Source organism: Perognathus longimembris, chromosome 3 (assembly GCF_023159225.1).
Source record: "Perognathus longimembris pacificus isolate PPM17 chromosome 3, ASM2315922v1, whole genome shotgun sequence".
In the NCBI taxonomy this organism is placed as follows: domain Eukaryota; kingdom Metazoa; phylum Chordata; class Mammalia; order Rodentia; family Heteromyidae; genus Perognathus; species Perognathus longimembris.
The window spans coordinates 59,631,920-59,855,033 of record NC_063163.1 but is presented as its reverse complement, the minus strand read 5'-3'; the positions used below and the strand labels follow the sequence as shown (position 1 = coordinate 59,855,033).

Here is a 223,114-nt window from a genome sequence, read left to right as displayed (position 1 = left end):
CCCTGAGTTCAAGCTACAGTCAGCATGGAGGCCCTGAGTTCAAGCTACAGTTATTCCACTTCCTAGCCACTATGAGAACTACTTTGTTTTCTCTCTCTCACACACACCCTCCCTGCCAGGACAGTATTGAAGCCTGTGAAACTGAGAGCCAAAATGAGTTCTTCCTCTCCTTAAGTTATTTACGTCAGATATTCTGTCACAGCCATGGAGTTAACTGTCACTGTCACACATAAAAAAGAATCTCCCCTACTCTTGCTCAATTCTTTTCTCGTGTTTTATGTATGTCTGGGTTTTTCTTCTATCATAATCATTAACTCCATGAAATCTTTTCAACTTTATTTTTGCTTGTATCCCCAGTGCTTAAGAGTATGGTAGATGCATACAAAATATTTCCCTCTAAGCTCAGTACCAGTGTCTCATGCCTGTAATGTTGATACTAGAAAACTGCAACATCTGAATCGGGTCCTTTGTCTCTATGGTATCAAGAATGAGTCCATGGACACAGCAAGAGAAGTGAAAATGGCAAGATTTATTGAAGAAAGAGATAAGCAGAAGGGTTCCAAGAGAGGCCACTGCCTGGGCTACATTATGCAGGGATTAGTAAGGTGTCTCCAGAAGCTGAAAGCATCAAATGGGTAATATTTTCAGAAAAGAGGCTAAGCCAGGCACCAGTGGCTTACACCTGTATTCCTAGCTACTCACAAGGCTGAAATTTGAGGATCAAGGTTCAAAGCCAGCCCCAGCAGGTAAGTCCTAGAGACTCTCAATCTCTAATTAAGCAACAGAAAAATGGAAGTGGTGCTGTGACTCAAAACAGTACAGTGCAAAAAACAAACAAAACAAAAACAAAAACAAAAACAAAAAACCAGAAGTGGTGCTGTAGCTCCAGTGGTAGAGTGTTAGCCTTGAGTAAAAAGAAGCCAGAGACAGTGCTCAGGCCCTGAGTGCTCAAGCCCCAGGACTGGCAAAAAACAAGACAAAACAAAGCTAGCCTTGAAAACTGACAGAGGGGGGAAAAAAGAGTATCACTAAAGGCATGTGAGCACAAAAAGAAATATTCAGCTAATTATTGATCAGTATATTCGCATGGGAAAGAACCACTGTAAAAAGAGAATTAGAGGGAATTGTGCCTACTAATGAATTCATGAAGGACTTAAACAAGTTATTCATTTTATATTCATTTTATTGGTAAGGTTCTTAAAGCAGAACCATTAAATCTTACATCATGAAAGCTGAGATTTGAGCACTGAGGTTTTTAGGCAGCCTGGGCAGGAAAGTCCATTAAGACTCTTATCTTCATTGTTCACCTTTTTAAAGGATTTTACCATATATTTATGCCCATTTACTTGGAATTGTATTTTCAATTGATGTAGACTTTCATTAGGGGTAGTTGTATGTTTTGGTTTCAGAACAGTTTGAAGGTGGATGAGTCATTTGTTAAATAACGAGCCGTACTCTGGAAGTATGACTCAGTGTGTTGATAAAGCTTCCATATGGGAAAAAAATACTTGGTTTTGTGGGGTTGTGTGTTTTTGGTTTTTTTTTTTTGAGAATTGTTAGCAATGCAAAAACTTCAGGATGATTTTCCAAAACTTTCAATTTTGTATATATTTAAAATAAATTCATTGAAAGTGGGGGTCAAATAAAACCAGTTCTTAGTTTGTTAAGAAAATCTTCTAGTTATTTGTTATTAAGAAACAATATACCATCTGGTTACTACTAGCTCACACCTGTAATCCTAGCTACTCAGGAGGCTAGGATCTGAGGATAGCAGTTTAAAATCAGCCTTTCTCAGGAAAGTCTGTGAGATTTTTATATCCAATTATACATCAAAAAGCTGGTTGTAGAACTGTGGCTCAAGTAGTAAAGCATTAGCTTTGAGCCTAAAAGTACAGGGACAGGACCCAGGCGCTGAGTTGAAGCTGTAGTACTGGCACAAAAGAAAAAACAACATCAAAACACTTGTATAGTTTGTCTCAAAATAAGGTGCACTGGATAAACTATAATTGTGCCTCTTTAGCCAACTTAATGCCCAAAGAAATCAGTGGAGGTGGTTACTTGAGTGATCATGGAAGTGCAGTCCTGTTCTTTGCCAGTTGCTCATTTGATCCTGCTAAACCACTACTGGGACAGGCACCATATTTCCTTCACTGAGAACCAATCCCTATATGCAACCTTAGAATCCATTTTTATCTTCTTCATATATGTGTAACAAGTTCCTAGAAAATGCGTTCATAGAAAGGGCTAGTGACATCTTCCTGTCATCTTCCTGATCAACGTGTTAAATGCTTACTTCCTAGTCAAACATTGGATCTTTGGATTGTCATCTACCTATTAAATACTCAAATGGCAATAGGTCTTAAGAAGATGGATCTTGCATTTTGCTCTGCATCAGAAAATAAATACAGAGCTGGGCATTGGTGGATCATTCCTGTAATTGTAACTACTCAGGAGGCTGAGATCTGAGGATCAGAGTTCACAGTCAGCCCCAGCAGGAAACTCTGTGAGACTCTTATCTCCAATAAACTATTCAGAAAAAGCCAGAAGTGACAATGTGGCACAAGTGGTAAAGTGCTAAACTTAAGTACAAAGAGGTTCAGGGACAGCACCTAGTCCCAGAATTCAAGCCCCATGATCATCAAGAAATAAAATAAATACAATGGTGTAGGAATAGTCACTTTAACTAAGGCAATATAAAAAGCCAGTTCATGCCAGGCACTGGTGGCTCATGACTGTAATCTCAGCTATTCAGGAAGCTGAGATCAGAGGATTGTGGTTCAAAATCAGCCTGGGAAGGAGAGTCTGTGAGACTCTTATCTCCAAATAACTACCAGAAAGCCAGAAATGGAGCCGTGGCTCAAAGTGGTAGAATACTGGCCTTGAGGACAAAAGCTCAGGACCTGAACCCAGGTCCTGAGTTCAAGCCCCCAAAACAGCATTTAAAAAAGAAAGAAAAGCTAGCACAACCTAGTGATACTGTGAATGATGGTACTTGATGTTTTAAGATCAAAGCCATATGTGGCCGGGATTGTCCCTTAATCCTCATTTATCAATTCCCTACTCTATAATGTAGAAATATTAATAGAACATTCTTATGGTGCTATGAGATTAAAATAAATATGGGAGGGAAGCTGGTACTACATGTCTCACCTACAAAGGTATTCAATTACTATATATCTGGAAGAATCAAGAAGACTTAAATGATGGCCTTTGAAAAGACAGTAAAGCACATTGGTGACAAGTCAAGGGAGGGACTTAAGAGGCCCTGTGCTTTACAGCTCATGGAAAAATCTGGTTATCTTGTGTTGATAAGGACTCTTAGTTTATGGTCAGGGCCACTGAAATTAAGATTAAGTGATTTCTCCAAAGTTACAACAGTAGACAGTAATGAAATGCAAAGTAGGGAACATACTGGTTTCTGAACACCTGAGACCACTAGCTCATAGCTTGGAAAGTGAACTCACAGGACTCTCTTCAAAGAGATTTACCCCCAAATCCTCCTGCCCCAAGTTGGCAAGAAGATGGTTGATATCTTAGAGGTAATAACCACTTTCAGAGACCAGCCCAGATCCTGACTCAACTCTGGGCTCTACATTTCAATTGGTGGCCCCAAAGACATCATCTTTCCCCCCAGATGAAGTCTTGGGCCCAGGGCTCAAATTCCCTCCTCTAGTGGTGACCCCGCCCTTGAAATGACCAGTGGTCTGCTCAACTGTCAACTGACTTGGAACTCAGGACATTCCAAAGCAGGTGACTTAACTGCCAAGACTGGAGGAAGAAGAGTTAAGCTTACGAAACTGGAGGGGTAGCTACTAGGCTGGGACTTAGATGGTTCAGAGAAAGTCTATGGGTTCCTGGGATATCATCGAGTCATTAACTGAGCCACTCTGCAATAACTGGATAGATGTCGACATGGTGGTAGTAGAAAGCAATGTCCCACTTAGCCTGGAAGAGAGACTTTCTTTCCTTAGTTCCTTGCTCTATTAGAAGAATGGTCATAGTGTTTCCTTAATAGCCTTACACTGTGCAGCTGAATATAGCTAAGGAGGAAAATTGGCTGGTACTTGCTAAATGTACCTAAGTGTTTCGGTATTGAGGTCTTGTAGGAGTGAGTCATGGGTGGGGATGGGGAAAACTGGGTAACTACAAGTCATGGACAAGGGATGAGATTAAATAATAAAAAATAGAGCTGCATTGATTCTCCAGTGACCTTTCATATCAGCCCTGTGGGATAGGTAGAGTAAGAGTTCTTCCCTGTATTTTTACCATCAATGTCTTTCTCAGAGTCACATATTGAGGGGGAAATGTAATTTTTTGGTTCCCTGAAGAGAGAGACATATCTCTGAACTTGAGTTCCCCTAAGATCTGTTTCTGGACTCCAGAGACAAGGGCTCCCTTTATGCCATTTCCCAATTTTTCTCTCTTCAAGAATGCTCTGGGGAAAAGAGTAGATGCCATTATAAGAGAAGGAATCACGGCTGACCCAACCTCCTGCCTTTAGGTTTCAACCCTGACTGACAAAGCTATCACTTTCTCAAACAGGGAAGTCCCTTGAAAAACTAGAGGAAGTCTGCTGTGGGTCCTTCCTCCCACAGCATCTTTATATATGAGCTGCCCCAGTGAGCCTCCTGGAGGTCCAATGACCCCCCTGGGGGAACAGTGTAGTCTGCTTGGCTCCCAAATGGCCTTAGAGTCCTGTCCTTTCCAAGACAACCTACTCAACATGGCACCACCATATTGAAGTGGCTTAGTCTTTGACTGACTGTCCCCTAGGTGAACACTTAATGCCAGTAGTGGCGGGTAGGGGGCATGGTGATGTGGGAAAAGTGGGTCTGTTCAATTTGTGCTGCGATGATTTAGCGGGGAGGAAGGAGATATACCCAATGTCTTATCACTGCTGATCTGAGTAACTGCCTGAGCAGGCTGAGAAGACATGGCTGAGAAGGAATGAGCAGGGCCAAACCTGTTTTGAGCATGTGCCTTCCTGCTCCTGTCCTTCCTCACCAAATCAGTGCCATAATGCTTCATTCTGCCTAGACCTACAGTCTCCTCTTAAGAGTCATCCATTCACTCCTTAGCCACTTGCCTGTGATCTCCTCCACATGACCCTTTCTGAGGATCACCTAGGCTCTGCTGTTTCAAAAGTACTCTGACATCAAATGGCCACTCTACTGACCCGAGACATAGTCCATCCTTCCTACTCGCGCAGCATTGCCCAAACAGCGGGGATCATGTCCTTGTCAATGCTAAGGTCAACCCCACTGAAATTTCTAAACATTGCTGAATCTAGATTACTAAGTGTCAGTTCTTGACAGATACCTTCAGGAACATTTGGTCTCTAAATTTGTCTTTCCTATAATGTCTTTGGCTGGGTTGGCATCAAGATTTGTCCTAATCCAAGGAGAGACAGGGTAGTGGGAGGCTGGCAGTGTTCCATCATGCTCTGGAAGAGTATGTAGGAGATGGGCCTCATTTCCACTTGAAATATTTGGTGCGATTTATTTGATATAGATGAGAAGCCCCAAGGCTTGGCATTTATTTTGCAGCCAAGTTTTGTCTTCCTGCTTTTAAATTCATGTATGAAAGTTTCTGACTCCCAGTCAGCCAGTGAACTGTCTTTAAATCTCTAAAATAACCTTGTATGGATAGAGAGGATCATAGCTGACTTGCAAGGTTAGAATAATGAAATCACGTATGTTTTGAGCAATGATGACATATAATTAGCATACCCAGGCATTGGCAATGCCTTTCCTGATAGAGGACCCAAGTGAGAGACTCCACTAAGATTCCTGCTTCAGAAGAAAGATTGAGGCAGGGCAAGATTCCCCAGAGAAATTTCATGGCAAGCATTGTCCCCACAAAGGTTCTTTACGGTCTTTCTAGGTTTCTTTTGCCTATGTATGTTTCAGTGCCTATCCAAATATAAAGCCATAGACAACCCTTGATTTCAGGTTTTACGAAAAACCATCATTGAACATATTTCTGAAATTCGTGAATCAGTTCAATGTAAAATTAACTATTGCTAGTTTAAAAGGGGGGGGGGGTGGGAACAAGCACCAAGATGGCTCCTGTTCTATCACCTCAAGGGTTTAGTTTGAGCTTTCTATTTGGGGTGGGTTGGGGATGGAGTAGAGGGGAGAGATACTTACCCTCAGTCTGAGGCTAAGGATTTCATATGTCATGCTAGGAATCAGCATCAACATATGAATGCTAGCTCATAGGAAAACAAAGAGAAGAACTCAACTGGGTGAATTTTAATTCAATTGGAAAAAAGAGTCATTTAGACAATTGAACTTACCAGAACATTCAATTGATCCACTTCACCCACACATGTCATTAGCAACTGACTCCCAACAAGTCTCCACAGGGAAGCAGGTGGACACAGAGGGATTGCATTGCTCATGAATTATTCAGGAGCCTTCATTGTTGTGACACAAAATGTGATAGTATAAGGCAAAGGAGAGGACACAGCAGGACCAGAAGTCTCTCAGCTTTGGAAGGTGACCTTAATCTGACCTCTGGGCTCAGGTTCACAAGGCACCAAAGCCTGACTTGCTGTCTTAACTGCTGAAGACATTTTCTGTTTGCAGAGTGTCTTTGAATGTCCTGTCCTCTCAGGAGCAAATGCCCAGGGGCATTCTCACCCAGGCAGCCTTATAAGCTGCACCCCCTTGACAATGAACTTGAAGCAGAAGTGGGAGCGGGAATTGTAGGACCTAGAGATGGAAAGTTCACATCCCATCCCACATACCTGAAGCCCCCCTGAGGACTAGGAGGACTAAGGTAGAAGCCATGATCTGCCCACCCCTTTGTACCCTCTTGTGGGATCCATGATCAGCCCCCCATGTTAAATGAGGACAGCTTCTTGGAGCTCTTTATTCTCTACAATAATGATTATTTTCTCTGCATCCCTCCCCCAAACCTCTTTGCCATATGCCTTTAAACTTTAAGACAAAACCATTATGATAATGGTCATTAAAAAAAAAAGTATGTCTTATGGCTTAACGTATCTTATTCTGTCCCAGGAGCATACAGAAAGCATTGTTGGCTAAAAATATAACGTAATTATATATTCAATTATATTTTGTTTATTTTTATGGGAGGCAGAAAAAAAGTACACGCTTAACTCACAATCCTTAGCATATCCCAAGTTAATATTGGCATTGGATTTTCTTTCACATGTGTCTTGGTTAAGACATTTGCCTACATATAAAATGTCTGTACAAGCTCAGCTTGAGATACAGTGGCATGAAGTTAACCTCAAGCTTCCATGGGATTCACAGAGGCTGAGAATTTCCAGGCTTTTGGCAAATCACAGCTGGTCTTGGATCCTGTAGTATCTTCTTATTGGATGCCATGGCATTGCTAAGTCTTCACAGGGCTGCTGAGCCCAGGCAAGTGGGCTCTCCCTCTTCTTCAAATCCATTGAAATTTTCACAGCTGTCCCAAAGAGGAGAATTTCTTGACATCCACAAGGAAAAAGAGTAATCCCAAATATCCACAGCCTTCCCGTTACAGGAGAAACGCTTGTGTGAACAAGAGTATCAGAATTAGACTTATTTGGAGTTCCTTGCAGCAAGCAGGGAGGACTCAGCTATTTTGAGCCCCCACTCCCATCCCCAGTCAGCTCACTGCCTGGCCATTCAGCATTGCTCTTCTTATTGTGATCTTATTGTAAAGCCTGAGGTCAGAAAGTATTGCAAAGCTAAAAAATGAAGAGAGCTCACCAGTCACTGGCAGCTCACACATGAGCTCAAGGACAGTGCCCAGGCCCTGAGTTCAAGCTCCAGGACCAGCACAAAATGAAATAAAATAAAAGGAGAGCTGGAAGGAGATTGACAATGGGGTCTAAAGATCTCAACTGCCTGCCTAGGATGAGCACCTTCAGGATGAGATTTATAAAGTTGGAAAGAGGGACTAGAGAAGAGTTCACACTAGGAACTGTATATAAGAATGAGATTTAAAAGGATATGAAGGATCCAGACATTGGTGGCTCATGCCTGTAATCTTTGGTACTCAGTAGACTGAAATCTAAGGATCTCAGATCAATGCCAACCTCAGGAAAAAAGTTCAAAAGACTTACCTCCAATTAACCATCAAATAGCAGCATGACTTGAGTGGGAGAGTAGCTTTTGGTAGCCCAAAAGCTCAGGGACAATGTCCAGGCCCTGAGTTCAAGCCCCAGGATTGGCACACACACAAAAAAAAGGATATGAAGGAGACATATAAGTTACATGTAGGTTGTAGCTGCCTTGGTCATCTTCTTAATGGCCTTGAGCAGCAGTAGTAATGGAAGGTATATGTAGGAAAGGAAAGGACAAAAAGTTAAGGTAAACTCAAGCTCTTAGTGCCCAAAGAACTGTGTCGCCCCATCTCAGCACCCTCTCCATCTTCATATGCCGATCTCAAGGCCTAGAGGGCTCCCCGTCTATAATGGAGGTAGAATCTGATCACCAACATATTTTCCCTGCCCTGAAGTTCTTCTACGGTGACCAGCAAAGAATGCTTGTGACATTCTCTTCCTCCAAGAGGACATCACTGTCTCCATGACACTGAATCTCTTCTACTCCCCTCCCTTCCCTGCTTGCTTTATTCTTCCTCCTCCAAGTCAAACTCCTCCTCCCATATAATCCTGCATTATAAGTAGCCAGGAGAAAACATTGAAGATAATCTCTCTCCACTCCAAGAAATCAATGAGTGTCTTTTCCTAAATCAGGAGCAGTTTGTCATGGGCCTGGGGCAGGGGTAGGTGTGATAGTAATGACAACTAACTCTACATGGGCATGAGTCACTAGGAAAATACTAAAGCTGAATCCTCAAATCAACCCCAACTATCTGAATCGTTAGAGATGGTGGATACAAGTTTAGATAGAGCTAGTATGACTCATTTAAATTCCCTTCTGAAAGTGAGGCAAAGAATTGGAACCATGTAAATAAAGGAGATCGTCCAGAATTTTCATGGAACCCTGAGTAGATTGGGGGGTTAGGGCACTGGGCAGACCTGAGACAGGAAATAGGCCAAGCAGGGACATGGCTGGTGTGTGGGAACACAGCTGTACTGTCTGCCTAATAGAGTGGTCTGAAAGTAGCCAGTGATCTCCTAGTTTTGTTTCCCAGAGTCCCCTCCTGGGTCAAGTCAATGCTAAGCCCAGAAACCCCTTCCCACAAGTGGCTCTCTGGTCCCAGAGGGCCACTGCACACAAGCTTCATAAGCAGGAAATTTGAGAGCTCAGCTATGGGAGCTGACATGGGCCCAATTCTCCCTCACTTCTCCAGGGTGCTGGGATTACAGTAATAGCAGATGAAATGTTCCTAAACCCACTTAAAAAAGGAAACTTAAACCACTTAAACCCTAGTAAATGCCTTGTAATCCAGGAGTGGTGTCAAAGACAAAAAAGAAAGGAGCTACTCTTAAGTATTAAAAGTGCCAGAGGAAGAGAGTTGACTCCTTACCATGTTCTGCCAGCTTCTTCTCAAGGGTCAAGCTTGTTTGTAATAGGATCCTGTTCTAGTCTCACTAAAACCTCATCCCAGGAAGTGTCACTACCATCCCCCCCAAAAAAAATCCCCTGGTTTTGACTATGTTTAAAATACCTGCCCTCCTGGGAAAGATCATCTTCTGCTACCAGAAAAAGAAAGCGCAATAGTCCAGACCAGACCACTGAGAACACACAGGAACTAGCATCAGTAACCATTAGGGCATTGAGGTATGATAAGAGCCCTTCAGGCTTCTTATATTTCTTTTTTCTTTGTGACTTTATACTCCACTTCGTCAGTCTCCAAAACCACAGTGGGTGTGACCTGACTGCTCACTGCCCCTCCCGCCATCAGCTGCACTCTCTCCTACTGAGCCCCTAGGGTATTGGAACCATCTTTACTTGCTGTTGGAGTCATATATGCTCTGTCATATATGCCTCTTCAAGATCCCATAAATAGCCAGTTACTAGAGAGAATAGTCACCTCATTCTTCCTTACATAGTTGAGGTCATGTTGGCACTCCTACTACTCATTCCTCTGGGCTCTCATACCCTCTGTAAGTCTATGGAGTCAGAGACCTTTAAGAAGACATTAACAAGCAGTTGCAGACCTTCATGCAAGGGCGAGAAGGAGCCAAGGATTGCCTTTGATCGTCTCACTCACCCATATCTATGGATAGGCTCTGATCTCCGACCTCATCAAACTGAAATTCTCACTGTGATGGGCACATTTCACACCACAGGAATCCAGCAAACATATCCCATTCCAGGCCCAAGAGAGTGTTCTGAAAAACTGAGGGAAAAAATTGCCAGAAGTACTACTATGAAATACGCTGAGCAGTGGCTTATAACTACAGAACATTGGAAATCTGGCTAATGTTGACCAAGGGATTTGGTGTCTAAATTTCACTAGAACTAATTATCAATGAAATAAATGAGTTAAACGGAATATTCAGGTAGCTGGATTCACCAATATTGGATAGGTCAATCCTAGAGTCTCAAAGTTGAGGAAAAGTGTGGCTCTGCCCTGGTTCTGCCTTGTCAAGGAGTTGGGCTCACTGGAACAGATCGTTCATTTTTCAGATCCTCCCTGGGGCAACATCTACAAAACTCTGGGACACTAGAACTATGAGGTCAACATCCAGTCTCAGAGGGATTCACAGCGATGGCCCTAGTGTAAACACAGATGATGAGCAAGGCCCTACAACCCCTGTCTAGACACAATCAGAGCAGTGGTTGGTGGGTTAGGGTGGGGCCACATTGTTTTCAGGAGCACACACTCCTACTCTGGTGCTCTGTTGGAATCTGGGCAGGTATCTGGCTCGAAGATAGAATGCACCAGATGAGGAGGGAACCTTTCTAGACCTTTGTGAAATCCCAGCATACAGGAGTGGAATATTTATTAGATTCTCACAGGGACGAAGGCAGTGGTCAAAGGTTGAACACAGGAATAAAGAAGGTCATGAGGGGCTGGGGATTTAGCTCAGTGGAAGAGCGCCTGCCATGCGAGCGCAAGGCCTGGGGTTCGGTCCTCAGCTCTGGAAAAAAAACAAAAACATAAAAAAGACCAAGAAGGTCATGAAGAAAATAGAGGCTTTGCCCTTACAGTTACTAGCCAAGGCCAAGATTCCTCTCCTCATGAATAGGAGAACACAAAGTTTGGAAATGTCAACTGTAAGACAAGTCAGAAACAAAGTCATGTCTTCCAGGGACATTGAAGAGAATAGCAAAACCACTTGAGCTGTGGGATCACAGATCACTGAGTACCCCTTATACTGATACTGGAGTACCTCTACTTTTTACTTTTCCTGGCACCTGGAATGTTCTACAGCTTCCCCAGTAGCAGGGGTTTCCCACTTCCTTTAGTTTAAATGTTATCTGGGACAGAGTTTGGTTTAAGGATGTCTGCATGTCTAGGTCCTAGGGAGAACAGGTCTGGCAATCTATCCTAGCCTGACACTTCATCTGTCTCTGCTGAACTATGTTCTTTAAGGTTGGGTAGCTCTGTCTGGATTCCTAGAGCCTTTGGTCTTAGAAGCTCTCATTTTTAACAGTCACAGAAGATATCCCATCAAGCACCACTGGAAAAAATGTTTATAGACAGAAATGAATTCTGGGAAAATCCTATCATGAAAATCTCATCTAGAAAGGTAACATGACATCTTTTAGTCATAAAGTCACATATTTTTTGTTTGAGGGGGGAACTATTAATAACTCCTATTAAAATATAATGTATCACACAGCATTCATGATCCAAAAGGATCTTCAAGCCATAGCTTGCCTCATTCTCTGTTAGTCCTATAAATACCTTGAGAGGAGTCCATACAAAGGCCTTCGGATACAACCTAGAGTCTAAAGTGGTAGCTTTGAACATGAGTGGGGATTCTCTCTTCCCTACTTTGAAATAGACAACCTTCCCACCTCCTAGAAAGGGAGTCATTAGCACCCCTCTCCAGATTCTCAGTACCCCAGGAAGACCTCTTGCTTCCCTTTGCATTTCTTATACTGTTGTTGTCCAGTGTGCAGGAAATAGTAGTTTTAAGTGCTAATGATGGATTTTTCCATCAGAGGAAGTGAATTTTCTGTTCTTGACAACTTATCTGAAGAAAAATATTAGGCTTCTATGGAGAAAGCTGGAATAAAGGTGCCCCAATACCGCAGAGGCTCCTCCTGTCAAATGCCTACCTAGATGCAGACAGGTGGAAGTAGTAAGGACTCAATACAAATGGAAGAAACTCTTCCCCGCTCTCTCTGCTTTTAAGATGGGCTAAGGTTTCCTCCTAAGGTTCTTTGTAACAGAAATGTTTGTGCAGATATGTAGAGAGCCATAAAGTAAGGTCCAAATGGGGAAAACACCCCTTGAAGAGATGAAAGTATTTGAGGGAGCATTACTGCAGACTGTGTCCTGACAAAAACCCAGTACGAGAAGGATCACTAAGCTGGGCACCCAGTGGCTCACACCTGTAATCCTAGTACTCAGGAGGCTGAGATCTAAGGATCTCAGCAAAAAGGCAGGGGTAGAGGTGTGGCCAAATGTTAGAGTATACCGGCCTTGAGCCAAAAAATTAAGGAACAGTGCTCAGGCTCTGAGTTCAAAATTGAGTACTGGCACTTGTGTGGACGCGTGTGGACACACACACACACACACACAGAATTCATTATTGTCTCTTTAATAGAAATCCTGAGATAGCATTTGTCCACTGTGAACATTTTCTTAAATATAGTCATCTCCTTTTGTTAATGGAGGTATAGTGGGTATATAAGAAATAGCATACTTTTTTTTTTTTTTTTTTTTTTTTTGCCAGTCCTGGGCCTTGGACTCAGCACCTCAGTGCCTGAGCACTGTCCCTGGCTTCTTCCCGCTCAAGGCTAGCACTCTGCCACTTGAGCCACAGCGCCGCTTCTGGCCGTTTTCTGTATATGTGGTGCTGGGGAATCGAACCTAGGGCCTCGTGTATCCGAGGCAGGCACTCTTGCCACTAGGCTATATCCCCAGCCCCTAGCATACGTTTTTAAGAGTAAAATAAATGATACATCTGGTCTCTGTCCCCAGTTTCCAGTAAAGCACTTCAAAAGGCCTTGAGATTGCATGCCTGAAGCATTGGTGGCATGGCTCAGTTTGTAGAGTGCTAGCCAATGAGCAAAAGCATCCGGTACTGAGTTCAAGTCCTGGTCTCAGAGCTAAAGATGGAAGTGTGAAATCATAGAAGATGATGGGCAGTAGTGGCTTATTTCTGTAATCTTAGCTACTCAGGAGGCTGAGATCTGAGGGTCATGGTTTAAAGCCAGCCCAGGTGAGAAAATCTGTGATGAAACATCTCCAATTAACTACCAAAAAGCCATACATGGAGCTGTGGTTCAAGTGGGAGAATAATTGTCCTGAGCCAAAAAGCTCAAGGACAGTGCCCAAGCCCTGAGTTTAAGCTCTAGTATCCAGTAGTGGCACACACCCACAAAATAAAAAGGCAGAAAGCCAAATAACAAGTTCATGACTAGGTGACAATGACTTTTGGCCAGACTGACCTCCAAGGAAGGAAGAAGGCTAGCCATTGGCTTCAATCCTATGGCCAATGCTTTAATCAATCGCATTTAGGAGAAGCCACACCAACAACAATTCTGGGTGTGAAACTTCAGTGGAGCTTTCTGGCTAGGGAACACTGATGAGCAGAAAACTGGATATCTTTTGACTCCACCAAGAAAAGCCAGGCAGCTCTGATTTGGGACTTCTTCAGATGTCACCTAAATATACCCTTCATGTTAATGCTATAGTTGTAGGTATGGTACTTTGCAAGTTATACGAGTCATTTCTAATGAACTATTAAATCTCAAAAGTATATCAAGACTCCATAATACATTGCTAGTCTGTCTGGAAAGTTAGTATGAGATATGCCACCATGAATTTCAACTGGTTTCTGACATAGACAGTCTTGGGTAGGACTTTTCCTTCAACTTGTGACATCTAATTCTCTTAGCTAGGGACTGGTGCCCCATGCCTATAATCTCAGCTACTCAGAAGGCTGGGATCTGAGTATCACAGTGCAAGGCCAGCCTGGGAAAGAAAGTACATGAGACTCTTTATCAAATGGTATTTTATTTGGTGTCAAATATGGAACTTTCTAGAACAGCCCTGACTCAGTACAGTGTGTGATTGGAAAGAAAGAAGTTGAGAGAGTATGGGCCAACTGTCCTTAGGTTCCTGTGTGGCCACAAGGTCACTGATGCTGCTATGCAAAAACAGCAACGATCTGGCCTCTGCCAAGTTAAAACTTAACCAATGTACTTGAGAGATGATGGATCTAGTTGGTTCCCAAGCTGCATAAGGAAATGTAAAGTAATAAGAAAAAAGAGAACTATACAATCCCTTGGCTATTGTTATTTATAGTAGCTGAAACAAAATCATACAAGAAAAAGCTGGTGGCTCATGCCTGTAATTATAGCTGTTCAGAAGGCTGAAATCTAAGGGTCACAGTGAGGAAAGGCCACGAGACTCTGAAATTAACCACCCAAAAGCCAGAAGTGGAGCTGTGGCAAAAATGGTAGAGCACTAGCCTTGAACAAAACTAGGGACAGTGCACAGGCCCTGAGTTGAAGCTCCAGGACCACACACACACACACACACACACACACACACACACACACACACACACACACACACACACACACAGAGCACAGAAAAGGAAAAAAAAGGAAGGGAGGGAGGGAGGAAGGGAGGGAGGAAGAAAGGGAGGGAGGGACAGAGGGAAGGAAGGGAAGGAAGGGAAGGAAGGGAAGAAAGGGAAGAAAGGGAAGGAAGGGAAGAAAGGGAAGAAAAAGGGAAGAAAGGGAAGAAAGGGAAGGAAAGGAAGGAAGGAAGGAAGGAAGGAAGGAAGGAAGGAAGGAAGGAAGGAAGGAAGGAAGGAAGGAAGGAAGGAAAGGAAAGGAAGGAAAGACTTGGGTTAGATGATAAGCCAAGCTCAGAATTCAGTCCAACTAATCAATGTCATCTTGCCTCAAAGCTGTCCCCAAAAGGAAGGAAGTCCAAGTGCAGAACAAGCAAAACAAATGATTGACACCAGGAAGAACAGTATGATGACATTTTTCATTTGGGTGACTTTCTGGCTTCAGCTTCCAAAAGAACAATCATTAAGCCAGGTGCTCATGGCTCAGGCCTGTAATCTTACTTATCCAGGAGGCTGAGATCTGAGGGTTGTATTTCAAAGCCAGCCCAGACAAGAAACTGTTAGACTCTTATCTCTAATTAAGTACCAAGAAAGCCAGAAGTGGATGTGGTTCAAGTGGTAGAGTGCTATTCTTGAGCAACATAGCTCATGGGTGGTGCCTAGGCCCCTGAGTTCAGTAAGGAGGAAGAGGAGGAGAAGGATAAGGAGGAAGCAGGAAGAGACGGCAGCATCATTAAAGTGGTTGTAATAAAGTGGTTGTGAAGCTGGCTCATTTGGGGCAGTCGTTTTAGGTTTGATGCTTGGGTTGATACAGGACACATTCCTCCCAACAGAATAATGGGTCTTCACAGATGACTACACATAGCCCAGGAGAGAAGCAGGAGATTCTAAAAAGGACAAAGTATCCTTTGTGGGCTTTTCACTGAGAAAGAGGAATGTCCAGTACCCACTCGGCAATTTCAAATGGATCCCTCAGATTAGACAGTCAAGCTGTGTGCTACCTCTCTGATGACCCAGGTATCAAGCCAGGGAGGAGTAAGTGCTGTGGTTGAGTTCTCTTTCTCAAAGGCACCCATACCATCTGCTAAAGGCACCCATGCCATCTGCTACATTGAGTGTGACCATCTGAATAAGCCTACAGGATTTTCTGTTTTCATTACAGGTCTTACGGGGAGTAATAAAAAACACATTAACAACAAAAAAAAATGGTATGCTAGGTGTTGATGGCTCATATCTGTAATCCTAGCTACCCAGGATGCTGAGATTTGAGGATGGTGATTCAAAACCAGCCAGGCAGGAAAGTCCATGAGAGGCTTCTCTCTAATTAGCCACCAAAAAGCCAGAAGTGACATTGTGGCTCAAGTGGTAAAGCACTAGCCTTGAGCACAAAAGCAGGGACAGAAGCCCAGGTCCCTGAGTTCAAGTTCCAGGACCAACACAAAAGAAGAGAAAAGACAGGGAAAGTCAGAGGGGAAAGATAATCATCCCAGCAACATAGAAATCATCACTGTGTGGTTGGTTGTTTTATGCCTCTATTGGGCTTCAGTGCAGAGCCTCATATACTTTATTGGCATTTTCACTCAAAGCTGGTGCTCTTAAAATTTGAGCCATGCCTTTACTCCCTGCCCATGGTTTCTAAGGAATGAGATGAATAATACTGGCATTGATGAGATGAGACGAAGATCTTTATGGTGCAGATCTTTATGGTGCATCATCAAAGTCTGAGTGATCATTGTGTCTCCTGGTAGCGACCCAAACTTAAAGGACCCCAAACACGTTTGTCTGGCTCTATTTACCATATATAGTTTCACTGTTCTTATTAAGGTGTTGTATAGAGGGGTTACCATTTCATCAACCAGGTAATGAGTACATTTCTTCAGCCCAAGGATGCCAGTCCTTCACTTTCCCCCAGTTTCCCATTCCCATTCCTGCCCACAACTTGCATAGTTCATTTTCCACATAGTGTATACTGAATACCATAATTGAATTAGTTCAGCTTTCCTCCATTTCTGCTTCCAGTCTTTGCTTGTCTAAAAAGACCCCCCCCAAAAAAGCAAAAACAAAAGTTTCCACTTCCTGAAGTTCATTTTGTTAAATAGTATTTTAAATATTCAGAATTCTGTTTCCATAACTTGGCTATTGTGAATAGTGCAGAAATGAACATGGATGTGCAAAGAGTCTTTACTGTATCTTGTAATGATCTGGGTAGATACCCAAGCATGGTATGGCTGGATCATAGGGAAATTCTATGTTTAGCTTTTATTGTTACTATTATTTTACTTATCCAACAATATCCAATATGAATCATTTCAACATGTTTCAATGAATGTTTATTGAGACATTTTATACATTATAGGTATGTTATCAATAAGTCTATACTATAATTGTTTTTTTCTATTACATAAAATTGTGTAGTTCATGCATTTTTCTTTTTTTTTCTTTTCCCTTTATTGTCAAAGTGAAGTACAGAGGAGTTATAGTTTCATATATAAGGTGGTTGAGTACATTTCTTGTTCAACTTACCTCCTCCCTCATTTTCCCCTGCCTCCCCCTTCACCATTTACCCCTCTCCCCCATGGGTTGTACAGCTGGTTTACACCAAATGGTTTTGTAAGTATTGCTTTTGGAATCATTTGTCTTTTTATCCTTTGTCTCTCAATCTGATATTCTCTTTCCCTTTCCCTTCCCTAGTTCTAACATTCAGATGAGATACAGTGATAGTGGGGATGCAACCACAGAAAGGGAAAAGAGAAACAAACAAAAACGGTACAGTTTCACATGGCATGTTGAAAATAATTACAAGAATAATATAACACTTGTTTCCATAATGTGGAGTTCATTTCACTTAGCATCATCTTATGTGTTCATAGGGGCATCACTATTAGGCTATTGTGATCTTCTGCTATGACTAGCCTAAACATGTACTAACTACTCCTTATGAGGGAAACCATAGAGTCCATGTTTTTTTGGGTCTGGCTCACTTCACAGTATAATTTTTTCCAAGTCCTTCCATTTCCTTACAAATGGGGCAATGGTATTCTTTCTGGTAGAGGCATAGAATTCCATTGTGTATATGTACCACATTTTCCTGATCCATTCGTCTACTGAGGGGCATTTGGGTTGGTTCCATATTTTAGAAATGACCAATTGTAACGTATGAAACTGTAACCTCTCTGTAAATCAGTTTTATAATAAAAACTTAAAAAAAAAAAGAAATGACAAATTGTGCTGTGATGAACATTGTTGTACTGGTGGCTTTAGTGTGGTCTTGCTTTTGGGTAGATGCCCAAAAGTGGGGCTGCTGGGTAGTAGGGAAACTCTATGTTTAGCCTTCTGAGGAACCTCCATACTGCTTTCCAGAGTGGTCGAACAAGTTTACATTCCCACAGTTGGTATATATTTTTCAATTGTAGCACACCCCCATTTGGAATTTTTATGATTTTTCTTCATATTTTCTTTTTGGTGCCAATAGTAGGTCTTGAACTCAAGGATGGGCTCTGTCCCTGGGCTTGTTTTCTCTAGGCTGGTGCTCTACCACTTAAGCCACAACTCCACTTCTGACTTTGGTAGTTAATTGGAGATAAGAGTCTCACAGACTTTCCTGATCTAGTGGCTTCAAAATACAATCCTCAAATCTCAGCCTTCCTGATTAACTTGGATTACAGGCGTGAGCCACCGATGTACAGTAATGCTTTCCTTTTTGTTAAAGTTTTATTCTGATTTCTCTTTAATATGCCTAATATGGTTTTTTAACATAGACACTAGAAAATTCACTATTACGTGAATAAAGTTCAATGCATTTTGAAAATTGCAGATGTATGAATGTACATCATATAGCATAAAACAATGTATTTCAAATAATGTAAAACTGGTCCTTTAGTTACTATATGCAACAACATGAAATATTCCATCCCTCCCAGATTCCATGTGAAGAATTTTGTCTTTTGTCATAGCTCTTACCAGTGTCCCTTCCCTTCAGACTTCCAGCTTTAATCTTTTTTTTTCTGGTTTTATTCTGCTGCTCACTTCCATATCCCCACTGAGGTCTTTGTACATAGAAGCCAGGTGTCAGTGGCTCATGCCATCTCAGGAGGCTGAGATCTGAGGATTGTGGTTCAAAGCCAGCCTGGGCAGGAATGTTTGTGAGACTCTTACCTCCAATTATTCACCCAAAATTCCAAAGTGCTAGCGTGCTGGCCTTGAGGGGAAAAAAAAGCTTATGGACAGATAGAGTTCAAGCTCAGGGACTAGGATTAACAAAAACAAAGCAAAACAAAAAAAAAGCCATCAAACTCACTATTGTTACTAGAGTCCAACGCATTTTGACAGACTCACAAATACACTACCATGGAGCATGAAATACTATGACTAATATGATCATATAAATTTTTTCTTAAGTTAATTAACATATTAATTTAGCTCATGATATAAAGAAAACACAAAACAATTACTGCGAATATAACAGACTAACCTACAGCATTCTCCCCCAAATTCCTTTGTATAGAATTTGCTCTTTTGCACTAACTCTCCCTGGGTCTCTTCCTCGTCTGGCAAACAATGGTCTGCTGGTGTCCTTCGAATTTGGGTCACTTCTTAGCAGCTTGTGCTGGATCTCAGTCCCTCCTTCAATAATGAAACCTGAGAGAATGCCACCTAGCTGCTATGCCCTAATGTACCATTAAGAGGATTGGAGCCCCATGTGGACATCCTGTGCTCACTCTTCCCTCTACTAGTAGGGGCTGAAATAGCAGGGACTGGGTAGCAGGCACAGAAAGGCAGACACAAGGTAGCAAGGACTAGGATGGCAGGGATGGGGAGGCAGAGACAGGTAGCAGATACAGAGTAGAGAGGACAAGGGTGGGAGGGCATAAGGTATTGGCAAGGGTTGGGGAGGTAAAAACAGGGTGGCAGAAATGGGGGCAAAGACAGGGCGGCAAAGATTATGGTAACAGGGCCAAATGTGGGCATGAGTCCTGGCCCTGCCTTTCTAGATTTGGCTGTATGGTCCTCAGTCAACCACTACTACTTCCAAATCTTCCTCCTCCTGGTAGGGGATGCAGGGGTGGCACTCTGCCATCTGGAGCAGAAGCTGCAGGATCTCCCCTGTACTGAGGGTCTCAAGGAGCAAATCCCCTGCCCCCATGGCTGTAGGACAGGCTCCAACGTTGTAAGGGTGGCTCCACTCTTCCAAACCTCAATGCTCCTCCCATTACCATGGGGCCCCAGGATGTGGGATGGGATCAGAAGGAGGGTTCTGGGTGGCTGACAGCTTCTGGCCCTGGTGTTCTGAGCACACTCACACTCACACTCCTGAAGTTCCTCCTCATCCCCTCTCTGTCTCACTGAGTCTGGGCAGGCTAGCTGGCCTGCCTCAGATGAACCACGTCAGTCTCCAGCTCCAATCCATGCTCTGTCTCCTCTGTCAGGGTGCCCATCTGCTCCAGTTGCCACATCTTCTCCCACTGTGCCACGCCCTCCATCTTCACATTATTCGACTTCTGCTTCTTATCATTCTGGTTTGGGCACCAAGTTCTTCGGGTTCTCCATCCGTCTTGCCAGTGGTTGTCGGAACTTCTGGTTTTGACCTGGAAGTTCACATCCACTTAAGACTTGGTGGAGTAGTTCTGGCATCTGTGTGCTGCTTTCTGCAGCTCCTGGATTTTCAACTTCATCCCAGCGTTTTTACTCAAGAGAAATCTCAGCCTCTCCTGCAGCTCTGAGTTCTGTTCCTCTATGTCATCATAGTTCCTGGTCTTCATGTGTAGCTGCAGCTTCGCATCATCCAGGTCTTTAATGAGCTCCAGGGTATTCTTTTCCATCTGCTTATGCCTGGTGGAGACAGTAGACAATGTCATCTCTAGTTCTGTGACTCATGGATGCAAAGCCTGAAGGCAATTGGCAAGTCTCTCTTGCTCTATAGCTCTTTGATTGGCCACCTGCTGTATTTGGGCCAGGGCAGAGCACAAATCACATTTCTCTGAGAGCAACACATGTCTTGTTAGCTTGTGGAGGACCAGATCTTTCTTCAGAGCCCCTGCTCATAGGCCATATTCTCGTGTTTTTCTAGTTGATCCTGCATATCTTACTTTTGCTGCTTCAAGGAGATTTTCCATTTCCTTTCTGAGCTGCTGGTTTTACAGATAGCTTGAAGTTAGCGCAGCTGCCAGCCTCCCGGGAGTGTCTGTTCAAACACTCCAGATTCTCCATTGATATGAGGCCTTGACATGGATTGGAGATTCAGGCACAATACCATGGACTGTGGAGACTGTTGATCCAGGTTCCTGGTATGTGGCAGTCTCAGGGTTACACTGGTGAGATTTGGACCAATGTCATCCCCTATGTTTTATTTTTTGAGGAAACTCCAAACTGCCTTGCAAAGCAGTTAGTTTACATTCCCACCAATGGTATAGTCGGTTCCTTTCACTTCACATCCCTGCTTACGTTCATTGTTGTTCCATTTCTTGATGTTGGCCAATCTAGCTGGGGTGAAATGTTTTGGTATTTCCTTTATGACCAGGGATGGTGAGTATTTTCTTATGTGTCTTATTTGCCACTTTTTTTTCTTCTGATATGTCTCTCTTTAACTCCTTTGGCCATTTATTGATTGGTTTATTAGGGGTTATTTAGTGGGCAAATGAATTTCTTGAGCTCCTTGTATACTTTGCACAATAGGCCTTTGTTGCATATATTGGCATAAAGATGTTCTCCCAGGCTGTTGGTTGTCTTTCTAGATTAATAACTACGTGTTTTGTTATGCAGAACCTTTTTATTTGGATGTAATCTCATTTGTCAAGTCTCTCACATATTTGCTGAGCCCTAGGACTCTTTAAAAAGTGTCTACATATGCCTATAAATTCTAATGCTCCTGGTATGGAGAAAAATTTAAAGCTACACAAGAAATACTGCAATGAGAAACTCAGCATGGAATCACTTAGGGGCAATTGTCCAAAAAATTGATCAAGATAAGGTTTGGGAAAGGGTTAGGTGTTTGTGGCTCACATCTATAATCCTTAGCTTTGTCAGGAGACTGAGATCTGAGAATTACAGTTCTTTGACGCTAGCCCAGGCAGGAAAGTCCATGAGACTCTTTATCTCCAGTTAACCTCCAAAAAAGCCAGAACTGTAGCTGTGGTTCAAGTGATAGAGTATTAGCCTCCAGCAAAAAAGCTCAAGGATATGGTATATATGCACAATGGAATTCTACTCATCTATCAGAAAGAATGACATTGCACTACTCATAAGGAAATGGAAAGATTTGGAATAGCGAAGTAGGCCAGAGCCAAAGAAACAGGCTGCATGGTTTCCCTCATTTGTGATCATTAGAGTGTGCCTACCTTTACAATAAACACACTGAATGATTAAATACACACACACACACACACACACACACACACACAGACATAAATTATATAAGACTCTAGACATTCCCACACTGAGGCCATAGGAAAATATGCATAGGAGTAGTTGGCAAAGGCTCAATAGCTATGTGCATGTAATATAAAATAATATTTTATGAAATGAGCTCCAAGAAAAGGAAATGAGACAATTTTAGTTGCTACTGTTGCTGTTTTTCTTTCTGTTTTTGTTAGGTTTTTTTTTTTGGAGGGCAATAGGGGGCACAGAAAAGGCACAACATAGGTGAACAAATACAACAGTGAGACTCACTAGACACTATGGAAAATGAATGAACTATGGAAAATGAACGTGGGTGAGGATGGGAGGGAAAAATTAGGAGAGAGAGAGGGAAAGGGAGACATGCTTCAAAAAGGACTGTATTCATTACCTATTACCTGATTCATGTAGCTGTTACTCCTCTCTATATCAACTCTACAATAACAATGAATTTTTTAAAAGCTCAAGGAGCCCCAGGTACTGATGACTCACACTTGTAATCCTAGCTACTCAGGATGCTGAGATCTGAGAATTATACCAGCTTTGAGCACAAAAGCTCCGGGCTAGTGCCTAGGCTCAAGCCTCATTACCAACCAAAAAGAAAAAAAATAAAGCTCAGGGGAAGCACCAGCCCCTGAGTTCAAGCCCCAGTAGTGACACAAAGAAAAAAAACTGATAATCAGAGACTATAATTCAGTGTTAATGCCCATCATAGAGTATAGAACTTATGCCAGGCAAAAAACTGGACTTGGATCTGTGACTCAAGTGGTAAAGCACAACCCTTGAGCAGAAAAGCCAAGAGAGAATGAGTCCTTGAGTTCAAGCACAAGTACCCGCAAAAATAAATTGTGCTAATTCACCTAGAACCAAACCAAGAAGGAATCACCAAGGAATACAATTGGTCATATTTTAAAAATAAAAATTATGTGAAATAGCCATGTGCCAGTGGCACATATCTATAATCCTAGCTACTCAGAAGGCTAAGGATCATGGTTCCAAGCCAGCCTGGGTAGCCAAGTCCATGAGATTCCTGTCTCCTACTAATCACTAAAAAGCCAGAAATGGAGTAGAGGCTCAAGTGGTAGAACCACTAGCCTTAAGCACAAAAACTCAAGAGACAGTGTCCATATATGTACACACACACATACATACATACAGATACATATGCACACATACATACATACATGCAAAATTATTAAACTCAAATATTCTCAGATAAGCTTTCTAAGAGAGCATCACAAAATGTGTCAATGTATTATTGAATAATTAGAATCCAACACTTTTAATAAAGTACCTTAATTTAAGAATGAAGGAAAAAAAGTTAAAGCAAACAAATACTTTGAATATATTTTGACAAAAGTACAGAGGAGGTTAGAAATATATTTTCCTTTTTAAAAATGGTGGGGCTGGGTATGTGGCTTAGCAGTAGAGTGTCTAGTAAGCACAAAGCTCTGGGTTCGATTCCTCAGCACTACATAAACAAAAGAAGCCAGAAGTGATGCTGTGGCTCAAGTGGTAGAGTAGTAGCCTTGAGTAAAATGAAACCAGGGACAGTACTCAGGCCCTGAGTTCAAGCCCCAGGACTGGCAAAAAAAAAAATGGCCAAAAGTAGCATACCCAAAATAGATATTGGGCTCTCCTCCTTCTCCACCTCCTCCTCTTTCTCCACCTTCTGCTGTTCTTTCTCCTCCTGCTACTTCTCCTCCTCCTCCCCATTCCTTCTCCTCCTCCATTTTCTCCTCCTCCTCCTTCTCCTCCTTTCTCCACCTTCTGCTCCTTCTCTTCCTTCTCCTCCTCCTCCTCCTCCCCTTACCACTTCCTCCTCCTCTTTCTCCACCTTCTGCTACTTTCCTCCCCCTCCTCTTCCTTCCCTACCTTCTCATACTCTACCTTCTCCTGCTTCCCTTCCTCTTCCTTCTCCACCTTCTCCTCCTCCTTTTCTTCCTCCTCTTCTCCTCCTCCTCCCCCCTTCTCTTCCTTTTGCATCTCTCCTTTAAAATACTCTGGCAAAATCTGCTTGCCATCTGTAGTGCAGAGGGGCTTCTTCACAAACAGCAGTAATGGTTTTGTGTGCTTTGGATTCCTTATCAGGAAGAGCATGCTCACTGCTTGAATGCCATACCTGCTAGGATGCCTCAATTTTTCAACATGCCTAGTCCATTCGACCCAGCTCTGGAAAACAAGATCTGCTTGGAGGTCCTAACTCTGGATTTGTAGTGCTGGTACTTAACCATAACATTTAACAAATATCCCTTGGAAGTGACTGGAGCTTGAGACGTGTGGGCCAGAGTCACTGCAGGATTGTGAGCTAGAACAATTTTAAAATGGCCTCCAAAAATACTGCAATACCAAAAAGAAACAGAATGAAAGTCTGAACTAGTTGAAGCAGTGCCTGGAGAATTTGGAGTGGAGAAAGTAGTAGGTTGACATGTAGAATATGGCCAGGGAGAACATCTCCTGAAATGGAAGGGATTTTCCAATGCTGATAATACATGGGAACTGGAAGAAAATTTACATTGTGCTGACATGGTTACAGTTTTCATAAATTCTCAAGAAGCTAGTTTATGGGCTGGGAATATGGCCTAGTGGCAAAAGTGCTTGCCTCGTATACATGAGGCCCTGGGTTCGATTCCTCAGCACCACATATACAGAAAATGGCCAGAAGTGGCGCTGTGGCTCAAGTGGCAGAGTGCTAGCCTTGAGCAAAAAAGAAGCCAGGGACAGTGCTTAGGCCCTGAGTTCACGGCCCAGGACTGGCCAAAAAAAAAAAAAAGAAGCTAGTTTATCTGACAATGAATGTGATAATAGAAAATCAACTGATAAAAGAGATAATGGTGACAACTCAAGGGGCTTTGCCAGGGGTCTTGAGCCTTAATAATTGGTGTCAAAGAACGCAATGGAGAATTGATGTTACGCATGAAGTGAAAAAATACATATGGAGGGTCGGTAATGTGGGTTAGTGGTAGAGTTGGCCTAGCATGCACAAAGCCCTGGGTTTGATTTCTCAGTACCAAATAAACAGATAAAGTCAGAAGTGGTGCTGTGGCTCAAGTAGTAGAGTGCTAGCTTTTGATTCAAGCCCCAGGACTGACATAAAAAGAATGCTTATGAAGCTGAATTGGTGCTGGCAAAAGAGGCTATTTAATGTCTTCAAACTGTAATTGCTTTTTATAAACAGATACTACATTGGCTCAGAAGATGAAATACAGTATTTTCCCATTGATTTATATATATTAAATATATAAAAATTATATATGAAATGTATATAATTGGTTTTCATATTAGTGGTGTGAAACTACATTCTAATAAAATCAAATTTGATTTTAAAAAAAGCACATTTTGGCTAATCCATTATGTTTTCCCATGTAAATACAAGTAATAGATCTTATAGGCAGATACATAATAAAACATAATTAACTCAATAAACAAAGCAATAGAAGCAAGAGAAGATAACTACTATTGTAAAATCATGTCTTAACATGATTCTGTTAACACAATATAGAACAAATTTGTTGGACATAGAAGTAATCATTTTCTCATAAAATAGAAGTAAATTATTTGAAAATGTGACAGATAAACAGCTTCAGGTTAACATCAAACCCTAAAATATCCAGAAGTATACATGGTAAGGAATATATATATGATATTATAAATTACATAATTTATATTGGATAGAAATATTCAACTGAAAAAGGCATGTCATAATCAGCATGTTAAGGCACAAAAATTGTTATGAGGGAAAACATGAAACATGTTAGAGGATTTGGGCAATATAGTAATACGAAGGCAGGAACTCAGTATATTTAAAAATTATATAGTAAATGAGAAAGCAAAAGATAGAACAGGGCATAATCTCACTTGTGAATGAGAAATAGAAAGGGTGATATTTATCAAGATGCATTGTACTCATAAACTGACATGTTATATTGACATCTTTTTGTACAACTACTTAGAGATAATTTAAAAATTATATTTAAAAATAGTGACTGAGGCTGGGGATATGGCCTAGTGGCAAGAGTGCTTGCCTTGTATACCTGAAGCCCTGGGTTAGATTCCCTAGTACCACATATACAGAAAAAGGCCAGAGGTGGCGCTGTGGCTCAAGTGGCAAAGTGCTAGCCTTGAGCAAAAAGAAGCCAGGGACAGTGCTCCGGCCCTGACTCCAAGCCCTAGGACTGGCAAAAAAAAAAAAAAAAGAAAAAAAGAAAAAAAGAAAAAAAGAAAAAAAAAGACTGATAGGACTGAGTACAGATTCAAATGGAAGCACTAAAAATACAAAACTCAAATTTAGATGGCGACTACAAGTTGCAATGACTTTAACACTACAAAAGAAAGGATTTTTAAAAAATCATTTATTCTCCAGGTGCTAGAGGTTCATGCTACTCAGGAGGTTGAGAGTTGAGGATTGTGGTTCAAAGCCAGCCCAGTCAGGAAACTGTGAGACTCATCTCTCCATTTAATCACCAAAAGATGGAAGTGAAGGCATGGCTCAAGTGAAAGAGCACTAGCATTGAGCAAAAAACCTAAAGGGGCTCCCAGGCCTTCAGTTCAAGCCCCAGGACCAGCACACACAAAAAAAGAAAATACTTATCCATTGAAGTAATTCCCATAGCATATACTGTGTCACAAGACATAAAGTACAGAATTGCCCCTCTAAAAGCTCTTTGCATTTTAGGAAACACCCATGTTTAGTATGCAAAAGGTTTATCTTAAAATGTGTTTTGTCTCTAACTCCATACAGAGAATTTTGATCTGCCCATAGTAAGGTGATGGAGCACTTTGGGGCAAAAATGCAGCTTCATATGCACACAGTATATTTAAAAAATAATAGTAAATGAGAAAGCAATGGAGAAGATCTCAACAGCCACCATGACCTTCCCCTTAGTGCTATGGTAGACAGATAGGAAGAAGACCCAGATGCTACAGAACACCAGCATGCTGAACATCAGGAACTTGGCTTCATTGAATGTGTTAGGCAAGTTCTCAGCCAAGAAAGCCACAGTCTCAAGTGGCAGAGTGCTAGCCTTGAGCGGGAAGAAGCCAGGGACAGTGCTCAGGCCCTGAGTCCAAGCCCCAGGACTGGCCAAAAAAAAAAAAAAAAAGAAAGCCACAGTGAAACTGGCCAGGGACAGGGAGCCCAGGGAGCCCAGGACACTTTAGAAGGCAGTGATGAAGGACTTGCTGCCCAGGATGATGATATGGCCATGTTCTGCGTGTGCCTCTGTGTCAATTAATGGGGGAGATATTCCCACCCAAGTTCCACGGACAGTCATTTGGATTAGGGTACAGATGGGGACATTGAAGTTAGATGTTCCTGATATAAGCAAATGCCACATTCTTCTCCCTGGAGAAATGATCTTGAAGGCCAGAATCACAGTCACAGTTTTGGCCAACATAGTAGAAAGAGACTCAGTGAAATATAACACAAAATGTGGTCTGTTGGAGGATGCAAGTGGCTGTGTTGAAATGCCCAAGGAATAGTAAAGAAGAGAGAAAAACAACAGGTGAGGGAGATGAGCAAGAGGTAGCTGAGAGTCCAGTTATTGGCCTTGACAGTGGGCATGTCCTGATGCTTCACAAAAATCCCAATAATAGCTGTGAGTGCAGAGAGGCAGAGAGCCCAGCAAGCCAGAGCCATCCCTGGGGAGTCTTCGTAAGCCAGAAAGCTTACTGCTTTTAGCAAGCAGTGATTTTGTTCGATGTTGCCATATTGGTGATCTGGACACCCCACACACTGGTGCATATCTGGTGAGTCAGAATTATCATTACCACTTGGTCAGTACTTTTATTTCCCAACAGCCTCCTCCCCTAAAGCAATTGTTTACTACATTAGACAAATGATCTACTTACTGCTTTAGATTCTAAATAAAATAAGGTTGAATAGGAAATAACTCTAAATGAATACTGTCTGTGTTCTTTTGGGGGTAATTGTGTGTGTGTGTGTGTGTGTGTGTGTGTGTGTGTGTGTGTGTATCAGTTATTGGACTAGAACTCAGGAACTCAGGGCCTTGTACTTTTTAGTGTTTAGAGTTAAGAATCAGAATACACCACCAATTTGGAGTCCTTACACTGTGAAATCAAACACTCATTTTTTTTTGTGCCAGTTCTGGGCCCTGAAATCAGGACCTGAGCATTGTTACTGAAGTTCTTTTTCCCAAAGTTAGTACTATCATTTGAACCACAGCTTCACTTCTGGCTTTTTGTTTTTGTTTATTGGAAATAACAACCTCACAGACTTTTTCCTGGCTGGAGTGGCTTTAAACCTTGATCATCAGATTTCAGCCTCTTAAGTAGCTAGGATTCGTGTTGTAAGTCACTAGTGTCCATCTGAGACCAAACATTTTGAGAAGTTGTTAGTATCAGTCCTCTTTGATACCAAAGCGTACATGTTTTCACATCTTTCCATTCACACCTCCTCACCTGTGAAAACGTATAGAGTTCCAGGAGTGCCCCAATCTGAGAAGATGTTCCACCTGATGTTCGTGTAAGTGCAGCTACAAACTTATCTCTTCTACAGATGTAATTAGGGATTGTGTACTGCCCAAAGGGCCAAGTGATCTGCCAATAAGAATTGTTTACTGTATCCAATACTATAGATTTGAAATGCCAGAGTCATGTTTCTTTTTTTTTTAAGTTTTTATTATAAAACTGATGTACAGAGAGGTTACAGTTTCATACATTAGGCATTGGATACATTTCTTGTACTGTTTGTTACCTTGTCCCTCATACCCCCTTCCCCCTCCCCCTTTCCCCCCCTGCGGAGTTCAGTTCACTTACACCAAACAGTTTTTCAAGTATTGCTTTTGTTGTTGTTTCTCTTATTTTACCCTTTGTCTCTCAATTTTGGTATTCCCTTTGAATTTCCTAATTCTAACACCAGTACACACTGTTTCCCATACACTCAGATAAGATTACAGAGATAGTGTAGATACAATCACAAGAAGGTGATACACGAACATCATCAATAGTAGAAACTACAGATACACATGGGATGTTGAAAGTAGTTACAACTGTGATATAACAATCATTTCCATAAAATGGAGTTCAATTCACTTAGCATAATCTTATGTGATCATAAGGGTATAGCTATTGGGCTCTTGTGATCCTCTGCTGTGACTTGCCTAAACCTGTGCTAATTATTCCCAATAAGGGAGAGAGTCATGTTTCTTAATAGATGAGGATTCTTATGTTGATTTATTCAATGGCAAAAACCAAGGCCAGAACAAATGAGTAGTTCTTGAAGTTAGTTCTATATAAAGGACATAGGAATTTAGAGGAGGATGAAATTAAAAGTAACTATTCTCAGCCAGGTACAAGTGGCTCACACCTGTAACCCTAGCTATTCAGGAGGCTGAGATCTGAGGATTGTGATTCAAAGCCAGACTGGGTAGGAAAGTCTGTGAGGTTCTTATCTCCGATTAACCTTCAGAAAACTGGAAGTGGCTCTGTGGTTCACAGTGGTAGAGCACTAGCTTTGAACTGAAGAAGGACAGTATCTAGGCCAAGTGACATTTGACATCTGAAGAATTGTTCATCTTCCACTGTCTCTGAAGTAATTCTCTGAACAAGAACACATTAATAATTTTATTTAGATTCTTGTGAAATCCTCTTCACAAGTTTCCATCCTTTGACCTTTACCTAGATAATAATTATAAATTCATCTCACACCAACTATATTTAGAGCTGATTCAAATCTTTCTAGCCCACTGGTAAACTGCATTGCAATGATCAGTAAGTACATCTATAACAAAGCCTTCATGGCATAAAATATCACTGGTCATCTTCAAAAAGTACTATAAATAAATTTTAACACAGTGTATACAAAGAGCTTTATACCAAACATCCATAACAATCACCCACAAATCATGCAAGTCTGAAAGTACCTAAGAATTAACCATCTTCCCTAACTACAAGAAGCAGTGTGGTTGTACAAAAACATTTTATAAATATTCAAATATGTTTTGGGAAATAAGAAAGAAAGCTTAGGAAAAGATTGGAGAATAAGAGAAGGAAAGAAATAACTAAGCAAAACTTATGAGCTGGGTGCTGGTAGTTCATGCCTATTATCTTAGCTACTAAGGAGACTGAGCTCTGAAGATCAAGGTCCAAAGCCAATCGTAGCAGGAAAGTCCTACATTTACCTCCAACTCTCAAAAGACTGGAAATGAAGGTAAGGCTCCTGTAGTAGAGGATCAACTTTGAGCAGCAAAAGCTAAGGGATAGCTTACAGGATACACACACACAAAACCTAAAGAACAAAACTCAGGCCCTGAGTTCAATCCCTAATACCAGCACAAACAATAAACTCTCCTTCCTTATTTTTGGTCCTGAGTTTGTGTCAAGAATGGCATTTGGGATGATGCAACTGGATTACCTCAGATTTCATGTCTAAGTGTAAGGTCAAGTGGTTATAAAGAACCCATATCAGTAAGGGCTCAACCATGGGGTAGCATGAGGGTAGCACATCCCTCAAAGCCAAAGATAGGTAGGGACAGCCTTACACACCCAGGACCCAGAGCAGGCACAGGTCAGTCCTGGTAAGATGTATGCAGTTTTGCATACCAAGTCCATATGAAGAAGCCAACACAAATTCACTAACTACGATAACCAATATCCATGCTGAACTCAGCAATTAAAAATCAGTAACTTGGCCAGACACTGGTGGTGTACACCTGTAATCCTAGCTACTAAGATGGCTAAGATCTGAGGACCATGTTTTTTAAATTTTATTTTATTTTTCTTACTGTCAACGTGATGTACAGAGAGGTTACAATTTCATACATTAGGCCTTGTACTGTTTGTTACCTCCTCCCTCATTCACCCCTCCCCCCTCCCCCCTCATTCACCCTTCCCTCCTCCCCCCTGAGGACCATGTTTTGAAGCCATCCTAGGCATGAAAGTCTATGAGACTCTTATCTCCAATTAACTACCAAAAAGCCAGAAGTGGAGGTATAGCTCAAGTGGTAGAGCACTAGAATTGATCAAAGAAAGCTCAGAGACAGTGCCCAGTCCTTGAGTTCAAGCCCCATGACCAACACACACACACACACACACACACACACACACACACACACACACACACACCAGTAACTAATGGGAGAGATGGGGAAGAATGATGAAAGGGGTGACATTGATCAAGATGCATCCTACTTTGATATGTTGAATTGAAACCTCTTTGTACAACTACTTAAGAATATTTGTTTAAAAATCAGTAACTTGAGACTAAAAGCTGGTGACTCATGTATGTAATCCTAGCTCTTATAGATGAGGAAAATGGGAGATTGTGTTTCAAGGTCAGGAAAGTCAAAAAGTCCATGAGATTACATCTCAACCAAAGGAAGCTGATATGGTTGTGCATATCTATCATGCTCACACAGCTAGTTTCAGGAATCCTAAAATGGGTGAATCAAGGTCCAGGAGCACATCTGAAAGTATGGGCTGGAAGTATAAATCTTCTTCAAAATATAACCAGGATAATAAAGAACTAGAAACTTTAGTTCCAGATCATCCTAGACAACAAAAGGCTATAATTGAGTTTTCCTTTTATCACACTCTAATTATCTGAAACTCTATTTGCACTATCACAATGATAACTTCTTATTGCTGGGTTTTGGAATATATATACTAAGTTGAACGTCCATTGGAGTTTAGAGAGAATTGTAGTTATAAAGCAATGCACTTAGTGTGAGACGGTCTAGATAATAAATGTTGAGAAGAGGGCTGAGTTCTTGAGAAAGTCTGGATGTGGCTGAGAATTTTTCAACTCTTTTGAGCACTCTAGCAATTCTAATTGTGTGATACAGCTTCCTTTAAGTTGATAGAGACAAAAATAGAAATGTTATATAAGAAGAATGGAAGAAGCTGCGCACCAGTGGCTCACTCCTGTAATCCTCACTACTCAGGACCCTGAGATCTGAGGATCACCGTTCAAAGCCAGCACAGGCAGTAAAATCCATGAGACTTTTAATCTCCAATTAACCAGAAGAAAAACCCAGAAGTTGGAGGTGTAGCTCAAGTGGTAGAGTGCCAGATTTGAGTGAAAAAGCGAAGGGGCAGAACCCAAGTCCTGAGTTCCTGGCACAAAAAAAAGAAGGGGAGGAAGAAAAGGGAGGAAAGACTCAATTGTGTTATAAATTAGAAGGAGGCAAGGGGGAAGGACTTCTACTGAAGACACCAACTTAAAATGCCAATGGTGAGGAATTTTTCAATTTTTTTTTTTTTTTTGCCAGTCCTGGGCCTTGGACTCAGGGCCTGAGCACTGTCCCTGGCTTCTTTTTGCTCAAGGCTAGCACTCTGCCACTTGAGCCACAGCGCCACTTCTGGCCATTTTCTGTATATGTGGTGCTGGGGAATCGAACCCAGGGCCTCATGTATACAAGGCAAGCACTCGTGCCACTAGGCCATATCCCCAGCCCGAATTTTTCAATTTTTGTTAGTACATACTATTTGTCCTTAGCTATGTGTTTTTGTGTGCTGGTCCTGGAGTTTAAAATCATGGTCTGGGGGCTGTCTCTTAACTTTTTCACTCTAGGCTAATGCTCTTATCACTTTAGCTACAGCTCAACATATGGCTTTTAAAAAATAGTTTGTTGTAGATGAGTCTCACAGACTTTTTTCCCAGGTTAACTTCAAACCACAGTCCTCAGATCTCAGCCTCCTGAGTAGCTAGGATTATAGGCATAAGTTGCCAGCACCCAGTGTGGTTATGTATTTCTTGATATTTATTTTAGTGCATACAATATACTTTTCACATATTCCTCCTCCTATAGCTGTTCTTCATCCATTTTTCCTTCTCAATTTTTTGCTTTCATATACTTAACAGTGGCTTTTCAGTTTATTATCAGTCTCCACTGAACCCAAAAAATATGGAACCCAGAGAATATGGAATATTCTCTTTGGGAGAGTGGCTTATTTTGCTTATAAGATGACCTCCATTTCTATCTACTTTCTTGCATATAGCAGAACCACATTTTCTTAAAGAATACAACTCTTCTATATATACAGGACATTCATTTTTCTATTCATCTTTTATTAGGCAAACAGGCTGATTCTGTAATTTGACTGTTGCAAGTAGTGTCATAATAAGTATTGGTCAGCATGTATCTCAAAAGTAAGCTCACTTTGTCAGCCAGCAGACTAGAAGATCTTTACCAGCAATATATCTGACAAAGGTCTAATACCCAACATACACAAGAAGCTCAAGAAATTAACTCCACCCCTCAAAAAACCCTAATAAGCCAATCACTAAATTGACAAAGGAGCTAAAGAGAGACTTCTCAGAAGAAGAGGTAAGAGTGGCATAGAAAAATATGAGGAAATGCTCATCTGGCTCTAAAGGAAATGTAAATAAAAACTACTTTGAGATTCTATCTCATGTAGTTAGCTTGGCCAACATCAAAGAATCAAACAATAATATATACTGGCAGGCATGTGGGAGAAAAGGAAACGTATTGCACTGTTGGTGGGAATATAAACTAATGCAACTACCCTGGTCTAGAGGTTCCTCAAAAAACTAAACATAGATCTTCCCTAGGACCAATGATTTCCCTATGACCCAGCCATACTAATTTGGGATATCTACTTAGAACATCACAAGCTAGGATACATGTTTATTGCTGCACTATTACAAAAGCCAAGTTATGAAAACAGCTCAGGTGCCCTACAATAGATGAGTGGGTCAAAAAATAGGGTACCTATACACAATACAATTTTACTCATCCATTAGAATATATCATTTGCAGGGAAATGGATGGACCTAGCACAAATCATGTTAAGTGAGGTAAGCCAAGCTCAGAGAGACAAATGGCATATATTTCCTCTCACACATGGAAGCTAAATCTGAAATACAGCTAGACATGACAACTTATACAGGGCTCTATGCATTTACACACAAACAGACTAAAGAAAGATATCCTTAGGGGAGGAACCTAAAAGTGTAATTCCTCTCCACATCTAAAGTACTATTTATCAAAACAAAATTCCAGAAAATGGAAATATGATTTTTGTTGTCATGGTTAGTGAGATTTTTTTTGTCTTTTTTAAGGGGGGGGAAGCACATGAATGGAGGGATGGAGGGGAACAAATGCAGTCATGGTATTCAATGATATACTACGTATGGTATACCATGGTATTCATGGTATACTACGTAAACATTGAAATATGCAACTTGTGAACAAGGATGAGGGGAGAAATGGGGAAAAGCAGAGGAAGGGGTGACATTGTCCAAGAAGCAGTGTACTCATTACCTGATGTATGAAACTGTAACCTCTTAGTTCAATTCTTGATACTTAAAAAAAAAAAGAATATACTACCAGGCTAGGTTCCAATATACTACCAGGCTAGGTTCATATCCCAACTTCTTAGGAGGCTGAGATGGGAGGGTTGCAGTTCAAAGCCAGAGCAGGCAGGAAAGGCTATGAAACTCCTACCTCCAGTTAACCAGCAAAAAGCTGGAAGTTGAGCTGTGGCTCAAGTAATAAATCTCCTAACTATTGATAGGCCCAAGTAGTAGAGTACAACAATTGAGTGAAAAATCTCAGGCCCTGAGTTCAAACTCTAGTGACATCATATACAGCAAAAGTATTTTCTGAAGAGGGAAAGAAGAGAAGATAGGAAAAACTTCAATAAAGTCTGTTGGGGCCCAGGGAATTGTAGAATAGCAACCAGGGCAGAAGAAATAGCAGAAAAGCATTTGGAACTGGCATCCAGCTCCCCATACTTGGGGCAGATAAATGGGAAGGCTGAAAACAGATAAATCTAGATGCTCCTGCTGATAGACTTTCCCAACCTGTGAACCTTGCCACAAGTCTAAGGACTTAGGAGCTAAGGACAGGTGTACTGTGAGAGTCTGGGCTGTGGGAATTGGGATGCTCAGTGTCTCCAGTGTCCCAAGGAGTTACAGAGTCACCATCTTGACAGGATTTCTCTAGGAGCCCAGGGACAAGAAGTAGTGGCAGTTTGGTGGCACACAGAACATGTGTGAATATGGATATCAAGTAGTTATTAGAGGTGTGATGGCCAGTAGGGAGTAACAAAAGTTTAAACTGCAGGTAGCTAGTCTGCATCCAAGAAGCCAGGGGTTACTAGAGGACTGCAGTACTCAAAGCGGGTGGTTTGGGAATGCCCACTGAGCCAGAGAACAGGACTGAAGTGGTGGCTCTGGGTGGGGACATGACATCAAGATAAGGCAATTCAAAAAAACTTCTTCATAGCCCACCATTAGAGGCAGCTGGAAGCTAAGCAGCCTTGGGACTTTCTGCCATGCCAAATAATAGAGGTATCTGCCATCAGCATCAGCTTAAACTCTGAGACCCTTCTCCCATGTAAGATCTTCAGAGGGAAGCATAGCCCTCATACTTAGTCCTAAAAGCGACATTTATAAATGCAGAGATGTTTATAAACAAACACATTCAGACAAGAATGACAAGAAATTCATAATTGCTTTATATATGTCTGTTCGGCTTTATTCCTGTATTAGTACAAGCATTCAGACACATGTTTTGAGTGTTACATATGTTTAATTGTGTGGTTTTTCTCTCCTGTCAATCATATCAAAGTCACTTGGCTTTTAACTTTTACATTCTAATATACACCTGTTACATTTGACAATAATCTGGATATTAGACTAAGTGATTTTTAGAGCTCTGAGAGAAAATTAGTTTGTATTTATATAATAAATCTACATGTAATATATAGTATATAAATGTTAAATTGAAATAAACATATTTCTAATATCCTAAAATTCTCATTAATTAAAAATATACTGGGAATATAAGACTCATGGCAAAGGGAATATTTGTAGATAGAACCGATTGCAAGTTAGCTATTTAAAATAAATTGGTGGGGCTGGGGATATAGCCTAGTGGCAAGAGTGCCTGCCTCGGATACACGAGGCCCTAGGTTCAATTCCCCAGCACCACATATACAGAAAACGGCCAGAAGTGGCGCTGTGGCTAAAGTGGCAGAGTGCTAGCCTTGAGCGGGAAGAAGCCAGGGACAGTGCTCAAGCCCTGAGTCCAAGGCCCAGGACTGGCAAAAAAAAAACAAAAACAAAAACAAACAAAAAAAAAAAACAAAAAATAAAAATAAAAATAAAATAAATTGGTATGGGGCTGGGAATGTAGTTTAGTGGTAGAGTGCTTGCCTAGCATGCATGAAGCCCTGAGATTTGATTCCTCAGTACCACAGCTAGAAATAGAACTGTGACTTGAGTGGTAGAGTGCTGGCCTTAAGCACTCAGTGCCCAGGCCTTGAGTTCAAGCCCACAACCAACAACAACAAAAAGTACAGTCCATACTCTCCTCTGTACATGGCTTCTCATTTTATCTTCTACTAGTAACCAGATCTTCTTTGCTGGTGCTGATACCAGTGTGGCTCAGATCACTCCACAGAAGGTCAATAAATCCTACTTGCTTTTTCCCATGAACCACTTCACAAGTGGATTGATTTTTCCCCCCAGTCCTGGGCCTTGAATTCAGCACCCAAGCACTGTCCCTGGCTTCCTTTTGCTCAAGGCTAGCACTCTACCTCTTGAGCTACAACACCATTTCTGGCCTTTTCTGTTTATGTGGTGCTGAGGAATCAAACCCAGGGCTTCATGAATAGGCAAGCACTCTACTGCTAAGCCACATTCCCAGCCCCAGGGGATTGATTTTAAAAAGTGATAATAGTCAGAGAAGTCTTCCTAATAGGAAATGTGCTGCTCTCCAGTGCATACATGGTGATTTTCTTGTTCTATCTTCATAGCCCCAGTCCATCCCAAGGAGCCTCTCCAGAGAAAAAGGACACTTGGACCATCCTACTGTCATTGAGCTTCTTTGTGATCATGGACTGAGTGGATTTCATCACCTCATCTATCTCAATGATGTTTATGGTCAACTCTTCCTGACTGCTCATGTACTCAATGTCTATTCCACTCTTAGCCCTTTGGTCCAAATAGTTGTGATGAGAAAAGCATCAAAATTCTGAAAACATGACTTAAAATGTCATTTATTTACTTATTTACTTTTAGCTGGCTGTAGGATTGGAACTCTGGACCTAGTTGCTGTCCTTGAGCTCCTTTTGCTCAAGCCCTAGAACTCTAACACTTGAGTTGGAGAGCCACTTCCAGGTTTTTCTTTGATTAATTGAAGATGAGTCTCACAGACTTTCCTTCCTGGGCTGGCTTTGAACCATGATTCTCAGATCTCAGCCTCTGAGTAGCTAAGAATCCAGGCATGAGCCACCAGCACCCTGCCCATCAATTTTTTTTAAGTAATAATGGAATCCAGGCACCAGTAGCTCACGCCTCTAATCCAAGCTGCTCAGGAGGCTGCGATCTGAGGATCACAGTTAGAACCTAGCCCTGGCAGGAAAGGCTATGAGACTCATATCTCCAATTAGCCACAAAAAGACATGCACACGCATGAGCATGCACACACACACACACACACACACACACACACACACACACGAGACCATGTCTCATACCTCACAGAAGGCCCTGCTTCATGGAGGTGCTGATTCATAAAGAACTCTGCGTCATAGAAAATTCTGCCTTATAGATGATTCCACAACGTTTAGTCTCATACCTCAAGAGGGAAGCCTGCCTCTCTGAGGACCCTATGTCATACAAGGCCCTGCTTAAGAGCACATGACTTCATGAAGAGTGCTTTGCTCTAAAGAGGGCCTTGCCTCAAGGAAAGCCATACCTATGAGGACCATGGCTCACACAAGACTCTAATAAAGGGCCTTGCCTCTAGAGAGCCATACCTTACCAAGGCCATTCCAACATCATATGACCCTGCTTCCAAAACTGACCTTGTCTCATATAGCACCCTGCTTCCAAGAAGATGCTTCATACAGTACACTCGTTCATAGAGGACTTCTTTCCCATGCAAGTGCTCTGATGAATTGGAGTCCATCCTTCTTCTAGAGCACACTGGCTCAGTAGGTAGAGCTTGATAGAGGGCCCTTCCTCATAGAATCTCCTGACTCACTAGAAGCCCTGTGTCATGGAAGACTGTACTTCCTCAAAGGACCTGGCCTCATAGAGGAAATCTCCATATCAGAAGAACCCACCTTAGAGAGTACACATCCTTACAGTAGACAGACCCACTTAGAGACCTGCATTGAAGAGGACAAATCTGCCTCAGAGGCTCGGCACCGCTGCCTCACACCTGGAACCCTAACTACTCAGGAAGCTGAGATCTGAGGACTGAAGCTCAAAGTTAGCCCACCCAGAATAGTTGATCAGACTATTACCTATAAATAAAGGCCCAAAGTGAAACTGTATCTCAACTGGCAGAAAACCAAACGAGTGAAAAAGCTAAGGGATAGGACTCAGGCCCTTGGTTCAAGCCTCAGTACTGGCACACACACACACACACACACACACACACACACACACACACACACAAGCTCAGAGGACTGTGACTTCAAGTTCTTACCTATAATGGACCCTACTTCCTAGGTGACCCATACATTTAAGTAAGAAAGAAAAACGTGAAAGAGACAGAGACAGAGACAAATGGAGATGCAAGAAGGAAGAAGAAAGGAAGGAAGGAAGGAAAAAATCTATGTAATGTTAGATTCATCCTTAACATATAGAATATTATACTAAACTATTATTACTTTGTAAGTTGGGATACATATTTCTACTTCATAAGTTTCTTGTGCATTAATATTTCATAAGAGATGCTCTGTCTTGCTATGGATAAGATGAGTGTGGCCCACATACCTATATGTTGAAGCTTTGGTCACCCATCCTTGGCACTCTTTGGAGGTGGCAGAAACATTACAAAGAAACACACTGGTAGAAACTTGGGTCCTAAGGAGGAATGCCCTCAAAGGAAATATTGGACTGGGCACTGGTGGCTCAAGCTTGTAATACTAACTACTCAGGAGGCTGAAGTGTGAGTATCACAGTTTGAAGCAAGCCCAGGCAGGAAAGTCACTGACACGCTTATCTCCAATGAGCTACCAAAAAAACCTGGAAATGGAGCTGTGGCTCAAGTGGCAGAGTTCTAGCTTTGAACAAACAAACAAAAAAAAAAGCTTCGTATAGTGCCTATACCCTGATGTCAAGTACCAAGGTCAAAACACACACAGAAGAGATATTGAGTCATTGACACTGCCTCCTCTCTCCATCTCTCTCTTTCCCTATCCTAGAAAGATGTCTTCCTGGAATGGGGATGTGCTTTAGTGGTAGAGTGTTGGTGGTAGCATGCTTGTCTAGTATGCTTGAAGCCCTGGATTTGATTCCTCAGTACCACATAGACATAATAAGCCAGAAGTGGCACTATAGCTCAAGTGGTTCATAGAGAAAGCCAGTCCAAAAAGAACTTAATATAAGAACAAGAATTGCTCATAAGGTTGTAACAGTAAATAAGTAACTACTGAATACAGGGCTCAGGATTAGTTGTTATATTGAAATTGTATTCTTTAGGAAGACCAAATATAATTTTACACACAGGTATAAAAGGTATCCATATATAATTGTGAACTTCCAAGATTTACACAACAGTGCTTGGTAAGGCCTGCTTTGGGTCTTTTAAACAATGCTCACAGGTGCTTGTAGATTGGCATTCCCAATCCAAATGGGCAGAAGAAACACAAGAAAGATGGCAAACAATGGAGTATTATCTCCCACTCAAAACAAGCAGGAAGCAGAGCAGTCAATCAAAGACATAGAAGAGAACCCTCAAAATGCCTAACAAAGTTTACTGATAAACATGATAAATGAAAAGTTTGAATCTCTTCAGTCAATTATTCTAGAGCATGTGGAGGCAAAGCAAAAATTAATGGAGAATTTCATGGCCTCCACAAATAGAAAGATAAATGAACTTTACGAGTCAAATGAAAAGATAACTACCCAGCTAAAAGATGTGAGAGACAGCACTCAAAACCAAATTAATGAAGTTAATAAAGTAAAGAAGTCCATGCAGGACCTAAGAGATAAGTATAGCAAGGACATGGAAATCATCAGGAAAGACCTGTCAGAAGGAAAAGAGATTCAAAATCAAGTAGTTAGCCTACAGTCCCGACTAACTGAAGCAGAGGATCGAATCTCAGGAGCTGAAGATTCCCTAGAATCTAGGGAGAAAAATAAAAAAGCAATACAAACCCAATCCAATAGACAAAACAGATTGCTCCAGGAGATTCAAGATACAATCAGAAAGCCCAATTTAAGGATAATAGGTGTTTAGGAAAACCTGGAGAAGGAAGTTAATGGAATAGGCAACCTATTTAACAGAATATTAACTGAGAACTTCCCAAATATCCAGAAGGATAGGCCTATACAGATACAAGAAGCATTTAGAACCCCAAACCGACCAGACCAGAATAGGACATCCCACTGACACATTGGGATCAAAACAGGATCAATACAGTCCAAGGAAAGAATCCTTAAAGCTGTTAGGGAGAAAAAACCAATCACATATAAAGGAAAATCCATCAGAATTACCACAGACTTCTCAGCAGAAACTATGAAAGTAAAGAGAGCCTGGAATGAGGTATGCCAAACCCTAAATAAAAATAACTACCATCCAAGAATAGTGTACCCAGTTAAACTCTCATTCATAGCCAAGGTCAAATAAAAGTCTTCCACAGTAAGGAAAAACTGAAACAATATATCTCCACCAAACCAGCTTTACAAAATATCCTCAAAGATGTACTATACAGGGAAAATAATCAAGATTCCAATGCAGACAGAGAAATGAACCCTAAATAGTAAACCAGAATATCAGATCAACCAATGGGAAGACTCAGCCTCTAACAAGATAGGGATAATGAAAGGAACAAATGATCAGCTCTCAATACTAACTCTAACATTAATGGACTTAATTCGCCAATCAAATGACATAGGCTCATAAGTTGGATCAAAAATCAAGACCCGGGCTGGGAATATGGCCTAGTGACAAGAGTGCTTGCCTCCTATACATGAAGCTCTCGGTTCGATTCCCCACATATATGGAAAACGGCCAGAAGGGGCGCTGTGGCTCAGGTGGCAGAGTGCTAGCCTTGAGCAGGAAGAAGCCAGGGAAGGTGCTCAGGCCCTGAGTCCAAGGCCCAGGACTGGCAAAAAAAAAAAAAAAAAAAAAAAGTCAAGACCCATCTTTCTTCTGCCTCCAAGAGACTCATCTATCCAGCAAAAGTTTTCTAAAAAATTTTCTAAAAGTGAAAGGCTGGAATCAAATCTATCAACCAAATGGCCCCCATAAGCAGGCCGGAGTTGCAATCCTAGTATCAGACAAAATTGACTTCAAATTAAAAAAGGTAAGAAGAGACAAAGAAGGTTACTATATACCAGTAAAAGGATTCTCCTACAGGAAGATATAACCATCCTAAATATCTACACACCAAATACAGGAGCACCCAACGTCATCAAACAAACACTACTGACTCTAAAAACACTCATAGACCCAAACACATTGATAGTTGGGGACTTTAACACTCCATTATCACCTCTGGATAGATCAACACGCCAAAAACTGAACAAAGAAACCACAGAACTAAACAATTGCATAGACCAACTAGACTTAATCGACATCTACAAAATATTCCACCCTGCAACAACAGAATACACATTCTTTTCAGTGGCATATGGAACATTCTCCAAAATAGATCACATCTTAGGGCACAAAGAAAATCTGTACAAATTCAGAAGTATCAAATCCATTCCCTGCATTCTCTCAGACCACATGGAATAAAATTAGAGCTTAACTTAAACAGCCACCACAGAAAATCCTACAGTTCATGGAGATTAAACAACACATTGCTGAACCATCAGTGGGTTATTGAAGAAATTAAAACGGAAATTCAAATGTTTATGGAACTCAACCAAGTTGAGGACACAAAGTACCAGCCTCTTTGGGACACAGCAAAGGCAGTACTCAGAGGAAAATTTATATTTCTGAATGCATACACCAACAAACTGGAGAAACAGCAACTCAGTCATTTAAGGAAGCACCTTAATTTACTTGAAAGAGAACAACAAGCCAAACCTCAAGTCAATAGACGGAAGCAAATAATTAAAATCAAATCAGAATTAATTAGAGATGAAAAAACCATCAAAAGAATCAACAAAACAAAGAGTTGGTTCTTTGAAAAAATCAACAAGATAGACCCCTAGCAAACCTGACCAAAAAATGAAGGCAGCACACTCAAATAAACAAGATAAAAGCTGAATCAGGTAACATCACCACAGAAACAACCAAAATTCAGAAAATAATAAGGGGCTATTTTGTAAACCTTTACGCCAACAAATTCGAGAACTTGGAAGAAATGGATGATTTCCTAGAAAGAAAACATATCCCCAAACTCAACCATGAAGATTTAAACCTTCTAAACAGACCCATAACCAGTATTGAAATAGAAACGGCAATAAGTGATCTGCCATCCAAGAAAAGCCCAGGTCCAGACAGATTCACAGCAGAATTCTACAAGGCCTTCAAAATAGAACTCACACCAATATTTCTCAAACTCTTCAATGAAATTGAAAGAAAACGTTCACAACCAGACACATTCTATGAAGCCAGTATAACCCTTATCCCAAAACCAGGCAGGGACTCATCACGGAAAGAGGACTATAGACCGATTTCCCTGATGAACATAGATGCAAAAATCCTCACCAGAATTCTGGCCAATCGACCTCAAAAGGTCATCAAAAAAATCATACACCACAATCAAACTGGATTCACCCCAGGGATGCAAAGTTGGTTCAATATACGCAAGTCAATTAGAGCAATTCACCACATCAACTGGAGCAAGATAAAGAACCACATGGTTATATCACTCTATGTGGAGAAAGCGTTTGATAAAATCCAGCACCCATTTATGTTAAAAGCCCTGGAAAAATTGGGATTCCAGGGAACATTCCTGAATATAATCAAGGCAGTTTATGGCAAACCAACAGCAAGCATAACTCTAAATGGTGAAAAACTAAAGCCATTCCCTTTAAAATCAGGAACAATGCAGGGATGTCCACTCTCTCCCCTTCTCTTCAACATAATACTAGAATTCCTAGCCAGAGCAATTAGGCAAGAAGAAAATACAAAGGGGATCCAAATAGGAAAAGATGTAGTTAAACTTTCTCTCTTTGCAGATGACATGACCCTATACCTAAAGAACCCCATAAAATTAACCCCCAAGCTACTAGAGCCGATCCAAAACTTTGGCAAAGTTGCAGGATATAAAATAAACCCTCAGAAATCAACAGCCTTTCTCTGTGCTAACGACCCAAAGACCGAGGCTGAAATCAGGAAAACAACTCCTTTTGCAATAGCCTCAAAAAACATAATGTACCTATGAATAACCTTAACCAAAGAAGTGAAAGACCTCTACGATGAGAACTTTAAAAACATGAAAAATGAAATTAAGTCAGAACTAAGGAAATGGAAAAACCTCCCATGCTCCTGGATTGGGAGGATTAATACAATCAAAATGGCAATATTGCCAAAAGCTATCTACTAATTCAATGCAATACCCATTAATATCCCAACACCATTTTTTAATGAAATAGAGGAAGCAATCCAAAAATTCATATGGAAAAATAAAAGACCTAGAATAGCAAAAACAATCCTAAGCAGAAAGAATGGTGCGGGAGGAATTATAATACCCAACTCCAAGCTGTATTATAAAGCTATAGTAATAAAAACAGCTTGGTATTGACACCGGAATAGGCCTGAAGACCAATGGAACAGAATTGAAGACCCAGAAATGAACCCACAGAACTACGCCTACTTAATCTTTGATAAAGGAGCTAAAACAATAGTCTGGAAGAAAGATAGCCTCTTTAACAAATGGTGCTGGCAAAGCTGGTTCAACACATGCAACAAACTAAAACTAGATCCTTATATATCACCCTGCACCAAAATCAATTCCAAATGGATCAAAGACCTAGAAATCAAAACAGACACCATGAAAACACTAATTGAAGGAGTAGGAGAAACACTTGGGCTCCTTGGCACAGGATGGAACTTTCTTAACAAAGACCCAGAAAGGCTACAAATCAAAGAAAGGATGGACAAATGGGACTGCATCAAACTGCAGAGCTTCTGCAGGGCAAAGGACATAGCTCGGAAGATAAACAGAAAGCCCACAGATTGCGAGAATATCTTTACTGGCCATTCAACGGACAAAGGCCTCATCTCTAAAATATATGCAGAACCAAAGAAATTACCTTCCTCCAAAACAAAACCGCAAAAAACCAATAGCCCCCTCATCAAGTGGGCTAGAGACTTAAAAAGAGATTTCTCTGATGAGGAAATGAGAATAGCCAAGAGACATATGAAAAAGTGCTCTACATCACTTGCCATAAAAGAAAAGCAAATCAAAGCAACATTGAGATTCCATCTCACCCCAGTAAGAATGTCCTATATCAAGAAAACTAACAATAACAACTGTTGGAGGGATGTGGCCAAAAGGAAACCCTACTCCATTGTTGGTGGGAATGTAAACTGGTTCAGCCACTGTGGCAAGAGGTATGGAGATTCCTCAGAAGGCTAAACATAGAACTCCCCTATGACCCAGCAACTCCACTTTTGGATATTTATCCAAAAGACCACAAACAATCACACTAAAGCCACCAGCACAACAATGTTCATCGCAGCACAATTTGTCATAGCTAGAATCTGGAACCAACCCAGATGCCCCTCAGTAGAATAATGGATCGGGAAATTTTGGTACATATACACAATGGAATTTTATGCCTCTATCAGAAAGAATGACATTGCCCCATTTGTAAGGAAATGGAAGGACTTGGAAAAAGTTATACTAAGTGAAGTGAGCCAGACCCAAAGAAACATGAACTCTATGGTCTCCCTTATAGGGAATAATTAGCACAGGTTTAGGCAAGTCACAGCAGAGGATCACAGGAGCCCAATAACTATACCCTTACAAACACATAAGATAATGCTAAGTGAAATGAACTCCATGTTATGGAAACGATTGTTATATCATAGTTGTAACTACTTTCAACGTGCCATATGTAACTGTAGCCTCTATTATTGATGATCTTCTTGTATCACCTTCCTGTGGATGTACCTACACTTTCTCTGTATCTTATCTTAGTATATTGGAAACCGGGTATACTGGTATTAGAACTAGGAAATTGGAAGCGAATACCAAAATAAAGAGACACCCAGGGTAAAAAAACACAAAAAACTACAAAAGCAATACTTGCAAAACTGTTTGGTGTAAATGAACTGAACAACTCATGGGGGGGGGGAAGGGAAAGGGGGAGGGAGGAGGTGGGAATGAGGGATGAGGTAACAAACAGTACAAGAATTGTATCCAATGCCTAATGTATGAAACTGTAAACTCTCTGTAATTCAGTTTGATAATAAAAAATATTAAAAAAATAAAAAGAAGAAGAAAAGAGAAGAGAGGAGAGATGAGAGGAGAGAGAAGATAGAAGATAGGAGACAGAGAGAGAGAGAGAGAGAGAGAGAGAGAGAGAGAGAGAGAGAGAGAGAGAGAGAGAGAGAGAGAGAGAGAGGTCTTTCCTCTCTGAGGGTCCGCTTCAATACAGGCCCTAAAACCATAGGGTAATAAATGATCAACCAAAACCTCTAAGATAATGAGTCAAATAAACCTTCCCTCTTTTAAGGTGATTTATCCCAGGTGTTTTTAGCAGAATGGAAAGATGACAAACATAGAAATTAAAGGTTCCATCTATCAATGTACCCCCACTCATTCACACACATAACAAACATTTTTTTTCCTGAAAAAAATGTGGCTTAATCATGGAATAAATACGAGATATATCATCTTTGAGAAAAAAACCTCAATGAATGTACAGAGGTTTTTGTGTGTGCCAATTTAAGCTTGGACTCCAGACCTGAACACTGTCCCTGAGCTTTCCTGTCCAAGGTTTGCTCTCTACAACATTTGAACCATACCTGTACTTGCAGTTTTTGGTAGTGTGACCAAAAGCAGTCTATTCTGTCAAACCAAAGTGCCTCTGGCATTATACTGATATTTCTTGGTATTGATATTTCCTGGAATTATTTGCTTTTTTACTTCAGCTGTACCTATTATCTATACTGTTTGTAACCAGCAGCCATATGAAGAATACGAATCTTCCACTGAAGGACTTAAAAGGATAAACTAATTACTAGGTATGCTGCTTGTGACCAAGTAGCCAAGTTAGGGAGATAAATCTTTATCAAAGGAACTGATAGAAGGAAATGTCAAGTGTGATGCTTATAAGAGAAATCTTTATGAATGGAGTTGAAATGAACAAGATCTCCTTTTGGATAGAACTGGACAATTATTTTAAATATAATGAAAATTACAATACAAAAGGTAGAGTTGAAGAGTAAATACTACTTGAAGGATTAGAATTAGCCATGCACCAGTGGCTCACATCTCTAACCCTAGCTATTCTGGTGGCTGAGATCTGAGGATCACAGTTCCAAGCCAGTTTGGGCAGTAAAGTCCATGAAATTCCTATTTCCAATTAAGCACCAAAACTGCAGCTGTGTCTCAAGTGGTAGAGGGCTTGTCTTGAGCCAAAAAGCCAGGGATAGAGCCTAAGCCTTAGTTTAAGCTCCAGGACTAGCATCACACACCAAAAAAGAAAAAATGACAACAAAAAATAAGAAGCTACAATGAACTCTCAAAGTAACACACTGAGTTTAAACCCAACTGTACAATGTACAGCGATGAGTGTGTGTGCCTGAGACTCTGCCCCACTTGGAGATCAATTAAATCCCAAAACTTAAAAAAATTGTTTCATGAATGGTTAAGTTTAGGCTGAAGGAGAAAATGTTTTCTAATGATAGGAGTGGAATGAAGGCTGTGTGGAGGAGCCAGAATAATTCTATTTCCTGGCCACTAAAGTTTTCCTCACTCTCTGCATGGAGTGAACTATGCTGTCCTATACCAGTGCAATGCTAGTGGTCTCTATGGCCTTTAACCCTTGTAGTGATGGTTTTCTTCGAACCATGAGCCAAGGAGGCTGCTTTCTGGAGCAGCTTTTCTTTTTCCATTTAGTGTTTCTCTTTCTCCCTCCCTTCCTCCTTCTCCCCCTCCCCCCCCACTCTCTCTCTGTATCTGTGTGTACCAGTCCTGGGGCTTGAACTGAATATTTGGACACTGTCATTGACCTTTTTTTTGCCCTAGGCTAGTGCTCTACCACTCAAACCATAGCTCCATTTCACCTTTTTTTGAGTGATCAATTGGAGATAATATTCTTATAGACTTTCATGTCCTGCCTGGACTGGCTCAGATCCTCAGATCTCAGCCTCCTGAGTAGGTATGTCATTATATGAGTGGAAGGTGGAGACTTTTCTATTCAGGACATGATGTATAGAATGAAACAGTTTCTTGAAATCAATTATTTCACACTAAATTTACATAAGGATATAAACATATACATAATCATTGTGTAGGTAAGTATTAGGCCATGGTCACCCTGATGTGTCTTTCTAATGTAAATTTTCTCTATCCAGATGTGTCCAAAGGAGGAATTACTTAGACATTCTGTTCTTTTTTTCTTCTGATTGGTTATGAGGCTTTAACTCAGTGCGCGGGGACCATCCCTGAGCACTTTTGCTCAAGGCTAGCCCTCTACCACTTTCAGCCATAGACCCACTTTTGGTTTGGAATGGGTAGTTGGAGATAAGGATTCATCATGGGATTTTCCTGTCTTGGTTGGATTCTATCCGCGATGCTCAGATTTCAGCCTCCTGAGTAGCTAGGATTGTAGGTATGAAGCACTGATACCTGGCTAGACATTCTTCATATACATATTTTTTTTAATTTTTAATTTTTTTGCCAGTCTTGGGCCTTGGACTCAGGGCGTGAGCACTGTCCCTGTCTTCTTTTTTCTCAAGGCTAGCACTCTTATAACTTCAGCCACAGCACCACTTCTGACTTTTTCTCTAAATGTGGTGCTGAGGAATCGAACCCAGGGCTTCATGTATATGAGGCAAGCACTCTACCACTAGGCCATATTCCCAGCCCTCTTCATATATTTTAAAAATAAATATTCTGTTTTTATTGTGTCTTTGTCCAGTTTGTCTATCAGAATCATACTGGCTTCCTTTCCTAGAATGAGTGGCAAAGTTCCTTCCTTTTCCATTTTATTCTTAATACTTTTTAAAATTTCTAGGAGAGTTCAGTAGTGAAGACATTCTGTCTTGGGCTATTCACTACTGTAGGACTATTACTGCTAGAACGATTATGACTAGAACTGTGGGGCTCAGGTGCTCTCTCTGCAGGTTTCATTCTTTCAGATGTCACTCATATAGACAGGAATAGGGCGGAGGGGGGGCGGGAAGTGTTACCTGATAGCCATATGTGCTGCTGGAGTGACTTCAGCCCCATCTCCCAGTAGGCCCCCACAGTCCGCAGATAGATCATGAATGCTGAGCACTCTTTCAGCCACAGGCTTGGTTGGTTTTTTCTCCAGGAATTCTCAGGCCCCTGACCAGCCGGCCTATCACTGTTCAGCATCTTGGTACTGCTTTCATTTCTCAGCTTGTCATCTGGAGAGCTGAGCACTCCACTTTCCGATTGGCTCTTTGTTTCCTAAGATGTTTAAAGATGACTTTTTCAAACAGTGAAACATAGAGTTATGCAGATCCATAGTACATTCTCTGGAACATGGCCTGGGGCCAGATGCCAATGGCTCACATCTTTAATCTCAAGTTAGTAAGTGAGATTAATAGGGTGTTGTTTTATCAATCCATAACTCGAACGAAGTATGTTATGACTTTTTTTTGTTGCCAGTCCTGGGGCTTAAACACTGGACCTGGGCACTGTCCTTGAGGTTCTCTTTGCTCACGGATGGAGTTCTACTGCTGGACACAGAGCAGCACTTCTGAATTTTGGGTAGTTTGTTAGAGATAAGAGTCTCATGAACTTTTCTGCCCAGGCTAGCTTTAAACCACAATCCTCAGATCTCAGCCTCCTGAGTAGCTAGGATTACAGGCGTGAGCCACTGGCACCCCACTTGTTATGATTTTAACACATTTTCCTTTGTATTTTGTGAATTAGGGCCATGATAATTAGTTTGTATGTGCAAAATTATCTTGACTAGATAGATAATAGCTGGACATTTTTCAGATAATGGCATACTCTTTATTGTAGCATACACTAATCCTTTTGTTTTGCTTGTTTTGCAGATATTTCTTTTTGGGGACAATGGGGTGGGATCACCTCTGTGGTGGTTGTCATGGGCACTGCAGTGTATGCAGCACCATCTGGTATCTCCACCTTCTTTATGCCAGGAGCACCTACCCCCAAGTGTGGCAACCAAAATGCCCCCAGTTATGGCTCAGAAGCCCTGTTACCTTGGGAACAAACCAAAGGAACAAACCAAAGGAATGTTCCCCATCATCCGTTTGTCAGTCAGGCACAGCGTAAGAAAGAAACACACAAAAATAATTACAGGCACAAAGACCAGACAACACTTACAGACAGACTTAGGGAGCCGCGGCTTACAGGTTCGACTGTGTCTCTCCTGCCCCTGTGAGGGGGCAGACCACACAGTCTCACTGTGTCTCTCCTGCCCCTGTGAAGGGGCAGACCACACAGTCTTGAGGCTCTCTCTCTCCCGTTCCTGTGTAAGAGCAGACCAGACAACCCTGAATATAGAGTGGACTGGATGGGTGCCCGTTAGAAGGGCCTCCCGGTCCAGACCTTCAGGTTCAGGGTGGTAGTGGGAAGCCTGAGCCCCCTGTGGAGGGCTTGAGGTGTTCCCCAAGTCCTCCAGGACTGCCCATACGAGCATGTCCACTCCAGCTGGTCCTTCACTACCTACAGGTTCAGATTCAGGTGGCTGGCCAAAAACAGAAAACAAAACTACAAATCACACAGGCACAGACACACAGAATGAACAGCGCTATTTTCTAGCCTTTGGAGTCTGGGGTCTCGGGGGTCTCTGGGGCCATCTTGGACGAGCCCCCAAATGTTGTGCCAAGTCGCAAAACCACTACCAAGAAGACCACCAAGACTCAGACATTCCGAAATGCAATAGCAAGGAAAGACTTTATTCAAGCGGGGCCGCGGCCCGTGCCTTGTCCTACCCACCGACACAGCAGAGGTTAGGAGGCAGCCTCAAGCTGTGATTATACAGAGCTTATAAAGGCAAAAGACAAAGTTACAGCAATCAGGTGTTTAAGCAAGCAAGATTACGGGTACAAATCTGATTGGCTCAGGGCTTGAGGTATTCTAGGGGCCTTGAGAGTTAAGCATTCCCAGTTGTTAGAGTTCTCAACTGGCTGGGCCCTAATAAGCTTGTCCTGGGTTTGCTCACAGGGCCTGCTTATTTTCAGGTTCATGTCGTAAAGTGGGGTTCGCGTGGGCCTGACTTCAAAGTCTGGCACTTCATCACTTCTCGCCCTTTCTATCTATGTGGTGCTCAAAATCGAACCCAGGGCTTCATCTATACTAGGCAAGCACTCTACCACTAGGCCATATTTCCAGGCCTTTCACTAGTTTTTATTGGCCTCAAATATCTTTCCTTTTAAGTAAAGAGTCAAGCCTTAAATTCTGAAAATTCAATGGTGTTATAGTTATTAGGTTGGTTATAGTTAACAGGGTTAATTGGGTGGGGTCAATCCTTCCTATTCCACCTTTAGATACATAAAAAAATTGGGCCCAGAGGGTAGAGGTAAGTCCATCATGTAGGGTGTTTGGATAGATAAAAAGACTGGGGTGGAAGAAAAAACCTGGAAAGAGGCAGACTCTTCTTTAGAAATTCTTTGTCCTATTGATGAAAGGGAACTAAGCAACTCATGGGTGGGAATGGGAAGGAAGGAATGAGTGAAAGAAAGAGCGAGGGTACAGATGTTACCAAGCAAAAGTAAAGTAATGTACATATCATCTGAAATGGAGAAAATGCTTCTATTGTTAAAGGTCGTAGACTTCATAAACTATGTAGAGTGGGATGATAATTTTCCTCGTGAAAGTTAAAATGTATACTGTGAAATATATGTAATAACCCCAATAAAATTTGTATAAAAATAAATAAAACAAAAAAGATATTCTTGCCCTGTCCTGCTGGGGCTTTATTGTCTGAACTGTCCTGTTTGGAAAATACAGTGTTAATTATCCTGTATGGTGGGTTCCTGATGCCAGCCTTCTTGCTCTTTCAGGATGCATTCATTATGCATTTCACATAAGGCCAGGTATGAGGTTTTCCTGAGAACCAGGAGGGACCCTGGGGGAGAGTGGTCATTGGGCTCTGGGAGCCACAAGCAGTTATGAGAACAAAGCACAAAACCACATTCTGTCTCCCTCTCCCCCCCCACCCCCCTTCTCTTTCTCCCTCTCTCAGTTCATCCCTCTCCTCTCTCCCTCCCCCTGCTCCCCCCTCTTCAAAATGGATAGCGGGAGCAAATTCTGCTGTATAAATTATCCCAAGGCTGAGCTAGAACTTCCCCAGGGGAAAAGCTTGAACTGAGCAGACAAATTTCGCTGGCTACATTCCCTCTAACTCCACATAGGCAAATCCAGGAATCCAATCTGGTGACTCAGGTCGGGGGGGGGGGGGGGGGCGGGAGGGGGACGACTCTGCTACAGTGAGCCAATTACAACCGCTGTTTCTGATTGGCTAACTGAGCCTTCAGGAGTCTCCCAATGAGAAGCGTCAGTGGTGTGAGGCGCACGCTCATGACATAGACGCGTACAGTTTTTTCCTGTGGGCGCGCAGTTTCTTCCGGTAGGAGTTATTTCTTTGTTGCTGCCGGGTCACCCCTCCCACAGTGGAGCTCCCGAGATGTGAGCTCAGCCTGCGCGCGGTCCGTCTCAGCTTTTTCGTTTACAGCTAGCGCGCTCTGTCACTGGAGCCACCGCCCGGATTCCGACGTCTTGGGGTTTAGATTTTCAGAGGCTTACCTGTTCGATTTTCAACCTGCTTCTGCCGGTATCTTGGTGTCCAGCGACTGTGGATCCTAAGCGAGGGCAGCGGAAGGCAAGGGAGCGGGAAATGGTGAGTGCGGACGCTCGCGTGCAGTCAGGATCGAATGCGCGGTGTGTGGGGCCGGGGAGGGAAGCTGTTGGAAGCGGTTGCGGATGCGGACACGTACCTGGAGTTGTGTGCGGAGTGGGTTCACCGAACCGGAAGTGGCCGGGCGCTTACCTAGGCCTGTTTCAGACTCGACCAGGTCCCTGTAGTCAAGCGGGGCCAGCGGTTCCTCAGCCGTCAGTGGCCTGCCAGAAGGGCTGGAGCCGGGCTTTGTGGCCGTCTTAGGAGCCCTGCCCACCCTGTCGTGTCCGGAATCCTGCCTAATTCAGGAGACTTGGATTCAGCACAGGCTGTGGGGCAATGGCTGATGCATCCTGGGAAAGACTCCCCATTTACTGATGGAGGGAATTGATCTGCTTATTATTTATTTGTGGGGAAGGAACAGTGAGGATGTGGTGTTACAGTCTTCTGTCTTTTCTCCTGGTTTTCCTATGAGACTTTCAGATTGAAGGGAAGCAGGATTTAAATCCCACATCCTTTCCCATTCTGAGTGCTTCCCCGATAAATATGTAAATGTCCACCTGTCTCCCCCATTGCGAAACATATTAGAAATGGGGATCCATATGCACATGTGATTGGTGTTGGAAAGTATACCTGTTGTCCTCACTCACGTGTTATTGTCCTTAGTCATGTTTGTCCATATTCGTTGTGTGTGTGTGTGTGTGTGTGAGTGTGAGAGCGAGAGAGCGAGAGAGAGCAGTGACTGTGAGTTTGGGATCCTGCATGCAGTTCTGGAGAGAGAGAGGAGTGGGGGAGAGAGAGACAGAGAGAGAGGGAGAGGGAGCAAATAAGTGTGAGTGTGGGATCCTGCATGCAGTTCTGTGCACTAAATTCAGTATCTGGCTATTGTCCCTGAGCTTTTTCAGTCAAGGCTGGTGCTCTATCACTGGTGCCATAGCCGCCCTTCCTCCTTTTTGGTGGCTAACAGAAGAAGGTAAGAGACCTACTGATGTTTCTGCCCAGTCTAGTTTCTGCTTTGAACTGGGATCTTCAAACCTCATCCTCCTGAGTAGTTAAGATTACAAACTATTTGTGCCCCTAGCACCAGGCTAGATCTCGACTTTGGTTTTCATTTTTTAAAAAGTATTATTATAAAGGTGGTGTACAGGAGTTACCATTGTGTAAGGCAGTAATGAGTGCATTTCTTTTGGACACTGTCACATTCCTTTGTCCTCTCCCAGTTTTCCCCTCTGGTTCCTTCCATGCATAATTCATTTTCAACATACTGTCTACTGAGTATCACTGTTGAATTTGTTCACCTTTTGTCCCTCCATGCCTGTGCCTTCCCACTATCCATCAAAAGACTAAAAAAGAAAAAAGCAAGCCAGTGAATATGGCCTAGTGGCAAGAGTGCTTGCCTTGTATACATGAAGCCCTGGGTTTGATTCCCCAGCACCACATACATAGAAAACAGCCAGAAGTGGTGCTGTGGCTCAAGTGGCAGAGTATTAGCCTTGAGCAAAAAGAAGCCAGGGACAGTGCTCAGGTCCTGAGTCCGAGGCCCAGGACTGGCAAAAACAAAACAAAACAATAAAAAAGCAAGCCAAAAAGTATGGTGTTTTCTTTTCCTGGAATTAATTTTGATAAATGTTATTATATTTGACTCGTGTAGTGATTGATTCCTTTTTTCCTTTGAACCTTGATTCCTATTTAATTGGTCTTACAATAAGATATGGACACTTTAAAATTAACCAGTCACAATGCTGTGTAAAAATATATTTTAAATAAAATAAATTTTATAGTTGATGAATTGGAGTTGACTGTAAGTAGTAGTCAAAGGATTAAAAATTTCAGTGTTAACCAGATACCAATGGCTTACATCTGTAATCCTTGCTATCAGGCAGCTGAGATCTGAAGACCACAGGTTCAAGCATGTTTGGGCAGAAAAGTTCATGAGATTCTTATTTCCAATAAACTTCCAATTCAATTAGTAGGTGGAGCTGTGGCTCTGTTGGTACAATGCTAGTCTTGCAGCAAAAACAAGAGCTATCACGCAGGCCTAAGTTTAAACTCCAGGAACTGTGCAAAAAGTAAGAGGGGGCCCAGATGGTATTAGAAGTGAATCCTGGGTGATAGATAATAAGGTGATGTTCAAAACATACAACAATTAGTTGTCACAAGTGATAGCAGACAAATGGGCAACAAGTCACTAGCATTCCAAGGTTCCAGGGAGTGTTTTCATGTGTGGTTGGTTTCAGGCCTATGGAGAAATGTTTCCTAATTGTTGGAGTGGAATAGAAGGCTGTGTGTTGAAGTGAGAATTCCCTTTCCCCATGCAGTAAGCTATGCTGTGCTGGATGAGCCCTTCCTTGTGATCTCTAAGGCCTTTATCCCTTGCATAAAGGGTTGGTTTCCTTCAAACCATGGCCCAATGAGAGTGCTTTTCTGAGTTCCTTTTTTTTTTTTTTTTTTTTTACAATTTTGTTTATATCAATGTGTGTGTGTGTGTGTGTGTGTGTGTGTGTGTGTGTGTGTGTGTGTGTTCCATTCCTGGGGCTGAAACTCAAGACCAGGGCCTAGTCTCTCACCTTTTTTACACTAGGCTAGTGCTCCACCACTGAAACAGTAGGTCCATTTTGTCATTTGTTACGTGATTACTTGAACATAGGGCCTCAAGGAATTTGTTTCCTGCCCAGAATGACTTTAGGTCTTCAGCCTTCTGAGAAAATAGGATTATAAATATGAGCTGCTGCTACCCAAATGATATGTCCTTTTGCATATGTATTTCAGAAGTTTTTATTATGATGTGAGTGGGACATGGAGATTTTCTTATTCAATGCTTGACTGTATATGATGAAACAGATTTCTTGAAATCAATTAGTTATTTATATCAAATTTATGCAAGAGTATAAACATCTGTGGAATCACTGTATAAGTAAGTGCTAGGTCATGCTCACTCGGGTGTGTCTTACTAATGTAATCTTTCTCTGAATTCAGATTAGTCAAAGGATTACTTAGGGATTCTTTTTTTTTCCCTCCAGTCCTGGGGTGTGAACTCAGGGCCTGAGTATTGTCACTGGCTTCCTTTTGCTCAAGGCTAGAACTCTACCTCTTGAGCCACAGCACCACTTCCGACTTTTTCTATATATGTGGTGCTGAGGAATGGAACCCAGGGCTTTGGGCATGCTACCCAAGCACTCTACTGCTAGGCCACATTCCCAGCCCCACTTTGGATTCTTTATATTTTTTTCAAATAAATGTTCTGTTTTTCTGTGTCTTGTCCAGTTTGGCTGTCAGAGTAATACTGGCTTCATAGAATGAATGGCAGAGCCCCTTCCTTTTCCAGTTTATGAAACTTTCTTGATATTTCTTTAGATTTCTGGAAGAATTCTGTAGTGAATATATTCAGTCCTGGGCTTTTCATTATCATGAGACTGTTACTTATATAACTATTGTGAATAGAACCTAGGGGCTCAGGTGCTCTCCCTGCAGGCTTCAGTTCTTTCAGATCTTACCCATGTAAACTGGAAAGGGGGTGTCACCTGGTGCCCATGTGTGATGCTGGAGTGCCTTCAGCCCCATCTCCCAGCACTCCCCCACGGTCCCCAGATAGATCCTGAATGCTGAGCACTCTTGCAGCCACAGGCTAGGTTGTTTTGTTCTCCAGAGATTCTCAGCGTACTGACCAGGAGGCCCATCATTGTCCAGCATCTTGGTGCTGCTTTCATTTCTCAGCTGGAGTTACTGGAACTGGGCACTAATTGCACTATGAAAATACTTCTTGGTGGTTTCTTAGGAGACCCTACAAAACTTTTTATTTCTTTATGTATGTATGTCTTAATTCTCTTAATTTATTGCACCACTGAGGATCAAACTCAGGGCCTTACACTTGCTAGGAAAGTGCTCTTCCACTAAGCTAGGTTGCAAACTCCTTAAGAGGCCTTGAAATAATGTATGAGGTTAGAGACAACCTGTTTGCTTATTTTTTAAACTGCTCCTGATGTTTGGGACTTTTTCTTTTCTTTTCTTTTTTCTTTGTCAGTCCTGGGGCTTGGATTCAGAGCCTGAGCACTTTCCCTGCCTCCTTTTTGCTCAAGGCTAGCACTCTACCTCTTGAGCCACAGCTCCACTTCTGGCTTTTTCTGTGTATGTGGCGCTGAGGAATGGAACTCAGGGCTTCATGCATGCTAGGCAAGCACTCTACCACTAAGCCACATTCCCAGCCCTGTTGGGGACTTTTTTTTTTTTTTTTTTTTTGCCAGTCCTGGGCCTTGGACTCAGGGCCTGAGCACTGTCCCTGGCTTCTTCCCGCTCAAGGCTAGCACTCTGCCACTTGAGCCACAGCGCCGCTTCTGGCCGTTTTTCTGTATATGTGGTGCTGGGGAATCGAACCTAGGGCCTCGTGTATCCGAGGCAGGCACTCTTGCCACTAGGCTATATCCCCAGCCCCCTGTTGGGGACTTTTAATGATGACTTTTCCAAACATTGATATATACTAGAGAAGCAAACACACAGTACCTTCTCTGCATTAAAAATATGTGATGGGTTATATAAGACTCTAGTTATTCACAGACAGTGAGACCAAGGGAGAATACCTTTAGGAGAAGAAAACAAAGGTACAATGCCTTTGTATTCTGATGGTATCAAATATCAAAATGGGCTTCAGGAAATGGAAATGAGGTTTCTTCTTCGAGTGTGTTTTATTTTGTCTTCTTTCTTTGCACATTTATTTGTATCTAGCAGGTTAAGGAGAAAATAAAAATGGACAAAGTGAATAAATGCAGCATTGGTACTCATTGGACAGTATGCTGTGTTGTAAACAAACTAAACAACTTGTGTGTAGGGATGGGAAGGTAAGCGAGGCAGTGAGGCAAGGTATGACATTGTCAAAACAGAAATACACTCAGTGCCTTGCCTTTTGTAACTGTAAGCGCTCTGTAGGTCACCTTTAGAATGATAATCATTTTTATAAATATGGCCTATGGCCAGATGCCAGTGGTTTACACTCACAATTTTAGCTACTCAAGTTAATGGAGTATGTTTCATTTGCTGTTTTATTCATGCATAACTGAAAGTGTGTTGCAGTTTTTTACCCATTTCCATTTGGGTTTTGAGAATCAGACCATGGAAATTATCTGGATTAGATAGGTGATCCTTGTGTATTTTTTTTTTTTTTTTTTGGCCAGTCCTGGGCCTTGGACTCAGGGCCTGAGCACTGTCCCTGGCTTCTTTTTGCTCAAGGCTAGCACTCTGCCACTTGAGCCACAGCGCCACTTCTGGCCGTTTTCTATATATGTGGTGCTGGGGAATTGAACCCAGGGCTTCACGTATACGAGGCAAGCACTCTTGCCACTAGGCCATATCCCCAGCCCTCCTTGTGTATTTTTTACATATAAGTGTACTGACCACAGTAATCCTTTGGCTTCTCTTGCATTGCAGATATTATTCTATTTAGCTTTCTTTTGTCTCCCTTCATTTACATATATTAAACTTCTCCATCTGTTGGGCCATTTAGTATTACAGTCAAAGTTATATTGCCTGATACTTTCTTTTGTTCTATTTTGGGGACAATATTTTGAGACAAGAGTGTTGGGAGATGAATCTGGAACTGGGCCATCTGCCCATGATCATTCCTGTGATTCTACATACTCAGGAGGCTGGGATCTAAGGATCACACTTCCAAGCCAGCCTGGGCAGGAAAGTCTGTGAGTCTCTTATGACCAATTAACAGCAATCGCCTAGAGGTTGAGCTGTGGCTCATGTGGTAGAGTGCTAGCCTTAAGCTAAAAAGTGAAGTGATGGTGTGCAGAACCTGTGTTGAAGCCCTGACACAAATCCACAATTCTGGAAAAAGGTTATATAACCCAGACTGACCTGGAACTTTAGATGGTCCCCCTTCATCCTCTCAATGGCTGGGATTATAAGTGTTTACCACTACACAGGGGAAAGTGTTCTGTTTTTATCTTCCATATTCAGGAAAATTTGATTATTGTGTCTCACACAGGGGAATACAGTGTATGTTTTCAAATAGATACCAGTTTCCTAAAGTATCATATTCTAGTCTGTGCTCTTATTGTGTGACATCTATTGTGTCCATAATGAATGTTGTAGTTCATATTGTCCCAATAAGGACCGATTTCCTTTCCTTCTTTGATCTGTTTTGCTCATTAATTTGTGCACAATCCTCTATGTCGATTAAACAAGTCACATTGTTTTGTCTCTATTGCATGCTATTCTTGTTACTCAGCTCTTTCTTCCTTTCTCAGCTTTAAGCAGTGCTAGCGTTACAGGTTTGTGTGGTAAAAACAATGAATAGAACTACCATGTGATAAGGACTATGGGGACAATTGTCTTGGGAATATAAAACTATGTGGACAACACTATAGACGGGACACACATGTGTACAGATACATTATATATATATATGAGTTTTTTCTCTGCTGTGGCTTTAAGTCTTTTGCAATTGTGTGTGGAATAATTTAGGAGAAGATAACCTTTGAGGATGTGGCCATAAATTTTACGTGGGAAGAATGGACTTTGTTAAAACTTTCTCAAAAGAAGCTCTACAGAGATGTGATGTTGGAAACCTTGAGCAACCTGGCCTCTATAGGTAAATATTCCCAAATTTAACTGCTTGAATATTCATGCCCCTTAGTGATGTTGCATGAAAAATGGAGCATTTGGGTGAATATACCAATGTGAATATACCATGATCACATTATTCAAAATGTTGGAGTCTTCATATATTTTCTATTGTGTTAAAGGAATCAATGACTTCTGTTTTTGTATTTTAGAAAAGAAGCAGGAAAACCAAAATACTGAAGATAACTACAAAAGGCCAAGGGAAGACGTAAGGTAATTATTGCACTAACCTAGTATACAAGTCAAGTTCCTAAATTTGAAAATTCAGAACTCTAAAATATGCCAATATTGGGACCATTTGGAGAAGGCTCAGGAGAAAAACTTTCTAGTTGTTTAATGTTTTTTAAAAGTTCTCAGTTTGTCTTTGTGTTGTATTTCGTTTGTGTTTTTACAGACCTCAGTGTTTAGAGAGATTCTCTGAACATGAAGTAAGTAGTCAATGTGATGAAGCCTGCCAGCAGAATGTAAAACATAGCACGAATGAGAAAACTCTAAGTCTGGTAGCACCTTTTGAAAACTCTGAGTTTGGAGAAACCATCCTTGCTCAATCACGCATGGGTATGCCTTTCAGAGCTCACACAAAACAGATAACTTCACAGTACCAGGAATGTGTGGAGAGCCCCAGCACTCATAACGAAAGTGGGAGAGCCTGCAGGAAATTTCTTCAGGGGAACATTGGCTATAGAATGCATAATATGGAAAATAATCCATTTGCAGCTAAACAATATGAAAACTACTATAGTTGCAGTTTATTCCATATACAAGAACAAATGGACACTCAAGTTAAACAGTGCTGTGAATGTCTGCACTGTAAAAGATCTTACCTTCCCTCCAGTACCCTTCAAGAGTCCAAAAGAATTTACCCTGGCGAGAGACCCTATCGGTGTGAGCAGTGTGGGAAAATGTTCCCTTTCTACTCTAATCTTCGAAGACATGAAATCATTCACACTGGAGAGAAACCATATATGTGCGAGCAATGTGGGAAGTGCTTCCGTTCCTCTGTTAACCTTTCATCACATAGAAGAACTCACAGTGGAGAGAAACCTTTCAGATGTCAGCTATGTGAGAAAGCTTTTATTAACTCTAGGGACCTTAAAGTGCATGAAAGAACTCACACTGGAGAGAAGCCCTACACATGTAAGCACTGTGGGAAAACCTTCACTTACTCTCGTCACTGTAAAGTACATGAAAGAAGTCACACTGGAGAAAAGCCCTACACATGTAAGCAATGTGGGAAAAGCTTCACTTCCTCTGATTACCTAAAAGCACATGAAAGAGGTCACAATAAAGAGAATCTCTACAGATGTAAGCAATGTGGGAAGACCTTCACTTCCTCTAGTTACCTTAAAGCCCATGAAAGAACTCACACTGGAGAGAGACCCTATGGATGTAAGCAATGTGGCAAAACATTCACTTTTTCCAGTGCCCTTCGAGTACATGAAAGAATTCACACTGGAGAGAGACCCTATGGATGTAAGCAATGTGGGAAAACATTCAGCGTTTCCTCTGTCCTTCGAAGACATGAAAATACTCACATTGGAGAGAAACTATGAATATCAACAGTGTGGGAAAACTTTTACTGTTCTTTGTAAAGACATGAAAGAACACAAGTGAACAAAACCTTACAGGTGTAAGCAATTTAGGAAGACCTTACATTTTCTACTCAGATAATATTCTGAGTAGCTAAAGCCTCTGGCTCCTGGCTTGTTTTGTTCTTTTGACACAGGATCTCACCCTTAGAGCAGCACTGGCTCCCTTAGAACTTGTGATTTTTCCTTCTTGAAGATAAGAAGCTGTTTGTTGTGTGTCCTTACAATGATCCTGACTATTTTGGGTCCTGAGTGGAGGAGGGCTGTGGTCATAGACACTTCTTTTTCTGCAATAATAAACCAATCTTAAGATAAAATCTCAGTGATCTTCTGTACTGTGAGCTTGGGAGGGTATAGGTAGCTGTGTATTTAGGTACAGGCATCTGTAAAGGTTTCCCAAGAAGAAGACAACATCTTCAGCTTCTGGGAACAGAAAGACTCCTTTCCTTTGTCATCTTCTGTTCTCTGCTTCCCGTGCCTCACTTTGTCTGAACACACTGTCCTTGCTACATTTGGTCTGTGAGGAGGAGCATGGTGCACTTGACCTCTGAGACAAAGGGCCCCAAAGGCAAGGAAAGTTGCATGCTGGATATCCCAGCATGGGCAGTGAGCCCCTGGCTGGACCTTGGTGAAATGAGCACACGACATTGGTCTTCACCATCCAGGATCATGTGCCAACCAGCTTGCTGCTGTGCTGCCTTCCTCTCACACCTGGTATGTGGACACTGTTGCAGAAGCTCATAACAGGGACAGCCTGCAGCAAATGCTTGGTGGAGGACAGGGCCAGAGGTCAAGCTGGCCAAGAGGCCAGCAGCTGGAGGATCCTTCCATGAGCCTTCTCAACCTTGTGCTCCTCAGCCTTTACTTTTCTGGTCATACATGCCAGCTGTCAGAACATGTTGAGAGAGAGAGCCTTGCTGGAGATGGGCCATGCCTTAATTGGCCAGTTGAAAATTTGGCTTAATGGGGACAAAGTGGAACCTCCATGGAGTTTCTCCTGAAAAAGGGTTTAATTCCTTTATTTTTATTCCCATGACAGGGGCTTGAATTCAGGGAGAGTTTTCTCTCCTAGCTTTTTCAATGAGGGCTGTCATCTCACTCACAATTGTTTTTTGCTTTGGTAGTGGTTGATTGTAAGTAACATGTCCTGTGGATTTTTCTGCCAGACTGCCTTCAAACTGTGTTCTACAAATTGCCCTGTGTAGCTAGGATTACAGGCTTGAACCACCAGCTCCTGACTTGGGCTGTATTCTTTCATGTCATGTACAGTGAGGGTACAGTTACATAAGTCAGATAAAGAGTACATTGTTTTTGCATGATGTAAGCCTTTGCTCCCTCCCAAGTTTTCTATCGTAACCCCATCATAGATTGTGTAGTACATTTTCAGAATAGTGTTCAGTGAGAACCACTGCTTTCGGTTGGAATGTTTTTGGATTTTCATTGTAAATGTTGGGCTTGAACTCAGGACTTGAGCACTCTCCCCCATCTCTTTTGCTCATGGCTAGTGCTCTATTAGTTGGAGCCATAGCTCCATGTCTGATTTTCTGATAGTTAATTGGTGATAAGAGTCTTGTGGACTCTCCTGCCCTGGCTGGAAAAGGGGATCCTCACACCTGATGTTCACAGTACATGCATTAGAGGCATGAGCCAATGGTACCCAACTGGGTGGGACTTTCCTTTACCTTTTTTATTGTTATTATAAAAATGACGTGCAGAAGGATTACAAGAATTGTTTACGATAAAGACTGCATTTCTCTTGTTTCAGTGTTACCCCTTCCCTTGCTCTTTCCTAGTTATTCCCTCCCATTCCCAACCACAGTTTGTATAGCTCATGTTCAGCACCATGTCCAGTGAATACTACTGCTTTGGGCTGGATTCCTGACCCCAACCAAAGAAGAGACCCTCTGGGCTGGCTGTCAGGAGAGGCTCTCACTGAGGCCCAGGAGGACAAGACAGTAGAACATCATATCTTCTGGCCTTCAAGGCAGTTTGTGGACAGGATATCGTAGCCCTGGCTCCTGCTCTAGAGGTCCTGGGATAGTCTGGCTACCAGGTTGAGTTGGACTTCCAGAACAGGGTCTGGGAGATCAAGCATCCTTAGTTGCAGGGACTGGCCCTGCTGCCTAGGTCATTCTGTTGAAAGTCCTTTTTTTCAGTGACCCCTAGTGGCAAGTCAGTTTTGTGGGTAACTGCACAATGGCAAGCCACCCTGTCTGCACCATGTGCACACCTTGCTATCTAGGACACAATGCAGATCAGCACACCAACATCACACAGCCATTAGAAAGTATACCATGACCTTACAGGGAAATAGATGGACTTTATGTTAAGTGAGAAAAGCCAAGTTCCAAGAGACAAATGACTCATGTTTTCTGATATGCAGAAGTTAGGTCTAAAATACTTGGAAATGTTAAATTATATAGCATTCTTGACTCACACAGTGAGAACAAAAGAGGGTACTCTTCGAGGAGAAACAAATTTACAATGGCAATGTGTCTTTATATGAAGTTGTGTGCATGTACACACACATATATATGGTAACAAGCCATGTCTTGTTTTCGTTCTTGTGATTCTTCTGTTTTCATATCTTCATGTTTGGTTTATCATTGTGTCTATCTTTTGATGTGTGAGGGAAGACACAGAACTTAAGTGTAAAAAAGTCCACCAGAAGAGCTCAGTGGGCAGTGATGAAAGTGAACTATATAACTTCTTGGTGGAAATGGGAGGGAGGAACTGGGAGAGATTGCCACAAGCCTACTTAAGAAAATGTACTCATTATCCAACTCATGTAGTTTGACTTCCTCTGCACATCACCAGTATAATATCAATTTTAAAGAAAAGTCCTGTGCTGGAAGGGGAGCCAGGCCCTAGTCTTTGTCTCCATATTCAGTGTCTCAACAGGACTGTGTTTTAGACCCTATGTCGTCCATCCTGCCACCACCAACTCCCATCCAACCCAGCATGGGCTAGCCAACATTCAAGCCAAGTAAGTGTTTGGAAATGCAGGCCTCCAAACATACAAAGGCCAAGGGGAGGCCAAAAGAAGGGGATAGTTGTCCCTGCAGGAAAGCTACCTAGATGGTTGTAGGGATCTGGCCTCTGAAGCTGAGGATCCCTTACATGTCAGATTGTAGCTTTACTGCTTCTGGCTCCTCAGTCCCCAAGTGCCCTTCCCAGCCATCTGGCCTGATGGTGCTGCCATATCCTTCATTATCTGAGGTCTTATCCCTGAAGCAGGCAAGCATGGATCTGGTTGTGGCTGTTGGTATGTGCCTACCAGCCTGCCAGGCTATAACACACATGATTTTCTGGGGTAAGGAGACATGCTGACATTTCAGTCTACTCTGTCTTGCTATTCCCGTGTAACAATTATAGGACTTAGCAGGGTTGTCATAGTGGAGGAACTAAGAAACCAGGCATAAAGTTCCAAACTATACCTGCCTTTGTGAGAGCAAGCAGCAATCCTTGGCCTGAGGTCAACCAGCTGGTGTTAGAAGTGAGGGGGAATAGTGGGGGAAGATTGGGAGGCAGAGAAAGAGCAGGGAGATTCAACGTGTGTGTGTGTGTGTGTGTGTGTGTGTGTGTGTGTGTGTGTGTGTGTGAAGAACTAGGGTTATATTGGGTTTGAGTTTATACAAAGTATTTGGCTATCATGGAACTAATTCAACTTCTTTCAGCTTGTGAATATCAGCTTCTTAACTCCTACATAGGTGTTAGACAAATGAAATCTCACTTAGTTTGAAGAGTTGAACATTCTCAGAGCACCAGCTTATCACTGGGTTTTACTTTTCATTTTCAAGTTTGTATTGTTATGAAGATTATGTCAGATGTGTTATACTTATGTAAGTCAGATAAAGGGTACATTTCTCTGTGCTCAATGTCACCCCTTCTGTCACTCTCCCAGTTTTTCCCTTCCACCCCCCACCCACAACATGTAAGTTTCATTTTCAACCTAGTATATAGTGAGTACCATTGCTGCATTTGTTCACCCTTTGTCTCTCCATTCCTGTGCATTCCCTTACACTCTCAAAGGCATATAAATGAATAAATAGAAACAGAAGAAAAGGAAGGAAAATGGCAGAAAAGAAAATCTTATTTTCATTTCCTGTTGTTCATATCAACGGATATTATTTTTTATGAGCAGATGCTCATAGGCATTATGCCCTTTTTTTTTTCCAGTCAGAGCTTGAACTTGGCCTGAGCACTGTCCTTGGCTTCTTTCTTTTTTGCTCAAGGCTAGCACTCGACCATTTGAGCCATTGCGCCACTTTGGCCTTTTTCTGTTTCTGTGGCACTGAGGAATCAAACCCATGGCTTCATGCATGCTAGGCAAGCACTCTACCACCAAGCCACATTCCCAGCCCCAATTGTACCTTTCTGCTCCTCAGCTAAGCATATCCTCCTTTGGTTTCCCTGTGTGTGAATGCTTAGAAACTTGTATGATTTATTATGTAATGGTGTATTTTAGATCTAGTATTGGCACATGAGAGAAAACATGGTCTGTCTCGGAGCTTGGTTTACTTCACTCAACATGATTTGTTCTCAGTCCATCCATTTCCTTGCGAATGACACAATATACTTTGTAATGTCTGCATAAAATTCCATTGTGTAGATATACCGTTTTTGGATCAACTTGTTTAGGGCATCTGGGCAGTTTACATAGCTTGGCTATTGTTAGTAGTGCAGCAATATACATGGATGTGCAAATGTTTTAGTGGCTTCTTTGCTTCTGATGTTCAGGGTAGATGCCTGGTGTCACTGAATCCTAGGGAAAATCTATGTTTAGTTTTTTGTGGAAGCCCCAGACTGCTGTCCAGAGTCCTTGTATTAGTTTACATTCCCAACAGTGCAATGGAGTTCCTTTTACCTCACATCCCTACTAATGGTTGTCGTTGTTTGATTCACAATATTGGCCCATCTATCTTTGGTGTGAGGAAATCTCAGAGTTGTTTTGTATTGCATTGCCTTTGAGGCCAGTGGAAGAACACAAAGCTCTATGTTCAAGTCCAAAGGCAAGAATAAATGTCAAGAGGTTCTAAAGAAGACACAGAACTGGTCACCTACTGGTGGTTCCTGCTTGTAATCCTAGCTTCTCATGAGGCTGAGATCGGAGGATTACAGTTTACAGCCAGCCCACACAAGAAAGTCTCTGATACTCCTATGTCCAAAGAACTACCAAAAGGCTGGAAGTGGAGCTGTGGACCAAGTGGAAGAGTACTAGCCTTGAGCAAAAAAAGCTTAGGGAGAGTGACCAGGCCTTTAGTTCAAGCCTCCAAGCCAGCACAAAGCAAAGATATTGGGTCATTGTCACTGCTTCTTTCCTTCTCTCTACCTTTCCCCTTCATCCTCCCTCTCCCTCCTTCCCCTCCCCCCTTATCCCTTCCTCTTCCACCCCACCCCCCCAAAATCAGGAAAGGTGTCTTCCCACTCTGAAGGTCTGCCTCAGTACAAGCCCTATAACTATATGCTAACAAATCATACACTGAAACCTCTAACATGATGAGTCAAACCTTCCCTATTGTTAAGCTGATTTATCTCAGGTGTTGGTTAGCAGAATGGAAAGGTGACTAACATAGCAATCGACATTTCTATCAATCACAGTCATTCACACACACAAAAAAACATTCTTTTCCTGGGAAAGGAACGATATTCAACTACATCTGAGGTATATCACTGTCTAGAAACCTTAATGAATGTACTGAAGTGCTTGTATGTGCCAGTCTTGAGCTTGAACATGGGCCCGGGCAATGCTATTGGGCTTTTGTGCTCAAGGCTTGCACTCTACCACTTGAAATCCCCTCTGCAGTGGTCATGAGGCTCACAATCTTCTCATCTAGTTGGGTTTCTACTTCTTTCTAAACATAATTCCCTAGTGGGGTTGAACTTAGGACTGGGAACTGTCCTTAGGCTGTTTCTGCTCAAGGCTGGTGCTCTACCAGTTCAATCCACAGGGCAACTTCCATAGTTATCTCTTTTATTGGCAGCGTCTTCTCAGTCATAATTCTTCCTGACAGCTGTTTACAGCTGTTTGAGTCTGAAACTCCACAAACACTGCAGCTTTTGTCTGTGATATATGTTAGTGATAGCTGTAGAAGGGTGAATACCAGTTTAGGAAAAATTGAAATCAAGAATCATCTTGACAACAGAGGCCATGTGGGGCTCTAGATAGAAGTTTCATTATATTATTTTCCTCAATTTTCCAACAATTTCCTGTGTTCCCAATAAAAAATATTTCTCTTTATACCTGCATCTTAACAGATGTGATAACAGGAATAGGAAATAAAGCTGTGCCAGTTTTCCCAAATATTCAAGAACAGCAAAATTATATTTACTTATGGTTTGTACTACTGAAGGATGGTAGTCAGGTATGAAGTTAACTGGGAGGGATGGTAGGAAGTAAATGCCTAAATTAACCATAGATCTTTTTGTATGCTGTGGTTCCAGTCATGCCAGAATAGTCAGTACTTCCTCCAAAAGTAAAAGACCAGAGCAACAGAAGAAACAGAGAAAAGGAGGTGGAGAAGATGGGAGACGAGAGGGCATTCTAGTAATTAATGCTGCTGGCCATAGATATTTTTAATTATATTATCTTTAAAATATAAAAAGGTTCACTATTAAATGTCACATTTCATTATTCTCCCTTTCTCTTGTTTGCACATGAATATTCTATATATTTGAAAAATCTCAAAAAAGTTTCTACCAAGAAGGACTTTGATATTTAAATGGTCATAGTAATGAATCTGGAACATGGCAACTTAGGACAAATCTTTACAATTTACTGCTCATAAGCAGCATTTATATAGTAGTAATATTTCTCACTTACGACTTACTTTGGAACCAACCAAAGTTCAAAAAGTCCCACTGATTTTCGTTTTTGTTATAACACCCTAATCCTGGGGCTTGTACTCAGGGCCCGAGCATTGTCCGTGGCTTCATTTTGCTAAATCCTAGCACTCTACCTCTTGAGCTTAGTGCCACTTTTGGCTTTTTCTTTTTATGTGGTGCCCTGGAATCCAACCCAGGGTTTCATGCATGTTACCAAGCATTATACTGCTAAGCCACATTCCCAGCCCTCTCACTTTTTTTTTTTTTTTTTTTTTTTTTTTTTGCTTTTCCTGAGTCTTGACCTCAGGGCTTGAGCTCTCCCTGGCTTATTTTGCTCAAGGCTAGCACTCTACCACTTGAACCACAGTGCCACTTTTCTTGTATAAGTGGTGCTAAGGAATCAAACCTAGGGCTTCATGTACACAAGGCAAACACTCTACCACTATATTCCCAATCCCCTCTCACTGGTTTTTATTAGCCTAAGATATCTTTTAAGTAGAAAAGAGTCAAGCCTTAAATTCTGAAAATTCAATGGTGTTACAGCTAATAGGGTGGTTATACTTAAATAGGGTGGTGTCAATCCTTACTATTCCATCCTTAGCTACATAAGGAGACTGGGCCCAGAGGGGATATGTAAGTCCTTCATTTATTTATTTTTATTGTTTTGCCAATCCTGGGGCTTGAACTCAGGGCCTGAGCATTGTCTTTGGCTTCTTTTTGCTCACAGCTAGCACTCTGCCACTGGAGCCAAAGTGTCACTTCTTGCCCTTTCTATCTATGTGGTGCTCAAAATCGAACCCAGGGCTTCATCTATACTAGGCAAGCACTCTGCCACTAGGCCATATTCCCAGGCCTCTCACTAGTTTTTATTGGCCTCAAATATCTTTCCTTTTAAGTAAAGAGTCAAGCCTTAAATTCTGAAAATTCAATGGTGTTATAGTTATTAGGTTGGTTATAGTTAACAGGGTTAATTGGGTGGGGTCAATCCTTCCTATTCCACCTTTAGATACATAAAAAGATTGGGCCCAGAGGGTAGAGGTAAGTCTATCATGTAGGGTGTTTGGATAGATAAAAAGACTGGGGTGGAAGACCTGGAAAGAGGTCAGATTCTTCTTTAGAAATTCTTTGTCCTATTGATGAAAGGGAACTAAGCAACTCATGGGTGGGAATGGGAAGGAAGGAATGAGTGAAAGAAAGAGCGAGGGTACAGATGTTACCAAGCAAAAGTAAAGTAATGTACATATCATCTGAAATGGAGAAAATGCTTTTATTGTTAAAGGTCGTAGACTTCATAAACTATGTAGAGTGGAATGATAATTTTCCTCGTGAAAGTTAAAATGTATACTGTGAAGTATATGTAATAACCCCAATAAAATTTGTATAAAAATAAATAAAACAAAAAAGATATTCTTGCCCTGTCCTGCTGGGACTTTATTGTTTGAACTGTCCTGTTTGGAAAATACAGTGTGAACTATCCTGTATGGTGGGTTCAATGGTGGGGGTATCATCCTGATGCCAGCCTTCTTGCTCTTTCAGGATGCATTCATCATGCATTTCACATAAGGCCAGGTGTGAGCTTTTCCTGAGAACCAGGAGGGACCCTGGGGGAGAGTGGTCATTGGGCTCTGGGAGCCACATGCAGTTATGAGAACAAAGCACAAAACCACATTCTGTCTCCCCCCGCCCCCTTCTCTTTCTACCTCTCTCCGTTCATCCCTCTCTTCTCCCCCTCCCCCTGACCCCCTCTTCAAAATGGATAGCGGGAGCAAATTCTGCTGTATAAATTATCCCAAGGCTGAGCTAGAACTTCCCCAGGGGAAAAGCTTGAACTGAGCAGACAAATTTCGCTGGTTACATTCCCTCTAACTCCACATAGGCAGATCCAGGAATCCAATCTGGTGACTCAGGTCTGGGGGGTGGGATTCTGCTACAGTGAGCCAATCACAACCGCTGTTTCTGATTGGCTAACTGTAAGAGAGCCTTCAGGAGTCGCCCAATGAGAAGCGTCAGTGGTGGGAGGCGCACGCTTATGACATAGGAGCGCCAATTTTCTTCAGTCTGAGGCCGGGTCGCCGCTGGCTCACACCTCCCACAGTGGAGCTTCCGAGATGTGAGCTCAGCCTGCGTGCTGTCCGTCCCAGCTTTTTCGTTTACAGGTAGCTTGCTCCGTCACTGGAGCCACCGCCCGGATTCCGACGTCTTGGGGTTTAGATTTTCAGAGGCTTACCTGTTCGATTTTCAACCTGCTTCTGCCGGTATCTTGGTGTCCAGCGACTGTGAATCCTAAGCGAGGGCAGCGGAAGGCAAGGGAGCGGGAAATGGTGAGTGCGGACGCTCGCGTGCAGTCAGGATCGAATGCGTGGTGTGTGGGGCCGGGGAGGGAAGCTGTTGGAAGCGGTTGCGGATGCGGACACGTACCTGGAGTTGTGTGCGGAGTGGGTTCACCGAACCGGAAGTGGCCGGGCGCTTACCTAGGCCTGTTTCAGACTCGACCAGGTCCCTGTAGTCAAGCGGGGCCAGCGGTTCCTCAGCCGTCAGTGGCCTGCCAGAAGGGCTGGAGCCGGGCTTTGTGGCCGTCTTAGGAGTCCTGCCCACCCTGTCGTGTCCGGAATCCTGCCTAATCCAGGAGACTTGGATTCAGCACAGGCTGTGGGGCAATGGCTGATGCATCTTGGGAAAGACTCCCCATTTACTGATGGAGGGAATTGATCTGCTTATTATTTATTTGTGGGGAAGGAACAGTGAGGATGTGGTGTTACAGTCTTCTGTCTTTTCTCCTGGTTTTCCTATGAGACTTTCAGATTGAAGGGAAGCAGGATTTAAATCCCACATCCTTTCCCATTCTGAGTGCTTCCCCGATAAATATGTAAATGTCCACCTGTCTCCCCCATTGCGAAACACATTAGAAATGGGGATCCATATGCACATGTGATTGGTGTTGGAAAGTATACCTGTTGTCCTCACTCACGTGTTATTGTCCTCAGTCATGTTTGTCCATATTCGTTGTGTGTGTGTGTGTGAGTGTGTGTGTGTGAGAGTGTGTGAGAGAGAGAGAGCGAGAGAGAGAGCAGTGACTGTGAGTTTGGGATCCTGCATGCAGTTCTGGAGAGAGAGAGGAGTGGGGGAGAGAGAGACAGAGAGAGAGGGAGAGGGAGAAAATAAGTGTGAGTGTGGGATCCTGCATGCAGTTCTGTGCACTAAATTCAGTATCTGGCTATTGTCCCTGAGCTTTTTCAGTCAAGGCTGGTGCTCTATCACTGGTGCCATAGCCGCCCTTCCTCCTTTTTGGTGGCTAACAGAAGAAGGTAAGAGACCTACTGATGTTTCTGCCCAGTCTAGTTTCTGCTTTGAACTGGGATCTTCAAATCTCATCCTCCTGAGTAGTTAAGATTACAAACTATCTGTGCCCCCTAGCACCAGGCTAAATTTTGACTTTTGGTTTTCATTTTTAAAAAGTGTTATTATAAAGGTGGTGTACAGGAGTTACCATTGTATCAGGCAGTAATGAGTGCATTTCTTTTGGACACTGTCACATTCCTTTGTCCTCTCCCAGTTTTCCCCTCTGGTTCCTTCCCTGCATGATTCATTTTCAACATACTGTCTACTGAGTATCACTGTTGAATTTGTTCACCTTTTGTTCCTCCATGCCTGTGCCTTCCCACTATCCCTCAAAAGACTGATAAAGAAAAAAGCAAGCCAATAAGTATGATGTTTCTCTTTCCTAGAATTAATTTTCATAAATGTTATTATATATGACCCGTGTAGAAGTTAATTCCTTTTTTCCTTTGAACCTTGATTCCCATGTCATTGGTCTTTCAGTAAATATATGAACACTTTAAAATTAATTAGTCACAATCCTGTCATCCTTTTAATACCGCCTGAAAATGCCGATTAAGGAACACATGTATTAAAAAACATTGCCAAACTATTTTGTAAGAGCATAGTTCAAATTAAACAAATTTTATAGTTGAAGAATTGGAGTTGACTGTAAATAGTAGCCAAAGGATTAAAGTTTTCACTGTTAGCCAGATAATCCTTGCTATTCAGGAAGCTGAGATCTGAGGATCATAAGTTCAAGCCAATTTGGGCAAAAAAGTCTATGAGATTTTTATTTTCAATAAACTTCCAACTAAATTAGGAGGTAGAGCTGTGGCTCAATTGGTACAATGCTAGTTCTGCAGCAAAAACAAGAGATATCACCCACGCCTGAGTTTAATCTCCAGGAACTGTGCAAAAAGTGGGGGGAATAAGAGATGCACTATACTCACAAAACGACATGTTTAATTGAAACCTCAATAAATTAAAGGTGGGGGAGTGTGTGTGTGTGTGTGTGTGTGTGTGTGTGTGTGTGTGTCTGTGTGTCTGTGTATCTGTGTGTCTGAGCAACTAGCATTTATAGGCCAGGCCAGTGGCGCTCTGTTTGGAGAAGTTTTTATTTGTGCCATGCATTATGTTTGCACTCAGGCCCAAAACACTGTCCTTGAGACTCTTTTTCTTAAGGTTAGCACTCTATCAGTTGAGCTACATCTCTGCTTTGGCTTTTTGGTGGTTAATTGGAGATATGAGTCTTTGGGTCTTTTCCAGGTTGACTTTGTGCTACGATCTTCTGTTCACAGCCCGGTGGTTAGCTAGGATTATAGGCATAAGCCACCAGACCCTAGCTGTAGCTTGGAGATTTAAAATAATTAAATACATACATATGTACACTCATACATACAGTTTTTAAAAGCTGAGCACTGCCTGTAATGCTGACTACTTAAGAGGCTGAGATCTGAGGCTCACCATTCAAACCCAGTCTGGGGAAGGAAAGTCTTATTGTCAATTAACCGTCAACAAACCTGGAAATAGAGTTGTGGCTCAAGTGGTAGAGCGTTTGTCTTGAGTTAAAGAGCTCAGGACCCACGTTTAAGCCCAGTACCTGTTAATGTGTGGATGAGCATGGGCACACACATGGGTGCACACACACACAGGAACACACACAAAAAGATGGATTGTCAGTGACAAATTCCTCTGTATGAATTATTCCAAGGCTGACTCAGGCCTATCCCAGGGTCTAAAACCTTCACTGACAAGACATGTTTTACTGGATTCTATCCCTGTAAGTCCATTCAGCCAGGTAAATGAACCCAGTCTGTTCACTCAGGTCTCAGAGGTGGGCCTCTGCTACACAGAACCAATTACAAAGGCTAATTCTGATTGTCTAATTTTAAGAGTCTTCATGAACTACCCATTGAAGTGTGTCAGTGGTAGGAGGTACATTCTGCTGAGGAAGATGGGGCTGTTTCATCCTGAAGGTGTCAGTTTTGTTCAGTCTCCACTACCCAGTCGTTGCCAGGTTACAGCTGGGATTTGAACTCAGAACCTGGGTGCTGCATGGCTTAGTGTGTTCACTTAAAGGTAGTGCTGTCTACTGCTTGAGCTACTGATCTGCTTTTAACATTTTGTTTGTTTTGTTTTGTTTTTTGCCAGTCCTGGGGCTTGAACTCAGGGTCTGAGCACTGTCCCTGGCTTCTTTTTGCTCAAGGCTATCACTCTACCACTTGAGCTACAGCACCACTTCCAGCATTTTCTATATATGTGGTGCTGAGGAATCGAACCCAGGGCTTCATGTATACGAGGTGAGAACTTTACCACTAGGCCATATTCCCAGCCCCAGCTTTTGACATTTTAGTGGTTTAGACTCTCATAGACTTAACTGTGCATGCTGGTTTGTTTCAAGCCTAGTTCCACAGCTTTTTGGTGTCCATTGAGTGTCAGGATCATGATCTATCACATTAGAAAGCTTAGAGAGTGGGAAATGGTGAGTGCTGACGATCCTGTGGAGTTCGGGATTGGGAGTAGGAAAGGGGAGAGGCTGTTGGAACTGAAAGCTGCTTCACATCTGGTTTAGTGTGGGGAAGGGGCTGTTGGAACCAGAAGTGCCCTGGCTCTTACCTTGACCTGTGTAAGCCTGACCTTGCATCCATCCATTGTCACGTGGGCACCAGTGATTCCTTCAGCTCAGCAGCCTGCCAGAAGGGGTGGGGCAGAGCTGTGCAGGAAGCAGGGAACCTGGAGTCTTGGGAGAGCTGCCTATCCTGTCCTATCCATCCTGTTTGCTCCTGCAGAGGCCATGTGCCAGTGGCAGATCCAATCTGAAAAAAAATCTCCCTATTTATTGATGGAGTTTTGTGGGGAGAAGAAGCAGTGGGGAGGTGGTATCCCTGTCTTCTGCCTTTTCTCCTATGAGACTCTCAGGTTCCATGGAAACAGGATTTAAATCCTGTGTCCTGTTCTATTCTTAGTACTACCAAGACAAATACCTGAATTTCCACCTGTCTCCCACATTGCCAAACACACTGGAAATGAGGATCCATATGCACATGTGATTGTTGTTGGAGAGACCTGCTGTCCTCTCTGGCTTGTTACTGGGCTCATACGGTTTCTTTTTTTTTTTTTTTTATTGTCAAGGTGATGTACAGAGGGGTTACAGTTACATAATAAGGTAGTACATTTCTGTCATACTTGTATACTTGTTACACCCTGCCTCATTTTTCTCTCACCTCCCCTCCCTCCCAGCCTGCTAGTTGTACAGTTCCTTTCCAACATATTGCATTATGAGTAACGCTGTTGCATTGGTTTGCCCTTTATTCTTTGCCTCACCATCCTGATGTTCCCATTCCCTTCCCTAATTCAGATAAACATATACAATACCCAGTGTACCAAAATCATATACAGTAACAACAGAGAATAAGCCATAGGAAGTTCACATAGTACATTAAAAATAACAACAATAAAATCCTATTGTTTCCATATTTGGAGTTCATTTTGCTTAGCATCATCTTATGTGATCATGTGTATATAGCTGTTGAGCTATTGTGATCCTCTGCTAGGACCATCCTGGACATTTTTATGTTTATCTAGTAATTGTTTGGTTTGAGAGACATGATGTAAAGTCACTGACCAAATCATATGGAAATACTATTTATAAAGAAGTTTGTTATTTTATAGACACGATCTCTACTGTTTTCTTCCCCTCTCCCCCAACATCCACATTTCAGGGAGACCATGCACCTTTGTTCTCTGTGTTTTAGGTTTGTCTCGCTCAACATTATTTTTTTTCAAGATCTGACCATTTCCCTGCGAATGCTATTATTTTATCATTTCTAATCACTGTGTAGAATTCCATTGTGTATAGGTACCACATTTTTTGGATCCATTCATCTGTAGTGGGGCATCTGGGTTGTTTCCACATCTTTGCTATTGTGAATTGTACAGTGATAAACATGGATGTGCAGGTGTCATTGTGGTATCCTGGATCCTGTTGTTCTGGATAGATGCCTAGGAGTAGTATGGCTGGGTCATAGGGTATGTCTATGCTGAATTTTTTGAGGAACCTCCACTTTGTTCTCCAGAGTGGTTGTACTAGTTTACACTCCCACAAGCAGTGCAGAAGGATTCCTCTTTCTTTACATCTCCTTCAGCATTTGTTGTTGCCTGAGTTCAGAGTATAGGCCATTCTAACTGGGGTGAGGTGGTATCTCAGGATTGTTTTTATTTGCATTTCCTTTACTGCCAGGGATGTTGAACATTTCCTTATATGTTTCTTTGCCATCTTTATTTCTTCTTCTATGAAGTCTCTCTTTAGCTCCCTTGCCCATTTAATAATTGGTTTACTGGGTTTAGACGGAGTTAGTTTCTTGAGTTCTCTATAGATGACAGATTTTAGGCCTTTGTCTGTTTGCTGGTGAAAATCTTTTTCCATATGGTTGTCTTGTCTTTCTCGTTTAGTGGCTATGTCTTTAGCTGTGCAGAAACTTTTTATTTTGTAGTAGTCCCATTTGTCGAGTCTCTCCCCTATCTGTTGTGCTCTTGGGACTCTGTTCAGGAAGTTCCTGTCTGTGCCTGTAAGTTCTAGCGTCTTTCCTACTCTGTCCTTCAGTAGTTTCAGGGTTTCAGGTCTGATGTTGAGGTCTTTAATCCATTTTGAGTTGATCTTGGTGCATGGTGATAGGCTAGGGTACACTTTGAGTTTTCTGTATGTAGCTGCCCAGTTTTCCCAGCACCAATAGTTGAAGAGGCTATGTTTTTTCCATTGTATGTCTTTGGCTCCTTTGTCAAATATCAGCTGAATGTAAATATGCAGACTTATTTCTGGGTCTTCTACCCTATTCCATTGATCTTTGGGTCTTTTTTTGTGCCAGTACCAGGCTGTTTTGTTATAATGGTTCTGTAATAAAGCTTGAAATCTGGCATTGTGACACCTCCTCCGCTGCTGCTTTTGCCTAGAATTGCTTTGGCTATTGTAGGTCTTTTGTTCCATATGAATTTTTTGGGTTGTTTCCTCTATTTCAGTGAAGAATGTAGTTGGGACTTTGATGGGGATTGCATTGAATTTGTATAACATTTTTGGCAATATGGTCATTTTCACTATATTGATTCTGCCTACCCATGAGCGTGGGAGGTCTTTCCATTCCCTGGTGTCTTCTTTGATTTCTCTTTTTAGGTTTTTATAGTTTTCATTAAACAGATCTTTTACATCTTTGGTTAGGTTAATCCCTAGTTATTTTCTTTTTTTCCCCCGGATACAGGTTATATTTAATATACACATTGTCAATGGTTGTGTACAAAATCAGGTCAAAAAGGGTGGTACTTTTAAAGTCTCTTCCTAAAACATTGAGGATTTCTTTTTTTCCCTGTTTTTATTTTATTTATCATCTTTATATAATTGTACAAAAGAGTCGCCATGTAACCAAACAGTTTGTGAATACAGTGCAGCTTGATCATTGTGACCCAATGTCACATATTCTTATATCTCCCTCCACTACCCATTTCTTCCTTTACTTTCCTTAATTTTGTAGGAAGTACATTGGGTTTTTGATTGAGGATTACTCCTTTTTTTTAAAATTAAATTTTATTGACAAGGTGTTGTGGGGCTGGGGATGTAGCCTAGTGGCAAGAGTGCCTGCCTCGGATACACGAGGCCCTAGGTTCGATTCCCCAGCACCACATATACAGAAAACGGCCAGAAGCGGCGCTGTGGCTCAAGTGGCGGAGTGCTAGCCTTGAGCGGGAAGAAGCCAGGGACAGTGCTCAGGCCCGGAGTCCAAGGCCCAGGACTGGCCAAAAAAAAAAAAAAAAAAGGTGTTGTGCAAAGTGGGTACAGTTACAAAATAAGGCAGTGAATACATTTCTTGTGATATCTTACACCCTCATTTTTTTTCCCCTTCCCTAGATCAGGTAGGCATGTATACAATATCCAGTGTACCAAAATCATATACAAGTAGCCATGTAGGGTATGCCACAGGAAACTCACCTAGAACTTTAAAGATAACGTTCACAGTAGAATCCTTCTGTGTCCTTCACTTGGAGCTGTTTTTGTTTATCCTCGTCTTATATGATCATGTGTACATAGCTGTTGAGCTATTGTGATCCACTGATAGGTTTATTCTAGACATTTTTATGTTTGTTTAGTAGTTGTTTGATTTTAAATACATAATGTAAAGTCGCTGACCCAAACCTGTGGAAATACCATTTGAAAAGACGTTTCTTGTTTTGCAGACCTGGTCTCTACTGTCCCTCCCCACCCCCACCCCCAACAATAATTTATCCAGGAGGCCATGCTCCTTTGTTCTCTGTGTTCTAGGCTTATCTCGCTCAACATTATTTGTTCAAGTTCTGACCATTTCCCTGTGCATACCAATATTTTATCATTTCTTATTGCTATGTAGTATTCCATCGTGTATAGGTACCACATTTTTTGGAGCCATTCATCTGTAGTGGGGCATCTGGGTTGTTTCCATATTTTGGCTATTGTGAATTGTGCAGCGATAAACATGGATGTGCAGATGTCTTTATGATATCCTGAGACCTCTTGTTCAGGATAGATGCCTAGGAGTAGTATGGCTGGGTCATAGGGCATGTCTATGCTGAGCTTTTTGAGGAGCCTCCATATTGTTCTCCAAAGTGGTTGTACTAATTTGCACTCCCACCAACAGTGGAAAAGGGTTCCTCTTTCCCTGCATCCCCTCCAGCATTTGTTGTTGCCTGAGTTCCGAATATAGGCCGTTCTAACTGGAGTGAGGTAGTATCTCAGGGTTGTTTTTATTTGCATTTCTTTTACTGCCAGGGATGTTGAACATTTCCTCATATGTTTCTTTGCCATTTAGCTTTTTGAAGTGTAATAATCTTCTGATCCGTATCAGCTGAATTGTCTTCCAGGGCTGAAATTCTATCTTCTATCTGGCCAGTCCTTTGACATGTAGCTTCCAGTGTAGTTTGCATTGTGGAAATTGAATTGTTTATGGTTGCTAGATCAGCTCTCAATGTGGTAATTTCTTCTTCTAATGAGTTGAATTTTGATTCTATTTTTTCATGCATTTTGGTTCTCAAGATGTTAATTTCTTCTTTTATTTTGCCAGTCCTGGGCCTTGGACTCAGGGCCTGAGCACTGTCCCTGGCTTTTTGCTCAAGGCTAGCACTCTGCCACTTGAGCCATAGCGCCACCTTTGGCCTTTTCTATATATGTGGTGCTGAGGAATCGAACCCAGGGCTTCATGTATACGAGGTGAGCACTCTTGCCACTAGACCACATTCCCAGCCCTAATTTCTTCTTTAAATTAGGAGTTGGCTGTGTCTATTTTCACTTCCATTTCTTTCATTACATCCTGAAATTCCCTTGAGAGTTTCTTTCTGTCTTCCTGAAATTGTTTTTGGAATTAAATCTTGATGCTTTCTGTCATTTCTGCCATCATAGCCTGAAGTGTTTTTTTAATCTCCATCTCTTCTTCATTCTCACTGATGTTTTTTTCCTGAGCTGCTGTTGGATTTTGGAGTTGTGAGTTGACTTGACCTTTCATGAATTTTGTAATGTTTCTTTGTGATTTATGCATCTGGGATGCAGGAGTTTTGGGGGGCTTGTTTCCCCCTGCACTTCCTTTTGGTGGCCTGTAGATGGTGGCCTTAGCTTGACCTTGTGCTGGTTCCTGCTGATCCATTGGCTCAATGTGTCTCCACCCCAGCTGGTGCCTGTGTGGGCACTTGATTCCCCTTTGGCTAGATGGACTGACATGATTGTATCCTGGCTCCGGGTTTGAGTTTCACTGCTTGTACCATTCTGCACTATGTGTGAGTATGCCTGCCTCGACTTCTGCCAACGTGGGTAAGTTCTGCAGCTTTCTCCACGGGTCAGTGCTTTGCCACTGCGGTGTGTTGTCCCTTGTAAGCCCCTGGTGGAGGTTCATGAGTTGCTGATTAGGCATGGCGCGGAGACTTTTCTCTTTTTTGTGTCTTCCCCCCATGGTTTCTGTCCCGCCAGAGTGCACCTATCAGAGTGAGTGTTGCCGCTGAGGAGCGGGAACACCCACCTGGATGCTCCTGTAGGAGAGTGAATGTATGTACTAGAGCCATCCTTGTGGGGGACAAGTGCATGCTAGTCCAAGCGCCCTGCTTTGGGGGGGGGGGGGGCATGTGTGCACGAACCCAGCCTGCTGGGGTGTGGTTGCAGGTGGATTCAAGTGTCTCTGCTGGGGTGGGGGTGGTGCCCGCAAACCCCAGTGTTTCTGGTGAGGGGCACCTGCTCGTGGGTTCAGGTGACCCTGCCAAGTGGCTAGTGCACACAAACATAAGGGTCTGCAAACCCACGCCTCGAATGCTCAAGAGCCCAGGCCTCCCTGTTGGGAGGTGGGAGCACACGAACCCAGGTGACCATGCTAGGGGGGGCTGGTGCATGCAGATCCAAGCGACAGTACTGAGGGGGCAAATGTGTGCCTCCAGGTCTCTCTGTTGTGGGGGGAGTATTCTGTCTGCTGCTGGTTCCTGTGCTGGTTCGTGGATGCTTTGGGAGATATAGGGACCTAATGCCCACCATTTTGGGGCTCCTTTGTTCCCTCCCTTGGGGCCGGTAGTGGGGTGGGGGAGGGTGGGTAACTCTGGTTTCTTGATCCCCTTACAATGAGGGCCAAGTCAGGTTCAGAGGGTCTCTGCCAGAGCTGGTCTCCTGTTTGGGTGGCGGTGGGGGGGGGGGGTCCCCTGTGTGGTACTAACTGGTCCTGGGGGTCTGGATTTGCCCTGTGGTGCTGTAGGATCTCTCCAGGTAAGAGTGTGGTGGTGCCTGTTCTCTGCTCTCAGCCTCTGTGGTGTCCAGCTCCTGCCCTGCTGTCTGGTTCGGGTCCTGTTCCTGCGCCATGGTCTGGTTCCCATCCAGCTCCTGCTGTCTGGTATCCCCACCCCCGGTGGGAATTTTATGCTCTAGCATCTCCGATTGCTGGAGTCCTTTGGTCCCCAGCGCTGGGGCTGCTTTCCTGGCTTGGCCCTGTTTGGGCCAGGGTAGGGAACGGCGCCCCGCAGATTTTCCGACTTCATGAAGTTTATGGGCTTTTTTCATTGTTCCTTTTCATTTCCTGTGGCTCTCTGCTTGTTTTGATTGTTGATGTTGCCGGTCTCTTGAAGGAGTGGTTCAAGTGGTGGGTTTGGGGGGCTCCCAGCTCGCTATTTGGCCGGAGCAAGTTAGGGTGCTTCCCTATTGTTTCAGGGCCATCTTCCTCTCCTCAGACTGTTTCTTGATGTTTCTTTGGTGGGGGAGGGTAAGGAAGGAGGCTTGTGCTAATTATGGGGCCTGGGATGTGTCCCTGAGTTTTTTCAATCCAGTCTGGCTCTCATCCTTGTGCTACGCTACCACATTCACTTTTTTAGTGGTTAATTTCAAATAAGTCTCACTGACTTTCCTGCCTGGTAAAGCTTTGAGGTATGATCAAATCTCATCCTCCTCGGAGTATCAAGGGTCATAGGTCACCTGAACCCCTGGCACCAGGCCAGATGTTCGTTTTCTTTTAGGTTTGTATAACTGTTAATATAAAGGTGATGTTCAGAGGGAGTCACAGTTCATAAGTCACTAATGGTATCTGCTCATTATGGGGATCAGCATTAGATGTGGCATTGGTCTCAGGCTCGCTTCCAAACACTGGTACATTTGTTAAAGGGGAAGTGGAGGGAAGATGCGGCAGTGGTGACTGCAGCAAGGACAGTTCTAAGATATGACTGTCTTAGGGAAGGTCAAACTCTGGAAAAGCATAAGAAAAAAGGAAAGGGGACAGTTGTCATATGTGACTACTTCCTGCTGATGTGGGGTGACCATGGGAGAGGGGATCTTAGGCTCTCAGAGTTCTATTTTACTGTTTTGAGCAGAAAAGATGCATTAGACATGTTTCTTGTTGTTGCTTTAGAACTAGATGTTACATAATTGGTCAGGAACTTCTCTGTGGGTCTGGCCTGAATGCTACAGAAGAGTAAATCTGCAATGATGAAAGGTTTGAGAGTAGTTATGTTGGAAATTTGAAACAACTGATTAAGAAATTTGTTTACTTATTTCTTTTGCACAGTAAACAAGATTGACAGGTTTGTAGATGTCACTAGGTCTTTTGGTTACCATGAGGAGCTTAGTGATGCAGGCTTGCCTGGGCTTTTGTCCAGTTTTGTATCCAAGGTGGGTAATACATTTGGGGAACAGAGATATTAGTAGCAGTAATCTTATATCAGTGTATTATTTTGGCCCTTAGGAAAAATATTTTGCTCAGTTTTAAAGTATAGACAATTACATGCTAATTTGTCCATTTTATAAGCTCTCTCATAAAATTGAACACTCACCCCATCTACTACTTACTCACACCAACTGCTGCTTACTTGAACATTGTATGGTTTGTCTTTATTTTTCCTTTGTCCATTTTGTGACAAGCATGTAAGACAGATTGTACCTCCCAAATCCTTCGTTATCTAAAGGAAACCAATTTTCTGTTTTCTCAATTCTCTTTCCAGTGCCTTTCTTTCCTTCCTTCCTTCCTTTCCTTCCTTTCTTTCCTTTCCTTCCCTGTCAGTCATTTATTAAGTCCTTTATTAAGGTGCTCCTGATATTGGGGCCTTTGAAATATGACTTTCCCAAACACTGAAATAGACTAGTACAATAAATCCACAGTACATTCTCTGCACATTAAAAAGATATCATGAGTTGTGCTGGACTCCAGACATTCACAAACACTGAGAACAAGAAGGATATTATTAGGAGAAGAACACAAAGGCGCAGTGTTTTTGTGCATCTGATCATATAAAATATTATTCATCAAAATGAGCTCCAGGAAATGGAAATTTTTTTCTTTGTTGTTGTTTTCTTGTTCTCTGCTTTCTTTGCTCATTTATCTGTATTAGGCAAGTTAAGGCAGTCACGGAAATGGGCAAAGGGTGAACAAATGCAACAGTGGTACTCACTAGACACTATGTTGTAAATAAACTGAAGAACTTGTGTGTAGGGATGGGAAGATAGAGGAGACAGCAAGGAAAGCTATTACATTGTTCAAAAAAATGCACTCAGTACCTGACTTATCTAACTGTAACCCCTCTATACATCAACTTTGTAATTTTTTTTTAAAAGATGGCATGTGGCCACATGCCAATGGCTTACATCTTTAATGTTAGCTACTTATGTTAGAAGAATATTTATCACTTGCCATTTTATTCATGTATAACTGAAAGTGTGTTATAGTATTTTACATATTTTCCTTTGTGAATTGTGAATCAGGGCTATGGAACTTAGTTTGTATGTGCAAAATTAGTGGATTAGATAGGTATTCTTTGGGCATTTTTCAGATATGTTTTTTCATTTCTGTACTGTCTACAATAATCCATTGGTTTTTCTTGCATTGCACATATTTTTCTTTTCAGCTCTCTTTTGTCCCCTCATTTACATATGTTAAAACTCCATTTGTTGGACCATTTATTATTACAAAGTTGAATTGATGTTTTCTATTGTTCAATTTTTATGGACAATATTTTGAGACAAGAGTGTTGGGAGATAAGTCTGGAACTGTGCCAGACTTATCTCAGGAGGCTGAGATATAAGGATCCCAGCTCAAAACAAGACTGGGTAGGAAAGACAGTCTTATCACCAGTTTACCAACAAATGTGGTGAAGTGAAACTGTGACTCAGGTGGTAGAGCACTGGCCTAGTGGAAAAGATAAGTGACATTGCACAGACTCTGAGTTGAAGCCCTGACACAAATACACAAGTCTGGAAGAGGTTGTGTAAGACAGGCTAGCCTGGAACAAGGTTGTTCTTCATCCTCTCAATGGCCGGGAGTTCAGACATTCACCACATCAGGGAAAGTGTCCTAATTTCATCTTTCCTGATTTAAGACAATTTATTGCCTCTGATATAGGGGAATACAGTACGTGTTCCAAGTATATACCAGTTTCCTAAAATATCAGAATGCAGTCTGTGCTCCTTACCCTGTGATGTCTATTGAGTCCTTAATGAATGTTTTGGTTTCATTTTTTATTTTTCTTTCCTTTGATCTCTTTTGCTAACTTCTTTGTGCAAAATCCTCTATGTAGATTTAAAAAAAATCCCATTCTTTAGTCTGTGTTGCATTGTATTGTTGCTATTTAGCCCTTTCTTCCTCTAAGATGTAAGGAGTGCTACAATTACAGGTTTGTGTGTCAAAAACAGTGAATAGAACTACTATGTGAGAAGTAATATGGAGAAAATCAGTCTTCTGAACATAAAATGGTGAACTATATAAGCACTATATGTGTGTATATTAAATATATATTATATATGTAATATATATTTATATATGATTTTATTCTCCACTGCTGTGTCCTTAACTCTTCCTTTTGGAATTCTATGTGCAATATTTTAGGAGAAGATAACCTTTGAGGATGTGGCCATAAATTTCACCAGGGAAGAATGGACTTTGTTAAAACTTTCTCAAAAGAAGCTCTACAGAGATGTGATGTTGGAAACCTTGAGCAACCTGGCCTCTATTGGTAAATATTCCCTCATTTAACTACTGGAACGTTAATGCCCCTTAGTGATGTTGCATGAAAAATGGAACATTTGGGTGAATATACCAATGTGAATAAACCATCATCACATTATGCATAATTATAGTTGGAGTCTTCATGTTTTTTCTACTATGTTGAAGAAATCAATGACTTCTATGTTTGTATTTTAGAACAGAAGCAGGAAAAAGAACACAATGAAGTTAACTGCAAAAATCCCAGGGAAGACTTAAGGTAAATGCACTAACTAGAGATAATACTGTTCTTTCTAACATTGTAGACTGGTGGGAAATTTTGAATCTGAGCAGATGATACAAATGCATACAGATAGAAATTATTTTAAGCTTAGAACAAGTGGAGCTCCAAAACTTGAAAATTTAGAAGTTAAAAATACAGAAATATTGGGAGCATTTGGAGAAGACCATGAAGGCACAGGAGTCACTTCATAATGGGTTAATGCTTTTCAAAAAAGTTCTTATTTCATGTTCTTATTTTTACAGAGCTCAATTGTTAGAGAGACTCTGAATTTGAACAGAGTAGTCAGTGTGCCAAAGCCTCCCAACATATCATGAATAAGAAAACTCTACACAGGGTAGCACCTTTCAGAAACTCTGTGTTTGGAGAAACCATTCTTGCTCATTCACCCGTGGGTATGCCTTTAAGAGTTCACACAGGACAGATATCTTTCCAGTACCAGGAATATGTAGAGAGCCCCAACTCTCATAAAGAATGTGGGAGAGCCTGCAGGAAATTCCATCGGGAAAACTAGCTATAGGATGCATGAGGAAAATCTATTTACGGCTAGCCAATGTGGAAACTCCTTTACCCATGCCAATTTTTTTCACAGACAAGAAGAAATTGACACTGAACTTAAGCACTGCTATAAATGTATGCATTGTGGAAGATCCTTCCCTAACTCCAGTACCCTTCAAGAGCATAAAAGAATTCACCCTGGGGAGAAACTCTATGGACATGAGCAATGTGGGAAAACATTTGCTGTTTGCGAATCCCTTCGAGGACATGGAAGAATTCGTACTGGAGAGAAACCCTACTTATGTAAGCAATGTGGAAAATCATTCCTTCTTCCTCCTTGCCTTCAAAGACATAAAGGAACTCACACAGGAGAGAAACCCTATGGATGTCAGCAGTGTGGGAAAACATTCACTTTTCCGAGTGCCTGTCAAAGACATGAAAGATCTCACACTGGAGAGAAACCCTATGAATGTAAGCAATGTGGAAAAACCTTGAAGTCCTCTAGTTCCCTTAAAACACACGAAAGTATTCACAGTGGAGAGAAATCCTATGAATGTAAGCAATGTGGGAAAGCATTCACTTTTTCCAGTGCCCTTCGAAGGCACGAAAGAACTCACACTGGTGAGAAACACTTTGTATGTGAGAAGTGTGGCAAAGCCTTCACTGACTCTAGTCACCTTCAGTCACATCAAAGAACTCACACAGGAGAGAAACCCTATGAATGTAAGCAATGTGGGAAAACATTCAGTGTTTCCTGTGCCCTTCGAAGGCACAAAAGAACTCACACTGGAGAGAAGCCCTTTGCATGTGAGAAGTGTGGCAAAGCCTTCACTGACTCTAGTCACCTTCAATCACATCAAAGAACTCACACAGGAGAGAGACCCTATGGATGTAAGCAGTGTGGGAAAACATTCACTTTTCCTAGTGCCCTTCGACGACACCAAACAATTCACACTGGAGAGAAACCCTTTGGATGTAAGCAGTGTGGGAAAACATTCAGTGTTTCCTGTGCCCTTCAAAGGCACAAAGTGACTCACACTGGAGAGAAACCCTTTGCATGTGAAAAGTGTGGGAAAACATTCAGTATTTCCTATGCCCTTCGAAGGCACAAAAGAACTCACACTGGAGAGAAACGCTTTACATGTGAGAAGTGTGGCAAAGCCTTCACTGACTCTTGTCATCTTCAGTCACATCAAAGAACTCACACAGGAGAGAAACCCTATGAATGTAAGCAATGTGGGAAAACATTCACTTTTCCCAATGCCCTTCGAAGACACCAAAGAATTCACAGTGGAGAGAAATCCTATGGATGTAAGCAGTGTGGGAAAACATTCAGTGTTTCCTGTGCCCTTCGAAGGCACAAAATGACTCACACTGGAGAGAAACCCTTTGCATGTGAGAAGTGTGGCAAAGCCTTCACTGACTTCAGTTACCTTCAGTCACATCAAAGAACTCACACTGCAGAAAAACCCTATGAATGTAAGCAATGTGGAGAAACATTCAGTGGTTCCTGTGCCCTTCGAAGGCACAAAAGAACTCACTGGAGAGAAACACTTTGCATGTGAGAAGTGTGGCAAAGCCTTCACTGACTCTAGTCACCTTCATTCACATCAAGGAACTCACACAGGAGAGAAACCCTATGAATGGTAGCAATGTGGGAAAAACATCCACTTTTCCCAGTGCCCTTCGAAGACACCAAACAATTCACACTGGAGAGAAACCCTATGGATGTAAGCAGTGTGGGAAAACATTCAGTGTTTCCTGTGCCCTTCGAAGGCACAAAATGACTCACACTGGAGAGAAACACTTTGCATGTGAGAAGTGTGGCAAAGTCTTTACTGACTCTAGTCACCTTCAATCACATCAAAGAACTCACACAGGAGAGAAACCCTATGAATGTAAGCAATGTGGGAAAACATTCACTTTTCCTAGTGCCCTTCGAAGACACCAAACAATTCACACTGGAGAGAAACCCTATGGATGTAAGCAAAGTGGGAAAACCTTAAAGTCCTCTAGCGCCTTTACAACACATGAAAGAACTCACACTGGAGAGAAACCCTATGGATGTAAGAAATGTGGGAAAACCTTCCCTTCTTCTAGTTACCTTAAAGCACATGAAAGAACTCACATTGGAGAGAAACCCAATAGATGTAAGCAATGTGGGAAAACATTTACTTTTTCCTCTCACCTTCAAAGACATGAAAACACTCACATTGCAGAGAAGCAAAGAATGTAAGCAATGTGAGAAATCCTTTACTCTTTCCTGTACTCTGTAAAGACATGAAAACACTGGAGCATAACCCTACAGTTGTAAGCAGTGTGAGAAAACATTCGTTGATTTGATGTCCTACTCAGATAATAATCTGAATAGCTAGACTTTCATAGTTATAGTGAGTATGGTTCCTGGCTTATTTTGTTTTTTTTGACACAGGATGTTAGTTTTAGTGTAGTCCTGGCTGCCTTAGAACTTGTGATTTTCTTTCTTCAAGAGGAGAAACTGTTTCTTGTGTATCTTCACAGTGATCATGACTATTTAGGGTCCTGAGATGAGGGTTCTAGGCATAGACTCCTCTTTTTCTGTAATAATAAACCAGTCCAGGTGCGATCTCAGTAATCCTCTGTACACTGAACTTTCGGAGAGTGTAGGTAGCTTTCTATTTAGGTACAGGCATCTGCCAAGGTCCCCAGCGAGGGGTTGGGGTTCCTGAGATGTCCAGAAGGAAGTGGGCAAATTCTAGCAGCCTACCTAGAGATCAAGCCTGGCAGCTGGATGAGGGGTGTCTAGGGAGCTTCTGGAAGCAATGTGCTTCCACCCTTCACATACCATGTGTCTAAGTGACCCCAGTTAATAGGAGTTTGTACAGGAGGCAAAACTTCCAACACAGTCTCTCCTTTGCATAATGTATCACTACTCTGGTGCCAGGGACAATGCCTTAAGTCTGCAATTAGCTGCCTTAATTCTGCAATTTCAGATTTGTCCCCAGAGAAGTCATCACTCAGTATGAATCTGGGGTCTGATGAGGTGGCCTCAGGCTTGTATTCCAGAAGGAAGTCCATCCACAGATGCCCCAAGAAGGACATAGGAGCATGGCCTCTGGTACTCATTCTGAACTAAACTCTAAGGCAGCACTGTATCATGGCTTTTGGTTGGATTCTTTTTGTTTTCCTTTTTTGTGGAGTGGAGTTCAGAGCTTAGATACTGTCCCTAAGCTCTTTCACTCAAGGTTAGCACTGGAACACTGAGCCACAGTTCCACTTCTGGTTTCTGTTTTTTTGTTTGTTTGTTTTTTCTTTTTCCCTACTTTATTATTTTTTTTAATTGTCAAACTGATATACAGAGCAGTTACAGTTTCATACGTTAGGCATTGGATACATTTCTTATACTGTTTGTTACCTCCTCTCTCATTCGCCCTCCCCTTCCCCCTTTCCCTTTCCCCCCATGAGTTGTTCAGTAGATTTACAATAAACAGTTTTGCAAGTATTGCTTTTGTAATCGTTTGTCTTTTTTACCCTGTGTCCCTTGATTTTGGTATTCCCTGGTTTCTGGTTTTAATTTAGATAATAGTGGGAATGTGATTGGGGTGATTCTAGGTCGCAACTACTTTTTAACCAGGACATAATTGCTTCCTTGCCAGCCAAAGTTGCTGGTGCTGAAACATGGTGACCACAGTCGCTTACTTATCAGGATGCTGGCTGCTTCTACTAAACGATGCAGGCCCAGGCTTGGGGGAGGGGAGGTGTCCAACAGCATTAGTCCTCCTGGGTATGTTCACACAAGGCCCCTGGAACTTGTCTGCATTAGGCCATGTGCTCCATCCCCTGAAAGTTAAGGTTAAGCCACTCAATGGCCTAGCTATACTAGTGGCTCTAGGGCTTGTTCTTAGGGCCTTGTGTTGTCCCTTAGTTTTTGTGCTGAAGGCTGGTGCTCTACCATTTGAACCACACCACATCACACTTTTTGCTAGTTTACTAAAGATAAAAATCTCAAAAAAAAACTGTCCAGGCTGGTTTTTGTTGGGGATTATTATGGCCTGGGAAATGCTGCCCTCCCACCAGCCTTGGGACAATGGAAGTCCCTCCCACCTTCTGGCCTCCACCCCTTGGGAGGTGAACACGTGCGTGCCACCATGATGGGGTTGTCCCGCCCACAAAGGGAAGTTTCGTGATGTCACTTGATGAACGTGACCCCTAGCCTATGACTGGCCCTTTGGCCAGCCCCCTTTCTTTCCCGCCATTACTTCTATATAAGTGCCCTTCCATATTAAAGTCTTTGAGACGCTTCCCACCACCGCAGCGTGTCCCTGATGCCTTCCTTTTCGCCTCCGCCCTTGGTAACATGTGAGGGGACTGGGGGGAGGGGAGGCTTCAGCAACCCTTCCTCAACTTAGCGCAGGTCCATGTGAGCACGCCTTTGGCCTTCCGCTGGCGGAGGGCCAGGCTGAGTGCTCTTTCATAGAGTTTTTGGTTACCATTCTCCCCGTGGGGGGAGAAAGGGGGTTCTCCAAACCCCAACAGTTTTGAACTGTGATCCTTAGATCTCAGCCCTCTGAGTAGCTGGGATTACAGACTTGAGGCACCAATGCCCAGCCAACTCCGCTTTTTGAGGCAAAATAGAAGTGTCTAACACAGCTGTGTTCATAGCCCTGATTTCCCTACAAGGCTTAACCTTCCAACTCCTGGCTCCTTTCTCAACCAGACGATATTTAGTTCATGTAAGGGCTAACCTGAGAACCTAAGTTGCCGGGCTCGGGTCGCCTCCCCTGGCGCGGGGGGTCAGGCTCTGCTTCACTCTAATTGCTCCCTTTCTCACCCTCTCCCCTGGTCACCTGGACCCGCAGGTAAGGCCAGGGTGGAGTGGGGGGCTCAGGAAAGACCTCAGGTGCACGTGGCCATACAAGATCGCTTTACCTCCCTCCTTACCCGTGAAGAAAGCCAGGCATACGTGGACCTCAGAGACGCTTCAAGAGCAAATCTGATTTAATAAGGGCGGGGCTAGCAGCTGATATAGTAGGGGGCAACAAGAGAAGGGGTCATCGACCAGAGAGCTGGAGATAGGCTGGCGAGCTTGTCATAGGACCCCCTCAAGAGCTAACATCACTTGGATAGCACCACCCCAGGGGTGAAAAGCCCGCAAGACTGGGGAGCACATGGGCTGGCGAGAAAGTTGGGGGGCTGTTCGCAAAGCCATTTCTTCTGGCTCCGGACCCAGAGAATTGTGGCCTGCTTCCGCATTCCCCCAGGGCTGGGGGATGGGCGGCGTCTCGGGAGCGCTCTCCATTGCCCTTCCCCCTCAAGGCCAAAGCTGAACCCCAACACTAAGTGACTAAATATAGTAAGTTTTAGTGTTAAAATTGTAACAGCTTCTAAACCCTGGTGACTCCATGCTAAAGGGCTACACTCCCACCCGTGAGACTAGTTTCTTGTAGCTTGACATTTAAAAATATAGGGAGCCCTTGTTCCCCTCTGTACCTAGGTAACAACCATGGTAAGAGATAGTAAAAAAGTGATCATAGTCATAGACTATAGAAATAACCATAATAGTAGTAGAAATGCCATGGTAACTGTTGGGTTGGTGTACTTATGATTGAGTACCGGATTATTCTAGCCTGCTCTTGCTTGCTTTTCTGCTTTTGTAAACAGATTGCTTAACCCATTTGTGACTTGCTCTACCCCCTGCATTAACCCCCTGCATCAGTGCTACATGACCACCTGCTGTCAGTTCCTGATACCAAGGCCAGTTCCCGATATCAAAGCCAAAATAGGTTAACTTAAAGGGTAGGGTAGATAGCCAATCAGGAAAACCCACGCTGGAATTTCCCTAGTGTGAGCCAATGGTGTTAAAGGGCAGCTGTTGGCATTGCAGTTTGCAGTTACTTTGCTTTAAAAGTAGCCTGTGAGATCAGGGAAACATCACTCTCCAAGGGGGCAGCCCTGGCCAGTCAGCTAGTGGTCTGGATGCTTGACACGAAATAAACCTTGTTATACTTTCACATTGGGTCAGTCTCATTCCTTTGATCACGGACCCTATCAGTTCACATCCTTGTTTATCTGTTCTGTGAAGGACAAGACATCTTCAGCCTCTTTGAACAGAAAGCCTTCCTTTGTCATTCTCGGTTCCTCTGATCCCTGCAGTTCATGGTCTTTGAACACTCTCATCATAGCTACTGTTGTTCTGTGAGGAGGAGCATGGTGCTCCTTTCCTCTGAAAGCAAAGGGAATGATAGTTAAGGAGTCATGCTTGCTGGACATCCATCCTAGCATGGGGCAACCAGTGCCAGACCTTCGAGAAGTGAGCACACTCCATTGGCCTTCACATCCAGGCTCATGTACTAACCAGCTTGCAATTGTGTCTCCACCCCTCACACCTGGTGTATGGGGGCTGTCATGAGGATCATACAGGGTAGTAAAGGGTGCAGGTAGGACAAAGGGGCAGGAGGTGTTCTTGACCAAGAGGCTAGCAGCTGGCAAATCCATGAGCCTTCTCAAACTTGTACTCCTCAGCCTTCAGTTATATTGTCATAGATGACAGCTGTCAGAGCATGTTGAGAGAAAGTCTTGCTGGAACTTAGGCTATACATTACTTGGTCCGTGAGCCATAGTTTCTGCTAGATGTTAGGCCATGTGCAATATACTGGAGAAAAATGGTATGACCAGGACAAAGTGGAACCTCCATGGAGTTCCGCCTGAGATAGGGCTGAATTCCTTTATTTTTATTCCCATTACAGGGGCTTGAACTCAGGGCCATTTGCTGTCTTAGCTATTTCACTCAGGTTTATCACTTCAGCCATAGCTGCTCTTTTTATTCACCTTTTTAGTGATTAGTTGAAAATAAAAGAGTCTTATGGATTTTTCTGCCCAGACTGCATTCAAACTGAGTTCCTCAAATTGTCCTGAGTAGCTAGGGTTACAGGCATGAATTACCAGCATCCAGCTTGATTGTCTTCTTTTATGTTATGTACAGATTATGTACAGTTACATAAGTCAGGTAAAGTGTGCATTTTTTTTGCACTATGTAAAGCCTTCCCTTTTTCCCACCTAGTTTTTCCATCCCATCCCAAACCAGTTTTTATAGTTCATTTTCTACATAGTGTTCAAGATAACCATGCTTTGGGTTGGAATCTTATTTTGTCAATGTGGGGCTTGATCTCAGGGCTTAGGTACTGCCCCTAAGCTCTTTTGCTCACAGCAAGTGCTCTAAAGTTTGAGCCACAGCTCTAGCTCAGATTTCCTGGTGGTTAATTGGCAATGAGTCTCGTGGGCTTTTCTTTCCTGGCTGGAAAAGGTGATCCTCAGAACTCAACTTCCACAGTAGGAAGTATTAGACGTATAAGCCACCAGTGCCCAAACGGGCAGGATTTAAAAAAAAAAAACAACACTTTTTTTTTACCGTTATTATAAAGGTGATGTACAGAAAGATTACAGGAATATATTTCAGATAAAGACTGCATCTCTCTTGTGCCAATGTCACCCCTTCTCTTGCTCTCTCCCAATTTTCCCCTCCCATCCCAACCACAACTTGTATAATTGATGTTCAACCTAGTGTCCAGTGAGTACGACTCCTTGGGGCTAGATTGACACTGTGAAGAGAAAAGACCATTTGGCTGGCTGTTAGGAGAGGTTCTCACTGAGCCCCAGGAGGACAAGACAGTAGAGCATCATATCTCTTGGCCTTCAAGGCAGTTTGTGGACAGGATGTTATAGTCCTGGCTCCTGCTTTAGAGGTCCTGGGATAGTCTGGCCACCTGGTTGAGTTGGACTTCCAAAACAGGGTCTGGGAGATCAAGCATTCTTAGTGGCAGGGACTGGCCCTGCTGCCTAGGTCCTCTTAAAGGTCCCCCTACTGGCCAATTCATTTTATGCATCATTGCACTGGCAAGCCACCATATCAGTGCACCATGGAAATACTCGGCTATCCAGGACACTAGATCATTATACCAGCATTACACAGCCATTAGAAAGTATAGTGTTGTAGTGTTCCATTTTCAGGGAAATGGATGGGTCTAGAATAAGTCATGTTAAGTGAGGAAAGCCAAGTTCCAAGAGACAAAGTACCCATGTTTCCTCTGATATGCAGAAGTTAGATCCAAAATACACTGGGCAATGTTAATTATACAGGAGTCTAAACCCATGCAGAGACCACACAAATGTGCAATGCCTACGTGCCTTTTGTATAGAATGTTATCTTAAGAAGTAATGTCTTGTTTTCCTTTTTGTGATGCTTTTGTTTTCTTATATTTACATATATTTTATCCTTGTGTCTATGTTTAGGAGTGTAGGGGGAGGACATAGAACATGAGGGAAATAGTATGAAAAAGTCCACCAGTGGAGCTCACTGGACACGGATTAAAGTGAATGATACAATTCATGGGTTGAAATGGGAAGGAGGGATTGGAAGAGAGTGAGGGAAGGGGTGACACTGTACTTAAGAAAATGTATTCCTTACCCAACTCATGGAATTGTAATACTTCTGTACACCACCATAATAATAACAATAACAAAATAATAAAAATAATAATGAATTTAGAAGAAAAGTAATGTGTTGGCAGGGCAGCCAGACCCTAGTCCTTGTCTCCATTTTAGTGTCCCCAGAGGACTCTCTTTGAGACATTCCATCACACATCCAATCACCACCAATCCCCATCCAGCCCACCCTGTGTGAGTCAACACTGAAATCAATTGAGAGCTGAGAAACAAGGGCCTCTCTAAACACTCAAAATCCAAGAGGAAGCCAAAAGGAGGGTGATAGCTGTCCATGCAGGAAAGAGAGACAGGCCAGCGCCAGTAATGAGTTGCTCAGTTTCTATTAGGAATCTGGCCCCTGAGGCTGAGACTCCCTTACATGTCAGACTGTATTTCAACTGGCTCCTCAATTCTCAAGTGCACTTCCCATCCTTCCAGCCTGATGCTGCCTCTACCTCCTTCATTATCTGAGGTCTCATCCCAGAAGTACCCAAGCATGGGTCTGGGTTGAGCAGGTGGTATGTACCTGCCAGCTTGCCAGGCTATAACCCTCATGTACAGCAGCCTGAGTTTCTGGGGGTACAGAGATGGCTCCACTTCTGGCTTTTGAGTGGTTAATTGGAGAGAAGAGTCTTATGGGGACTTTCTGCCTCCTGTTTCCTTTTCCTTTAGATCAGTTTGATATTTATATAAACAGTCTGTGTGTGTGTGTGTGTGTGTGTGTGTGTGTGTGTGTGTGCCCGTGCGTGCGTGAACTAGGCCTGAACTTAGGGCCTTATGGTCTTGTTTGGCTACTTCTATTCAAGGATGGTCATGGGCAATATGATTTCAGCTCCACTTGTGTCTTTTTGCCCTACTCTTAAGTGGGCCCTCTGCTCTGCTTTGGGCAGAGACAAAACTGGCACCTGAGTACTGTAGAGTGACCCTGCAGGTCAGCACAGAGCTGTCCTCTGTCTCCTGTCAGTGGCCTCCTCTGTGATGTATTGGTACAGGATTCTTTCAGAGAGCAGTTTTTATTGTTAATTTTTATTGTTAGTATACAGGTGATGTACAGAAAGGTTACAGTTACAAAAATCATGTAGTAAAAACATTTCTTGTTTGAAAATATCACCATGGCCTCACTCCTTGTTTATTTCTTTTGCTAGTTCTGAGGCTTGAACTCAGGCTTTGGTGTTGTCCCTTTGCATTTTCTTTCAAGGGTGGTGCTCTACTACTTGTGACACAATTGTGCCCCCACTTCTGTTGTTTTGATGATGGATTAGAAGAAGTCCCATGGGCTTTTCGGCCTGGATTGAATTCTAACTGTGATCTCAGCCTCCTGAATAGTTAGGACTATTGACCTCTGGCATACTAAAGAGAAAATCTTGTCTATGTAACATGGATGAGCAGAAAGGATAAAACCTTTTCCTCCCATGGGTCTTGATGTGGCCATTCTAGGAAGGTAGGCTGATATGTGGTGTTCACCTGATGCCAGGGCAGCAGGCTGTACTCACTCCCAAAGCAGGGAGTCTGGGTGACATCTGGGTACTTTTTTTTATTTTTTATTTTTTGGCCAGTCCTGGGCCTTGGACTCAGGGTCTGAGCACTGTCCCTGGCTTCTTTTTGCTCAAGGCTAGCACTCTGCCAATTGAGCCACAGCGCCACTTCTGGCCATTTTCTGTATATGTGGTGCTGGGGAATCGAACCCAGGGCCTCATGTATATGAGGCAGGTACTCTTGCCACTAGGCCATATCCCCAGCCCTGGGTACGTTTTAACTGCCACACTTGGGTTAGGTGTTCCTGGCATGAAGAAGGTGGAGGCCCCAGATGTCTTGCACACTGCAGTGGCCGTGATGAACATCCCAGAGGATGATCCCACCCCAGTGTCTACAGTGTTGAGGGGACATCCCACAACAGGAGGTACAGCAGCAGAGGCCCATAGATCAATCAGGAGCTCCGTCAGACACTACACAAAATCTTGGGGACCAAACTTCACAGGGAGCCAAGTTGTGAGTCCTCAAGTGGCTGTGCCTCCTGGGTTACTCCCTTCATTGTGCCTCAGTTTCCAAATGTCCCATATGTACTTCCCAGTTCCCACTTTGTACTCTTCATTAGGAAGACTGCATGAAGTAGTGCTTGTTAAAAACTTCAAACAGCTAGTTGCCTGTGGCTCCCACCTGTAACCCAAGCTTTTCAGGAGGCTGAGATCTGAGGATTGTGATTTAAAGCTAGCCCTCACAGGAATGTTCTGGAGACTCTTAAGCTCCAATTAAGCATGTAAAAGCTGGAAGTGGAGCTGTGGATCAAGTGGTAGAGTGATTGTGGGAAAACAGTACCCCTTGTGGTCTAGCACATCTGTCATTCCCTGAATTCAAACTCCAGCTTTGCCACAAAAATAAAACCCTTCAAAATAATGGGCCAGCTCACCCCATTTCCTACTTTATCCAGACCCTTCCATAGGCTCTTTTAAGAAAAATAATTCTCATGAGATTGTCAGAAAGAAAGCAACCTTGGTAGAAATGATGGCTTGTCTCAGACTCCCCTAAGAGAAGGCTCTATTGGGCATGTAGAACATGACAGGTTAAGTCTTTACTGGGCACAAAAATCACCCCAGGATTTGGACAGCCCTTCCCTTGATTCTTCTTGGTTCCTTACTGGAGGTCTACTCAGGTGGATCATTACACATGGCATTCTGGATGTATTGAAGGACACTCATGTCACAATTTGTATTGAACGCGTGACCAAGTCCCTTTGACCAGGGCGGAGTTGGATGGACTAGACATGGCTAGAGCTTGAGAGATAGTGAAACATAGTAAGTGGAGGCAGAGAAGAGGAGCTCAGGGCCTGCTTGTATCCTGATGTACACTGTATCCTAGATAGCTGGGTTTGTCCATGGTTAGCTTATTCATCAAACCTCTTGACCACTAGGGATCACTGCAGACCAGGCCAGTTGCAGGATGACATAGGTAGGATGGCATGTCCCTGCCACTAATGATCTTCCAGACCCTATCTGAGGAGCACCCCTTAAGCAGGTAGCCAGATTATTCCAGGATTTCGTGAGTAGTTGGCAGAGCTACAGTATCCTGTTCCAAACTGCCTTGAAGGATGAGGGAGATATTGTCTGTCCTATAACTGTCTTGTCCTCTCTGCTCAGTGAGAACTTCACCTCTTGACAGCCTGCCCAGATCGTCTCCCTTCCTAGTAACAAGAATCCTGCCCAAAGCATTGGTACTTACCAATGTTGAAAATGAACTTGTGGTTGGGGATGGTAAGGAAAACATGGAGAAAGTGGTGAAAGGGATGTCTCTGCCCCCAAATACATGCATTCTTTGTAGGCTATTATGGCTTGGGAAAGTGGGGACTTTGTTAGGCCCACAATGGAATGTTGATGGTCAGGCTTGGGATGGTTTGCCCTGCCTGCACATCAAGATCTTCCTTCTACACCTGGGGTTTTGCCAGGTGTCCATATGCATCTAGATTAGTAGGGTGGGGCCAGTCCTTCATATTCCATCTTTATTTTATTTTTTGGTCTGTCGTGTGGTTTGAACCCTAGGCTTGGGCATTTGGGCTTTGTCCCTGAGCTCTTCACAAGGCTAGCACTCTACCACTTGAGCGACAGCTCCATTTCTGGTTTTCTGTGGTTAATTGGAGGTAAGTCTCACAGACTTTCCTGCAGGGGTTGGCTTTGAACTGGGATCCTCATCTCTCAGCCTCCTGAATAGCTAGGATTACAGGTGTGAGCCACGACTGCCCAGCTCATATTCTATCTTTAGGTACATAAAATGATGGGGCCAAGTAGGGAGGGTAAGTCCTTCATATAGGGTTTGGATAGACAAAAAAAGATTGGGCTGGGAGAAGAGACCAGGAAAGATGTCAGACTCTTCTTTGGAAATTGTTTGTCATTTTTTTTGTTTTGTTTTTTAAGTTTTTATTATAAAACTGATGTACAGAGAGGTTACAGTTTCATATGTTAGGCATTGGATACATTTCTTGTACTGTTTGTTACCTTGTCCCTCATACCCCCCTCCCCCCTCCCCCTTACCCTTTCCCCCCCTGAGGTGTTCAGTTCACTTACACCAAACAGTTTTGCAAGTATTGCTTTTGTAGTTGTTTCTCTTTTTTTACCCTGTGTCTCTCAATTTTGGTATTCCCTTTCACTTTCCTAGTTCTAATACCAGTATACACGGTTTCCAATATACTCAGATAAGATTACAGAGATAGTGTAGATACAATCACAAGAAGGTGATACAAGATCATCATCAATAGTAGAAGCTACAGATACACATGGGATGGTGAATGTAGTTTCAACTGTGATATAACAATAATTTCCGTAAAATGGAGTTCATTTCACTTAGCATAATCTTATGTGATCATAAGGGTATAGCTATTGGGCTCTTGTGATCCTCTGCTGTGACTTGCCTAAACCTGTGCTAATTATTCCCAATAAGGGAGGCCATAGAGTCCATGTTTCTTTGGGTCTGGCTCACTTCACTTAGTATAATTTTTTCCAAGTCCTTCCATTTCCTTACAAATGGGGCAATGTCATTCTTTCTGATAGAGGCATAAAATTCCATTGTGTATATGTACCACATTTTCCTGATCCATTCGTCTACGGAAGGGCATCTGGGTTGGTTCCAGATTCTCGCTATGACAAATTGTGCTGCAATGAATATTGTTGTGCTGGTGGCTTTACTGTGATTTTGTTTGTGGTTTTTCGGATAGATAACCAAAAGTGGGGTTGCTGGGTCATAGGGGAGTTCTATATTTAGCCTTCTGAGGAATCTCCATACTACTTGCCAGAGTGGTTGAACCAGTTTACATTCCCACCAACAATGAAGTAGGGTTCCCTTTTGGCCACATCCCCTCCAACAACTGTTATTGTTAGTTTTCTTGATATATGACATCCTTACTGGGGTGAGATGGAATCTCAATGTTGTTTTGATTTGCATTTCTTTTATGGCCAGTGATGTAGAGCACTTTTTCATATGTCTCTTGGCCATTCTCATTTCCTCATCAGAGAAGTCTCTTTGTAAGTCTTTAGCCCACTTGATGAGCGGGCTATTGTTGCCTGTGGTTTCATTTTGGAAGAAGGTAATTTTTTTAGTTCTGCATATATTTTAGATATGAGGCCTTTGTCCATTGAATGGCCGGTAAAGATCTTCTCCCAATCTGTGGGCTTTCTGTTTATCTTGTGAGCTATGTCCTTTGCCGTGCAGAAGCTCTGCAGTTTGATGCAGTCCCATTTGTCCAACCTTTCTTTGATTTGTAGCCTTTCTGGGTCTTTGTTAAGGAAGTTCCGTCCTGCGCCAAGGAGCCCAAGTGTTTCTCCTACTCCTTCCTTTAGTGTTTTCAGGGTGTCTGTTTTGATTTCGAGGTCTTTAATCCATTTGGAATTGATTTTGGTGCAGGGTGATATATAAGGATCTAGTTTTAGTTTGTTGCATGTGTTGAGCCAGTTTTTCCAGCACAATTTGTTAAAGAGGCTATCTTTCTTCCAAACTATTGTTTTAGCCCCTTTATCAAAGATTAAGTAGGAGTAGGTCTGTGCGTTCATTCCTGGGTCTTCAATTCTGTTCCATTGGTCTTCAGGCCTGTTCCAGTGCCAATACCAAGCTGTTTTTATTACTATAGCTTTATAATACAACTTGAAGTTAGGTATTGTAATTCCTCCAGCACTGTTCTTTCTGCTTAGGATTGTTTTTGCTATTCTAGGTCTTTTATTATTCCATATGAATTTCTGGATTGCTTACTCTATTTCATCAAAAAATGGTGTTGGGATATTAATGGGTATTGCATTGAATTTGTAGATAGCCTTTGGCAATATTGCCATTTTGATTATATTAATCCTCCCAATCCAGGAGCATGGGAGGTTTTTCCATTTCCTTAGTTCTGACTTAATTTTGTTTTTCAAGGTTTTAAAGTTCTCCTCAAAGAGGTCTTTCACTTCTTTGGTTAAGGTTATTCCTAGGTATTTTATGTTTTGGGGGGCTATTGCCAAGGGGGTTGCTTTCCTGATATCAGCCTCGGTCATCGGGTCGTTAGCATACAGAAAGGCCGTTGATTTTTGAAGGTTTATTTTATATCCTGCAACTTTGCCAAAGTTTTGGATCAGCTCTAGTAGCTTGGGGGTAGAGTCTATGGGATTCTTTAGGTATAGGATCATGTCATCTGTGAAGAGAGAGACTTTAACTTCATCTTTACCTACTTGGATCCCCTTTATATTTTCTTCTTGCCTGATTGCTCTGGCTAGGAATTCTAGTACTATGTTGAAGAGCAGGGGAGAGAGTGGACATCCCTGCCTTGTTCCTGATTTTAAAGGGAATGGCTTTAGTTTTTCACCATTTAGAGTTATGCTTGCTGTTGGTTTGTCATAAACTGCCTTGATTATATTCAGGAATGTTCCCTGGAATCCCAGTTTTTCCAGGGCTTTTAGCATAAATGGGTGCTGGATTTTATCAAACGCTTTTTCCGCATCCAGAGATAAAACCATGTGGTTCTTTAGCTTGCTCCGGTTGATGTGGTGGATTACATTAATTGACTTGCATATATTAAACCAACTTTGCATCCCTGGGATGAATCCAGTTTGATCGTGGTATATGATCTTTTTGATGACCTGTTGAAGTCGATTGGCCAGAATTTTGTTGAGAATTTTTGCATCTATGTTCATCAGGGAGATCGGTCTATAGTCATCTTTCCTTCTTTGTCATTTTCTGATGAGGGTTTATTGGCTGAACTGTCCCATTTGGTGGGTTCTATGGCGGGGTATGGGACTTTATGGTGGGGGGTATCCTCCTGATGCCAGTGGTCCTGTTCTTTCAGGAAAGGTTAATCATACATTACATTTAAGATAAGGCCAGGTGTGAGGTTTTCCTGAGTACCAGGAGGGGCTCTCCAGGGAGGATGGTCAGTGGGCCATGGGAGTAAAATGGAGTTAGGAGGATAAAGCAGATTCCCATCAGGTCTCGGGGGTCTCTCTCTCTCTCTCTCTCTCTCTCTCTCTCTCTCTCTCTCTCTCTTCTCTCTTCCCTTTTCTCTCTCTCCTCTCTCTTCTCTCTCTCTCTTTTCTCTCTCGTTCCCCTCTCTCTTCTCTCTTTTCTCTCTCTCTCCCCTCTCTCTCTCTCTCTCTCTCTCTCACACACACACACACACACACACACTGGCTAGCTGGAACAAATTCTGCTGTTTAAACTATCCCAAGGCTGAGTTGGAATTGCCCCAGGGGCTAAAGCTTGTACTGACCAGAGATTTTTCACTGCATTCTTTCCCTCTAACTCCATTAAGCCAGGTAAATGAACCCGATCTGGTGACTCAGGCCTGCGGAATGGGAGGTCCACTACAGTGAGCCAATCACAATCACAACGGCTGTTTCTGATTGGCTAACTATATGAGTGCCTTCTGAGGTGCACACTGATGACATAGGAGAGCACAGTTTCATTCTGTAGGTGCCATTTTTCTTCAGTCTGATGCCTGGTGGCCACCAGCTCACAGCTTGTGCAGTGGAGCTCCCGGCTTGTGAGCTCAGCCTGCAGTGCTGTCCATCTCAGCTTTTTTGTTTACACCTAGCGTGCTCCCCCACTGGAGCTGTAATGGCGTCCGAGGGTGGGTGGGTCCCCCATCCCTCCAAGAGTCCACCACTCAGAGACTGTCAAGTAAAACGATGAATTTATTGGGGAAGTTCCGGATGGACCAGTCCCAGGTTTCAGAAAAACATATAACACAGAACAGGACAGTGGCACAGAGACTTACTTCCGGAGGAGTTCCAAGTACCAACAAACCAATTCAGCTCTGATGGAGAGCTGAATTGGGACGCCATGGGGACAACAGACACAAAACTCGAACATGTGGCATGGTGTAATGGCGCCTGAGCTGGCCTGCCCCTAAATAGGGTCAGGTCAGGGGGCTGGGTCACAGGAAGCTCCCAGTTCCAGGCACTTGACAGACATGTTCAGTAACCTATAGGCCATGTGCTGCCCCTGTCTCTTGGGGCTCAGGAACTGAACTCCCATTACCTGGGGATGGGGCTTCCCTTCCTGTAGGAATCCAGGCACGCACATCAAGAATTGGCATGTGGATTTGGGAAGGGGGGCACTATTGTTTACAGGGAGAGGGAATCTTCCAGGGCCTCTGGGCAGGGGGGGGGGGGCAAGGGAGATAGTGGAGATGGAGTCATCTTCTGCCCTTTTGCACTGGCCAGATCTGACCTCCATATTACAGAGCCACTGCCCAGATTCCAACGTTTAGGGGTTTAGATTTTCACAGATTTACTCCAAGACACGCAGAATTAAGATTGCTCCTTATTTTCAAGGCCCCAAGTACTTAAGTTTCGAACAGCAGGCCCTCTGCCAAGATGGTCCTTTCTTCAGATTTCTGAGATATGGGAAGGTAAATGAAATGCTCGAGTTCGGGACCACCGAGAGACCACCAGATACCAAGACCAATGCAAGTAGCAAAAAGGGCGTTTATTGCAAGCTAGCTCGGTCCTCTGTGCACTCAGCACATGGTGACCCTAAGAGGCCCTGAGCCTAGGGCTTCCAGCTGTTTTATACATTTTTTGAGGAAGGCAGGGACTTACCATACATCATAGCATCTTTTAACAAATCAACCCACACCGCGGGAAAATTATAAAATAATTCTAAAGCATGTTTGGTACATTAGGTGGCGGGAAGGAATCTGGAAAGGATCATTGGTAAAATCGATTGGTTTAAGCCATAGAGGTATAGCAAGGGGGATATGTGCACAGCTGCAGGGTTTTAATTAGGTACTAGAAACCACACCTGGGTGGGGGGAGTTCTGGAGAAACTCCAGAACTTGTTTTTCTTCTCTGATCAACCCTTAATCAGTTTCAGCCATCCTGTCACTCTGCCCCAGGGCATATCATGTTCCTTTCCTGGAAAGCGAGGGGTGGGGGTAGGGTTGGTTTTCTACAAGATGGAGTTGTTCTGGCTTTTCAGTAAAGATCATCTTTTCCCGTGTAGATGTGTCATGCCCCATGCTTGGTGAGATAGTCACTACCCTGCCTAATTAAAGCAGTGGAGTAAGACTCACAGTTGAAGAGGGGTTCCTTAATGAAGTCTATCACCTTAATTACTTTGTGATGGTATCTTCAGACTCTCCCTCCAGGAGAGTCAGGGCTAGGGCTGCATATTTCTAGTTTCTGCTGCCATGTTGGTATGTACATGCTTTTCAGTTGTCCTATCTGCCTTTCACAGGTTTGAGATGCTCCTCTTTTGCTCTTAGAATTCTTTTTTTTATTATTCTTTTTTCTCATCATTGGGTCTTGAACTCAGGGCCTAAATGCTGTTCCTGAGCTTTTTCACTCAAGTCTGGTGCTCCACCCTTCAGGCCTTCAGGCATTTTTGGTGATTAATTGGAGATAAAGAGTCTCACAGAGTTTCCTGTCCAGGCTGACTTTGAATTGTGTTCCTCAGATCTCACCCTTCTCAGTAGCTAGAATTACAGGCATGAGTCACCAGCACCCAGCCGTTTTCCTACTTTTAGTTTTCTCCCTGTATGATGATTCACAGAGCAGAATTCTTTTAGTATTGACTCTTGGAAATTTCCAAAGCAATTACTAAGGTTTTTCCCAGATGAAATCGCATAGCATCTTTCTTTGCCTGAGTATGTTTGCCACCTGTATGAGGTTAGAGACAAACTGTTTCCTCATTAACAAAGGTGGTCCTGATGTTGGGGACTTTAATTATGACCTTCCTCTCCCATTTTTTTTTGTTTTGCCAGTCTTGGACTGTCCCTGGCTTCTTTGTGCTCAAAGCTCGCACTCTACCCCTTGAGTCACAGCTTCTTTTTTTTTTTTTTTTTTTTTTTTTGGCCAGTCCTGGGGCTTGAACTCAAGGCCTGAGCACTGTCCCTGGCTTCCTTTTGCTCAAGGCTAGCACTCTGCTACTTGAGCCACAATGCCACTTCTGGCCATTTTCTACATATGTAGTGCTGGGGAATCGAACCCAGGGCTTCATGTATACAAGGCAAGCACTCTTGCCACTAGGCCATATTCCCAGCCCTAATTATGACTTTTCAAAACACTGAAGTATACAGAAACAAACCCACAGTACATTCTCTGTATTAAAAAGATGGCATGTGTTATACAGGACTCCAGACATTCACAAACAGTGAGATTAAAGGAGGGTATTCTTAGGAGAACACAAAGGTGCAATGTCTTTGTGCATCTGATCATACAAAATATTTATTAAAATGAGCTCCAGGTAATGGAAATGAGGTTTATTCTTTGTTGTTGTTTCCTTTTTATCTTCTTTCTTTGCACATTTATCTGTCTTTGACAGGTTAAGAAGGAAACAAAAATGGACAAAAGGTAAACACATGCAGCAGTACTCACTAGACACTATGCTACATTGTAAATAAACAGCTTGGGTGTAGGGATGAGAAAGTAAATGAGAAGACAAGGAAAGCTATGACATTGTCAAAAAACAAATCCACTTAGTACCTGATTATGTAACTAACCCCTCTGTACATCACCTTTAGAATAATATTTCTTAAATGATGTCATATAGCCAGATTCCAGTGGCTCACATCTTCAATTTTATCTACTCAAGTTAGGAGTATGTATCATTTCCCATTTTATTCATGCATAACCGAAAGTGTGTTATAGTTTTACACATTTCCCTTTGTGTATTATGAATAGGGGCCATGGAACTCAATTTTTAAGCAAATTTTAGCAAAATTATCTGGATTACATAGGTATTCCAGTATATTATTCAAATATAAATTTGTTCATTAGTGTACTGACCACAGTAATCCTTTGGTTTGTCTTGCATTGCAGATATTTTTCTTCTTAGCTTTCTTTTGTCTCCCTTAGTTTACATATACTAAGCTTCTTCATTTTGGGGGCCATTTAGTATTACAGTCAAAGTAGTATTGCCTGATACTTTCTATTGTCCTATGTTGGAGACAGTGTTCTGAGACAAGAGTGTTGAGAGATGAGACTGGAACTGGGCCATTTGTCCATCATCATTCCTGTATTCCTAACTACCTAGGCGGCTGAGATATTATGGATTGCAGCTCAAAGCCAGCCTGGGTAGGAAAGTCTGTGAGTCTCTTATCACAAATTCACCAACAGATGCCTAGAGGTTAGCCAAAAAGCTAAATGACAGTGTGCAGACCCTGAGTTGAAGCACTACACAAATCCACGAGTCTGGAATAGGTTATGTAACCCAGGTTGACCTTGAACTTAAGATGGTCCTACTTCATCCTCTGAGTGGCAGGGATTTCGAGGATTCACCACTACATAGGATAAACTGTTCTAATTTTATCTTTCCTGATTCAAGACAATTTGATTATTGTGTCTCATACAGGGGAATACAGTGAATGTTTCCAAATAGATACCAGTTTTCTAAAGCATCAGATTCTAGTCTGTGCTCTTACTGTGTGATGACTATTGTGTCCTAAAGAATGATTTCATTTTATCCCAATAAGGAGTGATTTCCTTTCCTTGTATCTATTTCGCTAATTAATTTGTGCAAAATCCTTTATGTAGATTAAACAAATCCCATTTTTTTGTCTCTGTTGCATCGTATTCTTGCTATTTATCCCTTTCTTCCTATCTCAGCTTTAAGGTGTGCTAGAATTACAGGTTTCTTTGGAGAAAACAGAAGTATTATGTGGAAATTAGTTTTGTGAATGTAAAAGGGTTAACTATATGGACAATTATATATGTCTATATACATATATATCTTTAATAAAATTATTTTCATCTCCACTGCTGTGGCTTTAACTCTTCCTTTTATAATTGCATGTGGGATATTTTAGGAGAAGATAACCTTTGAGGATGTGGTCATAAATTTTGCCCTGGAAGAATGGACTTTGTTAAAACTTTCTCAAAAGAAGCTCTGCATGTTAGCATTTCCCTAGCCTCAGGTCCTCAGCTTTTCTCACTAGCCCCCAGATCCACCCATACATGATGAGCCACTCCTACTGACTACTTACCTACTTTCCCTTTACCCCCTGAGAGAGAAGCTGCCACCTGGATAAGGTGCAGACGCCATGTAGCTCCCTCTCCCGTGTGAACTATGGTCCCACTATTAAACCTCCTTATGAACCTTCTTCTCCCATCTGTGATTATTCCGCATGGTCCCCTGGGAAGGCCAGGACACATCCTTTCACTGCAGAGATGTGATATTGGAAACCTTGAGTAACCTGACCTCTATAGGTAAGTATTCCCTCACTTAACTGGTGAATTGTTCATGCCTTTTAGTGATGTTACATGATTTGGAATGAAAAATGGAACATTTGAGTGAATATATCATGATCACGTTATACATGATTATAGTTCAAGTCTTCATATTTTTTCTTTAGTGTTAAAGGAGTCAATGACTTCTATGCTTGTATTTTAGAAGAGAAGCAGGAAAAAGAAAATACTGAAATTAACTGCAAATTTCCTAGTGACAAAGTAAGGTAATTTCACTAACCTGAAATAATACTGTTCTTTCAGATATTGTACTCTGGCAGGATATTGAAAGAAAGCAGACAATACAAATGCATACAGAAATAAATTGATTTAATCTTAGAATTTTTTTCTTTTAAATTGTTTACAAGTGGAGTTCCAAAATTTGAAATTTCAGGAATCTAAAATGCCAATATTGGGACTATTTGGAGAAGACCATGAAGGCACAGGAGACAACTTTCTAATTGTTTAATACTTTTTAGAAAGTTCTCGGTTTGTCTCTGTGTGTTCTTTATTTTTTTTAACAGAACTCAATTTTTAGATAGATTCCATAAACATGAAATAGGTAGTCAATATGACGAAGCCTTCCAACAGAATGTAGAACATATCATGAATAAGAAAACTCTACCCAGTTTAGCTCCTTTCAAAAATTCTGTGTTTGGAGAAACCATCCTTGCTCATTCACCCACGCATATGCCTTTCAGAGCTCACACAAGACAGATATATGTAGAGAGCCCCAACACTCATAAAGAATGTGGGAAAACCTGCAGAGCTATAGAATGCACAATAAGGAAAATCCATTTGCAGCTGAATGTGAAAACTCCTTTACCCAATCCAATTTTTGTCACAAACAAGAAGAAATTGACACTGAAGTGAATTGACACTGTTGTGAATGTACACATTGTAGAAGATCTTGTCCTGACTGTAGTACCCCTCAAGTGTACAAAAGAATTTACCCTGATGAGAAACCCTATGGATGTAAGCAATGTGGGAAAATATTCACTTCCTCTAGGTACCTTAAAGCACACAAAAGAACTCACACTGTAGAGAAACCTTATGGCTGTAAGCAATGTGGAAAAACGTGGACATTTTTTATAGCTTCAAGGACATGAAAGAACTCACCCTGCAGAGAAATTTTTAGGATGCATTTTTTTTTCGGTTACCTTCAAAGATATGTAAGAATACACCACAATCAAACTCTTCAGATGAAAGCAATGGGGGAAAACATTGGTTTTTCTACTCAGATAATAATCTGAATAGCTGGAGTTCTACAGTTATAGGTAGGAGCCTCTAGCTCCCAGCTTGTTTTATTCTTCTGACATAGGAGATATTGGTGTAGCTCTGGCTACCTTAGGACTTGAGATATTCCTGGGAAAGAATGAGGAAAGGGGTGATGCTATACTTAAGGGAATGTACTCCTTACCCAGCTCATGTAATTGTAATTCCTCTGCACATCACCAGAATAATAATGATAATAAAGTTTTAAGAAAAGTCATGGGCTGGGAATGTGGCCTAGAGGTAGAGTGCTTGCTTAGCATACATGAAGCCCTCGGTTTGATTCTTCATTTCCATGTATACAGAAAAAGCAGGAAGTGGTGCTATGGCTCAAATGGTAGAGTGATAGCCTTGAGGGGGAAAAAAGCCAGGAACAGTGCTCAAACCCTGAGTTCAAGTCCCAGGACTGGCAATAAAAGGTCATGTGCTGGCAGAACAGCCAGGCCTTAGCCCTTGTCTCCATACTCAGTGTCCCCAGAGGACTCTTTGAGACACACTGTCACCCATCCTGCCACAACCAATCCCTATCCAACCTAGCATGTGCTAGCCAACACTTAAGCTAATGGAGCATTGACAAATCAAGGCCTCTAAATATACAAAGGCTAAGGGAAGGCCAAAGGGAAGGCGATAGATGTCTCTGCAGGAAAGGAAGACAGGCTAGGGCCAGTAAGGAGCTGCTCAGTTTATTGTAGGGACCTGGTCCCACGAGGCCTGGCCTGAGGCTGAGAATCCCTTACATGTCAGATTGCAGCTCTGCTGCTCCTGGCTCCTCAGTCCCTAAGTGCCCTTCCCAGCCACCTGGCCTGATGCTGCTGCCATATCCATTATCTGAGGTCTTATCCCTGAAGCAGGCAAGCATGGATCTGGTTGTGGCTGTTGGTATGTGCCTACCAGCCTGCCAGGCTATAACACACATGATTTTTTGGGGTAAGGAGACATGCTGACATTTCAGTCTACTCTGTCTTGCTATTCCCATGTAACAATTATAGGACTTAGCAGGGTTGTCATAGTGGAGGAACTAAGAAACCAGGCATAAAGTTCCAAACTGCCTGCCTTTGTGAGAGCAAGCAGCAATAGTTGGCTTGAGGTCAACCAGCTGGTATTAGAAGTGAGGGGGAAGATTGGGAGGCAGGGAAAGAGCAGGGAGATAAAGTTGGATAAGAACAACAAGTGTGTGTGTGTGTGTGTGTGTGTGTGTGTGTGTGTGTTTAAAGAACTGGGGTTTATTGGATTTGACTTTATACAAAGTATTTGGCTATCATGGAACTAATTCAACTTCTTTCAGCTAGTGAATATCAGCTTCTTAACTCCTAAATAGGTGTTAGACAAATGAAATCTCACATACTTAGTTTGAAGAGTTGAACATTCTCAGAGCACCAGCTTATCACTGGGTTTTACGTATTATTTTAAAATTATTATAAAGATGAAGGCCAGAGGGGTTACATAAGTTAGGAAAAGGATACCTATCTTTGAGAACAATGTCACCCCTTCTGTCACTCTCCCAGTTTTACCCACCCACAAGATGCATAGTTCATGTTCACCCCAGTGTCCAGTATCATTGGTGCATTTGTTCACCCTTTGTCTTTCCATTTTGGTGCCTTCCCTTACACTCCCAATGACATACAAATGAATAAACAGAAGAGAAGTGAGGAAACACAGTAGAAAAAAATCTATTTTCATTTCTTGGAGTTCGTATCCATGAATATTCTTCTTCCTTTTTTTTTTTTTTTTTGCCAGTCCTGGGGCTTGAACTAAGGGCCTGAGCACTGTCCCTGGTTTCCTTTTGCTCAAGGATAGCGCTCTACCATTTGAGCCACAGCACCACTTCTGGCTTCTGTTTATGTGGTGCTGAGGATGAATCCAGGGCTTCATGTATGCTAGGCAACCACTCTACCACTAGCCACATTCCCAGCCATGAATATTATTCTTTATAGTCAGATGCACATAGACATTGTGCCTTTCTAAGAGTATCCTCCTTAGGTTTCACTATGTGTGAATGCTTTGAAACCTGTGTGCTTTATTATGTAATGGTCATATGAGAGAAAACATGGTCTGTTTGTCTCATCGTGTGTTTCTAATAGTAGTTAATTGGAGATAAGAGTCTCAGACCTCCTTTTCCTGGCTGGCTTCAAATAACAATCCTCAGATACCAGTCTTCTGAGAAATAGAATTACAGGTGTGAGTCACCAATGTCCAGTTGAACATACTGAATTTTAAAGTATCAGGCACAACTATGTTCAGAGGTGCTGGCATAACTATGGTGAGTATTGAGGGAAGCAGAAGCGAATATACAAAACTTGACCAAAAGTTTACCCAATTGATCATCAAAAAATTATGGGGTTTCAAGGTATGAATAAGTCTTCATATAGACATTTACTAGATTTAAAAAACAGAAGAATTAACTAAAACAGTGGAAATGATTCTGAAGATGAGTATAATAATTAGAGAATGAGGCATACAAACGTATATGTTCCAATTTTGTAAAAAATATAAAAATAAATTCTTCAGGGAAGAAATGGGTGGAATTGGGTGGATGCAGGAAGTGGCAGGTCCCTTACCTGGGCCTGTTCGAGGCATGGTCAGGCCCCAGTAGTAAAGAGGCATTGGTTCCACAGCCCTCAGAGGCCTGCAAGAGCAGCTGGGGGAGGTCTGGGCTGGCTGGTATTAGCAGTCCTGCCAGTCCCATCCTATCTATCTTGTTTGCTTGAGGAGAGATGAATTCAGCCCAGGCTGTGCAGCCAGTCCTGCCACCTTTTACCTGATCTCACCTTTTCAGAGGGTTTCTCTTTAGCAGGATAACGGTCCTCACTCAGGACACCACCTGGGAACAAGTCCAGGCCATCCTGTTACTACAGGCAACTGCAGGCTTCACTTACACTGTCCTGTCCTGCCCAGTGCAGACTTGGCCTCTAAATGCCAGTTGGCTCTGGTACCTTTAAATATTTCTGCTACCTCCTCCTCAGGCTCCTGTGATGCTAAGATAAAGCTGGAAAAGTCTTACTACTCACTCAGGGTATGGGGATTCAGGTACCACGCTATGTCTCCAATCCAAGACAGAGAAGGCAATCTCAGGTCTTTGATAGCCCCTTCTTGGAATCAATCCCTACCTGGCTTGTTCATTTCTTGAGCCCATTAGCAGCAATTTTTTGCCTTCTACTAATTGTGCCTTGCATTTTACATAACTATTTTTATGAAAAAGATGAGGACCTTTACCAATCAAAGGGTCAAGCAAATACTTGGATGGTATCTGGTCAAATGACAAACCAGGGGCCCCTGACTACTTCACCCTTTTACAGGAGGAAGTAGCTCAAGAAGAAACAACCTCCAGCTATACTCCTGAACTGGTACTCCTAGTTATTATTAAACAACAAAAGGGGTGAATGCTAGCATTTCCTCCATATCAGGTCCTCAGCCCCTCCCATTCCTTCACAAAGAACTCTCCTGGGGGTTGGGGGTGGGCATCCCACTCTCTGCACAGACTTAGCTGCACATCCAGAGTACCATCCACCTATAACCCCAGAGTTACAGGATTCACCTGGATAGTGGCAGGTGCCATAGTGCTCCTTCTCCTATGGGGGAGATGGCTTCTTTAATACGAGGCAAACACTCTTGCCACTAGGCCATATTCCCAGCCCTGGCTTCTCTAATAAACCTGCCTCCCCACGGTCTCTTGGGATCTGGGATGGATTCTTACAATGACAAAATTTGTAAATGTTTGAAAATCACTAAAGAGTAGTTCCCTTTCTAACCTTGGTAGTCAATTATGCTTAGAATGTGAACTTAACTTCTTGAATGGGAACAGGGACAGTTTGGACTGGAATAAAAATCTAGCAAACTGTTCTGCAAGGTGTGCCTGCCTAGCTCTGGGTAGAGTAATGATATTGTCCCTTTTCACAAAAGTAAATTGCCATAGCACCATCTCATAGATGTGTGTTACTCATTTCTGACATTGGAGAGTCATTATGTGTAAGAGTGAGGAGTTAGAGATAAGTGTCCCATAGACATTCCTCCCATGGCTGGCTTCAAACTGCAATCCTAAGATCTCAGCCTCCTCAGTAATAGATTTACGGATGTGAGCCACCACTGCTCAGTTGAACACTGAACTTTAAAGCATCTACTAAATGGATCATCAAAACTTAGAGTTGCAAAGTACAAATAAACAACTCCTAATATTAAACATTTAATAGATGATTTGAACAAAGAGGAATCGGCTTTTTAAGACAATGGAAATTATTCTGGAGAGTAGAATATTTAGAGAATTGGTCATATATGTATACCAACATTGTAAAAATGATTAGACTTTCCTCAGGGAGAAGGAAAGTGACATTAGAACCAAGATCTTGCAAAGAAGTGGGAAAAAAGATAAACACATACAATATGCTTTTCTTATCCTCATCTGTTCTCACACAATCAATTATCAAACATATACTGAGTTCTTACAACTTCTGAAGAGAAAGTCATGAATGACATCAGTTGTCTATGGGATGTGAGGAATCTAGAGCATTCTAAGATACCCACACTAACCCTGAAATGTCACAAAGTTATATGAAAGAGATTTAGAAGTCAATTGTACATATGAGATACTAGGATGGTGAATTAGGAATAAATTAGAAGCTACCTTGAGCCACATTGCAACATCCTGTGTCAAAAGAAAGCAAAAGAGGCCAGTCTTGGGTGGCTCTTGCTCATAATCCTAACTAATCTGGAGGCTGAGATCTGAAGATCATTGTTTAATGCCAGCCCGGAAATTCCATGAGACTAATTTTCAATTGGCCAGTAAAAAGCTTGGGGTAGAGATGGGGTCCAAGTGATAGCGCACTAGGCTTGAATAAAAAGAGCTGAGGGACAGCACCCAGACTCTGAGTTCAAGCCTCAGGACCAACCCCCAAAATGAATGACTGGATGAATGAACAAATGAATATACAAAAGAACTACAAATTGTTGCGCAGAACTAGAAGGTATATGTATCAAGCACAAACCCTTGGCATCTATCCTCAGTAATACCCCTCCAAACTGAGTAGTGGATTTATACTCACTGTAAACATATCCTTTTTAATATAGGAAAGTAAAAGTATGTGAAAAGTATGTTTGATATCCAAACAAATATGTCCAAATTGATTATAAAGCACAATTACATGGGAAGGCAGAAATTGAGGGAAGCTTTAAAACCAAAAAATTTGTATGAATAGAAAAGTTTGCCAATGACACTAAAAATCCATCTAGACTCACAATAAATTTGAACTATGTAAATATACCAATTTAAGAGATACATTTCATTAAAAACCAATACCAAACTGTATGTTTTCTCCAGGAAAACTATTTTCAATATAACAAATATTAGAATAGAAGAGTTGCATTTGAAGAGTAAATGCTAGTCAAAGGATTAAAATTTTCAGTGGTAGCCGATGTATTCCTAATTCCTGTAAATACAACCTCCGACTCAGATAAACAAGGCAAGGAGTCTTTATTACCACGTGGAACTATATTCCACTAGTGGGGTAGCAGAGTGCAGTGGAGAGCTTTCCTACAGCAGGTTTTTGTTTGCTTGCTTTTTGCCAGTCCTGGGGCTTGGACTGAGGGCCTGAACACTGTCTCTGGCTTCTTTTGCTCAAGGCTAGTACACTACCAGCAGAGCCACAGCGCCACTTCCGGCTTTTTCTGCTTATGTGTGCTGAGGCTTCATGCATGCTAAGCAAGCACTCTACCACTAAGCCACATTCCCAGGCCTACAGCAGAGTTTTTAAAGGGGAAAACCACACACGGCTGGTGTACGTGACTACATGTGAAAGTGAGCAAATTTACAGAAGCTGAGCTAACAATTAATAATTCCAGAAAGTGATTATGATTCTGGAGAATAAGTTCATAAATCACCAAGGAAAATTTCACATTCCAAACTCTCCCTTTGTTCGATTTCTGAGAATGATCAGATCACATTCCGAGCATTTCCCCCACATTACAGGTTTCTTGATTTTCACTGCTATTTACTGAATTCCAATAACCTGGTGTTTAACTCCTAATTTACTCTACCTGATAAATTTCCCTTTAATGACTGACCTGGAGTTTCTCCCTATAAGGAAGTTCTTCCTTTAATACTTGGTCCTATTCCTAATATCAAGACTTCTGTCTTTTGTCTGATTTTACAGTAGCCAGGCACTGGTAGCTCATCTGTAATCCATGCTAACTCAGGAAGCTAAGATCTGAGGATCATAGTTCCAATCCAGTTTGGGCAGAAAATCCATGAAATTCTTATTTCCAATTAACTATCAAAAAGTAGGAATTAGAGCTTTGGCTCAAGTGGTAGAGTGCCAGCCCTGAGGGAAAAAAAAACCCCAGGGGTATCACCAAGGCCTGAGTTCAAAACCCAAAACCCACACCACAAAACCAAAACAAAAAAGAAGCAGTGTAGTCACAAAAACAACATGTTTAACATGTTGAATCAAAACCCTACTGTACAACTTTCAGTGTGTGTGTGTGTGTGTGTGTGTGTGTGTGTGTGTGTGTGTGTGTGTGTGTGTGTGTGTAGCTATGATTTTAGGCCAGTACTCTGCCACTTGCAGACTTGGAGTTGAAAATAGAGGAAAAAAAATTGAAAAACCTAGGTGCTGTTGGCTCATGCTTATAATCCTAGTTGACAGGAGGTTGAGATCTGAGGATAACAGTTGGAGCCCAGATCAAGAAAGTAAATAAAGTCCATGAGACTCTGATGTCCAATGGAAGAAATACAGCTGTGGCCTAAGTGGTATAGAGCTAGCAGCCTTTGTAGTACATGAATTGAGTGGTGAGAAACAGAGAAGCCACATCTTGAGAGGTTGAATTGAGAGTCATTATTGGATAGCTTATGACTGCAGGTGGACTTTAGTCTCAAAGATCTGTGATGTAACCTAGATTCCCAAAGAGCCACACCAATACTCTGAGTCAGGCTAGGAGTTTAATGGCCATACAGCGACTGCACTCCAACTTAGGAGAGTTTAGGAATGCAGCCCCAAACTCAAATTGAGCTGGGCTTTTAAAGGCATAAATCAATGCAGGTGGTAGTGCACATGATAGCAAGCAAACATACAGAAGCAGTTTGCGGTTTTAGTGATTACAAATAGTAACTGTAATTCCAGTAAACTCTGGTAAACAAAGCAATAAGTCAATAAATCACGTAGGCCAGCAAAATTAGGTGCATATTTCAGACTACCTTATCTTTGTTCAGTTCTTGGTTCTGGGTGTAACTGGTATTTACTGCATGCACATTTGACTCCTTAATTTATCTTCAATCTTCTGTTATTCCTGTTACTTGGAATGCCTCAGCCTCAGGCCTTAGCCTATGTTGTAATTTCCTCTGGTGGAACGTCCCTGCCCAATGGTTTGGGTGACTACCTTGGTTTCCTCCTCACCCAGGTTATCACAGGCATCTCTGGGCTTGTCACCAAATGTAGATGCTCAGACTGCAGGGTCCTTGGCTAGATAGGAACAAGATTCTGGAGACATTCCTGCACCTGGAGGGGGAGGGAAGGGAAGCCCCTTCTTGCAGTACTAGAGCTTGAGGTCCTCTCTTGGGGATATTTTGTTCCAAGGTTCAGAAGTATGAGACATGGGTCAGTCAGGCTCACAGTTGAGGGTTGTGAAACTCTGACCCAGTCACTCCTATACTGGGTCCTCTCTGGAAAGAATGCTAGTTTCAGACTATGTTGAACATTAGTTGGGCTGGTGGAGGATTAAGATCCATGATAGGATGCCCTGGGATCAAGTCTGGACCCATCTACTGCAGTAAGGGAGCACTTTCCAGGATGAGCCTACTTGTTTGAGATAGGATCTCACTATACAGCCCGAAACTCATGCTCCTCCCTCAGTTTCCCAGGTGCCGGCATTCCCAGGATCATCCTACAGGAACAAAGACACAACCCTGAGGGCCCCATGACCCACACCCAAGTCTGTGCTGAGTGACAACTCATTTCTGAGGTGCCCATCCCAAGGGAGGAAAGATGGGCCTATATTTTGGCTGTGGTGTGGGATATGATGGGATTTCTAGGATACCCAGGGACAGTCGTGTCCACTCCTGAGGCCACTGGGTGGCAGTCCAAACACACAAGGGTCCTGTGTGAAAGGCCAAGGGCAGGAGGGAGACAGCCACCTCAGAGTCCTTCTTTCTACTTGCAGTGGGGGCAACTGCCCTGTCTTGCCTAAGGACTTTCTGATACTAAAGGGACAGGGCCATGGATTTTTGTAGAGGACAGTGATGGCATTTATGAAAAGGTCCCAAGAGCCAGGAAAGCAGAAAGCAGCTGGTGACCAGCCTTGCTCTCTCTTCCCATCCTTTGAGGAGGACCCATCAACTGTGGCCCCAGGTGTAGCACATCCCTCCTTCATGGCCTAGTATTCCATGTTAGTTGCTTTGCATCAGTGTGACAAAATGCCTAACACAAACTATTTTAGAAGGGGAAAGATATATCTTAGCTCATAGCCAGAGTCCATGGTCATTTGGCTCGTGGGCCTTTGTTGATTCAGTATATGCAATGTATCATGGTGGAGGAGCATGGAAGAACACAGCTGCTCACCCAACAGCACCTGGAAAGAGAGATATTCAGAGAGAGAGAGGTGGGGGGTTGAAAGAAAGATAGTTTGAGAGAGTGTAACAGACTGAAAGAGAGATGAGGAGAGAGAAAAAGCAACAAAAAGGGTCCAGAGACAACTACAGCCTTCAAAAGCACGCTTCCCATGTCACCCCAGTTACCTACTTCCTCCATATAGGTCCATGTCCTTATAACTCATTTATCTATAAATGCACCTGTGAATTCATCATTAATGAAGTTAGTGCCCTCATGATTCATGTTTCAATAACATCCCAATCTAGGGACTAAGATTCCCAACACGCATGCCATTCAGGCCATGTTATATCTACATCATAATCACACTGTTACATAAATGAGTTGGTCTTGGGCTCTGAGTGCCTGAGACCAGGTTGTTTCAGGAAGAACCATAGTACAGAGACAATTGTCTGAGGATGTCACAACAGGGGGAGGCTTTAGAACACATGTCCACATCTTCCAGGGGCCTACTCTGCCTAGCAGGGGGCATGTAATTTTTCCAGTTCATACCCCTGTATTCAGCTTTGCCTCTTTCTTTCCAGCTACCAAACTACAGTGAAAAGCTCTCCCAGACTGCCAGTTCCTTTGATATTATCCCCAAGGGCAATGGCTGAGGTTCTCAGTGCCTCCTTCATTCTAGTTATCCACAAGGTTGGCCCTTAGTTCTGTGCAGTACCCAGTGTGCCAATGTGGTGGCGATGTGACTGTGTGACCCCTGGGAACAGACCATCTCCCTACGTCAGCAGCATTCACAAAGCATATGTGGCAACCAGATAGCTCCTGCTTGCAAAGCAATGGACTCAACGGCATGCATATGACTGTGAGTTTTTTTCTGAGAATGGAAACATGCATAAGCCAAGCCTTCCATGTATTTATTTGCCTAGGGGAGATGGAGTGAGGGTGTGTGTGAGAGTGTGACTCTGTGTGTCTATGTGAGTTTCTCTTATGGTTTCTGTGTGCTTGTATGAGTGTTGGTCTCTGAGCAACTTCCACATGAATGAAATATACTTTCCTTTGTGGAGCTTCTTTCAGAAAGATGGACCACATGCAGGTGGGAATTTCCAAGGTGGAGATGGAGGAGATTAGCGTGAGAAAGGAGTCAGGAAGAATGTGGTAAGACAGTGGCTTCTCATGTAGCACTAGAGGCTGCAGAGCTCCATCTGAGACAAGCCAGAAGAAGAAGGCCATTTCAGGGAGTGAACATCCTCATAAGGCACCGAGAACATAAACCATGGGTGTTGTAGGGATAGAGCGCTGTAGCGGGCCAAGTGAGGCTTTTCCTAACTGTTACAAGGAGCCTATCTTGTGCTGGGGCCCTCAGCCTTTGAGTACATCTGCTTCTCTTTTATGCAGGAGGCTGGTTAGCATGAAGATGGAAAATTGACTCCCAAGAGCTTTTAGGGGCTTCAGCAGAGAGGAGCGAAGGAAGATGGAATGCTGTGCTTCATTTGTGTTGGAGGCCAAGCCTACAATGCTGGTGTATCCTCAGTCCACACTGGGGTGAGGGGCTCCAAGTGAGCTTTTGTAGAGCATCAGCTTTGATCATAGGACTCAGTCATCAGGACCTAGGCAAGATGACAATGAGTGCACACATCGATTTCTTCAACCCAGGTAACTTTATTGTCCCTTGCACCAAGGACCAAAGGCCATGCTCTGATCCATATATGAGTGTTTCTGGTTGACCACACTATAAACCAGCACAAGGCTTGGTCTCAGATGCCCACTCAGTCCTACCATGGGGACCTGTTTGCATCTTTGATGGAGACAGTATTTCCTACAGGGGGCCACCTCAGCATTTCAGGTGACTCATGGATATACTGGCTGGCCACATGACTGGGCTGGTTTGTTTCTATTCCTGAGCCACCATTGGCTGCCTGGAGGAGCAGGGACAGCTCCCACTCGAGGTCCTCAATCTGCTGAGCCAGATGGATCCTCAGAATCTCCAACGTCAGGGCCTGTGTATTCTTCAGGTCCTGGGGCCCAAACATCTGTCTGCCTGGGTTGTCTGCCTGGGAGATGGTAGCTCTGTCTTGAAGCCACACATCGGAGAAGGTACTGGGAGCATCCTGGTAAAACAAGTGTGGGTTGAGGAGAAATGACTCAGTGTGTCCTTGAGTCCCTGAGACAGAACCTTTGTCTACTGATGTTTCATAGGAGCCAACTGGGAAGGTGCCCAGAGATTTCTCCAGGGACCTCCATGGAGACACAGCACTGCCCTTGGGTTGCCATGGGAGAGCAGAAGAATAGTCGATTCGATATTACACTCCATGTGTTTAATGATTTGTACCAATTATTGGATTGCTAACTCACTACCATGTACCATTCTTCATCTCAACTGATTCTTTATCTCCTGAAATGTCAAGGATATTGATGATGAGCGTTTCTCTAAGAGTGAGGCTTTCCTGTCCCATGGCCTCACTGGGTCACTATCTGCAGACCCTCAGTATAGTGGAGAATGAGGACAGGACCTCACATCTCCTCCCTCCACAGGCTGGAGCTGGCTTCACAGCTGCCCACTGAGGTGGAGGGAGTGGTGCGTGGAAAGTCACCAAACCCCTGGCTCAGCAGGAAGCCCACAGCCTGGCTGCTGGCTTCAGCAGGTAAAGCTGTGCTCAGTGAAGATTCACTGCATGAGGACATACATCACACATCTCATTTCCTAGCATCCTTTCCTGCAGCTGTAACTCCAGAGACCTGAGCCAGGATGAGGGCAACCAGGTGAAAAAGCATCCAGTGGAGAGCCTCTGGTTCCAGAATGAGGTAGGATCCGATAGCGAGGTAACACCTACAGAGCTTATTTTTAAAACAAGGTCCTGCTGTATAGCACAAGCTGGCCTTGACCTCATAAATCTCCAGCCTCAGCTTCCTGAGTTCTGGGATTACAGGAGTGCACCACTATGCTTAACAAAAGCAATTAAAAAAATTAAGGGCAATCCTTCTAGTTGTAAATTTTCTCAGAGAGTGGTGCTCTAACATGAGGCTGTGGGCATTCCTATCTGTGTCCTGGCTTAATTTTCCATTTACAAGAAAAAATATGAAGCACTTAGCTATGACTGTTGTGTATTCAGTCAGGATTGGCTCTTATTGTTATAATCCTTTTCTGCCAAGGCCCCATAGACCCTTCCCCTCCAATGCCCTATGGACATTTCATGATCTGTTCACTGAGATGAGGTGTTCACTGCTGGGCCTACCAAAAAGGTACTGGCTTCCACTGGGGAGAGTTGCTCTGCCTTGTCTTCCTCTTCCTGGAGTTCCAGGGCTTGCGCTGTGAGCCAAAAGAACTCCTCATTCAGCTTGTCCAAAGTGTCTTCTACCTGCTGTGTCTTTCTCTAGGAACAAAGGATACAGGAATTCTTATTTTTCTTTCTTTTCTTTTGGTCATGGGGCTTGAACTCGGGGCCTGCATGTTGTCCCTGAGCTCTTTTTGCTCAAGGCTAGCACTCTACCATTTTGGGCCACTGCTCCACTTATGGTTTTCTAGTGGTTAATTGGAAATAAGAGTCTCATGGACTTTCTTTTTTTTAAATTGGGCTTAAGTTACAACAGCTATTTCACAGTACACATTTTAACCTTCACAGTGATGAGAATTATCATTCTACTCTACATAGCTTACAAAATCTATGAACTTTCACATTAAAACCATTGTTTCATGGTCTTTCTTGCCAGGGATGGCTTTGAACTGTGATCCTCAGATCTCAGCCTCCTGATCAGCTAGGATTGCAGGTGTGAGCCACTGGCACCTGCCTCCACCCCCTGTCTCTCTCTTAGTGCTGGGGAATGGAACTCAGGATCTCTACGTTAGTGTGCTATCACTGAGCTTTTTTGTTAATTAAATCAACATCACTTTTACTTCTACTCTAATTTCATTAAAAATTTATTGTTCTCCTTCTTCAGGACAGGCCTCAGAACCAATGCTAGACACAGCATCAATGTGAGTTGCTTCTTTTAGAGACTCTGAACCAATAACTGACAGTTGAGAACAGTAAGTGGAACAGGCGATTGTGGAGAGAGTCATGTGGGCTGCAGGAATGAAAGCAGGAACTCTAGCCAGGTGGATGAGCTCAGAGGCAGCTTTTCAGAAGAAAATTTTAGCAGGATGGACTGGAGTAAGGTAGATGAAGCATATGTAAAGGGCATTCCAGACAAAAGAAATAGCATGTGGGAAAACCAGAGCGATGAAAAAATATAGGAAAATACAGTAATGATTCATCCAGCTCGCTGTCTTTCTGTCTATCATCTATATATCCACTCACCTTTCATGAATTCTCTGCATTCATTTTCCTTCGTTCCATCTATTTTTCTATCTAACCATATACCCAACTTTCCATTCATCCATCCATCCATCCGTCTGTACACCTTGTTACTTATCTATCTACCCAACCATGTGTTTAATCAACTCACCTGTCATGAATTCTCTGCATTCATTTTCCTCCCATCTATTTTTCTATCTAACCATATACCCAACTTCCCATCCATCCATCCATCCATCCATCCACCCATCCATCCATCCATCCGTCCACCCACCTTGTTAACTTATCTATCTACATAACCATGTGTTAATCAACTCACCTGTCATGAATTCTCTTCATTCATTATCCTCCCATCTATTTTTCTATCTAACCATATACCCAACTTCCCATCCATCCATTCATCCATCCATCCATCCATCCATACACCTTGTTACTTATCTACCCAACCATGTGTTTAATCATTCATTCATTCATTCATCCATCTACCAATCTTTCTACCTATTCATCCATTTACTATCCTTTAGTCAATCCATTCACAAAGTAACAATTACTGAGCACTCAGTATCTGTCAAGGTAATAATTAAGTTTGGGACTTCACCCATAACATCCCACATATTTGTAGTCTATTAAGAAAGACAGACAGAAGTAAAGAATTTTTTTGAGTATATGTTCAGGTTGCTTGGGAAGTAGTCAAAGTTGAGTTTGGCAGTAGTTTTCTTTTTCTTTTGAAAATGGAACGAGAAGTTGCTAGAAAATGGTGTGGTTGAGGTTGAGGAAAGTGACCAGGCAGGGATTTGTGGTCCTTCTTAGCATTATGGGATGATTTGAAGGTAGTATGGCAGAACCTTCCTGGTTAATAAAGCCAATGTTTTGTCAGGTATTTCAGACTCTCTGCAGAGAAACGTGATAATGTGGCTGAGTTTCATCTACAGTTATATAGCTTTCATCCCTCTCTTTCTCCCTTAGTGTTAATATTGGGGACTGGTGTGTATTTTACTATACTGTTGGATTCTGTAATTTTCAGGGTTTTTTTTTTCATGGTGGTAATTATCCTTCCTCATGTAATGTAGAACCTCTTAAGCATTTCTTAGGATGAAATGTGGTAGTGATTAATTCCTTTTGTTCTTGCTTGTCTTTGAAGACCTCATTTACTTTTCATTGTGATAAAGGCCATATTTAGTAAATTCACAGCCCACATCACACTGAATGAAAAATCTGAAATTGTATTTTTCTAGATTGCATGAGAATTTACACTTTTATAATTTTGTTCAGTGTCATGTTGGAAATGTTAACCAGACCAATAAATCATAATAAAGAAATAAATGGCATCTGAACACCAAAGGAAGATTTTAGCTAGGCATAGTAGTACACACTTGTAGTCCCAGCATTGGGGAGGCAGATGCAGGAGGATCATAAATTTGAGGCTGGCCTGGGCTACATAGTTTGAGGTAGCCTGGGCTATTTAGTGAAACTTTGTCTCAAAGACCAGAACCCCAATCAAATAAATAACAGCAGCAATCAAAATGTTAAAAGGAAAAGAACATGCCAAATTATCTTCATTGTAGATATTAGTTGTAGCAGAATACAAAGATACTAAAAATTATTAGAACTGAAAATAATAAAATTTTAGTATGTAAAATCAGGATACAAAATCACTCACTACTATATATTGTGTGTGTGTGTGTGTGTGTGTGTGTGTGTGTGTGTGTATCACAAAAAATTGCTGAGAAAGAAACTGAAGGTAAAGCTGGCTAAGTGGTACATGCCTGTATCCTAGCACTAGTGACTTCAAGGCCAGTCTTGAATACATAGTAAAAACCTGTCTTCAAAACAACCAAACCAAATAGAGAGAGAGAGAGAGAGAGAGAGAGAGAGAGAGAGAGAGAGAGTGAGAGAAAGAGAGAGTCATGAAAGCAACTCCATTTATAGTACCTGCGAAACAAATATCAATGAATTAATTTAAACAATTATGGAAATATTCTCTGCAATGAAAATTACAAAACATTAATGAAAGAAATTGAAAAGACACACACAAATGGAAAGATATCACATGTTTCATAGGTTGAAGAAGTAATACTGATAAGATGTCCATATTATCCAAAGTAATAAATTAATGTAATGCTAATTTTGTCAAAATACCAAAGACATTCTTCATAGACATGAAGAAACACTGCTAAAGTTTGTATAGAATGAAAACAATTAAATAAAATAGCCAAAGCAATCCTGAGTTAAAACAACATAAGTGGGAATATTACAATACCACAAGGTAATAACCAAAATAGATTTTTTAAAATAGCCCATATAGACCAAAGAAATAGAATAGAACCTATAAATAAATCCATGTATTTACAGTCACCTGATTTTTGACAAAAGTAGAAATAATATACATTAGAGAAAGGGAAGTCTTCATAAATTGTGCTTGGAAAACTATTTATATTCAGATAATAGAAACTAGATCCTCTATGCTTCACAATTCACACGTATCATCTCAAAATGGATATAAAATGTAAATGTAAGGCATGAACTATGAAAGCACTGACAGAAAACATTGGGAAATACTTCAGGACAGTGTGGGCAAAGATCTTTTAGCAACGACATTCACAACATAAGGAACAAACCCCAAAATAGAAAAATTAGATGACACTAAGCTAAAGAGCTTCTCTATAGTAAAAACAAAAAAAAATCAGTCAACAGAGTGAGGACAAAAGCTACAATGGGAGAAAATATTAGAAAATTATACATCTGGCAAAGTCATAGTTCCAGAATGCATGAGGAACTGAATACCCAAAACAAACAAAACACACCTCTACCAACATCACCACCACTACCAAAACACAACAGAACCAAAACTTAGTAATTTGATTAAGTTACAGAAAAGTTCTCTGAATAGACATGTCTTAAAAGATTATATAAATGTTTAAATATATGGAAAAATTGTCACTATTATTGTTCATTAGAGAAACACAACAATGAAATAGCTTGCCCATTAGAACAGCTGTTAGCAAATGACAAAAAAGTACAAATGGTTGGGTTGGGAATGTGGCTTAGTGGTAGAGTGCTTGCCTAGCATGCATGAAGCCCTGGATTCCATTCCTCAGCACCACATAAACAGAAAAGGCTGAAAGTGGCACTGTGGCTCAAGTGGTAGAGTGCTAGCCTTGAGCAAAAGAAGCTCAGGGACAGTGTCCAGGCCTTGAGTTCAAGCCCCAGGACTGGCAAAAAAAAAATACAAATGGTGGCAAGGATACAGAGGTAATTTAGTTAATTGACACAAATTAATTGCAGATTTCAAAATGACGTGTCAGTGCTACTTGATGGATATATCAGTTGCCCCAATCTGATCATTATACAACCTAAGTACATCATTGAAATATCATACTGTTTCTCATAAATTCATGCAATTACTGTGTGTTAACCCCAAACAAGAAACATTTAAGTAAAGAAGAAAAATCAAAAGGAAAACAATACCAAGGCAGAGCCATATTTCAAAGAGAATTTTCCAGATACTAGAGATGAAGATATAATCCAGTAACAAGAGGAAATCTCAGATATTTTTTCCAATTTGACAATACTTTTAAGCCTTTATAGGCTCCTACTTTATGTCCTCCAAAATACTGTCCACAGTGAAAATTGGTTGAATGGACAGCTGATTCTCTTAATCAGTATTCTCTAGTCATAAAAATCCATCCTTGCCATGCCTTTCCCAAACTTGTGTTTGATTTTATCTCCCAGGTTGCACAGAGTGTGTAGGTAATGAGCTGGGTTGTGAACTGGGACAGCTAAACACACAGAAGCCTGGATAAAAGGTGACAGGATTGGAGAACATGGCCTGAGACCCAGGACTGCACCTACCTGTAGCTCAACATCAACTCCGTGTTTGAGTCCAGTCCTGATGATGGGATCTGGGCTCGGGGCATCTATTCCTCTAGTATCACCCTGGGAAAGCCAAAAATCTCCTGAATCCTGTGTGCATCTGTGGCTGAGAGGAAAGAAAGACTCCATTCAGGTCTGCACTCAGGAGTGCAGTGCACCTGAGCACAAACCAGAGAAAGGCACCTGCCACTGTTCACTCCTGCCTAAGGTGTCTGACACTAGAGGTGGATTCAGTGTTTGTGCTGCAGTGGACCTGAAGAACACTTAGACCCCGTGAGCTGCTGGGATGCTGTCCTCCTCTGGCTGAGCAGCCTCGTCAGGAAGGGGAGCAGATTGTGTCCCCTAAAGCGGCCAGTGACACATGGTTTATTTTGAGCTGAGGCCACTGAGAAGACCATCTTCATTTTCTGCTAGTCTTCCTCATATATAGTTTCCTCCCACAATTTGCTGCCCTGGAAACTCCAAGCCATTTCCTTGTGAAGATGCTGCACATCTCACATCCTAACCCCTTCCTTGTTCAGCTGATGTGTCCAGTGCATTGGTTCAAGAATGTCTCTATGTTTTCTCTTGCCCTTTGTCCTAACAGACTCCAGCAGGAGAACCATCAGTGGGCAGGAAAGGACTGCTCTTAGGCTCTTTCTGTACCCTGCTGGGTTTGGCAGGGGAGCTGTGGTTGTCTGGTCATATAGACTGCCACACCTTTCTGTTGTTTCCCTTTCTGACCCTCAGTCTTCCATTTAGGATGTGTGAGCTGAGCTCTGCTGGACCCAGCTCTGTGCAGTTTTATGCCTGCCTTTAGAGTCACAGCTCAGTTCCAGATATGTTTTTAGGCCTTGAAATGAAAGGGCTGAGCTTTCCAAGGAGTCTTGGGACCTCTGTCCATGTGACACTTGAGCTTTCTCACCGGATAGCTTTATCACCAAGTAGTCTTCCTTGACATAAGGCCTCCTTTCTTTGAAACCCATTTCATATGATCTCACCTGTACCAACCCTTCCCTAATCCTAACAAACATTCTTAAACATCTAGACCATCCCTTTTATATAGACATCATCTACCTTTTCTTTATTAGTTATTATTATTCTTTTGGTAGTACTATGGTTTAAACTCAAGGGTTTGTCCTCACTCAGCTTGCTTGCTAGTCTAGTACTTTACTACTTGAGCCCTATTTTTTGCTGGTTATTTTGTAGGTGAACTTGCATAGATTTTTCTGCCCAAGCTGAACTTGAACTTTAGGCTTCCATATCTCAACAACCTGAGTAGGTAGAAATACATGTGGGAGACACTGGCACCCAGCTTGTCTGTTTTTTTTTTTAATCATCCCTCCCTCCCTCCGTCCCTCCCTCCCTCCCTCCCTCCCTCCCTCCCTCCCTCCCTCCCTCCCTCCCTCCCTCCTTTCCTCTCCTCTCTTTCTCTCTTCTTACAACTCATCTTCATGAGTGTTGAAATTACAGATGTGCCCCACCACATCTGGCTGTAATTCCCTCATTTTAACCCCACTGCACATTATCCTATATACAAGATAGCAACGAAGTTGTACATGAAATCATACTGTTTGTCACTAAGGGAACAAGCTAGGAAAAGTGTTTGCTCAGGGTCCACGTGTCCAGTCAGTGTCCAGTCTGGAATCTGGATCTCTGGATTTCTAACCTTCCTTTCTTTTCTGGGATCTTTTTCTCCCAAGTTCCTGGTTCTTTGGGCCCTGCCCCCAGGACATAAATGGAGTCCAGATTTCTCTCCTCAAGCTTCAGGAGGTGATAAGTATTTGTTCCTCTTCTAGGCCTTTTAAATGGGGAGAACAACAGTGGATGCTCCTGAGCAGGAATGCTGATCGCGGCTTCCATGGTGGGTTGAGGGGAGACTGGTGCTGCTCAGGAGTGCAGGGTGGGTTAGGAGACTCTCACTGTGGGCTGGGATCCAGTTCAGTCATATAACTTAGTCCCTCTCAGCCTCAGTGACTTCATTCTTTGTTTAATATATAATTTTATTGATAGTACTAAGGTTTTGTATAGAGAGGCTAACATTTCAAAAATCAGATAGTGACTATATTGCTTTTTGTGGACAATATCATCCCTTCCTTCACTGCCTCAGTTTCCCCAGCCCATCCCTGTCCACACAGTCGTTTTCCACATAGTGAATACTGAATAGCATGGTTGCATTTGTTCATCCTTCCTCTCTTCATTTCTGTGGCACCCTGACTCTGTCTTCCAAAAGAAAAACAAAACCAAGCAAAACTAAATACCACCACTTCCAACAACAGTAACAATGAAACCCCCATGTTCCCAATTCCTGGAGTTTAAATGTTCAGAGCAGTTATACCTTTCATTCTTTCCTGAAGGGTTTCTTCATTCTTAAAATGGAGCCCGTATGAGTATTTCTTATGGTTTTTGTGAGTATTAAATTAGATAGCCTATAAATGACTCGTTTAGCCACATGCAAATACAAGCAGTGCCATGTACTCTCACTAAAACTAGATGGCAAGACACACAGACCACACATCTAAACAGGTGACCAGAAATCCAACTCACACAAGCAAACCAGTGCACTTGAGGGAAGAACTAAGAGATCCCATGGAGAAACCCAGAAGAGATTCTGATCAGAGGAGGGAGAATTAATTAGAAGAAGGTCGGTTATGGGGATGAAGGTTGGGATCCTCCAGAGCAAAATGGGGAATGATTTCAGCAAATAACCTATCAGTGAACCCTATGGCAAACTATCAAGGTTTCACACTAGGATATCCAAATCTTGTAACTGGATTTGAATAGGCTAAGACTTTCGATCAGCTTCAGGTTATGAAAATAAGAATGGCAGAACTATGGAGGTTTTTAGTCATCCCAAGGAATACAGAAGTTACATGGACACTGGGACTACTTCTGCCCTACCTCTTGCTCTGTGAATCCTGGTCATGGAGAAGAGCATGATCCATCAAGGATGAATCCCACAGGCCAGTGGAGGAAGGCTGCTCATCGCATTGACTGGAAGCCTGCAAAGAACAGTTAATCCTGTAACAAACACAAGCAGAGCATCTGGACTTCTGACAAGAGTTGTAGGGCCATCCCAGTAGAGCTTATGATTGTGAATGCACACATATATGTAGGTGCTTGTGGGTAGACTACATATGTGGAACAGTGGTGGGTCTGTGGTCACCTATCCAATTCTATGGAATCACGGGATCAAGGTGACAGGCAGGTTGTTTTGTACACACAAATGTGTTTAGTTGTCTCCAGTGGCCTCTTACCTTCCTGCTGTCTCTGGCCAGTGGCCTGTGAGCCTGAGAAAGTGCAGATGCTAGTGCAGCAATGGCTCTGTCAAGCTCCATTTGAGAGCTTGGGGGAGAGACACTAGGGATGAAGCCTGGGAAAAGAGACAGAACAGGACTTTGTATGGTCACCTCAGCCCAGCATACATGCTCCATTCAATGCCTGTTTTATCCCAACATTCCTGGTCTTGTGTAAGCCTAAGCATGTGCCTCCCACACTCATCTCTCCCTTGCTGAGCCAGTCACTGCTGTGCTAGATGATGTGATAATGCTTTATGTATGAATACTGTAATAGTATACATGGTCCCATCCTCTACATTTTGCATTAACTATCTTTTTCTGTCTCTCCTTCGTTTCTTTCTCTTTCTCTCTCTTTCCTGCATTTCCTTCCTCCTTCCCTTCCTTTATCTCTCCCTCCCTCCCTTCTTCCCTCCCTTTCATCCTTCCTTCTTCGTGTTTGAAAATGAAACACAGATCTGCCTGTATTTCATGTACATATCTTCCCTGTTCTTTTGCTCTATTATTTCTCCTTCCCCTCTCCTACTGAATTCACTGCACAGAGACATGCCTGTGTCTCCTTCTGCCCCTGTGCCTGACAATACTATACCTGTCGCAAGGGACCGTATGATTAGCTGAAAAATTGAATTTTTTTCTGTTTAATACATTTTTTTTTGCCAGTCCTGGGGCTTGAACTCAGGGCCTGAGCACTGCCTCTGGCTTCTTTTTGCTCAAGGTAGCACTCTACCACTTGAGCCACAGTGCCACTTCTGGCTTTTTTCTATATATGTGGTGCTGAGGAATTGAACCCAGGGCTTCATGTATACAAGGCGAGCACTTTACCACTAGGCCATATTTCCAGCCCTGTTTAACAGATTTTTATCACAGCCTGTTTACTTGGCGGGGTGGGGGGGCACTCATTAATGAAAATCATGAACTCCTCACTTTTTTTTCTCTCATATTCCCTTCATGTGGTCTCCCCCCCATGCTATCACTGTATGTCATCTTAGTACTCTGGATACTGTATATGTGTGTATTAGAACAAGGGAAGGGAAAGGGAATACCAAAATCGAGAGACAAAGGATAAAAAGACAAATGATTCCAAAAGTAATACTTACAAAACCAATTGGTGTAAACCAACTGTACAACTCATGGGGGTGGGGAGCAGGAGGGGGAGGTGAGGGAAAAATGAGGGAGGAGGTAACAAGTTGAACAAGAAATGTACTCACTGCCTTACATATGAAACTGTAACCCCTCTGTACTTCACTTTGACAATGAAGGGGAAAAAAATGAAGAAAGCAAGGGGGTGGGTTGAGGGGCTGGGGGGAGGGAAGGAGGGAGAAAAATGAGGAAGGAGGTAACAAGTATAACAAGAAATGTATATATATTCACTAACTTAAGTATGTAACTAACCCATCTGTACATAATCTTGACTATAAAAATGTAAAAAAAACAAAAACAAAAACAGAAAAAGAAAATCGTGAACTCTGTGTCTTATGGTTGTACATAGCTGGGACCCAGGAAGCTGCATTCAACCTCCACACCCAGTCCCATCAGTTAGTGTAGAAAGATCTGTGCAATGAGCTGGGCGGGCTTAAGAGTTTCCCCCAGGCAGTTTTCAGAGAAAGGTGACTTTCTTGGTCCTTTTTCTCCCGACCTTTGGCCAGATATCCAAAGACCAAAAGTTCAAGTAGAGGGACAAGCGTGGAGGGGGTAGGGGAGTTGGACAGAGCTGAAAAGGTGTCTGAAATCTGTCTGACCTAATCCTCAAGTACCTTCCTTCAGTCCATGAACTAAAGACAGCAAGGAGAAATGATGAGCAGTGTAGTTCAAGTATAAGGACCTTAGGCCCAAACACATTTTCAAGAAACTTGCCCCTTTCTGGAGGGTTTCCCCCACTGACAGAACGGGGAAGGGGATGAGGTCCCAAATCTCCAGATGGGCCTGAAGTTCCTGGGCAAGCCTGAGGTGAGCCCGATGAGCCTGGAGCCAGGGTTGAATAGGTGTCTCAGAATCTGGGAAGGTAACATCTTCTACCTTCAGGTGGAGGCTGGAGAGGTGTTTGTAGGGTGGGGTATGGGCAGAGCCAGGGCTGCAGGCAATTAAATGTTTCCAACAGAGTGATGCTTGTCCTGAGTTGACAACAGTACTTAGAGGGTATAGAAGACACCAGCCCTGGAGAAACTGAGGTCACAGAGTCCTGTCCTGCACATGAATGGTGGACAACTCTCCTGTCAGATGTGATCTGGGCTGAAAGATCACCCCCTTGGCTCTGGGCTTGGTGCTGTCTTCTGGGACTAGGTGCTGAACATCACTTGGGTGAGCTGCACTCTCAGGCACTGAGTATTAAAGCTGTGGTGATGTCTGGCTCCACCTGAACCCCGTTCTCACCTGGAGTAGGCTGCCAACACTCCCTCAGAGAAGCTTGGGTAGAGCCACCCATTGGCTCCTCACATTGCCCAGTATCTGGGCCCACAGTGACTGTGGTCCCTGTCACAGGGTGTTTGCCATGAGCTGGGAGTTCTGTCATGCTGAGGCTCTGTAGGAAATCCTAGAAGAACCAGAAACATATCAATTTTTTGTTGGATACTTGTGGACTCAGGAAGTACCCAGAAGGGTGGCTGTTTCCAGGGTCTGTGTGGGAGAGGTGCTGACCTGCAGCACTCGGAGCTGCTGGCTTGTGGTCCTATAGAAGGCCAGTGCATCTGTCCTGTGCCTGCTCAGCTGGGCTGCCACGTGCAAGCTCTGGTCCTCCAGCTTGTCATAGAGCGTGCGCACACTAAAATCCTCCAACGTCAGAGTCTGGGGCAGCTTTCCTGTAGGATGAGGTGAAAGACTTGGGGACAAATATACCAGGGATCAGGGCCCAGAGGAACAGACATAGTAGCTTCCTTCCTGGGGAGTTTACAAATAGAGAAGAGGGTGTCCTACCTCTGGCATAGCAGTAGGGAGTGTGCTTTACTTCTGCCCATTCAGTGGAAAGAAGAAGCAGAGGCAGCAGTGGCAATAGAGAGAATTGTCCCCAGGGCATGGGTGATACCAGAGCTCTTGGTGGGCATTGTTTGCTTGCTTTGCTGAGGGTGGGTCTCCTTGTGCTCAAAAACCTTGAGAGGACTGTGAGATGAGTTCTCCCAGTCACCATGTGATGCTTTACCTCTGCTCTTCCCTCCATCTGAAATTACCTCACCTCCTGCATTCACACAGTGTTGTGCACCCACTCCATGTCTCCCCAGTGCTGGGTGGACTCATATCCAGATAGGCGGCTTTACTGTCCTCACCACAATGCCCCACAAGGTTCAGGTGTACTGTGTTCGATTGTTATTTGCTTGACTGAGGTGTCTCTGGCTGGAGGCCCTGGTTTGGGCTTGTTTAAGGAGGGGAGGAACCTGGGAGGTTTCATCAAGGCTGCTACTGGCCAAGCATCTGGCTCTTACATGTCTTGCAGGGGTTTCCCATGGCCACTTGACCTCCTTCCTTCTACCCAGTGCGCAGCAAGGAAAAAACAAAAGAGGGAGCACAAACTTCTAAGAGAAGACACTGTCCCCCTAGAATCCTCCTTCCAGCAGCACTTCCCTTCAGAAGTGAGGGAGCCATAGCACAGCCCCAGAGAAACCACAAGGAAGGGAGTTTGTCACCATGAAGGGAGAGATACTAAGGCACCAGAGCCCTACAGGGTGAAGGAAAGGAGGCTGCACAAGAACTTGAAGCCAGAGGAAGAAACAAAGACCTTAACAGTGGTAAACACACAGATAATTGTAAGAGCTGGAATTACTCTAACAGTTGTTTAAAATTCTACATAACTTGAGAAGTGAATACACTAAAATTATTAAGCTAAAAGCTTGTATTATTGTAAGTTTGGTTTGTACTTCTGTACATTGTTCTCTATGTTATTTGAGAGGCATGCAGAAGAGCTAAGTTTCTAGCACACAATGTATAAAGATGTAGTTTATAATAGTAAGAGTGGGAAAGGCTGGAGACAGAGTCAGAAAGAAGCAGAGTTCTGTATACTCAAAGTTGAGCTTAAAGTCAGATTGAAGTTTTAGAACTCTAGACTGGCTAAAACTGATGACAACCATAAAGAAAATAGCTATAATATACACATTGAGAAAACAATTTCAGCATTTTAGTAAACAAAAATCAAAACACAAAAGACAATGATTCCTGGAATAAGAGACAAGAAGGATATAATGCATGTAGAGAAGGAACAGGAAAATGGCACAAGTATGTCCTCCCTAAAGAAGGAACAATTACTTTAATTTTTTGTTGTTGTTGGTTATGGGGCTTGAACTCTGGGCCTGGGCGCTGTCCCTGAGCTCTTCAGCTCAAGGCTAGCACTCTACCACTTGAGCCACAGCACCACTTCTAGTTTTTCTGGTAGTTAATTGGAGATAAGAGACTCATGGACTTTCCTGACTTTTCTGCTTGGGCTGGCTTTGAATGACAATCCTCAGCCTCCTGAGTAGCTAGGATGACAGGCCAGCCACTGGCACCCGGCAATTACCTTAACTTTTAGTGCATCAAAGTCTCCTATTAAAAGACAGACTGGCAGAATAGGTAGACTCGTGATCCATTTTTATGCTACTTACAAGGAGTCACTTTAGAATATAAACCTAAATGTATTGAAAGTGAATGGATGAAAGAACACTAACCCAAAGTAAGCAGAGTGTTTGTCTTTATTCATGTCACATTAAAAAACGGTTACAAGAAAAGACACATTATGCATTAATAAAAAGTTTCAATACACCGATATATGTAACCATTACACATATATACCTAATAACATAATATGAAGGAAAAACTGATATTATTGATAGGAGAAACAGTTCTACACTTCAGTACTTAGCTACCAATAATGGACAGAAATAGACAAGTATAAGTAATAAACAGAGAGGATTCAAACAGCATGCTCAGCCTGCTGAGTCTAACAGATGTACACATAGCATTACCCAAGTAATGCCTATGGAATACTTTCCAAAATCTATTGGTAGGCCACAGTTAAGCTCAACCAATTTTAAAGTTCAGATATCAGCAAAAGAGTCATCTCTGACCCCAAAGAGATGGGGTGAGAAGTCAGAAACAAAAGGAAAGCTGGTGGGGGGTGTGGATGTGGAAATTAAATAGCACACTCCTAACCAATGGATCAGAGAAATAAATCACAAGCCAACTTAGAAAATATTTAGAGAGAGCAAGAAAGGGAGAAAAGGGAGAACAGGGAGGGATAGGGAGAATACTTAGATGAATGCAAATAAAAAACAAAGCACAACAGGAAGGGGCTTGCCAAAACGATTGGACTTAGGGGATCAGTATTTAGGGGGACAACTTAGGGAGAAAGCTGTAAATGCTCATCTTAAAACCCATGAAATACTTCTAGGAACAATCTAATTTTATGCCTTAAGAAACTAAGAAACTTAAGAAGAACTGACTTAACCCAAAGCAGAAAGAAGGAAATCACAAAGATTGGAGCAGAGATAAATGAAATAAAGAATATCAAAATAATAGAGAAAAAATCAGTGAGATCAAAAGTTGGTTCCTTGAAAAGGTGAACACAATTTATAACCCTTTACCTAGATGGACTGAGAAAAAAAAGAAAAAAGTTTCAAATTTGAAAATCAGGAAAGAAAGCAGGGCATTACTGCCAGTTCTTTAAAAATATGTACCATGTGTACTGGTATTAGAACTAGGAAATTGAAAGGGAATACCAAAATTGAGGGACTCAAGGTAAAAAAAAAAAGAAAAACAACTACAAAAGCAATACTTGCAAAACTGTTTGGTCTAAGTGAATGGAACACCTCATGGGGGGAAAGGGAAAGGGGGTGGGGGGAGGGAAGTATAAGGGATGAGGTAACAAACAGTACAAGTAATGTATCCAATGCCTAATGTATGAAACTGTAACCTCTCTGTACATCAGTTTGATAATAAAAATTTGAAAAAAAAAATAAAAACAACTTTAAGAGTCCTGTGAAAAATTAGATGCCAACAAATTGGACAATATAGGTCATATGAACAAATTCTTAGAAACACAAATGTACCATGAATTGTCAGGGAGAAATAGAAAATTTGAATCAAGAAATACATCCTTGAATATCTAATGATTTCAACAAGAGTTCTAATATCATCCGGAAAAGGAATGGTAGTTTTGTTTGTTTGTTCATTTGTTTGTTTTATGTACGAGGACCAAACACAGGGACTCAAGCACACCATTTGAGCCATGTTCCCAACCTCAGAACAATCTTTGCAACAGATGATGCTAGGAAAGGTGGATATTTATACAAACCAGAGTGAACAAATTTGTGCACTTCTCTAATGGCACTTGTAAAATTAAAGCAAAACAGATCACAGACCTAAATATAGGACCCCAAGTAATAGAATTCTCAGAATAAATCATAGGGGAAAATCTTCACAGTATTGTATTTGACTCTGATTTCTTGGGTTCAACATCAAAGATAGACAGTAAAAGAAAAAATAGGTCATCTGGATTTCATGTAACCCAATAAACTTTGTACCTCAAAGACCCTAAGGGCCTGAAGACAGTAAAGCCCTGGGTTCAAACCACAACACCAGTAACAAAACAATCAACTGCAGTGCATGTTTGGTGTGTGTGTGTCTGTGTGTCTGTGTGTGTGTTCTACCTTTGCTGTGAGCACCTGTGTGCAGGATTTGTCTAATCTGTGACTGATTATCTTCATATGTCCACATTATTTGCCAATAATACCTCTTGAATTAAAAAAAACAGTTAAAAAGCAACTCACAGAATAGGGGCAACATTTGAAAATCATCTTATGTGATATTGGATTAATATTCAGAATATATAGAAAACTCTTCAACAACAACAACAACCAATACAATATCATTAAACACTTGGCAAGAAGGACATAAGGCATGTAGAAAAGGAGCTGACCAGACATTAGTCCAAGGAACAGACACAAATAGCCACTAGGTCCATGAAGAAACACTGTTTAGTTATTAGAGAACTGTACATGAAAACCACCAAGCTATGACCCCAGACCTCATAGGATAAAATCTATCAATTCAAAAATAACAAGTCTTGGGAAAGATGTGGAGCAGCTGGAACCTCAATCAAGGGAAAGGCCCTTCCTCCTCAAAGTCTCCTTTCTGTGCTCCTCTTCTCGATTTATGCTCACCATTGGTGCCAGGGTTGAGGACAGGTGAGTCTAGGATAGTTAAGAGTCTGGCATAGTGTCCTGGGCTCAGAAGAAGTACTGACAGGCATACAAGGGAACCCACAGAACAGTCTTCATTCCTGCTCTGAGGTGAGCAAAGGCATGTTGGACAGTTGTCTGTTGCTATGGAAGAACTGATAAGCACAGTAGAGATTGGAGTTTGCCTGAAACCCTGTGCCACCATCTTGCCACACCATACCAGATGAGAATCTTTGGCAAGTCACTCACATTTCCCAGGCCCCAGGCTCTCTGTAAATAGGACAATACCTGGAAACCTCCACTTATCAGTACTGATGTGAGCTTCAAGTGTGTCTTGTGATTTCCTCATACTACAAGAATAAGGCCTAATGTACCTTAGCACAGATGTGGGATAGGGCAGACAGAGAGGAGGAGAAGCTTGTTGCAGCCCAGCATGGTACCTGCACCACAAGGCACGCCCTTCTCCCTGGAGTCAGCTCCTTCTCCAGAGCCCCAAGGACCAAGGTCTTCACAGAATCGGAGGCTGAAAGGAAGAGTCAGCCTCAGCATGCAGATACATGCATGCCTGCTGGATCCTGGGTGGGGTTACCTGACAGGTCATCTCCAGAGGCATTGTGTCTGGAGTTCACAAGGCCATGATGGAGCTGGGTGGGAGGGCAGGGTTGGGGCAGGTGGGTGGTGGAAAGACCCACCTGTCTCTGAGGAGCATATACTCAGTGGGCATGGAAGGCCAGCTCAGGTCTTTCCACTGAGGTCTCCAAACCCTTGTGGGGCAGACCTTGGGGGTGGAGGGTTTCAGGAGGAGGCCCAGGCCTGTCAACAGTGCTGTCATGAGGCCAGCAGCCAGCAGCACCCCTAAAAGGCAGGAGAATGGTCAGGCCATCATGGCCCCTCAAAACCTCCATAGGCTGTCTGGGACTCTGGCAAATGTCATTCTGTATTTGATTCTGTGGCCCTGGACTCCCCCTGCTGCCCTTGGATTTGAACTCCTTCCGGCTTCTATTCTGCCTCTGGATAAACCTCCCATTGGGAAGCTTTTGCTCATAAAAAGACCTGCTTGTGACCCAAGTGTGTGAGTGAGTGTCTGTGGATCCTGCCATGCCCAAACCTCAGAACCCTAGCTGTTGCATGGCAGAGTCCTTTCTGCTCCCCTGCCAAGGCTGAGTTTCTTCTTGTGTCAACTCCCAGTCTACAAAGCATGGATAGGACTGTGATTAATGTGGACAAGCAGAAAAACACAGTCCTGAGAAACCCACAGCAGAGGCTCTTGTGAGGTCTCTTCAACTCTGAGACTTAAACAAGGTTCTTGCTTCCTGAATCCACTTCCAGGACATAGGGGCCAGGGACTGGGAAAAGGAAGGATGAGTAGGCCACTTTGGATGGAGGAAATCCTTTGACTACAAATTGTATCATGTTCCTGTTCAAAACCAAACTTCACCAAATTCCTGCCAGTACACCCACCTGCCATACCCAGAGACACAGAAGGTCTGAGACCCTGTTACAGAGCACTACTCTAGACTTTCAGTCTCCTCACTTAGTCTGGGTCAGTACCTGTGATCAGCGCCCAGTCTGGGCCCAGGGCTAGCAGCCTGTGCCTGAGGATGCCAAGCCTGCGGAGCTGATATGGGGAAGAGGGCTGCACCCGGGCCAGGCCAGGGCCACAGGCCGCCCCCTCCTTTTTCACCAACACCACAACCATGCTCTTTGGCTGTCCATTGTCTTGAAACACATAAGTGCCTGGTTCAAGGAACTGGTGGGTGAACCTAGGGGGAGTAAAGATGCAAGAGTGTGGGGTTAACCTTGATGTGTAGTTTAAACCAGCAGAACATGGATGTCCTCCTATTGTGCCAAGGCCTGTGGCTTGATCCAGCTAAACTGCACAGCAGGCCCTGCCCAAAGAGCCTCACTCACCACCTGCCCAGGATCTTGTTGGCCTGGCCTCCCACATAGGCTACAGTGTCTTGTTACTTCCATTTGCCTATTCCAAAGGAGGATGTGGCCTGTGTTGGAGAAGCAGGAACACTCCCCCAGCTCCCAGGAAGCCCAGTTGTGTTACCTTGAGAAGTTGAGATGAGTCTGTGACACCAAATGGCCTAGTCTCCTGAAGGCCCCAAAGTCCCAATTGGGGTTGCTGTTGAACAAATGCTGCCTCTGGTACACAGGGTAGTGACTGGCTGAGCGGTCTGGGGGATGCAAGTGGGGCTAGGCTAGCATCCAGAGGGGCCCTAGGAATAGCCCTGGGCAGTTCAGATGTACCAAGGCCTTAGGTAAACAAGAGAAACTGAGGCATAGTCATTGACATGGCAGATTTCATTGTGTCTCTCAGAGAATGGTGCATTTAACAATCCTGGCACCAAGGAAAACCAGCCCTCTTTCCCCTGCCTATAAAGAATCCTATAGGGCTGAATGCTTAGAGTCAGGCAACCAGGCCTTGACAGCCTGTGTGGTGAGCAGAATCAGTGCCCTGACAACATAGGTGTGCAGTATTCATTATGGCATAGCAGGCAGTGGGCATGCATCAGGCATTTCAAGGTATGCCTGGAGGTGGCTGAGGGATGGGGCAGCTATGTGGTGAATGAAATCTTTGGCAGAAACATAGGTGGCTGTGCCCAAAACAAGGTCCTGAGAGTGAAGGGGGTGAAATGACTTTATAGACACCAAGACCAAAGCCCTGAGGGGATAGGGTCCCCAGAGGACCAGGACATAAAAGTACAACATGGAACTTACTTTCCAGATTCATTTTCCTCTTTGGACAGCGCCCCCCGCCCCCTTTCCGTGCACCCTGGAGACCCTTGCCTCTTGCTCTTCCTCTCTTATGCCTTTAGGGCTGGAGCCCCCAAGGATCTGTTCCTTCAGCCATCCCAGTGACATAAGTAGGAGCAGGCTACGTTATTGTGTGGAGCAGATGGAGAGGGATTGGAGGATGTCTGCTCTCTTTCAGCAGTGCTCTGGGGAGGAGACTTCCTTAGCTGAGATTTGCTAAGAGCCCTGGACCACAGCCCAGTGAACAGGATGTGGATGAAAGAGTGAAGGGTGCCAGGCCTGTAGACCGCAGGTTACCCAAGTGCCCTTCTCCATTGACAACAGGCTGCCTGTTGAGACAGAATCAGATCTGCTGTGTGGCGGTTCTATGTGGAGGCTCAAGGAAGAAAGTAGGCTTTAGGCTATCTTGAGAAGGGCATCTCTTATCAACCATATCCCAGAGAGAAAGAGAGCTACAGGAGTTTTAGGGGTAATTCCATAAGAGTTTAGGCCTGGCAGGATGACTCGATGGCATAGTTTTGCAGATGACCAGTTGCGTCTGGGGCCCCAGTACAAAGCACAGCACAGCCTCCCTTGGTGAGGCCCCTCCAATCCAAACCAATGTTGCTGGCTGTCGATTACATTGGGGATCACAAATGTTTGGACAGGGAAATCTCTACTTCTTGATTTTATAGGTAAGAAAATTGAGGCCTGGAGTAAAGTGGGCAAAAAAGAACCATGAGCTGGGGACAAAGGAGGCCTGTGACTTCCCCACTGTACATAAGGTCACCAGGATGGGCAGAGAGGAACAGAGACCCAGGATGGAGAGGGAGGCAGGTCCCAGCTCTGGAGGCAACACTCACTGTGATGAAGAAGATGGAGCTGGAAGAGGATCACATCCCCAGCTTCCAGGCACACTACTGGGTTGGGAATGCAAGGATCAGCGCTGGAATGCTCTGGGTCCGTGGTGCAATTATAACTCTGCAGATGTGGGCTGGATGTAGGAATTCCTGGGAGTGTTGGAGAGGCCTGCTCAAGATCTGGGCCTGCCTAGAAGGCATGTTCTCACCTATTAGTCTTCCTTGGAGTTCAGGCCCAGCCCTAGAGACTTCTCCATGCTAACAATGTAGGGCCCTGTCTGGAAGAATGAGCCCACACTCTTCTTTTCTACCATTTTCCTAAGAACCCTTCCTCAACTTACCATGGAGGACTTTGCTGAGCATGTTCACTGTGGAGATGATGAGGCCAAATATGCCGTAGGGGCCAAACTGGACGAGGTGTACCCTGGTACTCCCTGTGAAGAGCTGATCAAGGCCCAGAGTGTCCAACACCTCCTAAGAAGATGCAGCATCTGATGCTGAGGCAGGACATGGTGGCAGAGAAGGACTACAGGATTTCACACCTAGCCCTGGGGATGCTTGGTGCTTAGTGATGGAGGCCTCTACCTCTACCTCCACGTTCTCTCCTTCCTCACTGACAACTTCCTCGGTGGCCTTCTGAATCCTGGCCCCTCATTCTCTTCAGAAAGCTCCTGGACTCTACTCGGTCCCTGTGCTGCATCACTTGCCCAAACTTCCCTCTCCCTGCAAACATCCTATGTGTAGACCAATGGAAAACTTCTCCCTCTTATCCCCGGTGTGTTGTTCCATCCCAAGTAAGGGGATCTCTGGAGCTGAGACATCAGTGGATGCAGGCAGAACTAATAGGCAATCTACCTAGGGTCAGTCCCTCCAGAACCAGTCATGAGCACCAACACCTGCTACATGGAGCATCAAGGCCTCAAGTTATGGTCAACATCACAGTGGACACAGTATGGCCCTGCCCTGTCATAGAACTCTAGGCCTGACAGACCTGACACCTTTGTATGTCACCATGATGAATGGTGTCTAGTCCCAGAGCCTCACTACACATGATATTGACATTTTCTAAGGTTCCTATGACATTCAGATGGAATGGTAGACATTGGCATAATACAGCACAGTCCCTTCTTCCAGCTTGAATGTAACTCACAGAATAGAAGGGTCCATAGGCAGCAAGTTTGGGAAGGGACATCATCACTAGACTTACATCACCAATGCTGGGTTTCTTTGTGTTCAATGCCTGTTTTCTATGTGGCCACAGGTGCAGGGTGGCCCCATTTTCATCTGTCTTCCACAGGCAGATGAAATCCTCTCTTGTCAACCTTCCCCAAGTGTACTCACTGTTTGGATGGTGTCCCCAGATGCACTCTTCACACTGAGGGTGAGGCTCCTGTCAGGGCCCCGGGCCAGGGAGAGCTCTGGGGTTCTAGCCAGACACCGGGCATCACAAAGCTCTTCTGCTGAGACATACCCTAGGCATCGGCAGCTATAGGAGAGAAGAGGGTGGGAAGCTGCCCTGGAGACTGATATGTCTGTTCCATTAGGGTCCCTTGGGAAGGAAATTGAGTTTTTGCTTCCTACTGGGCCAACTGCACTAGTGTTAGAGATCAGTGATACCTTAAAATGCCGACTCCAGCCCCTGCTTTTGTTTGACTGAACCACAGAAACAGCACATTGCTCAGGATGGGCATAATGCTAGTCAACAAATGGGTGGATGTACTCAGAATTGTTGCTCTGAACATCCTGCCGAGGCAAGTCTCAGGAGGGGTTGTGTGGTCTGGAAGGGTCCTGTTACAATGGAGAACAATCCCTCCCAAAATAGGGCTCATATGAGCTCAAGACGGAAGTGTGACTCAGCTTGGCATGTGATCAGAGTGTGAACTTGCATTTGGTTCAGGACCTAGGGCATGTACCCCACTTTATCATGGAATTAGTCCTGGAATCCTGGCTCAGGACTGTGTTGGCTAACCCCTCTTTAGGGTGGCCCTTGGAAGAAACTTGCACTAGACTCAGTGTCCCATTAGGGTTGGGCCCGCCCACACCTTTCAGGACAGATCCTTTGGGGCAGGAGAACCCATGTAGTGACACCATTCATGTGGCTTTTGGCAGCTGTGCTCACTCACATGCCTAGAGAAGCGCTGAGTTCACCCCCCTCAGGTTGACAAAAGGAGTCACAGTTGTACTGCTGGGGAGATACACATTCGTGGGTAGCAGCCAGGCGAACCTCTCCAGGTAGGCAGTGCTGGGCAACCTGTGGAAATGGTAGGAGTGCCTTGGGCCTGTCCCTCTTTCATGTTCAGTGATGGCACACAGCTTCAGAAAAGATTCCACAGATGTGAGCATATGGTTCTAAGAGCAGTGTGAATCTTGAGACCTGAGGAAACCCTCACAACCCACAGAAAAGGCAGTTGCCTTGGGAGGTGACTTGGGGTATAGCAGGGGGGTAGTCAGGAGGTGTTTCCTGAAAAGGGTTGTGGTGGGACTAGTTGTGCAGTTCATTTGTGAGGGGGCACACATTAGAGAACTGAAATACCAGACTCCATTGGCTGGCTGGCTGGAGAGTCTGAAGAAGGAAGCAGGATCCCATAAGGCCCTCCCAGCACAGTATCTTGTGTGGACCTAGGAGGAATAGGCTGAGGGAGCTATGGCTTCATCCTGGGAGTTATATCAGGACACATATGAGAATTTGCATGGCCCAGGTATTGGGGCCTGGGGTAGCTAAACATAATCATGTTAACCCCCCTCCCCCCCCCCGTGAAAGAACTGTAACAACATTCTTGTAAGATTTGGTCCAAAGATGAAAAAATCCATACAAGTAGGAACTACCTTCAGTAGAGCTCACTGTGAGTGGGGTACAAAGTTAGGGCCCAGTGATCCTGGGGCAGTATAGAGGGATCTACCAAATGGCTGGTGGCTGGTGGTGGCAGACCTAAGTCCCCAGCACAAAGAAGACTAGGGAAGTAGGATTATTAGTTTAAAGCTATCCTAGGCTATATACTTAGATCCTGTTCCAAAAGAATCAAACCAAACAGGCTGGGAATATGGCCTAGTGGCAAGAGCACTTGCCTCGTATACATGAAGCCCTGGGTTTGATTCCCCAGCACCACATATAGAAAATGGCCAGAAGTGGCACTGTGGCTCAAGTGGCAGAGTGCTAGCCTTGAGCAAAACGAAGCCAGGGACAGTGCTCAGGCCCTGAGTCCAAGGCCCAGGACTGGAAAAAAAAAAAAAAAGAATCAAACCAAATATACAACTCTCCTCCAAACAAATGGCTGGCTGGATAAAAGAGCCCCTCTAAAGGCAGAGCTGCTTTTAAAAGGGAATACTTTTCACAGCTGGAATTACGTTCGGAGGAGCCTCTTGTACTTCCACCACCACCAGTGCTGCCTAAGGAGACATCTGCTGCTGCCCACAAACCCAAGTGGTTTATGGACCTTCTTGCCAGCATCATTGTTTACAATGTCCCAGGGACAGACACAAGGCAGGGATACCCCTGCAGAGCCACCTACCTCTACCTGCCATCCACAGCAAGTTGCCCCCACCTCAGGTAGTCCCTAGAACCACCTATCTCATGGCTACCCCAAATTCTGATCCAATTCAAACTGGAGATCTCTACCCTCCCAAGGGGAGAGCGGCATTGTTACTTCATGCCTTTAAGGTCCTTATCGAAGTAACAGGCCTGCTATTCTGTTGTAGAAGTTCTTAACATTGAGCCAATTTCCTATGTAAAGCCTGGCACATGGCCTTCAAGACACTCACCATCCCTGCCCTGGTACTTGCCTATCCAGAGCTTCAGGGGCTCACCTGGGGATGACAGTCTTCATCGCCATGGGCGTTGCTCTCCTGGTCAATTTCCAGGCCTCTAGGGTTGTAGGAGACATGTCCTGACTGGCAGATACAGGAACTGTCTGACTTCTGGAACACCCTGTTCAGGCCCAGACAGGTACAGGAGAAAGCACCTGGAGATAGACAAGTCCCTTTGCATCACGCATGCCCAGTAGTGGCTCTGTTCTTGTCCTCTGGAAGTTTAGAGTAGGGTAAGGCCAGATACCAGCTATAACCTCTGAAGTCTCCTCAGTAGGTCAGGTTCAATCCTGACTTAGTATTGATTTATCTGAGGTTTGCAACAACACTGGTATCCAGGTACCTTTTAGGCCAAATAAATGAAACTGAGGCAAGACCATGACATCTGCTTTTCAAAAGTGCCGTGTGATCTTTACTATGTGATCTTTACTGTGTAGCTTGGGCTGAGATCTGCTGATACAGATATCATGCTAAGTAAGGGCTTGCTTGCTCCCTCAGTTGATTACACACAGCTACAGGAGGCAATCCCAGATGACTGGCTGAGGTCCCTGGCTCCAGGAGTAAAGCAGGAGAGATCTGCAGAGATTGTCACCTGAGGGGTGAACTGGGTTTCTGGGCAGAGACAGGAAAGGGATGATCAGTGCTAGGAAGTGCAAGGTATATTTGAGGACCGTGGAGTCAGGTGCCCTTTCTATTCTGGGGGAGAAGTGGCAAATAAGACCTGGGGGAGCAACTGAGACTGATTTGGCCCATTTGGAGTTGCTATGTTCAAGGAGAACAAAAATCTCTCCTTATGGTATAGCTCAGTAACAAAGAAGAGCACTTAGGCCATATGCACATGCTAGCTACTCAGGAGGTAGGGTCTAATGACTGCAGTTCAAAGCTAGCATGGGCAGGAAAATCCACAACACTTTGCCAGTTCTGGGGCTTGAACTCAGGGCCTGACCACTGCCCCTGGCTTTTTTTGCTCAAGTCTAGCACTCTACCACTTGAGCCACAGTGCCACTTCTGGCTTTTTCTATATATGTGGTGTTGAGGAATCAAACCCAGGGCTTCATGTATATGGGGCAAACACTCTACCACTAGGCTATATTCCCAGCCTTCTACAACACTTTTATCTCCAACTGACCACTGGAAACTTGCAAGTATAGCTGTTAATGAAGTGATAGGCTGACGGAGTATCAGCATTGAGTGGAAGAGCTAAGGAACAATGCCCAGGACCCGAGTTCAAGCCCCAGCATGGGTACAAAAGATAAAGGAAGAAAAAGAAGGAAAGAAAGAAAGGAAGAGAGAGAGGAGAGAGAGAGAGAGGAAGGAAGGAAGGAAGGAAAGAAGGAAGGAAGGAAGGAAGGAAGGAAGGAAGGAAGGAAGGAAGGAAGGAAGGAAGGAAGGAAGGAAGGAAGGAAGGAAGGAGGCTGGGAATATGGCTTAGTGGTAGAGTGCTTGCCTAGCATGCATGAAGCCCTGGGTTCCATTCCTCAGTACCACATAAACAGAAAAGGCCAGAGGTGGTGCTGTGGCTCAAGTGGTAGAGTGCTAGCCTTGAACAAACAAAAGAAGCTCAGGGACAGTGCTCAGGCCCTGAGTTCAACCCCCAGGACTGACAAAAATAAAGGAAGGGAAGGAGGGAGAAAGGAAGGGAGGGAGGGAGGGAAGGGAAAGGAAGGAGGAAGGAAGGAAGGAAGGAAGGAAGGAAGGAAGGAAGGAAGGAAGGAAGGAAGGAAGGAAGGAAGGAAGGAAGGAAGGAAGGAAGGAAGGAAAAATTACTAGGTGCAATATTGTGAAGTGTATACACTGGACTTGCTGTGCTGAGGTGATTAGATGCTTTCCCCAGAGAAATGTGCAGATGTGAAGAGTGATCATTATTTCCTGCAGAAGGAAGAGAGCTGCAGAACACAGGGAATAGTCTTTCCTGGTCAAGATCTGCATGGTCATGCCAGCACTGATATTCTAAATTTTGAAATGTCCTGTGGCTTTTCTGGCCCAGAATCCTGCTAGGTCCTTGGACATCATTGTGGTCTGGGAACTTTTGTGCAGTGCATCAGGCTGGGCCAGGTAGTTCCACAGAGGTGTTAAAGAGGCCCTGGTTGAAGGATGACCAAGGGTAAACAACCAGGAGAGCTGGCCTTTTGCTCTGTATGAGCTACTGTCTTTTACATGTTTATATTTTGTATGAATTCTGTAAATAAGAACTGTTTGGAAAAAGTGATCTGCTGAAGACACTAACCACTGTTTGGAATCTTTGTCTGAAACTCTCCTAACTATAAATTCAATCACAGACCCATATGAAAAGTGTCATTTAAGAATTGTCTTCCCACTATCTACACCCCAATGAAACATTCCTCTTCAAGATCCTATTGGAATATGACTTTTTCTGTAAAGTTTGTTTCATCTGCCAAGTTGAAACCATTTCTTCTTATGTTGAACCTCAGACTCTTTGGGTTTCCCTTTGTTCCATGGGACGTTTTTTGTCAACTTTGGTTATTTTTTGGAGGGGAGGTATTTTGGGGGTCATCTGTGAGGCTTGAACTCAGGGCCTGGGTGCTGTCCCTGAGCTCTTTTGCTCAAAACTAGCACTCCACCACTTTGTGCAACAGTGCCACTTCTGGCTTTCTTGGTAATAAGAATCTCATGGGCTTCTTTGCCCAGACTGGCTTTGAACTGTGATCCTCAGATCTCAACCTCCTGTGAGTCACAGAGTTATAGTAGAGAATGGCTGGAGTCATTTTGGCATGAAAACATTTTAAGTATTTTCTACAGTTATCGCATAGTAAAACTCACAGTCACATTCTCAAATCAGGAAAATAAACAAGCAAACAAAAAGTACTTTAAAATAAAAAAAACTATAATTGGTTATACTGGGTTGTTATGCATAAGCCAGAAGTGTGGAAGACCACAGAGAGACTTTTCAAACACTGATATCCAGGTTAAGTGGTGTCACAGGGATTGAGGGTGGTCATTTGAGGGTTAGAATGCCTTCATCAGAAGACAAGAAATGATGGCATAATCCCTGGGGGTCTGGGGTCGCACAGATTAAAGGTGGCCTGGTACAGTGGTTTGAATAGGACCCTGGAAGTCAACTCAGCTGGGTTCAAATCGGTTCTACCACACATAGTCTGAATGCAGTAGGCTATTTTAAATGTTTTTTGCCTCCAATGACACATTTGCAAAACAATGATGCTAACAATTGTACTGTCTCATAGCATTGTAATCATGGTTCATATTTGACGCATTTGTAACAGTATCAAGTGTTTGGTTAATTTCCCTGTGGCCACTTTCTCCATGGATGCTGCTGCTGTTCTTACATGAGGCTGGGATAGAGTCCTTTGAAGATAAAAATGTGTGATGTATATGATTTTTTTTGTTTTTGTTTGTTTTTTGGCCAGTCCTGGTACTTGAACTCAGGGCCTGAGCACTGTCCCTGGCTTCTTTTTGCTCAAGGCTAGCATTCTGCCACTTAAGTCACAGCGCTGCTTCTGGTTTTTTTCTATACATGTTGTGCTAATCGAACCTAGGGCTTCATGTATACGAGGCGAGCACTTTACCACTAGGCCCTATTCCCAGCCCCTGTATATGATTTTTGGACTATCTATTGTGGGATTAAGGCAGGATAGATGGTAACAGGGAAACTAGGGGAAAAAAACCCTGACAATAGCTGAAATTAGGAACTAAGACTAAAAGAAATTGCTAAAGCAGCAAAAAGATAAATTATTTAAGAAAGTAAATGCATATATTTAGTCATCATACTCTCTAACCTTCAGATATTAAGATACTATTTCCTTAGTTGAGTAATTTGGTCCAAGAGTAGAAGTTATGAGGTTAGTCATTGTTTAGCCAGAAAGAATGCCACCCATGCCACAAGACCTTCTAATTATAAAAGCTAACCCAGGAGCAGTTTCTCTATGCTTAGATGATGCCATCAAAAAATAATTAAGAGCTATCAAAGTGGTCACTTCTCTAGGCAAATACACTGAAGTCCCTCAGCTTAGTTTAGATGTTATAAAGTACCCCACTGATGGGAATAACCCATTGAGTCCTTGGTTCCCACCCTGCATGTTGCTGTATGCCTCCCTTTCGCCTTTTCTTTCTTCCTGCTTTCTCCCGCTTTGCTAAATAAGTCTTTGCTGGACTCCTAGCTTATAAATATTGTTTGTAAGGCACCTTGAAATTCTTTTCATTGTTGGATTCACATGCCTTGAGTCAGGCAGGTATTTGTAGAATTGTGTAGAGAACCACATTCTCTCTCCTTTTGGGGGTCCCCCTCATCCCAGTTTCCCTTCCCACTAACAAGAATGATTTAGTTATCCACTGTGCAGTAGCATTGTGCAAATGGGCCCCATAACACAGACACTGAGGAAACCATTTCTTCCAAAGGAAGAGCCCTTAAGGGTCGGCTGGGGATTTGGAAGTAGGTTGAGAACTGAGCCTACAGTTCACCCCTTACCCTCTTGCCCAGATCCTTAGTTCACAATGGGAGAATGGAGCATGGCTGATGCTGTATTGAGGAAATGCATTAGCAGAGTCCTGTGGAGAGCCAGACTCCATGAAATAGGGACATTGCAAACAAGCATATGCACCATTCTGTGCCTGATTCTCCATTTTGCTTCTCCACTTGGTAGAGCCCTTGATACAGATGCATAGTCAGACATAACCTACACCTCTGTTCCCACAGTGCAACTCTCCTGACACACTTCTACTCAGCCATGAGGTTGTTTGTGGAGACCTCATCCTGTGAACTCTTGGACTGAGAGGACAGAGGAGGTGGATAGCCACCATGAATACACATGGGACTCACCAGGAGATGAGAAGGCAGTACTCCCACAGATGAGGCAGCCTGTCTGCCCAGGAAGTGCATTGAAGGTGCCTTCAGGGCATGGCTGACACTCTCTAGCTTCCTTGGCCTGGATTTTACTTCCAAAAGTCCCTGCTGGACAAGGCCTGGGGCTGGGTGTCCCAGCAGGACAGTAGTGGCCCACTGGGCAGGGCTGGCTGTGGTAGCTTTCTGAACCTGTAGAAACAATGAGGGGGTAATTTTGAGCTAGGGACCACACCCAGCTGGGCTGGAACTGAGAAGTGAAGGGAGAGAGAAGGGTGAACTTGCTGTGGATCCTTCGGACTGGGGGCAGTAGTGAAGCTGATGAGATGCATATGGATGATTGGAGAGGTGGAGACACTTGGACCTTGCTACTCCATCCTCCTGCTGTCTCTTCATCTCCCTCTCAGTCAGGCAGGGCCAAGTAACAGCAATGCTTGCCCACTGGGGACACGATTGTTGCTTTCTGAGGGTACTTGGATCCTGACTCCTACACTCTCACCTGCCTGGGGTTTTCACACTGAGCTCTGTGGTCTGTAAACATACCACGGAGATGGATATAGCTTCGATTGCTTGGCAGCCTCTTACTTCATGCAAGCCACAGACCTGTTCTCTGTAGTTCTTGGCACTTGTCTCTCTCACTTCAGGGCCCCAGTCTTTGCTTTTCCTGCCCAGGTTCCTTTGATACTCACCAGGGGCACAGCTGAATCCAGCTGGGCAGGGCTGGCAGGACAGGGTGTCCAGGGCCTGGCTGTGATAAGTGCCAGCTACACACGGGCGGCAACAAGTTTCCATGGAGACTCTGAGACCACTCTTATTCAGGGCCTCGGAGCCCCCAGAGCATGCATGAGGATGGGCACTGCCAGGAGGGCAGAAATGGGGAAACAGGCAACTGCAAAGAGAACAGGCCCCCAGGCCCAAGTCATGCTGAAGGGTGTGCGGGCTGCAGCTTCTCATTTCACTGGCAGGGCCTTACATCCCCAGTTTTAGCCTTAGACTTATGGGGGAGGGAGACACCAACATCATTGTCCAGAGAGCTTGGGGTAGCCTGTGTCTTCTGGGCCTCCACAGGCTGAGCTGCCTTCCTGAAGGTGTCCAGACTGTGAGGCAGTACCCAGGCCTGGTAAAAAGGCTGCATAGGGAAGATCTTATAGAGTGTCAGTCCTGGCCACAGGATTAGGCTCACCAGATCTGAAATGCAGCACTAGTCATTTTAATTTTGCATGAGCAATGAACACAGTTTTAGCATGAGTAACAGATATGGCCTGGTCACAATGATAGTATAATAATATTGTTATTTACCCCCAATTCAAACATAATTGTGGTACTGTATTTTTATTTGTTAAATGAAACACTCTACATAGGATGGTGCCTGAGACTGCTAAGGGCATTCTAGTGCCACTCATTTGCTCTGCCTTTCAGGGACAGAGGCACAGTCAGGCCCTAGAAGGGTCTATGGGTCCTGTTATTTGGTCAGAATCAACTGGAAAACTAAGGGAGTTGATTTAAAAAAATATGACATGGGGCTGGGAATATGGCCTAGTGGTAGAATGTTTGCCTCGCATACACGAAGCTCTGGGTTCAATTTCTCAGCACCTCATATATAGAAAAGACCAGAAGTGGCACTGTGGCTCAAGTAGTAGAGTGCTAGCCTTGAGCAAAAAGAAGCCAGGGACAGTGTTCAAGCCCCAGGACTGGCAAAAAAAAAAAAAGCAATGATGTGGTCCTGTAGAGCAGCTTCAGCAGAGGATGGAGGGGAGTACCTTTAGGTGGCTCAGATACACAGGAATGGATAAGGCATTAGGAAAGGGGGGAAGGCTCAAATCCAATGGATAAAAAAGGCACTAACAGGGGTTGGAGGCATGGCTTAGGTGATAGAGAGTCAGCCAATGAGTAAAAGCATCAGCTATTGAGTTTGAGTTCTGGTCTCAGGCCACTTCCCCCCATTCCCCCAAACCCAGGTACTAATAGGAGTGAATAGTCTCACAGGGAAGGAGAAGGACTCATAGGGAGGACTTACCGCTGCCCTGGGCCAGTATAGGTGGAGGAGCCAGCAGGACAGGTAAAGCCTCCAGGACAGAGTGTGGGAACCCCTGTTCGGGGCCCACAGTAGAATCCAGCCCTGCAGGGGACCTCTTCCACAGCACCTGAGAAAGGCCAGCCTTTCAGGGTGTAGGTGAGAAGAGCCTTCCACAGGCTCAGTGTCGTGACATGCACTAGTTCTAATCAGCAGCTTGGGGAAGCCTTGAGTTGAGAGGATAACCAGCAAGGTCCCCAGGCAGATCTGGGTGGGAACCGAAGCTGTAGGATGGAGGCATTAAGGCAATGTGGGACAAAGAGGGGAAGAGAGGGTGGGGTTCAGGGGTAAGAGCTTACTGTGTTGTCAGGAAGGACAACTTTTATGAGGTTAGAGCCTAGGGCAGAGATCAAAGGGCTAGCAGTCTCTAGATGGGGTGTGTGTGTGTGTGTGTGTGTGCGCGCGCGCGTGCGTGCGCGCCTTGGGTAGGGTAGAGATGGGATATAGACAATAAACACTGAGCCAGCCTAGGGAAACCCCCAAATGTCCCCAGATGGTGTTTGGAAGTCCCCGGCTTAGCTGTACATCCTTGCTCTACTTTTCCTTCGCTTAGGGGTATTTGGAAAGAGCAGAGTTGTCCCACAGCTCTGGGGCCTGCACAAGACTGCTGAAGGATGCCTTCCCTTCACCACCACCCCTAAGCCCATGTTAGGGTTTCCTTCTTCCTGTTCCACATGACTAGCAGTGCTGTTTTGTGCTTTGAGCTACAGGGCACACACAACCCTTTGTATTGGGCTTGCTGATTCTATCAAGCTGTGGCTGGATTCTTCCTGACCCAGTTATAGGCAGATAGCTGGAAGACACCTTAGTCTTTGGGAAAAACAGGGCATAGATCCTAACCAAGACTGGGTGGCTCTGAAGGCAGCTCTGGAGTAAACAAGCAGCTGTTTATATACTGTGGGCTGAGCTCAGTGAGGGATTCCTTGCTGATGCCCTGGCCTGAGATGCAGAGGTGAACACATGGAAGAAAGGGGGTTGAGGGGAGATAAGTGGAGGGCAGGGCAGGCCTCCAGCTCACCTGTTGGACACTCTGTCCCAGCTTGGCATGGGATGGCAAACACATTGGCGTGGCCACTCAGCTGGGCATCAGGGCAATAGTAGCCAGGAGGACAGAGCTCACAGTCTCCTGGTACAGATGCCCCTGACTCTGACCGAAACGTGCCAGGGGGGCAGAGGAAGGCACCCTGTGCACCTGGACACCAGTGACCAGGAGGACATGGGTGGTCTTGGAAAGAAGAGAGACCTGGGAACAGAAACACTATGCAAAGCAGAGGTTCCCTGGAAGCCCCCCTGTGCCTCTCTCCCTTGTCCCTCAGAATTCAGCATCTAGCCTGCAAATAGGCTCTCACCTGGCCGTTGGCAATGGTACCCAGGAGGGCAGGGGAGGCATTCTGCCAGGCTCTGGCCTCCTTCTGTGGCCAGGTAGGTGTGTTCAGGACAAGCCTGAGGGAATCCTGGGTGGGTGTCACTGCCTCCAGGGCAGTAGTGGCCAGCAGGGCAGGACTTCAAGGTTCGGGCCCCTGAAGAATGAGGGATATGCTTACTTCCCTTCTCAAATATAGTCTCCCAACCTCTCCCTAGATGCCAGAGTCTCCTAGGCTATGACTCATGCCATCCTTTCTCAGGGCCTTACCTGCTTGGCACCAATACCCTGAGGGGCAGGGCCCACAATCTTCTTTCCTTTGGGCTCCAGGGCCAGCCAGCCATGTGTGAGGGGGGCACAGGATGGGCTCTCCACTGCCTTCAGGGCAATAAAACCCTAAAGTACATGGAATCACAGTGTGGAACAGGTGGAGACAGAGCTGGGGCTGTGGAAAGCAATGCCTGGGTTGACCTGGGTGATTTTATTGGCCAATAGTGAGAAGTCTGGATTCTAGTTCTCCTCCTTGACTTAGTGTGTCTGTCACATTGGTAACCATGTACATTGGATGGAGTGCATGTTCATGTTACACACACACACACACACACACACACACACACACACACACACACACACACTAGATGTGCAGCAACTGCATCCTGAGCTTTTCACTCATAGAGGCAATAAGCAGCAGCTCTTACCTGATGGACACTGTTCTGCACTACGATGTCTCTGGGCACATGGAGTCTGGGACTGCTGGGGACCTGGTGCCATCACTTTAGAGGTCCCAGGTGGACAGAAGTAGCCAGCAGGACATTTTCCCAATACCTGTCCACTTCTAACAGCCAAAGAGAAAGGGTCTGTGATGAAGGGTCTAACCTGAGCCTGGAACCTCTGAGCTGAGGAAGCCAGCCCCTGACTTAAAGTGTTCTCCATGATTCACACTGTAATTCTTTCACTCTACTTCAGGAGAGCAGGTGAATGTGTCATGGTACAATGTAGTATAGAACAAGGGAGGCTGAGACCTGGGCCCAGCACAGACAGGCAGCTCAGTCTATGTAGAGTCAGCAAATAATGGACTCTGGTAGGTCCTTTTCCCCACTGCATCTGGAGCTTAGTGGTTAAGCAGCAGGATTCAGACTGCCTCAAGTAGGCTGAGCCCTTCCAGAAGGCTAGGTAACCATGTAGCAGTTGCCATAAAAATGGGGACACAGGGGTTCCACCTGTTTCATGTATTATCTGGGGTGATGAGGGCTTGTTCAGTTCCTTAGGGCTTGGACCTAGGCTTCAAGGCATCCAGTAGTGTGATCTCCAGTGCTACAGCAGAAGACAGGCTAGACCCATAAATGAGCTTCCTGAGCAGAGGGAGATGACCCTTGGCAAAAAGCCTGAGGAACCTTTGCTCTTACCTTTAAATGGGAAATACTCTACCTTCAAGCAGGATCATGTTTGCATGAAAAGGTATAACTCTTCCATGATTGCCCAGTGGGTTTGGGGGGAAATTGAGGTGTTAGTCCTCAGCATGTGCTGAGAAACATCTCTACATAGACCTGAATGGGCTTGTGTTGTGTCTGATTCATTGTGAGTACTGGGCCTAGGGCTACTATAAAAGACAGCTGAGCTTGGGCTGTAGGTCTGCTCCCTACCCCTCCCACAGGGGATATGGCCGCTGGCAGGATAGGATGAAGGTCTTGAGTCACTGAAATCTGATAATACAGAGCAAGATAACTGACCTGCAGTAGTGACCAGGTGGACAGATGGAACAGTCACCCTCTTCTTGGAGGCCTGACACATCCTGAGGCGTGAAGGTCCCGGGGGGACACAGTGTTGGGGACCAGGTCCCTGAAGAACAGAGAGATAGGGAGTGAAGAAATACCCCCGGGGGGCTAGAGCCATATCAGTGTGTAAAGAACAATGTCCTCCATGCCTGGATGAATGAATAATGACAGTACATCTGCCTTGTGCCTCTACCATCTTCAGCACCTGGTTGCTTTGATGGTGCTGACTTCTTTGTGTTGATTCCTTAGGGCCCATGACTGATGGTATGGAGGTAATTTCAGTCTAATTACTAGGATGTTTATCTTTTACAAAGATGGCAAAGATAGTACTTGTCACAGAAGCAAACCTGGTGGAGGGCCATTAAATAGCAATGAAGCCACTAGAGACTTTGGGATAATGTGTCTAGCCAGAGGGTTCAGTGAGGCATTCCCTTCCTGTTAGTCCTGTGCAACTCTCTGAGGCTGAGTTTTAACCTCCTTGTACTACATCTAAGAGGATCTCACTGGGGAGAGCAGCTTACTTCCTATCTGTTGAAAGTGGAGAATCGGTGGTAGGTAATGACCTGGTTGGCTCTTTGCAACCCAGAACACCCTGGTCTGGTCATAACCATGCCCTTGTCCTCAGAGTGCTGCCCTTAGCTTTGGTGTCATGGTGCATGGGCACCGTGCTTTGATGAATAGGGGGCACCCCTAGGCTCTCCCACATGGAGACATGAGTGAGAGCTAACTAGCCAAACCAAACACATGTGCATGTGTGAATGTGTGTACACATTTATGTCTGAGTGTGTCTACATATGGCACAGGCACAGTGTGCTTGGGGCAACCGGATTCAAACTTGGACAGAGAAAATGCAAGTCCCTATGGGCCCTGCCACTGAGGCTTCTGGATCATCATTCCAGCCTCCAGGCCTATCCTCAGAGTCCTTCTCCAGGTGCAGCTTGGGCAGTCTCTCCTTGTTATCCTAAACTGTTACAGGGAAGACCTGATACTTCTGGCCCAGGAAGTCCCTGAGTCCTCAGGGAAGAGGCAGGGTGGAGAACACAGGACCAGAAGCTGAAGAGGAGATTAGTAATATAGTGGATAGGTGCCTGGGCAGAGTCAGAGAAAGTTGAAAGCAGAACTGTGCTCACATTGGAGCCCTAAGGAGAACACACTGCCCAGCAACTGTGAGGTTGAATGGATAAATGAAGGCAGACAGGATGTGAGACAATAAAACGAGGCTAGGAGGAGTAGGGAGATAGGGCTCCTGTACATACCAGCTGGACAGTAAGTGTGGGCTGGGCAGAGCTTGGGTTCCTTGGTGCCAGGATGTGGGCAGTAGAAGCCTGGTGGACACTGGAGGCAAGTATCTGAGCCCAAAGAGGGCTGATAGTACCCATGGGGGCACAGAGCAGGCTGTGCAGCCCCTGATTGGCAGAAGTGACCCTAGGCAGTAGACACAAAAGAGTATCACTGAAGTCCATGCCAGGTGTGTTCAGGGTGCTCTCAGCAGCCAAGGACATTAGCAAGGCATCCTTCTTTCATCTGGTGGTGGGCATGATGACTGAAGTGATGGATGGTGCAGACCATCAGAAGGTTGAGGACCCACCCATGAGGTACTCTCAGGCATCCTAATGCTCAGATTAAGGGACAAATTTCAGTTTGAAGTCCCCTGGCTTAGGGGACTTAGCTACTTTCTGCAGGCCCTGGGGCAGTACCTGAGGACAGGGAAGAGCAGGAGAGCCAAAGGCTCTGGAGCAGTTGAAATCTGTTGTACAGAAACCATTGGCTGGGTTGAGGCCCAGGCCAGGGCAGTGGAAGCCAGCTGGACAAGGCCTGCAGCTCTCCTGAGAGGTGCCACCTGTGTAAGGAGAATCATAGTGCAGGTCTCTATGTGCCTCACCCTAGATTACCACCCCTAGAGAACAGGGCTCTGCACTGTGGAAATCAGCCACACCCTAGAGCTATCACAGAATCTGGCACAATCTTATTTAATGGAACAGTTACTGGCTAGGCACACCTCTGCCTCATTTGGCCAGTTGCACTTCCTGCATTGCTAGGACATTGCCGGGCAGCCGAGTCCCCATCCTGGATGGTCGTCCTTAGCCACATTTGCTTATAATCTGTCTCCCTGCAGCCCTGGGAGGGGGTCCTACTGTCATCCCATGTCAGAAGGAGCTCCTACTCATGGTGCTCGTGTTCATAGGGCATCCTGATGCACAGTTCTGAGCACATGTGGAAGAGGCAATGGGCAGGACAAATACTAACCTAGGTTATTCCTTGTCGTCCCCACTGGGCAAGGCACCGGGTACAGAGTCCCCTGTGGACAATAATGGCCTCGGGGGCAGGGTCCATTGATGGGGAAGGTCTCATTTTCCCAGGGGGTGGGGCTGGAAGCACCTCCTTTACAGTAGTAACCAGCTGAGCAGGGTCCTTAAGAAGAGGAAGACAGAAATGTGTGTAACAATAGAAACCTCACAGCCTTCCCATACTAAAGGAAAGCCTTATGTTGTACTCATTCAGGTCCCTGTCACCTGGTGCTGTTCCCAACTCCAGAGCATCATGGAAATGAAAGCATGGCACACCATTGAATAGATACTGTCCTCTGGTGGGCTACAGGCCTCCATAGGGGCTCTAGCAGCAACATTGGGGGGATGCTAGCATATATGAATAGGAGGCAGTGTGGGCATCATGGCGCACTAGGTTAAGCCTGGCTGGGGAAGCTTCACTTTGAGAAGCCATGGGAAGTGGCCATGCTGTCATCTCCTGACACATTGAGAGACTAAGGTCAGTGGCACTGAGCTGGATGAAACTTAGTGGTGGCATCAGAGCCTACTCTGGGCAGCAGACTGGAGGCCTTATAGGCAGGGAGAGAGAGAAAGAACCAGGAAGTGGCAGGAAGAGGTGGCACTCCTTGTGGCACTCCCCCTCCTTCCTGTTGAGGAGTGGGACATAGGTACTCTGGGAGCTTGGGGTGGGGACTAGCCTGGTGTGCCTACTTCAGGCTTTGAACTCACGGGTGCTTGTTCTTGAAGGACCCTGCTGGGTAGGGTCCCTGCTGCCTTCTCTGTTCAAGAAAGCTGTGCAGCGCGATGTCTCCAGGATGCTCAGTGATAGGTGGTACTCAGCTCTGCTCTATGTCAATACCTACCTGCAGGCTGCCCATTGCCTTCTCCAGGGCAATAGCTCCCTGAAGGGCAGGGCAGGCAGGCTCTGGGGGACATGGCACCTTCCCGAGGGCCCATGGTTCCTTCTGGACAGGGATGAGCTGAAGATGTTCCTGCTGGGCAATAGTGACCTGTATGTAAGGCCAGAGTAATCAGAAACCATTGAGGACTCACAGCTGCCTCCCCCTCCCCCTGCACCTCATGGCTTCTCATCACATGACAGACATGTTAGGGCAGTCCTGAGGATCAGAGGTCATAGCCAGATCATGAGGGGACAATGGCCTAGAGATGTGGGTTGATCAGAGATCTGTGTTAGGACAGGGAAATGTGGATGTGCAAGACTGTTTGAATGTGAATGTGTGTGTGTGTGTGTGTGTGTGAGAGAGAGAGAGAGAGCGAGAGAGAGAGAGAGCGAGAGAGCAGGGATGAGTATATGCATGCATATATATAACCATCAGCCTCAGACAAGAGTTGTCTCTGGGGATAGTAATGTCCAGTACAGGCTCTACATGGCTGAGAAGGGAGTTTTTCTGATGCTACAGACAGTAGGGCCCTATCTCTGTTACTTCAGAATTTTCCCTGGAGTCCATGTGTACTGCCACCCAATGACTAAGAAGGGATGTAGAGCCTGTAGCCAGGTCTGCTGCAGTGTCTTCTCTAGATTGTTTAGTGAGAGGAGTTAGCTCAATTCCCCTGAAGTTTCCCAGGAGTCCTAAGGATCAAAGCATACACCATCAGACCTCAAGTGGAGGGCTGTACTCTCCCCCAGGGTGTGCCCTCCTTCTATGACTCCCACCTTCCATAACCCTCTGCAGCATGATAATCCCCCTGCCCCCACCCCCACCCCGTGTGGGTAGACCAGTGGATGTGTGCAAGGCTGGATCTCATTAGGCGCCAACCATATGGTTTTCAGACAGCTAAGTTCAGGGAGCTGGGATCTCTGAGGCACTCAGTTGTACTTGCTGTGGAGATGAAGTTCAAGAGTGGCCTGAGAGTTTACCTTTGGGGCAAGTGGTGGGTTCCACAGTAGCAGCCTGGGGGCAGTAGGTACCCTGTGGGCAAGGCAGGCAGGTGTCTGCTCCAGACAATGGGCTGAAGGTTCCAGGCTTACAGGGTAGCTCCTGTTGGGCTCCCGAGGGACAGTAGAAGCCAGAAGAACATCTATATCCATGAGTCCCATCAGAGGGTGAGGGGTCAGTGCTGCCACCTAGACAGATGTACCTGAGAATATAGAGAGCCATGGCTGGACTTTCTCCAGCATGTTGGGAAGCTGGGAAGTTTGGGTGCCTCAAGTTAGTGCTGGAGTCAGGCCAGTGGGGCCACACCAAAGACTGATGGCTTAGTATCCCTGTGACTAAAGGGGATCATACTTGTAGGAGTTCCATTGAGTCCTTAACTTAAAATATACTCTGGCCCCAGTAATAATTCAGAAGTAGGGCTCAAGGAGACAGTCCTAGGAAGGGCTGGAGTCTTCCACACAATCTCTGCTCCTGTTCCTAGTACTCAGGTCTTCCACCACCCAAGAACCTTGACAATGAGGTGAAAGTGCACCTTAAACAACTCAGATACCTGTAACAGAAGGTGCTGACAAGGTAGAGGGAAGATTTAGGTGTACACAGGCCACACTAGGGTCTAGAGGGCACTTTTAATTCTGGAGGGTCATTTCTAAGGGCTATGAGGGTGCCTACAATTCAACTCTGGGCTTAAAAGGTGTGATGTCCAGCTCACCTGCTTAATGAGACAGTTCCTCTGGCCTATGTACCTCATCAAGGCTAGTGAGATTGAGGGGGATTTAGGATTAGGTTGTGCTTGAGGTTTCTGGTAGGCTCAGACTGGAACTTGAGATCACACCTCTCCTCCTGTGGGGGGAGGGAGGGTTCTCCTCACCCTGCATTGCAGAGAGCAGCCTCCAGGACATGGGACATCCCTGGCCAGCTGCAGTAGTGGCCTGAGGGGCACAGCTGGCACTGACTCTTGCTGTCCAGGCCAGTGGCAGAGGAGTAGAACCCAGAAGGACATGGCAGTGGGGAGCTCGTTCCCATGGGACAGAAGAAGCCTGGAGGGCAGATGTCATTTCCAGAAAGTTGTGATGCCTCCACCTATAAATTTAAAAAGATAAAAGGACATCTTGTTGTCTGGTGCTGGTGGCTCATACCTGTAATCCTAGCCTACCCAGGGGACTGAGATCTGAGGATCGTGGTTCAAAGACAACCCAGTCAGGAAAGTCCATGAGACTCTTATCTCCAATAAACTACTCAGAAAAAGCTGGAAGTGGTGCTGTGGTTCAAATGGTAGAATGCTAGCCTTGAACAAAAGAAGCTTGGAAATAGCACTTAGGCCCTGGGTTCAAACCCCAGATCCAGAAAAAAAGACATCCCGTTGCAGCAAACGTCTCTGCTTTCCATATTGTAGAAGAGTACATGGACCTGGCCTATATGTAGAAAGCTGTACTGCCTGAGATTCCACTCTTCCTTTCCTAATACATGTTTTATTGTGACTCTAAGGCCTGTGAATGAGAAGCCAATGAAGCACTTCTGGGAGCTCTGAATTTTTGACTTCTGGGATTGGCTAGGTTGTCTCACTCCTTCTCCCTTTGCATCATCATTGCTCCAAGGCTGGTTTCCTTTTCTGTGGACTTAATATTGAATTCCTAGAAGAAAAGTTATTTCTTTCCTCAAAGGGGAACTGGGCCAGAGAAGGCAAAGGCTATGCATGTTCAGGTTTCATAACAGGTTAGTGCCAAACCATTAAACACTGTCTACATCTGTCCATCTGTCTGCCTAATGCTGGTCTGGAAGCCAGTACTCCACACACTGGGATAAGATGAGCCATCAGGGAAAGTGTTTTTGTTGTTAGTTGTGGGGCTTGAACTCTGGGCCTGGGTGCTGTCCCTGAGCTCTTCACGGGTAGTGTTCTACCACTTGAGCCACAGTGCCACTTCCAGTTTTCTGGTGGTTAATTGGAGACAAGAGTTTCACAGACTTTCCTGCCCAGGCTGTCTTTGGACTGTGATCCTCAGAGCTCAGCCTCCTGAGTAGCTAGGATTACAGATGTAAGCCACCAGCATCCAGCAAGGGCAAGTTTTGACCAAGTGACCTGGAGCAAGCCTTTACCCCCAAAGGGAGTACCTGATTTCTTTTCTAAGATGTGGCCAGCCTGGGGTCTGGTGGTGGTCATGCAGACAAACCCAGTGTATATGCACTGGCTCCTTTTGTCACATGCCATCACTCTAAAAGGCCACCCGGTGGAAGATATGCTATAACCTTGCTGACCATTTAAAATGGGAAGATCACTGGCCAGCCATGACTCTCAGGCAATTCACATAACACAACAATGCTAATTTTAGCAATGTGAAACGTGAAATGGATGCATATGTTGAGATCAGTGGGATGATCTATTGTAGGCCCTATGCCTGGTCCAGGGGACAAGAAAACAAGAAGGATTCTGCTCCCAGGGAGCTACAAGTCTGGTAGGAAGAGGGTAGGTACCTCTGGCCAGCTTGGTGGTTCAGAGCTCATGCATACCTGGGTATGCCAAGGTAGACCTATACTCATCTGGGTTTCCAAGGCCCTGGGTTACATGCCTTATGTTTGATGGGGGTGGGAGACATAGCCCCGCCTGTGCAATAATGGCCAGGGTGGCAGAGCCCTGATGGCTGAGGCAGCCCTTCCAATGAGCAGAACATTCCTAGAAGAAGAGAAAACAGGTAGGGTAAGGGACAGAGGACGCCCTTCTTTTCCAGCAAAGACCCTCCTCCTCTTGGATATGCCCCATCTGCACTTCTCCCTACATCTTCACTACCTCTGCTTCTCTCTCCATACTTTCACATCAGGCCCTAGACAAACACAGGGTGATATGGCTGGGCAGTTGCAGGAGTGAGTGGCAGGAGGAGACAGAGCCATGGAGTTGCAAGTCTCTTCCCAGCAGCACCTGGATCCTGAAAACTTGGAATCTGTCTTAAGGTCTAGAATGAATATAGATCAGGCCAGCAAGCAGGGAATGAGTAGGCTATGAGCATCCAAAACACAGTGAGGGCTATGGGCCTCTTGTGCATCCTGGTCCATCCAACTCAGGGGCCACTGACTTGGCCTCTCAACCCAGCTAGGCTTAGTGGGCTGCTGAAAGAACATGCATGTCCCTTGGAGATCAGTTTGCCAGCCCTCTCCTCTCACTTTTCCTTATTTTCTCCTTACCTATCAGCTCAGGATCTCTGACTGTCCTGTCCATGGTTGGTGCAGAGTTTACAAACCTGGGGGACATAGCTCACAGTCCAGCTCTGCAGCTGCTCCTTGCCTGGGCCCAAATGTTCCCCTAGGGCATGGGTGGGCAGTGGCCATATGGGAGCCTGAGAAACAGAAGTATCTCTTAAGGCACAGGATACTGTGGCTGTGACCTTACTGTGTCTAGGAAGCAAACAGGGTCAGCCTCACTCAAGGTGGGATGCCAACCTCCTGAGTGTCTTAGGTCAGAGACCAGAGATCCCTAGTTCTGAATATACTTAGATCCAACCTCTGGGTACAGGTGCTTAGTTATTTGTCTGATTTCATCAGGATCTGATGGAAAACCTCTCTCATGGCTGATCATCTACAGTAGAGATAGAAGGCCCAAGAAATATGTTGGCTTCAAGAGATGCTGGCCACTAATCATAAATCATAAATCATAAATCATAAATCATAAATGTTTTTCCACCTCAAGGCTTAGCCTGTGCCATACCCACTTGGAGGAACTGAGTTGGGCTTTGGTCAGTTAGGTCCTAGGGCTCAGGTTGTCTTGCCCTATCCTGCATCCATGTCCCTTCTAAGCACAGACCTGGGATGGGCACTGGGTGGTCCAAAGGTATAAAGGACTAAGGCCTTAACCTCCAAATGCCTCTGCTCACACTTGGCATGTCACAGTCCTCTGTACTACCTCGCAATACCAGTTGTTCACACATGGCAGGTGGGTTACAGTATTCACTTGTGCAACTAAAACAACAAAGCCCCTAGCAACCCCTTCCCCGCCCCCCAGGCTCTACCTGCTAGAACCTGGGACTTACCTGTGATAGAGGTTGTGCAATAGAACCCCATGGGACAGAGCTCACAGGAGCTCTGTGCCTCTTTGGGCTGGAAGGTTCCATTTTCACAGGCCTTTGGCTTGTGTGATCCCTCAGGACAGTAGAAACCATGAGGACACCGGAAAGACATGGGGGTGGCTGAGGTCTGGCCAGGGGGACAGTAATATCCTGCTGAGCACAGCCCATCTGGAAAGCGTTTACCAGTCCCTATAGAGAGTTAGGGAGACAGATTTGCCTAGGACAGCAGGTCAGAATTCAAGCAAAAAGAACAAAGTGCCTGGACAAATATAAGACATAAAGACATGAAGCTTTGGAGCCTGACTCAGTTTCCTTCTGGCTCTGAATTTTATTCTGGTGTGTTAACTCTCTGGGATTCCTGTCCTGTCCTGGCTCCATGTCCCTTTGGTTCTGTGTCCTCATTGGGCTTTTTGTCTCCTTCAACCCAGTCCCTCTATACTAAAGGAATATAACTCATCAAACCTGTGGGACTGCACCAGCAAAGGGGAGGGGCACTGATATAAGAAACTGGACATTTATACTAAGCTGTGGGTTTGAAGTGAATAAAATATGACCTGGTATAGAGCAAGCCCTCCATCAAACCTCCACCACAAGGTCAATATCATCCTCTCCAGAACTCTGAAAGCATCTTTTGCAGACATCTATGAACTTTGGCCTGAATTCAGTGCATATGTAAGTCAGCTTCTGACGTGATCCTTGATTCCTTCTGGACCCTTCCCTGTTGTGATCTTGCCTTCGTTTCCCTCCTTCTCCTGGCTCCACTAGATCTCAAATGCCTGCTACAGGGGTCTGCATGCCAGAGGGTCTGTGATACTCCCTGTGAGCAGGCCAGGCACCTCTGTGACACATGGACCAGCTAGGGACTTGGCAAAGCCTTAGAGATGGCATTAGTCACCTGAATCAGCACAAAATTGTCCTGCTGGACAGGGTCTACAGTCCTCAGCTCTGCGTGCCCCAGGCATCTCCCGAAATGTGCCCCCAGGACATGGGTGCTGGGTGGGGCTCTGGGTACCCAGAGGGCAGTAGTAGCCAGCAGGACAGTCCACTGGTCTCACGGGCCTGGCTGCTTGCCCCTGGCTCTCTAAGGGACAGAACCTGTGGACATAAAAGAGAAAGTGACCAGGATGAAGGAGTAGGTGCCACCCACATTGCCAGGATTCCCAGGAAGCAAGGCTCCCCCAAAGACCATAAGTTTTGAAATGTAGAGGGATTTGGCAGAAGTAAAATCTTCATGGGCTGTTCTAAAGACAGGAAATGGTCAGCTCCACTGTTTTTTTTTTGTTTGTTTGTTTTAAATGAGCCAGTGGCCTCCAAAGGTACTGAGTTTGCTTTGGGGGTATTGTAACACTGGGCTCTGCAGGCAACAGAGGCTGGTCATTGGCCATAGCCCATGAAGGGACTGCAGGAAAGCTGGATGCTCAGGGACAGAACAGAGGTCCTGGGGAAAGCTCTTACTTTCCAGCAGGGCACAGCTTGCAGAAGCTTTGTCCAGCTTCATCCTGGTACTGTCCTGGGGGACAGGGCTGAGGCTCCATGCTGCCAGGGGGACACGAGTTCCCAGGGGGGCACACAGTTTCTAGAAAGGCAAAAGGTGGGGGGTTGCTTCCACCTCTTTCCAGCTGGAATCTGGAATAAATTCTTTTTTTTTTTTTTTTGTCAGTCCTGGGCCTTGGACTCAGGGTCTGAGCACTGTCCCTGGCTTCTCTTTTTTGCTCAAGGCTAGCAGTCTGCCACTTGAGCCACAGTGCCACTTCTGGCTATTTTCTATATATGTGGTTTTGGGGAATTGAACCCAGGGTTTCATGTATGCGAGGTAAGCACTTTTGCCACTAGGCCATATTCCCAGCCCTGGGATAAATTCTTCTTGTTCTCTCTCCATCTATGTGGTTAAATGGATGGTGTCTCAGTGTTAGGATACCCCAGACATCCTTCTCTGGGTGAGCATGTTCTCCCTGAGTCCTGTGGTGCCTCCAAAAGGAACGTAGTTTCAGCTACAGTCCCAAAGTAGCCCCTACTGTTAGGACCACTTAGAATCTCTCAGGTTGGCAAAAATGAGTCAAGTGGAACAGGCCTCACAGGAGCCAGAACATTATCTTTAACCCAGTGTTTTCCTTGAGGTCCTATCCTATAAAATGGTCTCCAGAATGGGGGTTGCTTGGGCACATGCATTTAGGAAGCAGTGAGAGGTTCTAGGCTCAGGAACTGGGCTTCCTGTGTCCTTTTGTGAACAGTAAGGTGTGTCCCTACAGGAAGCTGCTTTAAGGTTGGAGGTGTGGGATAGGAGAGGTAGGATCGAAAGATGGTATCCTGCATCCCCTGGCCATTTGCTGGAGGACAGAGCTGTCTCCATTTTTCATACACAGCATCTTCTTTTTCTAACCCAGTTAAAAGCAGCTTCTCTGTAGAAGCTGGTACAGGTACGCTAATGTTCTGTGATGGGATGCACCTATTCTAGGACCATGACATTCCATTAGGGCAGACCACCCTCCCAAGGACTTCCTGTAGTGGCTACAACAGTGGGTAGAGCATCATCATAGATGCCATTTAGGCTAGTATCTCCTTTTGTTTCCTTTCCCCTTTCCCCCACTTTGGTGCTGTGCAGTGGGGACTTGGTGAGATCTGGGACTCATTGCTCTTAGCACTCTGCCAGCATCTGGCAGCACTGATCTCAGTGAATGTCCCAGCAACACTGCTTTAGGGTAGAGAGAATGGTCAAACGGTCCCAGTTGTGACTTGGCTTACACAGAGATTTTATCCTTTGTACATGGTTCCCTGGGTTGTAAGCTTTGCATGAGACTTGGTTGGCACTAGTATTTGCACCTGACCCACATGAATATTCTTGGTTAGCTTAGACCCTATAGGAATCTCTCCCAGGAGAGGGTTCCCTTACAAACATGATACACCTGTTTAACTGTTACATTGATGAGCAATCCTTGGATTTGTAAAGCTTGTATCCTTGGTTGCTCCGTAAAGTATGCGGTCTTCGCCATTGTTAGCCTTCTTGGCCTGTTTTTCCCATCCAGTGCTAACCTTCCTAGGCCACACACAAGGCTCAAGAGCATGTAGTGACTTGGCTCCTTTTTCCTTTGATATAAGAAAGCATGTCAGAGTGAGACTGACTAATGGTATGTTAGGGCTAACTTTCAACCCATCCTGATTAAAAAAGGGAACTAATTCTTAAACACTGAACATTGTATTACAATGACTTACAAATCTGAAAACTGGTTCTAGTCAATTTTTGTAGATAATTTATAGTCAACCTTTGTAAAGAACTGAAGTCTTCCAAATTAAATAAATAGGATCTCCTTAATGGAAGGCCATCTCTACTTAACTATAGCCTACCATAGCACAGAGACAATGGAAACTTAACTTATGAGTCTATTGTGTTTCTAACAAATAGCTAATTGGAAGCAACCAGTGTCTCATACCATGTCCAAATAAGGCTGATGCCAGGCTATAGATATTCAAGTGGTTGGTTTATGATCCTTCTATACTTGAATTATAAATGCCTGCTATTTATTATGCTGTCAGTTGGAGATCTTAGAACTTCTGTTTCTGACAACTTCCTAATTTATGAATCAGAAATCAACTAAACAAGCCATTCCAATTTAATTTGCCTAAACCTTTTCTCTTAACAAGTGCCAGAAGGCAGAATTTTTCCAGTCCTGCTATGGGGTGCTAGAGCTGACCCTTATCTTCCAGCACACTTTCACAAATTCTCTGCTCAGCTGGAGGCTCATCAAAGGTGTTTTTCACAACCCTAAAGGTCTTTTATTATTTCCCCCAGAGGACAGAATTCTAGATCTTTGACTTGTTTTCTTTTTAGTGCTTCTGGTCACTTATTTTTCTCTATTTCAGGAATCTCCATCTCCCTTTCTGGACAAGGGACACAGTTTTGGATACAGAAGGCTGACTGATGCATAGTACTCCATGTCCATTCTCCCATAGTCCAGGAACCAGAGAAACTGACCTAACAGAGTGCCCATGGACCATGTCTTCCTCCACAATCACCCACCAGTCCCCCCTCTGGGAATGGTAAGGAGAATCTTCCCTTATCCACCTTTACCTGGACTGTGCCCTGAGACAGAGGCCCCAGGACAATACCAGCCACCTTCACATAGGGCCTCTGGGGAGCTCAGGCCAAACTGGGAACAAAACCAGCCAGCGGGGCATGCTTGGCAGTCTTCCATGGATGTGGCACCTGGGATGGGCAGGAAGGAGCCTGCAGGTATACACATTGGGGCTGGGACAGGAGATCTCTCAGGTGGAGACCTATGGTCCCATCTCAGCGTACAGAGCCAGCATCCTATTCTGCTAATCAGCATTACAGATAAGTGACTTTAATGACCCCTAACTTCCCACCTAGCATGTTGGAACTCTAGAAACGTCTATAAAGTCTCCCATTCATCCCACTCTTCTGCCTTCTCCAAGAAGTTGTACCTGGATTGAGATCATCCCAGACATCCCTGCCACCACTGCAGCCACTCTGCATGGGGTGTAGCTCTTGCTGAATAAGGGCAATTCAGGGATTTCTTGTGTCCTTCCCCAGAAGATTCACAAGGCTGGGCTCAACTATCATTTCCTACCAAAGTCCCACAGCAGACCTCACCCACTGGAGACCCACCAGGGGCACATGCAGCAGGCTGGGGACTTCCCTGTGGACAGAAGTGACCAGGAGGGCAGAGGTCTCCCATGACTCCATCAGTGGGATTTGGGACAGATGCTCCATGGCTGCAGTAGAACCCAGCACTGCAGGGCCCTGATGGAACCACCAGCCCAGACAGGAGACAATAGGACCCTGAAGGGAATGGCAAGATGTTACTGTGGTGAGAGAGAGGACTTGGACAGCCAACCTAGGGTTGATTGCCTAAGCTGTCTTTGGAATGTGACCCAGACATCCTCATTGGAGCCAGGTCCAAGGTTTGCACTCACTTGGGAAGGGAAAACTTGACCCAATGTGGCAAGTGGGGGCAGGGAGGCTGACAAGTGTCCTTTCTCCTTACCTGGCTCACAGGGAGTACAGTCTGATGGCTGGAAACCTCCTTTCTGTGGCTTGTATGTGCCCCTGGGGCAGGGAAACTGAGAAGCGAAGGTAGTGGAGGCCGGGCAGTAGTGGCCCGCATGACATTCATTCCCCACCACAGACGAGGTGTTGGCTGGGCAGAAAAAACTAAAGAAGGGAGGAAAGGCTCTGAGGGCTAGGTAGCACCTGTAGTCTCACAGATACTAGAGGCTGCCATTTGGGCGGCCTTCTACCTCTTTCTTCCAGAGTCATTACCCAGTGGTGGACATACTTCTGTGTAACATTGTCCTAACTGAGGGTTTGGGGATAGGGAAAACAAAATGGCTTCAATCGAAGGTAAACAGACATAGGATTAAGATTAGGAATGCTCCAGTGACATCCCTCCACTAAAAATCATACCAAAAGACATGAAGACAGATGGCTCCCAGGCATCTTAGACATTCTTCTGTGACTTTTCACAGTCTCAGAAAAACTCAGGCTCAAGTAGCCCTGATTGAGCCCGGAGTGGGCCCTGATTTGGCCACATACTCCAGCAGGAATATAGCCTGCATATCCAGACATAAAAGGTCCCTAAGGATGCTTCTCAACACTCACCCCTTGGGACATGGTTCACAGTGACCCTGAGCAACCAAGTTGTTGTAAGTGCCAGCAGGGCAGGGCTTTGGGGAGATGGTGCCTGGTGGGCAATAGTGTCCTGAAAGGGAAGCAAACCCCTTAGGCCATGACCCTAGCACTCTTCCCTGGTAGTCTTGGTCTAGGTCCTATAGTTCCCTGTGTAGCACAGTTGCTGGCCCTCCAGGGCCCTTAGTCCCTTTAAGTGGACAGAGGCAGAGGGGGTTCAGCTCTGGCTTGGTGGTCACTCATCTCCTTCCTTCCCAAGCTCCCTGTCAGCCACCTTTACCCTGGGGAATACCTGCAGGACACAGGCCACTTGTCCCATCCTCCAGAGTGCTGTTGGGGACAAGGGCTCCCCTAAGACAGAAAAAGCCTTCACTGCAGGGCCCAGAAGGGCGGGCAAGACCAGCAGAGCCGCAGTAGTGACCAGGCAGACACGGAGAGCAGGCAGCCTGAAAGAGATGCCTCCACTGAATATGTGTAATCCTCAGCTTGTCAGGACATGGAAGTAAAGGCCACCCCAGGGTGAGGAGAGGTGTTTGGAAGGGGAACAGAGGCCTGAAAGGGGCCTGGGATCTGAGCCCCTCTCTAACTTTCTGCTCATTTTAATTCATCTCTTCACTCACAGTTCCCACAGGCTTCCATTCCCCTTTGCGGGCACATTCTCCAGGGCAGATGCCACTGTCTACAGACTGCTTTGTCTGTGTGACACCTTCAACCACCAACCCAGAATGCTCCTTTGTAGCCAAGAGCTTACACTCTGAAGTATTCTATCAGCATCTTATCCTATCTCCACCAATCCCTCTTCTTTCCTTTCATGACCTTCTGTGGTTTGACCAATCAACAAGGGATGCTCAGATATTCCTCCCACTCTGGTGGCCTCTGGGGTCCTCTGCCTGCCTTATGCTTTTTTGTCTTGGAGATTTCAGCCCTATATTCTTCTAGTTGTGCCAGGTCTGGAACATACATGTGAAGATCAACTCCATAACTCTAGTGTCCCTAACGTTGTGGTGTTTCTGTTTAGTGAAACAAACAGAGTACAACTAAAATTCATGAGGGAAGCAGTATGTGAGAATATACTGCATGCTCATGGGGCTAGGGGAGACCTTCTTGGGAAGTGAATTTAAATAATGACCTGAAGAAGGAAGATGGCTGGCCAGATAGCCCTGAACTCCAGTGTCCATGGTAACTTGTGCTCTTGGTGCCAGTGTGGGTTTTTATCAAATCAAAACAGAGACTTTCCCAAACCCAACCTCATGTCCATGATGAAATGGTCATACCTCTGAGCCAAGCTTGATCCAGGGGTTGAAAGTGCCAGGTGGGCAAGGCTGGGGCATAGCAGAACCTCTAGGGCAATAGTGTCCCTGAGGACAAGGGCCAGCACCATCTGGAGCCAAAAACACACATACTGGAAAGAGCAAGAGGAGCAGGTTCTCCCAGTAGCTCCTGATCCCTGCACTTCTAGAATAAACTCTGCCCTATTGGATTAGGGCACTGGCTTTAAGGATAAAGGTCACTCCCATAGACCATACCCTCTGCATCTAATTGCAGAACACTCAAGCTTCTGCTGTGTGGAGATCAGATAAGCTTTTCTGTGGCATCCTCTGGAGGGTACATGGGTGATGGTGTGTGCGTGGGACTTCCTGAGAGGTTCAACCCTATAAGGTATGTGAGTTTGAATGAATCACACTGAGGTGTGACCTCTAATAGGAACTTTCTTGGTCAGCCCTCATCCCTGTGCAACACAGAGGATCTTAGGGGACCACACCAAAGATGGACCATGGGTAAACTGTTTATTGTTGGGCCACAGCATCTTGCATCATGCAATGGGGTCTTGGGAGCACAACCTAAGGGACAGTGTTTCAGGTGTGTGGAAGAGGAAAGAAATATTTATTACTCAGTGTTGAACAGCAAGGAGGTGGGGTACTCCGAACCCCCACCTCACAGTTGGGGAACCTCACAAATGGAAGAGGGTTACATACCTTCAGTACCAGCCTCTGGGTTGGGTCGTGTTGAACCCCTGGTGCAGAAGAAACCCTCCCAGCATTGTCCACCAGCCTCTGTTGCATTGGCCCTAGGACAGAACCTGCCACCATCACAAGCTTGACATGACTGTAGGCTGCTAAGACCAGGCTGAGGGCCGTAGGTGCCTGGGGGGCAGGGCTGCCAGTCCAGACTTGTGCCTTCAGAGCAGTAAAAGCCTGTGAAGGGAACAGGTGCCCAAGGGGCATGTGGCTAGGAAGTTATGGAGATAAAGGTTTCCCTGGTAGAAGACGCTGTGGCAGTGGGGAAAGAGAAGCCACATTTCTACTGGATATGCCTGACCACAACAAGGAAGTACTCTAAGGATGCAGGGAGTATAAATCATATGGTATCCAGAGACTCAAGCAGTCTTGAGACAAGTAAGAGAAAAGGCTACCACATGAGGCAATTGCCTGCAGTTCATAGACCACCCTCTGGCCCGGACACACTTGGATAAATTAACCATGGGAACTGCTAGCTCACTCACCTCTAGGACACAGCTGTGGTCTCCATCCTAGAACACAGTAATGGCCACTGGGACAGATGAGACATTCTGCTGTGTGAGTACCAGAGGCATAGGAGCCAGGAGGACATGGCATGGAGTTGACCACTCCCCAAGGACAAAAGTGCCCAGGAGGACAGGCCTTCTCAGAGAAACCCTTCATGGAGGTGGCAGGGGTGGTTCCCCCAAAGCAGGAGACACTAGATGAATGTGGGACAATAAATAAGCCTTTTATAAGAACAGAGCTGGAGGAACATGCAGTCAGAGAATAAGACAGGGGAACAACTTTGAGCAGGCCCTGGCCTATAGTTGATACATTCCTTGTCTGCTGCCTCATTAGTCCTCAGTCTTGAGGTCTCCTCTGCCCATCATCTTGGCCTTATTGAGGATGTAATATGCCAGAGATGTGACTTGGAGATGGACTGTGCCACAGCCTGGGCACTGGAGTCCTCTCAGTGATCTTGTCAGAAAGGTACCTGGTCTCCAGTGTGCCTGGGCTCCACAGGTCTGCCCATGGCTCACAGGTCCCACAGGGCAGGAGAACAGCCCTTCCTTAGCCACTCTAGAGGGGTTTTCTCCCTTTGTTCTCTGAGTCACAATAGGGTAGACTCCTGGCTCTGTGCATACAGCCTCTAACCATACCTTGGAGACAACCTACGTACTCACCCTGAGTGGCAGGGTAGTGACCAGGTAGGTGGGTGGCAGAATTGTCCTCCAGAGCACTGTTGGCATCCTTCTGGGTCTTTGGTTCCTTCTGCAGACCAGGTACCAGGTGGGCAGGGGATTGGGACTGGTGCTCCTAAAGGACCAAGGAGTGGGGTGGGGAGGGTGTTCAGGGAAGTAGTCAGACTGTTTCAAGATTCCTATGCCTTGGACTCCTTCGTCATCATAGACTATGTATGGTAGGAGCATTCCTCAGCATTCAGAGAAAGCACCTTTCATCTCTGGATATTTTTAAGTCACCTTCACTGAAGAATGATATATGAACAGGAAAAGGGAGTTTAGAGAGCCCCATTCTTTGGGATTGGTGTAAGCAAACAAGTCACTTGTTGTTCATCAGTGAGGACTTGGAAGGAATGACTAGGCCTGAACAGGTCTCCGAAGTAGGGAGCAGCCAAGGCAGAGGGGCAGAAAAGAAACAGTGGCAACAGGAAGTCACTTACTTAGGAACATTTTCCAGGTCCACATTTGGGAGGGATTTGTGGATGGTAGAATGGGTTGGTGGGAAGGGAAGGTGTCTTACAGGAAGATGCTTTGCTTATTCACACAGCTGAACTTCAGCCTGGCTGCAAGGAACTGGGCTCTGATTGCAGCCTGTGCAAGAAACAGCACTTATACAGAGCCTGGGGAAAGCAGAGGGCTAGGAAGAAAGGCACATGTCTACCCTGCCGTAGTGACACTAGCCCTTAGGGTAGGGAGATACCCTTGAGACAGTAGTGTCCAGGTGGGCAGAGGAGGCCTCGGGCTCCATCAGTGGGATCTTTGCTGGCAGCTCCTGTCTTGCACCAGTGACCTGCAGCACAGTCTCCTGGGAGAAGGGATATAGCTGGTCAGTGTGTCCCTCATGCTCTTTGCTGAAGCCATAGCTAGGGCATGGGGAAGTTAGAGCTTTGCAGGAAGTTTGGTAGTGGGCCCTGGGGCAACAGATCCCCAAGGGTCTTCCTCCTGCCATCAGTCAGCATGGGACGCCCATCAAAGTTCTTTGAGGATAGGCTCAATTTGAGGTATAATATCCTTAGAGACCCTCAGTGATCATGCCAGCATCATTCTTATGGATTAAAATATTTCCAGCCACTTTCCATCTCTCTAGATGGCCCAATAAATTGCCCCCACTTCCCAAGTCAGCTAATTCAGGGGCCAGACCCTAAGACTCTTATGAAAAACGGCTAGGAGACCATGGGGACCCAGACTGAGCTGCTAGGTTGGGCTTGTGCCTTGAGTTAACATTGGAACAACCAAGGGCTCCATGGCCTGGGAGATATCAGAAGCCTCTGGAGATCTTTCTAGAACCAGGCATCGAGGCCAGACCCCTTGAGTGGGGGCTAGAGAATTGTGCTGGCATCAGTCACTCTGAAAGTTGGAGAGAGATGAGTCAGGGAATGGTGAGAATGCAGACGTCCCTTTTCCTGTGTGCCCCAGGTGTTCTGATTTGTTCAGGTCAGCAGGAGCTTTTCCTTGGGACATGTCCTTACCACCCACCAACCCTCAGGTCAGCCTGTATCCCAATGACTCAGATGCTTCTGTACCTGTGGGATCTGTGAGTCCAGCCAGTGCACAGAATTTTCCAGCAGGGCACAGCTGACACTCGGTGATGCTTGACAGCCCCTTCCAAGGGCCATAAGTGCCCACTGGGCAGCTGTGGTGAGTGGCCTTGGATGTGCCCAGGGGACAATAATACCCCCGAGGACATGGGTACAAGCTGAAGTCCTTGATGGGCCCGAGACTGGGATCACAGTAATAGCCTGTCAAGAGTGAAGGATGCTGAGGATAGTGTCTAGCTGAAACTCTTGGTCCTGGCTGCATCTCTAGCCACCAAGGCTCCCTTGGTCTGGCCCCTCATGCCCAGTGCCCAGAAAACTACCCCTTCGCCTTTTCTAGCCTTACCCTTTCCCACTACCCAGGCCTCCCATCCTCTCACCTGCTGGGCACCAACCACTGGGGGCCTGGAGACCTGCTTCCTTGCAGTAGAAGCCTGGTGGACATGACTGGCATGTGGTGGACATGATCTGCTCAGGGAGACTGGAGAATGTGCCAGGGGGGCAGGGTGTGGGCCTGTATGAGCCTTCAGCTGAGGAAACAGGGAGGACACAGGTCCAGGAGAAATTTTACATATGCAGCAGAAGTGGACCCAAGCTCAGAACCTCGAATGACCTGTGATCCATGGACTTGCAGAACTTGTCGCTGTCCAATCTCTTACACGGTGGCTTCCTGGCCCCTTTCCTGCATGCAGAGAAACCCCAGGCTCTTCTCCAAAAGTCACAGGAGATGTATCAGTGCTTAAAATGCTAACCAGGCCACTGTCATTGGCCCTCAGTTATCCACACCAAAGCACACAGCAAAACAGCAAAAGCTCAGCGTGTCCTTTGGTCATAGATTTCTTTCCTTTAGCTTGACTTTAACTCATTTTGGCTTTGAATCAAGAGGTCTAGGCAAACCAAAAATTCAGATTGACCAGCATTCCAAGGACAGAAAGGGCAGTGCAGGTTGAGATGAGTACAGGATACTCACAGCAGAAAGATCCTGGGGGACAAGGGGCACCTGTCACTCCATCCTCGGGAGCTGGGAACACAGAGCTTCCTATGCAGAAGTAGCCAGCTTGACAGGGCCCACTGGGGGCGGAGAGGCCTGGGAGTGAGAGAAAGACTATCTAGATGCTGATTAGACTTACTGAGAAAGAGTTTGGGAACTGGGGCTGGTGGCGCACACCCATAGTTTCAGCATTTGAGAGGATGAAGCAGAGAATGTTAAGTTTGAGGTCAACTTGGGCTATATACATTGGGTGGCTCTGACTTTTAAAAACAAGTTTAAAAACAAGGTTGATCTATACAGGGGGTTCTTGTAAGAGTCAATCTTCAGAAGACTTAGGATATGGCTGAAGTTCATGGCAGGGACTAAAAGTCACACTGAAATAAAAGTACAGTCTGCTGAGTTTCAGCTGAGCTAGTGCCAATTTGTGCTGGGCCCGTGTTAAGTCTATGCTTAGCATACAAGGAACTAAACTGTGCTGAACTGAGCTTCTATTGAGTCTCCCGATTCTGCACTGAACTTGTCCTGAGATGGTATATATCCTGTCAAGATTCTGCAGAGAGTTTGCAAATAGACTGTGATATGAATGGGATAAATTTTGGCTGGTTTCTTTGGTCAGTCTATGCTCAGTCTTCGCTTAATCCTGAGAGGAGTTCAATTCTTAAACCCATGCTGAGACCTGTGAACCTTTGCTGAACCCGGGTAGAACCCTGTGCTGAGCTAGTGCTGAATCTGTGCTGAGTGGCTGCTAACTCTGTTAGGAGTTTGTGATAAGACCTTGTTGAGCTAATGCTGACTATGTCTGAGCCTTTGAAGAGCACAGATGAGCCCTAGGCTGAGCCTATAGCAAACATCTTCTGAGTTTGTGCTAAACTTGTTTTGAAGACTGTGCTGAGCCCTAAGATAAACTTTGTGCCTCTGAGCCCTGTACTGTGTGTTTGATGTCTTTTTAAAACTCATTCTGGGTTCCCTGTGACAGTGGATTATAGATTACTACTCTCAATCCCAGGGTCTGAAGTTATGTCCAGTGAGTTATAGGGCTAATTGGATATTAAATGTTGTAGACTCAGGGTGGGATCGTGACTTCATTAAACTTGATCTGTCCCTCAAGGACAGCTGAGGACCTCCAAGGTAGTATAACCTCCAAGGACAAGCTTGTGTACACCTGAGCCCCAGTGTTCAGCAGTATCTGTCAGTAGCAGACACTTAGACGCCCTCCCCCTTTAGAGGAACCTGGTCACCTGGCCAGTTGGTTACTCCTGCTAATCTCCTACTATTCTGTGTTGATTTGCCTGTACAGGCTTATTTCACAGTAAAGGCCATTATGAGTGTGTGGTGTACTTCTCTGGGGCATACTATGCACACCATGCAGTGATTCTCCTTTCATGGGGAAGAAGGACATCTTAGGCTTCACTCATTCTGGTTCTCCTACTGCTTCAGTCTAGTCCAGGGGGGCAATCAATCCTTACCAGAGCTGGCACAGAATGAGCCTGGTGGGCAAGGTAGAGGCTCTGGGCTGCCCTCAGGGCAGTAGGAGCCGGCTGGGCACTTTCCTCCTGTGGCTGTGGCAGGACATAGGCAGTTGGTACTTGTATAGTTGTCCAGGTCAAAGGGACGGGCTGTCCATGCTGCTGACACACAGAACCAGCCTGTGTGGAAGCCAGTAGGGCGGGGTGGGAACTGTTCTGAGGAGGTTAGGGATGAGCTCACCAGGCCTGAGGCCCAGACTTCCCATAGCTGCTCTGGGAGACAGCTAGCTCTCACGGCTCCAGGCCTGAGGCAGAGATGAGAAGCACAACAATGAGTAGAGGCTTCTTAGGAAGCATGTTGGAGACTCACCTGCATCACACAGTCCTGAGGCCTGGGTCAGGTTCTCCTGCCCACAGTAGTGCCCTGGGGGACAGGGTAGGCAGCTGTCCAGGCTGTGAGTCTGTGGGTCTGGATTGTAGTAGCCCCGAGGGCAGGGGAACTGGGAGGCATGCTTGGTCCCTGAGAAGAAGAATTTATAGAAGGAGTACTGCCTTCTGGATTTTGAGGACAAAGATGAGAACTGGAGTCACAGGGTTGCACACTGAGCCTATAAACTCTGCAGGGCCTCCTCCTGCCAGCCTCGCCCCATGTACTCACCTTGTGGGCAATAGAAGCCAGCCGGACAGGGATGCCCAGTGTAGTGGGTGACATTTTCAGGACAATAGTATCCTGCAGGGCAGGGAAAGCAGGAGGCCTGGCCAGGCAGGGAGTTGTAGGAACCCGCAGGGCAGGGTTGTGGGAAGCTGGTTCCCTTGGGGCAGAAGTGGCCTATGGGACAGGGGCCCCCATGACCTGAGAGACCTGAGGAGAAAGAAGTTGAATGAGGGTGAGGGCCTCAATGACAACAGGGTGAGCCAGAGTCTGGGGTGATTGTATGGCACCAGCAAGCCCAGTTGGACCCAGGGGAGATAGAGGGGGTCACACACCAGGACTGGGCTTCTACGACCTAATCTCTCAGTGATCTTGTGAGAATGGCAGATGTTCTGTCCTAAGAGAGCCTTGGAAACCACTTGCTCAACAGGTGCCATGTGGTCTCCAGGAGGGATGATGCCATGCTCAGTTCTGCCTCTGGATAGCCCACAGGGCAGGCTCACGGTAGTAGTCATTGACCAGAGGGCCCTGCTCCATTTTGCCCAACTCCTAGCATGTCTAAGACTCAGTCAGTGAGTCTGGGTGGGACTGGGGTGGGCTAAGAGGATAGGGATGTGTCGGGGGTGGAGGAGGATATGAGTTGTGCTGCTGCTAGAAGACATGAACAGCAGTGAGATAAGACAGTATGTTGGCTAATGGTAGTGCTCAGCTCCCATTCACACATCTCTTCTCAAACTTCCCAAGATGCACTTATCCCAAGTTGCCAGAGTTCTACTACAGCACCATCATCACAGCCCCCATAGCAGGGCCTCTACAATGGGGCTTGTATGTGGGGCAGGGCCACTGCAGCCCAACGAAGCTTCATACCTAAAGGGGTCGGAGACGATGCTCCTGCCAAACAGAAGTAGCCAGGTGCACAGGGTCCTGAGGGGGCAGTGAGGCCAGAGGAAGCACAGAAACAGCCAGGGGGGCAGGTCAAACACTCAGAGGCCATCGTGAGAAACATCCTGTGGAGATAGAAAGAAACATTGGAGAGGGACCAGAAGACAGGTGATAGAAAGGTGGGTAATGAACTTTGTAGGGTGGGAAGATGTGCCCTAATAGGGGTGCCACTGTGGGAATGCCGGTTATCCCACCTTTAAGCTTCCTGTTCACAATGGGTCCAGAGTCAGATTCACTGGGATAAAAATGGCCTACCTCTGTCTATCTTTCTGTCTGTGTCCCCCCTTCCTCCCTCTCTTTCCTCGTTTTTCTTTCTTCATGGACACTCCATTCTTCTTTCTTGGCTATAATGTGTCTCAAGCCTCCAGGAATCATGTGGCCTAGCCATCTGACTACTTTTTTCCACTCCCAAACTACCCACTCTCATAGGCTAAAGGGAGCATTGATCTCTGAGACCTGTTTTATCTGATGAAGTTAGACCTGATTGGTCAGATGGTCAATGGGAAGGAGGGCCAGGAGGCAGCCAGTTCTGTGTTTGGCCCTCAGTCTAGGAAGTGGCACTGACCGATCTGAGAAGGTGCCCACAGGGCAGGGGAGGGGCACTTCCATCCCCACTGGACAGAAGTAGCCTACAGGGCAGTGTGCCCCTGGTGTCATACGGATGTCTTCATCATGGTGGAGGTCGACCATCACAGATCCTGCCAATAGTGAGGAGTGGGGTGAGAGCACAGAACAGCCTCAACTTAGTCATAGCCACTTGTAGTCACACAGCTTTGGGGCAAGAAATTTCAGAAGGGAGTCAAATGTGAAGGCTTAAGTGACCACTTCCTCCACAGCAAGGTCACCCTTCAAAGCAAAGGAATCCTGGCTTGACCCTCTCCTACAGGGACAAGGGCTAGTGCTTAAGATGTATCCCCTTTTAATTAATTACTGATCATTTGGGTGGAGTTGAAAGCAAAAGAGTTCCAGGATCTTCCCATCTGGGGAAAAGTGTTGCAGATACCTTTGGTACTCTCAGGGTGGAATGGATTACAGAGAGTAGCTGGGAGGTGCCGTAATATGGTAAGGCATACCCGACAGCTATGTGATAGCTTTTGGACATTTTTTTGAAGCCTGATTTCATCTTGGGTATTTGTCTTTATTTTTTGCATGTCCCCATAACCTGACCCTCTGATCCTTTTGGACTAAGAGGGAAACAAAATCATTTTGATAAAAATTCCAAGATGTGGAAATGGGAGTGAATATTTATGGGAAAAGAAAAGACAGTCACACGATACTGTTTATCTGACTATCCCCAATGTGGACAGGATTGTGAGTTTAAAGAAGTCTGTTGGTGCATGAGTGTAAGGAAATATGAGTGCAAGTAATGGTCTCCTATAGCAGGATAAGATGCAGAGAGGTGCATAGTAGGTCAAATCTTTACCACTGGAGTCCTGCAACTGACATGAAGTCACCGGAACAATGTGAGAGGGGAATGGAGAAGCTCTTACTTCGTGAGCCTTCTTGGGGGTGGGGGGGCTGCGATAGAAGAGCTGAAGCCAGGGTGGAAAATGGCTTTAAGAGGCTTAGCCCCACAGTCTCTTCCTGAGGGTGCCCTGGGACACTGCTTGTTTGTCCAAAGTTCCACATGGAAGGACTACTAGGAATCATCCCTCCTACAGCACATTCCTCAGAGCTCTCATATCTTGGAGAGGCCACCACTGCACAGCTTAGCTCAGGATGCCACTGGATTAACCCTGGTTCACTGGGCCTGGACACCCATGATGAGGTTCCTCCCAATGGCTCTGGAGAACACAGAGCCAGGCCTGTTATCTTTGAGAGTGGGCATGTGCAAAATCCTCCTCCCTAAGGCTCCTCCAGTACACACATGTGATTTATCACTTCATAGTAACCTTCCAGTCTCAGGTCAGCACTTACTGAGGTTTTCTGCATGAGCTGTATCTCCTTGACCTCTAGGGTGACCTTGCTCCCACCTGCCTGCCCTGTACCCATTCTCCTTTGCAGCCCCATCCGCCTGCCCTGCACCCATTCTCTTTTGCAGCCCCATCCACCTGCCCTGCACCCATTCTCCTTTGTAGCCCCATTCATGCTAGCATCCACTGTTGCTCTTCTGGGCTCTGTCCTCTTGTGTATTCATCTTAGCTCTGTGAGGAGGATGCTCAGCGCCCATGAATGATGTCCCAAATCACTTTTGTTCTCTGTAGAACACACTTCCCCCTCCATTTACCCTAGGTCCAGGGCAGCAGAAATATAACTTCTAGCAAACCATTATCCTCAAGTTCCAGACACAGTTTAGGCTTTTCTTCCCAGGATAGCTCTGCCTCACCCCTCTCCTTACCTGCAGGACATGGGGGGCAATCCTTAGTCTGGCCTCTGCCTTGCAATGGACTGGATGCTCCTCGGTGGCAGTAGTGTCCAGAGGGGCAGGTCTTTTCCAGGGGTACCTCTTGACCTAGGAAAGAAGAGGCTCTAGTCTTTAAGACCATGCCCCTCCTTGTCTGTAGCAGATTTTCAAAGCAACCTTGCCCTTTTGAATTCCAAGTACTTGTATCATTGCTGTGCTTCCCATCCAGGCTAGACATAGTCACTGGAAGGTCTCTGGGGGTTGTTGGAGTGATGGCACTTCTTAGTGAAAGCTGGAGGCACAGTAAGCTACAGACTGTGGCTTTGTGTGTTGTAGCTCAGTCTTCCTCCCAGCTCAGATTCCTCCTGGCTCAGTGCTGGCTGCACAGGATCAGCCTCTCCTTCAAATCTATGTTCTCAAACCCATGTCCCCATGTAGTCCATGAAGGCTGAGGTGTGAGAGGCAGGACCATATGCAGAGTGGTACACAGGACACTTCACTGGAGGTTTGTAGGGACCCGTAGGATCTTCCTCAGAAGCAGATCTAAGTGTTATACCAAGAGAGACTAAGCCTTCCTAGACAGAATAGCTGCAAGTCTCTGCCCCAGTCTTAAGGTGGTACTGTCCTGCTTTCCTTTCATTTCCTTTTCATGAAGATCTTCGGGTAGGATATCACAGACTTCTGTGTGAAATCTCATCACCAGCCCAGCCATCCTCCATTATATCTCGCTCCTTATCCCTCCTCATCAGCCTAAGCTTGGCCTCACTGGTGTGGTCAGATAAATGAGCACACTGACCTTCTTTCTGTCTTGCCTGTCCCTCAGGCATTGAGGTTTCCTAGGCTGCTGGGTGCTGTTCCTGTAAGCCCCTCACCTGGTGTGCATGAGCTTCCAGAGGTGGCCTGGCTGGTCCCCAGTAGGCAGGAAAGGCAGCAGCTGTGGTCTTGAGCTCCTCTCTCAGTGTTCCAGGAGTTAGGCAGGCAGGAGCACTGCCTGGGGTCCTTCGTGTCAGCAGAGCAGAAAAGGCTGAGTAGATGGAGGCTATGAAAGGGAAGTCCCTCCTGGGAAAGACAGAGGGCTTCTTCCCACTAGCTTCCCTACTAGGCTTCTTCAGACTTCCCTTAAGGAAAAGCTTTCCCTAATCAGTTCAGTACAGCGCAGTCATCCCTGTCTCCTGTTTTCCAGTATGCCTTCAGGAGCCATATTTTGAATGTTAATGTTCATAAAAATAAAAAATATTAAGTTGTTTTATTGTTAAGTAACCTAAATAATCCCAACTGTATGGCTATGTGATTCTGACACATAGCTCTAATTGTGTTAAATTATAACTCCAGCATCCTCTATTTTTAAAGCTATTTATCACCTACATTTTTATTAGTTAATGTATCATCTACTTATCACTTTATTAGTAAACCAATCAATTTATCATCTATCTGAAAGGAAAGAAGATCAAAATGGGACCCTGACTTTGATGGGGGGAATTCTTGTTACACCAGGCTTCAGGAATGTGTGCATCTGAACTTTTGAACTAAGTTGTCAGTACAGGCTCAATATACAAGGGCTGGCCTTGTGAAATTCACTAGCCTTTGCAGCATCTGTGAAACCAGACCCCCTCTTCCTCCCTTAAACTTCCCAGGCACTGAGATTGTGCCCAGTTTCTTTCTTACAACTGCTGCTTTAGCAGTCATAATTCTAGAAAGTCAAGTAATTACCAATCCCTTTATAGTTTAAGCTGTGGGAAAAAAAAGACCAACACTTCATAAATTCCCAGGACATAAGTCAAGGTTGCCTGGAATTTGTATCTCTAGAATGATGATCCTAATAAATACTATGGTAAATAGTGTAATTGTTCTGGACTAGATTGGTTTTTATCTTAGTGGACCTACCTGTCAAGTATCCATGCACCTGCCAATCATCTATCTGGTTATATGTATATCTATGTATTTTAAAATCTGTATCAATCCCCAACGTATGATACTGTAACCTCTCTGTACGTCAGTTTGAAAATAAAAATTTGAGAAAAAAAAAAATCTGTATCAATCATCTATTAATTGATAGAGCTATAATGAACTAATTGTCTACTCATCAAACGGTGTACCTACTTGCTATCACAAATAGTAACCTACTATCCCACTCAGTTGATTCTTCATATCTCTGCTTAGAGATATTTTCCTGTTACTAGATCTTGCTTTGGTTCCTTTTTTTAAAAAAAAACATTGTATGGGGCTGGGGATATGGCCTAGTGGCAAGAGCGCTTGCCTCGTATACATGAAGCCCTCGGCTCGATTCCCCAGCACCACATATACAGAAAATGGCCAGAAGTGGCACTGCGGCTCAAGTGGCAGAGTGTGAGCCTTGAGCAAAAAGAAGACAGGGACAGTGCTCAGGCCCTGAGTCCAAGGCCAGGACTGGCAAAACAAAACAAAACAAAACAAAAAAAACCATTATAACTTTTATTATTTGAACACATTCACACAATCAACTTTTGTCTTTTCTGTAATAGGGAGGCCAGATCTGGCCAGTGCCATCATTAACTGTGGAGGGACTTCAGGTTGACTCCAGCTCAGATAAGAGCAGAAGCCAACTCCATCTCCACTAAGTTCTCCCCCACCCTATTCAGGGAAGCTCCCTTTATTATGTTAAGTTATGTTAAATTGACAACCTGAGGCCTGGGAGCTTCAAGGGAACCTGTGCCCTCCCATGGGTAGGTATATCCACCTGCATCATGTGAACCCAGCCAAATCCATTCACAATTCTAACTAGAATGATAGGTTGGTTCAAACAGATATTATGAGACAGACTGTGCGGCCTAGCATGCTCTGTAAGTGTTGTATTTTCATTGGTCACCTGCGTGTGGCAAGTTTGTCTGTGATGTTTGCCTTATAACCAGGCTGGAAGGCCACACATACAGGCGGTTCCAGTTCCCGAGTCTGGGCTGCACACGTGCGGGTGGATCCAGCTCTCGAGTCTGGGCCCTGATCCTGCACACGTGGTCTGCAGTTTCGGCTCCCGAGTCCGGGCTGCGACCAAGGCCAGGCTGCGACCAAGGCCGGTCGGTTCACTTTTTGTTCACTTTTGACTTCCTCAATAAATCTGTCTTTTTGTCACTTTGTAGCTGGAGACTGTGTGGTAGACTCTTGGGGGAACCAGAAATTCCCTCCCTTGGGGGGGACCCAGTTTCATTGTAGCGAACCCCCACTCTACTTCATTTTCTAGGTATTTTCCACATTGGATTCAGAGCAAGAACTGCCTGATCTGAACACTCTGTCACTCTGTCAGCATCATGAATGCAAGGTAAGTACTCTACCACCAAGCCCCCACCCCCTATCTCTGCCTGGGATCCTGCTGTCCTCTGAGATACTTGAAGCCATTGAGATGAAATTGTTCTTGCCAGACCATAACATTAGAGCTAGGAAGTTATGATGGATATGAATTTATGGCTGCCAGTCTGAGATCTTTCTAAAGGTTCCAAAGAAATTTTGCATCACTATCTTGCCTGCGGCAATATCCCTTCCTATTCTAAAAGGGAAATAGTGTTCTGGGGTCTATAGGATGCCACATATGGGGGATCATAAACGTGGGGAAGTACTAAATAAAGGGAAGTGGTAAGAGTGGAGCTTGATGAGCAAGAAGGACAAACCCTGTCTCTATAAACACTCTGTGGACCTCAGGAGCTGCAAGGATTCCCATCAGCTCCCCTTGCAGGAAACTTGGGCCATACTGGTTAAAGTACACAGTTTATGACATGTTCTGCAAGCCCCTTAGCGTCACTATTGCCTCCCTCAGCTCAGGTTGCTTTCCCCAGTTACTATCATACTCTCCACTGATAACAGAAGCCTGCAGATGTGGCAATAGCAGAGCCTGGAGGGGGTCCATGCTGTACCATCTTCTCTCTATGCAACTGCAGGTAGTTGTTTCCACTAGGATGGCATGGCATGTGAGTAAAATGATGGTAGTGAGAGGAGACTACAATGGCTCCTCTGGGTCTAGAAAGAAGTCACAGCCTCTTGCCTGTAATAATCTGGGGGTGAATGAAGGCCAGATGACCTTATCACCTGTAGTTTCTGCAGATAGCACTACATGGAGTATCCAGCCAGGCTCATGGCAATGTGGGAGGAAGATGTCAGCATAGGAGCTCTGTGTAAGGCCTACTTGAAAGATTATAGAGTTCACTCTCACCTTCCTTCAGCCCTTGAATTTCACTTGGCAGGGATGGGATAGGAGGAGGGGTCCAGGCCATTTCGGGACCAGCTTTGCTGCTAAGGTACATGAGGATAATGCCTCTGTCATAGAATTCCCTGCTGAGAATTGTGCTGGGGCATGGGAACATGTTTCCTCAGATGTTCAGGAAAACCGAAGCCTCCCTCTTTTCTTCTCTCTTCATCAGAAGTATTGTACTGTCCTGAAGCCTGTGTGCAGGCTCAGGAACAGACAGAATACCAGGTTCTGAGCCTGCCTTAGCCCATTCTTTGGTCTTATCTCTTGTCCTGAAGGAAGACACTAGGGATGAGTCCAGAGTCCATCATGAAGAGGGATGTTACCTCATATCCCCATGTGTATTCCCTGACTACTTAGAGCTAAACTCTGGGAAGTCGGTGGAGAGGGTGTTTAAGTCCTTCAGGCAGGATCCCCAGAGGTGTGCTCCCCAGCTCCTTACTTCCAGGTCCTCTGAAGGTGGCATCTCTCCTGGGGACACTTACAGAGAACGTGGCTTGCAGGACACAGGAAAAGATAGGCCACCACCTGCCCAGCATCTAGATCTGGAGAACTGGAAAGCAAATGTCCCTAGAGAAGGGGAGCGTGCTAAGGATCCATAATCTTCCAGGGATATTTCCTACAGGGGATTCTAACCTGTACACCATAGTCAGTGGGCCTCAGGTCTGAAGCAGGCTCTAGAGACTTTAAAACCCATCAAATCAGGATGCGTTTTGAAAATGTCTCTTCTAGTTTGCTTATATCTTTTTGTTGCTTTGTTGTTGTTGCTTCCTTCTCCCTCTCTTTTCCCTTTTCCCTTCCTTCCTTCCTTCCTTCCTTCCTTCCTTCCTTCCTTTCTCTCTTTTTTTCTTTTGTTGTTATTGATGGGGCTTGAACTCTGGGCCTGGGCACTGTCCCTGAGCTCTTCAGATCAAAGCTAGTGCTCTACCACTTAAGCCACAGCACCATTTCAGTTTTCTGGTGGTTAATTGAAAATAAGAGTCACATGGACTTTCCTGCCCAGGCTGGCTTTGAACCACAATCCTTATATCTCAGCCTTTGAAGTAGCTAGGATTCCCTTCCTTCTCTCTCCCTCTTCCTCCCGCCCCTCCCCCCTCTCTCTCCCTTTCAGTGTTGGTGTGTATGTGTTAATATGTGTATTAGTGTATATGAGTTGTGATTTTCACTGTCTTTATATAATAAAGTAATAAGATGTATGTATCCTTCACTTTGTTTTTGGCCTTGTATCTTTGTTGATATCTCAAAGAATAGAAATATGAGATCCTGTATAACTTCCTTGATTCTGGTCATCTTAAGGCTAACGGAGTTACAATATACTGTTACCCTCATCACCTACCCCAGCCCAGAGCAAATTCTTCCAGGCTCAAAATCTGGGCTAGGGTGGCGGTGTTTATCATTCTTGTTATCTGGAGCCCTGGCTCTGGCCATATTGTTTCCCTATGCTCTGCCTCTTTTTGGCATCTGGGTCCTGAGGATAGACTGAGCTTTTGCTCTTTGTAGAGCCCTGATACCAAAAACACTGTTGAACTTGGACAGGACAGAAATGCATGGTAACAACTTGGCTTCCAGCATGGCCATACCACTCAGCTTGTCTTTCCTTACCACGGACAGTGCAGAGACTGGTGAGTCCCACTGAGACATAAGGACCCCGGAGGGCAAGGTGCATTGTCCTGCGGCTGGCCTCTGCTTGCTTGGGAGCTGTCCATGTCCACTGGGCAGAATAATTGGATATCCCACTTCATAACTGATTCAGAGAAAAGAAATTAGAAGGGATAGGAAGTCAGATCTATGTCATTCTGCACAGCAGCTACTTAGCAGCTTCCTGGGGACAGTTTTCCAGGGGGGATCCTTAGAGATGGAATAAGGATCAAGGCTGCCACCCCTGAGGATCCAGTCTTTAGGAGACCACCAGGTTGAGTTACTCCAAAATAAACTGTGAGGATACACAGAAGCTGACCAGTCCCCACTTGCCTCTGCTTGCTAATGTCCTTCCCAAGGGCCCTGTCTCTCCTAGGCCTCCCTTCAGGGATCTCCTTCTGGAATCTTGACCTAATATCTCCAGTTCCCCGGAGACTTCTCCTGCCACCTCTTCTACAGAGGAGGTGAGACTGACCATTCACCTTGTAGCAGTAATGCCCATCACTGCACATCTCTGCAGGCTCTTGGGCTCCACTAGTCTTGACAACATAGTCTATGTCCTTGTTTCTTGTCAGCATAGTCCAGTTACTTCAGGTGCCCATGGGACATTGGAACTAGGTGGGATCTTCAGTGCTTCAGGGCAATAATAGTCAGCTAGTCAAAGGGTATGGAGCCTGTCTAACTCCTCTTCCTTCCAAATTTTTGCTAACACAGTCTTGGACTAGGAGGCTTCTGCTTCTTTCCGTCCTCTTGCCCTGGTAGGTGATATGGGCAAGGACATTGGGGTTGAGGCATCTTGATCAAGAGACCCTAAAGCTATGCTATCTGTGGCAGCAGGTGGGAGATCCCAGTCTTATTTTGGGGCCTATTTTGAAGATGTCCTCACAATTAGGTAGGTGATATTTCATGGGGAATGAAGGAGCTTTAGATCAGGATCTGTTTTGCTGGCTTCCTGCCTTCTTCATACCAAGGCAGAGTCCTGCAGGCTCAAAGTTCTGCATCCTCACTCACCTAGAGGACAGACCCATTCTTCTGGGTAGGTGTCATACTGTGATGACAATGGAGGTCCTGGGTGGGAAGGCTTAGAAGGCAGCCTCGGGGCTAGAGGAGCTCAGAAGACACATGTAACTAAAACATCCAGCAAGTGGAAGTTTGTGTCCACCAAGCAGAGGCCAGTCTTCTGAGCATCATGGTTAAATCCTATCAAAGTCTGCTGTATGGATTTCCACAGAATCCAGGTCTGTCTGAGCTCCCTTTGCCCAAGATAAAAGCCAAGATATGGATTCCCCAGCATCTACAGAATATAAGGGATCTGAGCATGTGCCTGGCTCAAGGGTCCTGATACAGGTTTTAGATCCCCAGATTAACTGAAACCAAGCCCTAGCCTAGAGGCAAGGCCTTTGCTGCTTTGAAAGGAGGTGGGGTTTGGAGAAGCCTTGGCCTGAGCTGACTCTCTGAAAGTGTTAGGGGAAACCTCTGGCTTCTTTCTATGAATCATCTATCTTGAGAAATGGTAGAACACTCACCCAGGAATGCACTCTGCATCTGGCTGTTTTAGCCCAGTCTCTGGGCAAGTTCTGCCTGCTGGGTGCAAGGTTTGATCCGTAACTTCATCCTTCACAAAGTGAAAGCCAAATATGCCCAGCTGGGATAGGATGGGGCAGGTATCTCTTTGAAGGCAAAACTGTCCAGCAAGGCTCCACAGACACAAGCTGAGTACTGGGGAGAGAACAATTATCTTTCCAAAGGAAAGCAGAAAAGAGAAAGCCACAGAAGCTCCTTAGCTTTGGCCACACCCAATTCACCTTTGGACCTGGGAGTGCGGGTATCTGCCACCTTCCCTATTTACAGGAAGGGGCCTGAGGTACAGGGCAGGTTCTTTTCTTATGACTGAAGTCTATTGGCCTCTTGTGGGGCTTTTCTCTATTATCCTAGGAGCTCCTGTTAGGGCTGACCTGAAAACTAGAGTAACTAAATATAAGTTTTAGTGTTAAAATTATAACAGCTTCTAAACCTTGGTGATGACTCCATGATAGAGGGCTGCACCCCCACCCGTGAGACTAGTTTCTTATAGTTTGACATTTAAAAATGTAGGGAGCACTTATTCACCTCTATACCTGGGTAGCAACCATGGTAACGGACAGTACAAATGATCATAGTTATAGACTATAGAAATAAGCATAATAGTAGTAGAAATGCTATGGTAACTGTCAGGTTGGTTTACTTATGCTTGAGTACTGGATTGTTTTAGCCCACTAAAGCTTGCTTAGTGGTAATGTTTCCCATACATGGTCGCAATTGTTAAAATAAAGTTGATACTAGGTCAGCCAGTCTGCAATATTTTGCTTCTGTAAATGGCTTGCTTAACCCATTTGTGACTTGCTCTACTCCCTGTACTAACCCCCTGCATCAGTGCTACATGACCACCTATTGTCAATTCCTGATATCGAGGCCAGTTCCCGATATCAAAGCCAAAATAGATAACTGAAAGGGTAGATAGCCAATTGAAATAGTACAAGACTTGCTTGCTAAATGCTATCCAATCAAGTATCTGCCAAGTTGGAAATACCCTGCCCCTGTTGTAATCACAATAAAAACCCTGCCTATCTGAGAGTTGGGAGTCCAGGCTTGAGCTTGCAATAAAGACTCTCGTGCATTTGCATCGGAATCAGCTCCTTGGTGGTCTTTGGGGACCAGAAATCTAGGCATAACACTCCCAAATAGGTACAGCCAGGGCCTGTGAGGAGGAACCTCATGGGGTGGCATCCACCAAGACTTGGAAAGGCATCAAGCATAGGGAGTCTAGGACCATGGAGGGGCTTATGAAGTAGTCTGAACACCAAAGGTATATGGTAGGACCAACTCAGAGAGAGTAGGGTGGGGTTGCTCCAAGGAAAAGGGAATATTGTAAAGCTCTGTTCTCTGCAAAAGTTACTTCTTTGTTAGGGACTCTTGCAGCCTAGTCTTTTCTCCAAGTAGTGTCCTGGATCCCTGACTGAGGGGGTCACTTAGTGGCTCCTTTGTTTGATGTTCAAGGCCTGTCTCTGCATGTCAGCTTAAGAACAACCTCTATCTCCCCAGGATGAGATGCTTCTAGCAGTGCTTTCCTAGTGTCCAACACATGCTGGTGCTGGAGAAGAGTGGGCTACAGAGAAATGTAGGTAGATAGGGGCTGGTGATGATGCTTGGACCTCCATGTGGGTATTACTATACTAGCCCCACACCCGTTGGATCTCCTACCACTACAGAGGAAACTATGGTCCTAGTAGAAGCAGCTGCAGTTGGCTGAGGCCCTCATTGACCCCAGGTAAGATTTCTTATTTGGTGTTCATATCTAAGTAATATGGACTCATGAATTTAACTGCAATGTCCTGTCTCTTGCTGTATTCTCACTGATGGGCAGAATCACTTCAACTGTCTGTCCTCACTGGAGTGCTTGTTTAGCCTGGCACCACCCACTGCTCTATCTGGTTTCCCCTTATTTCCCTGGCATGAGATGCCTCTAGTGCACACCAAAGAGTTGGCGGGGGGTGGGGGGGTGAGAGAGGCTAGGGGGGAGGTAAAGAAGAAACTGGGACTCCTAATGTTTGGGTAGTAATGGAGATGGGTATGGTTTAAACCATCATCCCCTTCTGACTCTGTTCTAAAATAAAGTAAAACCAAAGGCCCTAAGAAGAAGGATGTAAGAGCAGTAGGAAACAAGAAAATAGAATAAATTACTCCATAAAATCAAAAGTTAATTTTTTGAAAAATAAGCAACATTCTAATTAGATTGGTGAACACAAATGGTAGAGACAAAATACTGATTTCAGAAGAGAAAGAGAGAATGAGACAGTGAAATGAGATGGTCTACTTAAAGGCCAGCAAGAGTATAGGATAAGCTGATCTATAATTATCAGTTTTATATGACAGAAATGGACAGGTTCCTTAAAGGGATATACATAGCCAAGTGTCTCAGGAGAAATAAGAAATTTGAACAGCTTTAAATGTACTACAGACACGGAATCTGTAATCAAAGACCTTTCCACTAAGAAATCTATACGCCTTATCACTTTACAGTTAAACTTAGGAGAGAAGTCACGCCAGATTGCCATGAGTTCTGTCTGTAAATACAGAGGGAGGCAGGATTTTGCTGCTAAAATTATGAGTCCCAAAAGAAAACTAGAAGAGAAACTAGAAAACAGAAAACAAACTAGACAAAAATGCTAGAGACAAGAATTCCTTACAAATATAGATTCATAAGTTCTTACAAAGTATAACCAACAAAACGTATTAGCAAATCAAATTAAATATGTAAAATGGATAATGACCATGAGAAGTTGCAAAGATGTTTTAGCATTCAAAACATATGATACTCCATATCATAATGGAATAAAGAGATAAAATCTATATAATTACCTCAATAGATATAGATAAAAATCTCAACTAATTCAATATTCATTATAAGAACTCTCATCAAGCTGTAAATGGAAGGAAACATCCTCACTCTGATTGAAGGCTTCTAAAACAAACATATATTATGGTGCCAGAGTGACTATTTTCCTGTATGATCTAGAACAAAGCACGGATGTGTGCTTTTATTCAAAATAGTATTAGAGGTCATAGACAGTGAAGTAAGGCAGGAAAAAAATGAGAGACATGTAGATTGAAAAGGAAAAGTTAAATCATTTTTATTTATAGATAAAATGATTGTGTACAAGGAAAAACCCTAAGAAGCCTACATAAGAACTATTATAGAGGCTGAGAATGTGGCTTATCGGTAGAGTGCTTGCCTAGAATGCACTAAGCCCTGGGTTCAACATAAACAGAAAAAGCTGGAAGTGGCAGGTGGCTCAAGAGGTAGAGTGCTAGCCTTGAGCAAAAAAGAAGCCAGGGACAGTGCTCAGCCCTGAGTCCAAGCCACAGGACTGGCAAAAAAAAAAAAGAATTATTATAATAAACCATTAAGAGAAGCTACATGTGAGTGGCTCATGCCTGTAATCTAAGCCATTAAGGAAGCTGAGATCCAGAGGATCATATTTCAAGTACTAGGCAGAAAAGTCTGTGAGACCCAGTCTCCAAAATCTCCAACGGAAAGCAGGGTTGGAGGTATAGCTCAAATGATACAGTGTCAATTGAGCAAGCAAGCATGAGGCCCTAAGTTCAAACCTTAGCATAGCCAAAAATGAAAAGGAAAAAAAAAGGTAAGGTTAGAGGATACAAGTTCAATAACCACAATGAACTATTAGAGTTGAAATAGAATATACAATATCATTATCATAGCATAAAACCATGCAATACTTAGTTATACATTTAACTTTAAAAAATGAAGGATCTACACCCTGAGAACTGCCAAGATGACACAAGTAGGAAAGATCAGAAGCAGCACTGAACTATGCTTAATACTATGTTGCTTAATACCTCTCTACCTGGTCCTTCCTTCCTATCATCTCATTCAGTCCTCACCACAGCCCTAAAGGTGGAACAGCAATCTCTTTCCACAGTTCATGGTCCCTGTGGGAGTCCTAACTAAGGTTAGCTGTACTCTGCCCTCAGAGATTACTTGGGCTCTGGGGTGGGTGTGGAGTTGTTATAAGGCCAGTCCAAATCCTGTGGCCACAGTATAAGGTGTATAACCCAGTATATCCGCTGAATCCTCACAGTAGCCATATTGGCAAGTGATAGAACATAAGAAGTGGGCCTGATTTGTACATCATCTGAGTGGGCCTGAGGCCAAAGCAATTAGGTGATTGGGGCCCTACCTTCTGAAGGGAATAATATGGTTCTTGGACTTCAATTTGTTTACTAGAGAGACAGTTACATTGACGCAATGAGAGTTCTTATCATGAGTCTTCTAGGCCCTTTGAAGCCTGAAGGGGAAGGATCTTCTGAGCCTACAGTTTGATATTAGCCTGAGAAACAAATGACTCTGGATTTTTTTCAGCCATGTGATCCCATTCGAACAAATGGAGCTACCCAATGCTGGAATTTCAGCCTATTAAACTATAAGGTAAATAAACTTTCTTTATAAATTCCATAGTCTAATATATATATGAGACCATATATGTGTGTGTCTATATATATATGCATATATACATATATATGTATGTATATTTGTTTGTCAGTCCTGTAGCTTGAACTCACGGCTGGAGCACTGTCCCTGGCTTCTTTTTGCTCAAGGCTAGTACTCTACCACTTGAGCCACAGCCCCACTTCTGGCTTTTTTCTGCTTATATGGTGCTGAGGAATCAAACCCAAGGCATCATACATGCTAGGCAATCACTCTACTGCTAAGCCACATTCCCAGCTCTTCTCCAGTATATTTTTAAATTAAAAAAATTGAGTAATGCAGAGCCCAAGGATGTTTCCAGATGTTACAAGGGCCTCCAACCCAGTCTCACTTACTTGTGGAGCAGGAATCACAGTTAGGGCCTCTGTCCATAAAGAAGTAGCCCATATGGCAGGTGACACAGCTGGCATGATTTGTTCTTGGCCTCTGTCCAGGTGAGCACATATGGGGGATGACAAAAAAATTCAGAACAAGAAGGAAACTGAGTACTCTTGCAAGTTGCAGCCCCAGCTCAGGTGCTAACTTGGCCGAATAGTTTTGACTATCCCTAGCTTTTCTGTGTCAGCTTTCTCTGTTACAAAATACGGCCTTCATGTGCAATGGGGACATCTTTACTGTGATTTGTTGGCTTGCTTCCTTTTGAGACTGCTTGGAGGTTTGCAGTTCCAAATCCTGTAACTGTTGCCAGGCCCCTGCTCTGAGGAACAGTTGATCTCAGGGCCCCAAGGCCTACCTAACCCTCCTAAATACCCAGTGCTACACAATGTGAGCAACTTGTGGTGGGCTGGAACATGGCTTCATTGTGGAGTGGTGACTGTGGGTGTTCACGTTTTTGTTTCCTGTTTCCATGGCTTCTCCCTTCATTAAGTGTCATGTGGGAACAGTGCCTCTGAACTCCTCACCATTTGCATGTGTATCATCTCATTGACTTCACAGTAGCTGTCCATGTACATTAATCTGGTTTTCAGATTACACTGACTAATAGCATTGCCACTTTAGCTTACATAAGAGAGAATAAGGCTTGGTCCTGATCCCTGGAGTTTCAGCCTCTTCTGCTCATCCTTAAGGATCAATGAGATAAGGAGGTTCACTACCCAATCCAGTCACTTACCTGGTTGTTTCCACTCTCTGGAAATTCTAGGTACTCCTTGCAGGGTCCAATGGGACATGGCCACAGGGCTGTCCTTCCATCCAGGCAACTGTAAAGACCAAAGGAAGCCAAGAGACTGAGGAGCGATCTCATGCTAGGAAGGCTGCTAGCTGAGGACCTCTTTGCCTGGGTATGAGCAAGACTGCATAAACTATCACCAGGCTCACAGCCTGGCCCACTCTTACTCCCCCACTTCCACACCACTAGAATGTATGAATGGATGCAGGAGGCTTTTCCTGATGGTTAACCAAGACAGAGATAATGGTCATCTTAAATGGGCCCAGGACAAGGTGAGTCCTACTCAGTGGCCTTGTTTCAGGGCAAAAATATAGGCACCTAGGACCAGGCTGTTCATTCAGGGACCATCCTGGAGGACTACAGCTAGAGCTATGGGTCCTGGGATGAGGTGTGATCTTCATCTGCTCTAATGTAGTCACTCTTGATGATCATGAGAAGACTTCTCTCAGAAGAGGTATATCTGAATCTGAGCCCAACTTTTCAGGCACAGACTTGCTCAGGTTGCAGGAGGGCAGAGACAGACCAACATTAACTTTTCCTGGGTCTACCCTCATCCCAGTCTGGAGTCCATTGGATTGTGTCCTTTGAGAGTCCTAGAGGATCAGTTTACCAGAATTCCAGCATTTCAGGCTGGGCTGGTGGCACTTATCTCCCTCACAGCCAGGGATATCTTAGAGGAGACCTGACAGCTTTCTCTCCCCAGGCAGCAACTCAAGCTTCCCTAGTCTCCCCTCTTTCCTGAGCCCAGGGGTGTGCGTCTTCTTACTGGCAGCCCACAGGATACCATAGGCAATCACTGGCCATAGAGTGCTGGTCTGGTGGGCACATGAGGAGACACCGGCAGAGACGATCGGCTCCACTGTAGGAGAGGATGGTTGACCCTGCAGAGAATAAAGGGTTGGCTTCATCTTCATGCCCTGCTTCCTGTTACTCTGTAGAGTTTCTCTGGTCTGCTCTCTGTATTGGAGATGTGACTTCAGCAGAGAATAGAAATTCCTAACAAACCTGAACCAGAGTTACAAGAGTCTTCTTTGCTAAGCACATGGGATAGCAGTGGCAGTGCCAAGGAAGACTGTTCTACCTACAGCACCATGAGATGCAGAAAGAGAAAAGCACAGAGATCAGGTAACAAGGGCCAAAATTACCTGAGAACCCCAGACCCTGGTAATGTGACACTAGAAGACACCATGGCATTGTGATTACTCTCTACTGATAGAATTCCTGGGTGCTGTGTCCTGCAGTCAGCACCGTGGAAGAGCAGAACCAGCATCTCATTCTATGTAATTTTATTCCTCTCATTTTACATGTGGCAAAGTGAAATCCAGCAATGTGGAATGGTGAGTTGCATAGCAACCTGGAGGACCTGTGGGAGGGAGGGAAGGTGATGGACAGTGGGGCCCATTAGGCTTCTGCTTGTGCCCTCCACAGTTCAGGAGGCCTGAAGTAAAGTTCTACTTCCTGTTCTGGCCATGCCTTTGCCTTTCCAGAATACCTGTGCCGGCACTAAGGTGGTCTCTAGGGCTGGAGATCAACAAAGGGCAACTGATCATTGTTGTCCAAATGCTCAGTAAATCCTCACAGGGAATTTTTTGACATGTTGTGGGTCTCAGTGGGGGAGGCTGAAGGCTTTAGAGTAAAAGAAACCTGGTTCAAATCTAAGCTCTTCTGGTATTCACAGAGCAACCTGGTGGGGGGAGGGTGCTTATTAGCTATTTCTCTCAGCCTCATTTTTTTTCTTATTTATTGTCAAAGTGATGTACAGAGAGGTTACAGTTTCATATGTTAGGCACTGGATACATTTCTTGTACTGTTTGTTATCTCCTCCCTCATTCCCCCCTCACCCCTCCCCCTTCAGCCTCATTTTTTTTTACCATGTATAAAAATGGGCTACTATATCTGAGAAGTGTGAGCAAATTTTTGTATATACACTAGTGTTCATTGGTTTGGAAAACAAACTGCAGGTGCCCAGTCCATGTGATGCTCAGTGTAGTTCCCTGCCATTCAGGGGACACAGATATTTCCCTTAACTGCAACCAGGCCAGACAGAACCTCGATGAGATTCACCTTCCTAAATCTATCTCCTCATCTGAAAGCTTCAATGGGAGGCCTGCACAGGGTTGCTTAGAATCTGACAGAAGTGAATGGAGCAGCCCTGCATCACACACCCAGCATACAAGAAGCCATGGGAGCCTGAATCCCAAGACATTGTATTAGACTCACCTGCATAGATAATGGCGAAGAGAGGGACCATGGCCATCCAGAGTCCAGGTTGTTCTATTTGGGGACAGCAGCAGCAAATACTGAGCCACAGAATGTGCAGAGTCCTTGATGTGCGTAGGTGGAAGTCTGTGACACATAATATGCAACCGGATCCAGGATATGCTCCAAGGCCCCAGGGAATGTGGCCTCCCTGAGAGCAGCAGAGCAGGAAGAATGGAGCCTGCTTTGTGTCCATCTCTCACCTTCTGGAATAGCATTCTGGGGATTTCCTGTCCGCTCAGCTCCCTGGATGATGAGCTGGTTGTGAGGTTCTAGAGCTTACTCTTTTATATCTCAGTTTCATGTCAATCAAGAAAGGTGAGGAGAGAGACCACCCCGTAGATTTCAGGAGGGCTCAGTGAGACGTTTTCCCAGTGTGGAAAGCACAGGGCTGGGAATATGGCCTAGTGGTAGAGTGCTTACCTAGCAAAAAGCACATGTTCTCTCAGCATCTTTCTTCCTTATTGTTTCCATGCACCACATTGTTTTTTGTTAGAAAAGAATATCTTAATTTTGTTTCTAGAAGCTCATTCATAAGTTGCATGTTTGTGCTATAAATACACCCTGTTCCTTTTTGTGCTAGTCCTAGGGCTTAAACAAAGGGCACTGTCCTTGAGCTCTTTTTATTTTGCATCATGTTTGTTCAGCATGATAAAGTGTCTGTGTGGGAACAGAGAAGCTAAAGTCCCATTCATGTAGCTAAATGAACTTAAATCAGCTCCCACAAAGCAGTTATCAGTTCACATTACAAGCCAATTAGTATCTATGAGGACCTCAACAACTTGGCTGGCCCAATGCTCAGTTTCCCATGTGTGGTTAGAAGTTCTTTTCCTAGTAACTCATCCTAGGATTCTCTAGTGAGAATTATTATTTTGTGAGATATCCCAAGTCCATAGAACTCAGCACAATTCCTGTGGTAAATCTATGGTGTTAATCTCCTTCATTTATCCAGAGCTGGCCTCATGGAGCCACAAGATGCCAGTGTCCAGCAGTGAGAGGACAAGGCATTTGAGTATGTTTGCCTCAAGGGTGAAGCTCATAGGGAGAGGGTAAAATATGAGAGAGAGGCAGCATACCTACTTCTCTGTAAGCTACAGACATTTATTTTCCAGAATCCTAAGTTACCCAGTAAATAAAGCAGACCATCGTGGAGCTCTGAGTGGTTCGAAGGAAGTAGGGACCTAGAGTATCTATCTGCTGGCCATTCATGACACCCAGGTATCCTCTGAAGTTCCCCTTTTTATCAACCAGTTCTCAAAAGACCACAACTTAATATCCAGCCACTAGTCCTATTCATACTTGTCATTTTAAGATAGATGAACAAAGGAACAGAGTTTTGAGATGAAGTGCTTAAGGCCACATAGAAAGGCCTGATTCCCCTGACTTTGCAGCCATCTTTGCTGAAATAACCTCACTGGACTTAAAAACGTACAGTCCATAGAACAATGATAAAAAGGGACATCAATATCCCACTCACCCATATATAAGTTATCCACAGTCAAAAAATCAACAAACATCAGATTTAAATGATATCATAGGACCAGCAGTATCAACAAAGTATTTTATTCAGATGCTGAAATACACACATTCTCCTCAGAAGCCCATAGAATGTTCTTCAAAATAGACCACATTCTATGACATTAAAGCAAAGATTGGAAAATATAAGAAAATTGAATATATATATATACACACATATAGGGTTTTCCTTTTAATATATACATTATATATGTGCATATATATACATATATATAATCTAGGTTCTACATGTGAGAGAAAATATGCATCCTTTGTTTCTCTGGGCCTGATCCACTTTAGTTAACATGATTTTTCCAGGTCCTTCTATTTCTCTGCAAATGATGCAATATCATTCTAATGCATGAGTATTGTGTATATATACCACATTTTCTTGATCCATTCATTCACCGATTCATTCATTCACTGATCCATTGGTTCATTCAATCAGGGCTGATTCTATACTTTGCCTATGGTGAATATGATGGCAATGAACATGGCTGTGCAGGTGACCTTACTGTATCCTAGTTTGGATAAATGCCCAGTCTTTGGGATAAATGCCCAAGCATGGAATTGCTGGATCATCAGGTAGTTTATGCTTAGGTTTTTGAAGACTCTCTATACTGATTTCAAGAGTGGTTGAACAAGTTTACCTTCCCACCAATAGTGAGCTAGGGTTCCTTTCTTCCCACATTCATGCCAGCATCTGTTATCGTTTGTGCTCTTGATGATGGCCATTCTAATTGGGATGAGATGGAACATCTTTGTTGTTTTGATTTGCATTTCTTTTAAGGTCAGAGATTTTGAATATTCCTTCATATGTCTGTTGGCCAATTTTACTTCTTCTGGGAAGTGTCTATTCTATTTAGCTTTTGTGCCAATGTATTAATTGTGTTGTTGGTTCTTTGAGGGTTTGATTTCTTAAACTCTCTGTATATTGTAGACTTTGGCCTTTGTGTGATGTATAGTTGGCAGAGATCTTTTCCCAGTCTGTAGACTACCTTTTTAGCTTCTTATAAGGGAGGCAAAATTATAGTCTGGAAGAAAGACAGCCTATTCAAGAAATGGTGCAGGGAAAACTAGGTATCCACAAGTAGAAAAGTGAAATTGGATCCCTGTCTATCATCTTGTACCAGTAATTCAAAATAGAAATCAGTTAATTTATTTCTACTAATGATACCTCTATATTCACTCAGATAATGTTAAGGCACATGACTTCCTACATATATCCATAACAGCCACATAATAAGACTTTTACTTAAAAACGGTTTTATTCAAAAGATACAATGCTGGGGTGGGAATATGGCCTAGTGGTAAAGTGCTCACCTCATATACATGAAGCCCTGGGTTCGATTCCTCAGCACCACATATACAAAAAAAGCCAGAAGTGGCGCTGTGGCTCAGGTGGTAGAGTGCTAGCCTTGAGCAAAAAGAAGCCAGGGATAGTGTTCAGGCCCTGAGTTCAAGTCCCAGGACTGGCAAAAAAAAGAAAACAGCAAAAGATACACTGCTGCAAAGGCCACTAATTTCAAAGTACACAATTTTAAAGAACAGTTCCATATTTTAAAAAATTTCTCATGAAATACTAGCACCAATAGGAACCACAAGTCATTAACGTCTGATAATTTCCTGAGTGGGATAAGGGTACACATTGATCCCCAACTGTGTACTGCAGGCTGCAGTACATAAAATCATCTATGAGGCAGAAATTATCTGTCCCTGGTGTAAAAGAGAAGATACTGAAAACACTTGAAGTGAGAGATATCCATTTTCCTGATGATGAATTCATATTTACCCTCTGAATGTCTCTCTGTCCTCAATCATTGTTACTAATAATCTTTAGTTCTTCAAAATTACCCTTTGCATGTTCATAAAATGGTATTCTTGTCACAGCTTCCTTCCTCTCACTATTGGGAATCTTAGATGAAGACACATAGGTAATTGTAAAAACATGTGGAAGCAGATAGACTTGGTATTCTGAAGAAATTACAGAATTCTAGTTCACTATCCTGTGTTAAAATAGTGTCAAGTTATATGTGTACGCTGAAAAAATATGCTTTTATTAGTCCTGTGATGCCTGGAAACATTATTATTCAAGGGCTCTTTAAATATATTTTCATAGCAAGTTCTACAGCTTTGTTCCAATGGGTGGGACTTGTGGACCCTTGAAATGTGAAATTACACCACATGCATACTCCCAAGAGATTCTGAACTGGGATATGTATTTTATGATGATCCTCAAAACATGGTTCGCCAGTGTTTGACAGGTGATGGAAAAAGTATTGTAGTTAAAATTTTTCTTCCTGACCTTCTCTTTTTATTCTAGCCCCTAATTGTTCTCACCCCAAATCAACCAGCATTAAATTCATAAGGGTCGGTCTTAACAAACTGGCCACCTGCTCTTTTTTCTTGGCCTTTCCAAAACTAATTGTAGTCTTTCCTGCATTTCAATTATCTAAATTTGATCCATAAGCCACTGTGCTATGAAGAAGCATCTTGTTCTATGACAATGTCTGAGAGTAATGGTCATTTGAACATGTAATATTTGAGTTGTATTTTGGATGAAATGTAATTCTAAGTGATCAGACTCTCTATCCTAATAGCTCTCCCAACATTAAGCACTAATATGGGAGAACATTTTGTTTTACTTCTAGAAAAAATGTTGTTCTAGAAAGTCAGTTGCTATTTTTCCATAATTGTCCATGGTGACTTTCCTTTTCCAACCAAGTTCTGCATCTTCCCATACCCATTGCTATAGACAGGCCTGGTTTTCTTGTATCTTGTCCCTTGTCTGTCTAAGTCAGCTTCATTATCACTTTCTCGCCTTTGTAAATTGTCTCATGGCATTCCTGTTGTATCAGAACACATTAAATTGTAACTCATTATGGAACCTCATTCAGTGGTATGCTGCATTGAACCTATTTATAGAACTGGGAGATAAAATTTTATCAACTTACAAGGTGCCTTTTGACCTATAAAGAAAAAGGCAAATGCTATATGGTATTGCAATTGTTCCTTGGATCTATCTTGGAAAATCATTCAAGGTAACAGCTGTCCTGTTAGAAAGAAAACTTCTGTCAAATGACTTTTTAGAAGTAAATTGACTTTTTTCCTTGCACCTGTGCCTTTATTGCCACTGGTATTCTTTGATCTTCAGTCTCAGGATTGAGCTACACCCTCCTTTAAAAGAACCACGGCTGTGAGGGAGCAAGGGAAGGGGTGACATTGTCCAAAAAGAAATGCTGTCTTTAGTTGACTTATGTAACTGTAACCTCTCTGAACATCATTTTTATAATAACAATAAAAATAAATAAATTAAAAGAACTACAGAAGGAATCTTCAGAATAACGGTATAAGCAATGATCTGTGGGGAGATGTGGGGATCACATTCTGATAAGATGCCAGAATTTCCTCTTTTAGAAGCAATAGAACAGTAAAATGTGAGAAGCATATGAAACAAAAGCCCATGAATACAGAGGTTCATATATGTCCTATGTGTCCTGTATGCCTTTTAGGGTACAGAGGCCACTGCCAAGTAATCCAAACATATATGTCCAGACACAACTTCCTGATACACAAAATCAAACTGTTCTTGTTTTTGGACTCAGGGGAGCTACGTTTAATGTTTCCAGAGATGGTCTTGTGGTCCACAGCCTTGCAGGGCCCTGGATTACATGAGGCCTTTCTGAGAGTCAGACATAGGGGCTAAAGTTATGAGTACCTGAAAATTAAAAAAAAAAAAAGGGTGAATCCCATCTTCCTAAAAACACATCGTAAAGGTAAAGCAAGCTGGACTCAGGGGCTGAGTGGTAAAGGAAGGAACCCAGAGACAACAGTAAAGCAGACATTACAGGCAATTGAAAGTCATTTATTTGTTTGTTTGTTTGTTTATTTTTGCAAGTCCTGGGGCTTGAGACTCAAGGCCTGAGCACTGTCCCTAGCTTTTTTTTTGCTCAAGGCTAGCACTCTACCTCTTGAGCCACAGTGCCATGTCCAGCTTTTTCTATTTATGTCATACTGAGTAATTGAACCAGGCCTTCATGCATGGAAGGTGAGCACTCTACCACTAAGCCACAGTCCTAGTCTCTTGAAAGTCATTTTTGTATTGTTTCAATTTTAATTTTTTGTTGCTGATTTTTTTTTCTTTTCTTTTTTTTTTTTTTTTTGGCCAGTCCTCGGGGCCTGGGCATAGTCCCTGAGCCTCTCTGTGCTTACGGCTAGCACTCTACCATTTGAGCCACACTTAATTTTAATCTTTTGTACTAGTGCTGGTGCTTGAATTCAGAGCCTCATGTTCTCCCTTATGTATTTCCACGCAAGGCTGGCGCTCTACCACCTGACCCACAGCCCCATTTCTGACTTTTTGCTGGTTAATTGGATATTAGAGTATTGTGAACATTTCTGCTTGGCTTACCTCAAACTCCAATCCCATCCCATTCCTCAGTCTTCTTAGTAGCTAGGATTACAGGCATGAGTGTCGGGATCTCTGAGGACCCCTTCTCCTCACTTCTCCAGAGGAGATGCTCAAATGTTGGGGTCTCCAGGACCCTATCTCCCCCCTATCTCCCGGGGGGGAATGCCTGAACCTCGATTCTATGGAAGAAACTCCGCCCTACCCCTCATACCGGCAGAAGGAGTAAGGTGTGTACTTACCAGACAGCTCTAAGCTGAAGTGGGATGCCGAAATCCCTTCCTCAGCCCCCCATAATGTGTCAGGAACCTCAGGACAAAGATAACGGGGAGACGGTTGGATGGTTGAATGAGTCTCAAAGGATTTAATTGGGAGGAGGGGTTATATAGTGGTAATGGCGGGAATGGGAAGGACTTAGGCCATTGGCTAAGCCGGGCTGCCCATCAGGTGATGTCATGAAACTTCCTTTGTGGGCTGGACAATCCCTATCAAGGTGGCACACACCTGTTCGCCTCCCAGGGGCGGGGGGCTTCTTTTCTGGTTGAGGCCGGAAGGTGGGAGGGACTCGCTGTTACACTGTCCCAGGGCTGGGGGAAGGGCAGCGTCTCCCTCTTGGCGCCCTCCCCCACCAAGGCCAAAACTGAGTCCCCAACACGTGAGCACCATCTTCTGGTGAGTTTTTGTTTCCTTTTCCTTTTGGGGGCGGGACATGGGGCTTGAACTCAGGGTCTGGGCTCTATTCCTGAGCTTTTCACTCAAGGGTAGTATTGTCTCAGGGTCACCTTCAGGTTTCTTGTTTTTTTTTTTTTTGCCAGTCCTGGGCCTTGAACTCAGGGCCTGAGCACTGTCCCTGGCTTCCTTTTTTTGCTCAAGGCTAGCACTCTGCCACTTGAGCCACAGTGCCACTTCTGGCCCTTTTCTGTATATGTGGTGCTGGGGAATTGAACCCAGGGCCTCATGTATACGAGGCAAGCTCTCTTGCCACTAGGCCATATCCCCAGCCCACCTTCAGGTTTCTGATTGTTAATTGGAGATGAGTCTTTTTGTCATACCTGCCAGAGCTGACTTCGAATCATAATGCTCAGCTCTCAACCTTTGGAGAAGCTAGGATTACAGGTATGAGACACCAATGCCCAGTGAGTATTTGCTTCCTTTCTTTGAATTGTAAACTTCAGACATCCAGGCTGGGTGTTCCAGCCTGCGTACTAAGGAAACCCAGGTCCCACCTGGAGACTTGAGTGAGAACAGGGTGTTCGCTGAAAATAGGGCAGGAATCCAAGGTGACCAGGGGGATCCAGCCCAGGTGAGGGGTCAGGGACAGACAAATTGGTGTCCCCTATGAAGATGAGCCTCCAGGGTCCCTGGGCCACGCCTTCTGCACATCTGAGGCATCACAGGAATCCAACATGTTCCTGGCCACTGCTACTGTGTGTGTGTGTGTGTGTGTGTGTGTGTGTGTGTGTGTGTGTGTGTGTAATAGGCCTTAAACCCAGGACTCTGGGATCTTTACTTTTTATGCTTTAGGCACTTTACCACTTGAGTTCCATTCCCAGATCTCTGTGTGTGTGTGTGTGTGTTTGTGTGTGTCAGTGTGTGTCACTCATGCTCAGCTTAGCTCACAGTCTACTGCTTGCGCAGTAGCTCTAGTCCCTGCTTTCTATTAGTTATTGGAGAGTAGAGATTCTCATATTTATTTTCACAAGCTGTCTAAACCACAATCCTCCTGAATTCAGCCTCCTGAGTTTCTAGGATTATAGATATGAGCCACCAGAGCCAAGATATGGAAACAGCCCAGATGCCCTACAATGAAAGAATGGATCCAACAATGGAGTACATCTACACAATGGGAATGTTGTACACAGCTATTAAAAAGAAGAATATTATGTCATTTGCAGGGAAATGAATGGGCCCAGAATAAATTATGTTAAATTAGATAAGCCAAACTGAGAAACAAATGGCAAAAGTTAGATCTAAAATGTTAGTGGCATATGATAAGTTATACAGTAGTTTAGACACACACACACAGCAAGGCCAAAAGAGGATAGTGTTAAGGTGCAATACCTAATGCCTCTTTATGCCTATATAAAATACATAAAACTATATATAAACATATTTTGAGATATGGAACCAAGAGATCTCTTGTTTTTCTTTTAGTTTTCGATGGTTTTGTTTTCTTTATGGCTTATCATCAGGTCTGTCTTTGGGAGGGTGAGGTCATGGCACAGAATGTAAGGGAAAAGGGTGAGGAAGTGCAGCAGCGGAGCTCACTGAACTGTAACTGAAGTGATCTATACATTCCTGGGTGGTGACAGGAGGGAGGGGCTGGGAGAGAGTGAGGAAAGGGGTGACAGTGTACTAAAGGAAATGTACTCCTTACCCAACTCATTTAACTAATCCCTCCATATATCACCTATAACAATGATAAAGTAAGAAGAAAAGCTAGCTTCTGGGAGGGATGCAGGCTTTGTCTCCATATTCAGTGTCCCCAGAGGACTCTCTCTGGGACACTGTGTCACCTATCCTGCCACCAGCAACCACATTCAGTCCAGCCTCTGGGAGGCAGTGGGCAAGCTAATTGAGAGTAAAGACACAGAAAGGCCAAGAGGGAAGGAGATAGCTGACCATACAGGAAAGGGAGACAGGCAGGGGCCAGTAAGGAGCTGCTTAGTTTATTGTAGAAATCTGGCCCATGGAGACTTGGCCTCTGAGGCTGAGAATCCCTTACATGTCAGACTGCAGCTCTGCTGCTCATGGCTCCTCAGTCCTCACGTGCCCTTCCCAGCCATCTGGCCTGATGCTGCTGCCATCTCCTTCATTATATGAGGTCTCACCCTAGAAGGAGCCAAGTGTGGATCTGGGTGGAGCAGATAGTATATGCCTGCCATCCTGCCAGGTTACAACCCTCATGTACAGCAGCCTGAGTTTCTGGGGTACACAGATATGCTGATATTCTCTCTAATGTGACCTGATATTCCCATGTGACAAAGGTCTCATCAGGGCTTTCATAGTGGAACTAAGAAGCAAGGCCTAAGTCCCTCACACTCTATGCCTGTCTTTGTGCAAAAAGGCACAGAGGACCAAGGCCAAGGCCAATGACAGGCCAGCAATGTTCATATGCAGTAGGAGAAAGCTACAGGGCCTGAGGTCAACCAGATCCAAGTGGGAGGGAAAAGGGGGAAGGAGAAGCAGGGAGGAAAAAGAGAGGAAAAGTCACATAAGAACACAAAGCTTTTTTTTTTTTGTAAAGCAGCAGTGTTGATTGTGTCTGAGTTCATTATAAGCTTTTTGGGAGAGGGAAGATGGCACTGAAACAATAGGGAATCGCCCCCAGCTCTTTCCAACCAAGTAGTGAGTTGAGAGTGGGAATTCCAAGACCCAGCGGGGCCCCTCCCGCCCCCCAGAGATCGCCAGCAAAGAAAATTCGAACAAACAGACAATCGCAGGAACCAGAAAAGAAAAAAGCGCATACACTGCACAAAGTCAGAAAACCGCAAAGACCCTTTCCTCGCCCCCCCCCACCCCCCCGCTCCCGCCTCCATCCTCACCCCTCTTGCCGGAGCGCGGCCAAGCCCGGTAAGCAGCCCGGGCCACAGGCCCGGGACCACAGGACTCCAGCGACTGCAGAATCCAGAGCAGAACGCGCCCAAGCGGGGAGCCGGACAGCAGCGCAATAGTGGCACTGCGCATCAGAGCCCCGCAGCGCATGGGAACCGCGCAGCGCATGGGAGCTGGACAGCGCATGGGACAAGGGAGCCAGGCAGCGCAAGGAAGCCGAGCAGGGCAAGGGAGCCGGACAGCGCACGGGAGCTGGACCGCGCATGCGACACCGGAGCTGGGCAGAGCACGGGAGTCGCGCAGCGCACAGGAGCTGGACAGAGCCCAAACTGAGGGCAGAGGTGACGCTCCGCTACACCCAGACCCGGAGGGGCACCGCAGGACACATCCAGTCCCCAGGACCAGTGAGTACCTTACCAGCCCCCCCCCCCGCCCCCAACGGGAGACCAGCTCTGGCAGAGACCCACAGAACTTGACCTGGACCCCCTCCCTCCCCATCCAAGAAGGAGCGCATCTTTTGTTTTTGCCAGTCCTGGCAGCACTGTCCCAGGCTTCTTTTCTAGCACTCTACCACTTGAGCCACAGTGCCACTTCTGGCTTTTTCTATATATGTGGTGCTGAGGAATCAAACCCAGGGCTTCATGCATGTGAGGCAAACACTCTACCTCTAGGCCTCTTTTTAAGAGAACAAAGAGACCAGAGACCTCCCCCATCCCACTAGTCAGCTTCCAGCACGGGGCCAAAGGATCTCATACTGGGTGGGCATTTGAACCCTACATTGCCCAGGTTACCCAAAGTTTGCAAGAGCCAGCAGTGTCCAGTAAGTACCACTGCTACATTTGTTCACCCTTTGCCCCACCATTTCTGTGCCTTTCCTTACACTCCTAAAGACATATAAAAGAATAAACAGAAGAAAAAGAAAAGAAAGGAAAAACAGCAAAAAGAAAAAGATCTCTTTTCATTTCCTGGAGTTCATTTTGATGAAGAGTATTTTGAATGATCAGACGCACATAGGCAAGGTGCCTTTCTGCTCCTCTTCTAAGAGTGCCCTTCTTTGGTTGCACTGTGTGTGAATACCTAGAAACCTGTATAATTTATTATGTCTCGGTGTATTTTTTATCTCGCTTCTGCATATGAGAGAAAACGTGCTGTTTGGCTCTCTTAACTGGCTTAACTCAACGTGATGTGTTCAACATCCATCACTTCCTTGCAAATGACATAATACTATTCTTACAACATCTGTGTAAAATTCCATGTGTAGATAGATCCCACTGTTGGATCCATTCATTAATTGTAGGGCATTTGGGCTGTTTCCACAACTTGCCTATTGCGAATAGTGCAGCAGCATGGGTGTGCAAGTGTCTTTATGGCCTCCTGGCTTCTGATGTTCTGGGGAAATGACCAGGAATGGTATGGCTGGGATCTAGGGACGATCTATCTAAGTCTTCTGAGGCAGCTCCAGACTGCTGTCTAGGGTGGTTGTACTAGTTTACATTCCCACCAACTGCACAACAGGATTCCCTTTTCCCTACATCTCTACTAAGATTTGTTGTTTGAGTTCAACATGTTGCTCAATCTAATTCAAGTAATATGGGATCTCAGCATTGTTTTGAGTGGCATTGTTTAAAGCTAGGGGAAGAACACAAAGCTTTATTTTCAAGCCCAGAGACAAGAATGAATATCAGCAGGTCCAAAAGAAGACAAGGAATTGGGCGGAAGCCAAAAGTTTTTGGAGTTGCAAAGTACAAATAAAATTAGTTCCTCACATTAGAAGTTTAATAATTTCAACCAAGAAAAATCAGATAAAAATAGAAATGTTTCTGAAGAGTGAGCATAATATTAGGGAAATTGTCATACATATGCCAATATAGTAAAAAATTGTCAAAAGTTCTTTAGGGGGAAGGAAAATGACATTAGAACAACTAGCTTGCAAAGTAGAGTGTGAAAAATGATTTAAGCACTAAAGTCCTTTTGTTATGCTCATCTGTTCTCACACATCAATATTATCAACAATATACAAGTAATTCCAACTTCTGAAGGAAAATCTTTAATGACAGCTGCATATGTGATGGGAGGATTCTAGAGTATTCTAAGACACCTGCATTAACTCTGAAATGGGACAAAGTTATATGAAAGTGGATTTGAAAGTCAGGTATCCATGTGAAATCCCACATACCATGTATTAGGAATAAATTAGAGGGCATCGTGAGCCTTTTAGCATCATCCTTTGTCAAAATAAAGAAAAAAAAAAGGCTAGGCACAAGTGGCTCATGCCTGTAATCTTAGCTACTCAGGAGGTTCAGATCTAAGAATCATAGTTCAAAACCAGCCCAGAAATTCCATGAGACTCTTATTTCCAGTGAGCCAACAAAAAGCTGGAGATGGAGACATGGTTCAACTGATAAAGCAAGTAGTGTTGAGCAAAAAGAGCCCAAGGACAGCACCAAAATTGAATGAATAAACAAATAAAGCAAAATATCTAGAAATTGTAGCTCAGAACTAGAAGGCATATCTAACAAGCACAAATCCCTGGCTTCAATACCCAGTAATATTGCCCCCAAATAAATAATGGCTTTGTGTTCACTGTAAACATATCCTTGTAAAAGCTAGTGTTACTGGGTTTGAGGGAGAGTGTTCCCCATCCCTCCAAGAGTCCACCACCCAGACAGTCTCAAGCAAAAAGATGGACTTATTGGGGAAGCAAAAAGTGAACTGACTGGCCAGGGACGCAGCATAGACTCGGGAGCTGAAAGTGCTACCTGAAAAGTGGGCTGACTAGCCAGGGGCACAGTGCAGACTCTGGTGCTGACACTGTGCCCCCGAGCAGTCCTCAAATTGGGGTTTATAAAGGTAAAAGCATAGCACATATGTAGGGGATTGATGCAGTGGGTAGAATACCCAACAAACAAGTTAAGCAGGCCATTTACAGACGCAGAATTTTGGGGTCAGGTTGACCTAATCTACTCCCCCCAACATTTCCTACCATGTTTCCCTAGTCAAGATGGAGTCAACTCTACAACACTAGCAAAGTAAAATAGGTGACAAATATATTTGATATTCAAACAAATAAGACAAAATCGAATATAGAATATGCAAAGTTAAGTGGGAAGGCAAAAATTGAAGAAAGCTTTACAAATGCAAACTATGATAAATGGAAAACTTTACCAATGGTACTAAAAGTCCATATAGTTATTTTAACTTTGAACTGTGTGTATTAAAAACCAATACTAAACTGTGTTTTCTACAGGAAAAATTTAAATGTAACAAATTTTAGCATAGAAGAGATGGAATTGAAGAGTAAATACGAGTCAAAGAATTAAAAATTGCAGTGGTAGCTGGGCACTGGTGACTATTATCTGTAATCCTTCGTATTAGGAGGCTGAGATCTAAGGATCAGAGTTGGAAATAAGCCAGTTTGGACAGAAAAGTCCATACGATTTTTATTTCCAATGAACTACCAGAAAGTAGGAAGTAGAGTTGTGGCTGAAGTGGTCGAGTGCCAGCCTTGAGCAAAAATAGCCAGGATCAGAACCTAGGCCTGAGTTAAAGCTCCAGGATCCACACCCACCCCCAAGCAATTTAAATATAATGCAAAAAACCAAGATGCAATGCAACTCACAAAATAATACGTTGAATTGTGTGTGCGTGCGTGTGTGTAAAGTAGCTAGGATTACAGGCCGAATCTCTCCCCAACTTGAAGATTAAAAACCTTTTAAACAAGCCATTTGCTAGTGGCTCATGCCTGGAATCCTAGCTGAAAAGAAGCTGAGATCGGACCATCACAGTTCGAACTCAGCCCAGGAAAGTGAAGTTCGTACGTCTCTTATTGCTTTGATGGATTCCTTCCCCCCAACTCCACTCAGCCAGGTAAATGAACCCAACCTGGTGACTCAGGTCTCAGGGGTGGGGCCAATCACACAGTGAGCCAATCACACAGGTTGTTTGTGATTGGCTAATTGTAAGAGAGTCTTAGGGAGCCGCCCAATGAGAAGCGTCACTGGTAGGAGGCGCACGATGATGACGTAATGCACACAGGTTAATCCCGGAGGCGCCAATTTTCTTCAGTCTGATGCCTGATCGCCGCCGGATTACAGCTTCTGCAGTGGAGCTCCCGGGAGGTGAGCTCAGCCTGCGTGCTGTCCGTATCAGCTTTTTCGTTTACAGCTAGCGCGCTCTGTCACTGGAGCCACCGCCCGGATTCCGACGTCTTGGGGTTTAGATTTTCACGGGTTTACCTGTCCGGTTTCCAACCTGGTTCTGCCAGTTTCTTCGTGTCTTGAGACTGTGGATCCTAAGCGAGGGCAGCGGAACGCAAGGGAGCGGGAAATGGTGAGTGCGGATGCTCCTGTGCAGTCAGGAGAGAGAGTGGTGTGCGGGGGTGGCGGTGTGTGTGTGTGTGGGGGGGGGTGTTAGACCGTAAGTAGCGGGGCGATTAGCTGGGTCGAGGGCACCAGTAGCTCCTCAGCCCTCAGTGGCCTGCAAGAAGGGCTAGGGCAGGACTGGGTGGGCAGAGGACACTTAGAGTTCTGCCCATCCTGTCTTATCCATCCTGTCTGCTCCAGAAGAGGTGAATTGAGCACAGGCTGTTTGCTAGTGGTGGATCCATCCTGGATGTTAGAAGCTCCAGGCTTTATTGGGGGACAGACCTGCCAGCCAGGCTGCCCCAAGCAGGAATGGAAGCAGGAGCAGTGGACAGGTGTGGGCAGAAAACAATACAGCATCGGGGAAATGGAAACTTAACAGATTTTTGTAAACAGATGGGGACACAGGATGGGGACTTAATTGGCAAGCTGACCCCAAGACCTTAGATTTCTGTCCCCCTGTCCCCCATGTATAAGTTTAAAAGTGAAAGGCAAAGGCTAGAGGGTTGGTGAAACATTCTGTAGCTGTTTCCTGTTTTTGCTTGGAGCAGGCCAGCAGGTCTGCCCCCCAATAAAGCCTTGAGCCCTTACCAGACATTCACCTCTCATTTCTTACACTGGAAAAGACTCCCGATATAATAATAGAGAGTATTTATTTGTGGAGAGAAGGAACAGTGGGTGTGTGGTGTCCCCAGATTTCTGTCTTTTTTCCTGGTTTTCCTATGAGACTTTCAGGCCCAAGGGAAGCAAGATTTAAATCCCACATACTGTCCCATTCTCAGTGCTACCAAGATGAGTATCTGAGTTTCTACCTATCTCCCACATTGCCAAACACATTGGAAATGGAGATCCATATCCACACGAGATTGTTGTTGGAGAGACCTGTTGCCCTTCCTGACACATTACCGTCTTCAGATTTGTTTTACGATGTTAATGATGTATATATGTGCACACACGTGCAGTTGTGGGCACTAAATTCAGGGCCTGAGTACTGTCCCTGGGTTTTTTCATTCAAAACTGGTGCTGTACCACTTGTGCTGCAGCTGTCCTTTCTGCTTTTTGGTAGCTAATTAAATCTCACTGACTTCCTGCCCAATCTAGCTTTGAACTACGATCTCATCCTCCTGTGTAGCTGGGATTATATAGGCAACCTCTGCCCCTAGCAACAGGCTATATGTTGACTTTTGATTATCAGTTTTTAAAAAATTGTTATTATAAAGATGACGTACAGAGGGCCTACCGTTCCATAAGGCAGTAATGAGTACATTTCCTTTCCACGCTGTCACCCTTCCCTTTGCTCTCTCCCAGTTTCTCCCTCCTGTTCCTGCCCTGTATAGTTCATTTTCAACATAGTGTCTACTGAGTATCACTGCTGCATTTGTTCACCCTTTGTCACCCTTTGTGCCTTCATTTCCATGCCCTCCCCTTACCTCTGAAAGACAAATAAAGGGAAAGCAAAAAAATAAAAAAAATCTTGTTTCCATTTCCTGGAATTCATTTCAATAAATATTGTTATATATGGTCAGAGTAAATGTTTATTTTTCTTCTTTGAATCTTGATTCATATTCTTTCAACAAGAGGTGAACACTTTAAAATTAACCAATCACAATTCTTTATTCCTTTTAAGACTATGTAAATATGCCAATTAAGAGAAACAATGCATTAAAAACAAATACTGAAGTGTTTGTCTACAAGAAAACTATTTCAAATATATAGAGAGTAGAAGAGATGGAGTTGACTATAAGTAATAGTCAAAGGATTAAAATATTAAATGGTATCCAGGCATCTATCGCTCACATCTGCAATCCATGCTACTCGAGGGTGAGATCTGAGGATCACAATTCCTAGCCAGTTTGGAAGAAATGTCCAGGAGATTCTTATTTCCAATTAACTAAGATTTGAGGATTTTAGCATGAAGCCAGCCTGTGATAGTCCCAAAGCCTCATGTCCAGTTGACCACCAAAAAAGCTGGAAGTGGAGCTGTGGCTCAAGTAGTAAAGTGCCACCCTTAAGCAAAAAACCCAGGGATATTGGCCAGGCCTGAATTCAAACCCCAGGACCTGCACCATAGTGGAATGAGTATCCAGGTTCCAGGAACTCCAGATGATGAGCTGAGAAGTAAAAGGATTATAGGCATGAACTACTGGCTCCAGCCCCACGAATCCTTTTAGCCATCTCCCTTCCAACCACTGTGCTGAGGTTTCTTAAGACACCTGGAATTGAGATTGCTCCTTGTTTGCAAGGCCCCAAGTAGTTAAGTCTCAGACATAAGGCCCTCTTCCAGGATAGTGCTATTCTTCAGCCTTTTGAAAAATAGTAAGCTAAAGATTGTCTTTTCCCTTGCAAATGTGTCATGTCCTATGCTGGGATAGTCACTACCCTGCCAGATGCAAACAGTGTAGTAAGGTTCACAGAAGCAGGCTTCCTTAACTAGCTCTGTCACCTTGATTACTTTGTGATGGTGCCATTAGCCCCCCCTTCCAGTGGAGCCAGGCCTGGAGCTGCAAACTTCTGGTTTCTGCTGTTGAATTTCTATGTATGCTTTTCAGTTGTTTGTCTGCCTTTCACAGGTCCTGGTGTTCTTCCTTTGCTCTTAGAATTTTTTTTTCTCAGTGAGGCTTGAACTCAGTGCCTGAATGCTGTTCCTGAGCTTTCTCACTCAAGGATAGTGGTCTACTCCTTAAGGCACAGCTTCACCTGAGGCATTTTTAGTGATTTATTGGAGATAAAGCATCTCACAGAGTTACCTGTCCAGGCTGACTTTGAACTGTGATCCTCAGATCTCAGCCTCCTGAGTAGCTAGGATTGCAGCTATGAGCCATCAGCATCTGGCCTTTTTCCTATTTTTAATTTTATACTGTATGATTACTCACTGAGCAGTATTGTTTTAGTTTTGACCCTTGACAGTTTCAAAAGCAAATACTGACATTATTCCAGATGAAATCCTCCTAGCATCTTTCTTTGCCTGAGTATGCTTCCCACGTATATGAGGTTAGAGACAACCTGTTTCCTCATTTGTTAAGGTGCTCCTGATGTTAATCTCTTTGAAAAATGACTTTTCAAAATCCTGAAATATACTAGAGAAACAAATCCACACTACATTTTCTGGACTTTAAGATGGCACATGTTCCACAGGACTCCAGACATTCACACACAGTGAGACCAAGGGAGGATATTCTTAGGAGAGGAACACAAAGGGGCAATGCCGTTGTGCATCTGGTCATAAAAAATAATATTTATCGAAATGAACTCCAGGATATGGAAATGAGGATTTCTTCTTATTTTCTTTATGCATTTTTTCTGTCTTTGGAAGGTGAAAGGGAAACAAAAATGGTGGGACAAAGGGTGAACAAATGCAGCCGTGGTGATCACTAGACACCGTTGAAAATGAACTAAACAACTTGTGGATTGGGATGGGGAAAACAAGGAGATAATGAGGGAAGGGATGACATTATCCAAAAAGAAATGTATTCAGTACCTGATATGTAACTGTAATCCCTCTGTATATCACCTTTATAATAACACATTTTTAAAAAGATGGCATATGCTACAGCCATACCACCCTGAACATGCCGGATCTTGTAAGCTAAGCAGGGTCGGGCCTGGTTAGTACTTGGATGGTAGACCACCTAGGAATACGGGGTGCTGTAGGCTTTAAAAAAAAAAAAAAAGATGGCATATGGCCAGATGCCAGTGGCTCACATCTTAAATCTTTGCTACGCAAGTTAGTGAAGTATGTATCATTTACCATTTTATTCATGTGTAACTGAAGGTGTGTATGGGCTTTAACACATTTTCCTTTGTGTTTTGTGACTCAGGACCAGGGAACTTAATTTGTATGTACAAAATTATCTTGACTACATAGACATTGCTTGTGCATTTTTCTGATATAGTTTCATTCATTAGTGTACTAAACACTTTAATCCTTCAGTTTGGCTTGTATTGCAGATATTTTTCTTGCTTTTCTTTTGTCTCCCTCAATTTACACATGGGCCATTTATTATTACAGCCAAGGTTTTATTGATTGATACTTTCTATTGTACTATGTTGGGAACAGTATTTTGAGACAAGAGTGTTGAGATATAAGTCTGGAACAGGGCCAGCTGCCCTTTGGGTCACTCCTGCAATCCTAACTACTCAGGAGGCTGAGATCTAAGGACTGCAGTTCAAAGTTAGCCTGAGTAGGCATTTCTGTGAGTCTCTTATCACTGATTAACCAAAACATGATGACAGATGTTGCTTTGGCTCATGTGGTAGAGCACTAGCCTTGAGCAAAAAAGCTAAATGACAGGGCCCAGATCCTGAATTGAAGCCCTGACACAAGTATACAAGTCTGACCTTCAGATGGTCATATTTCATGCTTTCAGTGGATGAAGTTTCTGGCCTTTGACACTATATAGGGCAAAGTGTTCTAATTTTATCTTTCTTGTTTCAAGACAATTTGATTATTATCTCTGATACAGAGCAATAAATTGCAAATTTCCAAGTAGATACCAGTTTGCCTAAAATATTGCATCTAGTTATGTGCTCTTATGATGTGATATATACTGTGTCCTGAATGAATTTTTTTGTTTATAGCTTTTCCATTTTTTCCATGGCTTCATTTCCTTTCCTTTGATTTATTTTGCTAATCTTTTTGTAGAAAATCATCTATGTAGATTAGAAAAATTCAGGCTTTTTTTTGTTTTGTTTTGTTTTTTTACTCTGTTGCATCATATTCTTGGTATTGAGCTCTTTTCCTGTCTCAGGTTTAAGGAGTACTGAAATTACAGGTTGTAGGGAGGGGAAAAAATCAAATCACTGTTTGAGAAGAACTATAGGAAAAATTAGTCTGGTGAATAGTAAATGTTTGCCTATATAGACAATAGAATATATGTTTTTGGTTTTGTTTTTTAATAAGATGAATCTCATCTCTACTTCTGTAACTTTAACTCTTCTTTTGGAATTATTTGTGGATTATTTTAGGGGACTGTAAACTTTGAGGATGTGGCCATAAATTTTAGCCTGGAAGAATGGACTTCACTAACTCTTTCTCAAAAGAAGCTCTACAGAGAAGTGATGTTGGAAACTTTGAGGAACCTGGCCTCTGTAGGTAAAGATTCCCTCACTTAACCTGTGAACTGTTCATATCCTTAGCAATATTGCATGATTTGGGATGAAAAATGGAACATGTGGGTGAATATATGAATGTGAATATACCATGATCACATTCTGCCATGGATACAGTTGGAGTCTTAATATTGTTTCTGTAGTGTTGGAAGAATCAATGACTTCTATGTTTGTATTTTAGAAAAGAAACAGGAAAAAGAAAATACTGAAGTTAACTACAGAACAACCAGGGAAGAAGTAAGGTAATTGCACTAACTTGAGATAATACTGTTCTTTCAAATATTGTGGAGTGGTGGGAGATTTTTAAACCAAGCTGATAATACAAGTACATAAAGATAGAAATTGATTTAATCTTAGAAAATTTTTCTTTTAAACTGCAGACAAGTGGAGGTCCAAAATTAGAAAATTCAGAAATCTAAAATATGCAAATATTGGGACCATTTGGAGAAGACTATAAAGACAGAAGGGATACTGGAGGTCCAAAATTAGAAAATTCAGAAATCTAAAATATGCAAATATTGGGACCATTTGGAGAAGACTATAAAGACAGAAGGGATACTGTCTAATGGTTTAATACTTTTTTAAAAAGTTCTCTGTTTTTGTGTGTGTTGTTTTTACAGAACTCAATTTTTAGAGAGACTCCATGAACATGAACAGGGTAGTCAGTGTGAAGAAGCCTTCCAACAGAATGCCAAACATATTATGAATAAGAAAACTCTACCTAGAATAGCACCCTTCAAAATGTGTGCATGTGGAGAAACCCTCCTTGCTCCTTCACTGACAAGTATGCTTTTCAGAGCTCACACAGGACAGCCAGCCTTTGAGTACCAGGAATATGTGGACAGCTCCAATACTCATAAAGAATGTGGGAGAGCCTGCAGGAAATCCCATGAGGGTCAAATTGGCTATAGAATGCACCAGAAGGAAAATCCATTTGTAGCTAAACATTGTGGAAAATCCTTTAGCCATCCCAATTTTTTTCACAGACAAGAAGACAGTGACACTGAAATTAAGCACTGCTATAAATGTATACATTGTGGAAAATCCTTCCCTAACTCCAGTACCCTTCAAGAACACAATAGAACTCACCCTGGGGAGAAACCCTCCAGATATGCGCAATGTGAGAAAACCTACCCTTTCTCTAGTTCTCTTAAAGCACATGAAAGAATTGACACTGGTACGAAACCCCATGGATGTAAGCAATGTGGGAAAACATTTTCTTTTCCCAGTGCCCTTCAAAGACATGAAAGAAGTCACACTGGAGAGAACCCCTACGGATGCAAGCAATGTGGGAAAATGTTCCCTTTCTCTAGTTACCTTAAAGAACATGAAAGAATTCACACTGGAGAGAGACCCTATGGATGTAAGCAATGTGGCAAAACGTATGTTTTTCGCAGTTCCCTTGGAAGACATGAAAGAAGTCACACTGGAGAGAAACCCTATGAATGTAAGCAATGTGGGAAAACATTTATTCTTCCCCATTTCCTTCAAAGACATGAAAGAATTCACACTGGAGAGAAACCCTATGGATGTAAGCAATGTGGGAAAAGATTTGTGTTTTCCTGTTCCCTTCGAAGACATGAAAGAATTCACACTGGAGAGAAACCCTATAGATGTAAGCAGTGTGGGAAAGCATTTATTCTTCCCCACCATCTTCACAGACATGAAACAATACATTGCAGAGAAATCCTACAGATGTAAGCAGTGTGGGAAAACATTTGTTCTTCCTTATTATCTGAGTACCTAAAGTTCTAGAGTTATAGGCATGAGCTTCTTTTGAGACAGAATCTCACTATTATTGTAGCCCTGCGTAGCTTAGGACTAGTGATTTTCCTTCAAGAGGAGAAGCTGTTTCCTCTGTATCCTTGCAGTTGTCGTTGCTATTTGGGAGCCTGAGATGAGGAGGGCTCTAGGCATAGATTCCTCCTTTTCTGCAGTGATAAACCAGTCCAGGAACAGATCCTAGTGATCCTATGAACCCTGAGCTTTGGGACAGTGTAGGTTGCTGTCTCTTCAGGTATAGGCATCTGCCAAGTCCTCAGCTAGGAATGGGATTCCTGAGGTTTCCAGAAGAAAGTGAGCAAATACCAGCAGCCTGCCTGGAAGATACCAGCCTGGCAGCTGTATGGGGTGGGTGGGTGGGTGGGTGGGGAGCTTCTGGAAGGAATGTGCCTCAGTCTTTCACAGTGGGTTTCACTGTCCTGGGCTAATATGAAAAAACAACAAAAAGGATTGCGTGGATTTTGTAGTAGTGAATATATAACTTTTCTCTACTTGTATGTGTCTGCGCGTGTATGCCTGCAGGTGTGTTGGCACCAGTAGTATTGAGACTTGAACTCAGGACTGGGGATTGTCCCTTAGTTTTGAACTCAAGGCTGAAATTCTGTCACTTGAGCCACATCTCTAATTCTGGCTTTTTCACTACTTAAGTGGTGATGAGACTCACAGACTTTCCTGCCCTGGCTTTAAACCTCAATCTTTAGATCTCAATTTCCTGAGTAGTTGGACTTCCAGCACCCAGGTTTGTTTTGTTTGAATATGCTGTACCCATAACTACAAGGGACAGCACAGACTACCTTCAAAACATGAACAGACTGGGAGCTGGTGGTTCATGTCTGTACACCTAGCTATGCAGGAGGCTGGGATCTGAGGATGGAGGCAGCAGGCAGTTTGTTTTGAGACCCCTAACCCCTAGTTCTGTGAAAGAAATGGTTACTTCAGAAGCTTTCTTTGTGATAATTTGTTACTGTGCTCATAGAAAACATGGGTAACTCCTTCTAATAAGGTCTCATGAAAGGGGGTGATCACAGTTTTCTTAGAATTGTCTTCACTGCTCACTAAAATAGCAAGAACTCTTTTTCAGTTGTTTGTTATTCATTCCCTGAACTTGGAAAATGGAGGAATGCAAAAGACAAAAGGTGCATTGACATGACATTCAAAATAGTTCTCACAAACTTGGTGCTTAGTGTCTATATATCTTTATAAACATGCCTCATATATTAGGGTATCATATCTTTCCTTCCCAACTTCCAGCATCACTGTGCTCTGTTCCTCATTATGAATACTGACATATTAAATAACAAATAACATGTGAATTCATGCACTTGACTTTTTCATCTAAATTAGCTATAATTCACCTACAACTAACTTTACAGACTGCATATGCAAGGGGTATTTCCTCTGTTGTCCTAGAAATGAGGCTAATTGCTCAAATTAAACGTTCATCACTGCAAAACACAGCTTTGATGCATGATTGACAAAAACAGTCCTTATTTTCCATGTCACTCACTACGTAGGAACTCAAGCTGATATACTATGTAAATTTCTGCTTCCATGACTCCTTTGTTCACTCCTGGCTGGCACCAGTATTGGCTGTCTGTCCTACCTCTCTGATTGGTAAAAGGATATGCAGGCTGCAGACAGGACTCACATCAATGCCATGGTGGTAAAAGGTAAAAGAGTTGTGGGGAAAGAAGGAATGATTCAGGCTCCAATAAGTGTGTGTTGAATACATGCACTGTGACCGTCTTCATGTAGCATTGTAGTTCCTAGTACTTGACTTCAAAAGAGAGTAGGAGGGGATGGGAATATGGTCTAGTGGTAAAGTGCTCGCCTTGTATACATGAAGCCCTGGATTGGATTCCTCAGCACCACATATATAGAAAAAGCCAGAAGTGGCGCTTTGGCTCAACTGGTAGAGTGTTAGCCTTGAGCAAAAAAAAAAAGCCAGGGACAGTGCTCAGGCCCTGAGTTCGAGCCCCAGGACTGGCAAAACAAAACAAAACAAGAATAGGAACAATTGTCGTTTGACCTGTTCTATTGTTGCCTATTTAATTTAAAACTGAAAATAAGGGCATACTCATACTGATAGACTGTCATGTAGACTGTTTATTGTTATGATACTCTAGATTGTTTAACACTCAGTTGACAAGTACATGGACTCAGGAGGTATTTACATCAGCACATGAGCAGAAGGCATTGGCCGTTTGGGTGGCGGCATCTTCCCTGTGAAGAAATCAAATACATACACATCAGTTTCATCTGCAAGGTGAAGGAAAAAATATATACTTTATATCTACTGTGCTAGGTATTGAAACCATGGCCTTCTGCATGCTAGGCACAAGATCTGCTGTTCGAGCTACATATCTACCTCTTCTATCCCTGCCATGCCTCTCTGCAGTACTGAGTTTCAGCTGGTGCTAGATGAAGCTGCTTAAGAAAGAGTCATGCTTTTTGCTGCCTCATTTCATGAGCCCCTGTTGTGCTCTCAGGATGGCCAGGAATGGATAGGTGAACCACTGGCTCACCTGATGATAGTATTTACTGGAGGGCTGAGGCCTGATGATAGCAATTGGAAGGCACTCAGAGTAGAAATGTTTGTGAAAGGCCATTTCCAAGTCACCAGCAAAATGCTGGACTGGAAATGTACAGCTGAAGAGTTAAAGCATCAGCCAGGAGCACAAGAGCAGAAGAGGCACAATGTCATAATACCAGTGCTAGCACAGACACTTGCATGTGTGCCCCCTCCCCACATACACACACATACACCCTAATATCTTTGATTGAGAATGTGATTTCATTAGAAAACCCAGTCACTGCTCACTTCTGTGAGTGTCCTAATCATATTAGTTGCTCAGCCTATTTGTTTGAAATGTGTGATGATCTCACTAAAAAGAACTAAGGCTTGCCAAGGAAATGTACCCTAAGGCTAAATGCTGTCCTCATAGGGAAAGTCCAGTTTAGAATCATCTAAAGTCCACCTGGAGAAGATAAACAGAGATCTCTACTGCTGTGGGGACAAGATCCAATCCTCTTGAATAAGATCTCTATGGAAAGATCCTCAAGCACTGTGCTAACCAACAGAGCTGTCTGCAATGATAGAAATGCTCTATCTGTCCTTTCTAGTAAGACAGCCATAGCCACACATGGACATTGGGCATTTACAATGGGGTTACCATAGCAAGGATCTGAACTGGTTTATTTTAAATAATGTAAATAGTTACATGTAGCTAGTGGTTATCATATCTAACAGTGCAGACGTAAGTGAGCGCTACAAGTTTTCATTTCCAGCACCTGGTATTCAATCAAAACAAGCACTCATAGGAAGCCAAACTACCCATATAACACCCAAGGAAAACAAATAAATGGAAAGAAATCAGGGCAGAATACATAAAAATGGTAGTATGGACAAGCATCTTAATGGCTTTAAGTCTTTTAATAATAACATGATTTGAGATGTGGCTCAAATCTTTTCCTTGAGTGAAAAAGCAAAGCACAACAGGGAAGCTCTGAGTTCAAGCCTGCCCCAGTACTGGCTCCAAACACATAGCTGGCTACCTTGATAAGCAGTGTATAATCATATATATATACATATATGTATATATATATTCACATATTTAGATAGAGGAGCATATCATCACTTGTATTTGTATAGAGGAGAAAACACCTGCAAAAATTAAAGGATAAAGGAATCAGCAATCTGGTATGTTTGTGGTTAATTTTTTGGGTGGTGATAGTGTCTGTGATTTTACTTTTTCTTCATATATTCATCTCTATTTCCTAATTTTCTATAAAAGAATGGCATAATTCAATATAATTACATAATATTTCAAATCAAGAATACTACAAAAGCTGGTCTCAAATATCTTCAGCTCATCTAGGTCTTTCCACTTAGCTATTGCTGAAGAATAAAAGTATGTAATTCTTAATTCATATACATATTCTTTCTCATAATCTTCCCTTCTGCTACATTTCCTGTTTGGGGATTTAGTCTCTTCACCAACAGCACATTCTAAGTTTTTTTAAATCAGCTTATTTAATCTAAAGGATCAAAAATCAGACAAGACTCAAATCCAAAGTTTTGTATTTTTTGCCAGTTCTGGGGGCTTTAACTCTGGGACTATGTACTGTTCCTGGGCCTTTTTGTGCTCAAGGCTGATGCTGTACCACTTGAGTAACAGCACCATTTCAGGCATTTTCTGAGTAGGATTTGGAGATAAAAATCTTGTGGACTTTCTTGCCTGGGGGGGGTGTGATCCTCAGATCTCAGCCTCCTGAGTAGCTAGGATTATAGGTGTGAGCCACCAGCTCCTGGCATTTTTTTTTCTTTTAAACAATATGGGGCTTGAATTCAGAGCCTGGATGCTATTCCTGACCTTTTTTTCCACTCAAGGATGCAACTGTACCACTTGAGCCAGAATTACTTGTTTTTTTTTCTACTTACATTTCTGCCCAGGCATGCCTCCTTAGATCTCAGCCTCCTGAGTAACTACAAATACGGGTGTAAGCCACCACTGAGTGGCTCAGATCCAGTCTTTATAAACCAGCAAATCATCTGCTAAACAAAAGATGATCATTCGAAAATAAAACCTGAATTGATTTTTTTCATCTTGGTATTAGAGATTAGGCTATAATCATTATAATCAGAATACAGATTGTGGTCTTTGTGGCACCTAGTACATATTTTGCATCACTTGTACCAATAAAAAATCAGCAAGGTAACCGTGTTCTTGATATACAAACTTGTTCTTCTTTGTCTTGGTCTGTCACAGAGCTTGAACTCAGAGCGTGGATACTGTCCATGAGTGTTTTTGCACAAGACTAGCGCTCAACCAGCTGAACCATAGTTCCAGTTCTGCCACTTTGGATTGTTAATTGGAGATGAAAGTGTTATGAACTTTCCTGCCTGGGCTGGCTTTGAACCGTGGAGGAAGAGGAGGAGAAAGGAGGAGAAGAGGGAAGGGAGAAGGGAGAGGAGGGGGAGGAAGGGGGGGAGGAAGAAGAAGGGGGGGAGGAGAACAAAGGGAGAGTAAGGGAGAAGAAGGGAGAGAAAAGGAGAAAGGACAAAGGCAGGCCAGCAAGCCGGTGCCTGGGAGAGCAGCATCCTGGCTACCAGGACCCCCTCCCTGGCGCCGGGCCAAGGGGGACCCAGGGCGGGGTTCTGTGCCTCGCGTGGGACAAGGAAGGCAGTGGGCGGTGAGGGCCCCGCGGAACTGGACTCGCCCGGGTCTCACCTCGGGCTGAAGGGAACAGCATGGCAGGGAAGACGAGGATTCCTCCTAAGCGACCCAGGGCAGCCATTAAGCAGAGAGCAGAGCTTGGCTGTTACTAGTCAAGGAGCACAAGGCGGCTGCTCCCCTGGTCCTTCGCGCCAAATGGGCGTGGCAGAGAGCGCGGGAGCGGGGCCGCGGAGGAAGTGGGGCGGGACAGCGTGCACAGCCCCAATAGTAGGGCTTGGCACCAGTCCGCTAGGGGGCGACCTTACTGAGGGCAGAGCAGAGGATGGGTGAGAAAGAGCCTGTGCATCACTGGAAGGCATCTGGAAGAAGAGGACACAAGATGAGCTGGTTCCTGTCAATTCGCTCCTGGAGCTGCAGCGCTCATCTCCCAAACTCTGCTTTTTGGTTTTTGGTTTTTTTTTTTGTATATTGGCTTAGGACTTGAACCCAGCGCCAGGGCTCTGTCCTTGAGCTTGTTGTTTGCCCAAGGCTAGCTCGCACTCTACCACTTGAGCCACACCACCACTTCCAACATTTTCTGAATAGTTTGGTGGAGATAAGAGTCTCATGGCCTATCCTGCCTGGACTGGCTTTGAAATGTTGTCCTCAGATCTAAGCCTCCTGAGTAGCTAGGATTACAGGCCTGAGCCACTGGTGCCTGACTTGGAAGTCTGGGGGGTGGGGGGTGTTCACTAAAATTAATTTTATTGGTCATCTAATAAGTTCTTCACCAAAGATCATTATTGGGGTGAAGGTGCCACACTCCCTCATTTGCATATAATTCCCACAGGCTCCTATGTACACCTCTGTTATAACATTTAATTGCTGCTGGCCTCGTTTCTCCAATGAGTGCCTTCAGGGACAGGGACAACAGCATTGTATCCAAAGCATCGAAAAAGGGGTCAAAATAAAGCCCTGTAAACACAAAATGAGAGAATTAAATTCATAAGTATATTATGAGTGAATTAAACTCAATTATTTAATGAGTAAATAAAACTCATAAGCATTCGATTAATAGTCATAATATTCAAAGAACCAGCTTTTTTTTTTTTTTGGCCAGTCCTGGGACTTGGACTCAGGGCCTGAGCACTGTCCCTGGCTTCTTCTTGCTCAAGGCTAGCACTCTGCCACTTGAGCCACAGCGCCACTTCTGGCCATTTTCTGTATATGTGGTGCTGGGGAATCGAACCTAGGGCCTCATGTATAGGAGGCAAGCACTCTTGCCACTAGGCCATATCCCCAGCCCCAAGAACCAGCTTTTTGGTAGGTGATGGCACATATGAATCTTACAGACCTCTCTTTCAGGTTTTGAACCACAATCCTCACCCTTCCTGAGTAGCTAGAATTACAGGAGTGAACCAGTGACTCCCAACAAAGCTCTAGTTTTGACCAGTGTATGTATAGTACTTTTCTTTTTTATTTATTTCTTTCCTTTTTTAACATAGGGTGTCACTGTATTGCTGACATTGGCCTTGAAATCACAATCATTTGGTCTTTCCTTTGAAATACTAGGATTACAGAAATACACTACCACATCTGGCTCAGTGTTCTTTCACTTTTGGTCTCCATATGCAGTTGGTTTCTTGAAGACTGCATGTAACTGTATCTTCTTTGTAGTTGTTTAATCAATTTACCCATTTTATCTTTTGATTGTGGTGCTGAATCTCCTTACATCTAGAGGAGGGAGAACAGAGGGAGAATTGGCCATTGTTTTCTGTCTACCTTGTAGTTACTTTGGTCTTCTCTTTTTTACTTCTTTCATATTCCTTGACTCTTTTTTTGTGACATGATTTGATACTTTATTTATATTCTTTTGTGAGATCTTGTATACTTACTTTTTCTGTAATTACCATGGACCATGGAGGTTTCATAAAACACACCAGTATATTTTATTTGATAGTAATTTTAGTCACATGTGAAATACATTCTTTACAGACCCCTTTTGTTACTGCTGCCACTGTTGTCTTGTATGTATAACATAGTTTTATAGTTATAAAAATTTTATGCATTTACCCCTACTCCAGTGCTCAGGATCAAGTTCAGAGCCCCAAAGCATTCCAAGCAAGCACCTTATCCTTGAGCTTCATCTCTAACCTTTATCTTTAAAATTCTGTCCATGAATTTGAAATTATTTAGGTATCCCACGACAGTATTACTGGGTGTTTCTTTTTTTTTTTTTTTTTTTGGCCAGTCCTGGGCCTTCAACTCAGGGCCTGAGCACTGTCCCTGGCTTCTTTTTGCTCAAGGCTAGCACTCTGCCACTTGAATCACAGTGCCACTTCTGGCCGTTTTCTATATATGTGGTGCTGAGGAATCAAACCCAGGGCTTCCTGTATAAGAGGCAGGCACTCTTGCCACTAGGCCATATTCCCAGCCCACCGAGTATTTCTTTATCTCTGCATTTACCCAACTCTAGAGCTGCATATTTTCACTGTCATCTCTAACATGCTTTCATTTCAACTTGGAAGATTCTCTTGGCAGTTTTTGATAGGTGGAGCTAGTGTGGATCAACTGCTTCTATTCATCCACAAGTCCTAAGGTCATCTTCATTGTCTGAGGTGATGGTGGTTCAGGAACAACGGAAACATAATGTCACTGGGGACTGTCAATGGTGAGTCCATTGGCCCATTGTAGAATGGGGAGTTTAGGACTGTGGGTGTTGCTCAGCACAGGGCACTTTGCTAACATGGCAGGGTGCTGGCTTGTCACCAGCACTGAAAACTATGTGGGGGCTCTAAAGACCGTCTTGTTCTGATTTATTCCCAGAGACATTATTTATGAGTTAAAATATAAAGTCTACTTAGAAATGGTGAGTGTGTTTTAGTAGGGTAGTCCCATTAAAAGTGAGGCTTAAATGGGCAGGGATGGCTTACACCTGTAATCTTAGCTACTGAGGTGGCTGAGACCTAAGGATTGCAGTTGGAAGGTAGCCTAAGCAGGAAATTATGAAATACTTATCTCCAGTTAAATACCTTAAAACCATAAATAGAGGTATGGCTGAAGAGGTATAGGGATAACCTGGAACAGAAAAGCTAAGGCACAGCACCCAGGACCTGAGTTTAAGCCCCAGTACTGAGCATGTACACACACACACACACACACACACACACACACACACACACACACACATAACTGAGGCTTACAAAATAGGAAAGAGAAATGTTATGATTAAGGGTATAGCTCAGTGGTAGAGTACATGCTTTGTATGCCTAGAACTGCAGAACAAACAGAAAATTGTAGGAGGTTTAAAGGAAAGTAATAAAAATGGAGGCCAGACAAATAGTAATTTTAAAAAATATAGTCTGTAAAGAGTAAAAAGTACTAATATTTACTAATAATGTCAGTTTCTCTGGAAATCTTGAGTAATATGGATGGCTTTCTTCCAAGGCAGTCATTCTGTATTAGGAAAGCTATACGTCTTGCAAGTTTATTTTAATTTTTTTGTGTATTATTTTATTAAATAATGCCCAAATCGCATCTTGTGAAAATCTAGGAATAGTTGTATTTCTATTTTTCTTTTTTTTCAAATTTTTATTATCAAACTGATGTACAGAGTGGTTACAGTTTCATACATTAGGCATTGGATACATTACTTGTACTGTTTGTTACCTCGTCCCTCACACCCCTCTCCCTCTTTCCCCTTTCCCTTTACCCCCATGAGGTGTTCAGTTCACTTAGACCAAACAGTTTTGCAAGTATTGCTTTTGTAGTTGTTTTTCTTTTTTTACCCTGTGTCTCTCAATTTTGGTATTCCCTTTCAATTTCCTAGTTCTAATACCAGCATACATGGTATATTGAACCTAAATCTGTCTCACTACATGGGGGAAATCTATCAGTCTTTTAGGTGAACAGTCTGCACATATCTGGAGAATGTGATTATAGGATCTAGCTTCTCTGCCATGTTGGGAAACTTCCCTAGCTACTTTTCACATGTGAACTTGTAGGATATCTCACCAGCCTTTAACTTGAGGTGATTATACCAGGCAGACCTAATGCTTTCCATCTCTCCTTTCTTCAGAATCTGGTTCTTCTTTGCTAAATTCTACTCTTCAGGGTAATCTCTTAGTTGTACCTATGCTAGTGAGACAACAGGAGCGCCACGCCCTGAGAAATGCGAAGAAAAGCTCCTTTACTGAAGCCAGCAGTCCAGAGCAGCTATGGCCAACCACAGAACTCTGTACCCAGACGGGAAGTTAAGCAGGGGTTCTTAAGGGCAGAAACTGCAAAATGTAAATGTGCTTAGTGGGTACTAGGGAGGTTACATACTGAATGCCCAGGTACAGAGACAACTCAGGCTATAAGCCAGCACCTATTTCTTAATTTAAACAGAAATGACAGTTATGGGGTTCATGACCTAGGTAAGTTGTAAAGCAAGGATGTCATAGTTTAGCAACTAAACTATGTTTCTCTTTTAATTCCAGGTATTCCCTATGGTAAACTCCACATGGGCCCTACTGTGGGGTTCTGGTTGGCACTGTGCTGTAAAACTTGGGTTAGGGGGAGGTTAGTATTTTATCAGCTCCTCACATGTTCTCATGTGAAAAACAATCTGTACTAAATAAAACACAACAGAGAAAGACTACTCTTAACTGTTGTGATGTTTCATTTCATAGATTGCCCACAAGAAATTTGTGAGAGGCAGGGCTTGAACTGAGGGCATAGGCACTGTCCTGTTGCTTTCTGCTTAAGGCAGGTACTCTACCACTTCAACTGCAGCTCCACCTCTGGCTTTTGGCTGGTTAATTGGAAGTAAGCGTCTCAAGGACTTGCCTGCTTGGGTTGGCTATGGACCCTTATCCACAGATCTTAACCTCCTGAGTAACTAGGAGTACAGTTGTGAGCCACTAGCAACTGGATGGGCATTCCTTCTTTTGAGGTGGGGGTGAGAGGGGGAACAGGGTGGGAGCATTGCTTTTAAGGAGCAAAGTTTGGGGGCTTTATCTTCACCTATGGGTTTAGTGGTGACAGAACTCAAGTTTACAATGTACTTGGTTGTAGCACTCAGGTAAGAGGACACAACTGGAGAATCTTATGTACCAGTAACTCAGCAGCTTATACTAGTTAATAGTCTAAGAGCTGAGGAACTGTGCTAAGTGCTGGTGGCTCATACCTATAATCCTAGCTACTCAGGAAGCTGAGATCTGAGGACCATAGTTGAAAGCCTGGTAGGACAGCAAAGTCTGTGAGACACTTCTCCAATTAACTAGCAAAAAAGCCAGAAGTGGATGTTTGGCTTAAGTGATAGAGCACTGACCTTGAGTGAAAAAGTCAAGTAAGAGAATGGCACCCCATAGTCAAGCCTTAGTGTCAGCACAAACAAACAAGAATTTCATTCCTCAGAATTTGGCTTCCAGAAGAAATAATCTGCTTACTTTTGGCAGATTAAAAAAGTGTAATGAAGTGAGTGCTATATTTTCTTAGAATATGAAACAAATGCATTTTTTAATGTTTGTGTTTTCAGGTAGCAGTAAGAACAGTAGTGCCAGTGGTAAAAGTGATAGAAAAGTAAAAGCCAAGCTCAGAACTTTACCCAGGACAAAGGAACCTTATGAAAGTAGCAGTAACAAACAAAGAGGCAAGTCTTGGTCCTCCCCACCCATATCCCACAGGGATAGCAGGTCTGAGGAAGACCAGGTCTGAGAATGCCCCTGTGTCACTGAGAACCTGACACGTGCAGACAAACCCACAGCACCTTGACTGCATTTCTCTTCACTCTGAGTGGTTGAGTTTTGCACATTTCTGTTGCTTTTCTGTTTTGAAACCTAGATGCTTCCTACCTGGATCCACTTAGCCTGCAGCTAGAAAGACCACAAAGTGCTGCAAAGAAAAGAGGGGATGGGGATGATTTTGTTGGTGAAGAGCTAGAAGATTTGCTTCCAGGATAAGACAGCCATCAAGATCTTTGTAAAGGAAAGAAATTGCCTTGCTCATGTTAAATTTTGGATAATGAATCCAAATAAGTGTATTCTGTTTCATGATATTGTCATTGTTTATATGGAATAAAAATATACGAAACTAACCCTTTAGGTTGGTGACTTCCTTTCCTTTTTGGGAAAAATTGGCTCACTGTAAGCAGTCAATTTTATAGCAGAGCAAGGAGGCTGCAGCCTGTAATCTTAGCTCTGTGGAAGGTGGGTGTCAGCGGACTGTATTTGAGAGACAGCTGAGTGGAAAACGAAATAATGGCAAGAATCTATTTGAAATAATGGTTGAGTGTAGTTTACACACTTGCTATCTCAGTCTGTAGGGAAAGCATCATGGCAGGGTACATTGACCTTTACCTGTTAGCCCAGCCAGCAGGGAAGCACCAAGAGGACAATCAACAGATGAGGCCAGCCACAGCCTAAATCAAAGCCCTATCTCAGCAAAGCCAGGCATTAGTGGCTCACACCTATAATCCCAGCTACTCCGGAGGCTGAGATCTGACCAGAATGATGATGAACAGAACTGAGATAATTATTTGAAGCTAATCTAGATAGGAAAGATAGTGAGACTCTTATCTCCAATTAACCTGCAAAAGGCAGAGGTGGGGCTGTGGTTCAAATATAGAGTGCCAGCCTTGAATGAAAAACCCAAAGGATAGCACTCAGACTCTAAACTCAAGTTCCAATACCCAACCCTACCCACCCAAATATATTAAATTATTAGTGAAAAGTGCTAGGATTGGAAGACTGGGTAAAGTGAAAAACTGCATGTGTGGAGGAGATAGCATGGATATTTGAGGCTGTGAATTGGGGCACATGTTGGTGACAATGCCCTGGACAACATGATACTGAAGGAGTTGGCAATCACTGGCCATTTTGTCCTCTCTGGCT

General features: G+C 44.0%; 3 protein-coding genes across 6 annotated transcripts; all 3 read left to right on the top strand.

The window, feature by feature from the left end:
• Window positions 1-51,837: 51,837 nt before the first annotated feature.
• On the top strand, window positions 51,838-61,319 carry LOC125348409 (zinc finger protein 501-like). The gene is given in 5 exon segments (XM_048341621.1): window positions 51,838-51,947; window positions 58,407-58,533; window positions 58,718-58,778; window positions 58,960-60,111; window positions 60,113-61,319. Coding segments are annotated over 5 exon segments (1,410 nt in total). The 5' UTR covers window positions 51,838-51,944; the 3' UTR covers window positions 60,180-61,319.
• On the top strand, window positions 51,878-211,298 carry LOC125348411 (gastrula zinc finger protein XlCGF52.1-like). 4 transcript variants are annotated; one of them, XM_048341623.1, is made up of 3 exons: window positions 51,878-51,947; window positions 209,158-209,284; window positions 209,922-211,298. In XM_048341623.1, the coding sequence occupies exons 2-3, from the start codon at window positions 209,205-209,207 to the stop codon at window positions 211,000-211,002; spliced, it is 1,161 nt and encodes a 386-aa protein (XP_048197580.1). In that variant the 5' UTR covers window positions 51,878-51,947; window positions 209,158-209,204; the 3' UTR covers window positions 211,003-211,298. The 4 variants fall into 4 exon arrangements, with proteins under 4 accessions (XP_048197580.1, XP_048197579.1, XP_048197581.1 ...); XM_048341622.1 differs by lacking the exon at window positions 51,878-51,947 and adding an exon at window positions 203,915-204,160; XM_048341624.1 differs by lacking the exon at window positions 51,878-51,947 and adding an exon at window positions 209,483-209,543 and having other exon boundaries at window positions 209,163-209,280.
• Window positions 69,152-86,262, top strand: LOC125348408 (zinc finger protein 709-like). Its single transcript, XM_048341620.1, is given in 6 exon segments — window positions 69,152-69,300; window positions 82,648-82,774; window positions 82,963-83,023; window positions 83,637-85,082; window positions 85,084-85,219; window positions 85,221-86,262. Coding segments are annotated over 6 exon segments (2,331 nt in total). The 5' UTR covers window positions 69,152-69,297; the 3' UTR covers window positions 85,779-86,262.
• Window positions 211,299-223,114: the final 11,816 nt, after the last annotated feature.

Excerpts from the sequence above, each read along its gene's own strand:
- LOC125348411 (XM_048341623.1), top strand. The coding sequence starts at position 209,205 with ATGGACTTCACTAACTCTTTCTCAAAAGAAGCTCTACAGAGAAGTGAT. Across the intron at positions 209,285-209,921 it reads GAGGAACCTGGCCTCTGTAG|AACTCAATTTTTAGAGAGAC; the intron begins GTAAAGATTCCC and ends TTGTTTTTACAG.